We start from the raw sequence: 288,358 nt of genomic DNA, 5'->3' as shown, positions 1-288,358 counted from the left end.
TGTTGGCCAGGCTAGTCTCGAACTCCTGACCTCAGGTGATCTACCCGCCTCGGCCTCCCAAAGTGCAGGGATTACAGGCATGAGCCACCGCACCCTGCCGGGAACTTGTTTTGAAAATTCAATTCTAAGTATGGATTCAGTTGTAGAGTTTCCTCAAACTCTTCATCTGTTTCTTGATTTTTTTTTCCTAAATAATCATGTTCTTTGCCTGTGGTCATATACTAAACCACAACTCTCTTTCAATACCACCATCCTCCCTCCACCAAAGGTTTGATTTGCTATAAACTATCAATATTGAATTAGCAATTTACTACGGTTCAGAATTTTGATGTCCCAGATAATAGGAATCTTGGGGTTCCAGGCCTTTCAGTCGTGGAAGAAGAGGTAGCCTGGGATTTACCTCAAGGTAGCCGCCTCTTCATGGGGGTCCCAGATCTACCTGGCTCAGTAGGAAGAATGTTGGCCCAGGATGAGGCCTGACCCTTCTCTCACTTAATGATTTGTGAGTCCCTCTTGCTGGTTCTACAAAATGGAAATTTGACTTACCTCCCAGGTCTGTTGTGAGGGTCAAATAAGAACCTGTGAACGTTTTCATAAACTTTATAGTGCTATATAAATATATAGCATTGGTAAAGCCATCTCCTCTATTGATGAGTCCTGCCTCATGTCTGAATTCTAGCATTCAAAATTTATACCTTTCCCTAAAGAATGACTTTCATGAGTTTTGATGGACAATGTTGTTTGTCGCTCCAGTAGTCAGTCCCTTCTCCCTTGCTAACATGACTGCTTTTATTTGGGGCAGTGATGTGCCATGGATCCTGGATCCTGGATCCATCATGATTCATGGCACATCATTGCCCCAAAGGTGGAGCACCATATCACTGGTGCCCTGAGGGGAGCACCAAGGTGGAGCACCAGTGGACCACCACCTTGAGGTGGACCACCACATCATGCTTTTATTTGGGACAGTGATGTGCCATGGATCAGGATGGGTCATGATCCATATCAGTCAAAGGAATCCTTGATGGAACATTTGCTCTCCCAGCCCCCATGCAACTAAGGCTGGTCTTGTAACCCATCCCTGGCCAATGAGATATAAGAACACATTTGCTGATATGTTGTCAGAGACAAGTTGTCTCCCAGTAAGAGGAGAACCAGCTTTTCCATTCCATGTCTTTCTTTTCTTTCTGTCTTTAACATGGTTATGTGCAGACACAATGGCCAGGGCCGTGAAAAGCCATTTTGCAAACATGAGGCAACAAGCCTAGGGACAGCAAGTTTAGGCAATAAGCCTCCTCTACCCTCCCCAAAACAGAACCAAAGATTGTAGCCAGGAGAGCAAGACGCTTAGTGCTCACTCTTAAACCAAGCACAGAGAGGTTAAGTAATTTGCCCAACATCACACAGCTAGTAGGAGGTAAAGTGGAGAGTTGAACCCAAGGGTTTTATTCCCAAATGACTGTTTTGTTTTGTTTTTTTCCACCGCATCTTTTTTCTTACCTGTAGTCCTGGTCTCTTCCTACACTCATCCTGGGTGATCACACCCAGGATCATGTTTTCTAGCAAAGAACTCCAGATCTACATTCCCAGCCCCAGGCTAATAAGAGCCAATCCCCCTCACATTTCTGCTGGATGGTCCCAGGCTGTCTTACTAGTAATATCAAGCTCCTATGTCTAAAACTGAACTCATTTATCGTTGCGACTTCAATACTTTTTCCTTCCCTTGATTTAGTTCATTTTAGTTAGTGGAATCCCAAGTCTCCTAGTCGTCACATGGTGTTGAGGACAGAATGTAGGTTTTGAAATCAGAAGATTTGACTTCAGATTGATCAGCAGTCAGTTGCAGAATCATTGAAAGTGTTGAAGAAATCGATCTCTGTTGAGCTTCCAGGAACAATAACCAAAGCCACAATGCCGACCTGAATTGCCAAGAGAGCTGTTGTCCTCTCTGGTCCCCTAGGGACCATGACTGTATTAGGGAGAGAAACCAGCATCACCAGGAGGCAGTCACTGCCACTGGCAGCTCCAACCCCAGGACATATCTGCTACAGTTCACCCCAGCAAAACAAGATGGCATGTCTGCCACTTATCCTGAGTCTGTTTTTTTCTCTTTCCTTCAAATCATTGGTACCCTGCAATAGCCCTCAATTGCATTGTCTTTTTAGGTAACATTCTTCTCTAGTGCCAGAGGTATACCAGGAGACAGGAGCATGTCCCCTGTCACCAGTGTCCCATCCCAATTCACTGCCAGTGACAGCGGGACATTGCCAATACTCTACCCACCACAAGTAATGGAATCTTCACTGCCAGGTGGCCAACAAGTAGTTCATCCCTAAAATCCCATTTTAGAGTGTGCTTCCTAGAATTGCTTCTCTTACCAACTGCCTTAGACAGGAATTCCTGCAAACAGACTCTAGGCTGGAGAGTAGAATGCAGAAAGTTTACTCAAGTGCTTCAGGAAATATTCCTCTAAAGGAGGAAGGAAGAGTCGGGTGTGGTAGCTCATGCCTGTAATCCCAGCACTCTGGGAGGCTGAGGTGGGTGGATCTCCTGAGGTCAGGAGTTTGAGACCAGCCTGGCCAACATGGTGAAACCCCATCTCTACTAAAAATACAAAAATTAGCTGGGTGTGGTGGCAGATGCCTGTAGTCCCAGCTATACGGGAGGCTGAGGCAGAAGAAGTGCTTGAACCTGGGAGGTGGAGGTTGCAGTGAGCCCATTTCGCACCACTGCACTCCGGCCTGGGTGACCAGAGTGAGACTTTGTCTCAAAAAAAAAAAAAGAGAAGGAAGGAAGGTGGGAATGGGCAGAGGGAGAAGCTGACTTGTGATTTGGTTGTCATTGAGGCCTTACCCCAAAGCCTCCACTCACAGCATTCCTACCTGCCATAGAGGCTTTACATACCTTCACATCTGCTGGATTCTATGGCCGAAGTGGAAGAGCAGCCTGCACAGCAACTGCACTCGTGGAGCTGCTTCTCACTCCAGGTATCCCAAACCTGGCAGCTTTCAGGATCCTGCAGGGAGCTCTGGAGCAGTGTTGACCCTTCACTTGTCCTAAGTTGAAGCAAGGAGGTCAGTCATTGGCCCTGGGCTGCCCCTTAGGAGGGGGCAGAACTTCAGATGGGGCAGCCCCTGCCGCTGACCACAGTTCCCAGAGAGGGGTGCAGCTGTGAGAATTGGCAGGCAGTGTGCCCAGCATCTGGAGGACAGGACGTCGGCCCTGAAGAGGGATTGGAGGTGGAGCTCCACAGCATCCGCCGCAAGTGAGTGTGCACTCTAAATGAAGGAAACAGCACCAGGCTGGAGAACGGGGAGGGCAATGAGTTTGGCCCTGGGACCTGTGTTTGTGTCCCAGTTCCCAGACTTACTCACTCTATGACTGTGTTCAAGTAATGTCACGTTCCTGAACATTTGATTCCTCATTTGAGTAATGGTTATGATCATAAGAACACCTTGCCCTGCCTCTGCACGTGGCTAAAGTTAAACCAAATGAGAATCTGGAGGTGAGAGTCCATGATAAAATATTGTATGAGTGTGAGGAGTTCTGATTAATGGGGTCTGATTTCAAAGAAGTGTGCATCAGGGATATTGAGGTCTAGAGCAGAGGTCACTGAGGCTTATGCCAGAGTCTTAGCTGGCAGAGTTTTACAAGGAGGAGGAGAAAGCTGCTTATCTCTGTGCTTCCAGGAAATGAGGACTAGTAGGGATAGAGCCCTAAAGGAAGGAGGAAACTTGGTGAAGAAAGAAGAAACAAAGAAAAAAGAGATGGAATCCCAGTAAGGAAGACGGAGAAGAAAGTGAAGTCAACATTTGTTAAATAACTACCCTGTGCTAGGTGCTAGGCTAGGCCCTTGTACCTGTATTCTCTCTCCGTAAGGGAGATGATTCTCAGAAACTTTTGCTTGCAGGTGAAAGGAAATCCAACTATCTTTTTTTTTTTTTCCGAGATGGAATCTTGCTCTCGCTCTGTCACCCGGGCTGGAGTGCGATGGTGTGATCTCGGCTCACTGCAACCTCTGCCTCCCAGGTTCAAGTGATTCTTCTGCCTCAGCCTCCCAAGTAGCTAGGATTACAGGCATACACCACCACACCCAGACAATTTTTGTATTTTTTGTAGAGACAGGGTTTCACCATGTTGGCCAGGCTGGTCTTGAACTCCTGACCTCAGGTGATCCGCTCGCCTCAGCCTCCCAGAGTGCTGGGATTACAGGCATGAGCCACCGCACCAGGCAGGAAATCCAACTATCCTAAGCAAAAAAGAACTCAGTAAAATTCCAGAATTCATCACTATATAATTCATCCATGTAACCAAAATACACTTACACCACAAAAGCTATTCTTTTTTTTTGAGACAGAGTCTTGCTTTGTTGCCAGGCTGGAGTGCAATGGCACGATCTTGGCTCACTGCAACCTCTGCCTCCAGGGGTTCAAATGATTCTCCTGCCTCAGTCACCTGAGTATCTGGGATTACAGGTATACGTCACCATGCCCATTTAACTTTTGTATTTTTAGTAGAGACAGGGTTTCACCATATTGGCCAGGCTGGTCTTGAACTCCTGAGCTCAGGCAATCCGCCTGCCTCGGCCTCCGGAAGTGCTGGGATTACAGGCGTGAGTCACCGTGTCCGGCCCCAAAAAGCTTTTGAAATAAAAAATGAAAGGAAAAAACCCTCATACTTGCTTAGGTAAAACAAACACCAACAGAAAAAAAGGAATCTATTGGCTCAACAACCAAAAAGGCAAGGCTGGCTTCAGGAATAACTCAGTTCTGGGATTTTTGTGCTATCTCCGAGACCCGGCTCCCCATCTCCCCTCTCTTGGCTCTGTTCTTTGACTGCCTGTGTTGGCCAGGATGGAGGTCGCAGCAGCTCAAGTCAGTGGGGAAAAGGACTTGCTACATCCTCTGTCATTGCTGAGATCTCACCCCTCAGCACCTCTCATCAGGTCCCACACCCTTCCTGACCCAGCACCCAAGTCCCTGAGAATATGATGTGCTCATGGGGTGAGGGTTGGTGACAGATGGCTCTTATGGGTGTTTTGAAGAAGGGTGAGTTGGGTGGACAGTCACAGAGGACCACAGCAGAGGCCTTGTACTATTTTACAGGTGAGAAAATTGGCAGCAGGCGAGACTGAGTGACTTGTTTGAGACACACGTTGTCTTAATATCTGTTTGAGGGAATGCTTGATTAAGACGTAGCTGGGAAGGGGCAGTCGTGGAGTTGAACATGCAGTCTGTGTGACCAGCAGCCCATGTTTGTATTCCATGCTGTCTGCTGACTGGATGACCTTGGCCTACTCACCTACCCCTTTTGACCTTGGTTCACTTATCCAGCTCTGAAATTTGACAACTCTCCTTTGAGGAAACTTACGACTAGATGAGCTATAAATTCAGTAATGTCATAACTGTTGCCAAATACCTGCTTCTCTTTCCCCTGAGTATTTGTTCTAAGTGAGGGTAAACACAGTTCCGCTCGGGTATCATCTGATGGTTTAGGTTCCCTTTGGTTTATTTATTCACAAGGACTCTGTTTCTCATCGTGCCTGTAGGCGATAATGGATGCTTTGGCCTGGAGCGTGTAGTTCATTTAGCAGTTCAAATCCTCTTCCTTTTTCACCCTGCTTCCCCAGTGACCATTGTTCTGGGCTTCATTATAAAACAAATACTTCTTTCCACTATATTGACCCCAAATATTTCATCGATTCTCTTGTGTTACTGAAAGCCAAGTGTTGATTCAGGCTGGGACAAACAAAGGCTACTTTGTGAGGCTGTGCTGCAGACAGACCAGCCAGATTACCTTGTGCAGGACTGGTTGTTTTTTCATTTTCAAAAAGGCAGTGTCTTTTTAAGCGTAATATCTTAGTGGCACATAATTACACCACCCTAACAAATAGTCTGTTGTCATTTTAATCTATATTTACTTCTAGTGTTGTCTGTTTTTTCACTGTATTTATATAGTTGTAGTGTTATATAGCTATAATTTAATATTTTGTTTATTTTACTTCATAGATTTTTCCATTCTGTGAACCTGGACTTCACTGTTCTCATTGTCACATTATACTCAACAAGCATTTGTTTATTCATTCAGAAACTCTTTAGCTAGTAACTACTTAACTATTCCAATATGAGTTACTTCCAATTTTTATCATCATAAATAATGTAATAAATGTATTTGGACACATACCTCTCCTGATCTTTTGGATTATTTTCCTAGGATAAATTTCCAAAAGTAAGATAATTAGGGGGAGAATTTAAATAGCTCTTAAAGCTAACAGCCAATCATGTGCGAGTGTGTCAGTGAACCTGTTTCCTCATGATCCTAGTCATTGTTAGGCAGGGATCTAGACCCGACATGGCGGCGCCACCCGGCGTAGCAGGCCCTTTGTTCGAGACTTCCCTTCCTCTTTGAACACACCCGCAGACTTGCATACGTCAGAGGTTCCAGCTGGGCAACCACACTCCCCCATGACCTGCAGCTCACCTGCATTCCACAAGCTCGTAAACAGCAGTTTCGGTTAACAGTTTCCAGATACCCCTTCCTCATGACCCTTTTTCGACTCCTGCCCTAGTAGTTTCAAGACCCCCTAGGCCCTGTTTGTACAACCAGCTTCCCTACCTCTCGGGCTATAAAAAAGCCCCTACCCTCCTCCCTCAGCGCGACTTCCTCGGCCCGTACCTTTGGACTGAGGAACCTCGCCCGCGAGTCCTAATAAAGGCTCTTCTCACTGCCATTTGCCTTGTGTCTTTGTTCCCGGTTCGGCTCCAGCCTCAGTTTACCTTTACAGTCATGAGTTATAATTCACCTTTTTTGGTAAATACAGGACTCCTCCATGAACTGGCTTTTGCCTGTCTCTCCCTCCTAATTTCCCAACAATCCCCAACTTTCTCTTCTATTCTACCACCTTCTCTCCACCCCCTCAAAACATGTAGGTTTTTTTGGTTGTTGTTGTTGTTGTTTGGTTGGTTGGTTTTGTGCTGTTTTTTAGAGACAGGGACTCACTCTGTAGCCCAGGCTGGAGTGCAGTGGTGTGATCACACCTTACTGTAACCTCGAACACCTGGGCTCAGATGATCCTCCCGCCTCAGCCTCCTGAAAAAATAGGTAGTTTTTTACACACAGAATACCTTGTTTTGAACATGAACTTCCTGTTACCATAGGTGCTCTACTGGAGCAAGACACTGGATACCAAGAGCTGCTATCAACCATCATCCTTTTGCTCAGTGTTATGGACTGAATAATATCTTCCCCCACCCCCAAATTCATCTGTTAAAGCCCTAACCTCCCATGTGATGGTATTTGGAGATAGGGCCTTGTGAAGGTAATTAGGTTTAGATGAAGTCCTGAGGGCAGGGCCCTTATGATGGGATTATAAGAAACACCAGAAGACATGCCTGCTGGCTCACGTGCATGCCCTCCCTCTCTGCCATGTGAGCACACTGCATAAAGATGGCTGTACACAAGCCTGGAAGTGAGTTCTCACCAGACATCAAACCTGCCAGTACCTTGACCTTGGACTTTCCACCATGCAGAACTTTGGGAAATAAATGTCTTTTGTTCAGGCCACCCAATCTGTGGGATTTTGTTATAGCAGCCCAAGCTGACTTACACACTCAGGATCCATCAGTCTTAATATTTGCGATGTTATTAGATAATTAGTTATCTAAGTAGATAATTTAGAATTTGTTTCCATATTTCTTACTTGCTTTTCATGACAGCCTTGTAAATATCCTCATTTTATAGAACAATAATGGTCAATAGAGACATCTGGAGAACTCTTAAGTTGTTCAAGATGGTTCAAGGGCGAGGGTGCCATGTGAGGTAAGTCACTGGACAGAAGAGAGGACCACAGAGGCTGCACATGTAGGGCCTTTTGTGGCAGTTTCAGGAGTTGGACTTTTGACCCACAGAGGCTGGTGTTTGAAAGGTTTCAGGAAAGGAGTAACATAGATTAAGATGTTAGAGAGAGCTCAGACAGCAGTGTGGGATGGGCAAGGCAGAAAACCAGGGTCCCAGCTAGGAGATCTGCAAAAGTGAGCAGTGATGAAGGCCTGAAAGAATACAAAGTACTAGGAATGAAGGAGGACAAAGTTAAGGAAGATCTTAGAGTCGATCCTCATTTGGTAGAGGAAGAAATTGAGGAGTGAAGAGAAAAAAAGGAACGCGCCCAGGGGACTCCAGCTAGTTCAAGAACTCAAAAAACATGTATTGAGTCTACCATGAGCCAGATGGATTCCCTGGTGTTCAAAGGACATGTTCTCGTTTCATAGTTTATTGAGGGAAATGGTCTTCTGTAGCACTGGGCTTTGAATGAATCAGCTTCCTCTGGAAAGAGTTGGGTTAGGCTAATGCAACCAAACTCATGCTACTTCTCTCTCTCTTATTTTTTCCAGGTCTGAGCTTCAAATCATGTCCAGGTCTCCTTTTCTAGGGATTTTAAATTTTTCAGGCAGCCCAGTCTATCTCAGTCCCCAACTGCCTTCACATTCCCCCACCGGGCGCTACTTGATCTGTCTTTGCAAGTACAGCCCTACTTCCAGCTCCTAAAATCAATCCTCATGTGAGATAAGAGATTTAAGTAGCTCCAATTATACCTCTCTGGGTCATTTTTACTGTTTTTCAGATTCTGATGTAGTGTTCCATTCTAATAACTCACATTTTACTGTGGTTCCGATGTTGGTCACAAGTTCACACTGCTGTCCCAGTTTTGGACTGGGTCTCTGCCTTGTTCTTGTCAATTCCCGTCCTCCTGTCCCAACCTGCGTATCCTAAATGGTGTCCTGATCCTGCACTTTTAAGGGTTCTGAACCTGCTGAAGACTTTTGTGCTTGATGTTATCTGTCCATTAGGATTCCCCAGCACTTGGTCTTGGAGCCTCCTGACCCCACTGAAAAGTGCTAGCAGGATGGGAACCTGTTTTCAGACCACTTGAATCCCAACTCAACTACAGCCTCCTTGCAGCACTTAGAGTGAGAGGGAAGTTTCAAAACCCTGTTTGGTCATTTTGAGTAGGTATATTTCAGGTCCCACCCACCCATGTTCTGCTCTTTCCTGCTGCAGTTAATTGTTTCAGTCTGGAACCTGAAAAAAAAATGTATTTAGCAAGTGTTAAATAAAAATATATTTATTAAAAATAATGTGATTTGCCACATTTACATGCTAAAGAAGAAAATTAAATGGTCATCTTGGTTATTGCAGAAAAAGCATTAGGTGACATTCATTATGTATCTCCTTTGCAGCTAGAAATGGAAAGAAACTCCTTTAATTTGATAAAACATATCAACATAAAATTCTCAGCAAATCTTGTACTACATGATAAAACATTAAAAGATTTTCCTTTGGTGCATATGTTAATTAGCTTGATTTAGCCATTCCACAATACATATATATGCATGTTTTTGTTTGTTTTTGAGACAGGGTCTTGCTCTGTCATCCAGGCTGGAGTGCCGTGGTGCAATCACAGCTCACTGCAACTTCAGTATCCCAGGCTCAAGCAATCCTCTCACCTCAGCCTCCTGAGTAGCTTGGACTACAGGCATGCACCAACATGCCCAGCTTTACGTATTTCAAAACAACATATTTTAGATGATAAATACATATAGTTTTTTAATTTGCCATTTAAAATATATAAATAATTACTTTTTAAAAAAAGATTTCACTTTGAGATTAGGAGCAAGTCTGTACTTCTAGTCAATGTTGTACTAGAGGGCCTATCCAGTGAAATAAGGAAGATACATAAATATAAGGCACAAGAGTTGTAATGAAAAAACTATCATTTTTCTTAGATGCTATTATAAATACATTAAAAAATCCAAAAAACTACAGCTAAACTATTACTGATAACAAAAATACCAATGTACATAAAACATTGTATTTCTCTATTCCAGTAAAAACACAGTTAAAAGTAGAATTTAAAATGAGATATCAATCGTAATATAATTTAAAATGCATTAATTACTTAGGAATAAATCTATGAAAAGATGCAGAAGTCCTCAAAAGGTGAAAAATTAAAACTTACTGAGAGATATTTTTAAATATCCAAATAAAGGAGTTATACCATGTTCATGGATAGAAAAATGAATATTTTTAAAATGTTTGGTCCTCCCAAACTGATCTGTAGATTTGACGCAACCCCAATCAAAATTCCAATTGATTTTATTTTGTAGAATTTGAGAAGCTACTTTTTGAAGAAAAAGAAAAATGTAGGAGAATTTGTTTTATCAGATATCAAGATACATTACAGCATTTTAGTTATCAAGATGATGTGGTATTTATGCAAAGATTTTAAAAACAGGCTGCAAGTAGTTCCTCTAGAGTATAGAAAATGAGGGGAAAAAATATAATAAGATAAAAATTGACCAGTGAAGCAGAATAGAGAACTTAGATCTCACACACACGGGCTTGATCTATGACAGAAGTGGCTGTAGGTAAAGGATAACATTTTTAATAAATAATAATGGAACAACCGGAAATTGTTCATATTGGAAACATTGAGATTTTATTCCTTCCTCATACTATATGTAAAATCAGTTCCAAGTGGATTACAGACTGCTTTGGTCTGAATGTTAGTGTCCCCCCAAAATTCATATGTTGGAGCCTGATACCCAATCTGATGGTGTTGGAAATGGGGCCTTTGGGAGGTGATTGATGAGGGCTCTACCCTCATGAGTGGTATTAATGCCCTTATAAATGAGGCTTCAGCTCCCTTGCCCCTTCTGCCATGTGAATACGTAGAAGGCACTGTCCATGAGGAACAGGCCCTCGCCATACACCAAACTTGGTGGCAACTTGATCTTGGAGTTCCCAGCCTTCAGAACTGTGAGCAATAAATTTCAGTTGTTTACAAATTACCCAGTCTAAGATGTATTGTTGCAGTAGCTGAATGGATCAAGACAAAGATCTACTGTGAAAGGCTAAATACTAAGCTTTTGAAGGTAGTGTAAGAGAATATCTTAGTAATTTTGGAGTAGATATCTTATGTAGATAAAAAAACACTAAACACAAAGGAAAAGTTATAAATTGGTTATAATAAAATTTAAAATTTCCATTATTCAAAAGATGCCACAAAAAGAGTTAAAATACGAGCCACAGAGTGGGAGGACACATTTGTAACATATGTAATTTTTTAACCCATTTCCCATTTGCCCCGAGAAATGAGCACCGGCAGTAGGCTGCACTTTTTTTTTTTTTTCTGAACAAGAAATAGGTTAAAAGGGCTAGCATACAGAATATATGATAAATATTAAAAATAAATAAGGCAGAAAACCCGATAGGAAAAAATAGGCAAAGACTTGAACATGTACCTCACAAGAAGAGATATTCAAATGGCCAAAGAACCTATGAAAAGTGCTCAACATCAATGTTAATCACGAGAATGCAGATTAAAATTATAACAAAATACAACTACACATCTGTGATTGGTAAAAATTAAAAAGACTAACAATACTGCATGTGGCTAGGATGTGGAGATTTAGTAACTCATAATCCTGATGATAAGAATGTGAATCAGTAAACCTGCTGTGGAAAACAGGGTCGCGTTGTGTAGTGAAGTTAAACGTTCCATGTTTTTTAGAGATATGCATATGTACATTCAGTAAAATAAGTGTAAAAGGATGTCTAAAGCAACATTTGTTTTTTTGTAATTACCGAAAACCAGAAACAAACAAAATGCCCAAGATATGGTATATTCATACCGTGGATGACAGAAGGAAAATAAGCAATTCAGTTTTAATGCAACAATGTGATGAATCTGAAATGTTGAGGAAAAAAATTAAGTTTCAAGAGAATAATACAATACAGTTCCATTTTTAAACAGTTTAGAACCAAGTAAAACAAATACATACAGTTTAGGGATGCATCCTCAGGCAATAAACCTACAATGAAAAGTGAGGAAATTATTACTATAAAGGGCAAGCGGTTACTTCTGGAGGGTGGAAGAGGGGGTTGTTATTATAGCAAGGAATAGAAAGAGGACCTCTGTGGTGCTCTTAATGTTCTGTTTCTTGGCCTGGGGGATGATTGCTTGGGTCTTCACTTAACAACCACAAGTTAAACTGTACATATAAATTTTATGCACTTGTCTAAGTAATATATCTTAAATTAAAAAATACTTTAAAAACGACCAAAACCCCAGATATTTCTGAAACCCCAGATATTTCTGATCTAATGGACAGATCTAACTAGCTGAACAAACTGTGCACATTTATTTTCAGGATAAGCTTTGATTCTTGCTATCCACATTTCATTAATTCTGGACTCCATCAAGACCAAAGCCCAGGTGGCTATCTGCCAGCTCAGAGACCAGAGACTCTTCAGATTCATTTACATCTTTGGTCTACTCAGACTGTAATATGATGATGATGGCTTCATTATAATAAAAAAGGAATTAGATACACAAAATTACACGGCTGTAAAAACAGGGAGGAAAAGATTATCTCAAAATAAGAACAAAGAAAAACAAGTGGCCTAGATTCCATCACAGCTGACCTGAAGGTCATGATTTACCTAAATTTGTTCTTCACAGTTACAAGTTCTATAAATGTATTTCACAAGCTTGGTATGTGTATTTGGCTATATTTTGGAGGGATGTGAGTAATAAATAATAGTAGTTAGAGACATTGTTAGGACCTTGCTGATTTGGTATTTTGAATTAAAAGAATAGTGTTAAGTGTTTTGTAAAAATCTATTAGGAAAAATATTCATATAAGACAATTATTAATCTATATAAGATTTCAGAAAGGATGCTTAAACAAGGTTTCAAACACTCTAAAGATCTTTAGAGGTCAAGGGCAGTGGCTCACACCTGTAATCCCATCACTTTGGGAGGCTGAGGTGGGAGGATCATTTGAATCCAGGAATTTGAGACCAGCCTGGGCAACATAGTGAGACCTCATCTCTATAAAAATTTTAAAAAATTAGCTGGGCGTGTTGGCATATGCCTGTGGTTCTAGCTACTTGGGAGGCTGAGGTGGGAGGATCACTTGAACCTGGGAGGTCAAGGCTGCAGTGAGCCGTGATCATGCCACTGCACTGCAACCTGAGCAACAGAGCGAGACCCTATCTCAAAAAGAAAAAAAAGATATTTACAGAAAAGGTACATTCCAGGAACAAATTATAATAGTATCAATCCCTGATAAAACATTAAGCTATGATTTTTAACAGATAGTTTATAATCATTAGTAGTGACGAAGAATCAGCATGGCTTTTCTAGGAAAAAAGTATTTATTATTAATCTCATTTCCATTTTAAGGAAATTACTAGGTTCATGAATAAAGGGAATGTCGCATACATATCATAGCTCAATTTTCACAAAGCGTGGATACTAGTTCAGTTAAGGGATTAACAATTTTTAATTGTTCAGTTATTTAACTTGTCATATCAACCTTAAAGAACTCTATTCTTCAACTTGTCCATTGTAACACTTGATTGATATCTGGCTGAAGAGCTAGAAAACTTACTTATGAACTGTACACATGACTCAGCACTGGAGGAAGAACTAAGACATTGCATTGGAGATTCAGACTTACAGGGATTTGAACATGTTCCAAAAGAGGGCAGAAAGGAAATGAAAACTAGGTTAAAAAAAAAAAAGTTCAGCAACACAAGGTCAGTATTGAGAGGCTGTGGCTTGACATTCGTTTAGTGGAGAAAGACCCAAAGTTTTAGCCAAGTGCAATTTAAATATGGGCCAACAATGTGATTTGGCTATTTAAAAAGCTAATGTGATTTTAGGGTACATAAACACAGGCATAGTATCCATATCAGGTGGGTGATGGTCTTGCAGTGTTCTACGCATTAGACGTATCACAAACAGTCTTCAAATTGGGGTATCTTGTTTTCAGCAGAAAATGATAAATCAGAGATTAACCAGAGGGCAAATAGAATTACAAATAATCAGGAAATCAAGTCATGTGAGGAATAGTGAGAAAACCTAGCAAGATTTAGTCCTAAAGGGAACATGAGAGCTACTGTTAAACATTTGAATGTCTTGCAGAAGGAGGAGGTTCTTTTCATTGATTGGTTGGTTAATTGCTTTTTCAGTGTGCTGCAAAGAGTGGAATTGAGAGGAAATCAATAGAATAGTAGATTCCAAATTAAAGAAGTTTTACACTCAGGGACAATGAAAGCCTGGAAGGGGCTTTCTTGTAAAGTACTAGGCAGAGTCCCAGAGAGCAGGAAGAGCACAGGCAAAGGGGCTGATGTGAAAAACTAAGAAACTGCCTCATAAATGGTGACCAGCAAAGGCTTTGGAGCCAGACTGCAACCAACCCCATCATTCTATACTAAACAGTTGTGTAACTGAGCAGACTACTTAACCTCTCTGAGCTTCCGTTTCCGTACTTATAAAATGGGAATAATAATAATAATAATATACTCATCTCACAGGATGTTTTGGATGGGTAAATAAAGTAATGCTATTATTGGTAACCCTTGAGGAAATTCCTTCAGTGGGACCTTAGATTCCAAACCTGCAAGGCAGCAAGTAAAATCCTGAACCTTGGCTTTTTATGATCTGATAAAAAAAAAAAAAAGCTCCTCTGCCTAGAAATCACATTTGCCCATGTTGAAAATCACTATGAAACTGGGGAGTCCATGGCACTTTTTGCAACCAAAATAAGTCAAACAACATTGTGATTTCATGTCCTCACTAACTCCTCTTTTCCCTTTCTCTGTCATAGAGAAAGTAATAAAGTCCTAACCCAGCTTTGACCATTGCGTCTCCCACCTCCTTATTGGAACATTCACCCAGCTGTAAATTCAGGGCAGAACTTGACTGCATTCAAAACCAAGCAAGCTTAGGCCAGCTTTAGGGTCCAGGACTGTCTTAACCATTGCAGAATCCCACCCAGCAAATGGCAAGAACAGTGCAAGGATACCTGGATTCTGCTTGGCATTGCACATCTCAAGGAGTCAGACCAGGGAAACGCAGTAGACAGAATTCCAGGCCCCTCCACCCCTGGTGAACATGCCATATAATTCCCTTCCCTCAAGTGTGAGCAGGGCTGTAAATGTGGTAGATTTCATTCCCACAATTAGGGACAGGGGTGAAGGGATTTTGCAGATATAATTGATGTGCCAAATCAGTTGACATAGGGTTAATTGAAAGGAGATTATCCTGAGCAAATTAGATGAGCCCTTACAAGAGAGTAGGCCCTTCCTGAAGGAAGAGATTTGAAGTACGAAACATTTTCCTACTGACTTTGAAGAAGTAAACTGCTTTGTTGTGAGGGGGCCTATGTAGAGAGCAATGTGACAAAGAACTCCTAGCCTTTAGGCCGGGCACGGTGGCTCACGCCTGTAATCCCAGCAGTTTGGGAGGCTGAGGCGGGCGGATCACTTGAGGTCAGGAGTTCAAGACCAGCCTGGCCAATGTGATGAAACCCCATTTCTACTAAAAATACAAAAATTAGCCGGGCGTGGTGCGGGTGCCTGTAATTCCAGCTACTCAGAAGGCTGAGGTGGGAGAATCTCTTGAACCTGCGAGGCAGAGGTTGCAGTGAGCCAAGATTGTGCTACTGCCCTACAGCCTGGGCAGCAGAGCAAGACTCCATCTCAAAAAAAAAAAAAGAAAAAAAAAAAACAAAAAAAACAACTCTTAGCCTCTAGGAGTTGACAGTTGCTTCTGGCCAACAGCCAGCAAGAACAACAGCCTGCAAGAAGATGGGGGCCTCAGTCATATGGTCATAAGGAAATGAATTCTGCCAACCAGCAGTGAGCTTGGAGGAAGACCTTGAGCCTCAGAGGGGAATGCAGCGCATACCCCATTAAAATGGTGAGACCCTGACTAGAAAATTCAGTTAACTCATGCCCGGACTTCTGACCCATGGAAAGTATGGGATGATAAATTTGTGTTGCTTGCAGTCACTAAGTTTGAGGTGATGTGTTATGTAGCAATAGAAAACAAATGGAGGAGCAAGAAACCTGTCTGGCCTGTCCCTGTCACCATCTTGTGATAGCCACATATTCTATGCCATTGCAATAAGAAACCAGTGTGCCCTTTTGGCCAGAAAGGAAAGACAGTCTTTTTTAAAAATTATTATTATTATTATTATTATTATACTTTAAGTTCTAGGGTACATGTGCACAACGTGCAGGTTTGTTACATATGAATACATGTGTCATGTTGGTGTGCTGCACCCATTAACTCGTCATTTGCATTAGGTATATCTCTTAATGCTATCCCTCCCCCTCCCCACTCCCCACAATAGGCCCCAGTGTGTGATGTTCCCCTTCCTGTGTCCAAGTGTTCTCATTGTTCAATTCCCACCTATGAGTGAGAACATGCAGTGTTTGGTTTTCTGTTCTTGCGAGAGTTTGCTGAGAATGATGGTTTCCAGCTGCATCCATGTCCCTACAAAGGACACGAACTCATCCTTTTTTATGGCTGCACAGTATTCCATGGTATATATGTGCCACATTTTCTTAATTCTGGCAGCCCTGGGTGGAGTTTTGCCTCCCCAGGAGCCTGGCAAGTAGGAAGAAGTGGATAAGTGGGTTCTCTTCTCGCTGTGACTGGGCGGGCTGGTGCCCAGGCCAGGGAGAGACAGATGCTTCTGGGGCAAGGCAACCTCCAAACCCCCTCTTCCTCTCCCCAGGTAAGACTCTGTGAGGCTGTGAAAAGCACTATTTTACAAATAACCAACAGGCTGTTTACAAAGACTTCTTAGCTGTTCCCTAAAGTGAGTCTTCCAAGAAACACTTTGCTGCAATTAGGTATGTCACTTATAACAATAAGGTGTATATATTTTTAAAGTATAATCACATTTTCCTTCATTTATTTATTTTTTATTTATTTTTATTTTTTTCTTTGAGACAGAGTCTTGCTCTGTTGCCCAGGCTGGAGTGCAATGGCGTGATCTTGGCTCACTGCAATATCCATCTCCCGGGTTCAAGCTATTCTCCTGCCTCAGCCTCCCAAGTAGCTGGGATTACAGATGCCCACCACCAGGCCCGGCTAATTTTTGTATTTTTAGTAGAGACGGGGTTTCACCATGTTGGCCAGGCTGATCTTGAACTCCTCACCTTAAGTGATCCACCCACCTCTGCCTCCCAAAGTGTTGGGATTACAGGCGTGAGCCACCACACCTGGCACATTTTCCTTCATTTAGATTGGCCTTTGCCATGATTAACCCAAACCAGTGAGGCTTCGCAGTCAGTCGTGATGAGACCTGCATGGGTATAGAGATGGTTTCACCATGTGTTTCAGTCATGGATCGGCCACTTTCTGTGTAGTCTTGATTATGTGTCACTCTTTCACACCTGTCAACTGGGGTGAGGCAGTTGTGACAGTCCGATGGGACTTTGCGAATGGGCAAGTCTAATGTGTACCTGAGACAGAGGCGCACTTGGGGCATGCACTGAGTGGGTGTCAGGCTCCCGGACCTCTGGATGAGGCGGTGGCGGGAGGGCCCTCCCCTTCGAGCTTGCTGCAGGGGCGCTCAGTTCCTTAACTGCGACCACCACCCAGGGAGCGGAGAGCCTGATGTGCTATGTGATAACCTAGCCCAGCCCCAGAAGGTCTGGGATATGGCATCAGAGCTGAGACCCAAAGGGCTGGAGCAGGAGTTAGCTCCAGGAAGAGAGGGAAAGGAGCACAGGGAGCCCGAACTCACAGATTTGCGGTGCGAGAATGATGAGCTGAGGAATGAAATGAGTGCATGGTAGCAAAGAGCTGAGGAGCTGGGCAGATGCAAGTCTGGAGAGAGACGGGAGCCAGGTCCTGGAAAATCTTGCCACTGTGCTCAGGAATCTGATCAGAGGATAATGGGTGACTTGGAGCATTTTAAAAAGGAGATCAGTGTGACCAGATTGAACCCCGAGGTGATTTTCAAACAGTTCCCCAGAGCGCACAGTTTCCTCTGGAGTGGGAGAGGGGAGAGGAAGAGGGCTTCATGCTGGCACCTGCGCTGCATCTCCAAAGCATTGCTGCTCTCACCTGGTTGACCCGGCAGTTCTGGGAAGGCTTAATTTAGTAAGACAGGTCTCCTTTAAAAGTAAAGCTTGATATAACCTAGATGACTGGTTGATAGGCGCAGCAAGCCACCATGGCACATATATACTTAAGTAACAAACCTGCATGTTCTGCACATGTATCCCAGAACTTAAAGTAAAATTAAAAAATAAAAGAAATGATCTGACACAGCAATAAATATACAAATAAATAAATCTTCAAAGACACTTTTCAGAAAAATTTCTCTGGTTGCAGAGAGGAGACGGGATTAGAAATAGCAAGACATGTGGCCCCAGAGGAAAGTGATGGGGAGGAAAGTGATGGGGAGGAAAGTGATGGGGAGGAAAGTGATGGGGAGGAAAGTGATGGGGCGCAGTTCTTGAAAGCGGGGCTGGGGAGCAGTCCGCAGATGGAGAGGTGTTCAGGAGGAGGGGAACTCTGAAGGACTCACTGATCAGGGAGAGGGGATTGAGGAGGCAGAGAAGAAGTGAAGATGTGTCCTTGGTGTTGTTTTTTTTTTTCAAGTGGCTGGTGGAAAAGTATTGCCATTCTACCGGCATCAGGGCTGGAGCATGAGAGGTAAGATTGGTGCAGATGCTGAGTTAGATTTGGGTGTGTTCCTTTTTGGGTGTCAGTGGCACAACCAAGTACGCAGAGTGTATGAGTCTGGAGCTGAGAAGGAAGGTCTGGACTGGGTGTGGCTTTAGGAGACCTCAGCGCATGGATGGTAATTGAATCCACGGTACACGTCTCTGTTACCCAGGAAGACTGTGCATGGTGAGAACAGAGACATGGGAAAAAGTCCTGGGAAGCATCCACATTTAAGAAACAGCCAGAAAAGAAGAGGCTGGCAAAGCCAACTGAGGTGGACAGTCCAGGGCGTGGAAAGGAAAAGCGAAAACGGTGATGTCACGAGAGCCAAGAGTATCAGTAAGAACCCAATACTACAGAGAAGGCAAGTGCAATCCAGGCTCTGAGAAGTGTTTATTTAAAGACAAGAAGGTTGTTGGAGACCCTGGCTGGGGCAGTTTCAGAGAAGTACTGGAGCAAGCCAGATTTGAGAGGTCAATGTGAGCCAATGTGAAGATAAAAGATCATTCTTTCAAGAACTTTGTCTATGAGGGGTGGGTGCGAGATGGGGAGTAGGAGCAGGACAAGTGGGGTTGTGTTTTTTGAGAGGTGAGAACTTGGGCATGTTTGACTTCTGATGGGAGGGAGTCAATATAGGTGGAGGGGCTCTGCATTTAAAACACAAATCATAGTATGATTTTTATTTATTCACCTCAGAACTTTCTTCAGCACTTACCCTTTGCAGGGCTTGGGCTCTGTTGGTTATGGGAGAGGGAAAAGGGAGTGAGAAAGGGTGCACATCAAGTTTAATGACTTTCTTACCTGCTCTCAGAAGCATATTCAAAGTGGTGTTGACAAGCTGGATCTGGCAGATGAAATGCCACAGCCCCTTTCATCCTATGTTATGGGGCTCAGTCTTCTAGACATTGTCTTACTGATTAGCTTCTTGAGCTTGTTGGTTGGCTGTACCAGAGTAATGAACAGGCTGTGCCTAGCCCTGCTGAGGGAGAAGCATGTGAGCTCTGAGTCTTTGGCAAGCTGGAGGCCAGAGGTCCTTCCAAAGGCCAGAACATTCCATGGTTCTGGAGGCCTGAGGCTAAATTCCATGTGAGCAGCCCTTGTGCTTTGTTTTTTTTCTAGGTTGACCTATCCTGGAGAAGACTTGGGACAAAGCACCACTTATTTTGCTTGCGGACATGACAACAGAAAAAAACATGTGTAAGAAGGGAACTAGGTGTTCTAAACTGCGGTCAAACTATCTGTAATAAAGCTTTGCTTGTTTTGTTTAATTTCTAATCTGTTACAGGCCAATGCTTACTCAAACAGAAAGTTTGAGTAATTAAGCCAGTAATTTATTGTTTAGGGACCAGCATTTGTTCCAGGACCACGCTGTGGGTAGCTCACGTTCACTCCCCTTCCATTGACAATGCTCATTCTGGTTCCTTACCCATGTCTAGCACTTAGAATGGTCAAGTGTGTTTGCCTTCAGGCTCTCAGGAGCTCAGTTCAGATGCCACTCCTCCTACGGATTCTACTTCACTCACCCTTCCTAGGAGGGTTTGGGTGTCTGCCATCTGACAGTGGATTTCCACAAGACAAGGTTTGAGTGTTAGGAGTTTATTGGGAAAGAACCCCACAGAATAGTGGAAAGGGAGTGAGGAGATGAAATGAGAAGGGGAAAAGTCAGTAAAGGGATCAAGTAAGCAAGCCACCTGGTAGACAACCGACACTTGGTTCTGCTGGCAGGATTCTGAGAAATAGGGTGGAGACACTCACCTCGGAGTTAGCTCCCCCAAGGCATGAGGAAGCTGGGTATTGATACACCAAGGTCATTCATAGGCAGGCAGCTGCTTAGGAGGACATTAATTCCTCCTCACTACCAGCCTGCAGGGCAAAGTGGTCTCCAGTGGCCAGAAGCCCCCAGGCAAGAAACTGCCTGTACCTTCTGTTGAAATGGTGGGGAGTCTTCAGCCTCTGCTACACTCTGCCTCCATCTGTAGTCCCATCAGACCCTATGGTTTCTTTCTGTTCCATGCCCATCATATTGCTTTGTAATTATCTATTTCCTTGTTTATTGTTTATGTCTTTTTCCTAGAGTCTAGGACCTAGACTGGGGGCTCTTTAAGGGCAGAGGCTATATCCTGTATCTCTGCATCTCATTGTGGAGTGTGGTATTTTTCATCCCAGAAGATGAAAGAATGCATGAATCTGGGCCTTCCAACACCTCAGCATGGGCTAGGTTTTATCCTCATTTTAAAAGTTAACAAAATAAGACAGAGAGAGGCTATGACCTGCCCTTGGTTATGAAGCTAACTGGTAGCAGAATCAGATCTCCCAATTCCAAATCCTGGTTCTTCTCATTGATTACAGCTGCCTGCAATTTTCTCTTCCATTTCTTACTCCCATATCCTAGTTCAAGAGCATGCACAAGGACATGCATGTGTACACACACACACACACACACACACATATCTACACACACCACTGAGTGCTTCTCTGTAGATACTTGCTGCTTTGTTTTTTCTTTTGGGCTGGTGGCAAGGTGGAATGAAAAAGTGAGAGTGGTCTTCTAATAGATATTTACAAGTTGCAAACCCAGCTGGGGTTTATGGAGTTATCCATTCTGAGGTGATATAGAATGGCCCCAGACGGATTCACAAGATAAATGGAAGGGAAGGAGAGTGGCCTCAGCTCTGTCCTCTCAAGCCAACCATAAACTCTGTCACCTGTAGTCCTGCGCCATCCTGTATCTCCTGAAGGTGTTGCAGATTTGGGGTGACTCTCAGCAGCCTCAGCTGTTTTTCCCCTTGACTGGTTTCCTAAAAGGACCAGGGAAGCTTGCTTCTGAGTGCAAGTCCTGTGCCTTGTCTTACCCTCTCCCCATTGTTCTCCGCTCCACAGCCAAATTGGGCTTCTTTTATTTATTATTTCCTTATCCATGCTTGGCTCTCCCCCTGGGCCTTTGCATATGCTGTTCCCTCTGCCTGGAATTCAGCCCCTCTGCTTCCTCCTACTTACCTTCCCCTCCTCGTTCATTAGCTCTGGTGTCCTTTCTTGAGTGTGCCTCCCCTCTCTGCACCCCTACCTTCCTGCACCCCCTACACCTCATACCCTCTTACCTGGAGCCATCCCACTTCCTTCGTGGCATTCATTCCAGTTTGCAAGTGTACACATTTGCTGAAGTCATATCTTTTCAGGACAACCTCCCCTTTTAGAGTCTGCGTTTTTGGGAAGAAAGAGCTGTGTCTGGTTTTGTCTAGTACTTCACTCTTGTACATAGTTGGTACTCAAATATTTTGAATGCATGAATGGATCAATGATCAAATGAAAAGCTAAGCCTCACAAGCTCCTCCCAAGATAACCCTTACTCATCTTTTTTTATAGATCATGAGATGGAAACTCAGAAGATTTGGGCTTGCCAAAAGCCCAAGAGCTCATGAGTTGGGACAGCTGCAGAATTCCACCCAGGGCTGCCTGACTTCAACCCCCAAGCTTGGTGATATTGGGAGAGGAGGCTAGGAGGGGCCATTCAAGGAAACTTGAGTCCTATGATGTTTCTTTATTGATGCACACAAAATAATTTAGGTCTCTAAATCATTTTATGTGCATCGACACAAAAAGTAACACTAGACTACAGGAACTGAGCTAAAAGCAACACCAGACTGCAGGAACTGAGATCATGACAAGGTGATTTCAGCCTTGGTATGCCAGTCCTCAAAGGGTCGCGAGATGAAGGGAGATTCCCATGTTTACAATGAAGAGACCTTAATAGTAGCACAATGCAGAGCAATCTCCAGACACACAAAAAAAGATCTCCTGGTCTTTTTGTCTCTCTCTTGAGGAAACTTAACTTCATTGCTCAAATAATTGATGGGATATAAATTAAGCAGGATTGAAAAACCCACCAATCTCATAGACAGTGACTTGGAGAGGAGCCGAGAGATAGAGGTTCTGGCTGTAGCTGTATCAGACCTGCCTTATATCACCACCCATGATGCTAGGTTCATCAACCGATGGATTCCCAGGTCCATCTGATTTGAGGTTAAAATTAATTCATTAGCCTTAGCTCTTCACTATCCCACTCGGGCTACTCCTCACTGCAACCTCTGATCCAGCTAGGCAGTCCTAAGTTTTACCTGCAATAAGGTCCTAAAGATGTGTCCTGAAAATTAAATGTTAGAAAGGGTGCTGTATAACTTAATTACTCTTTGCTTTGTAAACACACGCTTTGACCTTCCCCACTTTTTGTATCCCTTGAACTTCGTCCTCCCATCTCCCATGACTGAATACACAGAGCCCTGGCTTAAGTTTGAAGAGCACCAGCATTTGGGCTTAGGAAGCTGCTGCTTGTGACCAGCTAGCATCTTACTATTCATGCCAGTATTTTCATTCCCTCCTTGACTCCATTTATTTTCATAAAGTAACAATTGTGGAGGATATAACAGAACTACATTTTTATTTTTTATTTTTATATTTATTTATTTATTTATTTTGAGACAGAGTTTTGCTCTTGTTGCCCAGGCTGGAGTGCAGTGGCGTGATCTTGGCTCACCACAACCTCTGTCTCCCGGGTTCAAGCCATTCTCCTGCCTCAGCCTCCTGGGTAGCTGGGATTACAGTCATGTGCCACCACGTCCAGCTAATTTTGTATTTTTAGTAGAGACGAAGTTTCTCCATGTTGGTCAGGCTGGTCTCGAAGACCTGATCTCAGATGATCTGCCCGCATTGGCCTCCCAAAGTGCTGGGATTACAGGCGTGAGCCACCACGCCTGGCCAGACCTGTTTTTACATTTTACACAAAAGTTGATCTAACAGCAGAACCTTTTCTTCAAATGAAAGCCTATACAGAACCTTGATATACAAGCCAATAAGAGAAGAATGGCTCAGGCCTGACCTGGTGCCTCACGCCTGTAATCCCAGCACTTTGGGAGGCTGAGGTGGGAGAATTGGTTGAGCCCAGGAGTTTGAGACCAGCCTGGGCAACATGGCGAGACTTTGTATCTAGAAATTTAAAAAATTAGCTGGGTGTGGTGGTACGCACCCCACTACTCAGGAGGCTGAGGTGGGAGGATCACTTGAGCCTGAAAGGTTGAGGCTGCAGTGAGTTGTGATTACACCACTGCACTCCAGACTCCAACCTGGGTGAAACAGCAAGACCCGGGAGAGGGAGAGGGAGAGAGAGAGAGAGAGCATGGCACATGTTGAAAGGCTTCAGGGACCTAGAACCCTTTCTATGCAAACCTGGCTCTGTGTGGCTGTGTGGAAGCCATCACTATCAAATAATACTTAATTTTGCCTTCCATAATGTTTGTATAACAAAGATGACAACTTTGTTGAAATGGAGCTGTCAGATGGCAGGCAGGGCCATGTCACACCCTGATATGTTTGGTTGCATTCCTGAAACCTCTGATATGTGAACATATCTACTTTGCACAAGAAACGTCGTCATGAGGATCATTTATAACTCATGAAGAAAGGGCCGGTCAGCCAACGGGAGAATAAACAAGGTCACCGGCAGCTGGTTGCTTGGGTGTGGTCGTTTTTCTTCGTTCTTTATCGCATCTCTTCTTCATTCCCTACATATGTGCTTCCATTTTAGTAACTGGGGCCCATGGCTGGCTCTCCTCTCCCCACATCTCCCTGTTGATGGACTTCACTTCTAACATTTGGGACCCACTGAGCCTGATCCCTACTCCTCAGCCATCTTTTAGGGCTGCCGAGACCCCAGTTTCCCTCCAGGATGGGTGGCTGGGTCTTAACCTTGTCTGCTTGCCTCTTTGGAGCTGATGTCCTGCCACTTGAAATGATTCTAAAGTGCATATATCCATGATGGATTTACAGGTAATATTCAATAATGTTAGACTTTTTTTTTAACTTCTAAAAAATCCCAACTTGTGCTTTATTTTGCATCTCACTAGCATTAGTGAAAAATATATTTTAACCTATTGGGCTCACGGGGTCAGCTTTACTTGGGTGCAAATGGTATAATAATGTCACAGTGAAGTATAAGCTTATAAGCATTTAAATCTCTATTAGAGGCCTCATGAGTGATTTAATTTCATTTTATAACAAAAACAAAAAATAAAAAACAATCCCACTCACTCAGGCTACACTAGTTCCTCAGCATTTCACTTCTAGATTGAGGCATCAGAGGAAACTCACTGGGAAGTCAAAAAAGGGAAGAAAATTGAAAACATAGACACCTACTTAAGAAAAAGCCAGTTGGAACTGCTGTTACAATGGAAATACCAAATAGTCAAGTACTGTCAAAGATGACGATTTTTTTCTTTCATTTTGAATTTTTGTAAATAAAGTGTTTTGTAAAAGGAAATCTTCATTTGATTGGACATAGGACCAGCTATAGCCTGCCCTCCAATCCCAGTGCTAGCCTCAATGCTGCTACTTCCCATGTGTAAGCTTTTGGGGAAAAGACTTCATGACTCTTGGAAGGATTTGGCCATGGCTCCAGTGTAAAGGGTCACACAACCCTTTTAGGCTTAGAGGAAAGCTTGGGAGCTCTTGCTAGGAAAAATGCCCAGATCAACAAAATTTTGTATGTAGTTTTGGAGTGTTTATATATTCCCCAAATTCATGGACCCAGATTTTTAAAACCCTCCTGTAAAATCTTTCCAATGTTGACACAAAAAGATTATTAAGGCCCAGTTCACAGTGACATTGGCCTGTGAAGGTGCACAAACTGGACAGCCTACCCTAATAAATCATAGAGTAGGAACAGGTGACAAGCAGATACTTGCACCCACACTGAGCACAGAACAAATGGCAGGTGTGGTTCATGGCCCTGGATGCTGAGCTGTTGACAAACTTGAGAGGGACAGAGTAGCAAGTGTGGAGGCAGGACAGGGCTATGCAGATCTGATAAGAGGATTAGGTTACACTGCCCTTCCACCGTTCCTAATGCCCTCAGACTGAGCAGCTGCACCAGCTCGCTCTTTCTCAGTTAGAAAAGTCTCTGTTGGAGCAGTAGCTGTGGGCCAGCACTCCCTGCTCCCGAGCACCTGCCTTTCCCGGAACTCCTGGTGTCAGGAATGCTACCCCTGTAGTCCAGTACCTGCATGCTCTGCAAGACAGCTCTCCTTTCGCCTCACAGGAGCCACCAGCCTAATTCTGGTGGTGGGTTTAGCTGCTTCTCCAGTGCTCCCCTGGCACCCTGCCCACCGCTCTTTTACTGCACCCACCACACTGTGCCACGAGGGTTTGTTCATGCAGCTTCACCAAGATAACAAAGACTTGCTCTGTGCACAGTGTCAGGCACACAATGACTACTTTTTAAATGTTTGTGAAATTATATGCTCACAACTGTGTGACATACGGTCAACCCACTGAAAGAATGTGACCTATATGATGCATGCGGGATGTAGACACTCTGGGGAGCCCCAACATTCATGAAAGCATCTTTCCTAAAAATAAAGACTGGTCGTGAGGAGCAGCCTGAAGTGGAGGGAGCAGCCTGAAGTGACAGGAGCCGCCAGAAGTGGCAGAAGTGGCAGGAGTATCCTGAGGTGGTGAAAGCAGCCTAAAGTTGCCAGAGTATCCTGAAGTGGTGGTGGGAGTCCCCTGAAGTGGGGAGAGCAGCCTAAAGTGGCAGAAGCAGCCCACAGTAGAGGACAGACGGTGCCCCTACTGAGCATGGAGGCAGAAAACTAAAAGCAGCTTCATGCCAAAACCCCTGAATAATGGTGTCCTGAAGCAGGAAGGTAACCACACTTTCTAATCAGGGTGAACACTCAGAAAGTTTAAGGGGATCTTATTTTCAAAATGCATGCCACAGACCTCATGTTTGTTAGGCCTCTGTGCTTTTATTTTCTTTGAATTAAACCTTTTGGCCTTCGCCCTGAATGAGAGGGCCTTTGAGGAGCTGGGATGGCTGCAGGACAAAGTTTGTCCAGTAAACAGGGCACTCTCGGATGATGGGAAAGGAAAGTTCTATGCAGAAAACATCCCTCAAGCCATCAAGTAATGTCAGGACAGGTGATGGCACGGTGACCTACCAAGGACGAGACACAGAAGGAAAACTGGGGTCTCTCATAGAGGGAACTTCAGAGGGACAATCAAGAGACACAGCACTGCCTCCACCTGCAAGCAATCACCTTTAGCTAGTCATCGTCCTTCTCACCCTTAGTTTCCCTGTCTGTTAAAGGAAGGCATTAGAAGTTGCACATGTATTTTACCCACAGGCCAGTCTGTTGAGGTGAATCTTATATAAGTCCAATAGGTTCAGCAGATAAAGAAGAAGGATCATAAGTGGGGCCCAGGGCCTTGCCCATGCACCCCCATCTCCTCTCTGGCCTCAACACCCCAGGGGCAAAAAACTTTCTCAGGAACCCAGAAAACCATTGCATAAGCTGCTTGTTTCACCCCAGGGAGTCCCAAACTCCAATGACCCCAAAAGCTGGATGGTCACATAAAGCGTGATGTTGGCTCATTTTAGCCATGGAGGACTTGGGGACTTGAGAAGCTGTGCTTCCTCCCCAGGAGAGGTTGTTGCTGGACTCTGGCAGCTTTAGGAATATTAGCCCTAGGTTCCCAGACTAGATTTTTGCATGAAGACAGAAATCCAGATTTTTTCATTGAATTCACCTAATTTTTATAACAAGAGATGATTTTTTGGAGAAGTTTTAGGATTACAGAAAAATTGAGTGTAGAGTGTACAGAATTTCCATGTATGCCCTCTTCTTGGCCTCAGTTTCCCCGTAATACCTTATATTAGTGTGGCAAGTTTGTTACAATTGATGAACCAATATTGATACATTACTACTGGCTAAAGCCCATAGTTCATATTTGGGTTCACTCCTTGTGAAGTATCTTCTGTAGATTGTGACAGGGTATACTGACACGTACCCACCATTATAGGATCCTATGGAATAGTCTCACTGCCCTAACAAGCCTGTGCTCTGTGTGCTCATTTCTCTCCACTCCTCACACCAGCCCCTAGCAGCCCCTGATCTTTTTTACTGTCTCTATAGTTGTGCTTTTTTTTTTTTTTTTTTTTGAGATGGAGTCTTGCTCTGCCACCCAGGCTGGAGTGCAGTGGCCGGATCTCAGCTCACTGCAAGCTCCGCCTCCCGGGTTTACGCCATTCTCCTGCCTCAGCCTCCCGAGTAGCTGGGACTACAGGCGCCCGCCTCGTCGCCCGGCTAGTTTTTTGTATTTTTTAAAGTAGAGACAGGGTTTCACCGTATTAGCCAGGATGGTCTCGATCTCCTGACCTCGTGATCCGCCCGTCTCGGCCTCCCAAAGTGCTGGGATTACAGGCTTGAGCCACCGCGCCCGGCCAATATAGTTGTGCTTTATCCAGAATGTGATGTCATTGGAACCCCAAAGTATGTAGCCTTTTCAGACTGGCATCTTTCACTGGGTATATGCATTCTTTTCTGAAACCCTCCTAATTTTTAACTATTGAGAACTAATGGAAATTGTCACAAAACACTCAAAAGCAGAACTTCACCCTACCCCATTCTCTAGGTTGGATGAGTAGGTACCTTTCTCTTTCTTTCTACAACTGGTATTGGGAGCAGGGGTTGTTGCGGGGGTGAGGGAGAGAATCTCAGAAGTAGAGTCAGACACGAGGGGTAAGTGGCACCTGGTAGGGGATGGTCTTATTTCCCCCTTTGGACTGGCCCCTTGTGACAAGTCCCTTCCCCATCAGTCTGCCTGCCTTCTGGCCTCCCCTGGCTGCAGAACCTGCATCATCCAGTATCTTGCCCGCCCTTGCTTCTCCCTCTCCCCCTCATCCCCCTGTGCTTGCTTCAGCAAGAAAAGCCACAGTAAAAAACCTGCAGAGCGGGCCTATGTCCCAGCTGTGCCCATGGCCAGGGCTTGCCCAGAAGCAGTGGGCACAGCCTAATAAGATTTAGCAGCCCTGGCTGTCAGCAGCAGAAGCCAATGATAACTGTATAATATTTCAAGTGTGGGGTTCACGGTTTATTTTTATACACATGCAATGCCCATTTAAGAAATGCCATCTTTGCATTTAAAGCCTGTGGAGGAAGCTTAAGAGCCTGGGGTCAGGATCAGACAGACCTGGGCTCAGATGGCACTGCTGCTGATGACGAGATGTATGATCCTGGCTAAGCTTGGACCCACTCTGGGCCCCTGTTTTCTCATCTACAAAAAATGAGCATAATAATGCCTTCTCTGAGAGCTATGATGAGGAATGATTGTGACAAGTGCCTTGCACACTGGAAACACTCATAGGTATGAATTCCCTTTTCTTTCTGGGAGCTGGAGGCCTGAGTTTCAGGTCCAGCTGTGCTATTATCTAACTGTTTTATCTGGGACTGGCCGTTGAATCATAGACACACAGGCCAATAACTGCCCTGCCCCTATTTGTTTTTCAACTTGTTATTGAAAACTCTTTTTAAAAAATGGAAAACCTTTTTATATACATTCAGAAAGTACACATACCATAGCTGTGCACCTTAATGCATTTTCAAAAACTGAACACACTGTGTATTCCATCTGCTTTTGTAAATTGAGGTTCTTTTTGAAACACAGCCATGCCCATTTATTTCTGTATATGTCTATGTCTATGGCTGCTTTTGCACTCCAATGACAGAACGGAGTGGTTGAGATGTAGGCCATATGGCCTGCAAAGCTGAAAATACTATCTGGCCCTTTACAGAAAAAGTATCCTGACTTCTGTATAATATTCCATTGTGTGACTATACTAACATTTGTTTATTCATTTTACTGTCGATGAGCAGTAGATTGGGTAGTTTCCAACTTGGGGCTATTATGAGTAACCTGCTACGAATATCTCATATATGTGTTTTGCAAAAAATACGTATGTGCTTCTGTTGAGTCTATTCCTGGGAGTGGAATTGTTGGAACTCAGGGAAGACGTAAGTTTAACCTTATTAAAAACTGCTAGTTTTCCAAAGTGGTTGCACCATTACCTCCCCCACATGCAGTGCCTGAGAGTTCCACTTGCTCCATATCCTTCCGACACTTGCTGTTTTCTGTGTTTATCACTTCAGACATTTTTTCTGCCTGCCCCTCCCCCGCCCCGTGCACTTGGATGCTTCTCCTCTCTCTAAGCTATTTCTATTTGTGCTTGGACACCTCCGGCAATAGAGCACTCACAGCCTCAAGGGGCAACCGTTTCATCTTTGGATACTTCTGATCTCTTAGGAGCTTTTCCTCATATAGTAGCCCTTCAGATGTTCAAAAAATCAGTGCTCATATTCCCACGGAATGCTATCTTCTCCAGGAAAAGAAACCAGAATATTTCTAGCTTCTTTAAAGTTACTCAAAAGACATGGATTTGCATGCCTTCGTCATCTTGGCTGCCTGATGAATGTTTAGTTTCTCTGGGCCTCAGGTCCCCCGTCCGTAAACTGAGGGAGTTCAATGAAAAGATCTTTAGTCATTTGAACCCCAACATTTTGTGTTAAATGTTGTCATGGGGACCCTTGAAGAGAGTTCCTTACACATCTTTAAATAGGGGATCACACCAAAATGCTCCTGTTCACGTCTACTGAACAGTAGAGAATGGAGACAGTAGAGAATAGAGTACTGCTGATGGCAGAGAATGGAGACGTTTATTTATTCATCTTCTCCTCTAACAAATTGTTCCTGATCACGGAGGATGTTCCACGTGCTGCCCTAGGAGTCCAGGATGATGGGACTGATAAAGGTCTCTCTTGTGTCAAATACGACTCTGGCAGGAAGGGGGAGTGGGGAAGTGGACTGTGTGCCTAGGCGACTCTGTAGCATCCAAAGGAGGCTGGCACTGTGCCACGTGCACCTTTAAAAGGTGACACTCATGGGAAATGTTGAGGCTGATGCAGATCACTGCAAGCTGCAGGGTAGCTGGCTAGCTAGGTGAGGGAGGAGGAGTTTGGGCCTTTGGCTGGTCACTGGGGGCATCTGGCCTGGGGCATCGCTCCCTCTGAGATGGGGAGAGTGCAGGCTTCACTTTCAATATTCCCAGAACTTCCTTTGTAGCAAGAAATTCCCAGGCCAGACTTCTCTTTTGCTTTCTCCCTGACACAAGTGGGAGTAGAGAGTAACAACCAAAGGCCAGGTCACCAAATCCAGATGGCAGGCAGACACCAGCCTAATCTAACTGACCCAAACACTGTCAAAATGCAAAGCCTGGGAGGAGAAAATGAAAATATTGATTAGGTTTGCAAGACTCCAGATTCCACTGAGTCTAATAGAAGCACGGCTTTGCATATTGTAAAAGAAAAATCTAGCTATGATGTATTAATTCATGGAGTGGATACTCTAAGTTTTGTTTTACATACAAAGTTTTAGAATATGCCCAGGACCCCAGCTTGTAAGGATAATCAGCTTGTCAGGATTACAAACGAAAGCAGTCAAGCTTCAGGAGCGTTGCTCATAAGGACGATGCTATTCACAGAGCTTCATTTGGGAAGAAAGCCCTTACTGGCAGTCGGAATCGCGGGCTGATGGCTTGGCCAGCTCTGGTGTTGGAATGGCGGGGTGGATGAAATCCCAGGGGCAGCCCAAACCCGTCTTCCAATTTTACAGAGGGGCCTAGGAATGAAGGTCCCAGGGTCACAGAGTTTACTAAAGTAAATTGCAGTGTTAAGGGTGATGTAAAAACTCCTCCTGGCCGGGCATGGTGACTCTGCCATTCAGGGGTCATGTCTATAAGTTATAGGCCAGCGTTCTTTACAAAGGTATTAGTTAGAGATGAAACTATTAGTTGGAAAAGATACGCATTCTTTCTTGATAGTACAATTCTCCTAAGAATATTTAAGGATTATTTTAAACTTTTGCATGTGACAATTAGTGTATAGAATATTGCTACAACTTCAAAATTGAATATAAAAAGTCATATATTTTCTTTCACCTTCCATTTAAAAAAAAAAAATCCAGAATGAGTAACTGGAAAAAAGGAATGAATTCTCCAAAGCATCAGAAATTTACTATAAGAGGAGAGAGATAGGTTATGTAATGTATAATTTACTTTAAAATGTTTCAGCATAAACATTCTTATATATGTGTGTGCAAACTGATTTTAATATAGACGCTGCAATTTTAACATTTGGAAGCCTTGCTCAGAAATGCAGACTTCAGGAGTGCTGTTATAAGTTATCAAAACTTTTTATTAGATCCTTGGCTAATGTTTCACCAGTAGTAAACATGGTTTAGGATCTGGGATTGGGTGTGTATCTTTGCAGGCACACCTGGACAGGATGCAGGAGCCCGCTGAGCCCAGCATTGCTCACAGCCTCCAGAGTGGTGCCCTGGACTTGCAGCTGGAGATTTTCCAGCCAGTCCCTCTAGAAGATTAGCTAAACCTTCCTGCTAAATTATTGGGGTATCTGCTTCACATGAACCTTTCATGATTTACTGGATAGTCTAAAGGGCACAAAGTAGGGCCTCACAGACTTTTCGGAAAAGCTTGCATGCCTGTTTCTATATCTGCTTGCTTAGAAACAGTTTGCACAATTCCATGTGAGGCTTGCCTTCCCTGTACATGCCACCTGGCAGAGATTGCCAGTGAGGTCTTTCAGGCCCTCACCTTCCTCCCTGTGATCTTGGAAGGCTGCCAATAGCCACCAAGCCCAGTCAGTTGTGAAGAGTCAACTGGCTTAAGCTTGACCTTGGGAAAAATATTTCATAAACTTAAAAAATGTAATATTGGAATCTCAAATTTTTAAAAATAGAATTGCATCACGAGTAGTATATCCAGGTGAGGTGTGACACATTTCAGGTACTCCTCTGCTCATTACTCACATTGTACCTGGTACATCATGTGTGCTCACTACCAGGAGACAGGAGCACCCAAAAGTGCCCTGTTTGCTTGGCCCATAGCTAGTGCTCAAAGAACAATAAATGCATTTTTCATAATGATATTTACCATTATGATAAGTAGATTAGGGATTGGCAAATTATAACCTAGGGGGCAAATCTCACTTCCTACCTGGTTCTGTAAATGAACTTTTATTGGCACACAGCCACAGGCTTTTATTTACATTCCCTTTGGCTGCTTTCACAGTGGCAGAGTGGAGTAGCTTCAGTAGACACCCTGTGGCCTGCAAAACTGAAAATATTTACTATCTGGCCCTTTACAGAAAAAGATTCCCCGCCCCTGCCATAGATGGATAGCCTTAGTTTCTCATCTCGTGACTTCTCAAAAAAAAAAAAAAGCCCTATTCATTTTGAAGTCACAAAACTGGCTTGACGTGTAAAATAGGTGGTACTTGAAAAAGCATTATAATTTGCAGTATGCTTTAAAATTTGGTTTCATACTTCAGTGTTTGTAGAAATCCCAAAAGGGCAGTTCCATGAGAGGAGGAGAGACAGGGTGTTCAATGATCACAGAGAGAGAAAGGCAGATGGAGGAGACAGCGTAGTGACAGGGCCCTGTCCTCTGCGTACGATTGAACCAGCCTCCACAGCCGTTCCTCCGCTCCTCAAACACAGCAGTGGTCTGACCTCAGGACCTTTGCACCAGCCGCTTCCTCCATCTGGATCACTTTTCTCTCAGGTGTCCACCAGGCTGGCTCTTTCTCATCACTCAGGTTTCAGCTCAAATGTTGCCTACTTGCAGAGATCTTTCCTGCTCACCCACTCCAAAGATTCATTCCCTTCCCCCAGGCACATTCTAGAAAACATTACTTCTTGTTTTTTTTTTCCCTTCATGTCACTCCTTAGATGAAATTATCTTGTGTTTGTTTAGTGTCAGTCATCCTGTTAGAGTGGGTAGCAAGGCAGACATGAGCAGGGCAGGAAAGGGTCTTCCCAAGGAAGGTTAGGCAAGCATCAGGTGATGGTCAGGTGGCTGTTAAACTGTCTCTCTAAAATAATAATTGTTCACAGCCAGTGCCAGGGAAAGGCAGTCTCTCAATAGATAGAAAATACCCAGCCCGGTGCGGTGGCTCCTACCTGTAAACTAAACCCCAGTATTTTGGGAGGTGGTGGATTGCTTGAGCTCAGGAGCTCAAGACCAGCCTGGGCAAAATGGCAAAATCCCATCTCTACCAAAATCCAAAAAAAAAAAAAAAAAAAAATTCAGCCAGGTGTGGTGGCATTCGTCTGTGGTCCCAGCTACTCGGGAGGCTGAGGTGGGAGGACTGCTTGCTGCTGGAGCCTGGGAGGTGGAGGTTGCAGTGAGCTGAGATCACAGCACTGTACTCCAACCTGGGTGACAGAGTGAGACTCCATCTCAAAGAAAACCCCCCAAACCCTGAAGCTGGTGATCAGCCACTTCCCAATAAGACCTCAGGAGCTGGACTCAGGACTTGGGTGCGTGGGCTCAAGCACGCGCACTAAGAGGCAAAATGGTGGCGTTTAACTGGTATATATGACCTTCCTCTAGGAACACTCGCCTGGTAAGGGGAAAATGCCTCAAGTGAGCATGTGCACAATTTCAGTAAACACACTGCGCATGCGGCCCCTCCCAGGTGCTGGCAGGCCGCAGCTCAAGCAGTCAGCTTGCCCCAAGGAAAAATCAAGGGAGGAGAGATGAAAAACCCTGGAAGCGTGCCAATACATAAAACCCCAACTCAAAGGTCAAACAGGGCACTTGAATCTCTCAAGTTGCCCGCTTGGCCCTCTTCCAAGTTTACTTTACTTCCTTTCCTTTCCTGCTTGTCCTGAGGAAGGATCCTTCCTCAGATGAATTCTTTCCTTTGAGAAGCAAGAATCAAGTTTCTCTGGAACCATACGAATTCCCCACTGTTAACAATTCCAGACCCCATGAAAGGAGGACTCTTGTCTGTTTCACTCATCGTTGTACCCCCCAGAACCTAGGCAGTGCCTGGCACACCATGGGTCTTAAAGGAAAAGAATGAATTAATGGAATAAGTTAATGGAATGAGTTAAGTCCACTAATTAATTCATTCCATCAATTCATTCATTGATAGAATGAATGAATGAATTGAATGGATTAATAAACAGTTAACCACCACACGGTAATTACTGAATCCTGGGTCTCTGCTTCTTTCCCCACCCAGCCTGACCTCACAGTGGTGAGCTGAAGGCAGAGCTTTTCCTGTTTATAGGTGCACAGGACCAATGACTTAATTTAACAAAACTGGCTCTGGTTTGCCCATGCCACTTTCTTTAACTCTTATCTAATTGCTTTATTCATTCAGTATTTATGGGAGGCCCACTTGATATAGTTTGGCTCTGTGTCCCCACCCAAATCTCATGTTGAATTGTAATCCCCAATGTTGAGGGTGGGACCTGATGGGAGGTAATTAGATCATGGTGGTGGATCCTTTGTGAATGGTTTAGCACCATGCCTTTGGTGCTGTTCTTGTGATAGAGTTCTTAAGAGATCTGGTTGTATAAAAGTGTATAGTACCTCTTCCCATCCCTCTCTTGCTCCTACTCTGGCCATGTAAGATGTGCCTGTTCCCCCTTCACCTTCTGCCATGATTGTAAATTTCCTGAGGCTTCCCCAGAAGCTGAGCAGATGCCAGCGCTATGCTTCCTGTACAGCCTGTGGAATGGTGAGCCAATTCATCCTCTTTATAAATTGCTGAGTCTCAGATATTTCTTGAAAGCCATCGGAGATCAGACTAATATACCACTCTTTGCCAGGCACTTGAACTTGTGCCCTGAGGCAGCTTGCCATTCTGAGGGAGAAAGTAGTTAAACAAGCCATAACAATATGTGGGATGGGGCAGTACAGTGTGCCCAGGAAACAGGCAGGAAGGATGCTAGCCTTAATCTGCAGGGTTGAGGAAGCCTTCTCTGAGTAGATAACTTCCAGCCCAGAGAGCTGGAGGTAGATCTGCAAAGGGGAGCAGGGGTAGGAGCAGATGGGGAACTGTTTTCCCAAGCAAGGCCCCAGAGAGTTACTTTAAATAACCTGCAGAGGCACAACTGGAACTGAGCTTGCAGTGGAGAGCAGAGGTGGAGAGGTGAGCTTGGTTGCCAAGGACTTCCATGGGCGAGAACCGCTTGGACTTCAGTCAGCAAAGGGAGAAGCACTTTAACTGGGGAGTGTGGGGTGAATTCCCCCAGACCCCATGGTAATCTTGACTCTGCAAGGGGAAGGGGGGCAAGTTTCTTCCCCTTGCTATAGACAGCTCCCCTCTGAAGGCTTCTAGCCTGCACTGGGTAACCTGACCAGCAGGTACCATAACTGATAGAATGATACCCAGGGCAGGCTGAAGAGGTTCTGGGACTTTCAGTGATGAAAACAGGAAAAGCTCAGACCACCTGAGACCAGCTGGCCACCTACCAGCAGGGCTTCTGTTCAACCCATATACATGAGTTATGGTCATGGTGGTTATTATACTAATGAAATCTTTCCCTATTTAGTGATTTAGTAAATAGCACCTCTCTGAGCCCTGGCCCTGTGTCCCCATTCTCTTTGCAGTATAGCCTACTGGCCCCAAACTCCCAGGACCTCCTTGTGTACTAGTGTGCTGTGGCTGCTGTAATAAATACCGCAGACTGGGTGGCTTAAGCAACAGGAATTTATGTCCTCACCATTCTGGTGGCTAGAAGCCCAAGATCAAGGTGTCAGCAGGGTTGGGTTCATTCTGAGGCCTCTTCTGTAGAAGGTGGCTTGTAGATGGCCACCTTTTTTCTGTGTCTTCTGTGTGTCTCTGTCCTAATTTCCACTTTTTATAAGGACCTTGGCCATACTGGATCCTCATATGACTTCCCTTTACCTTAATCACCTCTTTAGAAGCCCCTTCTCCAAATGCAGTCACATTTGGAAGTAGTGGGGGTGAAGATTTCAACCTACGAGTTAAGGGGGGCACAGTTCAATCAATAACACATTGTAAGCCCTTCAAGGTCGAGGACAGTGTCCTTTGCAGCTCCATCTCCCCAGGTGCCTGATTCCTGCCCTGTCACTCAATGCTTGTCCTGCAGTGTGACCTTAGACAACTCCCTCCCCTCCTCTGCTTCCTCATCTGCAAAGTGAGAGGTGGGCTCTCTGCATGTGCTCCAGTGATTTTGAGGCACTCGAGGTGACACCATGGATCATTTCTTATTTGCCTTTTGGGCCAACTGTGCTCCATCTCATGATCCAAGCAGCTGTCTTGGCAATGTAAGCTGCCAGTCACGAGGGCCTGGCCAGGTGAGAGCTTGTACACAGTCCTCTTTTGTCTTTGCTGGAGGCTGCCGGGAACAACTCAAAACAGCCACCTGAATGATGCTGGCCAAGAGAGCCACCCTTGAATGCGATAGGGCAAATCCGGTCTTCTTATACTCTTTCCTCCTCTTATGACCAAATTCCCCTGTGCCTGGCATGCTCTTTCTTGCCCAGGCTGTCCCTTCTGCCTGAAGCACAGTTTCCAGGGACTCTCCGCCCCACTGAGGTGTGCCTCCTACATCTTCCCGACTCCTAGAGTGGGCTCTGTCTCCTTGCCATTGCTCCAGAGCTTTTTTCCTCCCATGAGTGGTGTGTTGTATGACACTCACCTTGTCAGGCATCACTTCCTCCACTGGGCTGTGAAATCCGGATCTGAGGACAGATCCTGTGACCTCACCTGTGCCTCTTTGGAGCACACTTTGGGTACCTGGTAGGCACTCCATAAATGCTTAAGGCATGAATGGCCTGATCCCATTTTCATAATGAATTCCCCTCAAATGTTATTCATTGAACTTGCTGACAGTTTTTAAAATTTTCACACACCAAATTGTCAGTTTCTTACCAACTTCTTCAGCCATGAGGGCTGAGGTCATCTGCTGGGAGAGGACACAGGGAGGTGAGTCCTGGCCTGCAGGAGTCCCCTGTCAACAGGGAAGCCAAGTATGTTACGAGATGTGGTACAATATGTAAGAATCATGGAAAGGGGCTATGGGAGTCACTAACTTGCCTTGGAAGTAAGGAGGGCTTCACAGAGCAGGGACATTTGGTCTGAGTTTTGAAGGATGGAAAGGAGTCCAGCAAGTAGACAAACGTGGGTAAAATGTTCGAGACACATGCAGAGGCTCAGAGTTTAAGAAGGCTTGGCATCTCCGAGAAATGGCGAGCCGTCAGGTGCAGCATGGCTTGTCTGGCTTGAGATGAATCATGTATGTGCACTATAAACACCTGAGTGCAGCTGCCTCCACTCTGTGTCATTCTCTTCCATCAACCTGTGGGCTCCTTGGTTTGAAAGGCATGCATGAGAATTCTGTTCAGATGGGAATCTTCTTCCTCTTACAGCAGCATCAGTGGTGGAGGCTAGGCAGAGACTGGCAGGTGCAGCAGTTGGCACTGGTAGAAGGAAAGCAGCTGACCATTTCACATGGGGTGCTCAGCAGCACGCTGACTGGTTGCTCAGCAGAAACCCTGGGACGTAAGGCCCGTCCTGGGTATAACACAGGCCAGTGGAATGAGTGGGCCAGGCAGCTCAGGGCATAACCTGGTCATAACGGGGCTTTCTTTCCTGTGCTTGCTCTCACCCCACACTTCTCACTAAGCACACACAGGGCTGGCACCCTCCCTGGACAAGTGGATGATAGAGGCACAGCAGAAAGGCCGGGCTGGATGAGCTCATGTTTCCAGGCCCCAGATTGCTGCATGGCCTCATAGAAGTCCCTCAGCTCCTTTTGTTCTCTGTTCTTTCATCTTTGGGAGGAGGCTTCTTATTCATGCCCTCCCGACCCTATAGGATGGTGTGAAGGCTATGTGAAATGAAGGGCATGGAAAACTCTAGAAGGCTGGGCCCATACCACCATTGTTATTTTATTCCCTTTAATTTCTACTCACTTTGGCAGCAGCAAGAAGATTCACTCCCACAGCAGCTACCTCTGGATTCCACGGTGTATGTGGTCTGACAGTTGCACAGGTTAACTGAGAGCAGAACAGAGTATTTGCCTTTGGGATTCTTCTGGAAAATGCCTGCTTACTGCCAACTGCGGTGCTTTCTGCAAGGTGCCCTCTCGCGGCCAGGCCCGCCCTGGATCCTCCTCCTTGACACCGTTTGCTTCTGTGGCTTCCTACTTTCAGAAGGGCCTCCTGGCCTGTCCTCCCTGTTCCAAATTCTCATCACACTTCAGATCTCAGCCAAGTTTCTCTTTTTTTCTTCAGTAAACTTTCTTTGGTTGAGAGACGCTTGGAGTCCAGCCAAAGGTCTGTTTATCTCATTCCCCTTTTGCTTCTGGGGAAGTAAGCTTAAGACTGCATCCTTCCCCATGGACTCAGCAGCTCTCAAACCCTCCCTGAAAGTGAAATTCTAGCTTCCCACAATACTAAGTTATCTATTGCTGCCCAAAAAACTACTTCCACACTTAGTGGCTTAAATCAACAACAGGTTATCATGTTTTGCAATCCTATGGGTTGACCGGTTCAGCTGGGTAGTTCTCTTGCACAGTGCAGGGCTGCTGAGGTCACCCACATGGCTGCATTGGCTGGGGAACAGCTAAGACTTGAATGCCCATGAGGACTCCTATCCTCTGGGTTTTCTCTCCATGTCCTCTCATCATCTGGTAGTTTAGCTTGAGCTTCCTTACAGCATGGAGGCTGGCTTCCAGAGACGGTGTTCCAAAGACCCAGTGTCCAAGTGTTTATCAAGTTTGTGCTTGTGCTGTTTGTGTCCCACGGTGAAAGCAAGTCACATGGTCAATACCAAAGTCAGTGTCAGAGGGGATTACACTAGGACATGATTACAAGGAGGCATAGTTCATTGGGGGCCACCATTGTACAGACTGTCCAGGTACCTCTCCTTTCTGTTGGCCTTTACAAAAACAGCTGAAAGAGTAAACATTTGCCTGGCATCAGGCTCTGGGTGACTTAGGTAAAGAGCCCACCAGTTTCTCCTTTCTGCAATGTCCTCTTCCCCACTGCACATTCGCAGCTGGAAGTGATGGTTCCGTGCTGCGAACTCCCTTGGGGGCTTTTCTTCTGCCTCTGTTACTACACTGAGTCATTTCCAACCAATATTAAAATCATGTTTTATGTCTGTTTTTAGCTGAAGTGAACCATCTAGTGTCATTGCCACGCCCCACCACTGCCCTTTTACAGATGAAAGAACTGAAATCCAGAGACTTTAAGGTCACTTTTTCGAGTTCTGCGGCTGGCTGGCAGCAGCCCTTAAATCAAACAACACCCCGCGTGTTGGCTCTCACTCTTGCCACTGCTGCTGCGGCTGCTGAGCTTCTTTGGTGGCCAAAGGGGCTGAAGCCACTTGATTCGCCCCCACCCACAGCACTCAACTGCATTTTCTTGTCTCATTTCTCTTCCACCAACCCCTGATGTGTGGCTCGACACCTTCATTGCCCAGAGAAGGGAAGCACATTGCAGATAAGTAACTTGTCCAAGGTCAAAGCTACTGAGTAATAAAAGTAGGAACGGATCTGGAGATTGGGCTTCGAAATCCTCCCCTTTCTTCTCTGAAGAGGCAGTATATGCATGTGGTTAAACATCCCAATATTTCAAAAGGATGTTCGATGAAGTCAGTCTCCCTGTGAGCCAGATCTCCAGGCCCAAACATTGTCTCCAAAGCTGTCTGCTCTAGCCAGTTTCTTTCCACACTTTCGGCTTTTCTGTGCATGTACAACCATGTTCACAAGCGACAGCGTGCTCCCGATGCTGTCCCGCACCCAGCTCTTTTCACTCAAGGATGCATTGCAGAGCACACCCCGGGTCTCCGCACGTGCCACTCTCATTCTTTCAGACCGCTGCATCGTATTTCCCCATATGACTGAACCATCCGTTTAACCAGCCCTCTAGTCAAGGACACCAGATGCCATCCTTTATTTGAAATAGTTTTTCTCTCTTCTGAACATCCAAAGCAGTGCTGTTTACGCGACAGCTACAAATAAATGCTTAATTATGTATTATTCCTTTTCCTCAATCCCTCACCCCATCTTTCCCTCCCTCTACCCCTTCTCCTTTTCTTCAACAGCTGTCTGTTGGGTCCCAGCTGTGCACCCAACAGTGCCAGGCTCTGGTAGGTCTCCTCGTTTTCCTTTTGGTTGCTGGGATCCAAACCCCACTCCCTGCCCCTTTTTTCATGGCCCTGTTACTCCTACTCATAGCTGATTTAAAGAAAATTTTGTTATAAATATTTTTCCTTTTTTTTTTTTGAGACAGGGTCTTAATCTGTCGCCTGGGCTGGAGTGCAGTGGTATGATCTCGGCTCACTGCAACCTCCACCTCCTGGGTTCAAGCAATTCTCCTGCCTCAGCCTCCTGAGTAGCTGGGATTACAGGTGCCTGCCACCATGCCTGGCTAATTTTTTGTATTTTTGGTAGAGATGGGGTTTCATCATGTTGGCCTTGCTTGTCTTGAACTCCTGACCTTGTGATCCTCCTGCCTTGGCCTCCCAAAGTGCTGGGATTACAGGTGTGAGCCACTGTGCCCGACTTTTCCTAAACGATTTAAATATAACTGATAAATTAAAACTTAAAACTTTCAAAATAAAATTTTCCTAAACATTTACACAGTCAAATTATCTTGTTTCAATGTAACTGTCGAATGTAACTTCGAAATGCTTCAAACACCTTAAAATTTAACACAAAAGTTTTTACTGTGCCCATCCCTTAACTTTGTAAAAACAGTTGTTATTACGCTGGACATGGAGGCTCATGCCTGTAATCCCAGCACTTTGGGAGGCCGAGGCAGGAGGATTGCAAAGTCAGGAGTTCAAGACCAGCCTGGCCTACATGGTAAAACCCCTTCTCTACTAAAAATACAAAAATTGGCTGGGCATGGTGGTGAGCACTCATAATCTCAATTACTTGGGAGTCTGAGGCAGGAGGCCTGAACCCTGGAGGTGGAGGTTGCAGTGAGCTGAGATTTCGCCACTGCACTCAGACCTGGGTGACAGAGCAAGACTCTGTGTCGGAAAAAAAAAAAAAAAAAAAAAAAAAAAGAGTTGTTATTGACTTGACAAATTTGTCATTTCTACAAAATGTGTTTTTATACTGTTTCAGGACTGCCCTTGTTGGACCGCAGAGAGAAAGATGATCTCCTTCCCAGGTGCACTGAGTGGCAGCCTTGGGCCTGGACCGGTGGGTTCTTGGTGGCAGCGGGCATTTGCTGGTGGGGCCTCCCTCAGACCATTTTCAACTGTTACGTCAACAGGACTTACACCAAGTTCTCACAATCTTCACTCCCATGTGCATGAAGTCTTGGGAACATGATGTTCTGCCGCCGTTTACAATGACCTTCATTATGCATCATTAGCATTTCATTAACATTAGCAGGGCTATATAGCAGTTTAATCTATCAGCTACTCCCTTAGGATATCTGGCTAATCCATTAACTTGCAACATAAATTATTGAACCCCCCCGTTTACCTGGTTATTTATGAGACCACTGGTGCTGACCTGCCCTTCCTGGTTTTGGCATGGTTCCTAGTCTTCTGGAAGTCTTTGACTTACTCTTAGGCATTTATATAAATATACCATTTTATAAACAGACACACAGAACTTCAAGGAAGAAATAAGACCCCGTATCTACCAAACCTGTCTCTTTACTAAAATATCCTATTTTGACCCTTTCTTTGAATTGTAACTAGTTTTGTAATTACACAGTTATTTGTCTATTTTTACATATACAATGTTAACTTTTTATCAGTAAAGCCTCATGGCTTTTCATAGAGTCAACTTGTAGATCAACAACCATAGATCTCCAGTTGTAGTGATATGCAAATTGTCACTGCCTGTTCCTTTGTCCTGTCAGCACTAACCCAGCATTTTTTGGAAGGAACCTGGTTTTCTGAGAATAGCAAGATGTTTCAGGTCATTCTGATGTTCCCTTCCTCCCACACGTGGAGTTAGCTTCTTTGAAGGGGCCCTGGCCACTGCGAATGAAATCCACTCCGGAGATTGATACTTGGGTACTGAGAATACACACAGGTGTGCACAGGCAGACCAGGGATGCGATGGCACTCCATGCCACTGGAAAGACAGGTGGAAAAGATGCTGTTTCCTAAGCTTGTAATTGTCTTCATAGTGCGATTACTCATATAGTTCTAGTATTAATACAGCTTTCTCTTTTATGTGATTTTTAAGTGGATTATTTTCTACAATGTACCTATTTAGATTTTTGACTCTTAACCCAAACTGATTATTCCTACCTCTGATTTTATCATTATATGTGTGTGTATATATATACATACACACACACACACACACACGAATTTTAGAGATAGGGTCTTGCTTTGTTGCTGCCCAGGTTGGAGGAGTACAGTGGCATGATCATAGCTTATTCCATCCTTGAGCTCCTGGGCTCAAGCAATCCTCCAGCTTTGGCCTCCCAAAGTGTTAGGATTACGGGCATGAGCCACCATGCCCAGCCAAGATCCATTATTTCGAGGTCGCCTGTATCCTTTATCAAAACCTTCTTTCAAGAAAGCATCTTGTGAAATTATGTTCCTAAATTATTGTTTTCATGTATATGTTCATTTCTCATAAAGATATTGGATATTATAAAATTATTGACACGAATATATTCAGTTGTGCAAATTAATTATATTTCTTATATAACTAAATGCCATTTGATGTCGATACATTTATGGACACAAATTCATTCACATACTAGCTTCAAGAGGCCGACTGCCACCAGTGGGCAGCTGGGAAGCTGCTCTCCTCTAGGAACCACCACCGAGGCAGGTTGCCATTAATTATACACTTTTGAGTGATTTACATCCAATTCCACAAATGTGTCTTCATTAATTGAAGGCATTTTGAAATACTACTGGCAAATAGAAATAATAGAGATGTTTGCTGATTGAAAATGTGCAAATCACATAGTAAGGCCATGGAAGAGCCAGCTGTGGACTCCTCTCTCCATTTACGAACCTGGATTCCCCCACAGAAAGGGGCCATCTCTTAGTCATTTCCATCTGCCTATGGCCAGGACAGTTTCCAGTAATAATAGGTGCTCAGTAACTCTTCTCTGAATGATGAATGGGTAGGAGGAAGAAAATGCCATGGGAATAGTGGAGAAAATCATAGCTTTCCAAATAATTAACCCAGAACCATCATCCACAGTCCACAATTTCTTCTTTTAATTTGTCTTCAGCATTCTAAGGTAATTGGGTTTTGAGACAAATTTTAAATTGTTTCATTTCCAAAGTTTGTTTGGTCACATCTAGGAGCAATCCATCTGCTAATCAATAAACAACATTTAAATGCTGCTGCGAGAAAGGCAAACCGGCACAAAACCAATACTGTCAGCAACCCAGGACAACTCTAATTTCCTGACAGAAATCGATTCATAGCAAAATAATGATTATTGTAAATATTTATAGTTCTAAAAGAAAAAGCTCATCAATGCAGCTCTTTGAGCAGTTCATTTCCAAATAAAGATTCTGATGGGCCCCACCTAACCATGTATCTTGTGGTGGAGGACGTGATGGCTGTGCAGCGACTCTGTGGCTGTCTTGAAATGGGCTCTCTTAGAGGCTCTCCTGGAGGCCTGGGGGGCAATTTGGATACATTCCACATGCGGTGGGGGAGGAACACTGGGCATGGAGAAGGGAGGTCCACACCTGGCTCTTCACTGTTTTGCTGTGTAATCTCAGAAAGCCATTTGACCACCCTGAACATTCCTTTTTTCTCATCTGGAAAAGAACAATAATCATATTGCCCAACTTAACCTTCCAGATTGTGAGGATGAAATGAAGAGGTGGGGAGGCTATATCTCTGAGCACATATTTAACGGACTAGACAACTTTAGGTCTTTTCATGGTTCCGTATTTCCCAAGAACAGTGTTAAGGAGCAGGCAGGAAAGCTCCTGAGAAATCAGATGAGTCATCCTGAAGCTCAATGCCCAAGGGAGTTTTCCTCCTAAAAAATAAGCGACCCCAGAACGAAGTGTTCATTCAGTAATATGACTATGCAACAGGCGCCGGGAAAACAAAATGAAAAGGACCTGTCAGGGCTGCTCAGGAAGCTCAGTCTAGTGAGGAGGGAGGTTGTGCAAACAGAAAAATGGGGGACAGAGCTAGGCCAGTGCAACCACAGCTGTGGGAACGTGAATTGTGAGCTTCAGGGCTCACGGCCTGAGAATTTCATGTTGAGCAGCAACCACAGAGGGTTATTCCAGGAAAAGAAGAACAGGCAAAGACTAGCATTTCAGGGGAATCATGAAAACAAATCAGTTTCCCAAACTTCAGTCTCTTGAGGTCTGCTTTTACATTTTTTTTAGGGGGGGCATGTCTGTGCAGCATGTACACCATTTTAAGTTGACTGATTTTTGAAAATGTAAACAAACAATTTAAAAAGAAAACTTTATATGACTGTGTGAAAAACGTTATCATTTGTCATAAAACAGAAAATGACCTTAGAACATGGGCCATATCAACTCATTACTCATGAAATAACTGTCAGGCTGAGTTTGTTTCTGAGGCTAAAGGGGTGACCAAGACTGACAGAGGTAAGGGAGGGAGATAATGTCACATAGGAATGGACGTTACGTAGAAAATATGAAGTGTCTTACGAGGGTTACTTTAGATGGGTTTCTAGGGGTGAGGGTTAGGGGTTGGAAGATGTCATTTGAGTCGAGGACTACAGTGTTGGAGCTAAACACCTTAACATCAAAACCAAAAACAAGGTCATTAAATTTCCACCAGACTCAGCAGCCTGCTGAAGGCTGCGCCACAAGCAGAGAAATGAATGAGCGAGTGTTGGAGGCGCACACACCTAGCGCAGACTTGTTGCGGGACAAAAAGAGACGTGAGGAAGTCGCCATGTCACGTGTGATCTTACGCTGCTCAGTGCTCTGTAGCCCCTAAAACCCAGCCGGGTGGCCCAAAAGAAAGCACCCCACGCTTCAGGAAACGCCGCAGCTTCCAGCGGGATGCAGGTTGGGAGCACCCCGATGGACACATCAGTAAACTGAGAGCAAGAAAAGTTAATTCGCTGCCCCAAATTAGGTAGTGAGAGGTAGCGCTGCGACACGAAGCGTGCCCAGAACTCTCCTTCCACGCCCAGCCCAGCAGCCCCACATGCCGCGGGTCTAAGGTCGCCTTGGCAAAGGCCAGGCAAAACCGCCAGACTCCAGATCTCGAGATCCTTGCTCCGGCCCTCCCGAGGGCCCCTCCCTGGGCGTGGCTCAAAACGAGGCGCGGCGGATCCGCGGAGCAGGATAAAAAACACGGCCTTCGGCTGCGAGCATGCGCGTTAGCTCGGCCCTGCCGGGCCGCGCTCGGCGCCGGGGGAGGGTCACCCGAGGCGGACGTCCGCTACGCAGGCGTCTGCGCCCCGTGGGGAGGAGGGCGAAGACTCCATCCGCCATGTTGGATGCCGCAGATTCGCCATAACCCCGCTGGCTCTTTTCTTAAAAAAATAAAAATAAAAAGCGAAGCGTCAGCAGGGCGCCCCGCCTCCTCGGTCGGCACGGGAGGGGGCCCAGAAGAGCCCGAGGCTTTTTTTTCCTCCGCGGTGGGGGCGTTGCCATGGAGACGCGGGCGGCAGGTGAGCCGGGCTGGGGGTTGGGGTGAGACTGGGTGGGGGTGGGGCGCGGCGCGGCGCGGCGCGGCGCGGCGCGCGGGAAGCCGTTTCGAGCGTCGAGTCGGGAAGCAGCGCGCCGGCCGCGGAGGGATCCGGGTCTGGGGAGGAGAGCGAACGTAGTTGCGTCCTGCGGCTCACGTTCAGTCGCTGGGGTATCCCGCCGCAGAAAAATGAAAAGCAAGAAGGGAGCTAGTGGAAGAACACGCGCCCGGCCGTTTCCACGGCAATGGGTGGCGTCGGGGCGCGCGCTAGTGGCGGAACGCAGTGGGCGCGAGGTTCGAATCCCGGCGGTGCCAGGTCTTTGAGTGGACCTTGGCGGATCTTCCTTCTTGCCTGGTCTCAGATTCCTCCTCGGCGAAATGAGTACCTCCTGCAGGCTACCCGGCCGCCGGCTGGACCTGATTGACAGATCTTCCACTTGACACCCGGTGCAAGTCTTTTAACCTTGAGCTTGGGGTCCTTCACCTGTAATTACTACAAGCTTCCACATTTGGGCACTGACTTAACACATTTTGCTGCTCAGCTCTCTTAGAACTCTAATTTGTAGGTCATTTATTATGAGGAACAGAAGTTCAGAGAGGTCAACATCACACATTTTAAAAACGATAGAACTGGGGCTTTAAAAATTAACTTCCTCCAACTTGGGCTAAAATCCAAACTCCTGCGTGCTCGCCTGACTTGTACCTCTGTCTTCTTAGAATAGGGTTTGGCTCATGTAAGTGTTCAGTATATACTTAGTGAATGAAAGAACGAACGCGCTAACTGATCACGCCTGCCCATCGGTCTGGCTTTTTTTTTTTGTTGAGCCCAAGTGACCTTTTGGAGATGCAAACATCGTGTCACTGGGACTTACCCTGCACAGCTGCCTCTCTCCAGTTGTATGTTCTGAGCCTACCAGTTCATCTACCGAAACATCTGTAGTGTGTGTCCCCATGCTGAAGGAAGTGGCGTGTCACTACCTCTAACCCCCAGGGTCGGGTTAACCCCCTTTCCTGACTTTAGTTCAAATAACAGCTTTGCAAGGAGTCCTTCTGCACGCCAGGCAGGGGTAAAGAGCGGTGCCAGTCGTAGTCCTGCCTCCACCTGCTGCGGTGCTAGATGTGGGAGAATGTGTCCTGGAGTGACAGAGTGGGCCCAGAGCCGAGTATTGGGTCAGGAGACCCGAACTATATCAGGCATGCTTTTTTAAATTTAATTTTTTTAATCTTTTGAGGCGGAGTCTCGCACTATCACTCAGGCCGGGGTGCGATGGCGCAATCTCCGGTCACTGCAACCTCTGCCTCCTGAACTCAAGTGAACCTCCCACCTCAGCCTCCCAAGTACCTGTGACCACAGGTGCGCTGATGAGCTGTGGTGCCCAGCTAATTCAGGTATGCTATCTTATGTTAGCCTAAAATGAGCACTGGAGAGACCTACTCTCCAAATACAGGTTGAGCATCCCTAATCCAAAAATCCGAACTCGGAAATGCTCCAAAGTCTGAAACTTTTGAGCACTGACATGAGGCCACAGTGGAAAATTTTCTATCTGACCTCGTGAAGGTTCTCAGTAGAAATGCAGTTGCATAACTGGGCGCAGTAGCTCACGCCTGTAATCCCAGCACTCTAGGAGTTTGAGTCGGGAGGGTCGATTGAGTCCAGGAGTTCAAGACCAGCCTGGGCAGTGTAGTGAAAACCCCATCTCTCTTTTTCTCAACAAAACAAAACAAAACAACAAACAGTTACACAACTGTAAAGACGATGCTGTTAACATTCAGAAAGAAATGCAGGCTGAACAGCAGACTTAAAGCCAGCCATTGTTTATCATTCTGTTGTTTAGCAGCTGACAGATGTGTTCTGGTGATGGTGCTGTGCTGCTTAGGTACCTTGAACACCTTGTTTTTCACTGTATTAATGGTGTGTCATATTTTTTACTGGTAAGGACTTCTGTGTAAATAAATGTAAGAAAGTGATCATCTTATTGGTAGCATAGAAATTGAGAGTCAGGAATGGTGGCGATGCCAGACAACCACATGTTGCCCATATGCGTGGCTGAAATGGTGACACGTTTGCTTTCTGATGGTTCATTGTACACTAACTTTGTTTCATAATCAAAATTAAAAATATTGTAAAATTACCTTCAGACTGTGTGTATAAGGTGTTCATCAAACATAAATACATTTCATATTTAGACTTGGGTCCCATCCTCAGGTTATCTCACTATATATATGCAAATATTCCAAAATCCAAAAACATCTGGAATTCTGTAACTTCGGGTCCCAAGCATTTTGGATATGGGATCCTGAAACAGTGGTTTATTTGGGAATAACAGGGGATTGCAATTTAGATACGTGCGCTATGCTGGATCATAGGCACATCCAAAGAAGTTGGGGCAAGTGGAAACTTTTAAAGACCGAAGAAGGGAAGTCCACCTAAGCGGTTTTGAAACAAAGACCATTGGTTTTAGAGGCTTATTGCAGGAGTTGGCATTAGTCCATTGGAGACAGGTGCACCGGGCAAGTGTCTTGTGCAAGCAACAGGCTGTAAGGAATTCCTGACGTAGTTCCTGTCATAGGCAATACTTGCACGAGGACCCTTCCTTCATATCCTCTGCCTCCATTTTGTTTAAGAGTTTCACATGAGTGACTCCATTTTGATAAACGTGAACTATCTTCTCGATTGGTACCTTCCTCCTCCCACGTTGTTGCTTGTGTAGAGAGAATGAGTTGTCCATTTCTCCACTTCTGGAATTTACCCAAGAGTTTTAAAGAAGAACCCTGGACGTATGTTGAAGTTGCCTTCAATTTCCAACTGTACCAAATGAGAAAAGATCATATTTTAAAACGTGTTACTGTCAACTCATGGTCAGCTAATTTCTGAAAAGAGTTTCCTGTTTTGGTTAATTTAGGAAAGGGAATACCATGAATGATAACGAGGTGGAGTTGCATGTGGTCTACAGAGCACAGCTGTAGGTGGCAAATGAGCTGAGATGGTCATTGTGTGAATTGGAGCCCTGTTTCCACAGTGCTCCCTTCTCAGTGGGCTTCTCCTTTGCCTCCGGTGAAAGGGTTCCTGTTTCTTGTCTCCCCATACCTTGCAATTTACATAACTTTTCAAAGATAGCTATCGTTAAGTAGAATTAAGCTCTTGCCTAGAGCGAGGGCAGTCAGGAATCAGATATATTAAAAAGTCTCCTTAATTGCATTTCCTTTTATAGATAGTTTCAAGCATACAGCCTCTGAAAAGTTCTGCACCAAGATGGGTTGATTATGTAGAAGAGATTTAGTCTAGAGTTAAGTTTTCCCTCTCTTCTCAGCTGTTTACCCGGTTAAACTTTCACTGTTCTTGCAGTTTCTCAAGGACAGGCATCAACTTTAAGGGCTGGAACATTTAGGAGGGTGGAAAGAGCCCGTGCTCTGGGCCCAGAGATCTGCTTCTCACCAGATTCCTGACCTAAGGGAAGTCACAGAGCCCTTCGCACCCCAGTCCCTTCATTGGCAAAGGAGACACAATCCTGCCACAGGTGGTTGCTGATGGCATTCAGGAAATGGGATTTGTCTCTTCCCTTCCCAGAACCAGACTTCCCAGTGTACAGCTCAGTACATTGTCATCCACTCGCTTCTTGAAAGCATTTGTGAATGGAAAGGCAGAGCCTCCCAGACTCAGGTCATCCTGCCACATCAGCCTCCCGAATAGCTGGGACTACAGGGGTGCACCACAACACCTGGCTAATTTTTGTATCTTTTTGTAGAGATGGGGTGTCATCAGGTTGACCAGGCTGGTATTGAACTCAGCCCAAGAGATCCACCCACCTCGGCCTCCCAAAGTGCTAAGATTATAGGCTTGAGTCACTGTGCCAGGCTGAGTAATTTTTTTTTAATAAGTCATTTTTTAACATAAATAAAATTAAGTTATTGACACGGAGTTTCGCTCTTTGCCCGGGTTGGAGCGCAATGGTGTGATCTTGGCTCACTGCAACCTCTGCTTTCCAGGCTCAAGCGATTCTCCTGCCTCAGCCTCTCAAGTAGCTGGGATTACAGGCATGCGCCACCATGCCCAGCTGATTTTGTATTTTTAGTAGATATGGGGTTTCACCATGTTGGTCAGGCTGGTTTCTGACTCCTGACCTCAGGTGATCCGCCTGTCTCAGCCTCCCAAAGTGTCGGGATTACAGATGTGAGCCACTGTGCCTGGCTGAGTAATTTTTTTAAAAGAGAGAGAGGCCGGGCGCGGTGGCTCAAGCCTGTAATCCCAGCACTTTGGGAGGCCGAGACGGGCGGATCACGAGGTCAGGAGATTGAGACCATCCTGGCTAACACGGTGAAACCCCGTCTCTACTAAAAAAATACAAAAAATCTAGCCGGGCGAGGTGGCGGGTGCCTGTAGTCCCAGCTACTCAGGAGGCTGAGGCAGGAGAATGGCGTGAACCCGGGAGGCGGAGCTTGCAGTGAGCTGAGATCCGGCCACTGCACTCCAGCCTGTGCCACAGAGCCAGACTCCGTCTCAAAAAAAAAAAAGAGAGAGAGAGAGAGAAAAGCAGAGCAAAGCAAAATAGACATTTTAAACATCTTACAGATTTAACGTTGCCTCCTTTTTTTTCAAGGAACACAAAATATATAGATAATTGAGTTTGCTTATAAAGATAATGTTTGGCATATTAATAGAAAAACAGGGACTTAAAATTGGGTGACATTTTCTTTTTTTAAATTAAAAAAGCTAACTTGACAAATTATATTTGTTTATGGGGTATAATGTGATGTTATGACTTATGAGTATTATGTGGAATAATTAAATCAAGTGAATTAACATATCCATCACCTCAAATAGTTATCATTTTGTGGTAAGTAAACATTTAAAATGTACTCTTAGCGAATTCAAAATGTACATTATTACTGTATTCACCATGCTGTGCAAGATGTCTCAAAGAAAAAAACTATTCCTCTTGTCTAATTGAGGCTTTGTACCCTTTGATCATCGTTTTCTCCTGCACCCTCAGGCTCTAGTACCCACTATTCTACTCTCTGCTTCTTTGAGCTCCACTGTTTTAGAGTTCACATGTAAGAGAAAACGTGCAGTGTTTGTCCTTCTGTGCTGGCTTATTTTACGTGGCACAGTGTTCTCCAGTTTCATCGACGTTGTCACAAATGACAACATTTCTTTTTTACAGCTGAATAATATTCCACTGTGTATATGTCCCACATTAAAAAAATCATTCACGTGTTGTTGGCCACTGAGGCCGATTCCATACTTGGCTATCGTGAATGGCACTACAGTGAACATGGTTCAGTCATCCCTTTCAATATACTGGTTTAAAATCTTTTGAGTTCTTTTAAATCAAGTAATACATGGAGCTGCAAAAGGTGGAACTCTGGAATCGGGTGCCTTTGTGTTCAACACAGTCAGATCAAGGCAGGATGGGTGGGGTAGGGACCTGGCCTCAAAGGATGCCAGTGGAAACTGCAGGTTGTCCGAATAGGAAAGGGGCAGCATCCCATAGTGGGCAGTGGGGGAAAAGAGGACCAGCTCAGCCATGGGACCTGGAGCCAAGGACCAGGAGAGCTTGGGGTGTCCTGGTATCTCTGGAGGGCATTTTAATTCAGCCCCAAGGCTCCTTGTAGGGCCCTAACTGGCTTCCTTCTTAGTGTTAGATATTCTCCTTGGTTCCCTGCTGGTGGGCTTCTTCTTCAGGAGTTGCTACCATTTCTCTTCCCCTTAGGGTTATTATTATTGCTTATTATTATTATTATATTATTATTATTTTACTATCAAGCTGGTCATCAGTTTACCTAGATGTTTATGCCAAACTTTGTGCTGTTTGCTAGGGATGCAAAGTCCAATATGACATGTTCTTCCCTCTTGAGGACTTCATGCAGTCCTGGCAGTGGAAAACGGATTCCTTTAGGAACGGGGCTAGGTGCTGTGATGGAAGTAAGCCTTGAGTATTGAGGGCTTCACAGTGGGTGCATCTACCCCAGCCCGAGGGATTGTGGGAAGGCTTCCTGAAGGAGGAGATGTGTTGAGCTGGGTCTTGTGGGGTGAGCAGAGGTGCCCTGTAGAAAGAAGGGACAGCTGGTGCAGTGACACAGGTGTGGCCCACCCTTTGTGACCAGGTGAGTACTGAGCTTGGGGAGGGGCATGGGGTGCTGGAGGTCTGTGATGAAGGGCCTTTGAGTAGTGGGAAGCTGTTAGGACTTTATTTTGGAAACTTTGAGGGACAGAAAGATAACAAGGCTGGCGGATTGGCCTTTCAGAAAGAAAGATCTCTGGCAGCTGCCAAGAGACAGGTTTTTTTTTGTATGTGTGTACTATATACTGAAATACATAGACCTTAAGTGTAGAGTTTGACCACTCACATAACTCACACTCCTAACAATATTCAGAACTTTTTCATCAGCCCAGAAAGTTTTCTCTTGTGCCTTACTGTCCCATCCCTGCTCCTCACCCCAAGCAACCACTAGTCTTTTTGTTTGTTTGTTTCTGAGATGGAGTCTTGCTCTTGTTGCCCAGGGTGGAGGGCAATGGCGTGATCTCGGCTCACTGCAACCTCCGCCTCCTGGGTTCCAGCAATTCTCCTGTCTCAGCCTCCCGAGTAGCTGGGATTACAGGGAGATACCACTACACCTGGGTAATTTCTGTATTTTTAGTAGAGACGGGGTTTCACCATGTTGGCTAGGCTGGTCTCGAACTTCTGACCTCAAGTGATTTGCCCACCTCGGTCTCCCAAAGCGCTGGGGATTACAGGCGTGAGCCACCGTGCCTGGCCACAATCACTAGTCTTGATGTCACCATAGATGAATTTCTTCTTCTGTAGAACATCATGTAATTCTCTTGTGTCTGGTTTCCTTTATTCAGCACAGAACTTCTGAGACTCAGTAGTTTGTTTCTTTCTGTTGCGTGGATACAGCCACAGTCTATTTCCAGTTTTTCATTATGGGGAATAAAGCTGCAGTGAATGTTCCTGTACAAGCCTTTTTGTGAATATTTATTTTCATTTCTTTTGGGTGAATAAGTACATAGGAGTGGAATTTCTGGGTATAGTGATGTTTAACTTTTTAAGAAACTTCCAAATAGCTTTCCAGAGTCGTTTGCGTCATTTTACGTTCCCATCAGCAATGTCAGAGAACTCTGCTTGCTCTCTGTCCTCACCAGCATTTGGTATTGTTAGTCTTTCATTTTGCCTTCTCTGGAGGATATGCAGTGGCATCCCCCTTAATTTTCATTTGCCTGATGACCAATGATGTTGAACATTTTTTCTTGTGCTTATTGGCCATTTGTGTCATCTTTAGAGAAATGTCTATTCAAGTCTTTGGCCTATTTTAATAAATTGGGGACTGGGTGTGGTGGCTCATGCCTTCAATCTCAGCATTTTGGAAGTCTGAGGTGGGAGGATTGCTTGAGGCCAGGAGTTCAAGAACATCCTTGGCAACATAGTGAGACCCCACCTCTACACACAAAAAAAGCTGGGCATGGTGGTGGATGCCTTTGGTCCCAGCTTATCAGGAGGCTGAGGTGGGAGGATCGTTTGAGCCCAGGAGTTCAAGGCTTCAGTGAGCTGTGAACATGCCACTGCGCTCTAGCCTGGGCCTCAGTGAAACAGTTTCTCTAAAAATAAACAAATAGGCAAGCAAATACATAAATAGGATTTATTGTCTTCTTGTTGCTGGAATGTAAGAGTTCTTTATATATTCTGGATGTTTGTCTTTTGTTGTATATATATGTGTGTGTGTGTTTGCGTGTGTATGTTGTGAACATTTTCTCCCAATTTCTGCTCACTTATTTGTCTTTTATCTTTTGATGAACGGAAGTTTGTAATTTTATTGGAGTTTTATTTGCCATTATTTTTACATTTATAGGAGGTGCTTTTTGTATCTTCTCTTAAGAAATGTTTTCCTACTTTAAGGTCACAAAGACAGTCTCCTAAGTTTTTTTTTTTTTTAAGGTTTATATTTCTTGCTTTTATTAGGTCTATTATCCATCTCTAATAAGTTTGTGTATGGTATGAAGTAGGGATGGAGAATGTTTTTTTTCCTGCATGTGGATGCCCAGTTTTTCTAGCCTTGTTTGTTAGAAGAACCTTTTCTTCCTCCATTGAATTACTTTGACTCTTTTCTTGAAAATTATGTGTCAGTTCACTCCTGAACTTTCTGGTCTGTTCCACTGCTTTATTTGTTTATTCTTTATCAGTACCACACTACTTTGATTACTACAGCTTTATAGTGATTTTTGAAGTATAAATAATAAGCAAGAGAACACTTTTTGGAGGGACAAAAATGCAGGCAGGAGAGTTTCTTTAGGTGCTGTCCTAGTGCAATCCCAGCTGTAGGGATGAGGAGGGACAGATTTAGAGAAATAGTTCAGAGAGAAAGCCCCTGGGACTGGTGAGGGATTAGCTTTTACCTTAGGGACCTGCAGGCATCCCATCTGTGTTTGTTTCTAGGGAAAGGGGAATGGTAAATATAACAGGCTCAGGGACGTGAAAACTCTGCAGGCTTCCTATGTGCAGCCCTGGGTCTATAATCTTCAGTTTCCTCTTGTGGTGGTAGAGAAGCATCTTTTGAATTCTGCCTGTTTTTGTTTCTGAGTTGGTGCAAGGGACTTGTTCAGGGCTAGCCAGGTTCCAGGAAGCACCTTGGGAAGACCCTTCCTCGGGGAGAGAGCCCCACAGGGAACCAGGCTTAGGTAATGCAGGGGAAGCAGAACTGGGTGGAAGTCCTGGTCCTGCTGGCTAACAGCCCTGGGACCTTGGCAAGTATCTTGAGCCACCATTGCCTCCTATATTATATATTATATGAAAATGGTCCCCACAGACCTACTAGGTAGCATGCTCGTAGAGTTTTCATACAGGAGGATTGGGAACATACTTGGCATATGGCAGGGGACTTTACTGTTTTCCACCATCCGTCTTTTCCTTCTTTCCCTCTCCTCTCTTCCCCTTCCATTCTCCCTCTGTCAGTCTTCACCTTCTTTCCCTGAACATTTGGATCCAATCCCTCATCATGCAGTTGCAGGGGAATAAGATAGGGCCTGGTCATAATAACTGTCATTTCTGTAGACCTGCTCAGTTGGGTGCTTCACACCCATTCTTTAGTTTATTCTTCACAAAAGCTCTGCAAGGTGGGCTTATTATCTCTGCTTTGCAAGTGAGGATACAGCAGCTCAGGCTGGTCCCTGTGGCTGTCCAGCCCCACTCAATCTCTCCCTGTGCTGCTGGCCGTCTGTGCTTGCTGATGTGGTCATAAATATCTCTGAAGTGCCTGCTGTGTGTGAGGCCCTATCTGGGCTGCGTGCAGTGGCTGAGGCACCAGCTGGTAGGTGGCTCCACAGCACTACTCACATATCGTCTATGGGAATGGTTCTCCCAGGAGTTAGGCATCAAGGGGGCCTTGAGACCTTTTCTGAAGGAACTCACAGTCTGTAAGGCAGACAAAACTAATTAAAATGAGCAAAAGGTTTGAAAGATTCTTTAACAGAATAATGTATAAAAATGGTCAATAAACATATGAAAAGATGATCAACATCATTAGTTCCTAGGGAAATGCAAATTATAATCACAACGAGACACTACTACCTACCCACTGGAATGGTGAAAATTGAAAAGAATCCCAAGTGCTGATAAGGACGTGAAGCAGCTGGAACTTTGATACATCATTGGTAGGAATGCAAAATGGTACAGCTACTTTGGAAAATAGTTTGCTACCTTCTTACAATGCTGAGGGTACACTTATGTATTAGTCTGCTTTCATGCTGCTGATAAAGACATACCCGAGACTGGGTAATTTATCAAGAGAAAGAGGTTTAGCGGACTCACAGTTCCACATGGCTGTGGGGGCCTTATAATCAAGGCAGAAGGCGAAAGGCACGTTTTACTTGGGGGCAGGCAAGAGAGAATGAGAACCACGTGGAAGAGAGATGGTTCCAAGACCTGAACCATCAGGTCTCGTGAGACTTATTCACTACCACGAGAACAGTATGGGGGAAACAGCCTCCATGATTCAATTATCTCCCACTGGATTCCTCCCACAACATGTGGGAATTATGGGAGCTACAATTTAAGATGAAATTTGGGTGGAAATACAGCCAGACCATATCAACTTAGCATAAAAGGTAGCAATCCTATTCCAAGAAAAATGAAACCTATGTCTGTCTGAAGACAGGTATACACATGTTCATAGCAGCTTTATTTCTAATAACCCTGTCTTAGTCTGATTTCTGTTGCTTATAACAGAATACTTGAAGTTGGGTAATGTATAAGGAAAGGAATTTATTTCTTATAGTTCTGGAGGCTGAGAAGGCCAAGGTCAAGGGGCTGCATCTGGTGAGGGCCTTCTTGCTGGGTGGGTACTCTTTGAAGAGTCCCAAGGTGGCACAGGGTATCAATGGCAAGGGGCTGAGTTTGCTAATGTACTATGATCAGGACTCTGTTCCTCTTCTTGTAAAGCCGCCGGTTCTATTCTCATGATAACCCATTAATCCATTAACTCTTTAGTTCATTCATGAGAGCAGAGCCATCATGGTCCAATCACCTCTTAAAGGCCCCACCTCTCAACACTGCCACATTGGGGGTTAAGTTTCAACATGCGTTTTTGGAGGGAACATTGAAAGCCTAGCAAGCCCCAGACTGGAACTAGCCCAAATGCTCAACAGATGGTGCAAAGATAAACAAATTGTGATATATCCATACAAAGGAATACTACTTGGCAATGAAAAAGGATGAAAAAGTGATGCGGGCAGCAACCTGAACCAATCTCAAGGGCGTGTTAAAGAAGCCAGACACAAAAGACAACATACTTTGAGGATGGGAGAAATTAGAACCTTTGTTCACTGTTTGTTGGAACATAGAACAGTGCAGCTGCTGTGGAAAACAGTATGGAAATTTCTCAAGAAATGAAAGATAGAATTACCATGTGATTCAGCAATTTCACTTCTTGGAATATATTTTCGAAAATTGAAAGCAGAGTCTCAAAGAGATATCTGTATACCCATGTTCATAACAGCGTTATTCGTAATAGCTAAAATGTGGAAACTAAGGGATGAAAGGCTAAGCAAAATGTAGTGTATACATAGAATAGAGCATTATTCAGCCTTAAAAAGGATGGAAACCTGACATAGGCTACCACATGATGAACCTTGAGGCCATTGTGCACAGCGAAATAAGATAGTCACAAAAAGACAATTACCAAATGATTACCCTTACATGAGGTTCCTAGAGTAGTTAAATTCAAAGAGACAGAATGTAGGATGGTGGTTACCAGGAGCTGGGGGAGGAGGCGTCTGGAGTTAGTGTTTAATGGACACAGAGTTTTGGTTTTGTAAGATGAAAAAGTTCTGGTGATGGACGGTCGAGATGGTTGCACACCAGTGTGAATGTATCTAATGTCACTGAACCGTATACCTAAAAATAGTTAAGATGGTAAATTTTATGTGTATTTACCATAAACACACATTTACATGGGGGTGGGGGGTGAGGGCACTGACTGAAGAGGCGCCGGGAGCTTGGTGGGCGCCTAGGACTGGTCTGAGTCTTGACTGTGGCGATGGCGACATAACCCTGTCTCTCGATTTAAACTTATTCACTTGTACAAGGGTCCCTTGGACAGTGCTAGAAGCTTGTACAAGGTACAGCAGGAGGATCAGTGACGTGGTCACTGTCAGTCAGTTCTGCCTGGGCTGGGCGAGGGGCTCAGGAAAGCCACAAGATGATGTTTGAGCAGATTGACCAGGCCAAGGGGGCACAGCAGGGGGCAAGGCAGGAAAGCATAGCAAGCCCGACAAGGTATGCAGCCTCTGCCTCCCCCAGGACTGGCCAGAGCTCCTCTGAGGTGTGGCAGTTGCAGCCCAGAGTCCGACAGTGAACCTCCAGGTCCTTGAGCATTCTTTGTACAGGGGTCAGGTCCGAGCTGCCGAGCACTGGGGTGGAGGGAGGGGAGTGTGCTCAGCCGGCCGGCTCTCCTGCTGGAGCTGCCAGCACTCTGGCCGAGCTGTCCAGTAGCCTCTGGCTCACAAGGCCCTGCCCACGTCCTGAGTCTCTACCTCCATCAGCAGGGTCAACTCGCTGTCCATCTAGGCTGCCTTTCTCTCCTCTCCTTGGCCTTTCTTCTTGCTGAGTTGGGTGTCTGTGGGATCGATCCCCCACCCCAGAAATGTAGGCTCTGGGAAACAGCACTGGCTTTGGAGTCCTGGAGGACCTAGCTTTGCATTTTAGACCTGCAATGTGATCGTTCTTGTGACTTCTTTGAGCCTCAGTTTCCATTTCTACAAAATTGTGGCTAAACATGTCTTCATCTGAGGATTTTATTCTCTGAAGAACCAAGTCAGGTGAGGTACACACTGAACTGGCTGCTGCTCAGGAAGTGTTTTTGAGGTGATCTTGAGAGTTCTTGCTGAGCAAGGCCATGTTGAACTCAATGCCTAAGACTCCATCAGAGGCAGCTTGCGGCTTTTCAAAGTCTGTTGGGGAGCATCACTGCCTGACGATGCACAGGACTTGGAGCTGTCCTTAGCCCCACTGCTTGCATGCCACTTAGCTCCCCACGGGTGCGTGCCAGCCTTCTGCCTGAGCCGAGGCTCCTGCCCTGGTGCCTTGTCCATCCCGACAGCATGACGCTCCGCACTCACGTTCTTAACCACCAGAGAGGTTATCTGCATTCCCAGCTTCCACCGTGTCCCAGTGCTGTGTGACGTGCTCTCCAACCATTGTACTCTGCCAGCGTAACTGCAGTTCTCTGATGTTGGGATATTATCTTTGATTTATAGACAAAGAAATAGAGGGGCAGAGAGGTTTGGTCTCATGCTGGTAGGTGGTCCAGCTAGGATTTGAGCTTTGGGCTGTTCAGTCCCAAACCAAACTGTGCTCTTCTCAGGCTACTGAGTGGACTGCATCATATTTCTTGAGCACCTGGACCATCAGCACTTCCCACCCTACCTCATTTAATTTAATGACCCAGGGAGGCAGATGCTGTTATTGCCATTATACAGATTAGGAAACGGGCTCAGCAGGTTGGAGTCATGGCACAGAGTCCACTCCTCACTAGGAGTGCAGCCAGACTCACCCAGGTCAGTGTGGTCCCAAACTACAGGTCTTTACACCTGCAGGCCATGGGTTAGCTCCTTTTATTTCCTCTCTTGTCATTGTTTTCATGTCTCTGTTGCTTTCCCTCTTTGGATCTTACTATTCCTTAGAGATTGACAAAAGCATTTCATACGTGGGGGTTATTAACCCTTTCCTGCCAGAGTTTGCGGTTTGCCCTTGTGGTGGATTTGACCTGCTCTCAGGTGTGGACCCTGGCTCTAGCCTCAGTTCCCTATGCAGTGCAGGGAGCGGGTGAGGGGCAATGATTAAGATCACCAGACTTTAGGGAAATGGGGGAATATGGAGATACAGTTGCAGAAATATGAGGTGCCCTGGAACACCAGGCTTTGATTCTGCCTTTTTAATGTCGATCTCTCCTATTCTTCTCTTTCTCCTGCTGTACATTTTTAGAAGACAGAGTAATCAAGAAAAACATTCTGTACTTTTCCTTTTTAATTTTTTTTGGTCTTTGCTCTCTAATAGGAAGACTATGTAAGAAATGCCCACAGAAGGGCTTGAATTGGGAAGCGAGTTTTGGTGATGGGAACTGATGGCTAGACAGTAGGTAGACAGGAACATTGATGGGATTTGGTGACTGTTTCTTGGTGCCCTTCCAGGGGAGGAGTCAAAGGTGAGAGGGTGGCTGGGTGGCCAGGAGGGTGCTGTGCCCTGGATCCCTGGGGGTGTCCAGGAGGCTGGTTCTGTTGAGTGGGAGGAGAGTTCCTCTTTGGGACACAGTGGCTTTGACGGTTCTCCTGACTTTCTGACGCTTCCACCAGAATGTCCCAGGGAAGAGGGGCTCAGGGCATGAGCGATTTGGGTGGGGCATGGTGTTTGGAATTCTTGGATGCAAGGAACATAGGTTTGATCAGGGCATTCTTTATTATTGCTCTTATTATTTTAGTTCAGAATTCCTTAGCAAGTCTACTGGAGTGTCCAAATGGTTGGCTGTCCTGCGCTGTCAGGTTCTCCTGCTGCCTCTCCTGGGCACACTCTCTTATCTCTTCTACCTTCCCTTGCCTCCTTCTCCTGCTATTATTTGGGGCATTCTTATTTATTTATTTATTTATTTATTTTTGAGATGGAGTCTTGCTCCTTCACCCAGACTGGAGTGAAGTGGTGTGATCTCAGCTCACTGGGCTCCACCTCCTGGGTTCAAGCGATTCTCCTGCCTCAGCCTCTGGAGTAGCTGGGACTCCAGGCATCTGCCACCACGCCTGGCTATTTTTTTTTTTTTTTGTATGTTTAATAGAGACAGGGTTTTGCCGTGTTGGCCAGGCTGGTCTCAAACTCCTGACCTCAGGTAATCCACCCACCTCGGCCTCCCAAAGTGTAGGATTACTGGTGTGAGCCACTGCGCCCAGCCTTGGTCAGGTCATCCTTCTGCGCGTTCCTGACCAGCCCTGGTGGCTCCCTTATCCCAGGGCTTTTGGAGTTTTCTCTGTGCGCAGTCTGAGCAGGTAGGAGGGACTAGGTGACATAGGAGTCTGTTGCTCAGCACTGGGTGTGTTAAATATTGTTGTACTGGCTGAGTGTGGTGGCTCACGCCTGTAATCCCAGCACTTTTGGAGGCCGAGACAGGCGGATCACTTGGGGCCAGGAATTTGAGATCAGCCTGGCCAACATGGTGAAACCCCTTCCTTTTTTTTAAGTTTTCAGTTTTTTGAGATGGAGTCGCGCCCTGTCGCCCAGGCTGGAGTGCAGTGGCGTTATCTCGGCTCACTGCAAGCTCCGCCTCTTGGGTTCACGCCATTCTCCTGCCTCAGCCTTTTTTTGTATTTTTAGTAGAGACGGGGTTTCATCGTGTTAGCCAGGATGGTCTGGATCTCCTGGCCTCGTGATCTGCCCACCTCGGCCTCCCAAAGTGCTGAGATTACAGGCGTGAGCCACCGCGCCCGGCCGGTGAAACCCCTTCTCTACTAAAAATACAAAAAAAGGCTGGGCGCTGTGGCTCGCGCCTGTAATCCCAACACTTTGGACAACTGTGATGGGTGGATCACAACGTGAGGAGTTCAGTACCAGCCTGGCCAAGATAGTGAAACCCCCGTCTCTACTAAACATACAAAAATTAGCTGGGCGTGGTGGCGGGTGCCTGTAATCCCAGGTACTGGAGGCTGAGGTGAAGAATTGCTTGAGCCAGGGAGGCGGAGGTTGCAGTAAGCCGAGATCGTGCCGCGGCACTCTAGCCTGAGTGACGGAGCGAGACCAATGGAGCCAGACTCCGTCTCGAAACAAAACCAAACCAAAGCAAACCAAAAAAATTAGCCAGGTGTGGCGGCGGGCAACTGTAATCCCAGCTACTCTGGAGGCTGAGGTGGGCGAATCGCTTGAACCTGGCGGGCGGAGGTTGTAGTGAACCGAGATCGAGTCACTGCACTCCAGCCTGGGCGACAGAGCGACACTCGTCTCCAAAAAAAAAAAAAAAAAAAAAAATTGTTGGATGAGTTTCCTGACAGGGCAGCTCAGAAACCTTTAATATGCCTGAGAGAGATATGTACAGTCCAAGTTTTTCTAGACGCCGAGCGCTTCTCACCTGCAGCCTCCTGAGACTGGAGCGGGTCCCCAAGACCTAGGAGGGCCCCCTGCTGGGTGGGGACGGCTACCAGCCTCAGGCCACACCCCCTCAGAGTGCTGGTTGGCCTGTGGATGGTGTCATGTGCTCATTGTGGGCCAATCAGAGCCTTCCGTGGCGGCAGGCGGCCCCCGTCCCACCTGGGCAGGGCTGTAGCCGCGTATTGGAGAGAAGTGCGGGTGGGTGGCGCCTGCCGGGGATAACTAGGGTGGTGGGACTTCCTAGGAGAGTGCGGGAGTCTGGGAAGGAAGGGTGTAGATGGACAGGCAGTGTCTTCACCTCTGCATGCTCCGTGGGAAGCGGCGGGGGCGCCCAGCATCCCTTCTACTCTCTTGGTGGCGGTTTACGAGGTAATTCTCCCGATGCGAGTTTCCACTCTGAACTTTCCTGTTGATTCTTCGATGGCTTGAGAGGTGTTTGGGCTGTTCTCCACTCCTGGTCGCCTATAGCAATTCCTGGCAGGAATGCCGTGCTGCTCTGTAGGGTGGCCCAGGACTCAGGGGTTGCCTTGGTTGGCTAGAGATGCGGCCTGGGCCTGGGAGGCCTCCTTGGTTAGAGATGGGGCCCGGGCCTGGGGGTGGCACCTTCTTGGTTAGAGATGGAGCCAGGGCCTGGGGGTGGCACCTCCTTGGTTAGAGATGGGGCCAGGGCCTGGGGGTGGTACCTCCTTGGTTAGAGATGGGGCCAGGGTCTAAGGGTGGTGCCTCTTTGGTTAGAGATGCAGGCAGAGTCTGGGGGTGGCGCCTCCTTGGTTAGAGACTTGGGCTTCTGGGGGGTGGCACCTCCTTGGTTAGAGATGGGACTTGGGCCTGCGGATGGGCTCCTCCTTGGTTAGAGATGCGGGCAGGGCCTGGGGGCAGCGCCTCCTTGATTAGAGATGCACACAGGGCCTGGGGGTTGATGCCACATTTGTCAGAGATGGCCAAGGCCTAGGGGGTGGCGCCATCTTGGTTAGAGATGCGGGCAGGGCCTGGGGGCAGCGCCTCTTTGGTTAGAGATGCTGCCTGGGCCTGAGTGGGGGGTGGTGCCGCCTTTGTTAGCGATGGCCCAGACCTGGGGGAGTGGTGCCACCTTGGTTAGAGATGCGGGCAGGGCCTGGGGGCAGTACCTCCCTGGTTAGAGATACTCCTGGGCCTGGGGGGCGGTGATACCTTCGTGGTTAGAGAGGCAGGCAGGGCCTCGGGGGCTGGTGCTGCCTTTGTTAGAGATGGCCCAGGCCTGGGGGCTGGCGCCACCTTGGTTAAGATGACCGGGCCTGGAGGGTCGCGCCTCCTTGGTTGGAGATGGCTGGGCCTGGGGGCGGCGCATCATTAGTTACGGATGGAGGGCCTGGGCCTGGCAGCTGTGGAGTGGCTCTTGCCTTTCAGAGACAAAGATGGAGAGGGAAAGAGGTGTGGGATTTGCTCAAGAGGGTGGCCAGGGGCCCTACTGGAAGCAGAGCCGAGGCTTCTCACTTCTCAGAGCGTCCGCGAGGGCCTTCTTGGTCGGAGTGCCTCCGCAGGAGGATGTGGACGCAACCCCCTTGCTCTGGGTCTGGAGCGAGCTCCCCCGCTGCTGCCTGGGCCATGGTTGGTTCGTCCTCCTCCGGACGCTGCCTTCTCCTGGGTTCTCCCTGCCTGGCTGCCTCCCCTGAAGCCCTGAGGCCCGTCAGTTTGCAGCACGACCGTCCTGCTGTTGGCATGAGAATCCTCCCTTTCCCAGGTGACTTCATTTTCGTGCTTTTTTTCAGTTAGTCTTTTGAGAACTAATTTTCCAACTTTAAAAATGAAGACCTTAGATATATAATGAGGCAAGGTTTAGGGAACTGGAGTTATAGCGATAACTACGGTAATAGATTTGATTGCTTTTTCTATTTAATATTCCGAATGTCTTCTAGGGAGAAAGGCTTTGGTTACACGGACACCTTTTATTCTTTGAGCCAACTTGATTTGAGGATTCCGGTGGGGAGGGGAGCACACTAGAGCTGAAGTTTCTACAAGTAAAAGCGTATGGATCTGGAGTTTCTGGAGCCTTGAGAGAGGCAGGGAAGACCCAGTGATGGGAAGGAGAGGCGAATGAACCAGGAGGATGTCTAAATGGAGCCTGTTCTGTGTTGACCTCTCCTTGAGACGCTCAAATACTAAAGGCATGTTGGATGTAGGGTTTGTTCTAATTTAACCTGTTATTATGACATAATTTATACTTACGGAAAAATGGAGAGAGTAGTACAAAAACTTTTCATATGCCCTTCACTCAGTCTCCTGAATGTTAGTATTTTACTACATTGCTTTGTCTTCTCTTTCAACCATTTGGGATGAAGTTGCAGAGCTGATGCCCCATTGCCTATTCCTAAGTATCTTCGGTGTTTACTTCCTAAACACAAGGACGTTCTCCCACAGAACCACGTTTCGGTGATCTAAATGAGAAACAGCATCAGCACAGCGCTCCTCTTGAGATTCCACTAATTGTCCCAGCGACACCCTTTATGGCGGAAGGACACCCCAGCCGCGAACGCATTCCAGGGTCATGTCTCTTCACTCTCTGAATCTGGAGCGCCGCCTCTGGCCTTGTATTCCACGACATTGATATTTTTGTGGAGTATGGGCCAGTTATTTTGTAGACTCTACCTCCCTTTGGCTTTGTGTAATGCTTCCTCGTGAGCGGATTTAAATTCTTCATTTCTGGGCCGGGCGCGGTGGCTCAAGCCTGTAATCCCAGCACTTTGGGAGGCCGAGACGGGCGGATCACGAGGTCAGGAGATCGAGACCATCCTGGCTAACACGGTGAAACCCCGTCTCTACTAAAAAAAAAAAAACAAAACAAAAAATTAGCCGGGTGAGATGACGGGCGCCTGTAGTCCCAGCTACTCGGGAGGCTGAGGCGAGAGAATGGCGTAAACCCGGGAGGCGGAGCTTGCAGTGAGCTGAGATCTGGCCACTGCACTCCAGCCTGGGCGACAGAGCGAGACTCCGTCTCAAAAAAAAAAAAAAAAAAAAAAAAAATTCTGCATTTCTGGACAGGAATTACGCAGAAATAATGCTGCGTTCTCAGCACACCATAGCAGGAGGCATGTGATCATGATTTTTCCCATTTCTGGTGATGCTACATATTTGAGGAGATCCGGTTGCTTCACTGTAAAGTTACTGTATTTCCCTTTTGTAATGAAATGCCTTGTGGTGAGCTCTTTGAGACCGTGTGTTTATCCTGCTACTCCTCACTCCAAGGGCTTTCTTCATTCAGTAGTTTCAGCACCGATTGATGATTCTTGCCAGAATTGGTTAGCATCAGGATGGCTGCTACATGATGGGTGTCTAATTCTGTCATTTCTTCCGCACTTACTAGTTGTCTTCTCCCCACACCCCTCTCCCCCGTTTTATTGAGGTATAATTAACAAAAATTGTATGTGTGTAAGGTATACAATGTGACACTTTGATGCAGGCATACACTGTGAAATGATTATCACAATCAGCTAATTCACATAGCTGTACCTCACATTGTTACCATTTTTTTTTTTTTTACTAGTTGTCTGTGTAAGCAAGAATGTTCTCTTTTCCTTGATTTATATTTGCATAGACTCGGGAATGCTTATTTTAGTCAGTGGTCTGTAATCTTTTCTCATTGTTTAATGTGATGCTCAGATGGCCCCATGTTTGGCCAGTTGTGTTCAAGTGGGCCTTTGTGTTCCTTCAGCATGCCCCTGCTTTTGTGAGGACTTCCTTGCTTTCTGGTACAAGATATTCTGGGCTCATTTTGTGCTTTCCCTGTTCCAGCTGTGGAATCAGCTGTTTCTACAAGGAGACCTGGTTTCTTTTAGTGGAGAGTGGCATTTAGAAACGGAGATCTGGAAACTAGGTGAGCTGGGTGTCATTGCCTCTGTGCCCTCTCAGAAACACAGCTAGGAAACAGAGGGATGTATGTACATATATGAGACATACATATATCTAAACTCAGTACACACCTACACAATCTCTATTTCCCTCTTAAAAATCATTGAGTTCACATGGATTTTTCCAGTTGCAATTCAACAACACAGTGTATTCTGTCCTCTCCCCTTTGCATATCGATAACTCCCTTCTCTGACAAAGAAAAATCTGGATCTCGGTATCCATAGTATAGTTACTTATTTGCTCAGTCCTGGACTATACCAAAAATAGTTTCAGAACCAGGAAACCATGTCTTTGTGAAAAAGAAGCCTGCTACCTAGAGTTCAGTATTTAATTAGAGCTCTTCTTCTCTTTAGCCTGAGGCATCTGGTGTAAACAGCAGCTTCCAAAGTTACTTGGGTTGATCGTCTCCTATTTCAGTGCAATTATGGTTATTCATTTAAAGTATGGTTTTGTTCATTTGTTTGTTTGTATTTTGTTTTAGGATTTCCTCCCATACTTGTTTATTTCATTTACTTTCGTCCTCTGACTAGGTGAATTTTGGAGGCGAGCGTATTTCAGTGAAAGGACTGAGTTTCGCTTCTTTTCGTTTGTGGGGCATGAACAGGGAATGGCAGAGGGCTGAGGGTATAAATTTCCAGGAAGGAGTAGAAGTCCTGGGTGGCTGTGGCCCTGAAGGGACTTACCCCATTGAGGTAGGGATGGGGCACACCTGCTGACACCTGGATTCTGAAACCCTTCAGCGAGCATCTTTCTTCCAGTGCTTTGTCTTGATTCTGGTTTCTCTTCCTTCAAACCACCATTCTGATTTTCATTTATTCCCATTTTATAGATGAGGAGTCAGAGGGTCAGAGAAATTGTGTTTTCTCCTCTGCTGGGGATTGGACTAGGGGCTTTCCTACCCTGAGCCTGATCTTTATTTCTTGGCACACCATCTTCATTTTCTAGAAAATGAGAGTTAAGAATGATTTAGTTCGGGCTGGTGTGGTGGCTCATGTCTGTAATCTCAGCACTACGGGAGACTGAGGTGGGCGGATCACCTGAGATCGGGAGTTCGAGACCAGCCATGACCAACATGGAGAAACCCTGTCTCTACTAAAATACAAAATTAGCCAGCTGTGGTGGCAGGTGCCTGTAATCCCAGCTACTTGGGAGACAGGCAGGAGAATCGCTTGAACCTGGGAGGGTTCAGTTAGTTCAGTTAGTTCAGATTATTCTCAGGGATTCTTAAGTGAACACTCTGGAAATGTTCTGGTTTTCATGATAAACGAAGTGTGGATAAATATCTTTTGTAGCTTTAACATGGATCTTTTAAAGCACTTTACTATATTTTGAATTAAATGATATTGTTGATTTTGGAGCTTACAATCTATTGAGGGAGACAGGTTAAACCAGCACAGCATTAAATACGTGATTACAAATTGTGGTCATACTGCAAGGCAAGTAAGCAGGAGGGAGTACCAGAGACCTTATTAATATTGAAGGGGATTTACGAAAAGTCTCTCTGAGAAAGCTAGGATGGAGCTGAGACTTGAAGAATGAGGTTCCTGAATTAATAAAAAGTCTGAAAACCAGTGAGCAGGTGCTTGCTTACCTGTCCTACTCACCTTGCAAAATTGCAAGCCTGCAGGCCAAAACAAGCTGCCCTGTGGCCAGAGTCCTCTTTTGTCTTTTATCGCCCCCTAGGGGACATGTGTGTGAATGGTCCTGCTACAGGTGGCTTGGGAGATACCGTGTCTGTGGAGGCGCCCGCTGCAGCGGAGACTGGCCTCCTGGCCACCACCACAGTGCAGGCCCCACCTGAGCCTGGAGCTGAAGGGCCAGGATGCCACGCCTGCAGGAGGGAAGACCCAGGGCCACTGGATAGCTTGGTCAGATGCTTACGGCACTTGGCTATGGGAGAGACTGGCCTTGCCAGGGACACCCTGGGGCTGTACTAGCCTAGTGTGGTGAGGGAGAAGGGGGGCAGCCTTTCTGAGGCTCCCAGTGGTGTAAACACAGGTGGCAGCTGCCCACAGTGATGCCCCTGCATCAAGGGGAAGATCAGGTAGGGTTTTCAGACCTTGTTTAGACACCGGCTGGGAAGCTGGACTTGGACACTCTGTCCTTTCCAACAGCAAGAGTCTACAAAACTCGATTATAAGTAACACCACAGTCATGTAAAAATATTCTCATAAACAAAATGGAATTGCTTATTTATGTTCCTTAAGGGGAGGGTCTGTGTCTTCCTCATTTCCAATTGCACCTAGCATGGTGAGTGACAGATGTCAGGCATTCATTTAGTGTTGAATTAGGAGGCCAATGCACATAAATGAAAAGAATTCTGCTCTTTTTTCTCCTAATAAAAACTGAACAGCCCAGATATTTGGATAATGCATTAAATATTTATTTTATATTTTGGTTACCAGGAAAAATGGGCCAGATCATTTTGGTAGGCTGGGGATGAGTTGAGGGGATGGTTTGGAAAATTCTTCTTTTCCCAGTGGCTCTCCTTCCTCAAATTTAAAGCTCTATTCTGGAATTTGAAAAGACCCTAGACACATGTAAATACTAAGGGGAAGTTCTTTCTTCAGGATTTAATTTTGAAAATCAGAACATTTTATATAACTGAGACTGATATAACTGAGGCCAATCTCAGACTTTCATAAAGTGAACATTTGGAATTGAATTTGCATGTTTTCCACATCTGCCTCCAGTTCCTGCCCAGCCTGTTATTTTATCTCCTTGATAAGGAGGACCTCAGGATCCCTGAGCACACAGTCAGCTTTTAAACCTGTGACAATAATAAATGAAAATGTTCGTCCGTCATCTGCCTCTCCTGTAACAGTGCAGACAGAGACTCTGGTCTGCAGGTTCTAAATCTGCTAATTCTTAGTCTCGATTTTCCTAACTCAGTGAATCCCAAAAAGTTTGGGAGTGTTGGAAGCCTTCTCCTACCCTGCTGGAGATCAGGGAGTAGAACCTGTGTACTGCATTTCTCTTGTCTGCAGGGAAAAAGTTTCCAGGTATTCTGGAAATAATGTGAATACTGGATTCGTGCCTAGTCCGAACTTTGATGTGCTGTAGGTGAAAAATAACACATTGGCTATTGAAGACTTAGTACAAAAATTTAAAATTTCTCATTGATCTTTGAAAATGGATTATAAGTTAAATGATTCTATTTTGGATATACTAGATTACAGAAAACATCATTACAATTATTTTTTTCTTGATTCTTTTTATTTTAATATGGCTACCAGAACATTTTAAATGACATCAGTGGCCATGCTGTGTATCTGTTGGACAGCACTGGCCTGGACAAAGCATCCAACCTCTTGCCCCATCCTTTCACAGACCTGGGCTGGAGTGGGTGTCCTTGCGCAGAGTCACCCATCTGTCTGTGTCCTCCACTCTAGGAAGTGTCCCTGGCAGGGAGGCCATCTCCAGGAGCAGTGCCTAGCACCTTTTAAGAACAAAGTAGCTGTTGACTGAATTCGGCCTTATATATTGTTTTCAAGCCTGTTTCACCTGGTAGATTGACTACCTTGACCGCTGGAAATTCTACTCGTTTTTCTCTTTCATGGCTCCCTCTGCTCTCTATCGTAATACGCGAATCACATCTTTGTTGAATTAAAACATCCCTGAATTAGGGGAAGGAGGCTTAGGAGAGTCAGCATTTCCAAGGACTTGGGTTTTATCTGGAAGGAATTCTCACCCACCATGGTGTTGATGCGGGGCAGGTTCTTGGCTTCGTTCAGAAGGGAATTCAAGAGTGAGCTGCCAGTGGTAGTAGAAAACAGCTTTATTGAGGCAGTGACAGTGTTACCGCTCCTGTGGAGCAGGGCTACCCCGCAGGCAGAGTTCCAAGAGTAGCAGTGCTTTGCAGCCATATTTATACCCACTTTCAATAGTGTGCTAATTAAGGGACAGGTTATTCAGAAATAGCCAGAAAGTGGGTGGTAACTTCCGGTGTTGTCATGACAAGGGGCAGTAACTTTTGGGTGTTGTCATTGCAATGGTAAACTGTTATGGTGATGGTGGGTGTGTATTATGGTGATGGGCAGTGAGAGGTGCTTTGGACCCCTCTTCCCAGTATTGACCAGTCTTCAGTCTGGTCCGGAGTTGAATCCTGCCTGCCTTCTACCTCAGTGTGATGTTAGTAAACTGCAGAAACAGGGAAAAGTGCAGGCAGCACCTTCATCTGCTGTGTGCCAGGCACTGTGTTTGGTGCTTCACTGGAATAAACTCCCTGCATCTTGAAAACCCCAGGAAGCAGAGTGCGGAAACCATGGCTGGACATGTCTAATGAACAAACGGGTTGAATCCCACCTACTGCAGCTCTCGGTTCCCTGAGACTGCAGCAAGCTCTTATTTGGTCTCTTCCTTCTCTTGATGGGTTGAGGATGCAATGGGATAGAAAATGCGGGTAGAATTTGAGGCCCCTGAGGGAGAGGGTGGAGGTCGAAGGTGGCATGTGGGACCCTGAACGAGTGTTGTGTTTCCAGAGCTGGAACTGGGTGACAATTTTCTGCTCCCTCCCAGGGCTTCTGACAGCTCCTCCAAGCACCTGCTGTGGCTCAAACTCTGGAAACCCAAGTCCTGGCTCCTTTTCTTCCCATTGTCTCCCCCACCTTCTTCTCCCCTTCCTCATGGCTCGTTCTCTTCTCAGTTCTTGGAATTTGGATCCCTTATTTCTACCTGCTGTCATTATTGGTGCTGTGTTGTTTATATTGTCTCTCAAAAAGCTTCTGAATTGCCTGTGTCCTTGGTTTCCCTAAAGAAAGTGTGTGTCTGTTTGTGTGTGCATGTGTGCTGTATGTGCATTTGTGTATGTACGCATGCGTGTTTTGTGGGTGCATGTGCGTATGTGTATGTTTACATGTGTGTATGTGTATTTGTATAGATGTGTGTTAGAGGACAGCAGAAGCAACTAGGGACCCAGTAGGTAGCTTTAGCTATCCAGCTGAACGTTTCTGGATTTAAAAATTTCTCTGTTCTCTTCAGCATCGACACTGTTCTTAGCAGCCTACAAAGCCTTTTCCCAGTATTCCCCTACCTAAGACCCCCACCACAAGATCCCCCCACCACCCATCATTCTTACCCGGGCAGCTGTGGTTATCTCCATTTTTGAGCTGAGTTCATACAGATTCAGGAAGGGAAAGGTGGCTCCAGTCACACGGAAGTGGTGATGCCATGGGGTTTGCCATGGTGTTTGAACCCAGGGCTTCTGACCCAAGCTCAGTGCTGAAGCTGGCTTTCAGGCGGCCCTTTACTTCAGAAGCAAGATGAGAAGTAGACCGACCCCGCAGAGGAACCAGAATACGCTAAAGCAACACAGACCAACAGCTGGCAACCTGGACGTGCGGTGGTGATGGGCATTGCTATTTCTCCCCAATACACTAGAAAATGGGAGAGAATTTTGCTCCTTTTACTTCTGATGTGGAAATGACCACAGAGACTTGGTTACGTAGAGGCATCGCATGAGAGCTGTGGGTAGGAGGCTCCTCAGGGCCATCTCGTTAGTTTGTCAGTGGGGAGCTGTGCTGTCCAGGGTCTGCAGTGGGGCAGGGGGTGTTCCTATACCCTCAGTCCTTCCCACACATCTGCTCTCAGGGTGGGGGGCTGTTCCTGTTTATGTAAAATGATTTGTGTTGCTTTCCTGAGGGCCACATTTTAAGGCTATGATTATTGTGTTAAATGTGAATATATTCCATTGCCCAGGGGCTCTCATTTTGAGAGTGCTTAAAAATAACTTAAAAGAATTTATGCCAAGTTTCAGCATGGAAGAGATGTGTATGCATAAAATTATAATGCAACTGTGGCCCAGCCTTAATTATAGCTGATGCTGAGTATTTCTCATTTTATTTTGTTAATCCAGCTTCAGCAAAGAAACACCCACGGGATTTCTCTCTTGCGTTTAATAAACACGTTAACTGTGTGAGCTATGGGATTTGGCATGTTCATCGGCATTTTATGAGACTCATGATAATCATTTCACAAATTAGGGGTGTGCATTTATTGGAACTTCAATCCACTGAGCCTCAGAGCTGGGAGGGAGGCACCTTGGGGATGATTTACGGGCAGGGGAGCAGCAGGAGGCAGGAGGGTTGGTTCATACTGCGTCCCTGCAGGATGAAGGGGAGGTGGGTGCTGGTGAGTCTGCCTCACACCCTTGCTTTGGTTCAAGATGCTGTCTTTGTCTCTCTGCACATTAACCTCTGCATAAGGCCTGAAGACTAGGCTCCACTTTCAAACACTCCAAGGCCACTTTTAATTTGGGCTACTCCTCTTTCAGAAGAGACACTGAGGGATAAAGAAATTCAGAGACGTATGCAGAATCCATCCACTGGAAGTATGAGAGCCACAAAGGAGCTCGGAGGCCTGGGCTCTGGACCAGGCGGGTACTCCTCATACTGCTTCGTGTACGATGGTGCCTCCGAGGAGCCAGGTACTAAGTTAGGCACGTCGTGTTCGTGATGTCCTGCAGTCCTCTCTACAGCCCTCTGCAGACGGAAACTGAAGCTCAGAGAGGCTAAGTATGTGTGCGCAGGGTCACACAGCTACGAGGGCCAGAGTAGTGTCCCGATCTGTATTGTTTTAAATGAGAGGTTCACTTGTGAATCAGAATATCGTTTTTTTCCCTATCTCTTTTCCTTTAAAATTTGCTGTTCACATTTTCTTAGATTACTGTGTTACATACATGCAGAGAAGTATGTGTAGGATAAACAGCTTAGTGAATGTTCTCAAATTGAACTCACTGCATAACCAGTGAGTAACCAGTATCACATCTGGAAGCAGAACTTCCCTGCACCCCAGAAGTCTCTGGTCCTAGCCCCCAACTCAGGATAACCCGGACTCAGGGCAGGGTGGTTGTGCCTTCCTTGTGGCCATGTCAGTGGAAGCATGCCACCTGGACCCTGGGTTAGGTTTATTCCTCTCCATGTCATTTCTGTCACATAGAAATGTGGGCATACACGGGAAAGCCCCATAAGAGTTGAAAATAACTTACTCAGGTTGAGAATTGGCCGGGTGGCGGCCAGCCTGTGGTCAGAGTTGGTCTGAGTTACCTGCTGGGGCTGGCCAGGGCATCTGAGCTGTTAGGGCAGCTGCACCCCCTCTGGGGACCAGCAGCAGCAGCGACTCCACCTAGGAAGGACAGTGGAGTCTGGTCGTGGGCCAAGGATGTGTGTTTGGGTTGCAGCCCTGCTGTGTGTCCACCTGCTGTATCACCTTGTAATCCCCTACCTGGCCCAGCTAACTCATCTTAAGGTGGGAACAGCAGCCCCTCACTTACTGGGTTAATGTGAAGGTTAAGTGGGGTGACGGGGAAGGCACCAACCAAGAGTTAGGCAATCAGTAAACACTAGCCATATTTTTTAAAATCATGGCCATTCAGATGTAGTGCCCTGATGGGCCACCGGAGGGTGGTGTTAGCACGTGTATGTCACCCTCCCATCGATGAAGGTCTGTACTTTCTGCCTGACGGTAACTCCCAGTGTTGTTTTGCTAAACGCCTGTCTGCCTCTTACCTGGTGGTCCACTGTTCCCTGGTTCTGGACCTGCTGCCAACCTGTGCAGTGGGCATGCTCATTAAGTATGAGGTCTGGGTGGGTTGGTATCACTTACATCTGGCATACTGTTATTTTCCAGCTATTGCTCCCCAAAATGAATTGCTGTGGTAAATTATAACAAACAGCAAAGTCCCCTTCTCCATGTAGCTCCTTTTCTTAGTTGTAATTAATAATTTGAAATGCCCTTCTAACCATGACGCTGGCTGTGGGCTGGGGAGACCAAGACTTGCATTCCTCGCAGTATTGCTCTCTGTGAGCATTACAGGAAATAACAAGCGATTCCCTGTGGCAGGGCTAGGCACCGGGGTGTGGGCAGATGTGGTGGTCGACTTGGAGGGTCTTGGTTAAGTTCTGGCTTTTTGATTTATCTGGCTGGGGGCTCCTTTGGCAACTCACTAATTCATCTGAGCCCCAGGTTTCTCCTCTGTAAAAAGGGGATGATGATGGTGGTGGTGGTGATGGGGATGACACCATGTACTCCCAGGGCAGCAGGGAGGTTCCAGTGTGGTCGCTAATAGGAATGTGTGTGTGACCAACAGGAGGCAGCGTAAACACCTCCCTGCAGCTGGTGGCTGGGGCAGGGGAGGGTGGGGGTGCCACGTTGTGCCATGAAGTCTTGATGTCTTCCTCTCCTTCCCATGGCTGACACGTGGAAACTCCTAGAACACCAGCTCTGGGAGCTCCTGTGCCTTTTCCTGCCTGGCCTCCTCTAACCCCGGCAGACCATCTGCTCACCTGGGCACTGCTTACACCCAGCCCACACATTTGCAGCTCTGGAATCTGGCACTTTGAGGCTAGGCTGCCCACACTTGCCACACTCACTAAGTTTCTCGTTGCAATGAATGAAACTTTTATGCCAAGAATGCCTTTTCCCCACGTAATCTAAATCTATCTTGCTGCTGGTTAAACTAGTTTCCTGTCTTCTTTTATTTTTTGGGTCATTTTATCAATGAACATATCTTTATTACATAAAGGAAAGGAGAAGTGTAAGACGTATCCCTACCCTGCATAGTCAAACATCTAATCAACGTCAAAGAGAAATACCAGGAACCCAGCAGCTGTGTCCAGAGCTGGCATGTCCCTGTGGTATGGGCAGCCCTGGCCTTGATCTCGGTCTTGAATGAGTGTTTGGTCCTGACCAAGACAAGTCGACGTGTCTGAGGCCAAAGCGGTCTGGTGATCAGTAAATCTTCTTCCTCTAAGAGGGAGATCTTACTGTTTTGTCAGTTGCTATCCCTTTATTTCTAACACCCATATAAGTGTTTTTTAAAATTTATTTATTTTTTTGGGTTACATGTGTAATTCCTGCTGTGGAAGATCTGAAAAACTCAGAGAAAATCTCTAAACTAGCAAAATCACACTAATTGTCTTCCATCTACCCAAGCCAGGCACTGGTATGGAGTGTTAGGGAGCTGGGTGGATGGGCAGAGGGTGCTGGGTCCTCTCCTCTGTCCCTCTCAATGTCCCTCTCTTTCTCTGTCTCGTGGTCTGTGTGTCTCTGTTTTTTTTTTTAGACCAGTTTCCTTGGCTTTTCCCCTGTAAGTTAACAGCTTTCCCCTAGTCACCCAAGTGGAAAGCCGTTTATCAGAAATTGCAAATTGGCAACCCGCAGGCCAGACCTAACCTGCAGATTTGCTTTGTTTGGTCTGCAGAGACTGCAGAGGTTTTTTTCTTTTCTTTATTTTCTTTCCCAGAAAAATCTATTTGATGGCCAGTGCTTACAAATCAGGGGATTCCAACTACAAATTCAATATTTGGGCCTCCATTGACTGGACCTGAGAGGCAGCTGCTGCATCAGACAGGGCAGGCTTTCTAAGTGCCCCCACCCGCTGTCTCCAGACCTCTGCGATGGGCCTCCTGCCGGGGGGGCAGGAGCTTCCATTCCTGGCCAAGTACTGGTCTGTGAGGGGCTCTTGGAGGAGCCGCCGCAGCTCTCAGTGTGCCTGCCCTGCCTTTAACCTGTCCTGTCTCCACACTCAAGGCTCTTCCAGCAGGTGAGGCTCTTGGTTCTGCCCCCCCACCGGCTGCATGACTTCCACTCCCTTCTCCTTTCCTTCCTCCAGCTGTCTTACCACCTCCTGGAGCAGTTCAACTTCCCCTTTTCTGACAAACCTCTCCCAGGTGCTCCAGCCACAGAGATCTCTGCCTTCTCTGCACATGCTCCTGTGGCATGTGGTTAGTATGTTCATAGGTAGATGTGCACACATACAACCTGCTTTCCTACCTAATTTTTAAGCTCCTTGTGACTCATCAAGTAGCTGTGGAACCATACAGGCCTGTATTTGATTCTTAGGCAAGTTATAGCTTTCTCATCTGTAACGTGTGATAGTCATATCTTTCTGTCTGACACATTAGCAGAGCTACTGTGTACAGCTGTGCAGGTTACACACTGCACAAAGGAGCCACCTCTTTTTTTTTTAGGTTTTTTTTTTTCTTGTATCCTCCGTGCCCGCAAGGGAGCCACTTTTTAAGAGGGCACATTTCGCATAATGAATTTTTATGTTTATTATGAGTTTTCCACAGATGGCTACAAAGTGTCTTGTTCCAACAAACTGAATATGTTATGACCGTTTTCTGACAGGGGGTGCTAGTGTCTTAAGGAAGGGTGCGTTTGTCCAGTTCTCACAGCCATTAAGGTGCCTTAATGGCTAGCAGCAACCCAGCTTGTCCGGATCAAATGTGAGAGGGAGCGTGAAAGCCTCTGGTACTCAGGAAATGTTTATCTTCTCTCCCTTGAAAGCAGGGCTGTTGTGCTGGCATAGAGGTGAACTCAGAAGTTGGGCTTACAGCCTGAGTGTGTACGGCATGCTGGGGAAAAGGGGCCTTACAGGGAAGGGAGCCGGGGTTGGGAACCAGGCTCTCCCCAGCTCACGTCCAGCCTGCCCAGTTATATGGACATGTTACTGAACTTCATTGATTCAAACACTTTTATTTTATTTTATTTCATTTTGTTTTTAAGACAGAGTCTCACTCTGCACCCATAGTGCAGTGCAGTGGCACGATCTCTGCTCACTGCAACCTCCGCCTTCCAGTCTCAAGCGATCCTCCCACCTCAGCCTCCTGAGTAGCTGTGACCATGGGTAGGCGCCACCATGCCTGGCTAATTTTTTGTATTTTTTGGTAGAGACAGGGTTTCGCCATGTCCCTTAGGTGGTTTCGAACTCCTGAGCTCAAGTGATCTGCCCACCTAAGCCTCCCAAAGTGCTGGAATTACAGGCGTGAGCCACTGTGCCCGGCCAGACTTAGATTTTAGCATCTCTGAGATCAGGAGGCAGCTTACAGTTGGTATGGTGAGAAACTAGTGTGTCTGAGTTTATTTGGCAGCGTTTTTATCTTTTTTAGTGGTATGTAAAATATCCTTGCTCCCTAAAGTAGATGTTGTCTTAGATTTGAGGAAATACAATAAAAAAATAAAACCTATTTCACAGGATTGTTGTGAGAATTAAATAAGCCTCGTATGAGCCTCTGGTGGTGCTGGCTCATGGTGAGGGTTTAATTAATTTAACCTTCCTTCTCATCGGCTTCTTCCTCTTTCAATGCAATTGTTTTGGTTACAGCAAGTTTTCCCTAAGTATGATGATGGTAATGAAGTTGATAGTTTATTCACAGCTGATTAAAAGTTCTGCAAGATGAGCTAAATGGAAGGAAAATGTTTGTTCTAACCTGAGTCTCTTTTCCTGAATATATAAAAAAAGATATTTTAAACTGTACTCAGCTGCATGTATGAGACTTTATTCATTATGCTGGATGTGACAGCAGTCCATCTTTATGTTGTTAAAACATTTCCATTCCGGTTGGGAACTGCTGGCCCTTAGGAAATTAATAACTTAAGGACGAATGAAAAACAAGAAAACAAAAGTATAACTCAGAAAGAATTTGCCACCTTACTCCTCTCCTCATAAGATAGATAATTTAATAGGGTCTTAGTTTTGGCTGTTGGACTCTCTCTTAATAAATCCAAGTAAAAGATAGTTACAAAGCAGGGAGGATGATTTATACTAATCAAGGAGAAGAAGTAAGAGATTTTTAATCTGGGGCTTTTAAACAGAGTAATGTAATAGTCTCATAATGTAGCATTTTGTCTTCTTGAGGGCATTGATAAATGGTTAATCATTTTGTAATAATCAGATCATCTAGCACTTGTTGAGTGCCTACTGTGTCGGCAGCATCATCGCTAAGGGGAAGCTGGCATTGGGCTGGTGAGGCTGTTACTGCAGGTAATGAGTACAGGTGGTATGAAAGGCAGTGGGCGAAGGTGTGGCAAAAGCCAGCCCTTCAGACCCTACCTCTTCCCACCAACTGGTATAGAGAGTACTGGGCAGAGGTGTGGGGTACACAGCTAGCCCTTCAGACCCCAAACCTCCCCACCAGCTGGCATAGAAGGTATTGGGCAAAGGTGTGGGGTCCATAGCCAGCCCTTCAGACCCCAAACTTCCCCACCAGTGCTCAGAGATGGGCACATTCACTGAGCTGCATTCTGGGTGTGCCTCTGGGAGCTGCCTCCCTCTACCTTTCTGAGCCTTACATATCTTCCAGGGTAGTTGGGATTGACTGGGATCATGGATAAGCCACCTAGCAGTGTACATGATCTTCTCAAAATTACTGTTTGTTCCAGAAGATCCAGACTCTTTTTGTTTGCCACAGTTATTTTTTTAAATGTGTATTTTGAAATAATTACAGATTCACAGGAAGTTGTAAAGATAATACAGAAGTCTCACGTACCTTTTACCCAGTTCACCCAAACATGGTTTACATTTTTAAAATAAATATAAAATATACACAACACGAAATTTACCATTTTAATCATTTTTAGGTAGACAGTTTAGTGGCGTTAGGTACATTAGGGTTGTTATGTAACCATCACCATCGTTGATCTCTAGAACTTTTTTTTTTTATTATCCCAACCTAATGGTTACACCTTATGTAACTGTCATACAATAGTAAACCAAGAAATTGGCGCCGCTGCAGTGTGTGTGTGCAGTTTGAATCCATTTTTTTGTGTGTAGATTTGTGTCATTACTCCTGCAGTCAAGATGCAGCACTGTTTGTTGCCATTTGATCTGTGTGAGTGAAGTGTAGAAAGCTTCCCACCATTTACATCCCTTTACCCTCCCTCATTTTTTAAAAACGGTACTCAAATATGTTAATTTTATTGTTTCTCAATACACACATTTATTTGTACTGAAAATTGTAAAAATAGCACAAAGTTTCTTTTTATTACAATCCAAATTTTTGAAAGCCAGAAAATCTAATTATTATGCTCTAGCCAAACGACCCAGTGCTTTCTTTACATTCTTTCCCCTCAAGTGACTTTGCTTCAAATTCTTTTTTTTTTTTTTTTTGAGACAGAGTCTGACTCTGTTGCCCAGGCTGGAGTGCAGTGGCGTGATCGTGGCTCACTGCAACCTCCACCTCCTGGTTTCAAACGATTCTCCTGCCTCAGCCAACCAAATAGCTGGGACTACAGGTGTACGCCACCTCCCCTGGCTAATTTTTTTTCTGTTTTTTTTTTTTTTAATTAGACTTTAAGTTCTGGGGTACATGTACAGAATGTACAGGTTTGTTTCATAGGTATACATGTGCCATGGTGGTTTGCTGCACCCATCAACCTGTCATCTACATTAGGTATTTCTCCTAATGCTGTCCCTCCCCCCACCCCCAACCCCCAGCAGGCCCCAGTGTGTGATGTTCCCCTCCCTGTGTCCATGTGATCTCATTGTTCACCTCCCATTTATGGGTGGGAACATGCAGTGTTTGGTTTTCTGTTCTTGTGTTAGTTTGCTGAGGATGATGGTTTCTGGCTTCATCTATGTCCCTGCAAAGGACGTGAACTCATCCTTTTTTATGGCTGCATAGTATTCCATGGTGTATAGGTGCCACATTTTCTTTATCCAGTCTATCATTGATGGGCATTTTGGTTGGTTCCAAGTCTTTGTTATTGTGAACAGTGCTGTAATAAACATACGTGTGCATGTGTCTTTACAGTAGAATGTTTTGTAATCCTTTGGGTATATACCCAGTAATGGGATGGCTGGGTCAAATGGTATTTCTAGTTCTAGATCCTTGAGGAATCTCCACACTGTCTTCCACAATGGTTGAACTAATTTACACTCCCACCAACAGTGTAAAAGCGTTCCTGTTTCTCCACATCCTTTCCAGCATCTGTTGTTTTCTGACTTTTTAATGATCGCCATTCTGACTGGTGTGAGATGGTATCTCACTGTGGTTTTGATTTGCATTTCTCTAATGACCAGTGATGAGCATTTTTTTCATGTTTGTTGGCTGCATAAATATCTTCTTTTGAGAAGTGTCTGTTCATATCCTTCACTCACTTTTTGATGGGGTTTGTTTTTTTCTTGTAAATTTGTTTAAGTTATTTGTAGCTTCTGGATATTAGCCCTTTTTCAGATGGATTGCAAAATTTTTCTCCCATTCTGTAGGTTGCCTGTTGACTCTGATGATAGTTTCTTTTGCTGTGCAGAAGCTCTTTAGTTTAATTAAATCCTATTTGTCAATTTTGGCTTTTGTTGCATTGCTTTTGGTGTTTTAGTCATGCAGTCTTTGCTCATGCCTATGTCCTGAATGGTATTGCCTATATTTTCTTCTAGGATTTTTATGGTTTTAGGTCTTACATTTAAGTCTTTAATTTATCTTTTTTTTTTTTTTTTTTTTTTTGAGACGGAGTCTCGCTCTGTCGCCCAGGCTGGAGTGCAGTGGCCGGATCTCAGCTCACGGCAAGCTCCGCCTCCCGGGTTTACGCCATTCTCCTGCCTCAGCCTCCCGAGTAGCTGGGACTACAGGCGCCAGCCACCTCGCCTGGCTAGCTTTTTTTTTGTATTTTTTAGTAGAGACGGGGTTTCACCGTGTTAGCCAGGATGGTCTCGAACTCCTGACCTCGTGATCCGCCCGTCTCGGCCTCCCAAAGTGCTGGGATTACAGGTTTGAGCCACCATGCCCGGCCGGTTAATTTATCTTGAGTTAATTTTTATATAAAATGTAAGAAAGGGATTCAGTTTCAGCTTTCCACATATGGATAGCCGGTTTTCCCAACAACATTTTTTAAATAGGGAATCCTTTCCCCATTGCTTGTTTTTGTCAGGTTTGTCAAAGATCAGATGGTTGCAGATGTGTGGTGTTATTTCTGAGGCCTCTGTTCTGTTCCATTGGTCTATATCTCTGTTTTGGTACCAGTATCATGCTGTTTTGGTTACTGTAGCCTTGCAGTATAGTTTGAAATCAGGTAGCGTGATGCCTCCAGCTTTGTTCTTTTTGCTTAGGATTGTCTTGGCTATTAGGGCTCTTTTTTTGGTTCCATATGAAATTTAAAGTAGTTTTTTTCCAATTCTGTGAAGAAAGTCAGTGGTAGTTTGATGGGGATAGCATTGAATCTATAAATTACTTTGGGCATTATGGCCATTTTCACGATACTGATTCTTCCTATCCATGAGCATTTTTCCATTTGTTTGTGTCCTCTCTTACTTCCTTGAGCAGTGGCTTGTAGTTCTCCTTGAAGAGGTCCTTCACATCCCTTGTAAGTTGTATTCCTAGGTATTTTATTCTCTTTGTAGCAATTTGTGATTGGGAGTTCACTCATGATTTGGCTCTTTGTCTGTTATTGGTGTATAGGAATGCTTGTGATTTTTGCACATTGATTTTATATCCTGAGACTTTGCTGAAGTTGCTTATCAGCTTAAGGAGATTTGGGGCTGAGATAACGTGGTTTTCTAAATATACAATCATGTCATCTGCAAACAGAGACAATTTGACTTCCTCTTTTCCTAATTGAATACCCTTTATTTCTTTCTCTTGCCTGATTGCCCTAGCCAGAGCTTCCAATACTATATTGAATAGGAGTGGTGAGAGAGGGCATCCTTGTCTTGTGCCAGTTGTCAAAGGGAATGCTTCCAGTTTTTGCCCATTCAGTATGATATTGGCTGTGGGTTTGTCGTAAATAGCTGTTATTATTTTGAGATACGACCTATTGATACCTAATTTATTGACAGTTTTTAGCATGAAGGGCTGTTGAATTTTGTCAAAGGCCTTTTCAGTGTCTATTGAGATAATCATGTGGTTTTTGTCATTGATTCTGTTAAGGTGACAGATTACATTTAGTTATTTACGTATGTTGAACTAGCCTTGCATCCCAGGGATGAAGCCAACTTGATTGCGGTGAATAAGCTTTTTGATGTGCTACTGGATTTGGTTTGCCAGTATTTTATTGAGGATTTTTCGATGTTCATCAGGGATATTGGCCTAAAATTTTGTTGTCGTTGTTGTGTCTCTGCTAGGTTTTGGTATCAGGATGATGCTGGCCTCATAAAATGAGTTAGGGAGGATTCCCTCTTTTTCTGTTGTTTGGAATAGTTTCAGAAGGAATGGTACTAGCTCCTCTTTGCACCTCTGGTAGAATTTGGCTGTGAATCCATCTGGTCCTGGATATTTTGGTTGGTAAGCTATTACTTACTGCCTCAATTTCAGAACTTGTTATTGTTCTATTCAGGGATTCGACTTCTTCCTGGTTTGGTCTTGGGAGGATGTATGTGTACAGGAATTTGTCCATTTCTTCTAGATTTTCTAGTTCATTTGCCTAGAGGTGTTTATAGTATTTTCTGATGGTAGTTTGTATTTCTGTGGGATCAATAGTGATAGCCCCTTTATCATTGTTTATTGTGTCTGTTTCTTCTCTCTTTTCTTCTTTATGAATCTGGCTAGCAGTCTATCTATTTTGTCGATCTTTTCAAAAAACCAGCTACTGGATTCATTGATTTTTTTGAAGGGTTTTTCGTGTCTCTGTCTCCTTTAGTTCTGCTCTGATCTTAGTTATTTCTTGTCTTCTGCTAGCTTTTGAATTTGTTTGCTCTTGCTTCTCTAGTTCTTTTAATTGTGATGTTAGGGTGTCAATTTTAGATCTCTCCTGCTTTTTCTTGTGGGCATTTAGTGCTATAAATTTCCCTCTACATACTGCTTTAAATGTGTCCCAGAGATTCTGGTACGTTGTGTCTTTGTTCTCACTTGTTTCAAAGAACATCTTTATATCTGCCTTTATTTCATTATTTACCCAGTAATCATTCAGGTGCAGGTTGTTAAGTTTCCATGTAGTTGTGTGGTTTTGAGTGAGTTTATTAATCTTGAGTTCTAATTTGATTGCACTGTGGTCTGGGAGACTGTTATAATTTTCATTCTTTTGCATTTGCTGAGGAGTGTTTTACTCCCAATTATGTGGTCAGTTTTAGAATAAGTGCAGTGTGGTGCTGAGAAGAGTGTTGATTTGGGGTGGAGAGTTCTGTAGATGTCTGTTAGGTCCGCTTGGTCCAGAGCTGAGTTCGAGTCCTGGATATTCTTGTTCATTTTCTGTCTCATTGATTTGTCTAATATTGACAATGGGGTGTTAAAGTCTCCCACTATTATTGTGTGGGAGTCTAAGTCTCTTTGTAGGTCTTTAAGAAGTTGTTTTAGGAATCTGTGTGCTCCTGTATTGGATGCATATATATTTAGGATAGTTAGCTATTCTTGTTATGTTGATCCCTTTATCATTATGTAATGGCCTTCTTTGTCTCTTTTGATCTTTGTTGGTTTAAAGTCTGTTTTATCAGAGAATAGGATTGCAACCTCTCCTTTTTTTTGCTTTCCATTTGCTTGGTAGATCTTCCTCCATCCCTTTATTTTGAGCCTATGTGTGTCTTTGCACATGAAGTGGGTCTCCTGAATACAGCACACTGATGGGTCTTGACTCTATCTATAGATAATTTGCACATCTGTGTCTTTTAATTGGGGCATTTAGCCCATTTACATTTAAGGTTAATATTGTTATGTGTGAATTTGATCCTGTCATATGATGCCAGCTGGTTATTTTGCCCATTAGTTGATGCGGTTTCTTCATAGTCTTTGGTCTTTACAAATTGGCATGTTTCTGTAGTGGCTGGTACCGGTTGTTCCTTTCCATGTTTAGTGCTTCCTTCAAGAGCTCTTGTAAGGCAGGCCTGGTGGTGACAGAATCTCTCAGCATTTGCTTGTCTGTAAAGGCTTTTATTTCTCCTTCACTTATAAAGCTTAGTTTGGCTGGATTTGAAATTCTGGGTTGAAAATTCTTTTCTTTAAGAATGTTGAATATTGGCCCCCACTTTCTTCTGGCTTGTAGGGTTTCTGCTGAGAGATCCACTGTTAGTCTGATGGGCTTCCCTTTGTGGGTAACCCAACCTTTCTCTCTGGCTGCCTTTAACATTTTTTCCTTTATTTCAACCTTGGTGAATCTGACGATTGTGTGTCTTGGGGTTGCTCTTCTCAAGGAATATTCTTGTGGTGTTCTCTATATTTCCTCAATTTGAGTGTTGGCTTGCTTTGCTAGATTGGGAAATTCTCCTGGATAATATCCTGAAGAGTATTTTCCAACTTGGTTCCATTCTCCCTATCACTTTCAGGTACACTAATCAAATGTAGATTTGGTCTTTTCACATAGTGCCATATTTCTTGGAGGCTTTGTTCACTTCTTTTCACTCTTTTTTCTGTAATCTTGTCTTCTTGCTTTATTTCATTGAGTTAATCTTCAATTTCTAATACCCTTTCTTCTGCTTGATTGATTTGGCCATTGATACTTGTGTATGCTTCATGAAATTTTCGTGCTGTGTTTTTCGACTCCATCAGGCCATTTATGTTCTTCTCTAAGCTGGTTATTCTTGTTAGGAATTTGTCTAACCTTTTTCCCAGGTTCTTAGCTTCCTTGCATTGGGTTAGAACGTGCTCCTTTAGCTTGGAGGAGTTTGTTATTACTCACCTTCTGAAGCCTACTTCTGTCAATTTGTCAAACTCATTCTCCATCCAGTTTTGTTCCTTTGCTGGCCAGGAGTTGTGATCCTTTGGAGAAGAAGTGTTCTGGTTTTTGCAATTTTCAGCCTTTTTGCGCTGGTTCCTCCCCATCTTTGTGGGTTTATCTACCTTTGGTCTTTGATGTTGGTGATGTTGATACTATTCCTTTCTGTTTGTTAGTTTTCCTTCTAACAGGCCCCTCTGCTGCAGGTCTGCTGGAGTTTGCTGGAGGTCCACTCCAGACCCTGTTTGCCTGGGTATCACCAACAGAGGGTGCAGAACAACAAAGAGTGCTGCCTGTTCTTACCTCTGGAAGCTTCGTCCCAGAGGGGAAGCTGCCAGATGCCAGCCAGAGCTCTCCTGTATGAGGTGTCTGTTGACTCCTACTGGGAGGTGTCTCCCAGTCTGGATACACTGTGGGTCAGGGACCCACTTGAGGAGGCAATCTGTCCATTATCAGAGCTCAGACACTGTGCTGTGAGAACCGCTCCTCTCTTCAGAGCTGTCAGGCAGGGACGTTTAAGTCTGCTGAGGCTCCACCCACAGCCGCCCCTTCTCCCAGGTGCTCTATCCCAGGGAACTGTGGTGGGCTCCACCCTGTTCATACTTCCTGGCAGCTTTGTTTACACTGTGAGGGTAAAACTGCCTACTCAGGTCTCAGCCCAATGGCGGATGCCCCTTTCCCCACCAAGCTCTAGTGTCCCAGGTCGACCTCAGACTCTGAGAATTTCAAGCCAGAATTTCAAGTCAGTGGATCTTAGCTTGTTGGGCTCTGGGGGTGGGACCTGCCGAGCCAGGCACTGGAGACAATCTCTGGGTCTGCCGATTGCAAAGACCGTGGGAAAAGCACAGTACCTGGGCTGGAATGCACTGTTCTTCCCGGTACAGTCTCTCACGGCTTCCCTTGGCTAGGAAATGGAAAATCTCCTGACCCTTGCACTTCCCAGTGAGGCGATGCCCCACCCTGCTTTGGCTCACTCTCTGTAGGCTGCACCCACTGTCCAGCCAGACCCAATGAGATGAACTGGGTACCTCAGTTGGAAATGCAGGAATTACCTGCCTTCTGCTTGGATCTCGCTGGGAGCTGCAGACTGAAGCTGTTCCTCTTTGGCCATCTTGCCAGCTACCTTAGTTTTTCCTATGTTTAGTAGAGATGGAGTTTCACCATTTGGCCAGGCTGGTCTTGAACTCCTGACCTCAGGTGATCCACCTGCCTCGGCCTCCCAAAGTGCTGGGATTATAGGCGTGAGCCACTGTGCCCGGCCTGGTTCAAATTCTTGATGTTGGGTTTCCTGTCACTGACTTTAGGCTTATAAAATAAATGGGAATAATTATGTCCTTTTGGTGCTTTTTAAGGTCAAATCAGTGAGTAGAGCTAAAATATACTGAGGTTATTCAAATACATTCAAACTACACGGATCACTTATAAATAAGTGGTATCATGGTAGGAAGGAAAAAAGACACAAGAAGACAAAACACATCATAGAATTCATTATCAAAATTATTGGTATATAGTCTATTCTAGCTATATATCCTTTCATGTAAAATTACCAGCAAGAAAGAAAAGCACAAGAATAAGGTTTATGGCTGAAGTGACTTGGTGTCATAATCCCTGATTCTGGCATTCCCAGAAGGATCCTATCTGTTAATTATGTGGAAACTGCAGCAACATTGGAATGGTTCACTTCTTTGTTCATTCTGAAGTCCCTTAAGCCGAGTGTTTGTTAGTTCTCTTTCAAGCCTAGGAACTATGCTGAGTAATGGGTATCTCAATTTTGCCATTCTTTCTTTCTGCATAGATAGCAATGTTTTTACTCCTCTCCTCTTGTAAAGCAAGTCATCTCTGATTTACTTGAGGATCGTTGCTCTTATTTCCTATTGTTGGGGTGAACCTGTGGTAGAAGGGAAGGGAATTCAGTAAAAGGGTTGATAGTCAAGTTATGAAGGTTCTTTATCAACATCTCAGAGCAGAAGTTTGAGAGGACCCCCTCCCTCATTCATGGTATAATTGTTGTAAGTATTTCTTCTGCATACATTGAGAACTACCTCTCACAGAGATAGACTTTTTGTTTCAACCGTCAAACATAATTTAGAAAACCTAAGAGGAAAGTCTGGTGTATTTACCCATATTTTTTTACTTTCCTTTCTTCTTTCTTTCTTTTTGATGTTCTAAGATTTATTGTTTTTGTATTTTTTTCCTGTTTAGGAAACTTCCTTTAGCCATTCTATTAGGTGATATCTACTGGTGACAAATTATGCCAATTTTTCTTCCTTTGAGAATGTCTTGATTTCCCCTCCATTCCTGAAGGGTATTTTCACTGGACATGGAATTTTAGGTGGACAGTTCTTTTCTTTCAATATTTGAAAATGCTGTGCCATTTCCTTTTGGGTTCCATTGTATCTGATGATAAATCTGCTGTCATTCACGTAATTTTCCTCTACAGACTTTTTTTCTTGTTACTTTTACATTTTCTCTTTGTCTTTAGTTTTCAGAGATTTGATTATGACGTGTCTTGGCATGGATTTCTTTTTTTAAATTATTTTACTTTAAGTTCTTGGATACTTGTGCAGAATGTGAAGGTTTGTTATGTAGGTATATATGTGCCCTGGTGGTTTGCTGCACCTGTCAACCTGTCATCTATGTTTTAAGCCCTGCATGCATTAGCTGTTTGTCCTAATGCTCTCCTTCCCCTTTCCCCCCAGCCCCAACAGGCCCCAGTGCGTGATGTTCCCCTCCCTGTGTCCATGTGTTCTCATTGTTCAACTCCCACTTATGAGTGAGAACATGTGGTATTTGGTTTTCTGTTCCTGGTTAGTTTGCTGAGAATGATGGTTTCCAGCTTCGTCCATGTCCTTTCAAAGGACATGAGCTCATTCTTTTTTATGGCTGCACTTGGCATGGATTTTTTTGAGTTTATCCTGTCTGGGGTTTGCTCAGCTTCTTGAATTAGTGGATTTATATCTTTTGTCAAATTTGGGAAGTTTTCAGCTGTAATTTCTTTGAATACTTGCCCAGTTCTATTCTCTTTTTCTTTTTTTGGGACTCATGTCAAAAATGTTAATCTTTTGTGATAGTCTCACAGGTCCTTGGGGGCTCTGTTCTTTTCTTTTTCAGTCTCTTTTCTTTGTTATTTTTCTCTCCTTTTCATTCTACTTTGAGCCCATCCATTGAAGGTTTTGTTGTTGCTGTATTTTTCTGTTCTAAAATTTTCATTTGGGTTTTCTTTATATCTCTGATTTCTTTTCTGAGATGCAGTGTTTTTTTGCTTGTTGTAGAGAGGCTTGTCCTTTATCATGAAGGCATTTTTGTGATGGCTACTTTAAGTCCTTGTCAGCTAATTCTGACGTCTGTGCCACCTAGTATTGGTGTCTGTTAATTGTCTTTTCTCATTACAATTGATATTTTCCTGGTCTTGGAAAATCATGAGGAATGATTTTTAATTGAATCTTGGGCATTTTCGATATTATGTTATGAAGGTCTGGATCTTATTTAAATCTTCGGTTTTAGCAGGCTCCATCTGACACTGCTCTGGTGGGGACAAGGGAGTACTGCCTTGTTACCGCCATTGTGGGGTGGAAGTTCAGGTTCCCCACTCAGTCTCTTTGATGCCTGGAGAAAAGTGCACCTCATTACTGGTGGATGGGGGTGGGAGTTCAGGCTCCCAACTGGACCTCTGCTACTGATACCAATCCTAGCTAGAAGGGGCGAGGGTGCTTTAGTACTACCCTCCATGGGGCCTCCAGTGACACTTCAGTGTGAAGTGATAGCTTCATTACTGCTGGATGCTGGTGACAATCTTGGCTCTGTACTGGGCCTTCTGTGCCACTAGCCCAGCTGGGAATGGGAAGGGGTGCTCTATTAACTACTGAGTAGTGTATTTTGAGTTTTTACTTGGGGCCCCTGAGACCCTCCATGTCAACAGTACCAGCGATCTCCTCTGCTGTCCTTCTGTGTTAAGCCCAGCCTGCAGGACCTCAAGGGAGGCAGAGGGGTATGGAGGGGCACAGGACTCTGGGGACCCCAGTGGGGAAGGGTTTGTACAAGGTTTTGCTGCTATGAAGGTGATATTCGTCCATGTTCCTGTCCATCTCTCTCTGTCTATGATGCACAGCGAAAGGTCTGGAAGGATATAGGTACCACACTGTGCTCAGTGAAGCTCTGACTCTCAGAGGGGATGCTTGGGGGTTGTCTGTCTTCTATAGACTGCTGTTTTGTTTACTGTTACCATCAGCGTACTCCTATGTACCTTTTATAATAAACAATAATGGAAATATTAAAAGCTGGTGTAAGGGCTAGTAGGGGACCCCATAATGCCTGAACCCTGTCTTGTTCCACTCATCCTGCCCTTGAGACTCCCGCCAGGTGGACGTACAGAGGACAGCAGCAGCAGGAGAAGGACACTCTGCCTCGTGTGCTGGGTGCCAGAGCATCCTGCGAGCCGGCTGGATGTGAGCTAGCTGTGAGCATCTGTGACTCCAGCTCAAGGCCCAACTGACCCTCATCACCACCTTTCCTTGAGGGCCTGAAAGTTGGGGAGGGGTCCCTCAGAGCAGGCCAGCTTCAGCTGATCATGTCTGCGGCCCATGGCTAGAGCACCGGCCACCTTCTGCTGCATCCTGGAACCTTCCCAGTGCGAGGGACTCAGTCTCCACCTCAGGGCCTATGAATTCATATTCCAGTTCACAGCTGCCTTCTGGAAGGAGTTGGGTCAAAACACCTTGCTTGTCCCAAGGTCCCAGAGCAAGGCAGGGGGGTCAGAGGTTGCAGACAGGACCTGGTGTTCTTGGCTGGGAATGTTTACAAATCAGAGATCAGAAATGAGGACTTATTAGTACAGTTATTTTAGGATTTTCCACTTTAATAGTACAGAATAGCTGGCTAAAACCTGGGAAGCAGTTAGTAGGAACTGAATGCTCAAACCCCAAACTCTCGTGATTTTCTTTGTGCTGAATATGTCATTTTCCCTTTGAATTCTTTTGATAAGGTTGAGTGCACAGTAATTGGACCTAAAAATGCATCCAAATTATAGCGTCTTCATCAGGATTAGCTGACAACATAATTATGAGTATATTTCAGGGTACAAGATAATATTTTTTTCATATTAGTCCACTATAGAAAACAAAAGTGCCTCCTTTGTTGTTATTTTGGTGGATTAACAATTCTTAATATTTGGGGGATGCAGCCTGACCCAGCGCCCTCTCTGTGTGCTTTGGCATTTTGCCGTTTATATGAGGCTTTATGAACGTCCCCAATGAGTGCAGCTGCCCTCCCTGTGGGAGGCCTGGGAGGCACTCATCGGTTCTGTTGAAAAGGGTGCACCATGCTCTCTGCTCTGGGCTTTTGGAACAGGCTGCTTTTAAATTTGAGATTGCAATGGTGGGAGCAACACAGAGCGCCCCCTGGGGAGCCTGGCTGTCAGGACCAGCCCTGTGACCAAGACCCCTGCTCCCTTGGGGAGTTTTGTGGTCTCGTGGGCTCTGTGTGGCCGTATGTTCTTTACTGGCACTGACCCTGCACAGGCCGTGTAGCACTGTGGAGCCCTGGGCCTGGGTCAGGGAGATCCCGGTTCTGCTTGCCCCTGCACTTCCCTGGCTGAGGGGAGGCCAGTTCCTCTGACCCTCCGTCCTGTATTGTAGAATGGGGATCATGGGCTGGCCAGCAGAGAGGTGGGGGATTGAATGAGGGAGTGTTCGTAGGGGTGGGGTGAGATTGGGGGGTAGAGCCCATGCCTGATGCACTCTGGAGTCTGGGAGCCCCTCCCGTGACCTCCTGTGCAGGTCTGGCTGCCTTTCAAGATCCATTCAAGTGCCTTCCCCCGTAATTTCCCAGGCACCTCAGCCAAGGCTTTCCCCTTTCCTCTGCTCGCGGTCTTTATGATTTGCAGTGTGCGACTCAGCTTCCTCATTAGTTGAACACCTATCATGTGCCAGGCTGGGGACATGGACTTGATTATAAGATGCCATCCTTGCCTGGACTTGAATAAGACGCCATCCTTGCCTGAGCAGCTTGCCTGAGTGGATCCTCCTGAACCGTGTTGGATCTGCTGTGTTATCCTTCACCTTGTTTTTAGAAAGCCTAGCAGTCTTTCTGATTTTTAAATGTTATTTAGACTCATTGTAGAAAATACAGATGTTATTATTAATTATTATTATTATTAATTTGAGACAGAGTCTTGCTCTGTCACCCAGGCTGGAGTACAGTGACAGGATCTCAGCTCACTACATCCTCCGCCTCCCAGGTTCAAGCAATTCTCCTGCCTCAGCCTCTCGAGTAGCTGGGATTATAGGTGCACGCCACCACATCTGGCTAATTTTTTGTATTTTTGGTAGAGACAGAGAATTTTTCACCATGTTGACCAGACTGGTTTCGAACTCCTCACCTCGTGATCTCCCCACCTTGCCCTCCCAAAGTGCTGGGATTACAGGCAGAAGTTATTTTTTAAAAAAGTTTCACAGTGAAAATTTTGGTGTATTTCCTTTCATCCTGGCCAGCTCTCCTTCCTTCCATCTATTCATAAATAATATCTATCCATTAATAATAAAATTATATTCATACCAAATAGCTGAGTATTCCATTCTTTAAAACTTAGTGTTCATTATGAGTGTTTCCCTGTGCCATTCAGTATTCTTTGAAATATGATTTTCAGTGGCTGTATCATAATTTGTTTTGTGAGTGTCAGGATTTGTCCACTGCTGAGCACTTCGGTCGCTTCTGGGTGCTTGCCATTATAAATACTTGTGTGTTGAGTATCTTAGTGCACAATTCCTGTTCTCATTTTGGATGATCACGAAGGCAAGATCTCAAGGAGGAAAACCACTGGTCAGAAGTCATGGGCGCGTGTCTTTGAGGCTCTTGGCCCCTTTGCCATGGCAGTATTTGTTCATGAGAGCAGCAGACTCTACCACCCTTGTGCATGTCTGTGCGCGTGTGTCTGCTGCAGAGCAACTTTGTAGGGAGAAGTGGTCTTGGGCATTGGGCTGGTCCTGAAAGCCAGACTCCTGGGAAATCTCCGAGCAGTCCTCTGTGGGTGGATGACCCAAAAGAGGCTGCGTTGCAGGCCAGAGAGATGTGAAGGCTTAGGACACGCTGCGCTGCCTCCCCTCTGGCCTTTTTACACACTCTCTGCACAATCTCTCTGCCCGCTCTCCTCCCTGCTGACCAGACCTCTTATTATTTTGTAATTTGAATATGATGCTGGCCTTTTACTCAAAGGCTTGGAAGATTGTCAGCTGGTAAAAGTCATTTGTCCAGTGTAGCCAGTGCTTGGCGGTCACCATTGTCACCCAGACGGCCAAAGGATGCTTCCTTTTGTTACAGCAAACCTTCCCCAGGCCTGATGAGGGTGCCTGCTTTCTGAATATCCCTGCCTTGATCTCAGCCACCTTGGGCATCTCTGTGGCCGTGTTAGGGAAATCTCACTTTCTGAGGTTACCAGTATCTTCCGCATGGCTGGATCCAGTGCCTGCCCTCCCCATTCTTGCTGCATGTTTCAGGAGCAGCCCCTCTTCTCTTCCACCTTCTCCCTAAGGGCTTTCTTGTCACTAAGGACTCGGTCTTCTGTTTGCTGCTTGCTATGAGCTGAATGTTTGTTTCCCCCTAAAATTCATAGATCAAAACCTACCCTCCAATGTGATGGCCTAGCAGGTGGGGCGTTTGGGAGGTGGTCAGGTCATGAGGGTGGGGCCATTGTGAATGGAATTCGTGCCTTTATGAAAGAAACCCCAAAGAGCTACCTTGCCCTTTCCACCATGTGAGGACACAGCAAGAAGGCACCAGCTATGAACCAGGAAGCAGCCCTCGCCAGGCATTGGTTCTGCCCGTGCCTCTATCTCAGACTTCCCAGCCTCCAGAACGGTGAGAAATAAAATTCTGTTAATAAGCCACCCAGGTGTGGCACTTTGTGATAGCCACTCGGATGGACTGAGACGGGGCCTTTGGAAGGATTTGGCTTCTTGACACTTTCTGTCTTTAGGCTTGATGCCCCTCCTTGGGTGCTGACCCTATTTCTCTGCCCCACTGTGGCTGAACCCCACCCTGTCTTGTGCTGCCTTCTCCTAGTAGGCATCTGCATGCTGACGTCCTGCCCAAAACCACTTGATCCTGCCCATCAGACCTGTCCTTGCTCCCTTGGGGGCACATCTGCCTCCCCTGTCTCTGTTGTTGGCCATGTCTAGTCAGTGATGGTGTCATGCCTGCTTGACCTGACTCCTCTGCAGACCTGTGTCTCAGGCCATCATCTCTGCTCTCATCTCCGGACAGGCTCTTTGGTGTCAGTCCCACCGGTCTTGGGCCGATGTACTCCTTCCTTCTCCCTCCCTCATTCCGCCATAGCCACTTGCTGTCCTCCATGTGTACTGAGGTGTCCAAGGCTAGCCAGATGCTGTTTCCAGTGACCTCACATTCTAAGGGGAGCCATGTGATGGGGCCATGCTGCGTCCAGGGTATGGACACGGAGGGGAACTGGCGCAGCTCAGGCATGTGGGGCCTCTCCTTCAGGGCCAGCCCCTTCAGACACGGTTTCTCCTTGCCTTTGCTCTGCTGGTGGACTCCTGGTTCTCTCTGGAGCTGCCAGTGCCTGCTCAGTGACTGTGCTGGGGATCTCTGTCCCTGTGTTGTCAGCAGATCCACTCCTTTCCCTTTCTCCTGCCTCCACGGCACTCCGTGTGTTTCCTCCCTGAGCCTGCATGTCTCCTGCCCACGCACCCTTCCTGGAGTTTCACTGTCCTGCAGCACTGAGCTCTGGTTGTCCCTCAGCTGAGAAGCCTGTCCTGTCTGTGGCAGCCTGTCCAGATCGGGATCCGCCCCACTCTCATGGCCCACGTCACGTGGCGGAGCCTTCTGTTATGGGAGAGTTGTTCCAGGTTCCCGTGTTTGTCTCTGCCTCCACCTCGGGAGCTCCAGGTCCAGTCTCCCTGCCTGAGAGAGCTGAGCACACAGACACATCTGTTACGCAAATTCATAACAGATGGCCAAGGCCAGGTGCCACCCAGGGTCCTCAGGCCTTCAGGTGGTGTGGAACAGCCAAGCAGTAGTTTATTTCCGGTATTCTCCAACACTTTGTCATATACAAATATAAAATAGTTTTCTTTATGGAATCTCCAGGCAGTGCTTGGTGTGCCTTTGAACTAGGAGACCTCTTGTAATAGCCCTGTGGTCCCCAGAAGTTCAGCTCTGTTACATGTCACAGAATTCCCATTTTCCTGAGAGCATCCTAGGAACCAAGAATACTTAGACGTATTGGGAAATAATTTCAGTAAAAACCATTACATGAGATTGTTCTGTGGCATGTCTGTCTCTCCAGTGAGATGGTGGCCTCCTCTTGTGGCAGGGCCTGGACCTCATGCCTGATTCATCTCTGTCTCCAGTGTCTGGGGTGGGGCCCACCTGTGGATACTGCTCAATGAATGCTGAAATGAACACATCTGAAGTTGATGTGTGCTTTGGGGATTATGCTTTTTGCTGTAATGAGTTTTATTGCAGATGTTGCTGGGCGTAGAGTCTTAGTATTTTAGCTATAACTTGGAGAAACTCAGCTCATGGGCTGTAGCCAAACAGAACTCATGTCTAATGCAGGTAGGAGAGAATCTGGTCCCTGCCTCTTGCCCATGATGACTTGAGCAAGTTGCTTTTCCTCTTTCAGCCTCAGTTTCCTCAGCCGTGGACCGGGGATTGCAAACCCTTTTCTGCCTAAATCACTGGGTTATTGTAGGAGTAGCAGGAAGCACACTGAAAACAACTTGGCCTCCTGTAAAGAAAAATGTATTACTCTAATCACTTCTTGTTCGGGAAGCATTTTGGGTTCCTAAGAATAGAGCGTTTCCCGGAAAAAACAATATTGATTGGCAGTATCTGTGAGAGATTTTCATTGATGAAGCAATGTTCTGCTTTGTTAAATTTTGATTTCGTGTGTTGTTGGTAGAAAAGAATTCTCTTAGGTTGTTACCTCCGTGTTCACGGAGAAAGTCTTTCTGTGAATCCAGGGAGGGTCTTGCTCCGGGGACTCCAGTGCCTTCCAAGGGCTCCACCTTCACGCCAGCAAGGCCGGGTTGGCCTATTACCTTTCCTCCTTATTTCTGGTAGGAGAGTTTTACTGTAAAGAGGAGAGAAATGGGGTGGGAGAGTGGGGATCAGGAGATTTTTTTTTTTCTTTTTTTCTGAGACGGAGTCTCGCTCTGTCACCCAGGCTAGAGTGCAGTGGTGCGATCTCGGCTCACTGCAAGCTCCGCCTCCCAAGTTCATGCCATTCTCCTGCCTCAGCCTCCCGAGTAGCTGGGACTACAGGCGCCCGCCACCATGCCCAGCTAATTTTTTGTATTTTTAGTAGAGACAGGGTTTCACTGTGTTAGCCAGGGTGGTCTCAAACTTCTGACCTCGTGATCCACCTGGCTCGAACTCACAAAGTGCTAGGATTAGAGGCGTGAGCCACCGTGCCCAGCCGATGTTTTCATTTTGAGATGGGAGAATAAGAGTATGCTTATAGGCCAGTGGAAAGATGTAGTACAGAGGGAAGAATTGATGACCTGGAGAATGATCATCAGAGAGGGTGGGTTCTGCACACACAAGCCATCACGCACCCTTTGTCTAGTAACCTTCCCACGCAGGGCTGTGGGAGCATCTTCCTGGGTGCAGGCAATCAGCAATGCACTATCTTTAGAGAATTTGAAAGTAATGATCACATAATTGAAGTGTTAGTCTGCTTTTAGTATCTCCATGAACCAGCAATTCCAGACAATATCAGAGATATGATAGCCCTGCTCTGGGATGGGCCACTGCCCTCACCCGCACACCTAGTGTCCCCCTCACTATGCCCACATTCACGCCAGCAGGAGCAAGGTGGGGAGACAGCTGAAGATGCAGGCGGGCTGAAAGGGGTGGCAGGGGTAGTTGTTTTCTGGCTGCTTCCAGTGAGATATGAAGCAAGGTCAGCTGTTGAGAGTGAGGAGCGAGGAGGATGAGATACTTGCTCACCATCACCAGGGAGCACAGAGCTCGTATGATTGCCATGTATTTGTCCAGCATTGCTAGGCAGTAAATGGTGCAGAAGTTGCATGTGACTTCCAGGCAGCGTTGAGAGTCCCCAGGAGGCTGGTGAGGGGAATTCTGAGGGGAGCCGGGTGTGGATTGCCAGCTGTCCAGATGCTGGACGAGGGCACACCATGGGTGCAGAGTTGCGCCGAGTCAGTGTTGTGCTTTCTGAGTGCCCGCTGGATTCTTGCTGCTGAATAGGCATGTTCTATCCCCAAAGTTCCTATGGATTCCAGCAACTGACAGATGACTGCTTCTCTGAGGTCCCCAGCTTTCCAGCATTTAGGGATGAGTTGGGAATTTAACCTGGACCTTTTGGCTCCAGAGCCGTTGTCCTTTTCAGTGGACAAAGCCACTTCCTTTCAGTCTAATACTACAAAGATCTGGCTTTTAATTGTTATTGTATCCTGAATTTAATATTTTATTATATATCTTTATTTTATCAATCTAAAAAGTGAGTGTTTGATTTCCCTCATTATATCTCCCTGCCTTATCATAATGAGATGAACATAATGAACTATTGGTAAGTTTTTTGAATAACGAGAAAGCTTTAAATAGGAATTCAGTGGCTTTAAAGAGGCAACAAATTCCCATTGTTTGATTGAAAGGTGCTTGCCTCTTGAGAAATGCTATTGTGGTCAGTTTTTCCTTGCACCTAATTTGAGAGAGTCTAGCAAGACTCTTTAATTGCCATCAGTGTACAGTTCATTCATTTGAGGGGTAGGATTTAGTTTTTCAAGTTGCATATTTGTTTTTTACTTGGCTGTACTTATCCCAGAATCTGGGCTGATGAATAGATTTGGGTAGCGAGGAGGTTTGTATTAGACACTATCCAGAAGGACTGAGAGTTGAGATACTGAATAAAGAACTTTCTGGCCCCTGGAATTCCCTGAAGATGAAAGTGAGTGGCCTGCCGTGGAGGTGACTGCCAGAGGGACACAGTCTGGTAGAGGCTGGTGATGGCTCAGAAGGGCAGCCTTTGGTATTTTCTTTGGCAATTGGAAGTAATAATTGTTTATATGGAGATGAAATAACATATTTTCCTTTTTTTTTCCTTACAGAAAACACGGCCATCTTTATGTGTAAATGTTGTAACCTTTTCTCACCAAATCAGTCGGAACTCCTCTCTCACGTTTCCGAGAAGCACATGGAAGAAGGGGTTAATGTTGATGAGATTATTATTCCCCTGAGGCCTCTAAGTACACCTGAACCCCCCAACTCAAGCAAAGCCGGAGATGGTAAGAGGACTGGAGGGCGGGGCAGGATACCTTCTGACACAGCTATTGATGTTGATTTGCTCCTTGGGCATAGCAGAAGCCTAGACAATCCACATTTCCAAACCAGAAGTCACAAAAAGTGTCCAATTGTAGATACGCTCAAATAAGATTGTGTCTTTGAAATCCCATACCTGGCCCCCTGTAGGTGTCCTCCAGTGTCTGGTTGGCGAATGAATGAATGAATGAATGAGTGAAAGGAAGTGGCAGTGTTCAACAGTGTGAAAGACGTGAGCTCACTGTCAGACAAGTGTGGGTTTAACCCAGCCCTAGCACCTACTGGCTGCATTACCTGAAGCCAGTGATGTTGCTTCTCAAAGCCTCACTTTGCTTCTCCTGACAAATGAAGAGAAATATGCTGGTTACAAGAGGGTCTGTGAGGATGAAGTTACAGAATACACGTACAGGACCTAAGATGATGCCTGGCACACAGAACATGATAAAGGGAAGCTGTTGTTCTAACATACATGATTAATAAATAAGTCTGTATAATCTTACAGCATTTTCCAATTCTTCCTGTAAACCTGGAACAAGGATTCAAATTGCAAAGCTTTGATTTGCACTGAATCCTGAATCCTTTGGGTTCATAGTCAATGTGCAAAGTGAGATGCATCTTATCTGTAGTGTCCAGACATCTATCACTGAGTGGGTTATCAGATGCAGCAGGTGCATGGATCAGAGAAACCATCCAGGCACTGTAATTAGGTCCCCACAGACAAAAAAAAAAAAAAAAAACATAAAGCACATGAGGAACTGCTGCAAAGATCCTCACAAAACCCTAAGATAAAGGACAGCAGCTGGGCACCTGTGCAGAAGCCCAATACATAGCAGTCAGTGTCCCATTGCAGGGTTCATCAGCCACACTAATAATCCAGTGGCTCTTTCCTGGGAATATTCAGACTGGCATTTCTAAATAGGCTGGCTATTGATCATCTGTCGGACACCATTAACAAGGAGAGATTCCAGACAAAAAATGTTTTGGTTAATAAGTCCCTCTGGTCATTCCCAGGGTTCTCAGAGAAACATGCCTGACAGAAGATTAAGTTTTTGGGAAGTTAGGAAGTTCTGAAAGTTACTGTTAGTGGCATAGACTGAAAAACGAAAAAGATGCAGCTAGTGGTGGGTGAATAAGGAGCAGCAGTTAGTATTTGTTACTTCTGTCATCACCATCAGCTAATAGCTTGTGTGTCCATGGCGTGCTCAGCCCCTCACAGGCCCTGTGAGTGGACTTGTCCTCTCCCCATTTAGAGGAAGCAGGAGTGAGGAGGAAAGTTATATGGAATTGCGTCTCAACCAGTAGCACACACTTGAGACCCTTTGCTTTGGGGTAGAGGAGGAAAGTTTGCATGGGGCACTGAGAGTCAGAACCTGCTTGGTGCCCGGGGCCTCGCAGTTCAGCGCCCTCCCTCTGCCCACCCAGCCTGTGTGAGTCCTGACCCCTGGCCAGAAGCTTTGTGACACCCACACTCTTCATGGCCCACTTCCCTGTTGAGCAGTCAGTGCCTTGCTTTCCAAAGAGTATAGCTTCACAGAGAGGGTTTTAGTCAAGAACTGTGTACATCTGTGTACCTGCCTCTGGGGTTGAATGTATATGGACTCAGAAAAATGGATAATGTCTCTTGTCCAATTCATATGGCAGATAGAAGCCATGTGGATCAACGTGGAAAGAACTTCTAGATTGGCTCTTGCAAAGCTTTTAGTTCTTTGCTTATTAAGATTCTCTTCTTTCTAAATGAGATGTGAATAAGAGATAAATTTTAATTTTTAATTTTTTCATTTTCTTTTTGAGACTGAGTCTCACTCTGTTGCCCAGGCTTGAATGCAGTGGCGTGACACTGTTGCCTAGGCTTGAATGCAGTGGCGTGATCTTGGCTCACTGCCACCTCTGCCTTTTGGGCTCAAGTGTTCCTGTTACCTCAGCCACCTGAGTAGCTGGGACTACAGGCGCCTGCCACTACACCCAGCTAATTTTTGTATTTTTTATAGAGACAGGGTTTCACCATGTTGCTCAGGCTGGCCTCAAACTCCTAGATTCAAGCAATCCACCCACCTAGGCCTCCCAGCATACTGGGATTACAGGCATGAGCCACCATGCCCCGCCTTTCATTTCTTTTATAAATAGGAAATGAATAAATGCTGAAAAAAGCAGAATTCACATAGAATTATGAGTGTCGGTGTTGTAAGGTGCATTTTCCGACTTCCATCCTTCCACGCCTAACCAGTGTTAGTGAGCAACAGTGCCATTCTTGTAGGAGCTGGCCCTGAGCTCCTGCCCCTTCATGGAGGTTCACCTCCCTCTCAACCATCCCCCACGCCCCTCTCCTCCTCTCAACCATCCCCCATGACCCTCTCCTCCCTCTCAACCATCCCCCATGCCCCTCTCCTCCCTCTCCTCACTGATTTACAGCCATGGGCCCCCGGCTGCTAGTGGAGGAGCAACTGAATGCAAATGCCACCCCTGCCTGGGAAGCTCCTTGTAGGTGTTCTTGCTGGTTCACTCATGCATGTGGCTGGGACTCACTCAGCTTGGAGTCACCCTGAGGAACACTTCTCTGGGCCCAGGTGGGGCTGCAGGACTTTTCTCTGGGCTCCCAGAACCCCACAGCTAGACTTGTTTCAGTTCTGTCTCACCTGGGTGTGCTTTCATTTGTCTCTGTGTTTCTCTTGCTTATCGGGAAATGTCCCAAAGAAGGGATTTGGGCTGTTCAGCTCTTAGCCTGTGGTCCTGGCATGGGGCCTGACACAGGGTACAGCCCATTCCCTGTGTGTCCAGTGAATGGATTATCTTTTGTTGTCCTTGCTTTCTTGCCTTGGACCTTGCTGCCCTTCCCTGTCCCAGCTGTCACTCTTTGCTCAAGAAAATTCAGTGACTTTCCCCACCCAAAGCAGGGCTCCCCAAACTCATTTGACCTGGGGAGCCTTCTGACTAGCATAAGACCCCTGACTTCTATGGAGTGCCATTGGCAGCATGGGTTCACTGGCGGGGCCCTTCTCTTGGCACTGTAGGCTCCTTCTACAGCCGAATAGCTGGAGGTCCTCTAGGCCCCCGGCTCCTTTTTCCCTCTGTGGTGTTGCAGATGAACCCACACTTATAAAACTTCCCTTAACTGCTCCAGGTGGACTTTGGTGCTTCTCTTGGGCGAATATACTTTGTGGGTAAACCCATCAAAGCAATTACACTTTTCCTTTTACTTTTTTTCCCTCCCAGTTATAAGAGTAATTTTTTTTTTTTTTTTTCTGAGTTGGAGTTTTGCTTTTGTCACCCAGGCTGGAGTACAATGGCGCGATCTTGGCTCACTGTAACCTCCGCCTCCCGGGTTCAAGTGATTTTCCTGCCTCGACCTCCCAAGTAGCTGGGATTACAGGTGCCCATCACCACACCCAGCTAATTTTTGTATTTTTAGTAGAGATGGGTTTGCCATGTTGGCCAGGCTGGTCTCGAACTCCTGACTTCAGGTGATCCACTTGCCTCAGCCTCTCAAAGTACTGAGATTGCAGGCATGAGCCCCCATGCCTGACTCTGAAATCTTGCTGTAAAAGAAAATTAAAGCAATACAATATGGGGAAAGCACGTTTTTCTAACTGCCTTCCAAGTTCTAGAAATAATGGTGCTAACAAGTGTGCTTCCAGACCTTTTTCTCTTCATATGTAAACATAAATACACTGTTTGTTATTGCTTTGTTATTTATAAGAAACAAAAATGGGATCATAATATATGTTCTGCAGTCTTCAAAAAATGTCAGCAGTATATATTGGGTATTTCTGCATTTCAGTTCCGACATGTCTCCTAATTTCTTTTTTTAGTTTTATTGAGGTATAATTGACAAATAAAAAGTGTATGTATTTATGGTGTATACATGATTTTTTGACATACATATACATTGTGAAGTCACAGCCAACTTAACTCATGTATCTATTACCCCATGTAGTTAACTTTTTTATGTGTGTGTATGTATTGTGAGAAGATCTGTTCTTTTTCGGTTGTGTGTGATGACTTACTCCTGTAATCCTAGCATTTTGAGAGGTTGAGGGAGGAGGATCACTTGAGCCCAGGAGTTTGAGACCAGCCTGGGCAACGTAATGGGACTCTGTCTCTACAAAAACAAAACAAAACAAAATGGAACAAAATTGCCAGATATAGCACATATGCCTGTAGTCCCAGCTACTCGGGAGGCTGAGCCAGGAGGTTGAGGCTGCAGTGAACTGTGATTTGCACCACTGCACTCCAGCCTGGCTGGTAGAGTGAGATCCTGTTTCAAAAATAAACAAACAAACAAACAAATAAATAAATAAAAAAAACCCACCAAAAACCCGACCTCCTCTTTTAGCAAATGTCAAGTACACAATACTGTATTATTTGTATGCCCTAATTGTTTTTTACTGTCTGTATGGTATTTACTTCTATGGATAATGCATAATGTACTCAACCTTTCTTTTTTTTTTGATGACGTATGTTTTCTCTCTAATTTTGTGCTATTATAAATAATATTACAATAAATGTTGTCACGAATATCATTGTACATTGTGCATTCAGGTTGGCTATATTCCTAGCAGAATTGCTTGTGTAGAGGGTATACTCATTTAAAAGTTTGCTAGGTTTTATCAGAATGCTCTCTGGAAAGGTTTTATCCATTTATATTCTCACTAGGATCTAAGATCTTCTGTTTTTCCATATCCACGTCAACCCAAGGATATTATCTTATTGTAAAGAGTTTTTGCCAATTTGATAGATGAAAAATGGAGTATTATTTTAATTTGCATTTTGCTGGTCACTAGTGAGGTTGACCATGTTTAATGTTTAATGATTATTTACACATCTGTGGATTACTGTTCATATGAGTTGTCTGTGTTTTGTTTGCTCTTTATTGATTTGTAGGAGCTCTTTGTATAGAAAATATTACCGCTTGTCTTTAGAGAATCTGTATGTACTCATTTTAAACCTCACAATGCATGATAATGATTATTTTATACAGTAAGTGTTCATTTAGAGTTAGCTACATATTTACGACTCTCTGGCTCTTCAGTCCTTGGATCTCCATCCATTCCATCTCCATCCATGGATGAGTTTTTTTTCTGATATAGAATACACTTTAGATTTCTTTGTAAAGAAATCTGAATGGAGCTGCTGATCATGAGCTCTCCTGGTTATTGTTTATCTGATGTGGTCCTAATTAGTGTCTTTATTATTGTTATTTTGAGACAGAGTCTCACTCATTTGCCCAGGCTGGAGTGCAGTGGTGCGATCTTGACTCACTGCTACCTCCACCTCCTGGGTTCAAGCAATTTCCGGCTAATTTTTATATTTTTAGTAGAGACGGGGTTTTGCTGTGTTGGCCAGGCTGGTCTTGAACTCCTGACATCAAATGATCTGCCTGCCTCGGGCTCCCGAAGTGCTGGGATTACAGGCGTGAGCCACTGTGCCGAGCCTATTGTCTTTGTTTTTAATATATATTTTTCTTGGGGATAGAATTTTAGGTTGGCTTTTTTTTTTTTTTTTTTCATTTCAGTACATTGCAAATATTATTTCATTGAATCCTGGCTTTTATTGTTGATAGAATGCCAGCTGTCAATCTGACTTTAAGTGCGTTTATTCCCTAGTCTCATTGTTTTTGGTTTTCTAAAGTTTTCCTGTGTTGCATCCAGGTAGGGTTAAATAAATGTTTACATTGATGTTGGTTGGTCTTCTTAAACCTATAGATTTATTATTTTTATAAACTTTAGAAAAATATAAACTGTTCTGCCTTCTGGTATTGCCTCTGCTTCATTATCTTTCTGTGACTTAAATGTTTGTTAGTCCTTTTGTATACCTTTAACCTAACTTTTGTGTTTTCTTTGCTTTTATCTTGTGCTGCATTCTGGGTATTTACTTCTGATCCATTTTCCAGTTCACTATTTTTTTACCTGTTATTTTTAGATAAAATTCATATGAAATAAAATTTGCCATTTTAACAATTTTGAAATACAAAATTCAGTGTTTTTACTATGTTTACAAGATTGTACAGCTTCTACAACTACCTAATTCCAGAACATTTTCATTACTCCAAAAATAGCTCTGTACCAATTAAGCAGTCATTCAAGATACATCCATATTGTAGCATGTATCAGTGCTTCATTCTTTTCTTTTTATGGCTGAGTGATATTTCATTGTGTGTATATGCTACATATTATCTATCCATTCCTGTTTTGATAGACATTTGAGTTGTTTTCACTTTTAGGCGATTGAATAATGCTTCTATCAGCATTTGTTTACAAGTTTTCACATGAATATTTGTTTTCATTTCTCTTGGATATATGCCAAGGAGTGGGATTACTGGGTCATATGGCAATTGTATATTTAAGTTTTTCTAGGACTGTCAAACTTTTTTCAATAGCGGGTGCACCATTTTACATTTCATTCAACAACATATAAAGGATCCAGTTTCTCCACATCCTTGCCAACACTTGTTAATTTTCACATTTTGATTTGTACCCATCCCAGTGAATGTGAACTGGTATTTCATTGTGGTTTTGGTTTGCATTTTTGATGATTAATGATATTAAGCATTTAAATCTTTGATCCATTTTAAGTTAATTTTTGCATATGGTGTGAGGTAGGGTTCCAAATTTATTCTTTTGCATGTGGCTATCCAGTTGTCCCAACATCATTTGTTGACAAGACTATTCTTCTCCCATTGAGAGGTTTTGGCACCCTTGTCAAAAATCAGTTGACTACAAATGTATGAGTTTAATTCTGGACTCTGAATTCTATTTCATTGATCAATATGTCTCTTCTAATGTCAGTACTATACTGTTTAGATGGCTGTAACTTTGTAGTAAGTTTTGAAATGGGGAAGTTTGAATCTTCCAACTTTGTTCTTCTTTATCAAGATTGTTTTGACTTTTCAGGGTCTTTTGCAATTCCACATGAATTTTAGGATCAGCTTGTCTGAGATTGCATTAGATCTGTATTAGTTCATTCTCACACTGCTATGAAGAAATACCCGAGTATTTTATAAAGAAAAGAGGTTTAGGCCGGGCGTGGTGCTTATGTTTGTAATCCCAGCACTTTGGGAAGCTGAGGTGGGCGGATCATGAGGTCAGGAGTTCGAGACCAGCCTGGCCAGTATGGTGACACCCTGCCTCTGCTAAAAATATAAAAATTAGCCGGGTGTGGTGGTGCGTGCCTGGAGTTCCAGCTTCTCGGGAGGCCAAGGCAGCCAAAGAATTGCTTCAACCTGGAAGGCAGAGGTTGCAGTGAGCTGAGATGGCACCACTGCACTCCAGCCTGGTTGACAGAGCAAGATTCTGTCTCAAAAAGAAAAAGAAAAGAAAAGAGGTTTAATTGACTCATAGTTCCTCATTGCTGAGGAGGCCTCAGGAAACTTAAGATCATGGTGGAAGGCAAAGGAGAAGCAGGCACCTTCTTTACAGGGCAGCAGGACAGGGTGAGTGCAAACAAGGGGAAATGCCAGAGACTTATAAACCCATCAGATCTTATGAGAACTCACTATCATGAGAACAGCATGGGGGAAACTGCCCCTATGATCCAATTACCTCCACCTGGTCCCACCCTTGACATGTTGAGATTATGGGGATTATAATTCAAGGTGAGATTTGGGTGGGGACACAGAGCCAAGCCATATCAAGATCCATTTAGAGACTACTGCCATCTTAACAATTTTAAACCTTCCAATCCATGAACATGGAATATCATTCCATTTATTTAGGTCTTGCTGAATTTCTTTCAACAATGGGTTGTATTTTTCAACGTACAACTCTTATACCTCCTTGATTACTTTAATTCCTAAGTATTTTATTCCTTTTATGCTACTGTAAATGGAACTGTTTTCATAATTTATTTTCAGATTGCTTATTGCTAGTTTACAAATACAACTCTTATTTGTTTATAGATACTTTATCCTGCAATTTTGCTGGACTTGTTTATTAGAGCTTGTGAACTTGTTTATTTTTTAAAAAAACTTTTAAAAACTTGTTTATTAGTTTTTTAGTGTATTCCTCAGGAGTCTATACATATAATCTTGTCATCTGTGACTAGAGATAATTTTACTTTTTCCTTTCTAATCTGGATTATTTGTATTTATTTTCTTGCCTAATTGCCCTGGCAAGAAACTCCAGTACAGGGTTGAGCAGAAATGATGAGTGGACATTCTTGTTCTGATACTATCTTAGAAAGAAAGCATCTAGTCTTTTACCATTAAGTATGATGGTGTGTGTGTGCGTGTGTGTGAGTGAGATAGATGTTCTTCATTAGGTTAAGGAAGTTCCTTTTATTCTTAGTTTATTGAGTGTTGTTTATTTTTTAAATCATAAAATGGTGTTGGATTTTGTGAGATGCTTTTTCTGAGTTTGTCGAGATGACCATGTGTTTTTTTTCTTATTTGTTGTGTTAATATGGTATATTACACTGATACGTTTTTACATGCCAGGATGCATCACCCTTGTATTTTTGGGATAGATCTCATTTGGTCATGTTGCATAATCCTTTTGCTGTGCTGCTGGATTCGGCTTCCTAGTATTTTGTTAAATATATTTGCATTTATATTCATAGAGATATTGGTCTAGAGTCTTTGATGTCTTTGGTTTTGGTTTCAGGGTTATAGTGGCCTCATAGCATGACTTGAGAAGTGTTCCCTCCTCTTCTATTTTTTGGAAAAGTTTTTAAGTATTGGTGTGAATTCTTCTTTAAACGTTTGATAGAATTCACCAGTAAAACTGTTTAGTCCTGGGCTTTTTATTTTTTCACTGATTTAATCGCTTGTTATAGGTGTATGCATATTTGCTATTTTTGAATTAGGTTCAGTAGTTTGTCTTTCTAGGGAATTTTCCATTTTATCTAGGTTGTCTAATTTGTTGATGTATAATTGTTCTTAATACTCTTATTTTGATTTTTGTAAGGTTAAATGGTAATGTTCTCCCTTTCATTATTGATTTTAGCAAATTAAGTCTTAGCTATTTTTCTTGGTAAGTTTAGTCAAAGGTTTTCCATTTTCTGTTTTCTTTGAAAAACATTGGTTTTGTTGATTTTTTCTTTTCTTTTTCTATATTTTATATAACCTCTTTCCATTCTAGGCATTATTATTTCTGTCCTTCTGCTTGTATTGGATTTAGCTTACTTCTGTTTTTTTTTTTTTCTTAAGTTGGAAAGGGTAGGCTATTGATTTGAGATATTTCTTGTATCTTTCAGATCCATCTCTCTCTTTCTTTCTTTCTCCAGCTTTATTAAGATATACTTGACAAAATTGTATAAGTTTACAGTGATGATTTGTTATACATATATATTCTGAAATGATACCACAGTCAAGTTAGTTAACACATCTATTATCTCACATAGCTACCATTATATTTGTATATGTGTGGTGAAAACATTTAAGATATGTCTTAGCAAATTTTAAGTATACAGTAAAAGTGTTGTCAGTTGTAGTCACCATGCTTTACCTTAGATTCCCAGGATGCATTGAATCTATAGGTTGCTTTTGTTAGTATGAACATTTTAACAATATTAATTCTTCTGATCCATGAATGTGGGATATCTTTCCATTTATTTGTGTCATCTTCAATTTCTTTCATTGATATAGTTTTTAGTATACAGATCTTTCACTTTGATTACATTTACTCCTATTTTTTTTGACGCTATTGTGAATGGGATCGTTTTCTTTTTCAGTTGTGTTTGTGTAGAAACAACAGATCTTTGTATGTTGATTTTGTGTCTTGTAACATTTGTAACTTTATACATTATCCAAAAGCTATTAGAAGTATAATCTTTAGGGCTTTCTATATCTAAGATTATGTCATCCACAAACGGAGACAGTTCTGCTCCTTCATTTTTACTTTGCATGCTTTGTATTTTTGCTTACCTAACTACTCTGGCTAGGACTTTGAATGCCAGGAAGAATGTAAGTGGTGAGAGTAGGCACCCTTGACTTATTCCTGATCTTAGAGGAGAGCTTTCAGCTTTTCACGTTGTTATGTTAGCTGTGGCTCTGTCATTTGTTGAAGCATTTTCCTTTATTATGTTGTGGTACATTCCTTGTTATCTAATTTTTTGAGAGTTTTCGTCATGAAAGGTTGTTGAATTTTGTCAAACTTTTCCCCATACTTATTGAGATGATCATGTATGATTTTTGTCCTTAATTCTATAAATGTTATATATCACATTTATTTATTTGCATGTGTTGAACCAGCCTTGCATCTCAGCGATAACTCCCTCTGTGTCATGGTGTGTAATATTTTTAATGTGCTGTTGAATTTGGCTTGTTAGCATTTTTTGAGTATTTTTGTATTATCAGGAATATTGGCTTGTAATTTTCTTTTTTTTGTATTGTCTATCTAGCTTTGGCCTTACAAAATGAGTTGGGAGGTATTCCCTCCTCTTTAGTTTTTTTGTAGAACTTGAGTAGAACTGGAATTAATTCTTTTTTAAATGTTTGGTAGAATTCACCAGTGAAACCACCTAGTCCTGGACTTTTCTTTGTTGGGAGATTTTGATTACTGATTCAGTTTTCTTTTTTTTTTTTTTTTTTTTTTTTTGAGACGGACTCTCGCTCTGTCGCCCAGGCTGGAGTGCAGTGGCCGGATCTCAGCTCACTGCAAGCTCCGCCTCCCGGGTTCCCGCCATTCTCCCGCCTCAGCCTCCGAGTAGCTGGGACTACAGGCGCCCGCCACCGTGCCCGGCTAGTTTTTTGTATTTTTAGTAGAGACGGGGTTTCACCGTGTTAGCCAGGAGGGTCTCGATCTCCTGACCTCGTGATCCACCCACCTCGCCCTCCCAAAGTGCTGGGATTACAGGCTTGAGCCACCGCGCCCGGCCACTGATTCAGTTTTCTTACTTGTTATTGGTCTATTCAATTTTTCTATTTCTTTATCATCCAGTCTCGGTAGATTGTGTGATTCTAAGAATTCATTAGTTTTTTCTAGGTTATCTAGTTGGTTGGCATATAATTGTTGATAGTAGTCTCTTATGATCATTTGTTTTTCTGTGGTGCCACTTATAATGTGTCCTTTTTTATTTAATTTAATTCATTTGTGGCCTCTCTTTTTTTCTTGGTTAGTCTAGCTAAGGGTTTCTCAACTATGTTTATCTTTTCAAAAAACAAACTCTTAGTTTGTTGATCTTTTTTAGTCTTTTACTATCTTGTTTGTTTCTGTTCTACTGTATTATTTCCTTCCATCTGCTCACTTTGGGCTTAGTTTATTCTTTGTCTAATTCCTTGAGTTGTAAAATTATGTTGTTTATTTGAGATTTTTCTTTTTTTCTAATGTAGTCAATAAACTTTCTTTTCAGAATTGCTTTTGCTACATCCTATAAGTTTTGGTATGTTGTGTTTTTGTTTTGTTCATCTCAAAGTATTTCTAATTTCCCTTATGATTTCCTTTTTGGCCCAATGGCTATTTAAGAGTACCATTTAATTTTCATCAATTTTTGAATTTCCCAAATTTCTTCCTTTTTATTTCTAATGTAATTCCACATACTTGAATGATTTCCATTCTTTCTTTTCTTTTTCTTTTTCTTTTTCTTTTTTTTTTTGAGGTGGAGTTTCGCTCTTTCGCCCAGGCTGGAGTGCAGTGGCATGATCTCAGCTCACTGCAACCTCTGCCTCCCGGTTTCAAGCGATTCTCCACCTCAACCTCCTGAGTAGCTAGGACTACAGGCACCTGCCACCACACCCCGCTGATTTTTTTTTTTTTTTTTTTTTAGTAGAGACTGTGTTTCACCATGTTGGCTAGGCTGCTCTCAAACTTCTGACCTTGTGATCCTCCCGCCTCGGCCTCCCAAAGTACTGGGATTACAGGTGTGAGCCACCGCGCCCAGCCCAGTTCTTTTAAATTTATACAGACCTGACTTATGGCCCAATATGTTGTCTGTTTTGGAGAATTTTTCATGTGAACTTGAGAATACTTTGTATTCTGCTGTTGCTGGGTGGCATGTTTGGTATGTGTATTAGAATTTGTTGGGTTATAGGGTTATTCACATCTATTTCCTGGCTGATGCCCAGATTTTCTAAAGAGGAATATGTGGCTTAGAGACTCAGCAGAGTTAAAACAGCATGCTCAAGATTACCTATTTAGTAAGTGAGGGGGAGGGATTTAGGCCCGGCTGATTTGATGTTATTTGCATGTTATGGTGGTAGACCAGGAACAATCAAATTCTTATCACTGAGCCTACTTTTATGAATTATTTTCCTTTATTAAATAATTTACTTTTGACAAATTCTTCTTGAATATATTTTCTTTTTTGTGTGTATGCTAAACTACTTTTGTCTGTGTAGTTTAATTTTAAAAAGCATTAATTTGTTAGTTAAACTCAGCCTCTTAATATGACAAATTTTTTTAAAAGTCTTTCATTATGAACTTCAAGTCTTTCTTTTTCTCTTTGTGAAAGTTCATAAAATTTGAGGCTTGTAGAGGCTTAGTTTCTCTCTAATGATTTTCATTCAGGTTTAACCTTCACAATTCATTTTAAGTTGAGAGATACTTGAAATGGTTTAATTAAACCTTTAACTGAGTAGTAATTGATTTATTATTTTGGTCTCTTGTTATAACATGAAGGCACTGAAATCCTCTGGTTTATTTTATAGCCTTTTAATCTTTTTTGCTCATGTAGGAAGTGATCTGCAGAAAGACTTTTCATTTTCTTCTTTTCCTCATCAAACCTCTGGCTGTGATCCAAGAAGAAATTTCCTAATGGACCAAGCTTATTCTCGTGTGTGTGATCACATGTGCGTGTGAGTGTGTGATCATACCTCTTATATGGGTGTGCTTGTGAGTACACATGTATGTGTGTATATGGGTGTGTTTCTGTGCATGTGTGTGATTGTGCATATAGGCATGTTTGTGCACATATGTGTGTGATTGTGTATATCGGCATGTTTGAGTGTGCACATATGTGTGTGTATAGATGGTGTGTGAGTGTGCATGTGTGTGATACTGTATAGGCACATGTGAGTGTGCATGTGTGTGATTGCATATCTGGGCGCATTGTGAGTGTACGTGTGTGTGTGATTGTGAATATGGGCACGTTTGTGAGTGCTGTGTGTTGTGGGCACATGTGTTAAGTGCGTGTGTGTGTGGTGGGCACATGCGTAAGTGCACATTTGTGTATGAGATTGTGTATACAGTACATTTGTGAGTGTGCACATGTGTATGTGGTTGTGTACATGGGCGTGTGTGAGTGTGCGTGTGTGGTTGTGTGGGTGCTTGTGTATGTGTGTATGATTGTGTATATGAATATGTGTGTGCACATGTATGATTTTGTATATGGGTGTGTATGAGCATGTGTGTGTGAGTGTGTGTGCACACACATGCATTCATTTATCCTGATGGAGGCTGGGGCAATTGAGGAAGAATGTACATGGGTCTCCCGAGAGCCTTATTTTGGCTCTCCCATCTTCCCTCTCATTTCAGACCCTCGGTAGGAACTCTTCCTTTCTTATCTTTCCTTTCCTTTCCTCTCCCCTCCCCCTTTCCACCTCTGTAGTCATTAACTGTTTGTTGGGTGCCTACTGTATGTCTGGGTGCTGTGCTAGGTGCTGGGGCTGCAGGAGGGGCCCACAGGCTGTTGACTCTGGCCGCCTAGCTGGCGAATGGCAAATAGGCAAAAAGGCAGTTTCAGTGCAGCAGGGTGAGTGCCTCTGCGCGGTTAAGTTCAGGCTGCTAAAGATGTCCTCTGATGTGAGGGTAAAAGGAGGCTTCCCAGGGGAAGTTGATGTCTATGTTTAAATCTGTATGTTGTCTTTTCTGGGCATTTACCACAAATCAAGTCATTCTGAGTGCATGTACGAACGTTGAACCCTCTGATATGCGTGGTCAGCCGTGCAGTGTAGTGGAAAGCGCACACGTCTTGGAATCAGACTTAGGCTCCGTTCCTGGAGCTTTCACGTGATTGCTGGGGCCTTGGCTGGCACATAGGGACCTTTGTGCAGATTACAAAAGGTGTCACCATTCTGAGGGGATGAGCTAGTAACAGAAGCTCTTTCTGGGTGAGCAAACATAAAACGTGCTCAGAGCTGATGCAGCCAGTGCCGGAGCCCACAGCTTGGCTAGTGGAATTTGGCCCTGGTGAGTCTGCAGTCACTGCCTCACACAGGGCACAGTCTGCACCACAGCCTTAAAGCTCTGCTGGGGGCTAAGACAAGTAGCATGGCCCCTCCAGGCTGTGACTTTTGTCATCTGTCAAAGGGAGATAAGATACTGGCCTTTTTCATAGGTTCTGAGACAAGTGCATGTTCATACATGATGCCTTAGTCCATAGTGACTGCCTGATAGACATTGTACCCTCCTGTCCCTTACATCCATGTACTTTCCAGCCCAGGGAGTGGGGTCACACTGAAGCTTGTCACTGCATGAGACTATCATCATTTTCCTGCAGAACTTAGTGAAGAGGTCAAAGTGTGTTGTTTCTGTGCTTAGATATTAGTTGAATTGTCCAAAGGACTTGCTATGACATGGGTATGAAGTTCACTGACTTTGAGGCAAACAGGTCTCTATTCAATTGTTGACTCTGCCATTTATTAATTCCCTGACCTTGAAGCAAATTAGTTAATCTTCTTAAGCCTCAGTGACCTCGACTATATGATGGGGATCGCACTAATGCTTCCCTTGGGGATTAAATGAGGACATGCATGTGAAGTGCTTAGCATGGTGCCTGAGATGTGCTTGATAATGATTAGTTATCACCATTATTTACATGGCATTTCCACGATATGGCTGGTAAAAGTATAAGGAACAGGCTTGGGATGCCTTCATCCTCCCTGGTGCCTGGCATTGTGGAACAAGATGCAATCTGTCCCTGCGAAGGGGATAATGCAGTCCTCATAAACCTAAGAGGCTTGTGTTCCCTTATTTTTGATAAATAATTCATTGTCTCCCCTGTTGCTTCCTGAGCTTTGGAAATAAACGTCAGGGAGATTGACTGTCAGGGCCTTAAAATGTTAGTCTTTCAGGATTTTCTGAAATTCTGGAGTTGGCGTGACTAGAGATTGAGCTGCCCTGTGCAAGTGCTGGGAAGCTGGCCTTATCCAGGGTTTCAGGCGTAATAAAATTTGTGTGTCTTTAATTCTGTATTGGATTTCCTGGTGTAAGAGCTATTTTAAAATGAAGAACTCAAGGAAAAAATGCATATTGAGTCAGAATGAATGAGAATGCATGTACATCAGGCAATCATACTATCTAACTGTGGACCAGGTGGGAGGATAATAGTTTCTTAAAAGAGATATTCTAAGTCAGAATCTTAATGACTATGGCCATAATATTAAACAGTTGCCATTTATCAGTCACCTCCTGAGTTCTGTGCTCAGCATCGTAATGGATTGCTTTTATCGGTAGTGACTCTATAAAATAGAGGCAGTTTTGTGTTTATTTTTCACATTGGAAACGGAGGTTCAGGGGAGATTTGAACCCAGGTCAGTCTAGCTCCAAGCCAGCATTCTCTGCACAGCACAGATTGTCTCTATTAAAGTATCTAGAGCTGACCTTTTCTTACCCATGCTTCAGGGGTATATGATTCTGCAGAAACATTTTTGTCTGGGAATAAGGAAACCCAAATTCCAGTTCTGTGTACTCAGTAGCTAGTTCTGGAAAACGTGCCAAGCCACCTGAACCATTGCATCCCTTGTTTCTTTTCCTATTGAGGACATTATGTTTGCTACATCCATCTTTTAAGATTTTTATAAGGCTAAAATGAGACAATAGCTGGGAAAGTGCCTTGCAAACTTGAGTGATGCACAAATAAAGGGCTTACATTATTAAATTTTTGATAATGTTGGGCTACTTTTTTCATAATGTTCATGTAGTGTTTTGATTGAGTTAGAAGAAATCCTTTGGCTGATTCTCTGCCCCTTGCCAGTTTTTGGCCTTGGATCTACAAAGATGATTTTCTGACTAAGAGGAAGTTGTCCCCAAACCGTGTATTTAGAGCAGGATTAAGAGGCTCTGTGGCTCGGCCCTTTCTTCCTGTTGGAAACTGGGGACGCAGGAAATGGCTTCTTTTCCAGATGTTTCTTTTCCTGTCATCAAACAGTGGATCAGTGTGTTCTTATTAATTGTATCTACTCCACGTCTAGCTCTGTTCAAGACCCTGTGGGACCCAGGAATTAAAAGGCCAGCTCAGATCTCAGGGTTTTTCATAAAAGGTGGGGAAAAATAGGAACAATCAGGGAGTGGTCCGGGCACATACACACCCTACGTGTGTGTGGCTTACACTGTGATTTGAATCAAGCTGTGGGGATAGTCATCCTGCTCAGCTGGGGACACTTCATGGAGGAGGCACTGAGGTCTTAACTGGACCGGACATGTTAGGATTTGAACTGGAGCTTGGTGTCTGATTGGTAGTGAAGGAGGTGGTCACAGTTGGGGAGAATAGTACAAGTAAGTGAAAAGAGACAGGCATTCTCTGTATATATTTGGAGAAGTCTAGAAAATTGCCCTAACAGTCAAGGGGGAGGAAGAAGGAAGTGGGGGCACTGTGTGTGTGTGTGCATGTGTGTGTGCGCACGTGCATATGTGTAGGGTTGGATCACGTGCTAAAGGACCTTGAAGGCCAGGCCTGAGAGTTGTGGGCAAAGCATCCAGAACAATGGAAGGTTCTAGAGTGAGGGAATGACAGATGAGGGATGGAGACAGAGAAAGCCCAGAGCAGGAAGCTGGAATCTGGAAACTGCGTGCAGGGATCTGGGTGGTGAGGTTGCTGTGTGAACAGAGAGGGGATTTACTAGACAGACATCTTTAGGGCAAAGTCCATAGAGTTTAGTGACAGATTAAATAAAGGAATTTAGAGGGAGGAAGAAGAATTAAAGCTAACTCCATTGAAATGTTTTGATTTAGAGGTTACATGATTTTCCTTGCCCAGTTCCAAGGTTCTCAGCTCTGCCATAAAATGCGAGTAGTTGACAGCAGCAACTCATTTTCAGAGCTTAAATTATTCAAGTTCATTTATGAATATTTCATTTTTAGCTAGCTAATTGGTCTTGAGGATCTGAATTATGGATGCAGCAAGCTGGAAGATTAGTTTTGTCACCATCATGTTTGAGGTTTTCCAAAGCTTTCAGGCCGATTTTATTTCTTCCTTGCTGTGGAATTAATTGTACATTGCTCATCAGTTTAATTCACCCAGAGTTGCTTGCTGGCTGCCTGCTGTGCAGGGCACCAGGTTAGGTGCTGAGGGGGATACAAAGTAATCAGGACAGGGACTCAGCCTTTGAGGAGTCTCCAGTCTGGGGGAGGGGAGACTCACAATGGCTGCTGTACCGCACACTGTGCTGTGCTCTAGCACATGCAAGCACTGTGGCTCCGTGTGCTCCATTGAGTCTGTGTGGAGAAAACACTGGGTACCCCGCAACAGTAAGTTTACTAAACTCAAGCTTAAGGGCACAGTTCTCCGCAAGACGAGCAAGTCCGCCCAAGACTCCTGATCCCAAACACAAGTTTAGGGGGGACTCCTGGACCACCCTTACTTCTTTCTTACTACTACAGATTTGGAAGGTCCCTATGGCCTCTCTCAGCTTTGAGAACTTGCTAGAATAACTCACAGAACTCAGGAAAGCCCTGTCCTCATTATTATAATTTGATTATACTCAAAGGATGCAAATTAGCCAATTAAAGGGAGAGAGGTATGTGGGTAAAGTCGCAGACTGGGAAGGTCCCAGACGAGCTTTTGGTCCACCCATGGAGTCCTGAGCAAAGTTACCTCTCTCCTGGCTACAATGTAGGATAGCACTCAAGAGTATTTCTGATCAGGGAAGCTCACTCGAGCCTTGGTATCCCGAGTTTTTATTAGGATTCCGTGACACACTGCCCACATGCCGCCTTTTAGTCCCTGTCTCTCCTGTAGGTTCTGACTGATGCCTTTTGTTTTCCAAAGTCCCCATCATAAATCCCATTGTTTGTCTGGTGGCCAAAGTCCCTGGGTAAACAAAGATGCTCCTATCAGGAGGGACATCCGGGGGCCCAGAAATCACCTCCCTGTAGCCAAGGGCAAAGGCCAGACTTCTCTTTGGGTAAAGTTAATTCTTCACTACACAATTGCATCCTCGTAGAGTGTTTCAGGGGAGTGGCTTGTGTCTGCGGGATGGCAGAGTCTGTCACTGGGTTTAGACCTGGGCCACAGACTTCAGTAAACTGTTAGGCACCCTGTTTCTGGAACTCAGCTGACATGACACGAGGTGGGTGTTTTGTAGCCTCTCTGCTAATTCTGCTTCTCTGATATGAATTGCTGCTTCAGTAGGTTGTGCAAGTACACATTGTTGTGAAAAAGAATAAGGAGAAAGTTTTAAGGGAAATGGTTTCTTCTTACTCTGTACGTTCTATTTCTTTCCTCCCCTGTCCCATGCACATGGGCTGGTTCTCCTGTAAACACAGCCTTTGTTCTCCTTGTTTAAATCTAGGGAGGGCTCCCAGGGCCTTCTGTCCCTTGTTTTATCTGGTTTACCTTCCTATCGTTAAGTACCCTCTCCTGCTTTTTGCTCCCCTGCCCTCCATGCCCCAGGGAGACAGAGTGAAGGCAGGAATCTCACTGGCTGCACTGGTGCAGTGCTCTGGTTTGGATCTTTCAGCCGAAGCTGACCTACTCACCAGTGGTGTTGCAGTTGGGTCGAAGCTCTGTTCCAGCAAGAGCCCTCCTTTCCCAGGAAATCTCTTGCCTCATTCTCGTGCCAGGTTTCCCTGAGGTCTTGGGTACCCCATACCGAGGCAGGCTCCTTTGTCCAGAATCCCTGTGGTCAGGCTGTTGTGTCCCTGCAGACTCTGCCCCAGACTGTCTTGCCCATCTCTGTTCCCTTCTGCCCCTGTGGCCTCCCTCTTTGATTTGTGAGCACAAGTGACTTACTTAATGGGTCCTCATGGTAGTAGCAGTAGATAAAGTGGCTGGTGTCCTACTGCGTAGAGCAACAGCTTTAGAGAGAGCAGGAAGGGACCTGAGAGACATCCTCATATCTACAGATGCACGTGTACCCAAGATAGTGCCCGCTTACCCCTGTTCTCTGTCACCCAGGCTGGAGTGCAGTGGCACGATCTCGGCTTACTGCAAGCTCCGCCTCCCAGGTTCATGCCATTCTTCTGCCTCAGCCTCCCACGTAGCTGGGACTACAAAGCGCCTGCCACCACACCCGACTAATTTTTTTTTTTTTTGTATTTTTTGTAGAGATGGGATGTTACCGCATTAGCCAGGATGGTCTTGATCTCCTGACCTCGTGATCCACCCACCTCAGCCTCCCAAAGTGCTGGGATTACAGGCATGAACCACTGCGCCCAGCCCCGCTCACCCCTCTTAATTCCCACCTTCATTCTGGAGATGAATGCCTTAAAAATTAACACTAATTGAGAAGAAACACAAGGTGTAAAATGATTTTAAACTTGCTCTAAAGCAGCTGTGATCATGCCATTGAAAATCACTAGGTCGCTAGGAAACTGGAAAAATATTGTTATTGTCTTTAGTGCTATAATTTGTGGCTTTAGATTGTAATTATTTTTCTTTTTCTTGCCAGGACTATTTGACTCTAATAATTATGACTCCTTGAAATAATCTGAATAGTTGTGTAACTCATTAAGGGCATGAAAAGCTCAGCAGCCTTATGAGAACGCTTTGCAGAGAAGTCCCTAAGCAGTTTCTGAGAACTGGATTTCAGTAGAAATGGTGCTTAACAAGGGGCAGGATTTATGAGCAGGGGGTTGACAGCCGCAACTTAAAATCCTCCCAGCATTGCTGAAGAAAGATGTACAGAGATGCCAATAAACTGATTTTCTTGAATCAGAACATTAGAACATTGATTGCCCGTTAGTACACAGATGCAATGATATTAGCACCAAAGATAATTGTTTGCAGCTGTGGAATCACTTCAGCTTTTTCACTTTTAATAAAACGTGAAATCTGAACATATCCTCACACTTGGAGGGTGAACGTGAGCCCTGCGGTGCGGTCTCATGTGACTCCATTGTGCCCTCTTGTTTCCTCTGTAGAGTTTTTGGTCATGAAGAGGAAGAGAGGCAGGCCTAAGGGGTCCACGAAGAAGCCCAGCACAGAAGAGGAGCTGGCAGAAAACATCGTGAGTCCGACTGAGGACAGCCCGCTGGCTCCGGAGGATGGGAACAGCCTGCCTCCAAGCAGCTTGGAGTGTAGCAAGTGCTGTCGGAAGTTTTCCAACACGCGCCAGCTGCGGAAGCACATCTGCATTATCGTGCTGAATTTGGGTGAGGAGGAAGGAGAAGCAGGTAAATGCTGCCAAATGGCTGAACATGTCCATTTCTTATGAAGAGGTGTATCTGCTGATATCATGTTTCACTGGGTCGGTTATTACTTGGAAATAGCCCATATTTATTCAGCTCTCACCCATCTGGAAAAGTGCTTATTTTCTTAATGGTGACTGACTATTACTGTAAGTAATCTCTGAAGTGAATGTGTCATCTGGGAGTTGATGCCCATGGCATGCAGGTCAGGGGGCTGCTTTGCTAGATGCTTTCAGAGTTGCAGGGATGGTAAAACACAGCCTCTACCTTTGCTGAGCTTATGTTCTGGGACAGAAGACAAGGTTTTAAATGCATCATGTTAATGGATAACAAATTGTCAACAGGAGAGAGCATTCTGATGGAAAGTCGGGAGCGAATCTGGTGTCACAGTTTGGGTGGTGTTGAATTAAAGGAAGGAAGGATGTCTTATTGGATGGATGGGGCCATGTGGGCCGAAGTACAGCAATTAGGATCCTCAAAGCTCCTATGAGGGACCTTGATGGGCCAGTGTTGGCTGAGGACTAGATTTTGGTGGGCATTCGTGAAGAAAATAAAGACTATCAGGTACTTCCTTCAGATACGTTCTTGACTAGGCTTCAGCTCTGAAGCAGCTTCTAAGAGAGGCTGAAAGGTGGATGAATGTGACCAGGGGATGAAGTTGCTGTGGGGTAGCGTGTCTGCAGGTGGCCTTCGTCGGAGGAATGAAATAGCAAGGCTGCACTGGAGTGGTTGGGGCCTCTGCTGTGGGTTCTGTTGTTGGGTCCTTGCACCATTTTTGAAGCCTTCAAACTGTACCCCGTGTTTAAGTTCTTTCTGTTTCGTATTATGCTAACCATGTTATGTGGGAGGCAGTTCTCATTGAGAACATAGGCTCTGGGTTACGGCTCTCTGGGTTTGCATCCCAGCTTCTGCACTTATTAACTTCATTTTGCCTCAGTTTCCTCATCTGTAAAATCGGAATAAAAGCAGTACTGTCTCCTCTGGTTGCTTTGACAATTAAGTGAGATAGGACTTGTAAAGTGCTTCCAGTAGTACTTGCCATATCAAAAGCACTGAGTGAATGCCAGCTATTACAGTGAGCCGTTCGCAACCATATGGATACAGTACTGTTATCATCCTTCTTGCTTCATGGATAAGGGCGTTTAGACTCTGAGAGATTAAGTAATTTGTTTAGGGTCCTTTAGTTAGTAAGGGGACCTGGCCTTTGAACCCAGGCCGTTCTACTCTGACCCCTGTTCTTAAATTCTTCACTATAAATGCCTCCCTGCAATGAGCAAGACTCTTGGTTTGCAAAACCCGATCATAGTTTGGGTGAATTATTGAGTAACTCATCAACTAATATTTATGGAACATCTAGGTTGGTGGCCAAGGCTCATTGCCAACATCTGTACAAGTTGTAGAAAATACCAGACACTGTTCCCTCTCATAAATAACTCTCAAGGCAATGATGTAAAACCCTGTGGGGCTGCACGGGCTCATGAAAATAACCCATGAGGATCAAAGGAGGTGGAGCTGTCCCTAAATGGAGCCTGAGTAATTGCCGTGTGAGAGCTGTAGCCCGGGAGTGCTGTCATTTCAGAAGAATCCGTATCATGTTTCAGAACCTAAAGTCCTTTTGGGAAATAAAGATAATTTTAGAAATGAAACGGTTGAAAGATGAAGGATTAGGATGGACCTCCCCTGAACCCGAAGCTCTGATTTCTAGTGATTTGTTAATCACTGGATTTGGGTTCTGGAGTCTTTCCCCCACCCTCTTACGCGTGCATGCACACTCTCTCTCTCCCTCTCCCTCTCTCCCTCTCCCCCTTTCTCTCTCTCTCTGTCTCCCACGCATACACATGCATGCCCCCTGCTCCAGCACAGCTAGGTAATGATGTTGTGTTTTCATCAGTGCTAGCCATCGAGGCAGCTCTGCTGTCTGTAGTTTCTGCACTGCCTGAGCCATCCAGAGAATCCAGTTCTCTCCGACCATTTGGTGCTGTCTTCTCGAGAATCCCTTTTGTTTGTACCTTCACAGGGTTTTTCCTGTCAGGTTCCCTGTGAGACACTCCTGGAGTCTGCACAATTATGGCTAGAAATCAGAGACTTCGCTCTTTTGCAACACTAAATTTTTCTGCTTCCCATTCTTCCAGACCTCAGGTCAAGCTCTGGGTTTGAGGCTCAAAGTCAACAGCATAGACCCTGGAGGCCCAGAAGTTCAGTTGGGTCTCTGGCCGTCGTTCCCCAGTCTGCACTGCCCTTAGCGTCAGCTCTCTGAAACAGAGGTCCCCAATCCCTGGGCCACAGGCTGGTACCGGTCTGTGGCCTGCTAGGAACCAGGCTGCACAGCAGGTGAGTGGTTGGTGAGCCAGCATTACCACCTGAGCTCTGCCTCCTGTCAGATCAGCTGCGACATTCACTTCTCATGGGAACATGAGCCCTACTGTAAACTGCGCATGCAAGGGATCTAGGTTTCATGCTCCTTATGAGAATCTAATGCTTGAGATCTGAGGTGGAACAGTTCCATCCCCAAGCCACTCCACCCCACCATCTGTGGAAAAATTATCTTCCGTGAAACCAGTCCCTGGTGCCACAAAGGTTGGGGACTGCTGCTCTAAAACACCGTGCCTCAGTGTCTCCCCATCACAGCAGAGTGCAGAGCCTTTCCCTGCGTGTTCAAGACCTTCACCAAAACCGTCTTTCCATGTGGCTCGGTCAGTGCCATAAAGTATTCTGTTTGTACCAACCAGGGTACAATTGATGAAAACTTAGGTTTTTATCCATTTTTAACTGTTGTAAGCAATGCTTTAATAACTATTCCTAAATGGGTGTGTGTGTGTTAGTATGTATACGTATTTGTAGACTTGTGTTATGATTTTTCTAGGATCGATTCCTAAAAGCAGATTGCTGGGTTGGAAAGTATATTAATATTGCCAGATTTCTCCCCAGAAAGCTCACATCAACTTAGATTCCAGGAGTGTCTGAGAATGCCTATTGGATATTATTACTTTTGTTTGTTTTAGTTTTTCATACCTGTAATGAAACAGAAAATACTAAGAAAGTAAAAATGTTCCAAAATTTCACTGCCTGGGGTCAATGACTGTTACATTGAAAAAGAGAAGGCCCTCCTCCATTCTGTGTACACACATATGTATTTTTCAGAACTGAAATTATACGTAATATTCTGTGATCTTTTTTCACTCAATGTAGGGAGATAAATTTTTCATCACAATATTTTTTATTTAACAAGCTGTTTTCTAGCGCTTTTTTTATGTGACAGTTGCTGTTCTCAATGTTTTACAACTAATAGTCATTTTACTTCTCATGGTAGCTTAAGAGGTAGGCACTATTTTTTTTTTTTTTTTTTTTGAGATGGAGTTTTGCTCTTGTTGCCCAGGCTGGAGTGCAGTGGCAACCTCTACCTTCCAGGTTCAAGTGATTCTCCTGCCTCAGCCTCCCAAGTAGCTGCAATTACAGGCATCTGCCCCCACACCCGGCTAATTTTTTGTATTTTTAGTAGAGATGGAGTTTCACCATGTTGGCCAGGCTGGTCTTGAACTACTGACCTCAGGTGATCCACCACCCTTGGCCTCCCAAAGTGTTGGGATTACAGGTATGAGCCACTGTGCCTGGCCAAGGTAGGCGCTGTTGTTATTCCCATTTTATAGAAGAGCAAACTAAGGCACAGATGTTTCAGCCGTTTGCTTTGGTTACACAGCCCGTAAGTGGTGGAGCTGGTTGTGAGCGAGGTGGGCTGGTTCCAGGGTCTGTGCTTTTGACTGCTGTGCTGTGTGTCCTTACCCAAAACAGTGTTGCTTGTTGTCATTTTTAAAGGCTGTACAGCATTTCTTCATATGCATGGGCTTACCTCATTTTACTTCATTGGTCTCTAGTTGATAGGCATTTAGAATTGTTTTAAAATTTTCTCTCTGATCAAAAAGCACTACTCAAGTGAACAGTCCCGAGCATGCATTTTAGATTTATTATTATTATTTTTTGCACTTGTGCCATTACCTTAAATGACTAATAATGTAATGCTTGTTAAATTTTTATTTAACGAGCTGTTTTTTAGTGCTTTTTATTTTGCAGTTGCTGTTTCTCAGTGTTTCACAGCTAACAGCTCTTTTAACTCTCATAGAAGCTAAGAGGTAGGCACTGTTGTTATTCCCATTTTATAGAAGAGGAAACAGGCAGAGATAGTTTCAGCAGTTTGCTTGGCTAGATCACACAGTCTGTAAGTGTATCTGTTAGTTTCCTTTGTACATTGCTTTGTTTTTCTTTTGCATTAGGAAAATGCAAATAGGACATATTTTACATTTTGACACGCATACATATTGTCAAACCGCCCTGTAGAATGTGCATATCAATTATTTTTCCGTCATGGGTCATGTCCTCAGATGGCCTTTATCCTTTTCATCTTGGGTTGTGTCAGCCTCTATCCTTGCTAGTCTCTTTTGTGAACAGTTGGCTTTCATTGTTTTAATTTACTGCTCCTTGGTCACTAGTAGGCTATCTCTGTTCCAGTTATTCGTTATTGGTGGGTTTTGTGTGATTGGGGGCATTCCTTGTTCATGCACTTTACTTATACCTTTGAATGATCATATATGCTGAAAATATTTTCTGCAATTTGTCGTTTGTCTTTTAATTTTCTTTGTAGCACTGCTTTTCTTCCTTTTGCATTTTGCTGGAGTTTTAAATGTCTGTATTGTCACCATTGTTTGTATCGTATTGTCAGATGTATCCTTTACATTTTTTGCCCTTTTATCATAGTTTACAAAATTTACCTCATATCCCCTCCAATTTAAAAAAAATGCTTCTATTTATTTGTCTGTTATCTGTATGATTTTATTTTATGTATATCTTTGATTCATTTGGACATTGCATTTTTGTTTTCTGTAAGTTGGGAAGTCAGGCAGTTATAAAGTTGACTTTTTAACAACTTGGGGATTAAGGGCACCCTCCCACTGTCAACAGTTATTTTCAAGTATAGCTTTTGGCTCTCCTCAAACTTAACTAGTAATAGCCTACTGTTGACCAGAAGCCTTACCGATAGTCAATGAACACATATTTGGTATGTTATATGTATTATATACCATTTCCTTATAATAAAGTAAGCTAGAGAAACAGAAACGGTATTAAGAAAGTCGTAAGGGGCCGGGCGCGGTGGCTCAAGCCTGTAATCCCAGCACTTTGGGAGGCTGAGATGGGCGGATCACGAGGTCAGGAGATCGAGACCATCATGGCTAACACGGTGAAACTCCGTCTCTACTAAAAAATACAAAAAACTAGCCGGGCGAGGTGGCGGATGCCTGTAGTTCCAGCTACTCGGGAGGCTGAGGCAGGAGAATGGCGTGAACCTGGGAGGCGGAGCTTGCCGTGAGCTGAGATCCGGCCACTACACTCCAGCTGGGAGACAGAGCGAGACTCCGCCTCAAAAAAAAAAAAAAAAAAAAAAAGTCGTAAGGAAGAGAGAATGTATTTACTCTTCATTGAGTGGAAGTGGACCATCATAGAGATCTTCATCCTCCTTCTCCTCATGTTGAGTAGGCTGAGAAGGAAGAGGAGGGGTTGGTCTTTCTGGAGGGGTGGGAAACATGGAAGAAATTTCAGTATAAGTTCACCCTTGCAGTTCAAACCCATGTTGTCCAAGGGTCAACTGTATATATTTGACCAATAAATCTAGGGAAAGGAATTATTTTAATACATATAATTCAGTAGATAAAATATTTGAAGTCATAGGGTCCACGGAGAAAATACAGATCTGGCGGTTCAGTCTCAAAAACCCCTCAAAAAATACAACTTTGTGTTTTGAAATAATTATGAATTCACAGGAAGCTGCAAAGATAATACAGAAGAGTCCCATGTGTCCCTCACCTGGTCTCCCCCAGTGGCTCCACCCTACACAACCCTAGCACGGTATCAGAATCAGGACGTTGGCCTTAGAGTGCGCGTGCCTTGCTGCCAATTTGCCACTCACAAGTATGGGCTGTGCTCACCGCCAGAAACCAGAAGCGCTCTGTAGTCACAGGGCCATGCACCCTGTCCCTCGATCACCACCCTCACCTGGCACCTGCCAACCTGTTCTCCCACTGTGTGACTTTGTCATTTTGGGAACACTGTGTAAATGGACTCACACAGTATGTGACCTTTTGCGGTTGGCTTAAAGAACTCACCTTTTAGACCTAAGTTCTAATTTTATAACTGAGGAATTTGAGGTGCAGAAGTGATGGTGATCCAGTCACATGACTCATTTGGGGCTGGCTGGGGCCCGCATCTCCCGACTCCTGCCCTGTTGCCAGTTTGCTTGATCATGTCTGTGCCTTAAGACCACTCTCATTTCTACCTTATGGATGGAGATTTTCTCCAGTTCAGCGTGTCTCTGTCATATTTTACTCTAACCTTATAAGCAATGGAAGTGGCACCCTGTGTGGATTCCTGATGCTTATTTTCTACTCTGTAATAATTAGGCAGTCTCTTCAGCAAAGGCAGACAGACAGGGTCCTTTCTAATCAGATTATTGGCTTCCTCCAGGAATAGCTGTAGAGAAAATGGCCTCATATTCCATTGATTTTAATGACCTAAATTGACTTTAATTTAACAAATACCAAATGGAAAGGTAGACACTCTGGGCGTTTTTCCCTTTCTGGCCACTGTTGAAGCTCTAAAATATGCAGAAATGACCTTATGCCCAGCTGCCTTGTGGCTGGCATTCATGTGATTGCACCGTGTTCCCTAGTTTGCCGAGCACAATATTACAATTTGGAAAATTCTCGAGTAATTGTTTTAATATGTGCTCTGTCAAGAGCAGTCTAGTGACATTTCAAACAACTGACCTTGGTTCTATAGCTTGTTAAAACAATTAGAAGAAAACAAAATAAGCTTTTTCTTACCCTGAACCATGGCAAGTTAAAATAACTCTTTTGATATGTTTTCAACATTTATTTATTTTATTCTGCATTTGAATGGCAGAAGAAACCAGGAAAAGAGATTTCTTTTTCCTGGAGTTATGTAGAACAGCTGGTGTTTTGAAAATGTTTTGCAGCCTACAGAAATCAATATGTCAAATTTATAAAAGTGACTTCTGAACTTTTCTAAGCTTGTTCTTTCTGGGGTCATTTTATGCAAAGAGAGTTGTGAACATTTCCTCTTATTCTCATTAAATTCTTCCTATCAAAGACAAGGCATTCATTTTATGGTCTTACTTAAGATGCATCTGTAATCTTCATGGTGATTTTTTATTACAGTGTTTCAAGTCTCTGCCTTCTACTGTATTTGTGTTAGCAAAACGGCTGGCTTCATAAATACCTGCCATGACTGAAAATGGTATGGAGTGAGTCATGTTTGAATATTTGCAGGTGAAAATGTGTTTCTGAACATCTCACTTTTCTCTGTGGAAAGATGGATAATGGTAATGTCTGTTTCTTTTTGCTGCCTGTAAATCCTCAGTTTTTCCTCTGTACTAACTGAGTGAGTGGAAGCCCAGTGGTCTCCAGCCATGTTTGGTCTTGTGCGTACTTGTGAGTGTGGCTTCTGCGTGGTCCAGTTCATGCCACTGCTCCTGCCTACCTGCTCTGTGAGCGGCCTCTCTTCTGCCTATCATCTCACTGTCCCTGATTAAAGGGAGACCTGGTTACACCTGATAGCAGAGCTACCCTGAGTCACAGTGGCTCAATATTCCTGTGCTTGCTTTCTTGTTGGTGTTGCAGGTGCTCAGGGGCTCTGCTCACTCAGGGACCCAGCTGGAGAGAGCAGCCACCATCTTGAATGTAGCAGGTCATGGTACAGGAGGGAAGAGAGCGCTAGGTGGTTTCATCTTGGCTCAGAAGAGCATCTGTCATTTCTTCTCTGCACAGTTCACTTGCCAGTGTATTAGTCTGTTTTCACACTGCTGTAAAGAACTACCTGAGACTGGATAAGTTATAAAGAAAGGTTTAATTGATTCACAGTTCTGCAGGCTTAACAGGAGGCATGACTGGGAGGCCTCAGGAAACTTACAATCATGGCAGAAGGTGAAGGGAAATCAAGGACCGTCTTCATATGGTGGCAGGAGAGAGAGAATGAATGAAGGGGAAAGTGCCTCACACTTTTAAACCATCAGATCTCATGAGAACTCACTCACTATCATGAGAACAGTAAGGAGGAAATCCACCCCCATGATCCAATCACCTTCCACCAGGCCCCTCCTCCAATTCACCATGAGATTTGGGCGGAGACACAAATCCAAACCATATCAGCCATCAGGGAATCACATGGCCCCGCCTGACATCAAGGGCCCAAGAAGTGCAGTTCTGCCCCGTTCGCAGGGTAGGGGAGCCCTGGAAATGCTTGATGACCATCACTAGTGATGGCCGCATGGTTCTTATCCATTTACCTGATTCTACCACCAGCTGTGTTCTCATGTCTTGCAAATATCTTCCTTGCCCATGTTTCAGTTTGGGTGTCCCCCAAGCAGTTTAAGTTATGCAGCGTGGTCAATCCTAAACTCGTCCAGCTCCCAACTGATGTTCCTCCTCTATTTCATCTTGGTGACTGGTCCCCACCATTTAGCCAGAAACATCCCTGTCACATCCCGACACTTACCGTGGTCAACTGACTACCTGCTCAATATCTCTTCAGTCCTTCCCCCGTCCCTGCCGTTGTCCTTGTGGGTCCATCATCCTTTCTGTGGACTCTGTGACCATTCCAGTCTGCCTGTCTACCCCAATTCATGCTCTGTGTACACCAGTGGTTTACAGATATTCTGGGGGATTTATCCCCATTAAGTATTTATTTAGTAATAAGTTGCATTTTAAAAATTGAATAAGCATCTATAGAGTTCTTACTGTGGGCCTGCCTCTCTTCTGAGTGTCTTACAGGTATTAATTCATTTCCTCTTCATAAAAGCCCTATGAGGCAGTTACTGTTTTTATTCCCATTTCATGGATGAGGAAACTGGGGCAAGCATCCTATCCAGTGTCACCCCATAGTAAGCAATGGACCAGGGATGTGGACTCAGGCCTTTTGGCTCAGATACTTATAGACTGCTGTATTAATACGCTGGAGGTGTTATAATACACACATAAATGGTAAGTTTCAAAAGGATGAGTTAAGAAAGGTAAAGAGAAATTCTTCTTTTTTATTCCCAAATTTCAGTGGATTTTCCTAGGCATCCCTGGCTGTATGCGTTTCACCTTCCACCTTGTCTCCCTAGCGTTAAGCATCTTTATGGCATATGAACCCATCTTATCCTTACTCTGAATGCACCCCTTCATGACACCCACTGCTGTTCCGGGACAGCCTAAGCTCCTTAAGAACCTGCTGTGTCACTTAGGACCTAGCCACTACTCGCTCTGCACCTTGACTTCTTACCCTCTCCCACTTTGCCCACCTCCGGATCTGCAGTGAACCTCTGAAAGCCCCCAGTGTCCTGTGCCCTCACCATCTCTTGTACGTGTCATTCTTTTTGATTGCAATGTCCGTTTGCCCTTTTCCCTCCGTATGCTTAACCTTCAATGATCCTGGCACATGCACAAGCCCCCTGAGCCAGCAGGGCTCCATCCCATCATCTGTGCCTTCTCTATGGAATGCCACAACCCTCTCCTGTGCCAGTGATTCCTCCTGGTCTTCAAGTCACAGCTTTATTTCCCCTTTCCAGGCCTAGCTCCAGAGTCCCCTCCCTTGTGCTCAGCTTCCCGGCAGATCCGGGCTTCTCATTGTGCTGTGCACGTGCATCGCTGTGTTGGAATTGCTGGTTTGTGTGTTTGTCTCCCTATCAGCTGATAACTGAGAAGGCAGGAGCCCACACTTGCACCGTGGCCTGGTTCCCTGTGGACAGAATAGGCACACATCTCTGTTTTCTTTATCAAATTCCAGGGCCAGACTCTAGTTCTTGGCAGATTTGGCACAAACAGACCAAGTAACTTGTTCTGTGTGAGTGTGTCACTTCCTGGCTCTGTCTGCAGCTTTCAGAACAGTGCCGGGCACATAGCAAGTGCTCAGTGATTATCTTTTGAGTGAAAATACCGATTCTCATAGAGCAGACACAAGAACTATGCAATATCTAATGGGTGGTAAACCCAAAGTTAATTATTTTATACCTTGCATTTGTATTTCTCTGTGGAGTGGCCCAGTGACTCAGACGAGGCCCTGGGTAAGTCCATGTTGTGGCTGACTGGCTGCCATCCATACTTGCTCCCATGCATTTCTGAATCTGCAGCTGCTTTGGTTCTTTTTCTTCCTGCTCTCCTGCTTTTCACATTTCGGCTTCAGCCATCAGTTTTTTCACCTGTACTTAAGGGTTACGTATGGAAGTTACCTCTTGTTTGCCGTCTAATGCAGCCATTTGAATTGGAAACCTTGGAGTCATCTTGAATTCCTCCTTTTGTCTCATCTGCAAATCTCCCAGTCCCTAGTCCTGCCAACATTTCTTCCTTCCTCCTATTGCCCCGGGTCCACTGTCATCACCTCTAATGCAGACAGTTTTGCAACAGTCCTTAGACTGGCCACTCTCCTTCTGAATCTGCTCCCTTTAAGCCCACCCTCCCAGAATGGTGTAAAATACATGGGGTCACGCTGCTTCCTGCCGGTGGGCCTCCTGTGGCCTCCCCTCCCCTGCTGTTGCTGGGCGTGGATGGATCTCACCCTGTCCTGAGACTGCTTTGTCTTGGGCCACTGCCTCTGTATGCCATTGGCCCCCACTGGTCTCATGGAATCTGTTGTGCGGGCAGAACTTTCTTCCTGGAAAGCCCCTTCTATCCTCTCAGCCAGCTAATGAATTCTGTCTCATTCTTTATGGAGTGCACCATCCCTCCACTTAGGCAGTCCCAGCAAATGTCTGCCTGGTGAAAGCACCTGCGTATGACCTTTATTACTCCAGTAGCTTCTCATACTTTACGTAGTTCAGATAAAAAGCTCAGATAAATGACAGTAAGCTACATTATCAGAGTTGTTTAGAGAAGGAAGGAAGCGTGGGCCCTAGAGCCTTGAGCCCATGGGGAGCTCCAGCAGGCCAGAGGTGGCCTGCATGAACAAGCTGCAGCGTTCTTCAGGCTGCTGGGCTTTACAGGCTTGTGTTCACACACTTCCCAACTTCCCTGAGCCATCCCCTCCAGAACGTCCCAGAGACTCGTGGAATCCCGATTCTTGGCTCAGCAGGTGTAGCAGGATGAGCCATGGACAAAATCCCTCAGACACTGAGATAGTGAAGGGAGTGGCTTTAATCAGCTGGGAGCATCGTCAGGCTAGCGTCTTAAAATCCGAGCTCGTGAGGTGCTCAACTTCTGTCCCTTTTAAGGGCTCACAACTCTAAAGGGGCCTGCGTGAGAGGGTCGTGATCGACTGAACAAGCCAGGGGGTACGTGACAGGGGCTGCGAGCACTGGTGGTCAGAGTGACACAAAACAGAACGGAAGGTTTCACAATGTCCTTCCACACAATGTCTGGAATCTATAGATAACATCAGTTTCTAGGTCAGGGGTTGAATTTTAACTACCAGGCTTAGGTCAGGCAGGCCCAGGCATGGTTTTGGGTCTGGTTCCTGGGCACTGGGCTACCTGCCTTTAGTTTCACTTCTTTTTCCTTTTCTGAGTATAAAACAATATGAGAGGGTCTCTCTGTTCCCTCAGGGGGATTGTGAAGCTCACCTACCCCAGCTGGGCTCCCCAGTGATGCTGCCTCCTCTTCTGTGTGACCATCTATCTGCCTCTGCTGCTGTGTGGGTCACCGTGTCTCTGCTCTGAGTCGACCACCGGGGCAGGGCACCGTTCTCTTTTTTAGATGAAGAAGCTGAGGCTCTGGTAGGTGAAGGAAGTTGCCTAAGCCCAGCTAGAGAGTACCTGTTGGAACAGGGATTCTGGTCCAGGACCCTTGGGCTTCCCAACTCAAGCTCTTGCCACGCAGATCCATCAGTCTTCAGGGATGTTGCTGCCGATTGGCCAGTCCTCTGATTCTCCACACTCCCCTGCTTCAGAGTCATGTGAATTCAAACCTCTAGTCCTAGTGACAGTTATGTGTTCCTGAGAGACATGTCAGATAGAAGCAGGACTGATACTGCAGTCCCCACTGTCGCATTGCTGCTTACTGTGACTCTTAGTTACCAAAGGGTGCTCAGGGTCTTTTGCAGGAACAGAATCCCACCCCAGCAGAATGGTGAAAGGAAGACTTGCTTCCTCAGCATCTTGGAGGTCACACTGGGGCTGCGGGCTCTCAGGGACTACGTGGTAGGTGGATGTCTGGAGGCAAAGGGAGTGGCCTCATCGTAGAGTTGCTGTCTGAAGTTCAGCGATTCTCAGTGTGGAGGCTCTGCGATTGATCCAGTGTGGTGCAGCCCATGGCACAGGGGGCCTTTGCTCTAATTAACGGTGTCATGGTGACCACGCCTGAGACCGGAGAAGTACTGGAACGTGTGGCTCATGGCTCTTGCCCAGCAGCCTGTAAATCTGGACATACTGCTGGGGCTGGGGCTTCCTATCTCAGGGAGACTGGCTAAAGCCAAGGGCTGAGTGAGATTCCTGCAGCAGGCAGAATCTTTTCTCTTTTTTTCTCCTGCTTCCTGAGCTTGTGCTATTATTGGGCACCAAGTCAGACTTTGGGGATTGAAGTTGAGTAAGACAAGTCTATTCCCTTGAGCAGCTGAGTGTCTGGGGAGGAGGACAGTGATGTAAATAGACAACCAAATATGGTGAGGTGAACCACCTGCAGAGGGAGCAGGGCAGCACCACGTGTCTGCTGGAGCATGTCGTGGAAGGCTTCCTGAAGGAGGAGGTGGCCCTGAACTCCATCTCTGAGGATGACTTGGGACTGAGGGAGAAGGTGGAGAAGGAGATGGAATAGGCATTTCTCTCATGATGGTTCATACAAAGCCTGCAGATAGGGGAATTTGGGCATATTTGAGGAGGTCTGGGATGATCACTGCAGTTAGTATGTAAGACTGCCATGGGTGACCAGTGAGAGATAGGAGGATGCAAGAAAGCCTAAGGGAAGAGGGCGAGGAAGAGCAGTGCGTATTCAGCAGGTTCCAATCAGTGTGGGTGTAATAAGTGCTTTAAACTGCTTTATTAGCAGGGTGGAGTGAATTGGTGGCAGAGTCCCAGAATATAATCCCTTATCAGTCTGCTGTTCTGACAGCTGTTCTGGGCTTTTTATTAATGTAACTGATAACACTTTACTCTCCGGGGCATTCTGAGATTTAATTAGTTCTTGGGCAATTTAGAATAGGTACTTTAGAATATTAGTGCAGTGTTAATTATAAATGAATGCATATGAACTAATTTCTACAAATGTGTGATTGCATTTGCATTCAACTCTTTAGTTGCCTGCTTCCAATTCAACATACTTTGAATTACGAGTTACATGTGAGATACTCTGTTCTGTGGGGAATTCAAGGGTAAGAAACGCAGACACAAATCCTGCACTAAGAGTGTAGGGCTGGAAAACAAAGCAGGACCCCTCCTTTTCTTTTGAGACGGAGTTTCGCGCTTATTGGCCAAGCTGGAATGCAATGGTGTGACTTCGGCTCATTGCAACCTCCATCCACCTCCTGGGTTCAAGCGATTCTCCTGCCTCAGCTTCCCGAGTAGCTGGGAATACAGGTGTGTGCCACCATGCCTGGCTAATTTTTTCTATTTTTGGTAGAAACCAGGTTTCATCATGTTAGCCAGGCTGGTCTCAGACTCCTGACCTCAGGTGATCTGCTCACCTTGGCCTCCCAAAGTGCTGGGATTACAGGTGTGAGCCACCGTGCCCGGCCACAGGACCCCTCCTAAAGAAACACTTCTAGAAGAGGTGGGATGGTAAACAAAGAACAGGAAGATTTTGAGGTAAAAGGAACTTACTTGAGAGATTTTGTATCAAATGGGCTTTGTTTTTCTTAGTAAGGTGTTGGAAGCTCATCAGAGTTAAGGGTGTGTGTGTGTGTGCGCGCACATGCACATGTGCCTGCATGTTAGGGGCTGAGAAGAATGGGAACTTTTTGAGCCCTCCCGTGGGTGATTCAGGAATGCATCAGAGGCATCGAGCGCCTATTGTTTGTGTAGCAGGCATGGGGTGGTTGCTGACTACAGGATGTCACATGAACGGAGGTCTGTGCAGTAGTTTCCCAGGCTGTAGTGGGCTGGGCAGAAATGATTATGACACTCTGGGATAAGTGTGGGGAACAGCTAGTAGGGGCTTCACAGGGTTTTGGGGGAGCTCGTGGAAGGGGATTCTGTAGCAGCCTGGAGAGCAGGTGGAGTGGGTGCTCTCTGGTGGCTCGCTGGGGCAGAGAGTTGAAGGCCACATAGACGTCGAGCTCTGAGGAGTGGGGCTGGGGTAGAGGAGGGCAGGGAGAAGAGGGGAGGAGAGGAGGGGAGTACCACCCCTGCAAGAGGAAATTGCATTTGCTCAGGCACAGAGGAGCCACTGGCCACACAGAGGAGGCTGATGCAGTGATCCTGGGGAGCATTCTGTGGCATCTGAATCCAGCAGTGGGAGTTGAAATAAGGGGACATATTGTGGAGATGTCGAGGAAGTGCAGTTGACAGGACCTGGCAGAGTTCGCAGGGGGGATCTGCCTTGATTTTGGCTGGGGGCCAGGGTGAATGGTGGCATCCCTGCCCACCTCGAGAGCCCAGAGCAGATGCAAATCTGGAGGAAAGAGGGTGAGTAAGTTGTGGCCACACATTGATCTGGGGACTGCGGGATATCCAAGAGGGCATGCCGCCCTGCACGGAGTCTACCATGGGGTCCTTTACACACGCCTCATGAGGAGGGGCATGAGTAGAGACTGGGTGGAAGCAGGAGGACAAAGCACCAAGGGCAGCCTCCTGAGGCCCCCGCAGGGGAGTGTCCAGGGACGGAGAGCAGGGAAGGCTTCCTTGAACAAGGAAGAGGATGGGTTGAGGATGGTGAGTGATGCAGGGAGTTCAGTGAGAGGAAGCTGGGGTGAAGACTGCATTGATTGGGGTGTGCCTCGTTGCTGACTTGATCAGGAGCAGTATCAGTGGAAGGGGGTCAGTGGGAGATGCTTGTAGTGGGAGGGAATGAAAATGGGAATGGAGAGAGGAGTCATCCAGAGATGACTAAGAGGATGGCCTGGGGGAGCCACCAGGATGCCAACAGGAGGCAGGTGGCACACTCAAATGGGTGACTTGAGAAGCTAAGGAAGAGACCCTTTGTAAAGGTATGTTCAGGTCTAGCTACAGCATCAAGTCATGGTGTACCTGCAGGACTGAGGGCAGCTGGGAGCAGCAGGGTAAACACGCAAGAGGGGAGAGAAGTCATCAGGACACCGAGGGAGAGAGCTGCGGCCTTTGGTAGAGGATGAGGTCAGCCTGTGATAACCTGGCAGGGAGGGAGCCTGGAGAATAAACACCCACCCCTGACTTTCTCCCCTCCCTTTCATCTCCTGCTGGTGCCTTCACTGGTCAAACCCAGTTGGAAGCCAGAGAGCAGTAGGGCCCATTGTGTGGTCCTTACTGGTCAGCCTTGGGAGCTGGGTGGAGAAGGGGAAGGGGTGACCTGGAAGGGCAAGTGGGACCCTCCAGAACTTCAGGAGACTCTGGATGCTTGCTTATTATCTGCCCTTAAAAGGGACACACTCAGGTCTCTGTTCCTTAAGTAATGGCCCCCTCCAGTTTACATCAGAGCCCCTCACTCCATGCAGGGGCGCTAGACCCTGTTATGGTAGAAAGGGCTTCAGCCCCGCGGGGCATGCACACCATTTGCCAACATCTGCTTCCCTCTTTAAGGTTTGCATTCCACGTCGTGTGGTGTCATCGCTTTTTCAAATGCTGTCTTTTCCAAAGGAAATGAAATATAAAGAAGTATGTTAATGTGCTAGGGTTGAAGAACAGCGCTGCACAGTAAAAGTTACAGTTCTTAGAACATCAGCACCTGGGGAAAACGCACAAAGCTAGGTGGTAGGGGGAGAAAGGGGCTTGGCCGCAGCTCATGATTAATGCAAACCGGAAGAAGCCAGGAAGAAGTCATCATCCCAGCCTCAGGCCTGAGTCGGACTTTCATGTATATTTTTGGGAGTGAAGTCGACAGACTGGTGTGCAGCCAGTGTTTCCTGAAGGCCTACTGTGTGTGCTTACCATGTGAGAAGGTTCTGCATCTGTTCCCTCATGTGAACCTTACAGTGACTCATTCTGCAGATGCGGATAAGTTTAGAGTGTCCCAAATTCATCCAGCTGAAAGGCAGAGCCTGGATCTTAGCTGAGATGCCTTTAACTCCAAATCTTGTGTTTTTCACCATGTGTTCTCAAAACAGTGACTTTTTGTTAAAGCCATATTTCACGTAGTATACTGTACCTCTTAATTCAGTGGTTTTAATGCTGTTTCCAGGGCTCCTCAGAGATGCTTAGTGGCTGGGGCTGGAGGGATACTGAGGACAGGTGTGGGAGGCTAGCAGGGAGCCCATCCACTTTAATCTGAGAGATGGTACCTTTTATAGATTATTTATATTGAAATTGTCTGAAGAGCAGGAAAAAGGTCCTGCCAGCTAAAAAAATTTGAAAACTACCATCCTGGTGTGCTGACAATCACAACTGAATTCAGACAGTGATGCTGCATGATGTAAAACTAGATGAACAAGGGGACTTCAGCTAAGGCCCTTGTTTTCTGGAAGAGCACATTTATAAGCCTTGGAAAAAAAGTGAACCATAAAAAGACCGGTTAAAAACACACACCGTGTACATAATAGCAGAGTTACAGGTGCTAGTTAATGTTCATGAAAGTACTTTGCAGACTGTCATGTGCCACTCAGAAGATAAGGTATTGTTATAACATTAATAGTACAGTTGATCACCCTTCTGTGATATTGACTAAAGGGAAAGTAGCAGGTGGGCGTAGACTACTGTTAGAAATTTCTGTTTAAACCCACTGTTGCTGATGGAGTTATTGCTGGTCTCCCTTCCTGTGATCTGGCTTGCCCAGGGTAGGGCCATAAAGAGCTCACTGGGGTTCGATGTCATCTAGTCTGCTCTTCCTCTTAAGCATCTCTGACAGATTTCAGCTATTGATCTCACTAAAATTACGTTCTGTTTTCTCTTGGCTAAAGAGTCTTTTCTAGAGCTCAGTGAAGATATTTTTAAACATTTAATACAACGAAAACAAAATACTGTCTTAGAATTAACTGTGTAATTAGCACGTGTACATGAAGAAGCAGGATATTTGAAGAGGGTTCATTTTGAGAATGGCATCTAGAGGACTTGGGGTTTGACCTGGGTCACCCCAGCCAGCCCTGCAACCCCCGGGGCTCCCTTCAGTGTCCTTATTTTCCACATTAGGATGTGTTTATTAAAAGACATCTGCTTGCTAGCTCTTCTTTGTCAAGCATTCTGCCTAGGCCCAGGGACTTAACTGGGTTTTCTCTGAAACAAGGGTTAGTAAATTACCCAAAATTGCCCATCAGCATCAGCCAGGGGGCTTGGATTTCAGCTGGGGGTCTTTGACCCTGCACTGTATCCTGCCATCTCAGAAGAGTGACTTTTAGCAGCCGTGTTTATTGCCACAAGGTTCAGTGTATCTCAGTGCAAGGGAGGTAGACTTTTATTTGTTGAACAGAACTCTGGCTTTCTTCAATCCCCAAGAATTGCCTCTTCATAGCACAGAGAATCACTGCAGACCTGGAAGCGCTGGGCATACCACTGACAAGCCAATAGGGGACTTGAAATGCCTGGGCCTGGATGCCAGGCCAGAGAAGCAGTCTGTTGTACCCAGGAGCCAGCTGTGCACTTGACCGTACAGCGTGCCTTCTCCGGCTGGAGTGGGGCCGTTCATGTACATGGAGTGATTAGGAGCAAGTGGTCTCTTGCTGTGTGTGGGCACTTGGCTGAGGGTGCACAGAGCAAATGCCAGCCTTACTTTGTCTACCTCAGCCTTCAGCACAGCTGGGCCCAAGCCCCCGGTCAGAGAGAGGTGGGCGAGGAGGAAAGGAACGGTGTTTGGATGCTGCGGTGCCTGAGCTGCCTGCAGCCCTTTCACACCTCTGCCTGTGGTGAAAGCAAAAATGCTGTTCATGGAAACCACTTATAGGTCCACTAGCCAGGCCCCTCTGTTCTTGCCACCACCGTAAACAGTATTGCACTCTGCCATTTGGCCGTCACCTCATCTCATTGTGAAGCCAGCTGTTCAGCTGGTTCCTCTCTGCATTGTCTAAACTTCTGCTCCTGCAGAGCATCAGAGGCAGGAGGGGTAGTGGGAAGCGCTCACCTTGCAGTCTGCTGGACTTCCATGTGATGCTGGGTGTGCCACTCATGGAGACAGTGTCCAGGCTCAGTCCCCTCTTCTCCTCACTGGGCTTCAGACTCCTTATCTTTATAAGGGGCTTGGGAGCAGTCCTGCCTCACCAGGATGGTGGAGACTGAGGGAGACTGCGGCAAGTGCAGCATCCTGAGTGGCTGCAGGAGGCCTTCCCTTGCTATTTGTTTAATGACTGGATGACTGTCCCACTTTGTGAGGTTGGAGACCCCTCCTCTCTTTCCCCACTTTACTGAGTATCTATGATGTTTTGGGCACGGTGGAAGACTTCCAGTGAAATAGGCTAAATCCTGCCAGACCTTACTGAACTCACATCCACCTAGGGGAGACAAGCAAGAAACAAGTAAACAAATAATAGACAAGCCACTTACAATAACTCTCCTCATCAGTAGGGACTGTTTGTGTGAGATGTGTTTGTTAGATCAGAGCTTAGAGCACTAGACCACAGTTGCTGGTGGTCTGCAACTGCAATGGTTTGACTTATGGTGTTTCAACTTTACTATGGTGTGAAAGTGACATGCATTTAGTAGAAACTGGACTCTGAATTAGAAATTTTGATCTTTTATTTTTATTTCTATTATTACTATAAAATTCATATTTTTATTATTATAAAATAGGCTTTGTGTGAAATGATTTTGCCCAACTGTAGGCTAATGTAAGTGTTCTGAGCACATTTAAAGTAGGATAGGCTAAGCTATGATATTTGGCAGGTTAGATGTTTTAAGTGCATTTTTGACTTAATGATATTTTTGATTTTGCATGGGTTTGTTGGAATGTAACTCATCGTAAATTGAGGAGCATCTGTATTTAACAACACAAACTTTTCCTACTTCCCAAAGGCCTGCACTCTACCAGACTCAGGTAAATGATTACCTTCTAACATTGTGTAGTTTAGTTATTTATTATGTTTTAAACTAATGGTCTCTTTCCTCACTAGCATGTAAACTGCAGAGGGGAGGGCTCTCTCTCTGTTTTGTACACTAAGGTATTACAGATGCTAGAACAGTGCTGACCACTGCCTAAGTGTCTGCTGAACGAACTGTGGCTAGTAAAGAACAAATAAATGCTGTAGTGTGTATATAATTTCCAAGTAAAGATTTATATATTTTGTGCAGAAATGATATTTTGTTTGAATATGGACACTTAAGAAAATTTGAAAATAGGAAAGTGAGAAAGGAAAATCATCTCATAAAGAGAATATTTTGTTTAGTAGTAGGGGATATTTGTTGAACTTTGTATTGGAGATAGAAATTCTGTTTTCAGATGAGACACAATTAGTATGAATATTTAACCAAATTGAGGAGAGGGTAACCAACAAGCAGGCATAGAAACTGAAGAGGCAGACTTGAAATCAGACCTGAAGTTGACTTGGCCCTCCCTAGTCACAACCAGTGACTCTTTTGCAAATAAAAATGCACAGAAACTGGAAACCAGGGGTGTGACTCCCTGCCTCATTCTGCAGCAAACACCACACATTACCAGGACAGCCTGGGGTAGGAAGCCGGCAGACACTCAGACTCGCCCAGTGCTGCACCTCTCTTCTGTTGCCATGATTGCACAAGATGACGAGTGGCTCTGGAGCAGGAATATAGGTGTCGCAAAGTGTCCTTCTCTGTTCGTGTTTCCTGAAAACTCATAGCAATGAATTTGCTCGTGGTAACTGTATTAGTCTGTTTTCACGCTGCTGATAAAGACATACCCAAGACTAGGAAGAAAAAGAGGTTTAATTGGACTTACAATTCCACATGGCTGGGGAGGCCTCAGAATCATGGCGGGAGGTGAAAGGCACTTCTTACATGGTGCTGGCAAGAGAAAAATGAGGAAAAAACAAAAGCGGAAACCCCTGATAAGCCCATCAAATCTCATGAGACTTATGCACTATCATGAGAATAGTACAGGAAAGACCAGGCCCCATGATTCAGGTACCTCCCCCTGGGCCCTCCCACAATTCATGGGAATTCTGGAAGATACAATTCAAGTTGAGTTTTGGGTGGGGACACAGTGAAACCATGTCAGTAACCATGGTTGAGACCATCTGCAATTTAGTGAATCAAGCCCATGGTTTACGGCAGCTCAGAGGGCTCTTGTGCATGTGCAACGCGGGTTGGGCAGCGCAGCTTATTTCTAAGCAGGTCACCATACAAACTGTCTGTTTTGTAGTGGTGAAGTCTCTGTTCCCAGAGTGGTTGACAGGTAGTGTAGATGGCATTCCTTTGAGATGGTTGGGTGATAACTGCCTGATGATTGGAAATTGTACAGAATGACCCGCCACCATCCCATCTGCCCCTAAAGGCTTGGGGTCACCGAGTCTACATTAGAACCCAGACTTTCTGTCATGGTTCTTAGTGTGTTGCCATGTCATTGTCCAAGAAATTTCTAATCTTAATTGTTGTTATTAATATTAGCTGAGACATTATGTTGTATATTTCTTTAATTTGCATGGTAGAGATGGTAAAAATCTTAAAAACAAAGCTGAATCTAAACCAAGATATTTTGGATTGAACGAACTGAAGCACTTCCAACATAGGAGCGGGGCTTTGTTCATTGGGAGAACGTGGAGGTAGGGGTTTTCTTGCGTCACTGTGCAGAACCATGGCCCCTGCTCCAGATGTGTGGGTACATGGGACACTCTTGTGGCCGTCTAGAACCACCAGATGCTGAGAGCAGAGGTGGGAAGCTGTCCCCAAGATTGCCTCTGACTACTAACTTAATTTCATCTGGTTCTTAGGATTTCTAAATTTGGTGCCCATCAGGGTGGCTACCAAGACGGGAGTGAGAGTGGCTGTGGTGTGTGGTTGAGAGAGTCTTTGGGGTGGTGTCCCAGATATGTTTTCAGAAGGCAGTGAGGGTGAACATTGATGGGATGTTTAATATATGCCTGGGGTTTTCCCAGTAATTGTGTTCTTCCTTCTTATAGCAATCTTTTGAGGTCCTTATTTATATTTTATATTTTATGAGTGATTTTAGGGAGATTCATCAATTGTCCACAGTTCCATTGCAAGTGGTTAAGTTGTGTCTTACCCCAGCCTCTCTGACTCCGGAGTGCTGCATGCCCACTGCCTCTCTGCAGTGGTTCCGTTAACCGGCCCCTATGTTGCTCAGGCCAGCTGGTTTGTAGCAAGCCCACAGCATGACTGAATGCAGCAGCCATGCGCAAGAGGGAGAAGCAAAACCCATCGACAGCTATGGAATTTTTAAAAGGAGAGGAAACTGGAGGGGAACATAGGCAGGAAAGAGTAGAAAAGTTTAAAAAGTCCGTAATTCAGAGGAAGCAGGAGACTATTGAAAAACATCTATTGAAAGGCCATGATACATGTGAGCTGAAGATGGGAAATGACAAACCCTCAGAAAAGTGTCATCAGCATGACTTCTAGGTCGGGTCCTCAAGGCATTTCAGTGGAAAAAAGGCAACTTTGAAAAGTACAAAGGTGGGTCAAGTGAAGATATAGGGAAACTGGTGAACAACCAGGTCAAATGGGAGCGAGGACTTTGGTGTCCTAAAGGGAGGGGGCAGAAAATTACTAACAAGGCTGTTGTTAATATGTCTTTCTCTTTTACCCTGTAAAAGCTACCCTCCTTGCTTTCCACAAAGAAGTGTTGAGCACGTGCTATACACCAGACCTAATGCTGGGCATGAGAAACACACAGTCATGCGGCTGTGAGAGAGCTGGGTTCAGGGCTGTGAGGAGCATGGCGCGTACAGGAGTGCAATGGAGAACCGGTTATTTCTCTCCATGAAGCACCTGCTTTTGTAGGCCAGAGTCTCTGGGTGGCATCTGGGTCTCCATGCCGGTTCTTCTCCTGCCTCACCTCCCACCCCCAACCATACTGGATGTTTTACGTGGAGTTATTTGCTACTCCCTAAATGCACCTAGCATTTGCCTGTGAGCGAGCGTGCGTGTTCTTTTTCTGTGGGAGCCCTGTTCTTTTCACAGTGCTCCAGGCCTCAAGGGATCAGTTAAGATAATCTCCAAGAACCATTTCCAAGGCCGTTCAGTGCAGTGCCTGGCACCATGGTGCCTGAATCAGTTGGAAAGCTTAGTGTTGAAGCTTCTGAAGCTCTCAAGAATAGAATGTAATCTGCGTGGACTGTGGATCCATGTTGCATGAGGCCACAGAGAATTGATGAAGGATGTGGGGGCTTGGAGGTGTGTATTTGGGGCAGTCTTGAGTGGACAGAGTCTTAGCTTAGGTTTCCCACTGAAAGCAGCTTTGGCTACAGGTGGTTTAGCTGAGGGGTAGTCCCAGGAAGGGGTGTGAGAAGAGTGAGACAGGGAAGGAGCAATGCCAAGGGCTTGTTAGTGGGGTCCCTACTGTAGGTAGTGGGAATTTGACTCTCAAGATGTTGCCATGGGCCAGGCACAGTAGCTAACACATGTAATCTTAGCACTTTGGGAGGTCGAGGTGGTTGGATCACTTGCGGTCAGGAGTTTGAGACCAGTCTGGCTAACATGGCGAAACCTGTCTCTACTAAAAAAATGCAAAAATCAGCTGGATGGGATGGTGCACACCTGTAATCCCAGCTACTTGGGAGGCCGAGGCATGAGAATCACTTGAACTTGGGAGGTAGAGGTTGCAGTGAGCCGAGATCACGCCACTGCACTCAGCCTGGGCGACCGAGTGAGACTCTGCTTCAAAAAAAAAAAAAAGTGCTGCCATGATGACTCGCAGAATTGTCTGCGTAGACAGTGTCCAGAGCACTGATCACGTTTGGGCCATGGGATACAAGAAGAGCCCCACTGTCCCTTGCCTAGGGGAGGACCAGAGCCTGCACTCAGTGTGGACTCGAGGTTGGTGCGGCCCAGTGGGGTTGAAAGTGAGTGGTGTTCTATTCCCTGCTCTTTTATCTCTTCCAGGTTTTTCTTTTACTATCTCATATTTTTCACTCTTTCTCCTTCTCTTCTCCCTGCAACTTCCTTTCTCCTACCTTCTTCCTTATGTAATAATTCCACCTATTTGTATGTGAGGGCCTTAGAATTTAGAGATTTAGACGTTCGGTTCAGAGTCTTTTCCACAGCATTTCCAATGGTATCTGTGACTTCCTGGAAAACCCTCCTCAGAAATGTGTCTGAAAAACACCCTTTCCTTGGATAGCTCTAACTGTTGGAAGTTCCTTTCTCTGCTCTGAGATCTGTCACTGGGGACTCTACCCATTGGTCCTAGCTTCATCCTTTGAACACAACAGAGCAGGTCTTCTTCACTATCTGGCTCCAGCCCTCTGGAGGCCTGTGTTAGGCTTCATAAAATTGCAAGAAGAAGTGGACCCAACCTCCAAGAGGTCACGATATGGATAAGGCATGTCAACAGATAATTGCAAGCAGTGTGGAAAGTCCAACCGTTGGTTCGGTGCTCTGTGTGTGTGTAAAGACAATGGAGAAAGTAAGAAGGTGAAGGGTTCACAGTATCACAGAGGAGGGGAAATCCGAGCTGCCTTTTGGTTTGTCACTCAGACAAGCAGGGGTGTATGGATCAGGACACTGTGCCATGCATGGCTGTGTGCCACGGTCCAGGGGCTATAAACAGCACTGGGTGTCGGTCAACTTATGGTTCAGCATTGTTGGAGCCCAGAGGGGTAGGAGATAAGTACGTGAGGGTGTGTGCTTGCAAGTCATGGCCTTGATGGTGCAGGGATGGTGGGAGAGGATTTGTGGCAATTCTTGGAGGACTTTACCTAGCACTTTCTCCTAAAGGAAATGGAAAGGAAGCCCGATGAAGAGTTTTAAGCAGGCATGTGAGAATTAGATTTGGACTTTTAAAACAATTCACTCTAGGGTCTAGGTGGAGGAGGATGGTTCCGAGAGTGTGTCAGTCAAGATACTGTTAGCAGTCACTGGATAAAAACGAGTTTAATAATGAGAATGTTCTCTCATGTAACAAGAAATCCAGGCACAGCGGTTCCAGGGCTGGTTCAGGGACACCTCTGTGCAGTGAAAGCCCCAGGATTCACCTCTCTATCTGTATGCCTGAGGCATTATCATCGTCTTTCACTTGGCTTCGCCTAGCTGCTGGGTAGTTGTCTCAGTTCTGGCAATGAGGAGGTACTTTCCTCATGAGGAAGGAAAACCCACTCCTGAAAGTCCCTGGACCCTTCTCCTCACACCCCATTGGCCAGGCTTGGGTCCTGTGGCCCTAGCTGTTCAGATGGATCAGCATTCCGAGTTCCTGGAGTGGGAAGTGGCATCGTGCTCCAGGAGGGACAGGTGTTGGGAACGGATAGGGTGGATACCAACGATGCACATCCCAAAGCAGCCATGGGGAAGGAAACTCAAATTGGAGCTGTAGGAATGGTGAGGGGACAGATGAGATTCTTGTGCAGTCTTTTCTTTTTCACCCAGGCCAGCTCAGGTCTCCATTGGCTTTTAAAACGGCATGGTGCCAGACCTTCACCCACGTCCAGCCACCCAGTTCTGCAGTGCATTCCTAACATACGATGCCTAAAGCAGAGTCCAGACGCAGTTTATGCAGACGCAGTTTGTCCGGTGCAGCGTAGTGATCTCTTCAGCTCCTTCTTATTGGTGTAGGTGAATGTCATTTGGTTTTTGTTGATTCATGCTGTTAACCTGGGTTTAGCTTCTGGCAAGCTCTAATTCTCAGATCTTTTTTTTTTTTTTAATGTGAACAAATCTATTCCTAGCATATCACCCACATATTGAATTGTATCCCATGGTGAATTCCGGTATAAAGCAAAGCATCATTTTAAAAGCAAAAAATTCTGTAATATGTTGTTTCTACCTTTTTATAGCGTCCAATATATTCTGCTATAGTTATTTATGCATGTGTATTACCCAGTATGTAGGCCACAAAAAGAACTTCTGTGACTCAGGCAATTTGCAGACCTTTTGAAATGTTTTTATTATAGGCACTAAAAAGTAAAATAAAACAAAACCTGCTGTTAGGCGTGATGCAAATCAAGCCTACAAAATGTAGGCACTGCCAGTGGCTTTGAGATCACTTGTTTTCCTCATTCTCCGGCTTTATAGGGGTCACCCTGCTCTTCACCGGAGGGACTTGTCTGATGGTCTTGACTTTTTCCCTTTAGCCGTGGAGAGTGATGCAGTTCTGTCTGATTCATGATCTCATCTATTCATTCTTTTTAGCTCCATGTTACCATATTTAGTGCTGATACTAGTTATATGATTAAGGACCTTTTCCAGTGAATGAAAGAACTTCTATAAAACTGTTTCACTAGGTCTAAAAATGGTCCAAGCACCTGGATTATGGGACAAACACCAAAAAAAACTTCATAGAACATAGAAAATTAGAATGTTTGTTTTGACCAATCTGCCGTTAGCCAAGTTTTTTCTTCCCTCTTCCTGAGTGAGCTTTCCTTTAACCAGCCTGTCTCCCTAAGAAAGAATACTTCTCCATTTTATCTTTTCCCTTCAGGCATTCCTTGGTACATTTACTTGGGGAACTGGCTTTAGGCAGAGTTGAATCACTGGAAACAGACGGACCGAATGGCCTCTGGCTGTCTCCCTTTGGTTTCTTCTGTTTCTGCCGTATTGCTGCATGGTTCCCATCTCACCTCCCTATAACCCAACCTTGCAGCACCTTCTGGACCCCCACCTTGTGCTTGCGCAAACTGCCTCCCTTCATCCGCTTCCACGCTAATGGCTGCGAAAGGCTTACGTGAAATTGTTCCCTGTGCATTTGTCATATGTTCTGAGGAAGTGAATTTTGGGCAGGTTATTTCAGGTTTTGTGGCTCTATTTCTGAGAAAGAGAAAACTCCTTTTCCTCCCTTCCCTTTATTCCTCCTTGCTTAGGAATCTCAAATAGTGTGCATTCAAGAGATGGCTTCTTTGTTCTTCACTTGGATATCGAAGCTTTTCTTACCCCTCAGGCTAATGCCAAGGGTAGCCATGTGGAATTAGCTGTTGTTCTTTCTGTGGCTGACACGTTCCCTCTTCAGTGTATTTCAACATTTTTTGAACCCGTTGACTTTGCTGTCTGTAGCAGCAGCACAAGTATAATCCAACCCTTCCACAGGCTTGGACACCTGTGGCTCTCCATGGCCTTCCAGAGGCAGCAGGTAGGCCCCAGGCATTGTTTCCCTTCTCTCTTCCATTGTTTCAAGAAATTTTAGACTAGAGTCAACCTTGAAAAATCAGAAGATTTCATGTAAATCTGGATTTCCAGGCTCGCTGTGAGCCGTCAGAAGACGTGACTCTGTCTCTCCACGCAGCAGGCTGTTCCTCTGTGGGAAACTTGAGCCTCCTTTCCTTCCAGCTTCTCTCCCTCCCCAGGCCTGACTGGTCTCCATACACATTGATGTTTCACCCCTGGTTCCCCAAAGGAAGGTTCCAGGCTTCTCATGGCCATTCAGGGCCCTCTTGGGCCCAGCTCTGACGCCCTCCCCTGGTTTTATTTCTGTTTCCCTGCTTCCTTATGGAGTTCTCACCACACAGGATACTTGGGCACTGGTTTATACTTTGGCTCTGCCGTCTGTCCCTAGATTGGAACACATCATTTCCACCACACCCACTCCTTTGCCCCATACCTCTTGCCTGTATTCCCTAACCATTGCTTTGCACATGCTTGCTTTTTATGTGAACCGAGGGCTTACCTCCCCACAAAGGGGAGAATCTACCGTCCTTTCCTGTAACCATCTCAGACCCTTGTTCATTTCACTCGGTGCGCACCAGACTGCCCTGGATTGCCTGTGCTGTTTGCATGTCTGCCTCTCCCCCTGCACTGTGGGGCCCTTGAGAGCAGGGTCTGCACCTTATCATTCTTTTTGTCCACCATGCCTGGCACCCATACAGTAGCTGATAAGTGTAAGTGGAATACGTGAATAATTTATTTCTTAGAATATAAATCTTGGAGACCTTATCTTCTCTGCAGTGTTGTTTATTAATGATTCTGAAGTCTGCTAAGCCTCCTGAAGACAAGACAAGACAAGAAACTATGTCTGCTTCACCCAACAGTGTGTGCCCAGGGCCTAGGTGATGGCCTGTGGCAGGGAGCAGTGAACATGTACTCAATCGAGTGAAGGAGTGAAGAGCCACCGTGGTCCCTACAGTGATTCCGTGGTCTGCATGGCACTGTAGACCAAAGAGCTGTGTTTCCTTTACTGTCCCGTGAAAGAGTAATGTTTACCCTCCAACTCTGCCACTGATATAAGAGGATACCTTATGCATCTTGGTATTTGCTCCTTAGGTAACGAGTCTGACCTTGAACTAGAAAAGAAGTGTAAGGAAGATGATCGGGAAAAAGCCTCGAAAAGACCACGGTCACAGAAAACAGAGAAAGTCCAGAAGATCTCAGGAAAGGAGGCCGGACAGCTTTCTGGGGCGAAGAAACCCATCATAAGTGTGGTTTTAACTGCACACGAAGCAATTCCAGGTGACTGCACCAAGCGGGAAAGGACAAGGCAAGACCCTTGGCAAGCCTGTGCTAAGGGTAGCCTGATGTCACAGTCTGAGTCAGAACACAGAGCTGGTGCATTGGTGGGGCTCTCCATTTAGTCACCCACTAATTCGAGAGGATGAGCTTACTGCCCAGGTGTTGTGGTTAATGGATAGAGGAGAAGCTGTGAGGGCTACTGTGAGGGCTGCTGCTCCTGCTGCGGTCCCACAAGCCCGCCGTGCTGCTCCTGCTGGAGTAGTGGTTCCGGGAGCAGTTTGTTTTCTTCCTCCCCTCACCCAGCTCTTCTGCTGGGTGTGTGCCTTCCCCTCCTGCTCTCAGCCATGCTGTCCTGCATGTGAGGCCAGGCCTTTCAGCCAGACGCATGCAGGCTGCTGCTCCAGAACCTGTGCTAACTCTGCCCACCTTCTGTTTTGTATTTTTTTCCTCTCTACACATAGAAAAGACGTAAACTGACAGAGACACCCACTATTTCCATCTCTCAAAGGTTAGAGTTCTATTCTCATTTCTCTTTTCTTTTAAGGTCAAGACAGTGGGAAATGTCTTAAGGTGGTATCCTGGGGTGCCTCTGATCTTTTTTGTATTTTTAGAAGGGGTTCACCAAATATTTTATAATATTAGAAATTTCCATCTCTGTATTCTTTTACATGAAATAACTGGTGGATATGTTGCACTATATTTTTAAAAAAGATCTCCTCTAGGATAGTACCCTTAATAAAAAAAAAAAGCAGTTGATAATTGTGTTTCAAAGTATAATAATTTTTCCCTATGTGTCTGAGGTGACTGCTGTCAAATGAAATTTAAAAATTAAGTTTGGGATTTTAAGGACGGCTACAGCCTTTTAAGTGCCTATTTTCAATGCTAAGAGTAACTCATTGTTTAAAATGAAAACTCTGAATAAATTATCCTTCTATACATCACTGCAGACCAAGGTGATCAGTAGAGAACAGACCATATAAAATTGTGTGACTAGAAGAACTTTCTGAAAAGTCACTTTGTCAGCCCTGCTCACTTCAGAACAGTATTCTTCTGGAAAATGAGAAACCCAGAAGAGAATTTCCGATTTTCAATTGTTGCTAGAGGAAGTTTCTAGAATTTTTCTAAAAATTAGTGGTAGTATTTTGATATTTCTTTAAGCAAGGGTGAAAAGTGTAAATAATTCCTTTGCAATTCCAGAAACAAGGGGTGAATTGGATCTTTTTCTTTAATGTGGTTTGACATGGGTGATCCTATATAAAAGCTTGCAAGTAACATATATATGTATATGTGTGTGTATATATGTATGTATACTTTTTAACATAAGTAGATCAAGTGAAAATATATCTCAAGAGGACATGTAGACAGATTATTGAAAAACTTATTCTTACTTTCTCAAAAACATGCACACACTCTCACCCCCCCACCCCACCCAAAGAACTTAAATGTGTGAGCCGAGTGAAAACTATCTTGCGTGGATATCAGACAGTATAGAAATATACTTCCCAGCACCATCCGCTCTGCTGCAATGGGGCCATTGCCCACTTTCGATGCCTCTCAGTAAGCAATGCCTTTTGCATCCATCTCAGGTGCTACCAAGATTGTGCCAGTGGAGGCTGGGCCCCCTGAAACAGGAGCTACAAATTCTGAGACCACTTCGGCAGACCTGGTGCCTCGGAGAGGCTACCAGGAATACGCCATTCAGCAGACACCTTATGAGCAACCAATGAAGTCAAGCAGGTAAAGTGTTTTGTTCTGTAACTTTAGCCAGAGGTTGGAAGTGAGTGAACTCCACAGAGTGCAGGAAGGATCAGCATGCTTGTTCGTTTGGATCTGCTTATAAACTTGTTTATAAAAGATACTGACTCTTTGATTCAGCGGTAGAATTACCCCTCCATTGCAGCCCTCCGTGTGCTAGCAGAGCTTCCAGTGTGTTACAGGGTAGCATGCTTTTAGAACTGAGCACCAATTGGCTTAAGCCAGAGCATTTTATTTAAAGCAAACCTATTTTTTACCTTAATAAAAAGAAATAGAAACATAACTTTAGTAAAGTTTTAGATATTTATAGCTTCAGATATTACAATTTAGAAAAATCTTTATTTCCTTCCTACTTTCAAAAGTAACACAAGTGTGTTGCAGAAGGCTCACATATCCCATATAATGTGGCGTTAAAGTAACCTAGAGTTACTCTTTCTAGTGGTAGTTTAGTTCATGTGCTTCTATAAGTTTTTTGAAATATACTAACATATATTGGTTTAATTTTGTTGCTTTTTGCAAATACTAAATACCAAAAGTACTGTGTAAAACTTTTTAAAAAAGCTTACTACACCTTGAAAGTCTTTCGTTTTTAGTAGACAGTTTAAAAAGCTGTGTTTGCTGTTATGTGGATGTATTTTAGTTTATATGGCCAGTTTTTCCTATTACGGACAATGCAATGATTAACGTTTTGGTGCATACATCTTTCCATACTTCAAGACTTCCTGTGGAATCAATTGCTAGAGTTCAAACTGCTACAGCAATGGATATGAGTACCTAGTGCTTAACTGACATTAAAAACTGTCTTCTAGATACACTGGATCGGTTGACCACCCATAGCAAACCAGTGTGTTTCTCTACACTCTCCCCAAGTTGTCTGTCTTTAGCCTGTACCTTCTGAAGTCAGTTAACAAACTCTGATCCCCAGAGGTCTGAAAACATTTCTCCCAACTAGAAGAAAAGACAAAGAAAATGCCTGTTGCCAGTGGTTTTCCTCTGTTTCTGGAAGAAGAGAAATGGGGTGTTTTTGAGTAGAACATAAGCTTTAGAATGAAATAGACCTAGGCTGGCTGTAGACTATTCTGTTTAAGTTCAGCTCAGCAAATTGAGCACCTCTGATGTGCTGGGCACTAGTGATATGACAAAGAATCAGACAGATGCAGCCCCTGCCCTCATGAAGCTTATACTCCATTGTAACTTGACACACGTTACTTTGCATCTAACATTTGTTGCACAGTTTTAAGACTGTCTAATAGAATTTTAGTTTAATAGTGAGAATAAGAGATAAAATATGCAAAGTGCCTGGCACATGTAGTGCTCTCATTAAATTAATTATTATATCATGTGGGATGCTTCATTAATTTGTAGCCTCAGTCCTCTATTCTTCTAAATGTGAACAACTGAATTTATTGATGAAGTTGTAAAAACACTCATTCCTTTGGTGAATTCGTAATAGAATTAAGTCTCTAAAATCATTCTGTGTTTCAAGTCAGGTTGATTTGTAGCCTTAATTAATTATCTTCACAATATTTCAAGGTCTGTTGGGGAGGGGTTCAGCTAAATGTTAATCTAGTTACAGGTAAATAGACTGAATATTTAATCAACAGATCTAGGCTATATTTTTGTTGTCATGCATTCTATTAATATTTTATTGTACAAATTATAAGATAACTATGAAAGAGATGTTTTTGCATAAGGATTTTACTTGGTAAAATACAGGTTAAAAACTTTTAGGCTATATAATTCTTCTCTCATAACAAATGATGCAGAGTTATTATATAACAAATTTTGGAAGTTCAGAAAACTGAGGGAAAATAGTCATTTATGATTTTATTACCCAAAGATAATCACTTATTATTTTAAATGTGTTTCCTCCCAGCCTTTTTTTCAGCATGTACATTTTATAAAATTGAGTTTATATTTTATATGTGGTTTTGTATCTCACTTTTTAAAAGTCTTTTTTTTTTTTTTTTCTCTGAGACAGAGTCTCACTCTGTTACCCAGGCTGGAGTGCAGTGGCACAATCTTGGCTCACTGCAGCCTCTGCCTCCCAGGTTCAAACGATTCTCTTGCCTGTTCTCTTGCCTCAGCCTCCTGAGTAGCTGGGAATACAGGTGTGCACCACCATGGCCAGATTTTTTTTTTTTTTGATTTTCAGTAGAGATGGGGTTTCACTATGTTGGCCAGGCTGGTCTTAAACTCTTGACTTCAAGTTAGCCACCCGTCTTGGCCTCCCAAAATGCTGGGATCACAGGCGTGATCCACTGTGCCCGGCTGTCACTTTTAAAAACTCAATCACATTACATTTATATGTGTTTGTTACTCAAATTAATCACAAACATTTTGCTTTATAGCAACAAGGCATAACTTCATAAGGATATAGTGTAATCAGCTCAACTGTTGACAGTGGAGCCAACAAGATCTTTTAAAAATGCTCATCTGATTGTTACCCTTTTGGGCTTTGCCTTGCTCTTAGGGGTACAGGGGACTTCCAAGACTAGCCCTGCCACCTCTAAGCCTTGTCCACCTGCTGTGGTTCCCCAGTACTCTTGCTCCTGCCGTCTGCTCCAGCCATCTGGGCCTCTTTTCACTTCCTTAGTCTCTTCTTGCAGGCACCCCTTCCTCTTCCTGAATGCCTTTCCTCCCTCTTTCTTAGTTAATGCTTATCTGTCCTTCAGCTTTCTGCTCAAATGTCTTGTCCTCAGGGAGGCCTTCCCTGTCCCTAGACCAAGTCAATGTACCCTGACTGGACTCTCAGAGTGTCTGGCCCTTATCCTTCTCACAGGGAGCCTGATGGTCCTTGTCTGCTTACTTTTATATTTGTTATGTAGGCTGGCCTATGGCACTTTCTGGAAGGTGAGTTCCAGAGAGCAGGGCTGTGCTTGTTTTCGTTCCCTTTTGTATCCTGAGTACCTGGAACACTTTTTAAAGGGAATGAATAAGTGAAGAAAGATAAACATGCAAACAAACCAGTTCCCTATGTTGGTACCTTCGAACAGCTTCCCATTCTTAACTATTGTGGAAAATGAGCCATGAGCACCATCATCTGAAATTTGTATTCTTTCTTTTGGATAAATTCCCAGAAGTGGAATAACTGAATTAAGGAGTATGACCTTTTAAAGTTCTGCTGGATTTCTTTGTAAAAGCAGTGGTGAGAGTACCTCTCTGAGGAGGCAGCATTTGGAGTAAAGTGACTTCATAGAACTCGCATGGACATCGAAGCTCTGCAATGGGTTTACTGTCACAGTCAATGACTTGGACTTAAGAGTCAGATGGAGGCTGTGTAGCATCCTCATCAGATTCACTATCCTCGAGGGGAACCCGGGCATTAAGGGCCTTACCAGGTATTTGCCTAATAATACAAAAAATCAGAGCAAAAGATTCTCCTGTGACCATTTAGATCTTGCAGTAGAAGAGAAACTATGCAAAGTCTTGATTTATTTATTTAATTAATGTTATGAATCCAGGGTTTCTTTCTTTGGCATTCTTTGTGCCAATAATATGTATCACCTTCTGGATATCTTTGTCATTTGAGAAAGATCCAAATTACTTTCCTTAAATTAGCCTTGGGCTTAGCATACAGGCATACTAGTAACTTCCAAATTTAAATATTATAATTACATCATATGAATTGTAGCCTCTGGTATTTATGGACTGCAATCCATTTAAATATTTTAAATTTAAAGACAAGGCCACCTGTGTTGATCAGACACAGTTGTTTGGATAGTTTTATAACTATAGACTTTACAGTGAGAGTGGGTTCAGTTGAATGATACCTTGTTAATAGCACTACATGATTATTAGTACATTTGAGGTCCTTTTTGGATAACCTGGACACATTGTCCAGAGAAAGCAGTTACAGCTGAAGAAGAAGCCTCATTTGCCTCCTTAGACTCATCTGTCAGTGCCTGTCCGTGGTTCCTATTGTGGTAATTTGGTGATTGCCATTTGCTGGTTTCAGAAACAAGGCTTGGCCATTCCAGCAGCAATGGAAACCCCACACAGGGAGCCTTCTTTGCAGCACAGTCACTCTGGGGCAGGGTCGCTGCATGTCAGTGATTTCAGGCAGTAGAGAGGATGAGCATGCACATGTAGGCTCTAGAGTCGGTGTCTTCCTAGATTCAAGTCCTGGCTTCACCACTTACCAATTGTACAACATGGGGCAAATACTCAGTTTTCTCATCTGTAAAATGAGTATAACAATACAGATGGGATTAAATACTTAGCATAGAGCTTATCATACTACACATACTCAATAATTATTAGCTGTTATTATTACCATCTCATTCAGCACACACATTGCTGTATTGAAAGAGAGAGAATTCATGAGGCAGGTGGACCATGCTTTTATTCTTCACCACATGCATAAAATCTGACACAGTATCTGAAACACATTGGCAGGTGTTAACAAATGGTGGCCATTTATGAATAAATGGAATACGAAGTTAATAAACAGCAACCCTATTTTCCCCATCTGAATTCTAAACCAACCGTGATAGAGGAGGAGGAAGATGGAGAGCCACACGCCAGCTCTATGACTGACAGAGATGTGGAGGAGAACAGTGTGGTACAAGTCAGCAGGAGCCTCCTGTTGCTGCCTGCAGAATGAGATAGACTTTCTCTCCCACCCGCAGTCCTGGATCACTCGGGCCAGGCTCACAGAGGCCCAGCTGGCTAAGTGCCCACTGTATCCCATGCTCACCCCAGTCAGGCACAGCCTCACCAGAAATAGGCAGAGCTCAGCTCGTGACTTAGGTCCTGCTCTGAAGTCACCAATCAAACACATTGGTCCTCGTTTCTTGAGAGGAAGTAAGGATGTGGAGAAAGGCCACTAATGGGTGGCCCTCACATGGAAACTTGCAGAAAGGAAAGGAGTCACCCCCAACAGTTGGTTGAATGAATAGGCAAGTCTGGCTTTACCAGGCTATTGAAAAGATGGTTGCCTCCAGTCTTATGCAGCAGACTGAATTCATTCCTTTAAGACTAGTCCTGTTAAAATATCACAGAACCACCTAGGTCAGCTTGGAACACAGCTAATTATTATTGTGCATGTAGTAGATGGCACACCTGTCCTTCCGCTTCCATCTTCCTTCTTTTGCTTCCCTCTTTTCTTTTCTTGAAGCCCCAGTCCAGACAGACATCTCTTCCTCAAGTTTTCTCAGCTACCCTAATCCAGGTTAGAGGTCTTTTTCCTTTTTTGCTGTGTGCGTATTCCTATCAATACATACCACGCTGTCATGCAAACATTTGCCAACCTGTCCTCCCTCCCACAAGACTGTGAGCTCCTGAAGGACCACGGCCCACATGAGCCCTCTGATCCTGTTTGTTGAGTGAATGAATGCACCCATCCAGTGTCTGTCTAGTTTTGTTCACTTTTCAGCCTTTAGTGTTTGGTTCATAACAAGGATGTAGAGTTCATGAGGAACATCCAAGGTCTCCAGATGTAACCATACTGTCATCTGTTTCTAGGCTAGGTCCCACTCAGCTCAAAATCTTCACTTGTGAATACTGCAACAAGGTCTTCAAGTTCAAGCACTCGCTGCAGGCCCACCTGAGGATCCACACCAATGAAAAGCCGTACAAGTGCCCCCAGTGCAGCTACGCCAGTGCCATCAAGGCCAACCTCAACGTGCACCTGCGCAAGCACACCGGCGAGAAGTTCGCCTGCGACTATTGCTCGTTCACCTGCCTGAGCAAGGGCCACCTCAAGGTGCACATCGAGCGGGTGCACAAGAAGATCAAGCAGCACTGCCGCTTCTGCAAGAAGAAGTACTCTGATGTCAAGAACCTCATCAAGCACATCCGAGATGCACATGACCCGCAGGACAAGAAGGTCAAGGAGGCCTTGGACGAGCTCTGCCTGATGACGAGGGAGGGCAAGCGGCAGCTGCTCTATGACTGCCACATCTGTGAGCGGAAGTTTAAGAATGAGCTGGACCGCGACCGCCACATGCTGGTCCATGGAGACAAGTGGCCTTTTGCCTGTGAGCTCTGTGGCCATGGGGCCACCAAGTACCAGGCGCTGGAACTGCATGTCAGGAAGCACCCCTTTGTGTATGTCTGTGCCGTCTGCCGCAAGAAGTTCGTCAGCTCCATCAGGCTGCGCTCCCACATCAAAGAGGTGCACGGGGCTGCCCAAGAGGCCTTGGTCTTCACCAGTTCCATCAACCAGAGCTTCTGCCTCCTGGAGCCTGGTGGGGACATCCAGCAAGAAGCTCTGGGGGACCAGCTGCAGCTAGTGGAAGAGGAGTTTGCCCTCCAGGGCATGAATGCACTCAAGGAAGAGGCCTGTCCTGGGGACACTCAGCCCGAGGAGGACCGGAAGGAGCCGGAGGCCCCTGGGGAAGTGCCTGCCCCAGCCATTCACCTGGCCTGCCCACAGGTGGAAAGCACAGCCCTGCCACCCTGTGAGCTGGAAACCACTGTGGTCTCCTCCTCAGACCTGCATTCTCCAGAGGTGGTTTCAGATGATTTTTTGTTGAAAAATGATAGCTCCTCTGCAGAGGCTCATGCTGCTCCTGAGAAGCCCCCAGACACACAGCACACAAGCTCAGTCCAGACGCAAGGTGAAGTGATCACACTACTGCTGTCCAAGGCCCAGAGTGCTGGGTCAGACCAGGAGAGCCAGGGCGCCCAGAGCTCCCCAGGGGAAGGGCAGAACATGGCTGCGCTTTCAGCTGGTGACTCAGATCCCAGCAGGTGTCTCAGGTCAAACCCAGCCGAGGCCTCAGACCTCCTCCCTCCAGCAGCTGGTGGTAGGGACACCGTCACACATCAGCCTGACTCTTGCAAAGCTGCCCCTGAGCACCGGTCAGGCATCACCGCATTCATGAAGGTCCTGAACAGTTTACAGAAGAAGCAAATGAACACCAGCTTGTGCGAGCGGATCCGGAAGGTTTATGGAGACCTGGAGTGTGAATACTGTGGTAAGGAAAGGCAGCGCCGGTGCGTGGCCCTGTCCACTCCCATCACGCTGTGGTCACCTCGCATTTGATTTGAGCTCACATCTGTTTGCAAAGAACACCTTCTAAGTGAGCCACCCTCCTCCACTGTAGATAGGAACGGTGACCGCTGTGTGGCAGTTAGCGCTTGGAGTCTTATGGAGGCGGCCAGGATGGTCGCACAGTTGACCGTGTTGACCTGGTCAGGTGTGTGTGCTGAGGGTTACCCATGACCTCTACCAGAACTCTAACTAAGAAGAATCTTTCTTCTGGCACATGACAAGTTTAAAGTTGAGCTTTAAATTGTGGCCAACTACTAGATCAGCCAAGAGAGGTTACAAAAGTTATGAAAGTGGCTGCAGCTCTCTGTAGGGAGGTCCCAAATAGCACCCTGCAACTCACAATGAAAGCATGGCTCTTGGAACTCCTGGGGAGCTGGCGGTGCAGGATATCGAAAATCCAGCTCCAGACCTGCTGTCCCAGGAGGGCCAGTAGAACTTAGAGACTAGCAGATTTACGCATGTACATCATGGTATTTGGCGCCATAACTGGTTCTCAGTAAACACTGACTTCCTCCTCTGCTGGCCCTGGCATCATGCAAAAAATAGTAGCACCCTTAATATTTGCAACCTCCCACCTTTGAAAAGTAATTTTCAGGCAGAAATGTGGTGAAAAGTATGAAGGGCGACCCGGACAAGTGCAAGAGGGAGATAAATATGGTAGATAAAAAATAATAATAATTTTAAAAATTCAAAATCAGTCAAAAAAAAGCTTCCTTGTTCTCATGTGAAAATATTTTTTTAGGCAAACTTTTTTGGTACCAAGTGCATTTTGATATGCATGTCCGCACCCACACCCGGGAACATCTGTATTATTGCTCCCAGTGTCATTATTCTTCCATCACCAAAAACTGCCTTAAACGCCACGTAATTCAGAAACACAGTAACATCTTGCTGAAGTGTCCCACTGACGGCTGTGACTACTCGACTCCAGATAAATATAAGCTACAGGCACATCTTAAAGTTCACACAGCGCTGGTAAGTAGCAAGCCCAAGTGGCAGCCCCATCTCCCCTGGGTGCTCATTGCTTTCTCAAGTTTATGCAAGTTGATTTCTCAAGTAGGTGTCCCCGCTGTAGGTCAGCCCTGAAAACATAGAGAGGTCCTTCTCCTTACACAGCTGTGTGCGTGACAGAGGCTTCCCAGGTTCTTTTTAACAGCAAGAGTCTCTAATATGTTGGAAAAAGAGATTAGATGGAACAAATTGTTTCCTGTGCAAATTTTTTTAGCATCAGATAAAGTCTACAGAAGAAATATCTATAGAGTAGAAGTAAAGTCAGAAATTCTTAAATGACATTTAAGGAATAATTAATAGCAGAGATAACAGTAATAGCTACTACTGAATGTGGTTGAGAGGTTGAATTAGATAATGCTGTACAGTGATGAGAACAATATTTGGTTCATAGTAGATGTTGATGACCACTATTGTCACAGTTTTGTGTTATTTTAATCTCTGAGAGAGAATGTCTTTGAAGCACGTTAATTTTAAAAAAGTGATATGTTAATTCAAGATGCTGTTAGTATTCATGAAGGTAAATTTCTTTAGGGCTTTGGTGGAGGATCTCGTAACACAATGAATGAATGTTTATTTTTGCAAATTCTAATCTAACTCAAGAGTCTGACACCTGAGAGTGATTTGAGACTTAAAGTGATAAAGGAAGCACATCTGGCCCAGGGGTGGTTCTGTTTTCATGGAATGCCTTTTTATGCTACAGACAGCAAAAAGTGAAGCTTCAGAAATGTGATGTGCTACCATGGTTTCCTGGCATAAAAATCACAGCGGTTTGTCACCAAGGGTCAAGTCAGGGTGTTTAGGTGTAGTGAGTAGGTCAGAGCATGGGCTTTGGAGTTGGACACCTGGATTCGAGCACTGTCTACGGCACTCTCACAGGCCCTGCGGCCTTGGGCAAGTCACTTGTCTTTCCTGAGACCTGTATGAAATAGCCTTCTGTAGAAGATACGTATTTTTAAAATATCTATTTTATATACATCCACACACATATGCATATACACACGCATACACAGATGTGTATGTACTTGTATTTATACACATGCTTATACACACCTACACACATACACTTACATGCACACACACACATGCACATATGTACAGTACTCTAAAGAACTTGGCACAGTGCTTGTCATGTAGTTGACTGTGTACCCGCTATTGCATGTCACTTGGCACTTCTCAGTACACATCCTCTCTCCTTCCTTTTCTTTCTCTCTCTCTCTCTCTCTCTTTGAGTAGCATGTGAAGGCACGTTGTTTGTAATTCTTCATGGAACTGCTGTTATGTAGATACTGCTTCCAGTACACTATTATGGCTGGGAAAAGTGAGGTGGCAGAATTCATTAAAGTGATTTTGCTGGAAACTCATACGAAGTCAGGAGGGAGCGAAGCCAGTACGAAAACAAATTCTTGGGAGAAGCTTTTGAATATGGCAATAAAGACTAGGAAGCAGACTGCGGGGTTTTCACCCTGGCTCCCCCGTTTACCACGTTTTTAGCCTTGGGATAGGTCATGTGACCTATTTGCCTCAGTTTACCCATCCTTGGGTGAGGATGAAGTGAGAGAATAGACGTAAATGTCTCAGAACAGTGCCTGGCATGGAGCAAGCACTGTGTGTCCTGGACTGTTACCATCATTGATTCTACTTCTGCTTTTGGAACTTGCTGCTCTGGATTTAGAGATTTTGAAACATAGGCTGAAAGAATGACAAGAAAAAGGAAGTTGTAAGTGAGCTTTACCACCTGGGACTATATGTATTCTTCCACACCCAAATCTTGCCTGCCTGTTGTGAGAGACCCACGGTTCAGCCCAGAGATTTTCTTCCCCCAGCTGCTGATGCCTGGCCTCCTGGCCACGTCCCTGGGCCTCATGATCAGCGGGGGAGTGTCAGGAAGGTGCGCAGAGATCTTTGGCCCCAGTCTCATCTGCCTTCATTCTTCTTAATAAACCAGCATTTAAAGAGGTTTCTCTTTTCAACTTTCTGTGGTTACGAATCTTCCTACTGAGAGGCTTATCTCTTCAGTGTGAACATGTAGGATGGCATCTGGGGAAATACATGTTGGGGGAAAGGGAAGGAACAGCTGCTGTCTTTATCCTGTGGGTCAGCTCCTTGTGCAGTCTTAATTCTCATATTACTTCTAGGAGTTGGAGTATTTCCTCCACTGGGCAGATTAGGGGCCTGGCATTACAGAGTCATTTGATAATTTGCTCATGGCTGTGCCATTGGTAAGGGACAGAGACTAGAAGTTAATTCTAGATCCTTGAGGAATCACCATACTGTTACTGAGTATATACCCAAAGGATTATAAATCATGCTGCTATAAAGACACATGCACACGTATATTTATTGCGGCACTATTCACAATAGTAAAGACTTGGAATCAACCCAAGTGTCCGTCAGTGACAGATTGGATTAAGAAAATATGGCACATATACACCATGGAATACTATGCAGCCATAAAAAAAGGATGAGTTCGTGTCCTTTGTAGGGACATGGATGCAGCTGGAAACCATCATTCTCAGCCAACTATCGCAAGAACAGAAAACCAAACACCGCATGTTCTCACTCATAGGTGGGAATTGAACAATGAGATCACTTGGACTCGGGAAGGGGAACATCACACACCGGGGCCTATTATGGGGAGGGGGGAGGGAGGAAGGATGGCATTGGGAGTTATACCTGATGTAAATGACGAGTTGATGGGTGCTGATGAGTTGATGGGTGCAGCACACCAACATGGCACAAGTATACATATGTAACAAGCCTGCACGTTGTGCACATGTACCCTAGAACTTAAAGTATAATTAAAAAAAAAAAAAAAAGGGAAGGGAAGATAATAAATGTTTTCACTTAAAAAAAAAAAAAAAGAATTTAAGCCCACATTCTCACCACTGCCCGGGGCTGTCCATTTTGTTGTAGTTGGTCATTAACATCAACCACATGGTTCTTGGTAGGTCTCTTGGACACTTGTCCATCATCCCTAGGAATGTGGTTGAGGCAGATGTGCCATGAGGGCAGGGACTGTGTTGATTCGTTCTGTACTGTTAAGTGGCAGTTGTGCTTTATGCTATGATAATAAAATTTCTATGGGACTAACTGCAAGAGAAGAGCAGTGTGCTGAATAAGGGGGTGTGACTCAGTTGACCTTGTAAAAAAGATACGCTGGCCTGCTTCTCATTAGCTCTCACATTTTCTTAGAAGTTATACATTTAACTTCAATCTTTTCCCTCACTGATATTTGCAGTTCTTCCAGCTGAGACACTTTTAAAGGTGAATGTGTTGCCACTGCTTCCAAAGCCAGCCAGCGCTGGCTGGAGGCCCACTCTCCTATGTGGCAGGCATTGAGATTTTCAAGTAAGACCTGGTTCCTGCCTTCAGGGTGCTCTTGGTTTTGTGAAGGGGGAGCTAAACAAGTAAACAGTAATGGCAAAATGGCAACGTGAGAGGGACAGTGACATCAATACAACAGGGTACTCCCCCCAAAAAACAATTTGCCTGGAAAGGACCTGGGAGGAAGGGTTCTGAGGGCCCAGTAGAGTCAACAGCACAAACCAAGGGGAAGCTTTTTGTATTTACTCCAGGATGTTGAATTAGTAAACATTTTCCATGAAGCAGGTGGACCATATTGCCAACATAGTACGATAGCATGATTTATGAAAACAGGTTCCAGGATTTTTAGTTTAGATAACATTTGTCTTTTGAGCCTGCAAATTATTTTTGTAATGAAGCCAAGGGTACCAAGAAAATGCTGATGCAGTAAAAAAAAAAAAAAAAGAAAAAAAATTCTGCTTTTCCTGAATGAAGACTCTTTTGATCTGATAATAAAGTTGCTATCGCCAAGTGTTTTAAATAGAATTCTGTATTTTCAAGAACAGTTAAGGTGAATTTTTTTTGGTAACAGCTTTACTTTATCAAGATATATTTTACATAGCATACAGTTTGCTCATTAAAGTGTGAAATCAAATTTTTTTTTTTTAGTATATTCACGGAGTTGTGCAACTATCACCACAGCTAATTTCAGAGCTTTTTCATCATCCCATAAAGGAACCTGGTGCCCATCAGCTGCCATCCCTTGTTCCCCTCCCTGAGCCCTAGGCAGCCACTAATCTGCTTTCTGTATCTGTGGATTTGCCTGTTCTTTCTTTCGTATGAAATTTCGTTCATTTCTTATGAAAGAAATAATAAAATATGTATATCCAATACAGTCTTTTGTGACCCATTTCTGTCACTTAATTCATCCATGGTTTCCTTTTTATAGCTGAATAATATTCCATTGCATGGATACACTGCATTTCATCAGTTGATGGCATTTTTTTAGTGGTAATTTCACCAAGACAGTACCTCCCAACTACAGGGTGTTTTAAATCCACAGAATTCAGTCTAATTCTTTGTGAAATCGCCTAAGAAAGCATGGAGGTTAATTCTAGGAGGTTAGGTATTTACCTTTCCTTAAAAGGGTTTTCAAAAATTGTGAAGTGTCAAAAATTATCCATGTTTTCATCACCACCCACCAGTATTTAGCTGTGTCATTGTCACTGTTCTGACACTTGTACCGTCTTTGCTGCCGTGAAATGGATAAAACTGGGAATTTGGAATTATAGGACGGCACTCTGGCTCTGTGTCTGTGGACTGTGCAGACTGCTTGGTCTTTATTTCCCTTTACCTGAAAATGGAGTGAAAAAATACTTCCCTGCTTTCTCTGGATGGTGGTGGTGCTCCAGTGGGATAGCATGACTGTGCTTTGTGATGTCAGAGTGCCTTATGGGTGTCCATGTGGTTGATCTTGGGACTGTGATCATGGCAGGGTGTAGCTGGGTCAGGAGAATGGTGCTGTTCTGATCAGGAAATGCACGGGACCTGGGACGAGACCTTGCACCAGTGTGGGCCTTGGTTTCCTTACCTGTGACCCTAGAGATGGAAGCAGGTATTGTAATTCTGGCTGCCTGGCCTCCTGCATTTGTTTCAGCATTTACTGCTTTCAGCACAGATTCCCATGAAGAGCAAAAACGAAGGAGATTAAAAGTAGCCATCTCCCCGACCTGCCCCTCAAATGGGCCCATATCCAAGTTCTTTCCAGTTGCACCAGGACTGTAGGATGATCTGGCTAAGTACCTGTTTCTGTGACTCTTACAACCATTTATTAGCCAAGGATAAACCTAATGATTGGAAAGAATGTGTACATTTAACGAAGTTTCTTCCCACTACCTCCTTCTTCCAGTTAGTAACTAGATGATGTCAACTTATAGTCAAAGATGTCTTGGCATTAAGGAAATACAGGGACCTAGTCAAGAGAGTGAGTCAGTGACATTTCTGGAGCAAATCCACTGTTTACAGAACTGTGCAAACTTTATAAAGGGGGCACTTGAGCAAACACAGTTTTGGTAGGATGAGAGGAGGCTTTAGGTTCTGATATGCCCGAGTTCAGACCCCATATCTGTCTCTGTCTCTGTGATTTGGGGCAAATCCTTAGCCTCCCCGACCTCAGTTTTCTCATCTGTAAAAATGGAGATAAAAAGTACTTTTCTCTGCCTCTTTGGATTATGAGGACTGCATTAGAAAATATGTATTGTACAGAACACCCAAGTCAGCATTCTCTCTCTCTCTCTCTCTCTCTGAAAAACAAAACAAAACAGCAACAACAAAAATCCATTAGAAGGTTATGAAATCAGTTTAGTGACTCATAGCTAGGATATCTTATAAATGAAACAGAATACAATAAAATAGAACTTGTCAGCATTATTCACCTCTACCAAGTGTAAGTATTATTTTCAGAGGCGTTTGTTTCAGTGTTTAAATGTTTATCTGTTAGTGTGTGCATGAATGTGCTGCGTGGTGCTGTCAGATGGGTGACCCCTGTGGGTCTCCTTAAATACATATTTAGTGGCCTAAATCACATAATTCATGACCTCCTCAGTCAGAGTCACATGGTGATAATTGTTATGAATGAGATTCCTGAGCTCTTACCTCCACCATAATTTGAGGTGGGATCCGATAATCTGTTATTTAAAGTTCCTCCTGACACAAAAAGTGAAGGGGGCCAGCCCCTCCACACCTGTGGGTACTTCTCGTCAGGTGGAATGAGAGACTGAGAAAGAAATAAGACACAGAGACAAAGTATAGAGAAAGAGAAGTGGGCCCAGGGGACTGGTGCTCAGCGTGCAGAGGACCTGCACCGGCACCGCTGCCTGAGTTCCCTCAGTATTTATTAATTACTGTTTTCACTATCTCAGCAAGAGGAATGCAGCAGGAGATCAGGGTAATAGTGGGGAGAAGGTCAGCAAGAAAATATGTGAGCAAAGGAGTCTGTGTCACAAATAAGTCCAAGGGAAAGTACTATGCCTGGATGTGCACGTAGGCCAGATTTATGCTTTTCTCCACCCAGACATCTCAGTGGAGTAAAGAGTAACAGAGCAACATTGCTGCCAACATGTCTTGCCTCCCGCCACAGGGCAGCTTTTCGCCTATCTCAGAATTGAACAGATGTACAATTGGGTTTTATACTGAGACATTCAGGGGCTCCCAGGGGCAGGCAGGAGAAAGTGGCCTTCCTGGATCTCAACTGCAAGAAGCCTTCCTCTTTTATTAATCCTCCTCAGCACAGACCCTTCACAGGTGTCAGGCTGGGGGACAGTCGGGTCTTTCCCATCCCACGAGACCATATTTCAGACTATCACATGGGGAGAAACCGTGGACAATACCTGGCTTCCCAGGGCAGAGGGCCCTGCAGCTTTCTGCAGTGCATTGTGCCCCTGCTTTATCGAGACTGGAGAACAGCGATGAGTTTTACCAAGCATACTGCCTGTAAACATTTTGTTAACAAGGCACATCTTGCACAGCCCTAGGTCCCTTAAACCTTGATTCCATGCAACACATGTTCCTGTGAGCTCAAGGTTGGGGCAAAGTTATAGATTAACAGCATCTCAGGGCAAAGCAATTGTTCAGGGTACAGGTCAAAATGGAGTTTCTTATGACTTCCCTTTCTACATAGCCACAGTAACACTCTGATCTCTCTTTCTTTTCCCTACACAAAAGTGTGAGGCAGCAGGAAGTGGAGCATCTGGTGGATGTTTATGATATGCCAGTTTATTCCCTTTATTTCTGACCTGTGTTGCTTCTCAGAAAACCTCAAAGATAACCTGATGCTAAGGGTCTTGCAGCAGTTACAGCCCGAGCTTGGGAGTTGGTGCATTTGATGTTACACTCTGACTCTGGGACTTAGAAGTGGTGGCTCCATAACCTAACACATCCCCTGGAAAGGAAGCCAACAGGACCCACTTCCATGGGAATTTAGCGAGATTATGTTTGTAAGGGACACAGCATAGTCCCAGGCGTGTAGGGAGGGGCCTGTCCAGAGTAATTAATCCTTCTAATCCTCCTTTTTAGGAGGAGGAGGAGGAAGAAGAGGAATAGTAATAGTGATTGGTGGTGGTGCATCTATTGAGTCTGATGGTCTCCCAACAAATGTTTAGAATACTTACTTCACCTTTGTCATTGAGAAACGCATAGTCTTTCTTTGGCTATAAAGGTACACATATTTAAAAGAAATCTTACATGTACTTTCTGGAGATAAGCTAAAATAATATGTTGCCAACAAAGCACTGAGAAGCTAGAGGAAGCTACTTTCAGTCTCTTTCTGGAAATAAATGGGTGCACGCAGTCAGTATGTGTACTTTTAAAGTAGAGGAAATGTTATTTAATTAAAATGATTGTACATAATGTTTTCTCTTCCCACGAGCTTTAAGAAAATGATCTTTTCTTACTTGATCACAAAACGAGTTTGCTTCTGTGTTGCTCCATTTAGGTGTTTTATCCACTGTCCAGGAGACCTCAGGCTACCAGAGCATGTTGTGCATAGAATAGCTTCATTTCAGCAAAAACTGAGATTCTAAATTGAAAGGGCATCCCATGGCAAAACAGAACTATTTCCAGGGTAAGGAAAATCCTTGAGTTGAAATCCTAAATCGAGCACATTTCTGGCTCTCTTCTAACTTGTTCAAATCAGTTGCCATTTCGACATCACTTTTCCTGTGCTTTGCTGCACTTTCTGCGGACATCCTCACGGATTGTTGAGTTCCATGTGTTGGCACATCTCTTTCTTGATGAGCATTCGAGCCCCTGAGAATCTCACACCTCTTCCTCAGTGCAGCGCCTGACACATAATAGGAGCCCTGTAGCAGCTGAGGAATGAAGAGTGAGTCCGTGGAGGACAGCACATGCCATAACTGTGGTCTTTATTCCTGAGAAATGGTTGAGTAGAAACCCCCACCTTTATTTTTTAAAGCACCTGCCGCTAAAGCATAGACCAGATGACGTTTGCCAGGAGCAGAGAGCTGGGCTCTGAGCCTCAGGCTTGGGGCTGACCCTGCACCCCAGGCCATACTGCAGCTTCCTGCGGCATCTCCTTTCTTTCAAGGCCATTTCTGTCAGAGTAAACAGACTCCAAAAGCTGGGCTCTCCTACCGTCATTAAGGCATGGGTCTCTCAGACTCTCCGTCTCTGCTGGGAGCTCTTTTAACCACCACTCTTTTTAAGTTTGCTGTGTCAGTCTGAGTTTTCATCTCTGGTATGGAACTGAGGTTTTGAAAAAGAAATAAATGAGTCCTAAGAGTTCCCCGGACAACCCCCGCCCGGTACCCTTTACCACCATCTGTGTCCTTCTTAGAGTCTTCAAAGGCATCAAAAAATAAGGGGCCCTGATAAACTCTGAGATAAATTGCTTTCTGACTATCAGAGATTAAAAGAAAAAAAATCAAATAGCGGAGGCTCAGGGGAGATCACTGTAAACTCCTTCAAAGCCCTTCTGAATGCCTCCATCAACTCTGATGATGTGGTCAGTGAGAGGCAGCCAGGGGTGGTGGAGATTTCCTCCAGGATGCCTGCCTAACCCGGGGCGTCTTGCCCGAGGCCAAGGGCAGAGGAGAATGGTGACAGGAGTACTCTGAGGAGCCCTGAGCCTGTGGTGTAGCCTGGCTGGGGGTCTGTGGCATTGCCTGGCCAGAAAACTCAGGACAGTTTCGTAAGACATGCCTGGACCCTTTGCACATGTGCGCTTGGCTGCCGTTGCTTGGTATTCAGATGTTTGGTGGGAAAGGCATCCAAACCATTTGGTTGTTCAGAGGGACTTTTGGTTTGGTTTGGTTTTGGTTTTTAATGTAAAGTACGCTTTTTCTAAGTGTGCGCCGGGGAACACCAAAGCAGGTGGAGGGTGCTCATTCAGATCCCACTCTCGGAGACTCCCGGGGAGTATGAGCCCATGAGAAGGGCTGCTGTCTCAGGCTGAGTTGCATGATAGCAACATGGAAACCACAGCAGCAAAGTCTTTCAGATTTATTGGGCACTCACTATAGGACAGGCTCCATTCGAAACACTCTATGTGTTTTTCATCTCCTTTATCCTTCTTGTGACCCTCTGAAGGAGGCATTGTTTTTTTATTGCCATTTTACAGACAATGAAACAGAGGCACTGAGAGGTTAAATCACTTGTGCAAAGTTCCACAGCTAATAAGGGGCAAAACCAAGATTTGAACCCAGGGGCTCAGAGCCCTGAACCTGTTCTGCTAGTCAGGGTCTCACAAGAGCAAGAGCTCTGGAGTCCAGCTCTGCCCTTCATGTAGTGTGAACCTTGGGCAAGTTTCTAAAGGCCTCATAGGATATGGTATGTAAAGTACTTTGCATCCAGTGAGTTCTTACGAAATGGTAGCTCTTGTGCTTTCCATTATTTAGAGCAGGAGTAGACTGCCCAGCGGGGAGCACAGTGAGGAACGCATTCATCACACAAGGCATGGAACACACTTGGTGCCTTGTGGAGCTCACAGTAGGGGCTCCACAAGTAGAGGGAATTAGTCCTTCTGTAAATCCAAGAGAGCGTGGAGTGGATTAACCTCCCCCAAAACACACACGGCCCAAAACATTTCCTTGCAGTGGTAGTTCTGCATATTTTGTTTTTACTTTTTGTTCAGCTAGCTGCACAGAGTCCTCCCTACCAGAATTTGGCTGTCTGTAAGCTGTGGGTTTGGTAAGCTTTGGCAATCAAAAGTGCTGCAGACTGGTGTATAAACAGCAGATATTTACTGTCACACCATCCTGGAGAGCAGAAGGCAGAGGTTAATGTGTTGGCAGGGCCGCTTCCTCCTGAGGGCTGTCGGGGAGGATGTGGTCCGTGCCTCTCTGTGAGCTTCAGGTGATTTGCTGTCTGTCTTTAGTGTTTCTTGGCTGGCAGATGCATTGCTGTGGTTTCTGCCTCCATCTGCACGTGGTGTTCTCCCTGTGTGCAGCTCTGTGTTCAAATTTCCCCTTTTTATAAGGACACCAGTCACACTGGATGAGGACCCACCCTAGTGACCTCATTTTAACTGGATTACCTCTATAAAGACCCTGTTTCCAAATAAGGTCACATTCTGAGGTATTGGAGGTTGGGACTCCGACAACATATTTTTTAGGGGATGTAATTCAACCAATAACACCCATGCTGGGGGAAAAGAGAGATATGAAATCACCCTCAAGTGAGCGCTGAGAGCAAAGGGAGGTGAGCAAAAGCCATAGCTTGGTAATTCACAAAAGCATCTTCCTAACTGAGAATGTTACACCATCGTGGTCCCGGCTGTGAAGCTGCAGCAGTGCAGGATGAACAACTTACCTGCAGCCTCAGTGGGCCACGGGTCTTGCAGGGGCAGGAGGCATCCTGGGTGGACATCCACACACTCTACTTCTAACACTGGCTTCTCCTGTCAGACTTTGAGCTTATCTCCTGGGCCTCGTTTTCTTAATCTGTAACATGAGCATGAACGGTGCCTATCTTTTGTCAGTGGTTGTGAGTCTCAGTATAATCACTTGCCCATGCAATCCCTGCGTTGAGTGCTGGCAGAAATAATATGCTCTTGGGTTGTAGAGTAGCACTGGTCTGTGTGGTAAATCAAGCCTTGAGGTTGAGTACCACCCACCTCCACAGAACTCTCCCCTCTAAGCCCCATCCCTTCCTTTTTAAATAGAGCTGTTGCCATTTCCCCATTTCCCTACACTTGAGCTCCCCAGGCTGTGTAGGAGATCTCAAGTAGGGGATCGCCAGGTAGATCCTGTATGTATGTGCTTGGAAGGATGTACTTTGTCTGGTTTTGATAAAGCTGATGATAATGATGGTGCTAATGAGAATGCTAATGTTGCTGATGGTAATGGTGGTTGTGGTGATGTTGATGGTGGTGGTGGTGATGGTAGCAGTGTTGACAGTGTTGGTTGTGGTGGTGGTGATGACTGTTGATGGTGGTGGTGATGATGGTGATGGTGGTGATGACTGTTGATAGTGCTTGTGGTGGTGATGGTGGTGATGATGATGGTGATGGTGGTGAAGACTGTTGCTAGCATTAGTGGTAGTGGTAGTGGTGGTGGTGGTGATGGTGTTGGTTGTGGTGGTAATGACTATTGATGATAGTGCTGGTGGTGGTGGTGATGCTGATGATGGTGGTCGTGGTGATGGTGGTGATGACTGTTGATAATGCTACTGGTGGTGATGGTGGTGATGATGATCGTGTTGGTGATGACTGTTGATAGCATTAGTGGTAGTGGTGGTGGCGGTGGTGATGATGGTGATGGTGGTCGTGGTGTTGTTGATGGTGGTGGTGATGGTGTTGCTTGTGGCGGTGGTGATGACTGTTCATAGTGCTGGTGGTGGTGGTGATGGTGATGATGGTGGCAGTGGTGATGGTGGTGATGACTGTGGATAGTGCTAGTGGTGGTGATAGTGGTATTGATGATGGTGGTGGTGATGACTGTTGATAGCACAAGTGGTAAGTGGTGGTGGTGGTGGGTGATGATGGTAATAGTGATGGTTATTTTTTACAGACCACAGATTTAAATGAGAAAGTCAATTGACTGTGTTCTCTTTCTATTAAGGACAAAAGGAGTTATTCTTGTCCTGTTTGTGAAAAGTCTTTTTCAGAAGATCGATTGATAAAGTCACATATCAAGACCAACCATCCTGGTAAGGTTGTGCATTTTAGAGTGGAAGATTAATGTTAAAAATGCTTATGTTTATTTTAAAACAATGTTTTACATCAACTGCACTACATAGAAATAAAAAGGGACGAAGCTGTGAATACATTCATGGGAAACAAACATCTTTATTCGATGCTGGAAAGTTGATGTAATTATTTATTTCCTTTTGTTCTTTTATCAGTCTTCAGATGCATCTACCCTCACCCCTGCAATTTCAGTGATACTCCTTGCCCCTTTTAACAGTAACTTTGCATGCCTTTAGATGGGTCGCATATGAGTCATAAGCTTGTGTTACCTGGAGTGGTGATTTGTAAGGGGTGTTGGCTCCTGCCCGGGCTAAGGAGCATCCTTGAGTTGGAGAGACCATCACCACAGGTCTTCTCACATTCCACACCACTCAGGTGCATGAGGCACCAGCTACCTGGGTGTTCGTGCCTTGTCATTTCTGGTCGTGCCACTTGGAACATTTTCCCTTCTGCCCTGCTTGGTTAATTCCTGTTCGTTCTTTACATTCTTCCTCAGACCCCTGCCTTTGGGGAGGCTGTTGTAGCTTCCAGTCTGGCCGAGGGTCCACCCCCAACCCCTGCTATCGTCATACACAGCACACTGACCACGGTGCTCCAGTCACTGTGACTCTCCAGCCACTCCCAGGGGCTCCCTGCGGCGAGGCTTATCCCCAGATCTCCAGAGCCTCCACAGGCAGGCTTGAGAAAGCAGATGAGGGAGGGTATTGTGTGTTTTATGAGGGAGTAACAGATATTCCTTCTAAATGCACCTCTCCCTTCCTATATGTGTCTTTTTTCCTGTTCTTTATTTTGTATCTGCTCTTGGTATAAGGGAACTGACTCACTGATTATAAATGGAGGAAGATAAAGAAATAACAGAAGGGCACTAACACTCATGTTTCAGTTGGGAATGGACAGAGCTGTGAGGCCTCCGTCTGTGTGGGAACCTTGTGGGCTACATGCTTCTCTGAAGGTTCAGCTCTGTCCTTCTCATGTTAACTCATATCCTAAGTGACATGGGATCCAATGTGAGCCAAAGTTATTCTTAAAACAGCTAGCCTTTGCTGATGAACAGATGTAAGACATTATTTTGTTATTATTTTAAACTTTTTATTCCAGAAAATCCCCAAATACAGGAGCACACAGAACAATGCCGGGAACCTCCTGTATCTGTCACTCAGCTTTCACAGTTACCCACATTTTGTCAAACTGTTTCATGTATCCACCACACACACTTTTCTTCTTCTAGGATATTTTAAAGTATATTCCAGACAGCATGTAATTCCTCCATAAAAACATTTAAAATGTGTCTCTAACTAATAAGGATTGCTTTCGACATAACTACTGTGTCACCAATAATGCAAACAGAATCAACTGCGATTGATTATTGCCACCTATTATAAGTCTGTTTAAAATTTCCCCAATTTCCCCAGGATTTTTCTTTTTTATTTATTTATTTATTTTTGAGACAGAGTCTCACTGTGTCACCCAGGCTGGAGTGCAGTGATGCAATCCCAGCTCACTGCAAGCTCCGCCTCCTGAGTTCATGCCATTCTCCTGCATCAGCTTCCTAAGTAGCTGGGACTACAGGTGTCGGCCACCACGCCTGGCTAATTTTTTTGTATTTTTTTTGTGGAGACGGAGTTTCACCGTGTTAGCCAGGATGGTCTCAATCTCATGACTTCGTGATCCACCCGCCTTGGCCTCCCAGAGTGCTGGGATTACAGGCGTGAGCCACCACTCCCGGCCAGGATTTTTCTTTTTAACTGTTGGTTCACTTGAACCAACATCCATGCATTTGCATCTAGTGGCTTTGTTCCTTACGTTTCTGTTTCTTGTTTTCTCTAGTGCACACCTTGTGCTTTTTTCCATGACATTTACTTATGGGGGAAACGGAGTCACTTTTCCTGTAGACAATTTCAGTTTCTGCATTTGTGTGATTATTGCCTTGTGATGTTGCTTCTCCATTCCTCAAATGTGATGTTAACAGATATTGAGATCTGAGAGTTGATTTGATTCTGGTTTAACTTTGTAGGTGAAAACCCTGTCTCTGGACACCATGAGGCACACCTTGATTCCTCCTGTGGTGCTGCTTAGTGGTGAGGTTTATTTATGTCTGACTTCCCCTGAGGTGCTCTGACTCCTTCTCACATCCTGCTTTTCTTCTAGAGGTCTCCATGAGCACCATTTCTGAGGTTCTCGGGAGGAGGGTTCAGCTGAAAGGGCTAATTGGAAAGAGAGCCATGAAATGCCCATATTGTGACTTTTATTTCATGAAGAATGGCTCAGACCTTCAGCGTCATATTTGGGCTCATGAAGGTGAGTGTTCATCTTTCCAAATTGGGCACCTTGTTAACTTTGTGCTTCCATCCTTCATTCTGAGAGTACATTAAGAGGAAGCCATATCTTCACATCCCTGCTGTTAGAATTTCCTTAGCACACTGAGAAGTGTGTCTATCAACCAGCTAGAAACAGTCATTTAAACTATTACTCAATTAGTTGCAATTGCAATGAGTAGAGGTGTGCACTCCTTCATAGGTCTCATTGCAATTGTAGTGAAATAAATCACCACGACTCCCCTGCTGGAATGTAGGTACCTTGAGAACAGGAACACCAGCGTTTTATTCATGGCAGGAGCTCCAGTGCCCACCCTGTGCCCTGTGCATAGCAGGTTTCCCAGAACTGTTGGGATTATGAATGAAGGAAGGAGGACAGCAAGTAGTTCTCCCATTCCAGCAGTGTGAAGTGTTGCCATTCAGGCTATGGAGAAGGAATTCAGAAGGGGGAAGTGCGGGATGGAGATGAGGGAATGGAGAGAAGAAGGTGGGTTGTGCTTTCGGGTTACTTGCTGATGAAGGGAAGTGCAGGGCCACTCTCAGGGCTTTGGGAAGCTGGAAATGCAGATTCTCCTAGCGCAACAGACCGTCACCTTTGTTTTCTCCTGCTGTATAAGGACATGGCCCTCCTAGGGACTAGGGTAGGAGCCGAGGGGCCAGCGAAAACCCTTCCAGACACCTGCATCAGATTCCTGCCTGTTATTTAGGAACCTGGAATGCTGCAGATAGGAAAAAAGACTAGAGAGGGATGAAGGATGAAGTATTTTCTACAATATTGGATAAAATGACGTATTTATAGGTCCTAGGGAAGGAACTATTAGGGAGAGAGAGACTGATGGTTCAGTAGGGAGAATCGTAGCTGACAGGTTGGGAACCTGGAGAAGGCAGAAGAAGTTGAAATAAATTCCAAGGTGGGAAGCTACTTTTTTGTTTACCAGCATATAATGAGCACCTACTAGATGCCAGTGCTCAGTGTTTGACTCACGTTATTGGAGTCAGTATTCTCAACAACCTTAGAGGTGGGTGCTGTTACCATCCCCATTTTACCAATGAGGAAAATGAGGCTTAGAGAGGTGAAGTAATTTGCCCAGGGTCACACAGCTGACAAGTGGTGAACTGGGATTTGAACCAATGCCATCTGATTCCAAAATCCTTGCACTTCTCTTCTGCACTCACTTGTTTCTGGAGGAGGAGGCCCCTCCTACACTGAGACAGGAGTGAAGGGGGTGAGGGTGGTAGCAGATACGTGTATATGCACGTGTTGTTTCTTTGTTAGGAAGTTGAAGGCATTCATAGCCGATGGTCATAGTTTGCTCAGCAAAGAATGCCAAGAAGGTAGACTTGGAGTGGCATTCATGGGAATCAGCAGGGAGCTGACCCTGATGGAAGCACAGAGGGTCCAGCGGAGGCTGGAGACCATGGGCTTATAAAGGCATCAAACTGTAATTGTGCTCATATGAGAAGAAGTGAGAGAACGGGGTTCAAATTCCACCCTCACCATGTATGATGAACAAATAATTCCTTTTCTCTGAAACTCAAGTTTTTTTTATCTATAATGTGATCTGCCTTGGGGTTTGTTGCAAGGATCAACGAGATAATTTATGTAAAACCCACAGTAGAAGGCTTAGCACATATTGGGTACTTAATACATGGCTGATGCTATTGTGTTAAGTAAATACTTGTGGTGATGCAGTAATGCTGCATATTTACCATTTGAAAGTAATCTAATATTTTAAGTGACTTCAGAATTGATAAAGATTCAGAAAGCCAAAGGCTGCTATATCCTGGCATCTTTGTTTTTTTTTTTTTTCTAATTTATGACTTTCTCTGTAATGATGGAATCACAAAGGAAACAGGATATCAGTACACACACTATAATGGGGTTCTTTGGAATTGATCCCCTGTACCATAAAATATCTCTTGTCTCCGTTTACTCTTAACACATAGGACAAGAAAAACAAATTAAAAAACCCAAAAAATTAAATTGAAAAAAGAAAAAAAAACAGAAAACACAGGTATTGACTATAGTCACAGAAATTAACCCTTTGTGTAGAATTTTGTGCATACCTGCAACATTTGTTGCTTAGAGGACCTGCAACTTTGTTCAAGGTTTCCTAATAGTCCAGCAATGGACCTGGGGCCCAGCCACGACAGCAGTTCTAAACATTGGCTCTTAGGGGAGAATTTAGAGTAGACAGTGTCTTGGTATGTCGCCTTGTGGTGAATGCCATGTTGTGGATGATCTGGAGATGCACAGCTGGTTGACCTGCACCATCTCGTTTTCCATGACCGTATGTCCCAGAGCACACGGAAGTGTGGAGCTGTTGAGGTGACTCCCCAGGGTTCCACAGCCGGCCCGTGGGTGTGCAAAGATGTTAATGGAAATACGTGTACTTCAGTCTCTGTGTTGCTTTGCTTGGTTCTTCTCTTTCTAGTCATAATGAGGAACAGAAATTAGGAATTTGGCTTCTCCAGGATTGGAAGACAGTGCATGTCTTCATTTTTGAGTTCTTTTAATGTTTTAGAAAGAGCACCAGGTCAAATAGTGCCTGAATATACTCAGCTGTTCACACATTTATGAAGGATCTAAAGACAGCAGGGATGCACCATGTTCCCTTTTTGTATGGTTATTGTGGGCTTCTCCTCTGTGGTGGTGGTAGTTCTGAGTCATCTGTAGCTTTGACTCGGGGTTCAAATGCCTGCTGAGGGTCATGTGAGATACAGAGAGATGCCGCTTGACCCAGGCTAGCACCACGGCTGTGGCCCTGCTCTTGTGAGAGTTTGTTGTAAATGACCAACCCAGAACAACGGATCTGGTGCCCTGAAGGCTTCTTGGGAAGTGACTCCTTGTCCTGTCATTTTACAGAGATGAGACCTGTGATCTAAACATAAGTTCAAGGGCACACAGCCTGTTGATGCTTATGGTTAGATTATTACTTCATCTCTAGAAACCCAGGCCAGAGCTGGGCTTTGCATGGGCCCTAAGGGACATCAGAACCCGATGTGCATCTCAGCTCTACACCCCTGGGCATTGCCCTCAGCCTCTTCAAAGTGTTGGTTTCCTCAACTGCAAAGTCATAGGTAGTGTAAATAATGGGTGAAAACGTTTGGCTCACTAAAAATTGTCTGCTTCATTGCTGTGTTCAGGTTTGCTCCCCGCCCTCCTTCCCCTTCCCCCAGGCCCCAGCCCCTGTCCCTATAGTGCATCACACACCATATTGTAACGGCCTGTTTACCTGTCTGCATCTCCCACCGGACAGTGAAGGCTGGGATTCACTCTTCTCAGTTTCAAGATTAATCCTCAGTGTCTACTATGAAAATAGGTCCTCAGTAGACAGTTGGTGAATGAAGGAGTGGTGAATGCCGAGATGCCCCTACAGTCAGAGTCATCAGCCCATCAACCACCAGTTGGTAAAGCTTGATTTGTTTTACAAAGTAAATGTGCTTCCACATTTGGTCCTGGTGCCTGATCTTTTTGATTTTTTGCAAAGGGCCTTGGTGCCTTTGTGTTTAGTTCAACTCAGTTCAACTGAATTTAGTGACTGTCTGCTCTGCAGGATGCTCAGGGTCTCTGTCCTCTGTCCTCAGACTATGGGGAGAGGGCAGATATGAAGGACTCACTGTAGTGTGCAGTGAACGTTTCAGCTGGTAGAGAGTTATAGGAGTTGGGAACATTGATAGGGAGGTAGGGAAATCTACCAAGGAAGGTCAGAGAAAGCTGCAGAGTGGAGGCATCTGGTATCCCAGGAGGCAAGGGCATCCCGGGAGGAAGGCACAGCCTGGGGAAGAGCCTGCTTGGCATGGGAAGTGTGTGGTGCGTTAGGGCCCAGCAAGTATACTGCTGTGTTCAAAGTGGATGTTTTATATATACATATCTATAAGTGTATTTAGATATGGATATATATATATACCTTCAGATTCACACACACACACATTCATACACATATGTAAATATATAGAGCTAGATATATACATTTTTCCCTTGGCAGGTGTGAAGCCTTTCAAGTGTTCTTTGTGTGAGTATGCGACTCGTAGCAAGAGTAACCTCAAGGCTCATATGAATCGTCACAGCACTGAGAAAACCCACCTATGTGATATGTGTGGCAAGAAATTCAAATCAAAAGGGACACTGAAAAGTCACAAGCTCCTTCACACTGCAGATGGTGAGTAAACCCCCGGGTGAACTTTCCCCTCTGAATAAGTGATTTGAAGCTGGTGTTCCAGTTCATCAGAAACTTGCTATACTGGAGGCAGGAAAGAGCACGCGCCCATTAGAAGGAGCTTCTGAAAGAGTGGGGAAGGCCTGGCCTGCCTTGCTTCCAGTCCTGTGCTCAGTGCCTCACTTCCAGCAGGTGTAGGATACACACTTACTGGGTGTGTCTGTGCCAGGGGCAGGGGTATGCAGGGAAGGAAGCTGCTTCAGGGAAGGAGGCATCTTCGGGAAGCCTTGATCTGTGGTTCTGAAGTTTCCGTCCTCTTCAGCCCCCCATCCCCACCTGGAGCGCAAGGATCTTGAGGGGCAACCTTGATCACACCTGGCCTGATTTTTCAAGTGAGGCTCTTATCATCTAAGCCACCTCAGGGGTGGAACCAAGTCTAAAATAAAGCCAACATTTGGGCAGATTTGATCTAGATAAAGTGTACTTAAGTGGATTTCTAATTTCATTCATTCATTAAGAACAATTGATTGAGTTCTTATATATGCTAGCCATGGAGGTAGGTTTTAGGGATACCAGGTCAAGTAGAGACCAATTCCTGCATTCAAGGAGTTCATAATCTAGAAGGCAGGACAGAGGAGCAGGCCGGCCATGGTAAAGATTTAAGTGCGGTGATGGAGGTGAGCTCGGGAGCCCGTCATGGGTCGAGGTAGGTGGGGAGCTCCGTGGGCAGTGGGCACAGTCTCCCTGGCATAGGCTGGATAGAGGGAAAGAAGATTTGTTCTAGGAAGACAGGCAGCCAAACCATAAGAGACTTTTAGCATTTAAGATTTTACTCAGAACGACAAGTTATATGAGGGACTTGTAAATACTTCATATAACAAGACTAATAAACTTTATTTATAAATGTATTGTTATTTACCAAAATTATGTATAAAAGTTGGAGTTTACTCTAAAAATCAAAATTATTTCAACAGTGATGTTTAATTTCAAAATTTAGTGGATGATATAGCTCTTAAGTTCTATCTTTATTTTAAGATTGTTCTGAAAATCAGTCCTGCTGTGTGTGTGTGGGTTGGGCCCTCGGCAAGAATTCAGGTGAGCTCGAGGGACTCAGTGCAAAGGCTGAATGCTTGGCTGGGATTCATCAGAATTAAGGATCAAGGGCTTGCCTAAGGCTGAAAAAGAGCCAGAACCATAACTATTAAAACTTAAGCAGTACTGTCTCTCTAAGAAAAAAATCCGTAATCAAAATTAAAAATACAATGACAGTAAAGCAGTCATACTTGAATAATGAAAGCACTAAAGTCATGTAGTTTTTTATGATTCTATGCCTCCACAAACAATAAGCCTTACTGACCACTCAGCTGCCTGAACATTTAGGCAAGAATTACATTTCTTAAGATGACAGCACCTAACTACTGCAGTGCTTCAGTAATCAAGAGCAGCTATTCCCAGGGGCAGGGAAGCCTGGAGTATGCAGTGGGCCATGGTGACAGGGTCAAGAAGGCGTTCACAGGCACTGAACAGGGTTCTGCGGTCTCCTGCCTGGTTCTGCAGTCCAGGCTCTGTGCTAAAAAGCCTTTGAGCAGATAGAAGCCGTTTAATCTGGCAGACCCTGGACCAACTGATGTGGAGGGATGGGGTCGGTGTGAGTAGTTGGTGTCACGGGTCCAGAGCAGCACCCTCAGCCTATCCTCCCTGTCATGATTCTCTGAGTTCTTCGGCAGGAAAGGGAGTTCAGATGGACAAAGATGTCTTGTCAGAGCAGGAATACATCTCCTAAAAGGGAATGGTATTCAAACATTGTGAAGTATTTTCTAATAAAACATTGGAAATTTGTATTGTTTTTCTTTATTTCTTTCTGCTGACATTTTTGAGAGGATGAGGTATTTGTAAAGTCATGTCTTGGTTTTCAACACTTTTCAGTTGTCTGGGAAGAAGAGCATCGAGGCTGGGCGCAGTGACTCACGCCTATAATCCCAGCACTTCGGGAGGCCGAGGGAGGCGGGTGGATTGCCTCAAACGAAGGAGTTTGAGACCAGCCTGGGAAACATGGTGAAACCCTGCCTCTACCAAAAATACAGAAAATTAACGGGGAGTGCTGGCTCATGCCTGTGGTCCCAGCTAATTGGTAGGCTGAGGTGGGAGGATAACTTGAGACTGGAAGCACAAGTTGCAGTGAGCCAAGATCACACCATTGCACTCCAGACCGGGTGACAGAGTGAGACCCATTCCCCCCAACCCCCTCCCCTCAAAAAAGAAGGGCATCAGTCATCAGGTGCAATGACAGGAGCACTGGGACAGGTAGCTTCCCCCCAACCCGCCTCCCCCCAAAAAAGAAGGGCATCAGTATTCGGGTGCAGTGAGAGAACCACTGGGACAGGTATCTTGCCTCAGTGCCAACTTCTGCCACTACTTGGGTCTCAGTTTTGTCACTTTGCAAAATAAGGAAAGGATACCTTAACGTTTCTTGGGTTTCTTTTAGCCTCAATCCTCTGATTCTAGGAAGAAAGGGGTAAAGTAGAGCTAAGGGGATGGAAATAGGAGGTGCCAGTACAGCTTTATTTCTAAATTCGAGATGATTGCTTTCCCACAGGGCTGCTGTACTTCATTATTTGTGTTTCTCTTTTGACGCTTACCAGTCTCATGTTTGGCCTGGGGCTGGCTTGGTAAACAGAGTGCTGAGTCGGGGACCCCTTGTTCTAGCTCCATTGCTGATCTAGGATGTAGCTTTAATTAAGCTGTAGGTGAGTCTTTTCCTTTTTAATTTTCTCCCATAACGTGTTTATTATAGAAACTTTGAAAAAAGTTTATTTACATCTCTTACTCATTTCTGTAGTGCTCATATTTTATCTTGTTGACATCTTAGAGCTCTTTGTATCTTAATGCTTTGTCATCATTTGCCTTTATGTTTTGTTTATGGTATCTTTTTATATACAAAGTTAAATAACTTGGTTCATTTAACGTTATTTTCCTTTATGTTTTCATCTTCCATGATTCTCTCTGTCAAAAGAAACATTCCTCAGTTTGGGGCTAAATTCTTTTACTTTTTCTTTGAGTTTTAGTTTATGATTACATAACATTTATGAAATTTAATATTCTTGCAATTTATTTTAGCATATGGTATGTGGTAGGAATCTTTGTTTCCAAACAGTTATCATCGACTCAGTATATGTATAGAGAAATCAGTCCTTTCAATTTTATTTTTCAGTGCCAGAATTTCCCAAAATATTGGGTGTAATTCTGAAATTTTGGTCTGTCTCAGTGATTTTTGTACTAGTACCTTATTTTTCAAGCTGTTCTGGTGACTAACTTTATTATTATCCAGTAAAGTTTATTTTTTTATGAAGCTTACATAGTTTTTCTCATTTAGTTATTACTCCTTTAGATAAACTGCAGAATTGTTCATCAAGTTAGGACTATCCCTGGGGATGACCTTGTAAGCTGTTTGACGATGTCTGTAACATACTTTAAATCCATTGGTCACCTGTGCTTGTACAGGTGCCTTGGTTGTCTTGATGAGGCTCTCAGCCTTTAACCATACAATTAGCTTTTTACTTAGAAGCAAAGATTGCCTTACAGCCTGCCTGGAATTATTTGGTTTTAGTTGTATTTGTGGTATGAGTAATAACTCAATAGGTTGCTCTGTAGAGAAGCCGTGTAGAGTAGGTAGAGCTAGAGAGGCTTGGGTGTGGGTCTGTCCACCCCTTCCTAGTAGGGTGATTTTGGTCAGATTACTTCTCTGAGCCTCACTTTCCTCATCAGTAAACTGGGATAGGTATACCCTTTTGTTGAGTGGGTCTGAGGATCAAAAGAGAGGAAGTGTATCCCATGCTTGCCTGGCAACCTCCTGTTCTCCTGGCTGCCCTGCCTCAGCATCCTGTCCTGGTTCTGCCTTAGCTTTCTGATCTCTACCTCTTGGAGGCCACAGGGTTCAGTCTGTGAGCGTTGTTCTTTTTTTTTTTTCCCCTGTGTCAGAGTCTCACTTTGTCAGCTAGGCTGGAGTGCAGTGGTGCGATCTCAGCTCACTGAACCCACCTCCCGGGTTCAACTGATTCTTGTGCCTCAGCCTCCTGCCACAGCTGGGATTACAGGCATGTGCCACCATACCCAGCTAATTTTTATATTTTTGGTAGAGATGGGGTTTCGCCATGTTTGCCAGGCTGGTCTTGAACTCCTGACCTCAAGTGATCTGTCCGCCTCGGCCTCCCAAAGTGCTGGGGTTACAGGCGTGAGCCACCGCATGTTCTGTTTTTCCTCACGCCTTCGGTGATCCCTCCAGTCTTACGGCTTTAAACACCATTTAGATAGAGGATGTATGGTTTGGCTGTGTTTCCACCCAAATCTCATCTTGAATTGTAGCTCCCATAATTCCCATGTGCTGTGGGAGGGACCCAGTGGGCGATAATTGAATCACGGGGGCAGTTTCCCCCATACTGTTCTCATGCTAGTGAATGAGTCTCACGAGATCTGGTGGATTTGTAAGGGGTTTCACCTTTCTCTTGGCTCTCATTTTCTCTTGCCTGCTACCATATGAGATGTGCCTTTTGACACGATTGTGAGGCCTCCCCAGCCACATGGAACTGTGAATCCATTAAACTTCTTTTTCTATGTAAATTACCCAGTTTCAAGTAGGTCTTTATCAGCAGTGTGAAAACAGACTAATACAGAAGGCTTCCACACTTGGATTTCCAGTCCTCTTGTTCCTCCCAGCCTTGGCACTGCCCTGTCTGTAACTGCCCACTCAACATCTGCACTTGGATGCCCACCTGGCCCCCCGAGCTTAGCGTGCTCAACACTAAGCTCCTAATCTTCCTCCCTAGACCCCACCTAGGGGTTGCCAAAGTTTGTAAAGATATTGTAAATATTTTTCGCTTTGAGTGCTACATCCAGTTTTCTCTTTTGTGTTGTTTTTATTTTTACAAACTTTGAAAAGTGTAAAAGCCAAGCTTAACTCCCAGCTGTACGAAAGCAGGAAGCAGGCTCAATTTGGTGCTCGGGCATAGGTTGCCAACCCCTGCTGTACCCCATCTTGGGAAATGGCTACTCCTTTTCCCTTGCTCAGGTCAAAAGCATTGGGTCAGTCTTGACTGTCTCATTCATACCCACACATGATCCATTAGCAAATCCTGTGTGTTGTGTCTTTAACATGATCCAGCGTTCTCCTGCTTCTCAGCACCCTCATGCCATCCTTTTTGTACAGGCCACTGTCATCTCCTGCCTCCATTCTTGCAGTAGCCTCCTAACCTTTCCCTAGAACCTCTCCTCGTGACCACAAGTCCATTCTCAGCAAAACAGCCAGTGATCCTGTGGAAACAAAGGCCAGGTCATGCCACTTGCCTCCTAACCTTTCCCTGGAACCTCTCCTGGTCCCCACAAGTCCGTTCTCAGCAAAACAGCCACTGATCCTGTGGAAACAAAGGCCAGGTCATGCCACTCCTCTGTTCAGAACCCTCCTGTCTATCTGCTATCATTCTGAGTGGAAGCCCAATTCTTCACCATGAGCTGCTTGATCCCCTCATCTCTCTGACCTCTTCTTCTAGTCTCCCCCAACTGGCATCTCTCTAGACATATTGCATTCATTCCCTTTATTTTTTATTTTTATTTTTTGGAGACAGAGTTTTGCTTTGTTGCCCAGGCTGGAGTGCAGTGGTGTGATCTCGGCTCACTGCAGCCTCTGCCTCCCAGGTTCAAGCAATTCTCCTGCCTCAGCCTCCCGAGTAGTTGGGATTACAGGCATGTGCCACCACACCCGGCTAATTTTTTGTATTTTTAGTAGAGATGGAGTTTCACCATGTTGGGCAGTCTGGTCTTGAACTCCTGACCTCAGGTGATCTGCCTGCCTCGGCCTCCCAGAGTGCTGGGATTACAGGCGTGAGTCACCATGCATGGCCTATCTTCATTCCTATTCCTCACACCTGCCAGGTATGTGCTCATTTCAAGGCTTTTGCTTTGGCCCTTCCCTCTGCCTGGAGTGTTCTTTCTCCCTGTCTGAATGGATACCTCCTTCATGTCCTAGACGTCTTTATTGAAGAGTCACTCTGAATGAGTCTTCCCTAGGTGCTCACATGTAGAGAGTCTCCATACCCCACCAAGTAGTCCAGACGCCCGTGGCTTCCTGTGCTGCTCTCCTTGGCTTATCTTTCTCTAGTGTATTATATAGTTTCCTTATTTACCACTTTTTTGTCTCTATTACTGGAACGATCCCACTAATTACTTCATACTCTCTTTCATGTTTTTTACTGTTTCTCTTTAAACCAACCCTTCTCCAATGTACTGTATAATTTCCTTATTTATGATGTTTCGTGTCTTCCACTAGATTGTAAGCTTCACAAGCAGGGATTTTCGACTTACTACATTTATTTTGTATCCTCAGCACTTAGAACAGGGCTTGGCTTATCAGAGGCACTCAATAAATTTGTGTTTATTGAATGAGTGGAAAATGTAAAGTGCCTTGCATAAAATGGCTGGGATATAGTAGTACTCACAAAGCGTCAATTATTTTCTCTGTTTCATCTTAGATAATTCTGTTAAATCAAATGCTTGTGAATTAGGTATTTTAAAATATGGTCAAGGAACTCACCATTAAATGAATCTTCTTGGGCATTTTTTAATGAAGTTAAAAGGAATTGAGTAATTACAATTACCCTTTCTTCTAACTACTTGTGAATCCAATTTTTCACATTTGCTGGCTTACTTAAAGTGATATATCCCTATCTGTGGCATTCCTATTTCCCGAAGGAACTCATTACTGTACCTTAGAAAAGATAGCTCGTTCCGGGTGAAGGTTTCAGTTAAAAAGGTTTGCCAGTCAATATGTACAAAGAGAGACATTGTTCTATAAAGGGCCCGATTAAACCCTTTGTGTGTATGCCAACAGGATGTAAGAATTTAATGCAAAGATCATGCTGTAATGCAGTTCCCGCCTTTTGACTTTAAACAGGCCTAGACGTGATGTGCTATCTGGAGGTTTATACATGATTCTGCCCACCCATAGCAGATGGGGAAGGTTAAGCTGTACAGGGCCTTTATGTTATATAATCAAACAGGAACTCTCAAATCATGATATAAAAAGGTCTTTGGAGTTTATTACTGATTCCTTTGGGTCTCTCCCCTCCCCCTGATCCAGACTGCCCCTGGACATTTTAATTAAGAAGTTTTGGGGTAAAATTTGAAAAGAATTATCCAGGCTTCAGGCACTCTTGTAATGGGCAAGTGGAGATGTGAGTATGGAAATGAGGTTTGAGTGGAGTCAGTACCCCTTTTTTCTGTCCCTTCTTCAGTTTATGGTAAGAGAGCTCGTGGCCGCAGCTGAAAATATTCTAGAAAATCTAAGTACGGAGTTTTGCTTTGTTTTCCTCCCCTGTCCTCTAAAAAGCAAAGCCACTCTAGGATAAAGTAGCCCCATGGCCTTTTGCTTCTAAAAACAGAACCAGGAAGTAAATAGAAGATGGTCCCTGAGCACCTAGCTGGGTTGATCTTACAAGGTTAACTTGCAAGGCTTTAGTGAGACAGGTCTTTCTACTGCATCCTTGTCCCCTTGTCCTTCCTCCTACTTGCCCTTGGAGAAAAGGTGAAGGGGCAGGTATGGAAGTGTGGCTACTGGATGAACATGGTAGGTTTCTGTTGCTTATCCTTGGGCTGGAGTCTGGGTGATGGGTGGGAGAAGGTACGGCTAATTTCAGGGCCCCTAAATACCATTTTTAATAGGTTCACCCTGTTTGTGTTCATATGTAGCTCTTTTTCTCAGCTTTTTATAAACCACGAGATCCATTAGGAATAAGTGACCCCATACTATAAAATGAACTACGCAGCTAACTGAGCAATTAGCTTAGATTGATATGCAGATTTAACTTTTTAATGAGGCTTGGCTACCTGAAACCTCACCAGGTAGAGGGGTCTCAGCTGCAAATGTCTGGCACAGTGTCTATAACTTTCATCTAGCCCTGGTGCTGTGCTCTGTCATTTATGTGGCTTTGCACTGCCTTCGGTTTCTTTCCACCTCTGTCTCATGCTGACCCATCCCTCCTTATATCAAAACTGATGTACTAATTACAGAGAATCATCAGGCCGTAAGTCTGCAGTTGCCTGAAGTTCAGCCTTTAAAGTACAGAGACTTCTTTAACTGTGTTTTTATTGCTAGCTATTTCTGTTCCGATTTGCCACTGCATAAATCACCACAGATGCTAGAACTGTGAAGATGTGTGCTTTGCAAAACACTTGGTGCAAAATGCCTGTTTTGCTTCCTGCAGGATGCTTTTCTTCCATGAGGCAGCAAATCTCTGTGTGCTGGGCTACATGGAGAAGTGAGGAGGTAGAGTAGGGAGAACCTTGGGCTCCAGAGGCAGGCCCAGACTGGAATCACTTCTTGCCTGAACAGTCTTGAACAGTGATCCCCATATGTAACATGGATGTTACATGTTTCCTGTGGCTCCTGTAACAATTACCACAAAGTTAGCGACCTAGATCAACACAGATGTATTATGTTGTAGTTTGGAGGTCAGCGATCTAAAATCAAGGTATCAGCTGGGCTGCATTCCTTCTAGGAACTCTGGAGGGGAACCTGTCTCTGCATCCTGTGGCTGATGGACCCCTTCCTTCATATTCAAATCCAGCAGTCCAGCATCTTCCAATCTCTTCTGTCCCTGCTTCCACCACCACACTCCTGCTCTGACTTCAAGCCTCCTGCCTCCCTTTTATAAGGACCCTGTGATTTCACTAGGACGACCTGGATAGGCCAGGCTAGTCCCCAGCTCAAGATCTTTGGCTTAATCACATCTGCAAACTCCTCCCCCCCCCCCCCCCCCCAATATGGTGGCATGTATAGGTTCTGGGGATTCGGATCTGGATATCTTTGGGAGGGCCATTATCAACCCACAGCATGGGGCTGCGGGAAGATTAATTGGGTTCATACTGTGGGTGTCAGCTCATGTACCCTTTCCTCTGGCACATGAACCAGTAGCTCTTAATGACACAGTATAAGAATGGATATTTGTAGCAGTTAATTTACATCATCTGGGAAAGATTAAATCACTATTTTTTTCAAATATTCTCTTATTAGGAAGGCACCGTGCAATAGTTAATATTTAAAGAGTATCACTGTTGAAAGGGTAAAAGTCAGTTTTCTGAAAAAAAGTTAAAGTCAATTTCCTAAAAACTCTTGAAAATTTACTTATGTAAAATACCACCTTTTTCAGTAAGACTGGATAAACAGTCATAAGGAGGCATTTTTACTTTTATACCTCTAGAATAGTATTACTAATAACAGTTGAGATTTATGGAAATTCTTTCCTGTAAGTACTTTAGAGCTCCTTCAGGTTTGAGGTGCACATAAAATTTGATTTGGCAAGGATGATTTAATTTAGCAGATACTTCAAACAAGTTGCCTTAAGTTCCAAGGAATTTTTCATTGCTGTCTCTCTCTGTGTTCTGATGGAATCCAAATGCCAAAAGCTGAAGGTGACATTTAAAATTTTTTTTTTTTCCTACCATTCCATTCCTTCTTAGTTTTATATAGAACTCTACTTAAAGTAAGCAAGCAGCTGGAGTCATCCTCAGGGAAAGTCACCAAGCAGATGAGGTTGTAGTAAGAAACAAAGGGAACAACAGGTGCCACACATACTGCTAGTGCCGAGTCGCCAGACTAGGGCTTCATAGATCCCACGGTGGCCCGCCCACAGCTGCCAGGAGGCAGGGAGGGATTGCCTTTCTTTTCAGAAGCAGAGAATGGGAGCTCAGCCTGTGGCTCCCTTACAGCTGAGCTTCAGAGGTCTAGGGCGACATGGGTGCCTTTGTGCTTCCATGTCCAGCTGGGAATAACTTCCTGCTTGAGCCCAGGGGCTTCAGCAAGGCAGGTACCGTGCTGACTCCCCCACCTAGCACATTGCTATCCCCCTTTCCTTCCATGTGGAGAGTCAACAGGAAGCAAAGTCTGAACTCTCTTAGGTTTGGTCACATCTCTTTATCTAACCTGAGGCAGGATAACAAGTATTCCTGTTTCTTCTTTCCTTCTCCTATTTTCAAGTCCTCTCTTCCCTTTCTAACAGGGTAGCCTGGGTAATGTTTTACCTGGCTAAGGCTGGAGTAAAGAGCAGAGCTCAGGATTCTCTGACTCCAGACCCTGTGCTGGCTTTCACTGTCTGGTGATCCTTAAATTCAGCCAGCATCCAGTTTCCAGGCCCAGGCAGTGCTCAAAAGGACAGAGGTCAGCTTTGCTTCATCAGTCATGGACATGCAGTCCCAGCACTCATGGTTAGGCAAGGAAAGAGGCTCCTTCCAAAAGAACACTTGAAAGTGGAGAGAGATTTTGCGAAGATGTGCCTCACCTTTGGAGAGATGAACAGAAATAATGGAAATGACATTTTCGTGCCTGCATCCCCATCTTCGAAGGAGAGTTCAACCAAATCACACATTTTTAAAGGGAAATGGAGCTGCTAGTGAAACATTGTGTTTCCAGAAAGAGCTGCGGTGTCTGCAGTGGAAACCTCCAGCAAGCCTAGCACTCAGAAAGACGTCTAACTGAAAACTACAGGGCCGGGAACACTGATGGGGTCCCTTTCCTTCCACCGGCAACATCAGACTGCATAAATCCACAAACTGCCATACAGTCCTCAAAGTTTATCTTTGAACTACACGACACATCTTTCCTTTCTTAAACAAATTTGTTGCCAGTTCTCAAGAACCTTCTAAGGAAGGTGGCCTGTTTTGTTGTTGTGTTATTTTTCTGTTTTCATTTTTAAAATTAAAGTACACACACACACACACACACACAGTTCAGAAGTGTACAGCTCAATGGATTGTTACAAAGGAGGCGCACCTGTGTAACTACAGTCTAGAAGAAACAGCACACTTCCAGCCTCTTGGCAGTTTCTTCCTCCCGCCACATTATTGCCCATCTCTCTTGCCCAGAGGTAACTACTTACTGCCCTGACTTCTAGCACTGTAACTTGCTTTTCCTTGTCTTTGAACTTCATAGAGTTGATTCATACAATATGTGTTCTTTTATGTCTGGCTTCTTCCTTTTCACAGTATGGTTGTGAGATTCATCTAGTTTGTTATGATTTTGACTTTTACCATCTGGGCCTGTAGGTCAAATAAAGAACTTCATAGGGAAATGAGATTCTAAATTCTGTGGTTTCTGACCAGGAAATCTTTGTTCCCACAGTCAATTTTTTTTATCCCCCACTGTGGCAATACATTTGCAGTCAGCTTTGAGTGTGTGTTCTGCAACAGTGTTTCTCCAAAAGTGGTATGACTCAGCTTTGCTTTGTCCTTATTTACAAGGCGTGGCTCAGAATGACATTTGACTGTTTACAGAAATTAAATTCTTCCCCAGAGGTAAAGAAGTGACTACTCCTGAAATTTTTTGCAAAAGTAGGCCACTGGTTCTTTTTTGTGAAGAAGAGGGAGAAAGATGCTTGGTCAGAAAGAGCACCCATAAGTCAGTGCACTGCCAGTCAAGACTGGGGTGCTGTTTTTTAAAAGACGTTGAACTTTCAAGTTCAGAAGCCATGGGTATCATTTTATGGCTCTGCGTTGAAAGATCTGTCTTCTGGTTTGTGTGCAGTAACGAATGAAACATCTTAGCCTTTCAGAGATGGGTGCTAATGATCTGAAATGCTTTTCTGTTAGAGTGCAGACAACGTGAAAACAATGTTCATAAAAATCCAGCCTCTTCCTCCAAGTGTGCCCACAATTCTATCACCTAACAAATTCTTTAAAAATCTTTATTCATGTTCATATGGAATGGCTATACAGTTATAGTGAAAAGATATAATTCTTATTATATTATAATAATCCTTTGTTGCTTGTACAGTTCATTTATAACAAGTTTAAGAGTTATATGTTTCACTAAAGTGATCCATGAGTTGTATAACCATTCCCTTATTTCTGGACAATGTGTTATTTTCATTTTTCCTCCCCTTATTATAACTTATGTAGCAGGGGCTTCTTTCTTGCATATATAAACTTTTTCTTCTTTTGAATTAACTCCTTAGGACACATTTCCAGGAGCAGGATGGCTATTTTGTTTTGGTGATTTTAATTGTGCATTGCACTGCCAACTTCCTTTCCAAAAAATTGTACCAGAAATAAGGAAGTGTCCCAGCTTAACTCTTCCGTTTTTAACACTTTGTTACTAAAAATGTCTAGTTTCTTAGTTTAGTGGGTATCAAATCTTACCATGTTATAATTTTTATTTATATGATAGCTCGTAAAATCAAACAGGTATTATGACAGTTAAATGAGTTAATGGTCATAAAGCATTTGTAGCATTGGTTCATAGTGCTGTGTAGAAGAGTGCTATCATTGGACTTCTTCAGTTAATTAAATCTGATTCTGTCCTCTCTAGAGAACACTGTTTGGTCAAGCCCTATTTTGGCCTGCTTTCTGGGCTCTTGGTGTTTTATAGTCATACATTCACTGGTTCATTCCACAGCTATACTTCTTGGACTCTTGGTTGCAGTTGACAGAAACTCATTTGAGGTCACAGAAGTCGCCAAGGGGCATTTATGGTAAACTTACTTGGAATCTTACAGAGACTCAGGGCCTTTGTGTTTGAGTTGCTTCTTCCCAGTGCTGTGTTCACCTCTTCCTCATGTGGCTGGTCTCCTTACCCTTCCATCTTGTGTAACGTCACTTCCTCTCAGAGGCCTTCCCTGACAGCCTGGCCACATGGCCGCACCCCTTCCACACTCCCTCATGCTCCACCGTGGCTCCTTGCCTTTGTCCTTCGTGGCCTGTTGCAATTGGTAATTCTTTGTTGGAATACTTGCTGGTTGTCCATTTAGGTGATGAGCGCCAGAAGCAGGGCCTCTGGTGTCTTGTCCACTCTCCTCTCCTGGGGTCAGGCATGGTCCTGGCACCCAGCGGCACCTCCGTGAATGCTCGCTGAGTGAATGGACACAGCCAGCCAGGCGATTGTCTTCATCCTCCACCTTTGGTCCTCTCTGCTTCCTTACTTCATACTGATGTCCTGTCTCTGTCTCTCTATGCTGTGCTCTCCTCTCACTCCCTGTAGATTGGCTTGCTTACTAGTTTCACCCACAGACTGAAAATACAACTCTCATCCACTCCTGAGTTGCAAGCTTCATATCTGGACAGTTCTGATTCCGGGCTCAGCTACAGTCTCTTGTCCACCGTGGTCCAATCTCCTGTGACTTGGAGTGGGGAGATGGTGGGTAGGACCACATATCACTGGCCCTTGTGATGGCCTGTGTGACCATGTTGATTATGGGGAGGGGAGAAAGGGTGGCTGAACAGACTTCTGAATGGGGTGCTCCTATAAATTAACTGCTAGCCTTACCTCCAGGATGCTCTCACCTCCAAGCACTGAGGACGTGGCATGAAAATTGCAGTCTTGTCTCAAAGTCCCCACAACCTGCAAGGGTGCCAGACGGACCAACCAAGGTGAATCAGTGCACTGCTTCGGTGATTGCAACCAAAGCCAAAACCCAAAATCTCCACTCTCATGAGGCGAACATTCTCGTGAGTGAGATGGTTAACAAACACTATAAATCAATAAAGTGTGTGGTATATTACAGTGGAAATATGAAGACATCTAGAATATTAAGAAAATTGAGAGATGAAAATAAAAATATGAATATGAAATGATTCCATTTCAGTATGAAAATATAAACTGAGAAATGCTAAAAATGAATCAGTAAAGGGGTATAGGGACTGTGATTTTAAACAGAATGGGCTGAAAGGACTCAGTGTGAAGGTGACATTTGAACAGAGACTTGAGGGAGATGAGGCAACAGAACATGGCATATCTGGGATGGGCACCCCAGGCTCTGGGAACAGCAGGTGCAGAGGTCTGGAGGTGGGTGGGTGGACTGTGTCTATGGATTGGAGAGAGGTGAAGGCAGTGCATGAGCTCCAGAGGTGACAGGGAGCCACACACCCCTGTGCCCTGCAGCCACTACAAAGCTCCTGGCTTTTGCTCTGGGTGGAGATGAGGCCAGATAGGGTGTTGGGAATAGGAGGAGGAGGAGGTTTTCTGTAAACTCTGCTGTTACAACTGTTTACTTACACTTTGATATAGTTGTACAAACCTTTTCCTTTGCTCTGTTTTTATGCTTTTTGTTTTAGATATATTGATTTAGGCTGGCTTAATTAGAACTGAATACTTGGATTGTCTCGGAGTGTCAGGGAGGTACAGGTCTGGAGGACACTGCACTCAGCTGAACGGTCCACTGCGGGGTCACCTGTATGCATCCCCAGCCTCATCCTTCAGGGGGCTGCTTTTCAGATGCTTGCAGGCCCAGTCCCTGAGTCCACTCTCACAGCAGACAGGGATTACCTCCCCATTTTTCTGATGGGGCCTCTGAGTAGCATAGAAGAAAGAACCCAGGGTCACTCAGGGTGAGCAGGACAGGGCCAGAAAGAGAACATAGTTCCCCTGCAACTGGCTCTTCTTGGGCAGTCCTTTCTGATGGGTAGTCACCTTCTAGTGGGTAGTCACCTTATGTGTTAGTGGCACAGATATGCCATTGCTGGTATAAATTCTCCTTCCATTTGGGAAATTGTATCACACCCTTATTAGCTGAAAAGATTCTTTTTTTTTTTTTTTTTTTTTTTTTTTTGAGATGGAGTCTCGCTCTGTCGCCCAGGCTGGAGTGCAGTGGCCGAATCTCAGCTCACTACAAGCTCCACCTCCCGGGTTCACGCCATTCTCCTGCCTCAGCCTCCCGAGTAGCTGGGACTACAGGCGCCCGCCACCTCGCCCGGCTAGTTTTTTTGTATTTTTTAGTAGAGACGGGGTTTCACCGTGTTAGCCAGGATGGTCTCGATCTCCTGACCTCGTGATCCGCCCGTCTCGGCCTCCCAAAGTGCTGGGATTACAGGCTTGAGCCACCGCGCCCGGCCGAAAAGATTCTTATATGGCTATGAATGGAGGCGTTAGGGTAAACAGACTGGGGGCCAAATCTGGGCTCTGCCACTTACCACTTCGCGATCTGACAAGTGACTCAGAGACTTGATCCCAGGTCCTCATCCGTGGAAGGGCGACACTGCCTGCCTCCTGGGCTTTTGGTGCGTGGTAAGATTGTACACGTCATGCCCCAGCACAACTCATGATGCCTAGTAGTCCAGTGGTAGACCTAACCAGGTATATTTTGGGGAAAAGGAATTACTTTTTAACAGTCAACCTCTTTTCTTTGTAGTCATTCTTTTCTTCCCCTGGTATTCTGGGTGATTTGCATCCACATACAGCCATTCGATGTGCATCTCCCAGCATTCTGAGGTCAGTCTCACCTCGAGTAAATACTAGGTTTTGCAGTTGACTCTGCCTGTAAGTCTCAGAAGTCTCTTGATAGAAAACCATCTGACGGTCTCAAAGTATTATGATTCGTCATGAATCTGCATCCCATTATTTTAATTAGGCAGCAAACAATTATGTCAGGTGCTCTCCCAGGCTTGTTTGATAGGTGCTGGCTGTGGTTGCTGAAAACATTGGTAATACTTATTGCCAGAGCTCTGATGCTTCAGTAAGGGATGGCTTTTAGCTGCTGCCTTCTTTTCTTGTCTCTTGCAGAGTCTTGGAAGTGCATCCATAAAAGGCTGACTCTTGATTTCAAACGAGGCAATTCTATTTATTCATTTTAGGGCTCTTTTTTAGCACTTAATCTGTTACTCTTTGACACAAGTGTTTGATAATGAATGACAGAATATTTATCAACTTAGAGAATGGTTCCATTAGCTCTGCTTCTCCCACTCTAGTGGTGAAGAACACAGCACGATTTTGCCCAGGCTGCCCAGCATAAGGATGCTGTACACACATGAGCCATGTGTCAGTGGAGAAGTGTGTTTAGCTGAGATTCCACTGGAGCTGTGTAGAAATGTGTGGCCCTATGTTTAAAAGAAGATGTTACTGTATTTTTTTTTTAAGTTCTAATTGCTCTCTAATTGTAACTGTGTGACTTACAAGTGAAAAAGTTTCCTTACACTTTGGGCTTGCAGATTAATACAATTTAGAATTTTGGGTTCATTCACCTGGAATAATAGATACAACTGTGGTATTAATATTTGTTTCCTTTTGCTGCTCTTATTGAGAGTGATGTTCATATAAGACGTACAAAATTTTTGCTCAGTTCAGTTTAATGAAATGCATGGAATATATTCAGTCTGTGTGTGCACTCATGCGCTGGGGTACCAAGATGAGTAAGATGTGGTCCCTGCCCATGGGCAGCTGAAGGCAGCCCCTGCCTTGTACAAGGCTGTAGAGGTGGAGCATAGACTGAAGCAAGTGAACAGTGTGTAGGGAGCCTGTGGAGGGCTGCCTCTTGGTCCAGTTACCGGAGTGTTCAATTTGAGTTCTGAATTAATAGGAAGAATGGCCAGATGCTGAGAGACAGTGCATTCCAGGCATGGAAAATGTTAGCAAAGGCTCAGGGGTCTGAGATTGCAAAGACAAGGCAGAAAGTTTGGAGAACTCAAGGAGTTCACTGTTATGAGCCTAAATACAGAGGGGACAGGCACAAGAGGAAGTCAGAGAGAGGGGTGGGGTGGGTTGGGGAGAGTTGGTTCTGATTCTGGAGGGCCTTCTCTGCTGAACTCTGGAACATCAACTTTGCTCTGAAGTTGGGGCCATTGGTTGGTTCTCATGGCTGGACTGTGGGATGGTTTATGCTGTAGATCATCTGGATAGAAGATGAGGCATCAGGATGCATGTGTGGATAGATGTGTGGGTTGTGGATGATGGGTGGATGATGGATGGATGGATGGACGGACGGATGGATGTATGGATGGATGGATGGATGGATGGATGGTAGTGTTTTATGAAGGCAAGGAAACCAGCTTAGGGGCTTTTGCTGTTGTCCAAGAAAGAAATGAGGAGGACCTAAACCGGTGTGGAGGTGTTGGAAATAGAGAGAAATAGACAGACATGAGAAATATTTAGGAGATGAAATCAGGTGCTGAAAAAAATGAGGTGAATGCAACTTAGGGCCATAAAGATGTTGAGGAAGGCTACTGGGTATCTGATGTAGATGATCAGATGGGTGATTAACTGGGAAGGCTGGAGGTGGAAGCTGTTTGGTGAAGAAGATGTGTCCAGCTTAGGACATTTGGGACAGCTAAGTAGCTGGTCCAGCAGGCAGTTGTATACTCAAGTCTCAGATTCAGAGAAGAGATCAGAGTAGAAGATGCTGATTTTGGCGTCAAAGGTTTACAAAAGGCTGTAGGGGTCAGTTATATGCAAGGATGCTTGCAGAGTTAGAATAGGAGGGTGGGCTGGAACACTGTGGAACATCAGCAGCCTAATGATATCTGCCCTGATGAGAGAGAATGCCTCAGGGATACTCAAAATGAATAGAGAGGCCCAGAGAGGGGGGTATTGTTATGGAGTCAAAGGAACAGAAGATTTCCAAAGGGTGAACTCTTAATGGAGTCACATTAAGAGTCATCCAGTAACATACAGGCCAAAATCCGCCATTGGCTTGGCATCCTAGTGAGAACAGGTTTCCAGGTGAGCTGGCAGTGAAGAGAGGGGAGGGGAATGTCTAAGAGGGAAAGGTGCAAGAGCATTCTAGAAGGAGCCAGTGCTTCTGGGAACCCAGGCACAGTGGCTGCAGGTGTCATGCCCTGAGGAGGTTTACACCATTAGAAGCTGCTTGTTGAATTCTTTACTGCTATACGAAGTAGGCCACATTTACATTTGGTTACACATGTTTGTATTATTGCTTGTTGAGGTTTTATTTATGCTAATCAGAGGCAAAATGTAGTGTACCTCATATATCTATTAACTTGTTTTAACATACCCCATTATTGAATGTTTAAATATTGCTAAAACCTTAATCTTTTTAAGAGCAGTGGTTTACGTTTCCCTAGTTTTCTTTCTAGCATGGTCTCAAAAATGCCTTTGGCACTCCAACCAGAGTTAGGAGTTCTGCAACACAGATCCTGCACTTTGCTGACCATCATCCTGCAGACTCACCAGACTTTCAGGGTTATGTCTGAGGTCCTTGTGAGGTGGTCCAGGCCCTTGACATTCTGGGCCGGCAACCTCTCCGGCTCAGCTCTTGACTTTCCGCAGACCTCACACTCCAGGAAGGAATATGCAGCTGCTCCACTTTCCTGAGCACTCTGTGGTCCATTCCCCTGCAATCTCATCTGTGTGCGCCCCTCTCCCTCGATGCCCTTCTCTCTGGACACACCCTTACTCTTTCTTTAGGAGCCTGATGGAATGTCATTGCTCATGGGGCCTCCCCAGGTGGAGGTGGCTGTGCCTCTCCATCCCTAGCGAGCGCCTCTCCACTCCCAGCTGTTGAAGACTGAGCGTGCTGCATTGTGCCTGTGCACCTTGTTGCTGTTCCCTTCTGAGATTCTGATCCTCACATGGCAAGGAACCCCTTTGTGTACCTGGCTCCATGCCTGGCACTTCATTCACAGTGGGAGCTGCTGGCCTGGTGACGCTCACCTTGTCCTCCGCTTCTTTCCAGGGAAGCAGTTTAAATGCACCGTGTGTGACTACACAGCGGCCCAGAAGCCACAGCTGCTGCGGCACATGGAGCAGCATGTCTCCTTCAAGGTAAGAGGGCTCTGGAGAAGGAGGCAGATGTTCAGGCAGAAAAGGCATCACTTTTCAAAGTGAAGATGGAGAAAGCATTCTTTCATTATTTGTTGGCGTTCCCTTTGCTTTGGGGCCCCCGTAGCTGGTACACATGGAGTCTGAGGCATAGTGCAGTTTATTTGTGCTCTCTCGTTCCAGAAGCGTAGCATTTCTCTGTAATTTGGAAACCAAGTCAAAGATGCGTAAGAGGATGCAGACAGAAGAAAAGGCACAGTCTTTGCATGAAAGCACTGGAATGATTTAGAGGAAGGCTTGCAGGCTTTAGGGACACTTATTTTTGCTTTCAGATCCTGGATTGCCGCAGGTGAGTCACCTGATAAAGCAGGTGTGATGAAGCCCACCTGGCAAGCAGTTGTAAAAACTGGAGATTGTGTTCAGGAGTGTCCACCACAGTGCCCAGCGTGTTGCAGGCGCTCAGGAGATGGTGGCCTTCCATGTTCTTTTAATGCCTCTAATTGGTGTTTCTTCAGGGTGGGTGGTAATGCTTACCTGCCTAGCCACTGCTTATGATGCAGTTACTGACAACAATAACTAGGGTCCCGTAATTTGTTCAATAAACTGTTCTGCTCAGCACTTGGGGAAACTTGACCCTTAGAATTACTGCTGTTGCTGGCACAGCAACATGGCACACATGACACACCTGGAAAGGAATCATTCCATTTGTAAACTTGTTGCTCTAAAATGGTTTTTGAAATTGTGTCTGCCATTACATCCCAGAGAGTCATAGAACGTGGGAGGGACGGCGGGGCATCTGTTTTGTCCCGCTGGACTTGCAGCTGGAGTCACCCCAAAAGTGGTGGCAGTGGAATTCCTACCAGGCGGTGCCCCAAACCATCCTGATATAGGGCCTGTTGTGACTCCAAACAAAGAAGCACTAAACACTGGGGTGGTTTGTTTAAAGCAATTACTAAGTCCTTGCCACAGACAGCAAGAGGACAGGGGTGTGGGGTGTTCTGCTGGGGTGTGTCCACAGCGAGGTGGTCAGGGTATGGGGTTTTATGAGTGTTAATGGAATTTGGCTCAGGGCCAAGGCTTGTTTCTTTCAGTGGTGTCCTGGGCAACAATCTAGGTACTCCTCTTTTTTTTTTTTTTGAGAAGGCGTCTCACTCCTCTGTCGCCCAGGCAGGAGTGCAGTGATCTTGGCTCACTGCAACCTCCATCTCCCAGGTTCAAGCAATTCCTCTGCTTCGGCCTCCCAAGCGGCTAGGATTACAGGATATCTCAGTTAGCCTGCTACCACGCCCAGCTAATTTTTGTATTTTTAGTAGAGATGGGTTTCACCACGAACAACCTAGATGCTTTTATTGGCGCCTGAGAACGTTTGAGTTCTGCTTCAAGCCTACTGGGAAATCCTGCAGCTGGCTGGGCTCACAGAGCAGTCAGGGCACCCTGATTTTTGGTCGAACACAGAAAGAAAGCACTGGAGAGCTGGGCGACCCTACACCAGCACACTGCTAGCTTGTGTTTATTGAACGTCCATTGTGTGCAGGCCCTGTACCAGGAACTTCATGTTCATCATCTAGAGTCTTCTTCTTGGTACATATTATCTTCCATCTTTGAAATACGAAGATTCTAAACCTCAGAGAAGCTAACTGATCACCTGTCAGTCTTTTCTGCCATGCCTATATCCACTGACTTCAGTCACTATGATGATATTGACTCACCTGCATTCAGCACTTCTGAGGTGACGAGGACTTTCCCCACTGGCAAGTTTATTTTATGCCCAGAACAGCTTTGTGGGAGGTGAATTTTCATGGTTCCCTCTCTTGTAATTGAAGACTCTGAGTGTCAGAGGGAGGCTCAGTGGGATCTGCTGGAATGCCTTCAATGTCCAGGAAGTGAAGAAGCTAAAATGTGCACTTCATCCTCTCACTCCTAGTCCTGTTCTTTTCTCACTGCATGTTCTCAGTTACTTTTTGGGGGCAGAAAGGGAGAAATTGGAGAAACTAAGGATGTTGAAAGGTGTTGCTGATATAGCTGCTTTTTAAAATCACCGATACTGACCATGAGTTTCTTAGGTAGGACCCATATGTCATCTAGTGGGATCGTGGCAGTGTCTGAATCAAGAATGGTCTTTAGCGTTATGCATATTTGTGTACATATTTAAAATTAAGAGCTTTATCTCACCTTTCATAGCATGTAGGTGTACTTCTTTGGGGGACTAGTGCAATTATTGTGCTAGAGAATAGACAGCTAAGGCAAATTTCACTTTGTAGGTGAGAAAATTAGACCCAGTGAGGTTAATTATTTTCCTGGCTTTTGCAGCGTTGCTACTAGACTTTGCAATCATTCCTTGGTTTTCACTGTGAAACATTTTCCTTCCCTAACCGGACCTAGCTGAAATAGACTTTGTGCCCTGAAATGCTATTGGTTTTTATTGTTGTTGTTTTGTTTTGTTTTTAAGATTGGGGACTATCTGGTTTATGTGCAGAGGAAATGGATTTGGGGGTGGTTTCAATTCAGGAATCACTCACATTTGTATTATTATTATTATTTATTTATTTATTTATTTTTTGAGACGGAGTCTCACTGTCACCCAGGCTGGAGTGCAGTGGTGTGATCTCTGCTCACTGCAACCTCTGCCTCTTGAGTTCAAGCAATTCTCTGCCTCAGCATCCTGAATAGCTGGGATTGCAGGCGCCCACCACCACGCCTGGCAATTTTTTTTGTATTTTTAGTAGAGATGGGGTTTCACCATCTTGGCCAGGTTGGTATTGAACTCCTGACCTCGTGATCCACCCGCCTTGGCCTCCCAAAGTGTTGGGGTTACAGGCGTGAGCCACCATGCCCGGCCACATATGTATTATCAACTTCTGCCATTACGTAGTTGGTGTCCAGTGCTGGGCCTCAGGACCTGCTGCACTGAGCTGGACCTGGTGTCATGGCTGGGCTCCCTGTGGATTTTTACTTCCTCCCTATTGAATGGTACTATAGATGGGAATGAGATTCAGACCTGAGTGAGAAGCAGGAAATCCAGCCTTAGTTTCTCTCATCCCACAAGTTAGGGTACTCATCAAATGCATGTCAATTCAGGTGGTGTTTCTCAGTTAATTGGGACTGACAAAGCAAAATGAAATTGCTTTATACCAACCCCTCATCCAAATACTGGTAATCACTCTCTCCCTGTTGTGTTCGCTTCCCACTCTCTGTGTTAATTTCCTATTGCTACTGTAACAGATTACCACCAATTTAGTGGTTTAAAATAGCTCAGATTGATTCTTACATTTCTGTAGTTTGGAAGTCTATCACACATCTCACTGAGATAAAATCAAGGTGTTGGCAGGGGTGCATTTTTTCTGGAGGTTCTGGGAAAAAAATCCACTTCCTTGCCTTTCTGGCTTCTAGAGGTGACCTGCATTCCTTGGCTCATGGCCACTCCCTTCATATTCACAGCTGGCAACATGGCATCTCTCACCATGTCTCCTTCTCTGACTCTCCTCTTCTGCCTCCTCTTCTACCTTTAAGGACCCTCGTGGTTACACTGAACCCACTGAGATAGCCCACAATAATGAATGTCCTTATCTTAAGCTCAGATGATTAGTAAACTTAATACCGCCTGCAGTCTTAATTTCTTTTTGCCATTCTAGGTAACACATTTATGGGTTCTGGGGATTGGGATGTGGACTTTTTTGAGGGCCATTATTCTGCCAACCATATTCCCCCACTTTTCTTCCTTTTACGTCAACTCTGTGGTAGAGCATTTCAGCAAGATCAGAAAATATGCAATATTCATACATATTCCAATGGCAAACATTACAAAGAAATCAAGTCTCTCTTTTTTACTAATCTTAGATTAGATCTCAACATCCTCACACAGATGCTACTAATCAATTGCAATTGGCTTACAAGATGAAATCAGTTTGCTTTTCTTGATGTAGATGTACAATTTACAATATATGATTTGTATCAGGGAATACTATAAGGACAAATTTCCTGTATTGCCTTTTGAAATGGCATATTTCTTATTTGTATATTTATTTTAAAAATAAAATTAATGTGTTCACTAAATAAGATTTGGAAAGTACTTGTTGATTCCTTTTCATATGGATTTTTTTGGATATTATTTAGACATGGTTGAGATCATACTATAAATACAGAATTTCTTTTTCTTTTTCTTTTTTTTTTTTTTGATGGAAATTGGAGCCTAGGTTTACCACTGATAAAGCTCTATTGGAGAATGTGGCTTAGATGACTGGCCTGATGGTTTGCTGTTAGGGTACCTTCCTAGTGAAAGGCAGGGCCAGGGAGCTTATATGCAATTTTTTTTTTTTTTTTGGAGACGGAGTCTCGCTCTGACACCCAGGCTGGAGTACAGTGGCGTGATCTCGGCTCACTGCAAGCTCCGCCTCCCGGGTTCACGCCATTCTCCTGCCTCAGCCTCCCGAGTAGCTGGGACTACAGGTGCCCGCCACCTCGCCCGGCTAGCTTTTTGTTTGTTTTTTTTTTTTTTTAGTAGAGACGGGGTTTCACCATGTTAGCCAGGATGGTCTCGATCTCCTGACCTCGTGATCCGCCCGTCTCGGCCTCCCAAAGTGCTGGGATTACAGGCTTGAGCCACCGCGCCCGGCCTATGCAATTTTTAATATTGTCTTTTTAATCAGCATTTCATAGGTGTTTTCCATTTTATGAAAATGTATTTATAAACTACTTTTAGTGGCTGCTTAAGGATGATTATCATAGTTTAACCATTCCTTTCATAATTGGATAGTTCAGTCATTCCCAGTTTCTGTTGTTGTAAGTAACCCTACAATGGATATCTTTATGCCAAAAGCATTTCCATGTCATCCTCAAATCTAAACAGCTATAAAACACTGGGTGAAGCCCATCAAACCTCTGAGAATTCACGAATAGTAAAGATGTTATTTTCTTTTCTTGCAGATGCAATTAAAATGCATTCCCTAGGGCGGAACTGATATTTTCAACCTTAAAGAGGTGCCAGAGAAGATACTTAGACAAGATGAATGTTGCTGAGCCAGGATTCTCTAAACAAAAATAGGCTTATTCCTTCCATCTAGCTATTCAACTCTTTGCTTTCTTCCAAATCCTTCCATCTAGCTATTCAACTGTTTGCTTTCTTCCAAATAAGTAAGTCCATGTATCATTTTGTAAGGCAGTGTAGTTAGAGTCAGAAATCACCTTGTGAAGTTCTCTCTGATTCGGCTCATTTGGACCCCTAACTCTGTTGATAGAAATGTTCTCAATGACAGAGCTGATTCAGTGATATTCTCCTTGCACATGAATCAAAAGTGAGTTTATTTAAAAATAAAATTTGATCTTTTCATTTAAAAGGGACACTCACTTAAAGAGGATACCTCTTCATGCTAACCATATATATATATATATCATTCTATATTAAGTTTGAAAGTTGTTATATGTTCAGTTCATGGGATTCATACAACCAGTGAAAACGCTGTCATGAGAGACATTGAGTTCGGGATGGGTGGTGTCAGTGATAGAGAGGGAGGGAAAGAGAGAGAGAGAGAGAGTGAAAGAAGAAAAATAGATGAACATGAGAGGAAAGTCTTGCTAGGGCTTACAACACAACCCCATGCCAAAATGGTTGGTCAGATCTGCCATTTTAGCTGATCTTGAATCTCTCTGCCTCCCTCCTCAGGTAGTTTAGTAGATGGATTGAGTGGCCCATTCATTCTAGGAAACTGCTAGATTTCCCTTAGTATATTTGTTAGATGTTAAAGCCTGAGAATGGATTTTAAGATAATACTTTCAAAATCTAAGACAAAAATAATGACTAGACAGCTGGAATTATTTTTATTTTCATATGCTATTAGCTCTTTAATATTTGTCTTGTTTTTATGAATGTCTCATATTAAAAATAAACTGCTACCAGTAGTCCAGTTGAAAAATAGGCAAAGGATATATAAAAAGAACAGATTACCGAGAAGGGAATAACTTTGGGTGTATGATAAGATGTCCAACCTCACTGATAATTAAAAAAAAGAGTAAAACCACACTCAGATACCATTTTTCACTTTTCAGATTGGTAAACATTCAGAAGTTTGCAAGCGTGCTCCATTGATGAGGCTGTGAGGAACAGCCATTCTCACACATTGCTGGTGGGAGTGTTAGTGCCCATGACCCTGTGGAGGTCAGTTTGGCAGAATCTGTCAAAATTGCAAATGCATGTGTTCTTCGACTCACCACTTGTAAGCTTTTATCCTACAGATGTACTTGCAGATGTATGAAATGATTACTGTGCAGGGTTATCCATTAGAAACAATGGAAATGTCCATGAATTAGGGTAAGGGTTGAATAGGCAGCGGGACACACAAACAGCAGAATGATGCTTTGTGGCTACAGGAAAGAATATGGGATCTCTTTACTTCTATAGAAAGATATTTAAGATATATGAGGAAGGGCAAAAAGTAAGGTTAAAAAGGGGCAAAACCATATTTGTATTTACTTATATTTGTTTCCAGGCCTCTGCAAGAATACATGCAAAATAAACAAAGAAACATAACCTGTCGTGGGTGGGTGAGGGTTGGAACTTGGTAGATTGAGGGACAGGGCTGAGAGTGAGACTTTTCCCTATATATATATTTTAAACATGTTAAGTAATTGCTTTACCTATTCAGTAATTTAAGTAAAAAACAGCAACATATTAAATAAGAATATTATCCTAGAAACTATCTAAAGTCAAAGCAGAATGTAAACATGTTTCTCATCCGTGATACCATCCTATGAAGATAGTGCAAATTGCCTTTGGAATTTCACTGAGATTCTGTTTAGCATTTGAAAATCTCTGAGAGTGATGAGGTCCCATAGCAAAGCACGGGATTTAGAACCAGGCTGATGAAGTTTCAATTTCTGGCTGCGCCTCTTGTAGGCTTTGTTATTTAACAAATTTTATGATCTGTAAAATGCTGATAGTGATGTTTGTCTTCTGGTGTTGGAGATATTAAAAGCAGTACCATTTTTTTATGAGTAGTAGGTATGGCACATGGTACCAGGCAGGTGATCAAAAATTGTTGGCTCTTGTTTCCTCCCCTATCTCTTAAATATGACTCCAGTTCTTGAAAGAACTAAAGCAAAGAGTATAACCCAGCCTGATCATGGTTTATATTCTTTTTGGTGAGATTACATTATGTTTACAAATAGTTCATTCTAAATATTTTTCTAGGTGTTATGTTGTATTTTTTATACATTTTTAGATACTGATGTTGTTTTACTTTTTTCTTGTTGTTCGGAATTGTTGGGTTAGGCAGATTAGGGCCAAAATCTTGGTGCTGCTGCTCACTAATTAGTTAACCTTTGGGAATTCCTTTACCTTTTTGATCCTCTGTCTTCTTATTTGAAAAATATGAACAATGATATAATTACTTCAGACGCTTTGAAAGAGAAGCTGCTTTGAGGGAACAGACCAGAAGGAATGTCTCCGCACAGCTTCGGGAAGGCTTGGTCCATCAACCCCGCCAAGCTGTTCCTGGGGGAGGAGGTGCTGGGGAAGACCTCAGGTTTGCTCTCTCATAAAGAGAGTTAGGGGGCTTTCTTGTTACAGGGAGAAGCTCTGGCCTCTTGCCACCCTTCCTACAAGACTGACTTTTCTGTAACTTTAGTCAACATCAGAATTACCTTGGGATCTTGATAAATGTGCACATAATGGGTTTCTAAACCCAGAAGATACTTTCAGTAAGCCTGGAGCCCAACCTAGGATCCTTGACTTGAACACTTTCCTGTGTGGTTCTGAGGCAGGGGCCCCACAGCCCATAATCTGCTAGACATTGCACTGGGTTTTGAATTCTGCAAAGAAAGGCCCTATTCAAATATTTTTACTTAAAATGTTCTCCTGTAGACTCCGTCTCAAAAAAAAAAAAAAAAAAAAAAATGTTCTCCTGTAAACAGCACACAGCTAGTTCTTGTTTGTGTCTCTGTGTGTGCCTACACGTGTGTATGTAATATGTACCTTTGCGTAACAGGGTAACGATCACTGCCCTTTAATTGGAGTGCATAGTCCATTTACATATAGTGTAATTATCAACATCTTTTAGTGTAAGAGTACCATCTTGGTATCTATTTTCTATGTGTTGTATAAGTTCTTTGCTTCTCTTTTCTTCTTTTCTATCTTCTTTTGAGTGAATCAAGTATTTTTTAGTATTCTATTTTATCTCTTGTATTGACTTTTTATTTTAGAACTGTTGTAGATTTATAGAAAAAACAGTGACTATAGTACAGAGAGTTTCTGTATACCCCGCACCAGTTCCCCGTTGTTACCGTCTAATATCAATATGAAACATTTGTTATAACTAATGAGTCAATATTAATACCTATTATTATTAGCTAAAGTCCATATTTTATTCAGATTTTCTTCGTTTGTGCCTAATGCCCTTTGCCTATTTCAGGATCCCATTAGGATACCACAGTACATTAGTTCTCATGTCCTTTTTAGGATCTGTTTGGATTTAACAGTTTCTCAGACTTCCTCTGTTTTTGATGACCTTGGAAGTTTTGAGGGGTACTGGTCAATCATTTTATAGAATATCCCTCAGTTGGGATTTGCTGAACTTTTAACTATACCTTTTTGTGTTCCTCTTGTTTTAGTGGTCACTGTAGACTTTACCTTATCGTTATTACAGCATATTCTAGTTTCAAATATTATTTTATGAACAATATAAGAACCATAAAATACTGTAATTCATTTACCCTCCTCCTACACTTTGTGCTCTTGTTGTCACACATGTTTATGTTATAAACTCCTCAATATAGTGTTATTTTTTGCTGTAATCAGTAAATATTTATAAAATATTCTAAAAATATGTAATGAAACTAAAATTTTAAAAAGACTTAAAATTGAAAAAGCATTTTATTAAAATATTAAAATATTTTTAAAAAGGTAAATACAAATTTACCTGCATAATTCACCTTTCTGGTATTCTTCATTTTCTCCCTGCAGATTTGGGCTTCTATTTGATATATTTTTCTTTAGCTTGGATAACTTGTTTTAGCATTTCTTGTGTGCTGGTAGGCTAGAATTGAATTCTCTCGATTTTTGTCTATTTGAGAATGTCTGTATATGGTCTTCATTTTTGAAAAATATTCTGATAGCCATAGACTTCTAGGGGGACATTACTCTAAACATGTTCCATCACTTTTCATCCTTTCTTGTTTCTAACCCTTTCTTGTTTCTAACCACATTGTTTCTGTATGTGTAATGAGTCTTTTTCTTCTAGTTGGCTTTAAGATTTTTCTCTCTCTCTTTTTTTTGGTTTTCATCTTATTAATGTCAGCAAGTCTAGGTGTGCTTTCCTTTATATTTACCTTACTTGGGGTTTGTTGAGCTTTTGGATCTGTGGGTTGATATTTTCCATCAGTTTTGGACTATTCTCAACCATTATCTCTTTATTCCTTCTGCTTCATTTGTTCTCTCCTTTCCCTCTAAGACTATAATACCACATATATTAACACATATATATTAATACATATATGTGAGGCACTAATAGCACCTCACATTCAGGTGATCTCTCTCTCCCTTTAATTCTTCTTTCTTTTTATGTTTCAGTTTGTATAGTTTGTATGATTTCTACTTGCCTTTCTTCAAGCTTACTTATCCTTTCTTAGGATATATTAAATCTGCTATTAAGATCACCAAATATGATGTTTTAATTTCTAGGATCATTTGGTTCTCTTTATCTTTTCCTTTTTCCTTTCCTTTCCTTTTCTTTTTCCCTTCCTTCCTTCCTTCCTTCCTTCCTTCCTTCCTTCCTTCCTCCCTCCCTCCCTCCCTCCCTCCCTCCTTCCTTCTTTTTGTATCTTGCTTGAGCTCCTGGGCTCAAATGATCCTCCTGCCTCAGCTTCCCATGTAGCATTTTTTTTTTTGTAGTTTTTGTTTCTCTATTACATTTTATCATCTGTTCACACTTGTTTTTAATTTTTTTCCTAGAGCCTTTAACATATTTGTTCTAGTTACTTTGATGTTTTTGTTTAATAATTTTAACATCTGGGGCACCTGCACATCAGTTTCTATTGAGTGTTTTTTCCTTTTTCTTTTTTTCCCTGTAGGGCTGCAGAGATGTTTTTCTTCTTGATTTGATGTCATCTTTTCTTGCTTCTTTGCATGCCTCACAATGTCTTAATGCCAGACATTATGCCACATATACCAGACATTGTATGTGAAAAAACAGTAGACTGAGGTAAACAGTAGTTAGCCTTGGGAAAGTATATGTTATTACTGTGGGAGACTGTGCAGAAAAGAGTTACTATAGCAGGCTTGGCTGCTGTCCTTTGAAAGATCTGCTTACAAGCTTGGGCTGGCATCTGAGAACATGGACTTCCAAGAGAGTTCATAGCACCTCACTGTTAAGAGGAGCTTACTCTGTCTAAAGTATTTATACAAACAATGCGATTTATGCTGAATACCTGCCTTTTTTCTGGGAGTATGGAATTTTGGTACATGCTAGGCAAAGGGTACTTACATGATCCGCCATCACTAAAATCTCTGGTCACTGAGCTTCTAACGAGCATCTCTGGTTGACAACATTTCATAAGTATTGTTACAGATCCTTGCTGGGGGGTTAAGCATGTGCTCTGTGGCTCCACTTGGAGAAGACCCTTGGCAGCTTGCATCTGGTTTCCCCTAGCCTTCACCCCATGTGTCTCTTCCCTTTGCTGATTTTGCTTTGTATTCTTTCACTGTAATAAAGTGTAGCCATGAGTATGACTATATGCTGAGTCTTGCAAGTCTTCTCAGTGAGTCATTGAACCTGAGGGTGGTCTTGGCAACTCAAGAATGAATAGATCTAATTTGTAGTTGAGCTGGGTCTGAGTCTGGGCTCTGAACAGCTCTAGAGTTGGTTTTCACTATCTTCGGATATTCTGAGAACAGGATCAGGACTTTGCTTTCAGCGAGGTTGACCATCTGAGCACCAGTGAGATTCCAGAAATCCTGTTGTGTTTTACAGCCCAGTAGTGGCCTTCTCAATCATACAGGCTCTCTACCAGCTTTGCAGGTCGGCTGCCAGCATCTTGGGATGCTGCAGAGTTTCTGTTTCTCTCCAGCTCCACCCCGGGCTTTCTGTTTATTAGACATCTCTCTCCTGCCTTGCCCTGCCCAGGGAACTCTTTGGAGAGTTGGCAGTGCACTTGGTGAAGGCCTTGTGTACTTTGTAAGGGATGGATTTCCTCTCCCCTTTCATCGCTGGCCCCAGCTTCAGCCCCCAACCCTCTTGCATGTGGTGAAGTTCTCCATTTCACAGGGAAGAGGTTGATGGGTCACTATGCTGGAGATAAAAGTAGGAGAAAAGGAACTGGTGGATACCTTGGTCTCTAGCATAGTGACTATCCACCTCTTGTCTTTTTCTAAAATTAGTTCACGTAGATTTCTTTGTATTCTCAGCAATCTGATAGCTCTGTCAAGTTGTTAGTGTGAGAGCAGTGGTCTCTTGTGGTTTTCTGCATCCTAGCTGGAAGCAGGACTACTCCAACCCTGTGATTCTCACAGTGCCTGTCAGTGCCTGCACAATGTGGGTGCCTATCAAATATACCTATTACCCCTGCTCCAACATACACAGAACTTGAAGCTGGGAGTAAGGAGTAAGGAGGGTGACTGAGACAGCAGACTGGCTGATGTGAGTAATCTGGATGGGTGCAGGGTCACGAGGAGAGAGTTCACTGCCATCTGTCATGCACGGGTAATATCAATGCAGCATTACCTGTGGGTAGTTCAGGAAAGACTGGGAGATTCATGGACCCTTGGGCCTATACCCATGGGAGAAACAACAGTGCACAGGTTTGATGGAAGGCCTGGATCCTACAGCACAAGACCTTTCTTTATTGACGTTAGAGATTGTGGCTCTACGGTCAGACTATTGTAGAATCCTGGCTTCCCACTTATTACCTGTGTGGCCTTGGGCAAGCAATCTCCCCTCTGCAGCTTACCTGTAGCACAGAGATAAAAGAAGTACCTCCTCTTGCCACTGTACACATTGTGATTAGTCAGGAAGTAAGTCAAGAGGGCTTGTCACGTTGTTCTCAAATGTTGGTTCTCTAGAGACTCCATCCTGGTTTCTTCCTTTTTTCATCACAGGACTCTCCTGACTCTACAATCTTCTTTTCTTTCATGACTTTGTTTAAGATTCTTGGTGCCTGTGGCATGTTCTTTTTGTTCACAGAGTCATATTCACCTAATTCCTCTAATGTGGCACATTCTTTCATGATGTATCTGATCACATAAATATGTCACTGAGACAGAGTCTCATTCCGTCGCCCAGGCTGTAGTGCGGTGGCGTGATCTTGGCTCACTGAAACCTCTGATGCCCAGGTTGAAGCAATTCTTCTGCCTCAGCCTCCTGAGTAGCTGGGATTACAGGTGCCTGCCACTGCACCTGGCTAATTTTTGTGTTTTTAGTAGAGATGGGATTTCACCCTCTTGGCCAGGCTGGTCTTGAACTGACCTCTTGATCCACCTGCCTCAGCCTCCCAAAGTGTTGGGATTACAGGCGTGAGCCACTGCACCCGGCCAAGAAGCTTTTACCAGTTGTGTCTCCCACACAGAGTTCTTAATAAATGGCCTCCTTCCAGCAGCGAATGTCTCTCTCCTCAGCGGCCCTGCCCTTCACTGCTGGACCTGCTGCCTATGCTTTCAAAAAGTGTGGTTCTCCTGCAGAAGGGCCTTGTTCTGCCCTTGCCCCGCCATTCTTTCCTCGTCACGGCCTCTCACCCATGTTTTGCATTGCACAGGACATGCCACACGGCCCCAGCACTGTAGGAAGTTCGCCTTTTGATTCGTTCCTCTGTGAAGCTCCAAGTGCACCAAGAGCTTTTCCTGGTTTATGGAAAGCATGTCAAAATGTGGTGTGTGAATGTGCAAGTCCACAAAAGAATTCAGGTCTGAAATTCACGGTTTTTGAGATTTGTGCATTTTGGAGACCCTTCAGCGTGACTTCATGCTGACCCTTGCTTCTTGCTTTAGACACTTTTGCTTCTGAAACAGAATAACCCTCTCCACTGTTTGACAAATAGCTCAGATCACTCCTCTGCCCCTGACCTCCAGAAGGTGAGACTGGCCTTCTCTTCTGTGGCCATCAGCCTTTTGGTATAGATATGTATGCTGTTTCACAAGGGAAACCATCCACGCCTTCATCTTGAAAAGACACTATTTAAAGTTTATGTTTGATGTATCTCTAAATGCAATTGAATCTTCAAAAATGTGCACCATGAAGTCGGAGAAATCTATTGGCTGTTGTCAGCCTAAAATTTGCATAACTAAAAGTATTTTCATAAAACTAGTGAGGCAAGGGAGATCTCAGTCACTGATGTCATTATCATTGAGAAACTTTTCCTGAGAATGCCATATAGAATACATGATACCACGATGTGACATTCAGAATTTTAAGAAAAAACATAAGTACAAATAAAGTACTAAATGTTCATTTGTTTTTTTGATGCAAAGCATATGAAATGTTTACTTATGTATTCAACACGTTTTTTTTCTGGATAGCAGGCACGTCTGTGTCAGGCACCATGACGGGGCAGAGGATTTCAGGATGAAGCCAGGCCTCTGGTCTGCCAGGGTTACAAGTCTGGGGAGAGCCAAGTAGACATCAAAAGCAACAGCAAATATGTTAAATGATCCAAAAAGTTATGTGCAAGGTTCTGTGGGAACCCAGAAAACCAGCAAACTAATTATTCCAACTTTATCAGTTTTTAAAAATTATGTTTTAATTGGATTAATATATTATCCTGTTATGTAAAACCTGTAGCTTAAAAAACCTGTAGCAACTAGAAAGCTCTCCGATTGACTGATAGCCACAAGTCAAAGGGAATTAGTGTAACCTCTTTTTGCATTCCTAATGATGAAATAGGTCCCAAAGGCCTTTATAATGTGTCGATGTGAAAGGGAAATGGTTGTATGTACAAAAGACACGAGGCATCTGAGCACCTAGAATGCTTAAGGAGCTTGGGCGCTCAGTTGAACAAAGGTGATGTTTGGATAAGGTCAGCTGAGGATGTGGCCTGGTAATTTGCTCCTAGTTTCCAATCTAAACTTTGTCAGCAAGGGAGTGAAAGCAATAAAATGATCTCAAATAAGCAGATTGTTTGGAAGCCACACATTTATAAATAGTTCAAAGTAATAGCCTGAGAGTCTCAGTACCACCTCAAAATGCCGAGTCATTGGCATTGCTTATGGCATTGCGGTTTTATTTATACTACAACTCCTCCTGTTACCCAGAAGACGGTTTCGTCTTTCCACGAGAAAGTTCCACCACAAGGTTGAATGTTTAAATATCTAGCATTAGAATAAATAAGACAGGTGGGCTGGTTTCTTTATAATGGTCATGTGCTTGGCGTTACATAGATATTTCCTGTGCTTTACCTTATTTTGCCCTGAAAACCTCTACCAGGTAGGTATTAACATCCCCATTTTATGGATGAGGACACTGAGGCCCAGAGTCTAGTTTAGTAATGTGCTCAGGAGTAACACAATTTCTGTGAGCTAGAGTTGGGATTTTGATCCATGTCTCTGTAGTGAAAGCTACTCTGTCTGTGTTAGTCCACGCTTTCTCATTTTCAAGTGAAGCAGAGGAACTTATTTACCCCTTTGTCCTTTTTCCTCTCACTGCTTTGCTTATTTAAGCCTGGAGCTATATGTTTAGCTCTCAAGACTCAAGCAAAATCTTCAAACAAAATGCTGATGGAGTGTAAAGTTAGCAGCCAGAGCATTTTCCAGGTTCAGTGGAAATGACTGAACCAAGGGGCAGAGAGAAAGAAGTAAAGCGTAGAGTGTCTGTTGGTGGTGTTTGTCTTGCTTTTTGGTTCTGAATTTGCAAGAAAATGGAGAATCTGAGATTCCACATAGTTTTCTTGTTAATTTGAACGTGGCAGGTGGGGTTGGGGGTGGGATCAGCAGGGCCATGTGGTGGTGGTAACAGGGGCCATTTATTAAACTGATTTGAAATGTAGTGTCTCTGCTTTTTAGCCATCTTCGTGCCATCTTCAGCTTCATTCTATTTTAGATGTTTAAAGCACCTCTGGAAAAAAAAGAGGAAATTGGATTGTTTTAGGTTAAATTAAAATCCTGTCTAAGAGTGTGCAGTATATTCTCTGGAAATACTGCATTTTTGACACAAGCGATTACAAAAAAATCAATAATCAGAGAACACTAAAGAACGCTAAAGAGTCTTCTAAGCCCTTGCACAAAAAGCAATTAGTGTGGATTGATTTACTGTTATTTATTGTGATGAGATAATTGCATCAACACAAGCCGTTTTTGAACTTGTGGTATGCCACGGTTTTAAAACATTTATTTTCTTAAATTGTTTAATTTGTCTCTGGCCTTATTTTAAAACCAAGATAGCTTTGTGCTTATTAAATTATATGAAGACCTGGTGTTTTCTCTCTTGATCTTTACCGCACGCTGTCTTTTTTTTCCCCCGTTGTGACTAACCCTGGATGGAATGTAAGTCCCAGTCTCATGCTCTCAGGCTTATAAATCCTGAAGAGATAAGGCAAATAATAATAATAATAATAATAAAATAAAACAAAATAAAAGATTTTTCTCTCCCAGCGTGGATGGTGCCCAGTGGACTTGGCTTTGAGCCTGTCTGCTTTCAGGAAGACTTGGATTGAAGACTTGGATTATAGACCAGAGTGTGACCTACCAAATCTGCCTAAATTATATTTGGCCACTGGGACAAGGAGAAGGGAATGATGTTCTCATCACCTGATATCCTGTAAACATCAACATTACTTTGAAATCTTTAGTACAAACTTCTTTACATGCTAACATGAGCCCATGAAAATCTGCTTCCCCCTCGCTCCTTGGTCCAAGGGCCTCTTCCTTTTGGGCGTGCGTCTCTTGATGTCTCTTGGCCTCTGCTTCTGTGTTTCTTTCCCCTTGTCTTTCTCCTGTGACTGTCTGTGGGTCACGGGGGTCTGGGTGTGGTTGTTTGGGTCAGGTGGAGTGCACCAGTCCCGCACATTGTCCTTTGTACACGTGGTTCACATTCCCATAGAGCTCAGGCTGGAGAAGAAGATGAGCATTCTAGATACAAATGTTCTTCAGGAATTTTCCTTACAAGCATCACCATATATCTTGTAATTTACAGTCTTAGTCCTTTATTATGAATATGCATTTTTTCTCAAGTTGCCTGCTGCCCAGTCTAGGGGGTGCAGATCTTTGGCCATTGGCCTAGTGATCAGTATTCTTGCTGCGGGGTGGGGAGCCTTCATGTGGCCCTGCTGCAATGACTGTCAGGCACTGAGCAGCCTCTGGGGATAAACTCATATTTCTATGAAACATTTCCGTCTGTCAGCCTGTGTCATCATCCAGAACATTCTGGAAGAGTCACAAGCTTTACTGGGTGACCCTGGGTAGATAATGGACCTTGGGGTTCAGAAATTCAATGTGATGGAATTCCTCCGAGCGGAAAAGTTGTTTATCGTGGGCACAGTTAACATGGAATAGCGAGGTGAGTCCGGCAGTCAGCCAATCACGTTTTTGTTTTCGCATATTCCATTCTGAGTCTCTAGTGCCCAGTGCTCCACTGGCTATGGTGGAAGCCAGCAGTAGCAGAGGACACGGCTTTTGTCCTCAGGAAGCTCAGCCTACCTGGGAGACAAGATAGACCCTCCCTGGAAGAGGCCGTAAGTCAGTGTTTTCCATGCTGTGCTCTCTAGAACACTAGTTCCCTGGGATGTCGGCAGGTGGTAGGTGGTAGGGACACAATATGCAGTGATTTTCAGTCTCATTTTGGCTGGAGAAATCCCTCTCCTCCTATTTTTCCCAAAGTGCCTGCCAGCACTTAAACAGACTTTGGGAAACACTGGCTATCAGAGAACCCAGAAGCAGAGAAAATAGTATAATGAACCCCATGTATGTCTGTCACTTCAGTGGCTTCTGGTCACACTCAGAGTTAAAGCCGAAATCCTACAGGTGGCCACAAGCACCTGCCCTGCCTGGCCCCTGGTTCCCATGCTGCCTTGCCCCCCACCCTCTGTTGCCAACGTGGCGCGTCCCACTCCATCTCCACGCTTGGTTGCACCTGCTCTTCCCACTTCTCACTCTGCTTTTCTCCCAGGTAGCCACACGGGGCTTCTTTCACCTCCTTCAGGTCTTGGCTCAAATGCTTTATTTTGATGTGTTTAACAGCATCAGTGGGTTATATATTTACTTGTTCATGATGTTAGAATGTAAATTCTTTGAAGCCCTTTGTTTAGTTTTTATCCTACTCCCAGCACTTATGCAGTGCTTAATAAATATTTGCTGAATGAACAAATCAGTAAATGAATAGGTTCTGTAGAAATTTAGTGTGATAGATTTATCATGGCCAACTTCCAGGTGGAGGTGGGACTGAGCTCCTCCAAGGGCTTGGAGCCACAAGGGCACAGCGTTCAACAGATCCTCTGTTACTGGCCATGCCTGGTCCTTCACTCCGTTCTGTGGCTTTGAACTCTCAGTTCTTCCCTCTTCTCACAGTTGCCAGAGGCCTCTTGAGGTTAATACAAGATAAAACATGTGTAAGTGCTTTAGAAAGGAGATGCTCAGCCGAGGATAACCAAGCGTGGTTCTAAGGCTCATGGGATTCTTCAAACTCACCAGATGCAGTGAGCCAGGCCCTGGAGGATGCTGAAGGATCACAGCAGAGGTTCACTGCAGCCCACCAGGAGCCCTCCTCTTAGCAAAGAGCCGGTTTACTATCTGTAAGTGTATTGTTGTTTTGTGTTGAGCACAGCAAACCTAGCTTCATTATTGTGTTATGTTCAAGAAACCTCGATGGAGATTCCTATAAGAGAGAGTACATGTGATCTGTTTCTAGTGTGTTCTTTGGAAATCTATGCGCATGCAGTCACAGTCAATCTTCACTGCTGCAGTGGTGTTAACTCTGACCTGCAGTGTTTGGTAGTTCTGTGGGCAGTTTAAATGGGGGTCTGTACAGAGCCAGGTCCTGAGGCGGGAGTAGAGAGGGAAGGGGAAGAAATGGTGAGAAGATTATGCTACTAGAACTTTGGGAGCTGGAATTGCTACTGTGAAAACAGCATCATCTTGTTGATGCTGTGATTTGAAATGCAAATTCATCTGCAAAACTGAAAATACAGTATAAAAGCAAAAGTTGCAGAAATCATCCATCTGATCCATTAGCAGGAGAGATTATTGCTGAGGTGGAGCTTGTTTGTGGTGAGCCTTGATGGTCAGTGCCCCAGTGGCCAAGGAGACTGGGGTGTGAACATTAGGATCTGACAGACCTTAGCTAGAACACTGGTTTGGCTGGTGACTAACTGCATGACCTGCAGCAAGCCACTTAACTTCCCAGGGCCTTGTCAGCAAGAAGAGAATGTTAATATCTCCATCTTTGCCCTAGGTGACTGAGGCATCTAATAAAAACTCAGTGATAGCTGTCATTATCTGTTGCGAATTTGGGGTCCCCTCCTTAAGCTCGTCTTCCTCTATTGCTGCAAATGTAAACAGGAAGTGTTCAAACTCCAAATGCAAGTTAGAAGAATACTATTGGTTCTCTTCCTTTAACTGAGGCAGTTTCCACTGTTCTTTGTGTAAACTGTCAATGGTAATAATTTGATGAACGTCTCCATGCAGCCTGCTCTGTTTACATTAGCTCCAGTCCTTGCAATTAAAGGAGCAAACATTCTCAAAGTTGCAGAGCTGTTAGGCAGTAGAGCTAGATTGAGGTCTGACTCCAGAAATCCCTGCCAATTAGGGGTTGTGAGAAGTGTCCCAGGCCACAGACCTCTCCACTGTACATGGTGGGGAATATTTGTCGGAAGCATCTGTTCTGGTTGTTTTTTTTCCCCAGAAATAAAAGAGAGGTAAGACTGAAGAAGCTATCACTTCATCCTTTATGGGCTCTGATTAGATAAAATTGCTTTATAAGTCTCAGAAGTAACTGAATTAAGTCTGAATTCAAAGTTCTCAAGAACTTGGGATCCCGCCCTCCCCCAGCCCAGCTACACACTTCTCAGGGTGACTTGGTGCTACCTTGCATTTTAGGGGATTGATGGCCACCCCAGACATTAATGAAAAAGAATTTCATCTTCCTGTCGCATTTCCTCAGCTGCAGAAGTGCTGTCGTAAATCTTACAGGTGTCCTACCACCAAAACCCCTCGGGAAGCACTTGCATGATCAAGACCGTCTCTCCACCTGGGTAACTTGATATAAGCTTGACAGTGCCAGACTTATAGCTAATATTTCCTCTAGGCCTGTCACTGGGTCTTTAGAGAGAAATTCCTACTAAGCCTCCCTTTTGGAATATGTTATAGTTTCAGTGCAGTTTTCATCACACAGATGAACGAAAATAAACCTAAAAATCACTCTGCATGTGCTGTGATAAGTGGTGTCGTCATCAGTGTTATTAATGTTAGTAATAACTACCAGTTGGATACTATGTATCATTCTAGGCATTTAATGTAAGTTCTGTATAATCCTCATAAAAACCTTGTGAAGGGGACCTCTGTTGCCTATTTACACATTTGGCCACACCTTTCTTTTTACTGTCTTTCTTTCTTTACTTTTCTTATTGTGAAGTAGAATGTATGTCCAAAATAGTATGTATGACATGAAGATGTGGTGTGATGAATAATTATAAAGTGAACACTTGCATAGCTGCTGCCCAGAAATAGACCATTACCGGACACCCTCCTGCAGGATGTTCCTGAGACCACCCTTTCTCTGTCCCAAAAGTCATCACTTCCCGACTTCAATGACAATTATTAGGTTGGTACAAAAGTAATTGTGGTTTTTGCCAGTAAAACACATGCTAAAGCACCTTGTTTAGAGATGTATACATGGATGGCATTATTTTTAATGGCAAAAACCGTAATTACTTTTGCATCAACCTAATACTTTTTTATTTCATTATTGTTTTGCCTACCATGTATGCATAGCTGAACCACATCTAACTAATTTTTTAAAATCACTTTTTGTAGAGACAGAGTCTTGCTGTGTTACCCAGTCTGGTCTTGAACTCCTGGGCTCCAGGAATCCTCTCACCTTGGCCCCCTGGCTAGCTGGGACTACAAGGAGGATGTGTGCCCCATGTCTAGCTAATTAAAAAATTTTTTTTTGTAGAGACAGAGTCTCAGTGTGTTTCCCAGACTGGTCTTGAACTCCTGGGCTTAACCATTTCTCCCACCTCAGCCTCCCAAACTGTTGGGATTATAGATGTGAGCCACTGCACCTGGCCTTGTATATTTGTTTTGAAGTTTGCTTCTTTACCCAGAGTTATATTGGTCAGACTGACCAGTTCTCACGTGTAGCCCTAGTTCACTCATTTCTTTGCAGCACATATGCCATTGTGTGAAATAAGACTCCCCCATGTGAACCTAGCATGATGTGATTATTCATTCAATTGCAGTGAATAATTGGGTTCTTTCTGTTTTGTTGCTTTTATGAGCTCAGCTGCTCTAGACTCATGACACGTGTGTCCTGGTATGCTTGCCCACCAGTTTCTCCAAGATACATACACCCACAGAGGACTTGCAGGCTATGGGATATGCACAGCTTCAGCTTCACTAGGTGATGCTCAGTTGTTTTCCAAAGTGGTTGCACCAGTTTGCAGCAGCATGCATTCGCCTCTCTTGGTCCATATCTTGGTGTGAACTTTCCGTGTTGCCAGTCTGGTGGCTGTGCACTGACCTTCTATGTGGTTTTACTTTTATCTTCATGATTGTTAATGAGGCTGAGCCCTTTTCATGTTTTTTAGCTGCTTGGATTTCTTTATTTTCTTTTACTCTCCTTCCCTCCCTCCTCCACCTACTTTTCTAGTAAACTGTCTGTTCAACTAGTTTTTCATTTTTCTATTGGGAGATTTTGTTGTTTTCTTACTTGTCTTCGGGAATTCTTTATCTCTTTCAAGTGTGGGTCATTTTTGGTTATGTGTTAGGGATACAGTTTATCCTTATTTGTCTTTTCTTCACTTTCTTTATGATGTCTCTTAAAGTTCTTAAATTTAATGTTGTTTTTTTTTAAAAAAAACCATTTTAACCAGATTTTTAGCTTTTTTCTTTTGTTGTTGTTGTTGTTGTTAGGAGGTTTTGCTGGACTAACTGCACATGAATCGTTAACAGAAAGAGGCAGGCAATCTTCCTTTTTCTTTTAGCCACATAACTGTATTTGAGTGTCTGCCTGTGCTGGGCACTGCACTGGCTGCCGGGGGAGCATAGGTGAGTGGGTTCTGACATGGCCTGTATTCTCAAAGGATTTGCAGCCTGTAGAGGGCAGACGTGGAGGGGCAGGTGGCATTACACCATAGCAGGGTTCGTGCCACAGCTTTACCAGTTGCTGGGGGACAGATGAAGAACTTCCATCTTCCTGGGAGAGTTAGGGAAAATTTCAGGGTGAAGGTGGGGCGAGTAAAGGGCAAGCTGAGGGCCGGCGCGGTGGCTCAAGCCTGTAATCCCAGCACTTTGGGAGGCCGAGACGGGCGGATCATGAGGTCAGGAGATCGAGACCATCCTGGCTAACGTGGTGAAACCCCGTCTCTACTAAAAAATACAAAAAAAAAAACTAGCCGGGCGAGGTGGCGGGCGCCTGTAGTCCCAGCTACTCGGGAGGCTGAGGCAGGAGAATGGCATAAACCTGGGAGGCGGAGCTTGCAGTGAGCTGAGATCTGGCCACTGCACTCCAGCCTGGGCGACAGAGCGAGACTCCGTCTCAAAAAAAAAACAGCAAGCTGAGGCTCATGAAGAATGGATGGGGGCCTAGCTGATGAACTTTCCCACTCTCAGTACCACAAGACAATGGGTCAACATTTTTAGTAACTTGGGGATAAAGAAAATGTTGAACTCATCAAATTTGGCTCAAATCTGTGAAGTATAATAACATTGTTTTCTTTCAAAGCATAAGAGGGGGCATTGTTTTAAGTGGGGAGGTGGGTATTTATACAATGTCAGCCCATGATTTATGCTTTGGGGATCTAAGGCTTGATGCGTTGCTTGGAATGAATGGGTCAGCATTGAATCCAACGTGATCAACTTGTTCATTCAGACAAGTTTTGCTGATTTTCACTGTCAGTGGCATGTTTCACTAGATAACCATAGCCCCTTCTCACTTTGGTGTCATCTAGTATTAGAATCAATAGATTCTTTCTCGAGGATATTGAGGGGAAGATACACAGAGCCTGACCCAAGGAACTCAGTAGAATAGAGCAATGTCAGAAGAACAGAAGTGGATGCCTGCACACAACAGTTGAGAGATCCACTAAGGGGCAGGAACAGCTTCCTGTGTGCTGAAGTTGTCCTGAAAGTTAGTGAAGTAGACAAAGCAGGTGGGGAGTGTTCTTAATGAAAAAGGAATGGCTTGCAAACAGGAGTGGCGGCTGCAGGAGTGAGATGGTTTGGAGCAAGCTCCTGCACATCTCTCAGTGTGCCTGGCTGACTATCACAGAGAGGTATGGGCAGGTCATCTGGGGATTTGTACATGACCCCATCTTTTCTGTGCAGTAACTGCGTGTGCCTGGCTGACTATCACAGAGAGGTGTGGGCAGGTCATTTGGGGATTTGTACATGACCCCATCTCTTCTGTGCAGTCACTACATGTAATTGGCTGACTGTCACAGAGAGGTAGTGGGTAGGTCTCTGGGGATTTGTACATGACCCCATCTCTTCTTCTCTGCAGTAACTGCATGTACCTAGCTGGCTATCACAGAGAGGTGTGGCAGGTCATCTGGGGATTTGTACATGACCCCATCTCTTCTTCTGTGCGGGAATTGCATATGCCTGGCTGAGTGTCACAGAGAGGTATGGGCAGGTTATTTGGGGCTTGGTACATGCTCTCCTTCCCCTGCCTCCCCTGCCCTCACTTCTGTACAGTACCTGCATATACTTGGCTCACTATTATAGAGAGGTGTGGACAGGTCATCTGGGGCTCTCCACAGGCTCTGGCAGACCTTGAAGTCTCTGAGTGGGGGGGCTGATAAAGACACTTGTTGTGTGAGATCATGTCCTATGCAGCAACATGGATCAAGCTGGAGGCCATTATCCTAAGTGAATTAGTGTGAGAACACAAAACCAAATACCACATATTGTCACTTATACGTGGGTACTTACTGAGTACACATGGTCACAAAGAAGGGAACAGTACACACTGGGGCCTTCTTGAGGCTGGTGGGAGGAGGATGGGGATTGAAAAACTACCTGTTGGGTATTATGCTAATTACGGTAACAAAATTATCTGTACACCAAACCCCTGTGACATGCAATTTACCCATGTGACAAATCTGCACATGTACCCCTTGAGCCTAAAATTAAAGTTAGAAGGAAAAGAAAGACACTTGTTGTAAAGAGAATGGCAGGATCAAGACTAGGGTAAGAAGGGCAGTTTGGAGACTTGACTTTGGTCCAGGACACAGCTGCCTCAGGGAAATCTGCTGATGGGGTGATGGGGTGTTCTGGATAGAGGGAGAGTGAGAATGCAAATGAGAAAGGAGCAGTATGATTCGAGTCCATTGACCGAAGATGACCATGGAGAGGGATGTGGTCAGAGAAGTGGGCAGGTCTGGATCAGGCAGGCCTTGTAGAGAAGAAAGTTACCAGCTGGCCTGGCCTTCAAGGTCCTGGCATCTGGGAGGGAGGAGGTAAGATGTAAACATTCAGGACCTCTAGTAGAAGGTGGTGAACGAGGTAAGAGGATTTAGTGGAATGCCTGTGAGTGTGGTGCCAGCCACCTCCAGTTCGTAACATATTGCTTGGCATATAGTAAATGCTCAGCAGATACTTTATGAGTAAAGATAAGAGATCTTTTTGGAAAGAAATGGCAGCATGATTTGGCACTTAATTTTTATGTGAGGTGATGGCATATTTTGCCTATTTTTCTTATCTTTCAGTGGATCATGGTTGATTGATCCTGTGATTGTCATTCTTCAAACTTAGACCCTGGCATTAATTTCTCCATTCTCTTCCTTTCCCTCTGTCTCTCTTTTCTTTCCTTTTTTCTTTCTTCCTTTCCTCATCTCTTTTTTTGTGTGTGTCTTTTTACTTGTGGTAAATGAAGATTAACTGATGATTGGCTTGTATTAGTCCATTTTCTGTTGCTTATAACATAATACTTGAAACTGGGTAATTTATAAAGAAAAGGAATTTATTTCTCACAGTTCTGGAGGCTGTGAAGTTCAGGGTCAAGGGGCTGCATCTGGTTGAGAGCCTTCTTGCTGGTGCGGACTCTGCAGAGTCCCAAGGCAGTGCAGGATATCTCATGGTGAGAGGGCTGAGTGTGTTCGTGTGCTAGTGCATGTCCCCTTCCTCTTCTTAATAAAGCCACCAATTCCTTTCCCATGACAACCCATTAATCCATCAATCCTTGAATGGGTAAATCCATTCATGAGGACAGAGCCCTGATAATTCAGTCACATCTTAAATGCCCAAACGGTTTTCTCAATACCCCTCAATGCTCAATAATATTACATTTCAACATGAGTTCTGGAGGGAAAAATATTCAAACTATATGCATGGCTATCTCCAAATCTGAAGTCCAAGATTTCCCTTAAGGTCACATGAGGAAGCCCTGACAGAGCCTGCTGTCCTGGCCAGCACGTGGAACCCAGTGCCCAGAGTCCTGCTGGGCCTACGAGAACTGGCCCCTCTCCCCTCTGGTGCCAGTGGGCAGGGCCACTTGATCCACGGAACCCTGAGCACATTTTCGTGAGCCTAAAAAATGACCCCAAACTGCAGGAAAACTACAAAATCAAGATGAACAAATGCCTACAGGCCAAAGTTTAACTTAACTGATGGTTAAATATAGTTCATAAAAACTTCATGACACTTGAAATCTATTCTTTAGGTTCAAGTTTTTTCACTTTTTCAGAATTTCCCAGTCCGCTAGATGGCCATTGAGGAATAAAGGCATATGAGAGTGACGGTTAGTGTTTCTAAGTGACTTAACATGCAATGTTATGAAAGTCTTTTTACTTATATTTACAGGAGTGAGTCCAGGGCAGTTGATGTATGAGTGGGTACGGTTTAATTGGGTCATGGTGGTGTAGGTGGGACTTTTTGTAGCCTGTGAAGGTGGTGGAGGGACTCTGTGCCTCCATGCGCGGGCAGGCAGCCTCCTACACAGGGTCCCAGGCCATATGAAGAGAAGAGCTTCCCTAGAAGGGAAGGGAATGTTCTTGTCATAGGGAAAATTGAGAGGACACCCACCAGGAGGTTTCTCGGCGCCTCAGATGACCACATTAGATGGGGGAATAAAAATGTGGGAACATTTTAAAAGAGAACATTTCAAAGAGATAGAGCCGATAAAACCAGCCAATCCTGAGGGTGAGGTGATGTGTGAGAGGGAGGAGATGGAGCTCCAGACTCCAGACTCCCCTGATCCTCTCACCTACTGTCTGTCCTCTCTTGTCCTTCTTCCGAGCCCATCTCCTTTTGGCTGCCTGCCCCTGCACCCCAGGGTGCTGTTCCAATCCTGCTTCTCTTCTCACTTTATACACTCTCTTTCTATGGCTGCTTTCAGTCTTAGGGCATCTGCTAGTTTCCTGTGCTAATATGCTAATGAACTGATTAAAGACCACAGTAGTGAGGCCTGTGGTGTTTTATGATTCTCAAAGCACAGTTGTGCTCTGTTTTTGGTGCCCCATCTAAACTCCATCAGGTAGGCAGGGAAGGTTTGCTGTCCCATTTCACAGATACGGAATCAAAAGCAGTGGAGGTGTCATGACTTGGTTAGGGTGACTCCACTGTTAGTGGTGGGCCTAACGCCTGACGCTCTTCTCCTGCTCCTGGTTCATTCATGCTGCCGCACTCCGTTCTTCTACCCTTGCTTGACATAGAATGCAATCATGTCCTTGAGAAGGTCCTTCTGTGTTGTAAAGGTGTCCGCATTCTAATAACACCACTTCTGTCTATCAGCAGTGTATAAATAATCTTGTACCAACCAGTCCACTTCATGTAGGTCCTAACCATTACATGACCTTTTTCTGCATTTGAATCCAAATTTTCTGATACCAGACGGGTGGTTAGTCTCCTTCTGTATGTCTGTCTCTGTCTGTATCTTGATTACTACACCAGCCAGGTTGTTAAACTAAGGTTGAAATAGTGATGTATGGCCTCAGGTTTCACACACTAGTGTCATCTGGCACTTTCTGTGTTGCCTTTATTCTTCTTCACCCTCTCCAAGGTAGGCCTGTCAACAAAGGGGCGGATTCACATCTGATCTTTGAGCCTTTTGATATATGTGCCACCTTAATACCATGCTTGGTTGCACAAATTAGACTGCAAAAACCTTACCTGATGACAGCCTTCTTGCTTGCTGTGAAGAGGAGCCAACAGAGCAACTCCTCCTTTTACCAAAAAGCCATCCTCTACATTGCAGTCAGTTGCCAATGTCATGACCTTGCACATTACCTCATCACCAGCTTCTCATCTGCTTTACAACTTTCCTCTAGGTCTGTTCCTTGATGCCGATGGGAAATGCGATCACTTTAATGTAGTTAGAGGTTTTTAGATGTCTTCTAATCAGGCTTTTCAGAACCCGGTTTCATGTGTGAGATATGATTCCCTGTCCTCTTCTGTTCTCTTTCTTTCTGTTTAAAGAACCAAAACAGCAAATTCTCAAATTATGAAAATGTGTATTTTACCAGCTTTTTATTTTTAAGAGGCAATAGTGTCTCACTCTGTCACCCAGACTTTTACTATGGTGGTGACATCTTGCTTGCTTTCTTGACATAAAAATAAGGACTTAAAGAATTTCAGCTTTAACAAATCTTCACTGTGCCTCTTTTTAATCTTCTTCTTTTTTTTTTTTTTTTTCCTGACAGGGTCTCATTTTGTCATCCAGGCTGGAATACAGGGGCGCAATCTTAGCTCCCTGTGACCTCTGCCTCCCAGATTCGAGCAATTCTCGTGCCTCAGCCCCACAAATAGCTGGGACTACAGGCATGTATCACCATGCCTGGCTAATTTTTGTACTTTTAGTAGAGAAAGGGTTTCGCCATGTTACCCAGGCCAGTCTCAAACTCCTGACCTCAGGTGATCCACCTGCCTCAGCCTCCCAAAGTGCTGGGATTACAGGTGTGAGTCACTGTGCCTGGCCCAATGTACCTTCTGAGAAAGATTTTTTTTTTGATGCCACCTTTTGGAAAAAGGAACATGACCAAAAACCCAACCTGTGCTCCTCATCTTTTCTCCTTGACTTGCTGAAGCCTGACTTTTGCGTTTCTCGTGCTGCTGAACCTCTTCTTGGTAGGTTACCGGTGCCAACCCCGATTGCCAGGTCCAGTGGACACTGGGGAAGCCCCTTCCTGTTGGATTTCTTAGAGCACTCAGCTCCATTACCCTCCCCTACCTGGAGGACCTTATTCCTCAGATCCCATGATTCCAGACTCCCCTGATCCCCACACCTGCCATCCTCTGTCATCCTTCTTCCAAGTCCACCTCCTTTTGCCTGCCTGCTCCTGTATTCCAGGGTGCTGTTCCAATCCTGCTTCTCTTCTCACTTGATATACTCTTTTCCATGACCACACTCAGTCTTAGGACCTCTGCTAGTTGCCTGTGCTCTGATCTGTGTTTGCAGCCCAGAGCTGTCCTCTGAGTTCTAGACCCACCCTGTGGGATGTTCAGAGTTCTAGGAATACACCCTCTCCCTCCCATTATCCATATAACTTCCTTTTTGCTGGTGGCCTTCCTTGCCTTCTGCCATCCATGCTGGAAGCTTGGGAGTCATCCTAGAGGCTCCACCTCCTCCCTCTCACACATCATTCCAGCCATCAGGTCTGGCTGATTTTACCTTCTTCATCTCTCTTAAATGTTGTCTTCTTTTCCCATATTTTTATTCCCCTGCCTCATTTTAGGCGTTTAGTATCTCTCGTCCATGCCACTGCAGTTAACTGGATAATTGATTCCCTGCCTCCAGTCTTGTTCCTTTCAAGTCCATTTTCCATTTAACTCCCAAGTATCCAGAGTGATGTTTCAAAATGGGAAGTTGGCCATTGTCCCGCCTGACACCTCCCGGGGGCTCCCATTGCCTAACATTACTTTCCTGACCCAGCACACAGCACACTGTGTTGACCTGGCTGGTATTGACCCTCGTCTTCTCCTCTGCCCAGTCCTTGCCTCATAGTGATAGCCCAGTAACTGCCCACATCTCTCCTGGTCGACCGTGGGGTTCCTTGGTCTAGAGGTTGATACTTAGAGCTGGATCACCTTATGTCCAGGAGACCCAAGAATACCAACCCATGCCCCTCTCAGTTGGAGTTTTAGGGGGCTATGTGCCAGGGGAAAAATTGGCCAATGGAAAACCAGATGATCTCTTTATTGTTGGCTGGTCCTAGGGCCCCATATCTGATGCAAATCAAGTAGCCAGGCTAGGAGACCGTGAAACTTTGGCAAGTCTCTAAACCATTCTGTGTTTCAGTTTTCTTTCTTTTTTTTTTTTTTTTTTGAGACGGAGTCTCGCTTTGTCGCCCAGGCTGGAGAGCAGTGGCACCATCTCGGCTCACTGCAAGCTCCGCCTCCTGAGTTCACGCCATTCTCCTGCCTCAGCCTCCGAGTAGCTGGGACTACAGGCACGCACCACCATGCCTGGCTAATTTTTTGTATTTTTAGTAGAGACGGGGTTTCACCATGTTAGCCAGGATGGTCTCGATCTCCTGACCTAGTGATCCACCCGCCTCGGCCTCCCAAAGTGCTGGGATTACAGGCGTGAGCCACTGCGCCCGGCCTGTCTCAGTTTCCTTACCTGTAAAAATGAGGATAATAATTGCACGTACCGTATGAGTTTGATGTAAGACTTATAGGAATTAATCCATGCAAAACATTGAGAGCTATCTGGCATATAGTAGCTATCAGTGAAAATGAGAGAAATCAGTAATATTTATCATGTTAGATCTCATTACTTTGGTTAAGAACTTCTGTGCAACATTGAATAATAGCTATGCTGATGAGCTCCCTGTCTTGCTTTTTGGACCACGATAAGAACTTCGATGTTGCATTCCAAATGAGCTATGGAGCCAGTTTATATCTTCAGGACAGAATTCAGCTCTAGGCTCTAGGCTGAATTCTGTCCTGAAAGCTCTGAATAAATAACTTCCCTTTTGAGATCTAGTGTCATTTGTTGTTTGCAAGTTTCTGACTTAGAAACCAAGTTTTATGATTTAGTTTGCCCGGATAGCGTTTAATCTTTGGAGTTGATATTTAAGTCCCCAAATGTGTATATATTTAGGGAATCACAAATCTGCCTCATTCACCATGTATCCCTGGGGGTCAGAGGACAGTCAGAGGTCAGTAAATATATGCTTCATAAATGAAACCTTGAGACTTGCAGTATTGATAAGGCAGCAGGCTTTATGTCTGGCAGCGGCTTACCGATGCTATTCCCTCCCTCTGCCTGTCTCCTCCCCTGCGTCAGCCCCAGGAGAATTCTCTGCTGGCCTGTGGCAGTGCCTCACATATCAGATCTTGTTTTGCTTGAAGAGCCTAGATGGGGCTCAGTTCCCACACTTCGGGAGAGAAGATCCCCAGCAGAAAATGGGTGGTAATGGACTTCATGCAGAGGTTCTAATGGATATAAAGGATAGAAGCAAGACCAATGAAGGAAGGAGACTGGGAGGTTTATCTTCCTAACTCCCCCTGTACTGTTCAGCGGTGAAAAGACTGCTGGGATATGTTTTGAACCCCCTGCATGAAAGCAGAGACTAAGTAGACAGCAGACTGCTGGAGAGGCTACAGAAGGAAGTCTTCCGTGGAGAGAAAGATTTCTCCAAGTCAAGTGTTTCTTTCAACTCTCAGAATTGAAAATTTTCATAGAAATTGCTAGCTCAGAGACTGAATCCTCATTTGGGCTCTCACGTACATTTTTTGCCAATATGCTCACATTTTGGCAATTTTTCTTCTCATTAGCAATTCTGCCAATGGATGGGCATGGGGAAGGAAAGGAGCTGAACTCACAGGAAGCTGTTTATCTGCTCTGCTGCAAGAAGGGTGAAATTGGCTCTCGAGTCTGAAGCTAGGTTTGCAGGACCATGTCTTATTTTCATCACCCTTTTTCTTCCTGCATTTTATGCCCACTGACTGCCCGATGCTGGCGATATAGCATTTTCACTTTTTGATTTCTGTGTAAATGCTAACATTCCAAAAATAATATCTTCATGCTGTTTGCTTATTTAGAGATGAAAGCACTTGAAAATGGTTTAACTTTTATTTTAGCTTTGCAGTAATCATATATTAGAATTTTAGACCTTTTGTTCTCTATGCACTAGATAGATGAGAAAGCCAGACAAATTTTGCCTTTGTTCCAGGTCCTTTTGTTTAGTAAATGCTCTGGGCCAAACTCCAAGGATTCCTTACCCGAGGGACTTAATGTAGAAACGCAGCGCGTACGGTGCGGCACAGAGCATCCGGTAACCAAGAGTGTGAGCCTTGGTGTAGGGTGAAGTCCCTGGGGAATGTTTTAGAGCTGGTTGACCGACCAGATTAACTGCCCTGTATCTTTCCAAGAATGGCCCTTCTGGGGATGGCAGTATTCCCTTTATAGGCTGGGAGGGTCTCCTTCTCTGTGCTGGAGAGAGAGAGGAGGACAGGGGTGCTCTGGAAAGGCTTCCCAGGAAGGTTGGACAAGACTCCGTGATCAGTTGAATAGTAAGAAAGAAGGAAAAGTGAAAGATGGCTGTGGGTTTCTGTCTTTGATGACTAACTGATTTTGCAGAAAGATATGAGTCCAAAGTTTAAGGGGCCTATAGAACATCCCTGCGGAGATACCTGGAAGGCAGTTGAAAATTCCCATCTATGGTTCAGGAGAGAGGACCCAACAAAACATATAGATCCACCAATCAGCAATGCAAAAATGGTCATTGGAATCAGAGCAGAAGAACAAATCCAGCCCAAGACTAGCACGTTAGAAAGATCCAGCATTTGACATTAAGCCTGTGTTGCAGATCTCATAAATAAGTCTAGAAAGCTGAGCCATGGCAGAACCTGGTGACAGTGGCATGACGATGTCACACCTGCCACAGTGGGATAGGGCAGCCAGCCTAAGGAGATGGGATGGAGGAGCATGAGGTCTGAGCAGAAGGCACCCCCAGGAGTTGCTTGCTAGGAGATGGCAGAGGCCTGAGAAAGGGAGGTGACAGCATGAAGGCTGAAGGGGGAACTGCTCTTGGAGCAGGTGGTGGGCAAGGGGCCTACGAGGAAGGAGTATGACTTAGGCAGGGGGTGAGGTGGAAGATTTTCCTCTTCATTTTCTTCTTTTCCTCCCTCCTCTCTCTCTCTCTCTTTCTCTGTCTCCCTCTCTCCCTCTCCCCCCTCCCTTTCCTTCTCTCTCTCTCTCTTTTTTTTTTTTTTTTTTTGAGACGGAGTCTCGCTCTGTCGCCCAGCCTGGAGTGCAGTGGCCAGATCTCAGCTCACTACAAGCTCTGCCTTCCAGGTTTACGCCATTCTCCTGCCTCAGCCTCCCAAGTAGCTGGGACTACAGGTGCCCGCCACCTCGCCCGGCTAGTTTTTTGTATTTTTTAGTAGAGACGGGGTTTCACTGTGTTAGCCAGGATGGTCTCAATCTCCTGACCTCGTGATCCGCCCGTCTCGGCCTCCCAAAGTGCTGGGATTACAGGCTTGAGCCATCGCGCCCGGCCTCTCTCTCTCTTTCTCTGTCTCCCTCTATCCCTCTCCCCCTCTCCCTTTCCCTCTCTCTTTCTCTCCCTTCTCTCCCTCTCCCCCTGTCTTTCCTTGTCTCCCCTCTCTCCCTCTCTCCCTTCTCACTCTCCCTCTCCCCCTGTCTTTCCTTGTCTCCCCTCTCTCCCTCTCTCCCTTCTCTCTCTCCCTCTCCCTCCTCCTCCCCTTCTCCCTCTCTCCCATCTGCCTCTATGGGAAGACTGCATCCCAGTTTTATGCTTGAAGGGAAGAAACCATGAAAGAGGGACTGATCTAAGCTTCTAAGATGAGAGGACATTTTCTCTACTGTTGGTGTACTTCACATTCAGACATTTCTGTTGCTGGTTTAGCTCTTATAGGCAACAGTGATGAAAAGATTGATGAATTGGACAGTCAAGGAGTAAAGGTATTGTTTGAGGTCTTAATAGATGCAGTGGTACATCAGCTTCCAGATGCCCGGTAAGAATTGTGATAGAATTGCTGATAAAAATCAGTAAGACATGCTTTGCACGGCATTTTAGGTATCAGTTTATATGATACCATTTAATGCTCACAACAGCCTTATGACATGGGCATGATCCTCGTTTGCCTCATGTAAAGATCCATGCTAAGAGAAGTTTCACGACTTGCCTGAGGTTCTATCATTGGTCAAGGCCAGAGGTGTGGCTGGACTTGCTCCATCTGAGTCCCCTGCACCAGGCAGAGTGCTGCTCCCATTTTGGCTGCTGCATGCTCTTCTGCTGCTCCTGGGCTAGAAGGCTGCTGGGTCATCAAACAGGCCCTGAATGACCCTGGAGCACTGTCAGAATCATACAGCATGTGGATTACAGGGGCATGCTGGCAGCTCCTGACCAGGGGCCGTGGCATGGAATTTGGCAGTGATGGAGATGCACATCCATTGAGCAGCCAAAGACCAGGTCTCATTGAGCTTCCCCAGGGGCCCAGCAGGCGCCTCTTCCCCCAGCCCCACTATTTATGCAGCCTCCAAAGCATTGTGCCAGGGGAAAGACAAGGCTGCATGACTCATTTGTGGCCTCATCCCAAAAGTGCCTTGTCTTGACCAGGTGGGCATGAGAAATAGACTTTACCTGCTAGACTTCTCTAATGGTTGACACTTGCGTATGCCGGTGCTTGCAGGCAAATACTGCGGAGGAATTCATTTAGCTAAAGAAGCAAATACAGTGACGCATCACTGAATAGCAGGGATACGTTCTGAGAAATGCGTCCTTAAGCAAACTCTTAGTTGTAGAACATCATAGAATGGACTTACACAGATATAGAAGGTATAGCCTACTTGCGCTTGCAGGCTGTATGGTAGAACCTACTGCTGTGACCGCTGCTGTATGTGCAGTCTGAGGTTGAGTGAAACGTCATTATGTGACTCCTGACTGTATATCAGGGAACTAACTGTAATGAGAGCTACTTTTAATGTCATTCACTTAAAAAAAGATAGATTACTATATTTGCTTTTTTTGTCTTCTTCTTGAAGAAAAACTACATTCTGAGGTGGATGAAAACAGAAAAGAAGTAACAAAAGCAAATTCATTTAGTAGAGACAGCTCCTCCTCTGAGGCACCTTGTCTCGGTCCCTTGGTTGATCACCGCAGAGGCAGGTCTCAGCATTCTTGCCTTAGTGGTTTTCCCTAGAACATATCACAGGTGATGGGGCCTGCTCATCTTAGACCTTCTGGGTGTCAGATGCTCATCAGGTGGGAGCAGCAGCGAAGGCAGACATCTAGGGCCCACCTTCTCTAACGCCTCCTCATTGTCCCCACAGCCTTTCCGCTGTGCCCATTGCCATTACTCCTGCAACATATCTGGCTCTCTGAAGCGGCACTACAACAGGAAGCACCCCAACGAGGAGTATGCCAACGTGGGCACCGGGGAGCTGGCGGCGGAGGTGCTCATCCAGCAAGGTAGGCAAGGGGCCAGCAAGTTGGGGCCCTGCCTGCTTCCTTCTATACCAAGTCCCCCAGTGGGAAGAGCTGCTGCCGTCCTGCAGTTCAGTTCTCACACATAAATGTGCCAGTGATGTTCATTCTTCCTTGTCATCATTGTTGTCATCATCATCCTTATTGTTGTCAGCATTACTTCCTGCCTGGTTAGTATTGTAACAACCTTAGTGGAAGTCTAAAATGACAAGGGAAAATTCACCCAGATTCTACCACCCTCAGCAATGCTTATTTGTCAGCATTGCCTTCCATTCTTTGTCGGTGCATAAAGTTCGCAGAGATGAAAGTTCAGTTGTCTTTCTTTACTTCACATTAACAGGAACATTTTGTTTTTCTTTGGTACATTGTCTTCCTAATTATGACTTCTAAGGGCTTTTTGTAATTCAATATTGAGTGGAAACACCGACAATTCTGTTATTGAACATTGTGGGGTTTTGAGATTTTTTCTTTCTTTGCAGTTATAACTAATGCTATTGTAGGCATATTTATAGGTGAACTTTTTTGGATTATCTAAAAATATTTATTGAGTAAGCTTGTTACTTATTCATCCTGAAAAGAAAAAAAGGCATTCTAGAACATGTAAACTAATGAGAATTGATGAAAACCTCTTTTCATTTTAAATTATTACAACTTTGTGGGGTTTTTTGTTGTTTTATTTCAGTAAATAATCACATTCCCACTTGAGAGGGCTTAGCTTATGTGTTGTTACCATACAGAGAATTCTGTTGTATTTATATCTACACTTCAATAATTCAGCTAAAAAATGATTGCAGCACACTGTTTACTGCTCCTCTTTCCTAAGTCCTGTGACTATTTGAAGCTGAAGACAGATTTAGAAATCTGCCCCCAGTAAACAGAGATGTGGAATTGTAGACTGCTGCAGCTGGGGAGGCTTGGAGTTTTGTTTCAGCGTGAAGCTCCACTTGCTGTAATAGCCATGAAATGCATCTTAATGTAAAACAAATGAATTGACTCTATCCTTCAGCACTTTCAGTGACAGGGCTGATGCACGGAAATAGATGAGCAGCACAGAAGACTCAGGATAATTTTAAAGCCATCCATCTGGGGGTAATGGTGAGCTTGCGTCTTCGTTTTCTTAATGGCAGTTTTACGGAGCTGGGGAGCAGGATATGCCGTGGGGAGGGCCCTGGCTCCAATTTGCATTCTTCTTTTTTGGCTGCGCCATCTTGGGCAAGCTCTCAGGCCCTTCACCTGTAGAATGGAGTTCACAGCAGTCATCTTCCACGATGGTGGAGAGGATTAAATGAAAAAACACGTGCATGCAGTACATGTTCAGTCCTTGCTTTTGTATATTTTTTTCTGAACATATCTAGGACTTGTGGAGCCATCACATTATTTTTTATGACCCACGCCAGTGCCCCATGTCCAGGAATCACAGAGGGGAGAATAGATTGGCTTACAGCCCCAGTAAATAACTGGAGTTGCAGGTTAGGGATTCTTTTTCACATCCTTCACACTCTTGGGTTGGATTGCCAGGAAATAGATGTTTACTGTGGCTGTTGGGACAGGTGTGAGGATCTGAGTGATGATACCATCATTGCCCTGTGCTTCCAAACTTTCATCATTGCCTTGCGAAAAGTGTGCTGAGGTTGAACTGTTTCATGCCCTCAGTTTCCAGTTAACTTCCTAAGACTCTCTGTAATCAGTCGCCATTCCCTGACAGGAGCAGGGTTTTATATTTTATCTTTGCAGGGGTGCTTTTGGTTCCTCTTTCAGAGATACACATACACACACACACACGCACACACACCCAGATACATATTCACAGTTGTTCCTAGGCATCCATGGGGGATTGGTTCCAGGACCCTCCGCAGATACCACAATCCACAGATGGCTCAAGTCCGTTATATAAAATGGCGTAGTGTTTGGGTATAGCCTACACACATCCTCCTATGTACTTTAAATCATCTCCAGATTACTTATAATAATTTATACAATGTAAATGCCATGTGAGTAGTTATTATAGTTTGGTTTTTAATTTATGTTATTTTTGATTTTTGTATTGTTATTTTTTATTTATTTTTCCTGAATATTTTCAATCTGCAGTTGGTTGAACCCATGGATATGGTGGGCCATCTGTGCATATATATAGATGTATCATTTGCATATGCAAATGTACTTGTATACATATGTATATATATGTTTATCCCCCCATTCCCTTCAAGGGCCATGTTGAAGAAGGAGACAACCCAGTGTCTCTCGACTCTTAAGAGGCCTTGTGCCGCTGTGCTCTGGTAGGAGAACAGTCTCTGAAATCAGATGGCTGGTGGAGTATGAACACAGTTTAGAAATCTCAGAAGCACAAAGTTCACTTTGCTTTTATGTCTGGGAGAGGGGAGCAGAATGAAAGGAGAACATGAAACCAGATTCAGTTACTGTTTGGAAATATTGAATTGTTTGGAACCACTGCAATTTTTCATTTTCTTTTGATTAATTTCAAGTAACTCTCTCCATCCCCATTTGGTTTCATTTTCCTCTTCTCCCCCAAAACTATCTTTATACTTTATGATTTCATGTTTTGATATAGAGGAAGATGTCTTAAAATAACATCATAAAAAACACAAATAACATGTATTTTTCTCAGAAGGATTTTACAGTCTCCTTTAAACCACGCGCAGGGACCCCTTGTGTATCAGCTGTATTAAACAGTGTCACACTGTGATACGTGCAAAGCTATTGATTCCTAGGAAAGATCCTCCTGCCTGCCATGCCACAAGGATCCCAGGGAGGGGTTCAGTGCACAGTGCTGCAGAGGAGGTCAGGAAAATGGCCTAAAAGGAGCCGAGAGTTCCCACATCAGACACTTCTGTTCTTTGCAGGTTTCTAAAGGAAGGCACTATGGCATTCTCCATGGAGTTTGGGTGGTTTACCGTGTGTTCCCAAAGCTTGCTGGGAAGGATGGCTGCGTAGGCTCTTCCCAAGTAGGAGGGAGGGGAAACCTGACTTGCAGAATTTGCCGATTTCTGTCGTGTAAATATTTCTACCATGGCCAAGTTTAAACTGCTGACATGATGTCACTCAACATGGAGCTGGGGGATGTGTGCACATTTGGCTTATGAGCTTGCGTATCTTGGCTCCCACATACCTTTCATCCTGAGAGCACTGGGTGACATTGCCAGGTCTCTGCTACCAGGGCCTGTCTGGATGCACTGATCCCTCAGAACTCTGATACTTTGTAGTAATTAAGGTAGTACTGAGCACTATGTAGATATTGTACTCCTGGCTTATATTTTATGTGCATCTGATGCTTTGAAGACAGATTCCTCTTAGCCATCACTTATTCATTAATATGGATTTGAGGCATTCTCCCACACAAATGCACATTTCATGCTGTTTAAGGAAGAAATAGTTGTATTGCTTCAGTAGGCCTGCCCCTTTCCTCCTCTTAAAAGCTTTACGAATCTTTTGCTCACTCCTAGAGCATGTAGAAGGGTGAAAATGGGGTTTAGCGGGCTTTCCAATGGCTTCCAAGCCGTACCTCAAGTCTCTCTAGAGACTTGGAGTGAACATAGGCTTGGGAGTCAGATGGACCTGGGCTGGGATTTCTGATCACTGTGGACCTTGGGCCAGGTACTTAACCTCTCTGAATCTTGATTTATATACCTCCAAAGGGGAAGGCTCATAGCCTACCTCCATAGCAGTTGCAAAGATTAGATGTCATTCTCTAAGATTCCCAGAGAGTGCCAACAGTAAGTTCTTGATGAATGGCTCAAATCCACTATTACGTTTATCCACGTATTTCTACTTTGAGCGTGTATCTTCCCATCGCCTACAGTGGGCCTGGCACCATGCTAGACACTGGGACTCGGTGTCAAACAAGGCAATCATTGTTGGTATTATTGTTATTCCTACCCAGGTTGGGGACCAGGGCTAGGCAGCTCCTGCCAGAGCTCTGTATTTTAATTATAGCAGAAGGAATACATCCCCTTCAGCTATGGCCTGGAGCGGAGTTAGCTGCTTCTCCCAGGGGACTCTGTCCCCCAGTTTTAGAGAGTCATTGAAGTGTAAGGGTGGGTAACTGGAGCAAGAGAAAGCAGTAAGAGGAGAAGTGTTGAGGAGAAGTCTTAGTATTTGGCATCTGCTAGAATCTTTATGTTATTTTGAAGTGCTATATTAGAAAAGTGTAAGTATGTTTGCATGTGTACCTTGGATGTATATTCATATATGAGTTTTTTACACCCGATTCAGGGAAAATAGCATAGCAGGAAATCCAGAAACTGTGAGGTAACCCACAGGTGATGTATTTGATTTTTAGACATCTTAATTTTAAAATTGTTTTTATTAGGGCCCAGATTCAATAAGTTATTGGGCACATGCTTCTAGTGATGTGATATAATGCTGTGTTATTGATTATTATTTTACGTGTTAATTTATCTCTCACAATGGCCCTGTGAGCTTGGCATAATCATTCCTATTGTAAAATAAGGAAATGAAAGGAGTGCTAATAACTGACCTCAGGTCACACCAAGCGAGCAAGTGGCCAAGCCAAACCCTGTCTCCTGAGTCAATGTCTGTGCCTTGCCGCTCACATGTTTGATGTCCCCTAAAGTTTGTAGATGTTTGCACTTAGTAGAGAGGAGGAGAAGAAAGGGGAGGAGAAGGAAGAGGCATAGTCATCTCTTAAACAATTGGGCCACATTTGCTGGTGGTCATATAGTAGTTTGTGGAAAAGTCACACACATAGGTACTGTTTATTTTCTCTTATTTCTTCATCCCCAAGGCTAGTTGCTAATCTGACCGAAGACTGACTCTGGGACCTGTCTCTTTCCAAGCCCTTCCCTGTGATTATCCAGAGTGTCTCAGATCCCAAGATTTGGGGGCGTGTGTGAGGGGAGTGGGCGGATGGGAAGACCTCACTTACGCTCCTCTACCAAGTGTTTCTCATGGGGTTTGGGACCTCAGCTTGGCTAATAATAAAATGTACTTTGTTTCCTCCACTGCATTTTCCCTTTTGCTCTTCTTCTTGAGGATCCTGTGGGAAGAGGGGCTGGGATTTGAAACAGGATTCAGATAGTCCCAGGTAGGATCTAATATTGCATGCCCTGTCACCAGGAACCCTCCTCTGCAGTACTTGCATGTGACTTCCAGTTAATTTCTACCCTTAAGCATTTCCTAGCTCTGAACTGGGGCTCTGGCTGGGCCCTAGGACAGACACTGAGTTAAGAGACAATAGGAAGTGAAATGTCAACAAAGTTCTATTCCATATTTCACTTGTTAATCTGTGTAGTACAGTTATTCCATGTCCTGCTTTTATTCCTTATCCTTATCCGTATTCGTATCCATCAGTGCCTGTGTTAGTTGCCTGTAGCTACTGTAACAAGTCACCGCATACTTCGTGGTGGATTAAAACAACACAGATCTATTTTTTTTTTAAATTATACTTTATGTTCTAGGGTACATGCGCACAAAGTGCAGGTTTGTTACATATGTATACATGTGCCGTGTTGGTGTGCTGCACCCATTAACTCGTCATTTACATTAGGTGTATCTCCTAATGCTATCCCTCCCTCCCCACCCTGACCCCACAACAGGCACCGGTGTGTGATGTTCCAGCAACACAGATTTATTATCTTAGTTCTGAAGGTCAGAAGTCCAAAATGAGTCTCACCAAGTTAACATCAAAGTACTAACAAATACTCCTTCTGGAGACTCTAGGGGAGAATCCCTCTCCTAGAGGCTACCTACATTCCTTGCCTTGTGGCCCCCTCCTCTATCTTCAAAGCCAGAAATGGCCAGTGGAGCTTCTCTCAAACTGTTTGTGCTCTCTCCTGCCTTCTTCTTCTGATGACCTCTGTGATAGCATTAGGCCCACTCAGAGAAACCAGAATGACCTCCCCATCTCAAGATCCTGAACTGAATCACATCATTTTTGCCATGTAAGGTAACATAGTCACATGTTTTGGGGATTAGGATGTGGCTGTCTTCAGGGGCTCATTATTCTGCCTACTGCACTCAGTGTCTTTTTAAAGAATATGAACTTTAGTGCAGTGGTCCTCTCAAAGAAAAAAAAAAAAAAGAATATGAACTTTAGCATCTTCACCTTACTGGAAGAGAAAACCAAGACCCGAGAGTTTCAGCAAGCTTTGGCTCACCTGAGCAAGTGCTGGATTCAGGTCTTGTGACTGCCCAACCCAGTGTTGTATGCCATTCTGGGAGTTATATTATTGAAAATGAAATTGAATTTTCAATAACGTCAAGCACCGCAAAGGAGCAGAGATATTTTAATGCCTGAAATTCCTCCAGGATATATTGCATTCCAGAAAGAGCAAAGGATACCGTGATCAGTGTTTTTAAATTGCTCTTGAAATTCTATATTTTTCCTGGTTAATCAGTCTATGTGAGGAAACTGTGATTTGAGGACTCCTGGTTTTTATGGTGTGCACTTAATATCAGTGCCATGAGTAGATTCACCAAGTCTTCCGTTGACCTTTACTGTGCATTGCCTAATAATTTACTGAATTCAAATAGAAATTAATTTATCTTAGCTTTGATATCAATTAACTGGCATAGTTATACATTCAGTCTAGATTACATATTTTCATTTGTTGTTCTTTAATTAAAGTCACTGTGGCAAAGGCTGAAGTTTTAATTAATGTGGGGGCATTATCATATTAAGTTTAATTTAAACATAATATAAGAATGTTTTCCTCTCTGAATTAGTTTCCACTAAAGAGTACCCCAGAGGGAATCTTTAATTTCATTTTAAAGCCTAAGTTTAACCTTTAAAAGTTTGCCTTTGTTCATCATCACATATTAAGTCTTTATAGGAGAAGCAGCATCAGTTTAGCAAAAAAAAAAAAAAAAAAAAAAAAAAAAAAGTAGAGGTCCTCATACCTTAGAGGTTTTTAAAAGATGATTGAAGGAAAAGACATGATTTTATGTGATTTTAAAAAGCGATAACTAAGGAAGTTAAAAATGAAGTTTAATTATCCTCTGGACAAGAAAGAAGCTCGTTTGTTTTTGTGTGAAAAAAGAGCACAGTATGTTTGAGTTTCAGAAAATAAACATCCATCTGAGCTGTCTTTTCTGCAGAATGTTCTAGAATTTAAGAATTTGGTGTTTGTTGCCAGTCTTTCTACTGACAGTGGGTGCCTTCTGCCTCGGTGCCCTCCTGCGCCTCTACCAGAGTTGGGGTCTGGAAATAGTGGGCAGAGGTGCTGGGGTTGCATAGTGGCTGGCAGGTTGGCCTCTGCACTAGTGACTGTTTGGAAAATCACCCACCACCTCAGCTGATAGAACAGAAATCTTAATAATAGAACAGTGCTCTCTCTTGATTCCACTGACATGGAATTGATTTGGAGATTGAGCACATCCAAACTGCATCTGGGAGACGATTAAATGTGGGCCACATTCCTGTGAGGTTTATCTGGTATAATTTGTCCACACAACCTTGATATCAGGACAGAATTTCTCCATTTCTTCCCGAGTACCCTAATGAGCAATACATAAACATGGTAGCCTCAGATACACTCAGTGGTCAGCTCAGCTCTTTTGTTGCCTAAGTATAAGCATCTTAGTGGTTTGTTTAGCTCACATGTATATTGGGGAGGTGGGATACTTTGGGACATCACTGGACCTGCATGTCAGACATATAGAGGGGACTGTTTGTGAGGCTTTAGGACTCCACGCAGAGGATGAGGAGGCTGTACAGGGATTTGAGTTGGAGAGGTGCTTAGTAGAAGAACCAGGAGTGAGTGGTGTCATAGAAGCCCCAAAAGACTAGATCTTAACTTGATAATGTGGTCAGCATCGCCATATAATGCACAGAAGTCACACTGGACAATAGCAAAGCCTGGGGTTAAGGATGTGTGTTAGACTTAGATTCGGTTCTTAGCTTTGCAGTGTGACCTCAGAAGGGTTACTTCACCATCCCAAGCCTCTGTATAAATCAAGCTAAGCATGCCTGTGTCATTGGGCTATTGGGAAGAAACCATGACTTGATGTATGAGGAGCCTGATGCGTGGTAACTGCCCAGTTAGTGGAAGACGTTTGTTGTTAATTGTTATTAGTAGTATTGGTGGTGGTACTAGTGGTAAGATAAAGAGTGAAGAGTATTCATTGGATTAACCAACGAGGACATTAGCTGATCTTGACATGTGCAATGCCAGGAGAGAACTGAGTGCAGGAAGCAGCATGTTATGGTGTGAGGTAGGGCTTCTCACCCTCAGTACTGCTCACAATTGGGGCCAGGCCAGTGTTTGTTTTGGCGGCTGTGCTGTGTGTTGTAGGGTATTTAGCAGCACCCCTGGCCTCTACCCACTGGATGCCTTAGGCACCCCCCAGTTGTGACAACCAAAAGTTCCTCCATACATTGCCTGTCTGGGAGGAAGATTGCCCATAGTTTAGAACCACTGGACTAAGTAATGAAGAGAGACAGGGAAGCAATTACTTCATATTATTTTTCTAGTTTAGATTTATAATCTTAATTTCAGTAATTATTTTGAATAGGGCAGTTACTCTCCCATGGAATAAAATTTGAAAGATGGAGGAGACGTGAATGCTGTCCTCCACCACTTGCATCCCAGCCTGTTGTCCACCCCAGGCATCACTAACGGCACCTCTTTCTGGTGAGTTCTTGGAAGTGGAGACTCCACAGAATCCTGGCTGTGAAGGAAAGGGGAAGATAGGGCAGCACCGAGGCAGGCCCCTGGATAACACCAAACACACTTACTTGGTGAGGGAACAGATGTGTACAGAGGGGAGGTGCAGAAGTCCAAGGACAGCAGGGGGATGGTTGGAGATGGAGCTAAAGAAAGAAGAGGATTTGCCAAGACCCAGGGTCAGTGATGCAAGACAGAGTGATTGAGGAGAAGCTAGATGCCAGGTGCTACAGCTTGAACAGCGAATAAGTGGATGATGCCCCTAAAGTCCCCGCTCTAGGAAGGTGCCACTTTAGAAGGGAGGAAGGACAATGAAGACGTGTAGGAAAGATGATAATACAATGTCAGACTGACAATTTGATGGCAGTAGGGAAATCCTACTGATGGCTCTGTGTGTTTGGTGGGGCTGCTTTTGCTAGAAGTCCCAGGAGGGCCTTTCTGAAGAGGTGGTGCTTAAAGAGGAGGAGAATCTTGGGGAAGAGTTTGTGAACCAGGAGGCACAGCAGGTGTCCCAGGAAGGGAATGAACTTGGTCAGTGCAAAAGACAGAGAAGGGAGAGAATGAGGAAGAGAGGGAGGGAGGTGGGACTCGCAAGCCACAGGGAGGAGTCAGGATTTTACTGTAGGTGAGACAGAAGACCATTGGAAGGGTTTGTACCTCTAAGGCTGTAATCTAGTCTGTGTTTTCAAAAGACCATGTTGTGTGCTGGGTGGGAAGCGGACCAGCAGTGGAGGACAGACAATAGCTGCTGAGAGAGCACTTAGGAGATGGTTGCTCCTATCTGTGCAGAACCCTGCAGTGGCAAGGCCAGGAGGTGTGGGAGGCACTGGGATGCACAGTCCTGTCTACCTGTGGGGAGGCATCCCAGGCTGGAGTTCGGCACAGGAGTCTGGGCTGGAGCTACAAATAGGAAAGTCATTAGTTTGTGGATAATATATGCCCTGGGCAGGAGGAAGAGCCTGAAGGATGTCTGGATACCCAGCCTAGGGGACACGGGACAGAGTAGGAGGGTGCAGCCACCCAGCCATGGGACAAGGAAAGCAGAAAGGTGTGGAGGTGTGGAGGAACAGAGTGTCCAGTGGAGTGGTACTTGCACCCATGCAGGGTTTCAAAACTTGAGAGGCTTTTAAAAAACTTCAGGATGATGGAGGAATCTTAAACTGCTTGTTGTAGAAAGGGGCATTGAGTCTAACAGGGCTGAGCATCAGTGCTCTAGAAGGAGGAGAAAGGGGTCTTGGAAGACAGAGGGGAACTCTTACTCACAACTGGCATCAGGCCAGGCCTAGGCAGGTGCAGAGGGACAGAAATGTATAGTACAAGAAGGTCTGGAAAGTTCTTACCTGATATTCTCATTATGAAGCAGGAAACAAGAGCTGAGGATGAGATTGAAAGAGGAAGTCGACAATAATGTAGGGGACTTAATGAGATGGATGGGGAATTGCAGTTCTTCTTCTGGATAATTGAACAGAGTTGACTAGGGAAATACTTGAGGTTGGAAGTGTGGCCATAAGAATACATATGGCTTTGTGATTTGCTTCAGCATCCCAGGATCAGAGCAGGGAGGGCTGGGGCTTGGATCAATGCCGGACTGTGGATTTGCCAGGCAGGTTTGAGAGAAAGAGAAGTGGCTGAGGACTTTGAGGACTTTGCCAATAAAAGTTGTAAATTTTGGGCTCTGGAATGTGCTCTGGAGAGGGGAGCAGAGTTAGGGATAGGTTGAGAGAAAATGGGAGGGGATGCAAACTGAAGCTCCTCCAGAAATCGAAGAATAATGATAGTGAAAGTAAGAGAGGGCCAGAGGGCCGATAGTCGTCAGAGTGGGATGCTTGGATTTAGCCCCGTGGGTGGCGCTGAATAATCATATGCATGACTGAATGAAACTCCACAGATTGTGAAACGGTAGGGAAGGTTCTTGGCCTTAAAGTCAACGGATATTGCAGTATCTAAGTGGAGAGGGCCAGGTGCCAAATTGTCTGATGGGTCTGGCACTGTGGGTAGCAGGGACAGGATGGGGAAATGCCCCTATTCTACCATGGAGGTGGCATTGCCGCCCTGCCTGGGCTTGGCATCCTCCTTACCTGGGGCTCAAGAGCATGAGCAGCCTCCACCTGAGAGGCCTTAGAGGAGAGTGTGGTCAAAGAAAGAGAGGGAAGCAGTGCACTCTCTGACAAGGTGCATGCTGGGGATTTTGTTGGCCAGGAGGTCTGAGATTCCGGGATGCTGCAGAAGCACTGGCATAGAGGAGAGACCATGCGGACCATAGAGAAGACATGGCAGAGAAGGACGGGAGGCCAGAGTTTGCGACTAGGGAATGACTGCTGGAATCGGGTAGCCCACAGTTCCAGGCAGCTGTGGTGTTGGGGATGTTGGTGAGAGGGCTCATTCCCCTGGCCCAGCTCAAGGTAGCGGCCCGGTGGTGCCAGCAGTCAGCCTAGCTCCGGCCAGTAGACTAGAGGCCTGGCCTCAGCACTACGCTTGGTCTCCCGAGCCTGGGATTTGCTTCTGAAGGCACAATCTGTTCAAAGAGACTTTTGTCTAGGCTGCAGTTTAGTTGCTGCTTCTAATATAATTGTAGAAAGATATTCTTTTGTGTGACTCTCCAGTTTTGGGGTTTTTTTTTAAACCTAGAGTTGTACATTCTCTTAATTAAAGCATCTAAACACTTCCTGGACCATGTGTAAAATTTAATCAGTTCAATAAATAATGACATTTCAGGATGTGACCAGCTTTTAAATTTGTTCTTTACTGGGAAATTCGCATGGGAATTTATGCCAGTGACTTAGCTTCTGATGTGAAGGAGACTGAGAATCTGGCTCCTGGTCTTAGTGTTTTGGGACAAAAGAGATTAAGAAAAGCAGACACTCCCTTTCCGTTGTTCTTGTTTTCTAAATTATTTGTTATTTACAAGTGAAAAAAAAAATGAAAGAATGATTTAAGCTACTTATTCACTGGCCAAGGGAATTATGTTAGTTATCTTAGTTCTCTCTGGCGTTTAAACTGTTGGGCACATATTGGCTGTCTGCAAAAGCTTATTCAACAAATAAAAAAAGTACATTAAGTTTTAAAATCTCTGCCTTGAAAAACATACACTGTTGCTATTGTGTTCCAATACTAAGGTAAGCTTGAATTGAATATAAGTGCTGGAGACAAAATAATACTTACTAGATTTGAGGCATTTGAATAGAAGGAGGAACTGTTGCATTTTTATGTATTATGAACACATTTTTTTTTAACCTCTGTCTGTGCTTTCAGGTGGTTTGAAGTGTCCCGTTTGCAGCTTTGTGTATGGCACCAAATGGGAGTTCAATAGGCACTTGAAGAACAAACATGGCTTGAAGGTGGTGGAAATTGATGGAGACCCCAAGTGGGAGGTAATTTTTTTAAGTGTGGTATTAATCTTGACATTTCTAAACACAAATGACAAGCCGGGCCAGCCCAAATACTGGGCACGGACAGTCATTCCTCAGAACATTAGATTTTCTGGTTGGGAAACTTCTGAAACGTTTTCAAACTATGTCTCGTGTCTGAGGGGTATAACTGGGTAAGATCTGGGCCAAGCCTGTGAATTCTTGTTCTGGGTTGAATTTAGGCTCTTTTGTGAAAGTTTGTATTAACCTTGACACTTTTACTTACGTTATTCACAAATCCAGAGTTTCAGATGTTGCATCTGAAAGAGTGGAAGGCAAGGATTCCATTGTATTGCCATCCTCACTGAGAGAATTGGAAAAGGCTCCATTTCCGGATTCTAGGCTCTGCTCTCCTTCTGTGGAGATCTCATGCTCCCAGTTGCTTTTTTGTTTTTGTTTTTGTTTTCTTTTTCCCTTAGGAGTTGGAACCATTCGCCTGCTGAAAACACACCTTCATTGTAAGAGCCAATAACCATCTCTCTTTTCAGATACTAGGTATCACCACCACGGACTAATTGCAGTTACCTAAGGCAGGGTTTCTCAGACTCAGCGCGCTGTCGACATTTTGGTCTGGACAATCCTTTGTTGTGGAAGGCTGTCCTGTGCCCTGCAGGCTGTTTAGCTGCATTTCTGGCCTCTTCCCACTAGTTAATAGTAGCATCATCCCCCCAACCCCATCCCCTGTTGAGATACTGAAAAATGTCTCCAGACATTGCCAATGTTCAGCATTTCCTGGGGGTAAAAATCACCCTCATTTTATCTAAGGACTTTACAGAGCATCCAATGGTTAGGAAAAAAATATGAAAAAAATAATACATCATGATATTGTGGGGATTGTTCTGGAATGCAAGGGACAAGTGGTCTCATGGAAAGGTAACATGTTAACATCCATTATAATATGAAACAGTCACCTTCATAGATGCAGAAAAGGCATTTGACAAAATTCAGTGTTCACTGATGAAAAAGAGTAAATAAAATTTGATGGATACATCCTTAGTTGAAAAAGAAAAATGTGTGTCACCCAAACACCAGCATCTCACTTCATTGGGAAACGCTAGAGTGTTTCCACTGAAGTCAGAAGCAGACAAGAGTGCCCAGTGGCTCTGCTGTTCTTTAACAGCGTGTGGAGGCATCAGTCAGTGTGGCTAGACCAGGCAAAGCATATGGAGAACTAGAACTGGAAGGAAAGAAATAAAAGTATCTCTCTATGCATGTAAAATGATGATATTTTCAGAAAATCCAAAAGAATGAATGAAAAGCTAATACAAACAAAAAGGAGATTAAAAGTCAATATACAACAGTTAGTTATAGATACATGTACACCTGCACATATGAATGTGTATACACATATGTGTAAATATAAGAATATGTATATGCTAATATATGCACACATACATACATACATAAAATCAGTTACAATGGAAATAAAACCCCCATTTGATACAGGAAACAAAATCAAGATAAATCTAGGCATAAACCTTATAAAAATGTCCAAAGTGTAAATATGGGAAACTATAAAACACTCTTGAAAGAGACATAAACCTAGAGTTGAACAAATTTGTGGGAATATTCAATATCATAAAGATGTTAATTCCCCTGAAGGTAATTTATACAATAATTTATCAATGTAATATGATCTGTTACATATTACATGTAATCTAAATACCGTTAGATTTTTTTCTGGAGCTAATCAAGTTGATTTCTAAAGTTCATTTGGAAGAATAAGTAGAATTAGCTAGGGAAACCCTTGGGAATAACAACCATAAGAGGAGAATCCTACCAAATATTAAAACATATTGTGAAATCTCTCTAACTAAGACAGTGTGCATGAATAGATGGTCTAATGGAATAGAACAGAAAATTTAGAATAGACTCAATGACATGGAAATTTAGTATATGATAAAGATGGTGTCTCAAGTTGGTAAGAGAAAGGTGGGCTTTTTGATAAGTGATATAGGATAACTAAATAGCTATCTGAAAAAAGATAAAATTGAATCTGTTTATTATAACATATAAAGTTATATGAGACAAATTCCAAAAAGATAAGATATTTAAATGTAGAAACAATAATATTTTACAAATACTAGAAGAAAACATAAGTGAATTCATCTATAAACTGAGAGTGTGGAGACCTTTTGTAACTATAATTCAAAATCCAGACTCAATAAGGAAAAAGGCTTTAAAAAAATTGACTGCATAGAAAAACTTTAAAAGTCTTATGGAAAAGAGCTCATAAGTAAAAAGAATGATAAAAATATTTTTTGTCACATAGAAAAAATTAATATCTTTATCAAAGGCCTATAAAAAATAGTAATAAGAAAGATCAACCCATTAGAAAAATGAACAAGAGATAAGAAAGGTTCAGGGAAAAGGAAATGTAAATAACCTTGAATAACTGAGAACATGATCAGCCTCACATGTAGGGAAAGAAATTTTCATTAAAATTAGCCCGAGATGGAATTTCTCACCTACTAGCTTGATAGAGATCCAAAAGTTTGACGTTATCTCTGCTGGAAAGGCTGTGGGGAAATCTGCTCTCATATGTTGCTGGTGGGAATGTAAAATGGCCCAACCCGATGAAGGGAGTAGCAATATGTAACAAAATTACATGTGCATTTATTTATCCATTAACTCAATAATCCCACTGTTCAGAAACCATCCCAAAGTTTCATTGGGACACTATGTGTCCATACTGACATAAATAAATGGTTGAATAAGTAAATGTGGGAGAAGGGACTATGTATTTCCCCCCAAAAATAATGATTAATAAATGTAGAAGGAATGAAGGAAATAGAAAATTGCTATTAGAATACCACAGGAACAATCCTAGCAGGTGAGATCCATTAATGAGTGCTAAAGTTAGTAGGCAAAAGTTTAAGGAGAAATGAGATACTCACATAAACTCTGGATATCTCCTTCAAAATATTTATTAATTACAAAAGGCAAAAATAGGAGCTTTACAGTGGAGGCACCACCTTCACCAAGCAATAGAGGTTGGCGTCAGCAGTAGTGAAGCACGCTGACATCAGTAATGAAGCATGCTGATACGACGTGATCAGATGAGAAGACACTTCGTCTCATGGTATTCTTAACTAAAATCTTCTACGGCAGTCTAATTATCAGAAACCATTGGACAAATCCAAATGATGTGTGTGGTCAAATACCTCATCTGTACTCCTCAGAAGTGTCAGGGTCATGAAAGAAAAGGAAAGTGAGGAACTTTCACAGCCAGGAGGAGACAGTGGAAGCAGGATGGCTAAATGTGCTGTGGGATGCATGATTAGATCCTGGAACAGAGGAAAGACGTTAATGAGAAAACCGGAGGAATCTGGAGAAAGCCTGTTGTTTAATTAGTAATAGTGTCCCAATGTTAATTTCTTGTTTTGATCATTGTGCCATGATTACGAAAGATGTTAAGATTAGGGGAGGCTGGGTAAAGGGTCTCCAGGAACTCTGTTGCAGCTCTTTACATCTTTGGAACTCTTGTGTAAGTCTAAAATTATTTCAAAGTAAAGTAGTTACAAAAAATAAGAAATGGAGTCACTATATGTAGGGAAAGGAGGCAGAGAGCAAGATGGAAGGGATGGGGAGAAGCTAAATTTCTCAGAATACCCTGCTGTGTAGATTTGACTCTGATTATATAAAATATTGTAAAAGTATTTTATATAATAGTAAAAACAAAATTTAACTTAAAAAGCAAGTCTTAAACATTGTGAGTAAAATGAAATAAATGATTCTAACTGTATATCAAATTGGTGACCTAACTACATGGAGAGGAACAATTTCAAGAGATTTCAAAACAGTTGTTTGATGGGGATGTAACTAACCTAAGGGCAAAACAGACTGCACAAACTGCAGTTTTCAAGTATTCTGTCGTTGGTAGTAGGGATGATACTGTGATTCTGAGGCTGTTACTAGTGTTTAATAATGACAGTGAAACACATAAAATATGTTTAATTCTCTAAGTTTATAATGATATTTGGAAAAAACAACTTAATCACCTTTGTAGAATGTTAGAGAATCAACTCTTTATTTTGAAAATCGGTAAATTAAGACCAAGAATCAAGCAATTGTTCTATCTTTATTTTTTAGTTTTTTTGAGAGGTAGGGTGTAGCTACCCAGGCTGACATGCCTTGGAGCCTCCCTTCATAGCTCACTGCAGCCTCGAACTCCTGGGCTCAAGCAATTCTCTTACCTCAGGAGACAGTAGATAGTCCTCTCTACTGTCTTCCAAGTAGATAGGACTGTAGGCAAGCACCACTATGCCTGGCTAATTTTTTGAAAAAAATTTTTAAATAGGGACAGGATTTCTCTTTATTGCCTAGGCTGGTCTCAAACTCCTGGCCTCAAGTGATCTTCCCACCCTGACTTCCCAAAATGCTGGGAATACAAGCATGAGCGACCATACCCAGCCCTATTCTACCTTTAAAAACAAAACAAAACAGAACAAAACAAAACCCTGTGTAAACATAACCAAACATTGATGAGGGAAGTTTTTTCTTTTGAAATATTTCAACTAACCCATGAAAAAGAAGAATATTACCATGTTGCAACCTTCTAGTGGTGTCATGGGTTTAACAATGATCATCAGTTACTGCTGACATTACATAAAAGAGACCACCATCCAAAGCATGTCTCCTGAAAGAACTGCCCAATATCACCCATGCAGCATTCTTGGCAAAAAGGGAACCTGAATCTACTTAAACTTTTGTATTTATATCCGATGACCGATTCACAGAAAACACCATGGATGGAGGAACATTGGTCAATTCCATGGTGATGCAATCAGCGAAACTTAGATTGCTGACAGCTCTGTAAGACAAAACCCCTGCTGTCTTCAACAGATAACTACAAGAGGAGAAAAGCCAGAAATGGAGGAAGAGCATATGGGTTTTAAGTCTTATGAGACACATTAATCAGTTCTAGTGTGTGAACCTCATTTAGATTTGATTTGAACAAACCTAAAAAATGAGGTAATTGGGGAAATTTAAACATTGTCTAGACCTTTGATGATATTAAGGATTTATTGTAAAGTTTTTGAGTGCAACAGGAGCATTGTAGTTCTTTTTTGGATGAGTTTTATTTTTTAGAGATACAGTATGAAATATTTATAGGGGAAATAATTATTTCAGGATTTGCTTCAGAATAATCCTAGGGCAGGGCATGGAGTATGTGGGAACATAGTCCAAGAAAGTCTGGCCATGATTCAACCCTACAGAATAGGAGAAAATTTTTGCCGTCTATCCATCTGACAAAAGGCTAATATCCAGAATCTCAAGGAACTTAAACAAATTTACAAGAAAAAAACAACCCCATCAAAAAGTGGGCAAAGGTTATGAACACATACTTCTCAAAAGAAGACATTTGTGTTGCTAACAAACATATGAAAAAAAGCTCATCATCAGTGGTCATTAGAGAAATGCAAATCAAAACCACAATGAGATACCATCTCATGCCAATTAGCATGGTGATCATTAAAACATCAGGAAACAACAGATGGTGGAGAGGATGTGGAGAAATAGGAATGCTTTTACACTGTTGATGGGAGTGTAAATTAGTTTACCCATTGTGGAAGACAGTATGGTGATTCCTCAAGGATCTAGAACCAGAAATACCATTTGACCCAGCAATCCCATTACTGGGCATATACCCAAAGGATTATAAATAATTGTACTATAAAGACACATGAACACACGTGTGTTTATGGCAGCACTATTCATAATAGCAAAGACTTGGAACCAATCCAAATGCCCATCAATGATAGACTGGATAAAGAAAATGCGGTACACATGCACCGTGGAATACTATGCAGCCATAAAAAAGGATGAGTTCATATCCTTTGCAGGGACATGGGTGAAGCTGAAAACCATCATTCTCAGCAAATTAACACAGGAACAGAAAACCAAACACCACATGTTCTCACTCATAAATGGGAGTTGAACAATGAGAACACATGGACACAGGAAGGGGAACGTCACACACCAGGACCTGTTGGGGTAGGGGGCTAGGGGAGGGACAGCATTAGGAGAAACACCTAATGTAGATGATGGGTTGATGGGTACAGCAAACCGCCATGGCACATGTATACCTATGTAACAAACCTGCATGTTCTGCACATGTACCCCAGAACTTAAAATTAAAAAAGGAAAGACTTGCCATGATTGATAATTGCTGAAATTGGTTAATGGATGCATGGAAGTTTATTAGACCCGTCCCTCTGCTTTTGTGTGTTTAAAATTTTTTTTTTATAAAAATTCTTTTAAAAAGAGTTTTGGAGTCTGACAGACTTAACTTTGAATCCTCTGTCACATATAAACTTCTTGCCCTTGAGCCATTGTTTAACCCTCGTGGCTTAGTGTTCTCGTCTGTACAGTAGGCTAATAATCCCTGAGAGCTCAGAAGCACTGAGAGAAACCATGTGTAAAATGCTGAGGCCTGAATGAGCCCCCTGGAGGCCCTCAGAAAATGGCAGCTGCTATGATTATTGCAGATGTTGATGATGATCACTGTTGCATCTTCTTCTATGCAAAAACAATTAATCACCTAGTGTTTCAAGTATTAATACATACTGGAAGAATTTACTCTTCATTAACAAAATAGACACTTGAATGTCAATTACCGACGTAAAACTCAATCCATCTTGTCAGTCGGTGCTTTTATAAATGCATGCAGTGATGCCCCATCTCCACTGAAGGCCTCACTTCCAGCAGATGCTAGCATCTTATGCAGAGCCGTGAGCACAACAGAAATAGTTGACATAAAGCCAGGTAGTTGACTCCATACTCATCTCCAGAAGATGGTGAGCAGCCAGGAAGCTGTCATGCAGTGGTCACCAGTGGAGTGACAAGCCTCCTCTTCCAGCAATGTGTGTGTCACCTGGCTCCCAGGAATGCCTTGCAACAAGCACCACCCTTCCTGACAGCAATTATGACATGCTTTCCCCAGAATGAGGAGAAACCTTTCAGGCTGCATGCTGTCCTTTCACAGGCTCAGGCATTGCCTGAATCTACTGGCGGCTAATCTGTTGCCTCATGGTACTGAGAACAAAATATTCTTCTTTTTGTTCATTAATGCATTCATTGAATATTTTTGGGGTGTCTACTGTATGTCAGGATGGAAACGCCTAAACGGACTTGGCCGGTTGGCTGTGAAGAAATATATGCTATTCTGAACCTCTATGTCATTTACTGATATGTGCTTATAGAGCATAACTTGACTCCTGTACGTTTTGTCTGAAGTCCTTCTTTTTGTTCTTCTTGATTGGTGACATTAATGCATCCATCCTTATAGTTTTGCTTGCACTCTCCGTCCCTTCCAGAAAGAGATAATTATTAACATCTAGTTCTATACAAATTCTGTTCCACCTCTTCTCTCTTTGAGGCACGAGGTACCTGTGAATGCCACTTTAACTCCTCCTGCCCTCACAAGTCCTGATTTTGTGCAAATACATTTCTTGTAGTCAGTTTTGTTTCTTACACCTTCATGTACGAATAAGAATGGCATGACTGGGCGTGGTGGCTCACACTTTGGGAGGCTGAGGTGGGTGGATCACAAGGTCAGGAGGTGGAGACCGTCCTGGCCAACATGGTGAAACCCTGTCTCTACTAAAAATACAAAAATTAGCTGGGTGTGGTGGTGCATGCCTGTAATCCCAGCTACTCGGGAGGCTGAGGCAGGAGAATCGCTTGAACTCAGGAGGTGGAGCTTGCAATGAGCCGAGATCACGCCACTGCACTCCAGCCTGGGTGACAGAGCGAGACTCCATCTCAAAAAAAAAAAAAAAAACAATGGCACAAATAGCTAAGATTTGCTGAACTTTTACTCTGCCAGGACCTACGCTCTCCATGTGCTGTGTAATCACTGGTTCTCTCCCTTCCACCATCAGCTGCCCTGTGACTGTGCCCCTTCCTCTGTTGGCCACATGGCACCCAATCCCCAGGGTAAGGCGCAGATCAGAGGTAGTGTTGGTAGCAGCAAGAGGAAACAGAGGAGCCGTTAGCAGAGCGTATGCAAGAATATCTGAGCTGGTCAAATCTCTAATTGTGAACAGCATACATAAACTGTTTCCCACCGCAAAAATGTACAGCAGGGGCTTTTTACCAAAACTGGTTTTTAAAGATCTTGATCCTCACAGAGAAATTTTCTCTTTGGGAAGTATATTTATGGGAGCAACTGGTTCCTCAGGGGTGCCAGGTAAATGAGATGTTGCAATGTATTGCTTTCTTGTATGTATTTGTTCTATCTTAATACATTATCTTGGAACTTCTGGGCAACAGTCGATCTTTTAGGAGATGACTTAGATATTATGTTTTTATTTAGACAGCAACAGAAGCTCCTGAGGAGCCCTCCACCCAGTATCTCCACATCACAGAGGCCGAAGAAGATGCTCAAGGGACACAGGCAGCAGTGGCCGCGCTCCAGGACCTGAGATACACCTCTGAGAGTGGTGAGGACACCTGCTCTTCCTTTGCCATCTCAGACATGCTGAATGAACGCATTTGCAGATGAATGATGTCCATCAGGTGATCTACTTCCGAATCCCTGACCCAGCGTTCAGACTGCAGAAGCAGCCTCATTGTCAGGCACCAGAGATCTCTGCCTCCAGAAATGCTCTAGAAGAAAGCCAAAGCAGAGAGGAGGCCTTAGAACAGGACTGCAAGATTCCCCCGCATCTTATCACATTTAATTCTCAGAACAGCCTTGTGAGGGGAGGAGATCTGATTATTCTCACTTCATGGATGCGGAAGGTTGCTTTTCATTGTTAATGGTTGGCTAATAGTTAATGGTTGTTAGTGGTTGGCTGAAGGTCACCCACTTCAGGATGTTGGAGCTCATCCTGGAATCTAGGTCTCCTAACTTCTTGTCGTGGCATCGTCCCATTCCATGATTCCTCAGGGACATCTCCTGCACGGCCTACAGGGGCCAGGCAGGCAGTGGCAGGAGGTGGTGTGGGCTCAGTGGGTGGTAGAGAGTGGCAGAGACTCTGGCGTGCGGGGGTTCACTTTGCAGACCTGCAAGGCCAGGTCGCTCATTCTCCAAGTCCTTCCCAAAAGGCACAGTCAGGATTTTTACATCAAATGTCATGATTTTCAAATGTTAGATCAATTCTAAAAAAAACCAAGCCACTGTACCAGCCTAGTGGCAGTTGGGGCATTATGCTAGAAAACAGTTTTTCTTGATCTGTTTTTAAAAGATGAGCAGAACACAAGTTGATGTTTCATACCACAGCCCTGTACAAGGGCAGAGGTCAAGCAGGTTGGGTTAAAGAGGAAGCATTAGGTGAAATGCAATGGTGATAGGAAATAGGAGTTAGGAAGACACCATTTTTCCCCAGTTCTTAAACCCCCAAACTCCAGATTGTAAGGAAGCTGCACAGAAAACTCCTGTGGGCCAGTTGGCTTAGGGAAGATTAATTGGCAGGGCTGTGTTCACTGCCTGCTGAGCTGCAGGGAATTTGGGAGGCAGCACCTCCACTTCTGCAGACGGGAGAGTCGAGGCCCAGGCTGTTAAACATGGCTCTCAGCATTGAGGTCCTGTCAGAACTTGAGTTTCCTTCAGGACTTGAGTTTCCTTCCATGATCCAGTGACATCAGTGATTGCTCAGGACCTGCAAGATGTAGCCCATCTGTCTTCATCCCCTATGAGCACACACACAGGCACACAGGCACACACCCCCCCCACACACACAGGCACACACGCACACACACCCCCCCGACACACACACACGCACACACGCACACAACACCCCGACACACACACAGGCACACACGCGCACACACACCCCCCCGACACACACAGGCTCACACGCACACACACCCCCCCGACACACACAGGCTCACACGCACCCCCCCTGACACACACACAGGCTCACACGCACACACACCCCCCCGACACACACACAGGCATACACACACACACACCCCGACACACACACACACACGCACACACCCCCCCGACACACACACAGGCTCACACGCACACACCCCCCCGACACACACACAGGCACACACGCACCCCCCCGACACACACACACACGCACACACACACCCCCCCGACACACACACAGGCTCACACGCCACACACACCCCCGACACACACACAGGCACACACGCACACACACCCCCCCGACACACACACAGGCTCACACGCACACACCCCCGACACACACACACGCGCACACACACCCCCGACACACACGCACACACACCCCGACACACACAGGCACACACACCCCCCCGACACACCACAGGCTCACACGCACACACACACCCCGACACACACACACACGCACCCACACCCCCCCGACACACAGGCACACACACACACACACCCCCCCGACACACACACAGGCTCACACGCACACACACACCCCCCCGACACACACACACGCACACCACACACCCCCTGACACACACACACAGGCACACACACACACCCCCCCGACACACACACACGCACACACACACACACCCCGACACACACACACAGGCACACACGCACACACCCCCCCGACACACACACAGGCACACGCACACACACCCCCCCGACACACACACACACACACACACCCCGACACACACACAGGCACACACGCGCACACACACACCCCCCGACACACACACACAGGCTCACACGCACACACCCCCCCGACACACACACAGGCACACACGCACACACACACACCCTGACACACACACACAGGCTCACACGCACATACGCCCCCCGACACACACACAGGCACACGCATACACACCCCCGACACACATACAGGCTCCCACGCACACACACCCCCGACACACACACAGGCTCACAGGCACACACGCACACACACACCCCCTGACACACACAGGCTCACACGCACACCCCCCCGACACACACACAGGCACACACGCACACACACACACCCTGACACACACACACAGGCTCACACGCACATACGCCCCCCGACACACACACAGGCACACGCATACACACCCCCCCGACACACATACAGGCTCCCACGCACACACACCCCCGACACACATACAGGCTCACAGGCACACACGCACACACACCCCCTGACACACACAGGCTCACACGCACACACCCCCTGACACACACACAGGCACACGCACACACACCCCCAGACACACATACAGGCTCACACGCACACACACACCCCCCCGACCACACACAGGCTCACATGCACACACACCCCCCCGACACACACACAGGCTCACACGCACACACCCCCCCGACACACACACAGGCTCACACGCACACCACACCCCCCCGACACACACACAGGCTCACACGCACACACACCCCCCCCGACACACACACAGGCTCACACGCACACACACACCCCCCCCGACACACACACAGGCACACACGCACACACAAACCCCCCCGACACACACACAGGCACACACGCACACACACCCCCCCGACACACACACAGGCACACACGCACACACACACCCCCGACACACACACAGGCACACATGCACACACCCCCCCGACACACACACACACGCACACACACCCCCCCCGACACACACACAGGCTCATGCTCAGACTCATTCACTCTCACATCTTCTAAGGCCCTCCGATGTCTCTTCGTAGCTCTTAACTTTGCACCTGAAAAGGCCAGGCTCAGCTTCTCTGGCTCCTGCCTGGCCTTGTCACTGTCTCTTGCCACCCACCCCTGGGCTGTGCTGCCCTCGGCCAGACCTGTAGCTCTCAGAAGGGACCCACACTCCAGTGCTCCCTGGGGTATGGCGTGGTTTCTTCTCCCTCGCAGCCTTTTTCTGCCAAACTTATCCTCATCTGCAGTACTCAGACTGCAGGTCACCTCCTGAGAGTACCCCCCTTTTCTGCACTGTTTCCTAATTGCACTCCTGACATGGGACCTGCCAGGTTCTGTAAGGATTTGCTTATAGTCTGGCTTAGGAGCCTGTGAGCCCTGGGAGGAGTTGGGGGGTGAGTGGGAAGGGGTAAGACTTTGTCTTTATTCTTATTAGAAGCAGTAGTTCCTAGGGTTTGATAAATGGTCATTGAGGGAGTCTGTGGATGCGGAATTAGAACCTCGCCTCAGTAAGTTGCACAGGTAAATGTTTTTGTCCTTGCATGTTCAGAGTGGTTGGCTGCAAGGTACATTTGCACCATTTCCCTTAAGGGACATGTGTTTGGGGAGTGCCGGGCGATGCCGGGCGATACATTGTGAATATAAGCTGGCCACTGCCTCAGCCACCGGCTTGTCCTACCTTCTGCATGAGACACGTTGAGTTCCCCTTCTCTGATCTCTTATTGATTGACTCACATTGGAACACGGCCCACAAAAAGCTGCCCATGAGGATGAAAATGTTGGCAGAGACTGCAAAATATTATGCTAAGGTGGAGATCAAGCAGTCATTTCTCTTTTAGTAAATTAATGATCAGGGTCCGGGTATGCTCAGGACGGTTGCAGATGGCCTGGCAGATGGTGGGAGCAGGCAGGGATACTAAATAGCTGCCCTGATGATGCAGAATCCCGTCTTTAGAGGTGGTTAAAATAGAGCCCCCAGCTTCAGTTGGTTTGGAGTTCTAAAGCCCACTGGTTGAATAATTGAGACATCCTTGGATGTTTTGCCCATAACTTGTGGAATTTCTTGGCACACACTTTCATTGAGTCTGCAGCTGAACGGGCTGGCTGGCACTCCTCAGGAGTTCAGCTTCGAGGGCAGCCACGTGTCTGCATGTTAGGACTCAGAGCACATGGGTTCGAGTTCTGGCTTTGTGGTGTAACTGACTCAGTGACCCAAATGAGGATCCTACAAAATGCAAATAACATCTCAATGTGCCATCCTCACAGGGTTGCTTAGGGTTTTGAGATGTTCTTATAGAAAATGCTTTGTAAGCTATCAAGCACCATACAGATTATTTCTGTTGTCAAAACGAGCGATTACGGAGAGCCCATGCATCCTCTGGAGAAGGTGTCACCCGAGGGAACAGACGGGCTGGTTTTACATTCCATGTTCTTCAGCACCAGTGGCCTGAATGGTGTCCTCTTTGCTTCTTCCTTTTAAGGTGACCGACTGGACCCCACAGCCGTGAACATCCTGCAGCAGATCATTGAGCTGGGCGCCGAGACCCACGACGCCACTGCCCTTGCCTCGGTGGTTGCCATGGCACCAGGGACAGTGACTGTGGTTAAACAGGTAGGGACCCTCCTGTGAGTATTCATCCCTGTGTGTCTCACAGTCAGCTTCTCTCCTCTTCCCTGTGTTTCTAAGTCTTTAACTTACCTGAGGTAGAACTTGGAATGAAATTGGTCAGTCTCATACCTTTTCTTTTCTACCTCTGATCTCATGGGAGTGCTTCTTCAATAGCTCTATATGTGGGAGGTGTTTAGGGGAGAGGTATAGTATATTTAAAAAAAAATTCTGGAAACTCTCCGTTCATTTTCTTTCAAAGATTCCCAGAGTGAGAATGAGCATGATGTGGACCATTGAGACACATCTCTGGTGAAAACAGCTCTCAGTGCCTAAGTCCCCATCAGTAAATTGAGCTAGTAGGATGCATGGGGGTAGCCAGAGAAGCCAGGAGGATTTCCCAGTGGATTGGCCTTCCTACATAGTAAACACCTGATCAGATCAACACAGGCTACTGCTCTGGTAGGAAGAGATGGTCAGTTTTGGAATAAAGGTTACTCCACTTAATTAATCCTTTATCTGCTTGGCTCATTTCCTTTTCTGTCCTCAGTGGAGACTTTACCATCTGTTAAAATGCAATGTGTTTGATAATTAGGTCATCCTTTTTATCTGTTTATACCTCTCTCTCTATCTGCTACCTGTTGTTTCATTTTACAAAAGATTTTAGCTGGCTTACACAAATACTTTAAAAACAGAAAACCAAAATAGTAAATGCATCAAAACCAGGGAAATTTGTAATCTGAAATCAAAGTTCAAGTTCACAGAGAAAGTAGAAATGCAAACCATGGAGTTTCTCACATTTAGCCACTCCTGTATTGACTCATTTGGTATTTATTGAGTGCCTACTGTTGTCAGGCAGAGTTCTAGTTGCTGGGGTCTAGGAGAGAACCAGTGTCTGCCATCATGGTGATTACTTTCCAGTGGGGGAAAGGATAAAGCACGAATAAACCAGTATGACATAAAGGATGTCAGATGGTGAACAAGTGCCAGGAGAAAAGTAAAGCAAGAGAAGCAGGAGAGGAGTGGGATCCAGGAGTGTGGGTTGGGATGATTTTGTAAAGGGTTGCTGGGGAAGATCTGTGACATGTGAGGAGAGACCTGGAAGAGGTGTGTATGACTAGAGTTGTCTGAAATTGATTAAATTTGTTACTGAATTGTATAACAGAAAACAGAAAGGAGGCATTAAACAGTTAACTCAGGAAGGGGGTTAGCTTTTCCTGGCACTAACAAGATGTTTCTTAATGAGGCACTGACACAGGGACACCTGAGTGATGTGTCCCTGGTGGCCTGATGAGCCAGGAGGGGACATCCCAGTGCTGTCTCCACGACTGTCCCCTGAGTGTGCCCAGGGCACAATGCAAAGCATGAAATTCAGGCCAAGTAATTCTCTGGGGGAATTAGTAAGTACATTCGGTTTCAGCTCTTGGGTTTCTTGACCTACGGACAAGACTTAGCATATCTCGATGAATGTTTGGATTGCATGTCCTAAAATCCCTCCTCCACAGTGTGGTTTCTCTCAGGAGTCGAGCTGGAGAGTAGGCAGGGGGATGCTTCAGTCTGTAGCAATCTGGTATCTGCATTGGCTGAGAAAAGATTCATATCCTTCCAGGCTGAGTACCTTTTTAGCTTTTCCTGGTGTTTACTAGGTTGCCGTCTTCAGATTGTCTTATGAATCTCTTCCGAAACTCTTCATTTGCATCTTGGCATGTGGAGTCCCCACCTGGACCTGGTGCTTTAGGAAGGTCTCTCTGGGATGGTATCAGGAGGAATTTGAATGTTTCATACACATGAAATCCTTTTGAGAGTGCAGGAAGGCACCTCTGATTGTGACTTGTGTCTTCTTTCTAAGAACTAGATTGATTTGCTGCTGCTGGGAGACATGATTTATTGAGCCTCGCAGGCAATGCAGTGATACACGAGGTCACAGGGTTTGGGTTACAGCTTAGATATGCTTCGAGGCATTAGACTGACAGCACAACAAGGGATGAGGCAGATAAGCATCCAGAACCACCAGTGTCAACAAGCTAAATGTGTTTGCAGGAGGAGAAAACAGTGCCACCCTTCCGAGGATCTTCTTTCTTATTGCAAACACAGCAAAGAGTGCTGTTGAACACAGTCGTGGGGAACTGCATTTGGAAATGTTCCCCAAGAAGGTGTATGTCCTGGCCATTATCTTGTCTGCCTGGCCCTGCGCCTCACTCAAGGCAGCTCTTGATAAATGACAGAGAGGAGAGTGGGTGGACAGACTGCTGGATGGGTAGACGCTAAGCACCACTCCTATAGCAAAGGAAATGAAGTGTTTCAGGCTCTCCCAGGTGAAAGGATGCCCTCTGAATTCCATTGTCCTATAGTTTAAATTGAAATATAGCTGTATTTATTAGAAAACTTGGTTTCAACCTTTTTCTTTTAATTAAACTCTGGTTTAGGGTTTTTCAGTCAAGAAATTATGCCTGCTTAGTAGCTGTGCTGAAGCACTGACATGTGAACCCTGGTGCACCAGTTGGAAAGAGGAAAACTTTTCCTCCTGTGGGAGGCACCTTGATATCGTAGGCTTTCTCTTGCTCCAACCCAAGACATCACACCTAGTAGTTGCTTAATACGTGTTATGAAATAGAATTGACTATGTTGGAGGTTTTGATTCTTCAGCTGTATCCTATAAATCAGTATTGCCGGAGAGAAAAAGGCAAGAATTCCTCATCATAAAGTATGTGATGTATCTTGCAGAACAATGTTTCAAATTACTATGGGATAGCATGTTTTGAGATCTTTTTATATCTCTTTGCTATACATCTTCCACAAGACCAAAAACAAAACAAATTCTACATTGTACATAAGTTGCTTCTGGAGGGTTAAACATTTCAAAATTTATTTCTCATATAAACAAATAGATACATACCCTATTTATAATTTTCATGATTTATTAATGTTAACTGAAAAAAATCTTACATATCAAAATTCATCAGTAATCACTGAAAGTGATTAATCCCAAGTCTTTTGGGGTTTTCAGCTTCTGGGATGAAAGTAATGGCAGGCCTGGTGTGGGGCTGGCAGGGTTGGAGAGAAGAGAGCTGGGAAAAAACTGTTTGCTTCTTGCTCTTTGAAGAGACAAGGAAAAGATTTTGCCCATAATTGAGACCATTTAAATTCTCTGTTGGACGCAGAAATGTGTCTTCAATGACTTCTCGTCACTTTCTCTCTTTTCTTGAGTATCAGCATTAAAAATAGATTCATGGAGCCCGAGCATCTCCAAACGCTCAGAAAGAATCACGCTTGCGTGCCCCGCTTCCAGCCCTGTAGAAGGGCCCACGTGAGAACCTGAGTGCCACTAAGTGTGTGTTTGTTAAACCTAACAGTTTTCATTTAGTAAGGTGATTCCTTTTGTTATTGTTGTTAAATCTTGCGTTAAGGTTTTACAAGGAGGAAATTTGTATTCGATAAATAGAACTGCCTGAGAAGGTAGATGGAAGACAGCTAGCCGCACAGGAAATGCTATCATGAGCATCTCTGAGTCAAAATTAGTTACTTAAAGGAAAAGAAAAACCAAAGAAAATAACAGCAACAGTCATCACCAGTGGCTCATGGCTTAAATCACTTGTGGATGTTCTTATGGATTGGATTTTATTTTAGACTCAAAGCTGAAGGGGTGGCGTGCCCCTCCACACCTGGGGTATATCTCATCAGATGGGACAAGAGACTGAGAAAAGAAATAAGACACAGAGACAAAGTATAGAGAAACAACAGTGGACCCAGGAGACCGGCACTCAGCATACCAAGGGCTGCACCAGCACCGGTCTCTGAGTTCCCTCAGTTTTTATTGATTATTATTTTCACTATCTCAGCAAGAGGAATGCAGTAGGAGAGCAGGGTGATAATAAGGTCAGCAAAAACATGTGAGCAAAAGAATCTATGTCATAATTAAGTTCAAGGGGAGGTACTATGCCTGGATGTGCACGTAGGCTAGATTTATGCTTTTCTCCGCCCAAACATCTCAGTGGAGTAAAGAGTAACAAAGCAGCATTGCTGCCAACATGTCTCGCCCCCGCCATAGGGCGGTTTTTCTCCTATCTCAGAATTGAACAAACGTACAATAGAGTTTTATACCAAGACCTTCAGTTCCCAGGGGCAGGCAGGAGACAGAGGCCTTCCTCTTTTACTAATCCACCTCAGCACAGACACTTTACGGGTGTTGGGCTGGGGGACTTTCTGGTCTTTCCCATCCCACAAGGCCATATTTCAGACTATCACATGGGGAGAAACCATGGACAATACCCGGCTTTCCAGGGCAGAGGTCCCTGCGGCTTTCTGCAGTGCATTGTGCCCCTGGTTTATTGAGACTAGAGAATGGCGATGACTTTTACCAAGCATACTGCTTGTAAACATTTTGTTAACAAGGCACATCCTGCACAGCCCTAGGTCCCTTAAACCTTGATTCCATACAACACATGTTTTTGTGAGCTCAAAGTTGGGGCAAAGTGACTGGGGCAAAGTGACAAATTAATAGCATCTCAGCAAAGCAATTGTTCAAGGTACAGGTCAAAATGGAATTTCTTATGTCTTCCCTTTCTGTATAGCCACAGTAACAGTCTGATCTCTCTCTCTTTTCCCTACACAAAGTAACACTGTATTTATGGTTGACAGGCACTCATTTAGTAGGCATTTACTGAGCAACTGCCATGTGTTCACTCTCTGGTTGTATTAATTTCCTATCGCCACTGCCACAAATTACCACAAATTTATGGTTTGAAACAACACAAACTTATACTGTCTTACAATTGTGGAGGTCAGAAGTCTGTAGTGTCTCCTGTGCTAAAATCAAGGTGTCGAGAGAACTAGTGTTTCTGGGAAAGATTCCTTTCTTGCCTGTTTTGGCATCTAGAGGCCACCCGCACTCCTTGACCCAAGGCTCCCTTCCTCCATCCCTAGAACCAGCAACGGCAGGCTAAGTTCTCACATCCACTCAGTCTGACCTCTGCTTCCAGGGTCAAATTGCCAGCTTTCCTACTCCCTTTTTTAAGGGCCCTTCTGATGACATTGGATCCACCCAAATAATCCAGGACTATCCATCTGGGATGGCTTCTCCATCACCAGATCCTTAATGTGATCACATCTGCACATTCTTCTTTACTATGTAAGGCCACATATTCACAGGTCTCAAAGATGAGGATGTGGACATCTTTGGTTGAGGGCCATGGGCATTACTGTGCCCACCAGTCTGGGCTACAGAATTAAGATAGTTTCCACTCTCAAGAGGCAAATAGTCTAACAAGGGAAATGACTTATTTTTTCATACAACAAATACTCCTTGAGCTGCTTTTACCAGCCAGGCACTGTTCTCAACACTTGGGATAGTTCAGTGAACAAATCAGACAGATGATATGGTTGAGAAGCTTATGTTTTAATTGGGGTAGATAGCCAATTCACATACATGTAATAAGTAAATTATAATAGTACGTTAGCGGCAAAAAGTGCAGTGGACAAAAGAACAAGCAGAACTGGCCGAGAGGTATGGAAAATGCAGCCTTAAACAGGCAGTTCCAATCGAGAGTGATGAATGCTTCAGGGAGGTGGCCCAGGGAGCACCGGGGCCCATGGACCTGGGTCTGGGGTAGGGGCAGGTGCTGAGCAGGGAGGCTTTGTGAGTGTAGGGTGGGAGCAGGGCTCCGGGCAGGGGTGGGCACAGGGGCTTGTGGCTGGTGCCAGCTGGGTGACTGGAGGCAGAGGTAGGGGTGGTGGAAGAGGCACTGCATAGAGTAATGACTTGCCTGGTTGTAACATGGGACAGGGATTCCAAGCCTCAGAATTATCTCAGCCTGGTCTCTCCCTTCTGCCTACTGGGAATCCAAACAGTTTGTGGCCTTATGGCATATCCTAGGGCATAATGTCCTTTTGCCATGGGCTTCCTGACCTATGTTACCCTCTTGAAGTCACACTGGCATTTTTAACAAGTGACGATTTACTGGTTTTTGCAAATAGTGAACCTGCACTGAGCATTCCTGCGCTTTGATATTTAGCAGAACAATCGGTGCCTGTCTAAGACTGTCACTGACATTTGTCTTGGCCTGTGGTTCCTGGGTCCACCAAGCCAGCTACTGCACCGTGCCCTTTCTTCTTTCCCTGGGGGTGTTTTAAGTAATAAGTATACCGTTTGATGACACTGCATCTTCTTTTTAAGAAGGTCAGGATGATTGAACAGTTTGCCTTTGTGATCATCCTCGGTCTTTCTGAGTTTTGTGTGTTTTTTAAATTTTGTATTGTTTTTACTGCTGAGGGTTTACCCTAAACAGCAGACTGGGGGTGCTGGAGCATTGTGGGGTATCAGCCTCTGAGGATGGGGGAGGGAGTGGGGCTCCCAGTGAAGTGGTGTGAGTCATTCGTTCATTGTAGAAGTTATTTTTCAGTCCATGTGCATGTATGAATGGACAGGACATTCCCCTGTGTATAAGAGCTCACCTGATGCAGTCTCGTCCAAGTGAGGCTGTCCAGCAGCATGCACTTTGCCAAGCCTGCTTCTCTGTGACTCGGTCACCATTCCTGCTTTACTGAGACCTGATAAGAAATACATTTGTTTGTCAGAGTTGTTCAGAGAAACAGAACTCATAGGGGTGTGTGTATGTGTTTGTGTGCGTGTGCGTGTGTGTGTGTGTGTAAAAGAAGGAATTGGCTGATGTGACTGTGGAAGCTGACAAATCCCAATGTCTGCTGTTAGCAGGCTGGGGTCCCAGGAAAGCCAATGTTGTGACTCCAGTTTGAAAGCCTGCAGGCTTGGGACGCAGGAAGGGCCAGTGTTTCAGCTTGAGATCAAAGGCAGCAAAAACCAGTGTCCCAGCTTGAAGGCTGTTGGGAGGAAAAATTCCCTCCTTTTCAAAAGGGGAGGGTCAACTTTTTTATTCTATTCAGGCCATCAGCTGATTGGATGGGCCCCACCCACACTAGCGAGGGCCATTTGCTTTATTCAGTCTGCCAGTTTAAATGTTAATGTCATCCCAGAACACCATCACAGCCATACCTAGAATAATGTATGACCAAATATCTGGGCACCCATGGCCCAGTCAAGTTGACACATAAAATGAACTATTACGCATGTACAAATGTGTTTCAGGGTGTGAGTGTCTCTTTGTCAGTGAAAGGGTATTATTTGATTCAAGGGTGAAATTCTTAGTTTCACAGAGACAATTTTGGTGGACAGATTTCATGGTGATTTAGTAGCTTCCAGAAAACACATCCATTGGCAGATCCATATTTCTATCACAGTTGAGATTTTGGTTCAGGGTTCAGGAATCAGCTCCATCCTGCGTGTCTTTGAGAGAGTCACAGCTGAGGACTGTGCCAGCACGGTACACTGACCCCCAGGAGTCCTCCATGGAGCACCAGCACTCCACTCAGTCCTCCTGGCGATGAGCAAGCAGACCATTGTTGCCACTGCCCGCATGGGAGTAGATGTCCTGTAGGAGCTAGTGGTAGCAGCACTCTACGTGGCAGGCCCGTGTCTCTGTCCACATGGGGCATTTCCCCTGCAGCCCAGGTGTTGGCTGCCCCTGGCTTATGAGCCTGGGGTGGGGATGGGGTGTCACACACACTGTCTGCCAGTTTTAGTGCCTCCTGGGGTTGCCCCTCTCTTCTGTTGGTTGTTTTCCCTGCAATGTGCTAGATGCTTCTACACTGTGTGATGGAGCCTCAGTGGGAAGGAGCAATTTGGACTGCCTCAGACCCATGGACACCCGCCTCTTCCCCATGCAGGCCCTTAGTCGGGTCAGCACAGAATTATTCTGCCTTAATCTTGTTCAAAATCGCAAGTGCTCCTCCGACATGATTTAACCGCTGATCAAAATGAAACAAACAGAAAAGCAGGAACCCCAGCTTTGCCCAGATCACCCCACCTTCTTCTCCCAACTGCTTCTACACAACCTTTGCCACCTTCAGCCTTCAGGTGGGTCCCCGCGATGGTTGGCAGTGTTGGGAGAAGAGCAGGCAGAGCTCCCGCCCTGGGCTCAGCATACAATGTGAAGTCTGAGAGGGAGCTTAAGTAGCAGTTCTTGCTGGAAGACATATGTTTGTTGCCACCCAGCATTGGAATTGCTGTTTGTTATTTGCAGTTCATTATTTTTTGCAAGAAAAGGCACTCTACTTCAGTGGAGACCACATACATCAGTTGCCTGTTGGCAAGGAAGTGCATGTCCGGTCTGTCATGTTTTAATTTAAGGCCCTGAGTAATGTGGTCCCCTGACCCCTTTCTCACTGCCCATCTGGACAAGGGCTCCTGGTGGGGAGAAGCCACTCTGCGGAAGGGACTTCTCAGGTGCAGCCTCTGGCTTGAGAGAAGCCTGGTGCCCTGTGGGCCACCTGAAGGGACGCTCAGACCGGCCTCCTCCTGTCAGGGGGCAGATGTTGAACATTTTGTAAGACTTGTGATGAAATAATGAGGAGGGGGATCTAGAAAGTGATTTCTATGAGGCTTCAAAATCTATTTTTATTTTTACTTTTAAAAACAAGCGCTCTATTCTACAACTGTGATTGTAGTTGCACAGCAAAAGATCTGACAGAAGAACCCTATTGGTGCAAGATCCTCTTCTAACTCTTTACAGATTGTGGTGTAAGAGAGCCTGGCCATCTGAATTGTCTTAAAGTGGGACCGAGGTGAGATCTCTTTTCTAATCCTAGCCACAAAAAGGATTGAGTGAAGTCCATCCCATTTTTCTGTTATCCCTCTAAGCTCAAATAACTGGTGAGTTAATGGAATTTTCCTTTTCTTGTTCCCACAGAGGCACTTTTTTGACTTGTACTGTAAACACGTCTCTCCCTAAGTTCAACACAATTCTTGCAGTGCAGATAAAAGGAGAGTCACTGGCGGGCTTTTCTCTTACTTTTCTTTCCGCTCACCTTTCCTCTTCAAAGCCTCCTTTGACTTCATTTCCTCTTGCCTGTGCTGAGTGGTACATTACAGCAGCAGACCTGCATTCTCTCACGCCGTAATGGAACCCTAGCGTCTTCAATTGTATCATTTACTCCACTTTCCCGTTAACAGGTTTTTTCTGTCGTTATTGTGGCTCATCTAAGGAATCAAATCCTTCCAAGAAGATTAAAAGTGTGTATAATTGTAAAAGAATTGATGGTAACAGCAGTTTCCATCTGCCGTAACTGCTTGTATTTTCTGTTATTCTTCATTGTATTTGGGTGTCACACCCACTCCATGCTTGCAGACTCTGTAGTGTAATGAGTCACGATGGATTCAAATGCCTATGAAAGACCCAGGCAAGAGAACTGCATGTGTCCTCTGTGGCAGTCAAATTGGTTGTGTATCTCCAGGACCGAGAGCATATGCACCCAGCGTGCTTTTTAGGCCTCAGATGATCTAATACTAGATTCTTAGGCATATGCTCAGGATTTCTAATAGATACCTGTGATCCAGGTTTTACTTTTATCTTTTAATGCCAAGTCCTTTTGATCTTGGTAAAATCCTGAAGTCTCACTGATGACTTTGTTTTTTTCCCTGTATCATAGCCCTTACTATGACAACCACTTTTCAGCTGCATGCTTTGGTTGGCTGCTGAGGTTAGGCTCCTGCCTAATGAACTCTGCAGTGCAATTCATTTGATCCCGGGCCTCTGCCAACTTGAATCATATGAAGGTCCTAATTATACGTGCAGGTAGCCTCTGAAAAGTGTTCTCCTACTTCACATTCCTCATAGAATGTTCTTTGTGTTGTTGCGGAATGGTGACCTTTAGCATGGAGATTCAGAAACAAAAAGTTCATTCACAGTCTTGGCAATGGGTTACTCTCCCTTGTCACTGAATGCCAACTCTTGTCCTTTGTAGGCCTTTCTTAGTTCTCCTGTGGTTGTTTGAACCTTTTCTTTTTCTTTGTCTTAACTAAAACTTCTTTCAGAGACTTCTGCTTCTGGTATGACTTTGGACGGCTGCTACTCCACGTTGCATCCTCTCCCAAAGCTCTTTTATTACTTGCTTAGCTCTCTTACACCAAAGTAGTTACAGAAAATTCCATTTCTTTGTGAAATGTTTAAAGTAAAAATAAACCCCATGATATATCTGTGGCCATATGAGAAATGGTTTGAAAACATAGAGAACAAAGGTTATTCTCTATTTCATTATGATGCCTTTTTCCCATACCAGCCATCCTTAGCTAACCGGAGGATGCTCATCTACTCAACTTGGCTTTTCTTCCTTTTCCTAAGTCCCCGTCTTTCCGCTATTATGTCCCAAGAAGCTGCAGCCTTGGTTGGTGCTATTTGCAGAATCCCACATTATTTGAGTTTTAATACTGCTGAGTTTATTACTTGTTTGCTTGATGCCTGTTTCCTGACCCATGTCCTTAGCCAAGGCGGGTAGGTTTTAATTGACATCTGCCCTCCAGGCAGCTTCACCCTGGGAAGTAGTCCTTGCTGGCTGAGATCGCTTGGTCTGGTTCAAGTTCCGGGCCCAGGCCAGGCTGTAATAGCCCCGACGAGAGTGAGCGAGAGCTGTCCGGGCCCAGGCCAGGCTGTAATAGCCCCGACGAGAGTGAGCGAGAGCTGTCCGGGCCAGGCCAGGCTGTGATAGCCCTGACGAGAGTGAGCGAGAGCTGTCCGGGCCCAGGCCAGGCTGTGATAGCCCTGACGAGAGTGAGCGAGAGCTGTCCGGGCCCAGGCCAGGCTGTAATAGCCCCGACGAGAGTGAGCGAGAGCTGTCCGGGCCAGGCCAGGCTGTAATAGCCCCGACGAGAGTGAGCGAGAGCTGTCCGGGCCCAGGCCAGGCTGTAATAGCCCCGACGAGAGTGAGCGAGAGCTGTCCGGGCCCAGGCCAGGCTGTAATAGCCCCGACGAGAGTGAGCGAGAGCTGTCCGGGCCCAGGCCAGGCTGTAATAGCCCCGACGAGAGTCAGCGAGAGCTGTCCGGGCCCAGGCCAGGCTGTGATAGCCCCGACGAGAGTGAGCGAGAGCTGTCCGGGCCCAGGCCAGGCTGTGATAGCCCCGACGAGAGTGAGCGAGAGCTGTCCGGGCCCAGGCCAGGGTGTGATAGCCCCGACGAGAGTGAGCGAGAGCTGTCCGGCCCAGGCCAGGCTGTGATAGCCCCGACGAGAGTGAGCGAGAGCTGTCCGGGCCCAGGCCAGGCTGTGATAGCCCCGACGAGAGTGAGCGAGAGCTGTCCGGGCCCAGGCCAGGCTGTGATAGCCCCGACGAGAGTGAGCGAGAGCTGTCCGGGCCCAGGCCAGGCTGTGATAGCCCTGACGAGAGTGAGCGAGAGCTGTCCGGGCCCAGGCCAGGCTGTAATAGCCCCAACGAGAGTGAGCGAGAGCTGTCCCACATGTGGAGGAGAGCAATGCGGGTCCTCTGCGGACGTGTCGCCCCTCAGGGTGGCCCTTGTTGTTCATTCTCACCACAACAGTAGTCTCCATCCCGGCCGGAGGAATTCCCCGAAACAAGAACTCTTGGTGTCCCCTCCTTCCTACTCCTGCTATCCATCTGGTGTCCCCACCTGGTGGAGGGCTTCCAGGCCACTCCAATGTCTACGCCAGAACCTGGGAGGCCCTCTTGCCTCCTTGCCTCTCCCATCCGGTGTCTGTCCTGTCAGCACATGTGGTGGGCTCCTGCTTCACAAGGGGCCTCAAATAGTCCCTCTGGCTCCCAGCTACCACCTTCATTTAAGCCCTTGCTACCCAAAATATGGTCCCCGGGCCAGCAGTGTCAGCATCGGGGGCTTGTGAGAAATGCAGAGTCTCTGGCTTCACTGCACCCCTCCCAAATCAGGCTCTGTGTGTAACCAGCAGCGGGGGCATCCTGGCTCCACCCCAACCCTCCCAAATCAGGCTCTGTGTGTAACCAGCAGCGAGGGCATCCTGGCTCCACCCCAACCCTACCAAATCAGGCTCTGTGTGTAACCAGCAGCGGGGGCATCCCACACATTAGAATTTAGAAGCCTGTTTTCAGCTGTCAGTCCCCCTCCCCCGGCTTACAGAGGATGCTCTTGTCTTTCCATCCTGCTGCTCTGAGATCCAGTTTTCACATAGAAGCCAGAGCGATCTTTTAGAAGTATCATTACATCACAGTAACCCTTACTTTAAAATCCTCCAATAACTCAGAAAGTCTCGAGTAAACTTAGAATAGAAGCTCTCCATGGCCCACAAGGCCCAACAGCAAGGTGCCCGCCTTTCTCCCTCCATTTTCCTTCTTGCTTCATGGTGGGATGTTTCAAGAAGACCCACCCCACCCGTGCTGACTGTGGAGGCGCAAGATCCAGGAGCAGCTGCTTCTGCATGAAAGCAAACACTTCAAGAAGGAGCACAACCTACGAGGGGGTGCCTGCATGTCAGGATAACCCCTGCCCATGAGGACACATCAGGTTAGACCCTGTGGTCAGCTTCAGCTCTCGGATTGTCCGGTCCTTCCTGCCCTGAGGGCGCAATTAGGAAGGGAATATTTTCAGAGGAGCAGAAACTGTCCTCCCTCTCCAGGCAGTGGTGAGGATGGGGCCGCGGAGGAGGAGTACCCTCCCTCACCCCATCACAGGTCTTAGGAACTGTATCACAGACCATATCTAGTGTAGTTGATACCCATGGCTTTTCCCCCAGCAAACTGGAAGCTCCATGAGAGCAGGTGACAATTTGGTCTCACCCATCTCTGGGATCTCTAGCACTTGGTTCAGGGCCTGGTACATTTTAGAGGCTTCACAGGCGTTCAAAACCATGAATGCCAGATCAGATGTCGGAAAGCTGAGCTAGTGGGGCACAGTTGCCCTGGGTGTGACTTGTGCTGAGCAGCCTCGTACTCTGCAGGCTGGCAGTGCATACCCTGCCACAGGAGATGCAGGCTTCTGGGACAGAGTCCCCCTGCCCCGGATGGACAGCACAAGGGGGTATCTCTGGAGAAGCCTGTTTCATGGGAGTCACCCCAGCTCATGTCACAGTGGATGGAGGAGCCCTTGGCACAGCCAGTGGTGTAGCAAGGGGCTAAAAGACAGCCAGACCGCTTGGGCTGGAACCCTGGATCTGTCACATAATAGTGTGTGACCTTGGACAAAACACTTGTCTTCTTTGAACTTGTGTTTCCCCTTCTGTATAATGGGAAGATCATGGAACTTACTCCAAGGGGCTGTTGTATGCATTATACCTAATTATGCAAGATGAAGCCACTGGTCCTGTGCCTGGCACATGGCTGGGTCAATAAATCTTAGCTCCTGTGATCATGGAAACAGCATAGCTCCTTACCTCTCACTGTGCATATAGAATTCAGCCACAGCCATTTCTGCTTCTGGTCGCTTCCATTGAGCAGGTGAGTGCTGATGTGGTATTATCTAGGCTCTGTGCTTGGCATCAGGAGTCCAGGGTGGATAAGACACCCCCCCCTTTTTTTTTTTTTTGAGACAGGGTCTCACTCTGTCACCGAGGCTGGAGTACAGTGGCATGATCATGGGTCACTGCAGCCTCAACCTCCCCAACTCAAGTGATCCTCCCACTCCAGCCTCCAGAGTAGCTGGGACCACAGGCGTGAACCACTGTGCCTGGCTAATGTTTGTATTTTTTCTAGAGACAGGATTTCACTATGTTGCACAGGCTGGTCTCAAGCTACTGTGCTCAAGTGATCTGCCCGCCTTGGCCTCCTAAAGTGCTGGGATTACAGGTGTGAGCCACCACACTGTGCCAGATGCTACCTCTCATGGCAGAGCTTGTTGCTTGGTCCAGGGAGGTAAACACATAGGTTATACAAATTAACATGATTGTGGCTCAGAATCATTTGACCCCTTACAAACTCCGGTTGTTGAGTCATTGTGAGTAATTCCCTTAGAGGAGGCCCTGGGGGAGGCATTATGATGGACCAAATGTTCATGTTCTTCCCTAAGTTCATATGATTGCAATCTAATTCCCAAAATGATGGTATTTGGAGGTGGGTTCTTTGGGAGGTGATTAGGTCATGCGGGTGGAGCCCCATGAATAGGACGAGTGCCTTAATAAGAGGGGAGAGAGCTTGATCTCTCTCTCTAGCATGTCAGAATACAATTACAGGTCAATAATCTGCCCTTGGAAGGGGGGCCTGCACTGTAACCTAAGCATGCTGACTCCCTGATCTCAGACTTCTAGCCGCCAGAACTGTAAGAGATAGATTTCTGTTGCTTCTAAGTCACTCAACTTGTGCTGCTTTGTGACAGCAGCCTGAGCTGAGACCATTGCCCAAGATAAGAGGAGCTGGGTAGGAGGTGGTTCTGTGTGAGAGGGACTTAAGACTAGGCCAAAAGAGAGTTGAATGAAGTTGAATTAAGTAGATCTTCCTACTCTAAGAGAGAAGTATGTGGGTCATGTGGATTTGAAGAGCAGGAGCTGGTGTCTCTCTGGGGTTTCAGCATAAGATCTGAGACTGTCATGTCAACACCAGTAGGGTAAATGTCCAAGCTTCACTGGTGCTCAAAATAAGAAGAGATAGCCAGTTTCTTTTTCTGTTCTTAGATCTGCTTGCTACTAATGAACTTACCTCGATAAGTTTGATGAGTGATTTAAAGGGTTTGTGTTTTGTTATGATAAACATATTTTAAACAAACAAACAAAAAAACACTTTATTCCGGGGAGTTTGGTTTTTCTACCTTGGGCAAGGGATGTTGCTCTGTGGTTGTCCAGGGAGGAATACGACCTGTGCCCTGCCAGCTCCATTTTCCTTCTCTGCTCAGTTACCAGCAAGGCCCTGTTGGGGTTCTGTGGAGGCTTCAGGTCACTCATGTGAAAGTACTGGGAAGGAAACTGCTAGTGGAAGCAGATTGCTTAATTACGGGGAGAAGAGTGTGCATCAGCTGGGGAAAGAAGCCAAGCCCTTCCCCAGCAGGCACCAAGACAGCGTCCTCCAGGTGGCCCACGAAAGGGGAGCGGATCGATCCCATCCCCGCAGCTTTATCGAGCACCTGCCCTTGAGGTTGACAGAGCCACCAGCAATGAGAAAGGCTGGGGCCTGCAAGGATGGTCACCCGGGTGATTTTGTGAAAGTCAGGCAGGTGGAAATGTACAAAGGAAACTAGTCCTAAAGTACAGTGGAGGGGACTTGGGTGAGAACAAATCTGAAACGTTTGCCCAACCCCAACAGCTGCACAGCTGTGCAGGGATCACCAGGCAGGGGTGTGAAGGGAGGAGAATGTGTAGGGAAGAGAGTGCTCCCTGTGTGAGGACCAGGCGATGCTATAGAACTGCCACGCCAGGCCTGGCACTAAATCAAATAGAGATTCGGTGTATGTGTGCTTAAAGGTGAAGGAAGTCAAATGTTATGCATAATAAATGTGTCTAAATATCAAAAGATATTTGTGAGGAGGGCGAAGCTCTGCCTGCCTCCTTCCCTTTCATGGTGAATCTGTTCTGAATTGTTTCAGCACAGCTTCGAAATATCTCCTGGGGTCCACATTTGAATAATTCAATTCAGTGTTTATTGAGCGCCTACTATAAGCTGGGTGCCCTGTGGCTATGGCATGATGGTGTGGAGGGGATGTGTGAAGCACACGGGCAACAGCTTAAGTGCATGGGAGCTTGGCTCAGCTGGGGAGGGGAGGGGGCGGCAGACACTTCCTCCAGGAGCAGTCATGAGTGTTGCACCTCATGCACCTGCCCTGTGCCAGGCACTGCCCCCCCGCCCCGCTGTCTCTTTTCTTTCTCACACACTCTCTCTACCATGTAGATCTCTCTAGTTTCCCACAATTTCTGAGAGAAGGTTTCCTTTTCTAGTCAAATGATTATTCAGACCAAACTAAGCTACGCCTAGACTGCCAAGATATGCAAGAGGTACAAGATGCTCTAGTCGTGGGCATCCCCTTTCTGTTGCCCACTGAGTTGGTTTGGCCAGTGTGGGAACCTTTTCATCCTCTTCTTACAGCACTGAGGTCAGGAAGCCTGCATTGCTCCTCTCTTCCTGTTTCCAAGGTCCTTCTCTCTCAATGAAGAGAGCTGGCCCTTCCCGTTCCCCTCAGGTCCGGGGACCTGGTGGGCAAGTTCGTATTGCAGGTGGCAGCAGAGCTCTCCAATGCCTGGGGCTTAGGAAACAGGGTTGCAGCTGTGTTGGCCGATAGTGGAGTCTCAGTGTTGCAGAGACCCAGGTGACACAGGAGATGGGTGGTGACTGCTGTTAGCAAGCTGCCTTTACAACTTAGGCTTTGGACTGTGCATGGGATTTATACTTTCGGGAAAGAAAATGTGTGTGCTGTCTACTTACAACCAAGAGAAAAATAGGGTGGAGACGCAGCACTACCCTGTCTTCCTCCATGAAAGGTGTCTAGCCTGACAGTGGAATGAATCGCCGCCTTCCTCACTTCCTGTGCTTTCTTTCCTCCTTAAAAGGCTTTAAATCTGCATTGATGTATGGAGTGGTTTCTTCCTGCCTGTGAATATCTTCTGATATTTCCACAAGTTTCTTGCAGATAATGCCCCCTCAGAACACCCTTATTTTTGTCCTGTATAGGTATGTATTTCTGGAGTTAGGAATTTATGATGTTTTTTACAAACCACATTCATTTATGCCTTTTCTTTCCTCTATAAATTCAGGATTGTGTTTGCTGTTTCCCTTTGTTTCTGACTTATACAGCTCAGCTCTTCACCTAGGGTTGTGAAAGCAAATGTGCTTGCTTGTTAACCTTGTAAAATGGTCCTGCCAGTCCCCCTTTTGAGAATGAAAAGGAAGCTATTGCTTGGTTATAATTTAAGCAGTGAGTGAAACCCTAATCACTGGAAAATATAAGGCTCCTTCCCCAGAGCTTCAACACACACAGGGGAATATTCTACCTGCAAGAATCGACTGCAGTGTTCTTTTTTCATTCTTCTTGTTGGGTTGTATTTGGATTTTTGTCTGCAGCCCTCTAATTCTAACAATAGCATGGAGTCTGCAAATTTCTGAGTGGAAGGGACCGTAGAAGATGTTGGCCATTTGGGAGGAAATAATGAATTGCACACTTTCCTTTGTTCTCGAGGTATGGAAGCATCTGAGAAACAAGACATGAGTGAATCAGATGGTAATGAGAGCAACAGGAGAGGAAGAGGAATTGGAGACCAGTTGAGCTATCTAGTCACAGGCAGGGCTGGGCAACAGCAGGGCAGCTCTTCCTAGAAGGGCAGTTGTTTGCCTGTAGCACATGGAGTCTCAACCCGATGGACCCAGGACTCCCACTGAATAATGACTACCTTATAACACTCCTTTTATTCTCTTGAAATGAAATTCGTAGATTCCTACACATGCATGACTTATAAAACAAACAGCAACAACAACAAACTCTAATGTCCTAACTGAAATAACAAGAAGTAAATGGAAAGTTATTAATAATACAATAATAAGAAATTGAATAATATTCAGACATGACAATACCACGATACAATGGTAGGCAGGACAATGGTGCCCCAGAGATGTCCACGTCCTCGTCCCCAGAACCTGCAAATATGTTAGGTTTTACATGGCAGGCGAGAATTAAGGTTGCTAATTAACTGAATCCAAGATGGGGAGATTATCCTGGATTATGCACATGGACTTAGTGTGATCACACATGTCCTTAAACAGGGAAGAGGAAGGAGGTAGGGTCAGAACCAGAGAGATGACATCATAAGAAAGACTCTACCAAATGTTGTTGGCTTTGAAGATGGAAGCAGGCCACAAGCCAAGGAATGCAGGAGCCTTTAAAAGCTGGAAAAGCCAAGGAGGTAGATTCTCTCCTAAGGTCTCCAGCCGGGAACACAGCCCTGCTGAAGTGTTGGTTTTAGCTCAGTGAGACCCATTTCAAACTTCTGAACTCTAGAACTGAAAGATGATACATTGGTGTTGTTTTAACCTGCTAAATTTCTAGTAATTTGTTAAAGCAACAATGAGAAAATGAAATAAAAACATAACTATGTGGTCAGGAAACTGGACCCTTTCCTTACTCCTTATACAAAAATTAATTCAAGATGGATTAGAGATTTAAATGTTAGACCTAAAACCATAAAAACCCTAGAAGAAAACCTAGGTAATACCATTCAGGACATAGGCATGGGCAAGGACTTGACGTCTAAAACACCAAAAGCAATGGCAACAAAAGCCAAAATTGACAAATGGGATCTAATTCAACTAAAGAGCTTCTGCACAGCAAATGAAACTACCATCAGAGTGAACAGGCAACCTACAGAATGGGAGAAAATTTTTGCAATCTACTCATCTGACAAAGGGCTAATATCCAGAACCTATAAAGAACTCAATCAAATTTACAAGAAAAAAACAAACAACCCCATCAAAAAGTGGGCAAAGGATATGAACAGACACTTCTCAAAAGAAGACATTCATACAGCCAACAGACACATGAAAAAATGCTCATCATCACTCGCCATCAGAGAAATGTAAATCAAAACCACAATGAGATACCATCTCACACCAGTTAGAATGGCAATCATTAAAAAGTCAGGAAACAACAGGTGCTGGAGAGGATGTGGAGAAATAGGAACACTTTTACACTGTTGGTGGGACTGTAAACTAGTCCAACCATTGTGGAAAACAGTGTGGCGATTCCTCAAGGATCTAGAACTGGAAATACCATTTGACCCAGCCATCCATTACTGAGTATATACCCAAAGGATTGTAAGTCATGCTGCTATAAAGACATATGCACACATGTGTTTATTGCAGCACTATTCACAATAGCAAAGACTTGGAATCAACCCAAATGTCCATCAGTGACAGACTGGATTAAGAAAATGTGGCACATATACACCATGGAATACTATGCAGCCATAAAAAAGGATGAGTTCATGTCCTTTGTAGGGACATGGATGCAGCTGGAAACCTTCATTCTCAGCAAACTATTGCAAGAACACAAAACCAAACACTGCATGTTCTCACTCATAGGTGGGAATTGAACAGTGAATCACTTGGACACAGGAAGGGGATCATCACACACCGGGTCCTATTGTGGAGAATGGGGGGGGGAGGGATAGCATTAGGAGATATACCTAATGTAAATGACGAGTTAATGGGTGCAGCACACCAACAGGGCACATGTATACATATGTAACAAACTTGCACGTTGTGCACATGTACCCTAGAACTATAATAAAAATAATAATAAAAAAATAACGATGTGGTCAGATGCCTTCTCCTAAGCGTAGTGTCCACTCTGGGTGCACCAGCCACAAGCACAGGCTGAGAGCACGTTGTGACTTGAGGGTGAGGCCGCTCATGTGAGCATCATTGCTGATGCTGCAGGGCTTTCCTAAAGAAAATGAAGTGCAGTCTTCCCCCACTGGAAACAGCAGTTGTATTTCTAGAAGAATGCAGCACACAGACTGTACTCTGTGTCTATACAGGAAACAGTTAGGTTCTAGGTTCAGAGCATCATAAATAAGGTTGTTGCTATTGTTTATTTTTACCTTGTGACTGTTTGGGGGAAAAATTTGGAAGTCATGGTGAGAACAGAACAGTTATTGGTTGTGAGGGACATCCTGACGCATTGTTGCCCACACCTGCAGCTTTCAGAAAGATCTCTACAGGGGATGGAGGGTTCTGCTGCTGAGGTGCACTGGCTTCAGGCATGGTGGAGAAGGAGAGCTCTAGGCAGGCGGGGACAGCAGGGCAGACAGGAGGCCAAGCGACCGGCTTGCGTTTCTTCTCCAGGCCCTCTGAGGGAGGTATGTGAGAGGGCGGCGGGGAGGCAGGACTTGCCTCTCAGACTTCTGAAAGGGTGGGAATTCCTGCTTTATGGACTTTACCAGGAAAGGGTAAAGGGCAGACTCTCCTGTTAATTCCAGTGTCCATCCTGAGGAAGAATCCAGCATGATGGTCTTGGAGCAGCTATTGGCATAACTTTAGCAATGGGGAGTTGGTTTTGTCAATTCCAGACAGCAGCCCACTGTATTCTGTAGCCTCTCTGTCAGCCCTGGCCCCCACCAGAACCAGCAGTACATCTGATGGCCCCTCATGTGACAGCCCCTTGTGTATTTGAAGGCACAGGACATCCTTTGGGCCCTGCATCTTCTGTTCTCTAGATCAGATAGCTCCAAGTACCCCAGCCATTTTTTTTCTAGAACTGCTCAGCCTTCTTGGAATATTGACTGAGTCTTTAGTCCTCTTCATGGTTGAGCCCAGGCATGAACTCCACGGGAGGTCTGAAGTCGATGGCAGTTGGAAGAGATTGGGATGGGACTTTGTCCCTCTTTTCGGTGTACTCTAAGCTGCCTTTACAGTGGCCGCGCTCACCATTCACTCACCTTGATCTTGGTGCCACCTCAAACCCCTGCATCTCTTTTACATGTACTACTCTCAGATTCTGTGCCTCCCATCTGTGTGTGTGATATTAGGTGGTAAACTGAGGCACAGACTTTTGTGCTGATCCACATAACTAAGAAGTTGCTTAAGGACTCTTGTGGTCAGACCTAGAGTGAGAAACAGCATGGCCTGGACGGGGTAGCTCTGTGGGGAGGGGAGGACTGGAGCGCTCTGGCCTGCATTTCGTGGTGGAGCCGACTGGTCCCGCAATGCTTTGGACGTGGAGCGTGTGTGAGAGCAGAGTCTGGGCTGATGCCTAAGCCTTTGGTTTGAGAAGAGGGTGGATGGTGGTGCCTTCTACCAAGAAGAGGACAGAGGAGGGAGGAGCAGGTTGGGTTGGCAGAAAGTGACTAGTTCCATTTTGTCTTCGTTAACTTAGAAATGACTATTTGACACCCACATGGATATGTCTAGTAGGAAATATGCTATGCACATTTGAATTTCAGGGGAAGGGTTTGGTCTAGACATACATTGTGGAGTTATCAGCCTGAAGTCAGTATTTGAAGCCATGAGCCTGGCTGAGATGATGGAAGGAGGGGATGTGGAGAGAGAAGAGCCTCCTAGGGCTGAACTCTGGGGCCCTGTGCCACTTAAAGGTCCAGAAGCGGAGACAGATGCGGCAGAGATGGAGAGGGAGCAGCCAGGGAGGAGGGAGGATGCTGAGGAGGGAGCTGCACTGTGGGGCAAGTGAAGAAAATGGCCCAGGAGAGGAGCAAGGGAGGGCTGGAGGCTGCAGAGGCTGCAGAGGCTGAGCAAGGAGCAGACTGAGCTGTGAGGGTTGGGCTAGGCCAGGGTGGCAGTCACTGCACTCCGGAAGAGGGCAGGCCGGGGGAGCACTGGGCCTAAGAGCCTCCTAGAATGGGTTGAGGAGGATGGGCACAGCTCAGATAGACTATAGAGGCTCCTCTGCCGGTCCCCATCACTACACCCTCTTGCCATGTTCAGGCCTGTCCTCTTCACGGGATAGCGGGCTGTCCCTGTTCTCCCTACCTCCAGGCTTTCTGCTTCCTCTTCCACATAGGCCCCTCCTACACCTCAGGGGAGTGAGCTTGGGGGTCTGATCAGGTCTCTGCTGTCTAATAGAGAGGCACCAATTAATTTTAGAGTAAAACTAAAATTCCTGTAAGATCCTTCATGATCTGGGTCCTGATGGTCTTTCTAGTCTTTTTTCTTTCCTCTTTGTTTCATCTGTTCCCCCTGTATACACCCTACCCCTGCCACTTGTTCTGTGCTCTGGCTGTACTGAATTTCACTGCATCTTGTTCTGTGCTCTGGCTATACTGAATTTCATTGCATCTTGTTCTGTGCTCTGGCTATACTGAATTTCATTGCATCTGTCCAGCCCTTGGGCTGTTGCTACACCCTTTCTTCTGCCTGGTGCTTTCCCCCATCTCTTTATACCTCCTCCCATTCTTCAGACTCCTAGGAATCCCACAGTGTTCCAGACCAGGACCATCATCTTCAGGAAACCATTTCTGGCCACCGGCTGCTTCCCACCCCACCTTCCCCCGAGCCTGGCAACCCAGGACAAGCCCCCTGTCCTTTTCTCCCCTGGACTGCAGCCTGTTGGGGGCAGGGACTGTGTCTGGCCTCATGGTTCTGTTTCCAGCCTCCACCAGAGCATCTGACACATGCTAAATTCTCAGTGGACAGACAGAAGAGAGAGCCCAGAAGTTGTCTGAAGTATATATGGGAATTGAGCACATGAGCGATGTGACACTCCAAAGCAGAGAACGGGTGGCTTTCAGAGATGGCTTATTCAACAAATGGCCCACCTCTTAACGGTGTCTAAACACAGAGGCCACCTCGATTTGTCTTGCAAATCAGGTGCTGATGTTATGTAACTGCATGTTCCTATCTCCACCCAAGAAAAGTGACAGCTTTCCAGTCTAGCAGCTCAGCACAAGCACTGGCCTTTCACACCTGTTCCCCATGTTAGCTTTGTTTTCTATCCATCTTCTGCTTTCTCAGTCACTTCTGGCCCCAGAAAACCAACCTACCCATCTGCCAACTTCATTAGCAAAGAAAAGGCCGCTGAATGCTCAGCATGGGGGCGCTGTTTACCTGTACGAAGGCCCCACTGAGCAGCGTCTGGGCCGTGAGGGGCCTCCCGAAGTCAGACCTCCACTCTTCCTTAGAAGTCCCCCTGGAACTGGAACCGCAATGCCTGAGCTGCCCTGCTTGGGGTTTTTTTGCATTCGCTCTCTAACTAACACTCTCTTATTCCTGTGGTTGCTGAGTATGGAGGTCAAGTCCTGGTGGGGCATTTTCCCTCCTCTTCAGCTGTGCCTCATCTGGTGGTAATTTGAGCGAGACCTCCACTCTGCACTCTTTATCCCAGTGATTAATTCGAGAAGCAGCATTCACTGTCACCATTGTGCCGAGAAGGCGAGGGAGAGCACGACACAGGTCGCGCCTCCTCAGAGCGGCATAAAGTGCTAGCTGGGATCCAGTGCCGCTGGTGTATAACAGGAGTCAGTACAGCGTTGTACGGGGCACTGGCGGAGCCTCCTGGAGGAGAGGGCATGGACCTGAGTTCTCAAGGGCAAGAAGGGATCTTTGGGAAAAGATGGTGGACCAGCACAGTTGGAAGTTCAGAGGCAAGAAAGCATGTGTGTTCAGTAACCAAAATTGAGTGTGGGGGAAGGAGTCAGGCAGGGAGGGCCTTGCCTGTCCAACAGGGGAGCCTGCACTTTGTTTTGAAGGTTACAGGAAGCCATGAATATTATAGAGAAGTCTGTGGGCTTTGGAGGTTTTTGACTTGGTTTCAAATTCCAGAATCACCTGTTACTACTTGAGGGCTCACATCAACTCTCTGAGCCAGCCCTTCTTCTCAAAGGGATGTGATGGGAATCCCCTCTACCCTGCCTTCCGTAGGGCTCCATGAGAATTACAGGAGGTGTGGGATCCACAAACACTCTGTAAACTGGGAGGGGCCGACCTATTCAGGTCATTATGAGAAGTGACTGTAAACCAAGAGGCAAGTAGTGTCACAGGCTACAGAAGAGAAAGAAGGAAAGGAAACGTGAGCGAGGAGAGATTTCTTCTACCTATTAGGCCTTTGTTGAGATTTAAAGATGGAGATACCCCAGTGTAGCGACGGACACAAAGCCATGCCCATACCCACATGCATGTACACACACATATCACATCCACGTATGTGCACAATATTCATGTACACACACAACCATAAACCTCCACATACGCATGGATATCCACGTAGACATGTGCGAATATATGGACACATACAGACCCATATACATGCACATGTACATATGCACACATGGACACACAACCGCACACACCAATACACACATGAACACACATGCACGCCCATGTTCCTGCACACAGGCATGCATGTGTACATAGCAAACCCTCACACACGCCCCTCACCCCTGTGCACACTGCCTACGTCTAGCCTTCGATTGGCTCCTGTCTGCATCACTGCCTCTCCCATGCCTGATCTCTCAAGTCCTGCCCATCATGGTGCTCACTGCATTCTCTGTGGTGATGATCTTGACAGTGGCTGTGTTCTCCTGGGGGCTGTCTGTGTTCTGTCCGCCTCCCCTGAAGCCCGGAAGGCCGGATCTGGATCTGGGGCTGCCTCCCAGCAGGTTCTGAGAACTGATCCTGAGAACAATAGGAGTGCCAACAAGAGGAGAAGAAATTGTGGCTTATCTGTTCATTTCCTGAGCCGCAGCCCCAGGTGCCTTCCCTTTCAAGGACATTAATGACATCTGCGAGAGGGCTGTTCTCCAAGACATGGTTTAATAAATAGGGACCTGATTCAATGTATTTAAAAATGGATTTGAAACATGAAGGATGCCTGAAGCGAAACAACCTCCCGGTGGTGGTGGCGATGGTGGCAGCGATGACGGTGGACTTTCTTTCCCCTGAAAAACATAAAGGATGATTCCTGTCCTCAAGAGACCCCCAGCTGGAATTCCCGAAGTGAAGGCAGTTCATCTTCCTCCCAGTGCCTGACGGAGGGCACAGGCTTGTGGGAGGGCACTGGGAATGTGGGCACCATCGAAGGGCAGCTGCACTGGCGGCAGCTTTGTTTCAAAGGGATACAAACCCAGTAAGAGGTTAACTGATGCCATCCCACTGTCATTGTGGTTTTTCATTTTAGGGCCATCAGGGGTTTTATTTTAAATTCCTTTATTCTTCACGTATTTGTGTGCTGGGAGCTAAGTTCAAATAATTTGGTAGGTTTTGCGTGGTCTAATAAAACCCTGGAAATTCCAATACCCTGTCATGACTGAACAGGCAGGCGGCCCGAGCCCCTCTGCACAGGCACGTGAGGAACTCGCGCCCCAGGAGGTTCTTCACACTGTGTTTTGAAAGCTGTGATGCCAATTTGTGTTGTTTTATCATTTTCCACCAGTAGTTTTAAAAATTGTTACTTTAAATACCCAGCTACTAAGAACATTTTCCCTTTCTCGTTGCCGCCTCTGTGGGATTCACCCATGAGATTCAGCTCTCTCTCCTCTTAATGAGTCTTTGTTTGTCATATTTTGATGTCCTTGAATGTGTCCTGGGGCTGTTTCAATGTCCTGGGGAGGGGTGTTGGTGCAGCCTCTGACACAGAAGGAACTATGTTAGGGGATTGGGTTAAAGAGGCTGTGGGCCAGGTTATACACTAAGGTCAAGTGTCCCCATGGGCTGCTGCCTTCCCCACAGTCTTCCTGTTTGGCAAGACACCTCCCCATCAGTGTCAAGAATTCCAGAAAACGTGTGTCAGGTGAGAAGGGGTTGCCCTTCCTGCCTCAGCCAGCCTCCAGGCATTTTTAAGAACATGTTTCCCAGGCAGAGGGTACTTTGACAGAGGAGTCCATCAGTGCCTTCTCATTAGAGAGGAAAGAGAGGTATGAAAAAAGACTGTGCTAGGGTCAAATGCAGGAGGCCAGTGGGAGAATCAAGAAGATTGTGCGGACTCTGACACTGCAGCCTCCTGCTTGGCCAAGCCCAGAGCTGTGCACAGTGGCCTGGCTGCTGCGACCATCAGGCTCAGAGGCCTGGGGGAGAAGGGGGGAAGCAACTATGTAACTCCCCAGGACCCTCCCCAGAACCCCCCAGGGCAGCTTGTCATCCTCCCTTGTGTCTCCCCTCCTCTAAAGCTGGGACACTAAGACGTCTTAGGGTGCTGTGAAGACTAAGTACCTAATACACGTAAACTCTTCACACAGCACCTGATCCACAACAAGTACTTCTTATCATTCCAGATTGTAGTCTCTGAGCCCTAGGTCTGTCCAGATGATGATGTCTCCATCGTCATCAGCATTGTGTGTTTACTGCTTTCTTCGTTCATCCAGGGATGTTCCCAGCTACTCTGGAAGCTGAGGCGGGAGGAACTCTTAAGCTGTGATTGCATCACTTTACTCCAGCCTGGGTGACAGGGTGAAACCTTGTCTCAAAATAATAGTAATCATTACGACTATTATAAATAATATTGTTATTCCGGGGAAAATGTACTTGGCGTTGGCCCTTCCCCAGGTGCCGTGCTGGACATTCTGACTGTGTTCTTCCAGTAACCAAAGTGCTTTGTGGCTTGTTGTGAAGTTGCCTCGTGCAGGCTGGGGAATTTTGCAGACCAGAAGTCAAAAAATCTGTGCTCTATTTCCAACACTGTGGCCCTGGGCAGTTTATTTTCTCTGAGCCTTGACTTCCCTTCCATAGAATAAGGTGATTAGACCTTTGGGACTTTTGGAGCCAAAAGGGACTCTCCTCCATAGACAGTGCACCGTCTTCCCTACTTTCACATCATCTGGGGGGCTCCTGCCAGACAGACTTTGAACCAAGGGCAGGCAGTTTGCACCAACCTAAATCACCATCACCCACTATGTGCCTGCCAAGAGGGTGGCACTGGGCTGGGTACGGAGGAACCAGCGCTGTACTTGCTTCTGGGGAGATCTGTGCAGAGACAGACTGTAAAAACCTTTGTGCACTGGCTTCTCAGGGCACCCTTGGAGCACTGTGGGAGCAATGCAGGACCCACCTTCCTTAAGGAGGGTTTCCTGAGCTAGAGGAACTTCTGGGATTTTCTTAAATGTTGGGGGAAGAAAGCTTAACCTGAGAGGAATGCGTTTTACAAAGGAAGTGAGGAGAGGAGCTAGAGGAGAAGGAGAAGGCAGAACAGGCAGGGGAGTAGAAAAAAGGCAAGATAATGAGGCAGCCAGAGCCATGCCCGCTGCATGGCACACAGTGGAGTATCCATCGACGTTTGCTGGATGAATGGATAATGATGGGTTAAAGCCAAGGAAGACATGGGGTCTCAAGGGGAAGCTGCCCTTCAGCATGAAGAGAGCCCAGCAAAGTGCCGGTCCTGACAGTGATCTTGTCCGGACTCCAGAATGCTGGAGACAGCAGAACAGCAGAACGCAGTGCCTGATTCAGTGAATAATCTGTGCATCCCAGGGGTTAAGGGTTTCTATCAAGCTATCTATGCTGCTGCTAATTTATCTGATAGACGTGTTAGATACAGCATTTGGGGGACATGGAGCACTCATCTCGGGATAATGGCCCTGTGAACGCCGTATTATTTCTGTGGCAAAGAACAATTTTAAGCCTGTGCTAATAGATTAAGCTACTAGAGTGATTATTTTGAACAAAGAGAGTGGTTGAGAGTTCTACAGCCAGCCTGAGACTAATCAGGAGGAGTAAAGAGTGATAATTTAATCATATCAACTCATAACATGGGATACTAATAGTCACTGTCACACTACACCAGCTGAAGGAGGTCTCTGAACCACACAGACCAAGTTCCAGCTTTTGCTACTTTCTGGCTGTTTGACCTTACAGAAGTCACCAGGCCAGGAGGAGCTTCAGTGTCCCCATTTGTAAAGTGGGAACACAAATGCCCAAGGCACAAGACATGGTGTGTGAAGAATCGGGACAAGGCGTGGGAGAATGTTCAGTAAACTGCAAGTGGCTGATTGGATATTGGGTGCCATGGGAGCCAGGAAGGAGGTGCATGATTTGTAAACACTGCCTAAAAGCAAACAGAGTGTGATCGTATACCACGAAATGCACAAAGGGGTGCACTCTGCAGAAAGCCTTATGAACCCCTTCTGTAAAGCAACTCCTTCATTCCCTCTACACGTTAGCTTCTTGTGACATGGACATCTGTGTGGGCAGCGTCTGCAGGGCCAGCAGAGCCACTCGTGAACACGGGGGAGAGTGTAAAGGAGGCCCACCAGCAGGCTTCAGGGAACCTTCAGGAACTCTGCGTGTCTTGACGTTCAGTAACACGACAGGGCAACAGCATGCCTCCCTGTCACATTTGTGCACACCGGGAAGCCTGCTCTTTGCAGGACTTGTGAAATACACATTACCATTGCCTCCATTGCTTTTTCTGGTGAATGAAGCCCAAAGGATGATGCTGGGAAACTTTTTTGTACTCTGATAATTAGCAGTGGGTGAATTTCGAGGGGCTTCTGTTGGACAAATCCTGGAGGCTGAAAATTGAAAAACCAAAGCAAAATAAATGGAGAAAGGTTATCTTTAAATAGATTTAATACTTAGAAAAGATACTGCGGGCAAATAAATGTAAATATTTAGAGGGATAATGAGAGAGGCATACTTCTCAGAAAGTCTTCTCACATTAGGCAAGTTTTGATTCATAAATGTCACGGATTGGATGATGCAGGGCCCTTCTTTGAAAACCTTTAGTGCCTTCCTTTGTAAAATAAAGGCTCAGTCTCTCAGCTCATGACCAAGGCTTTTCATGATCCGCCTGTGAACTTCGTTTCAGGCCTCACCTACTGCTTCTCCCCCAAATGCCTTCTCTCCTGTGACTTTTGCGCAGCTCTGTTCTTGCATTGTTTGACAGACATCCCTGAATGCTTCTCACTTGCAGACAGAGGTATGATCTGGAGCTCAGGAGTGGTGGCTGGAGTCTGGCTCAGCCAGGAGTGAAAGTGCCTGGGGGGTCAGAGAAGAAGTCAAGGTGGGAGACCCAGGAATCCTCCAGGCTTTGTGATGGGCATAAGGAGAAGAGCAGTGAGCGGCCCTGCAGTCTGGGAGGGGCGTGGAACAGAGCCCAGTGCTGGGGAGGAGAGTGGTGAAAGCAGTGAAGAGAGCATCTTATGCCAGATGGTAGAGAGGGCTCTGGAAGGGTGAAAACGGGACTCTGCCCAGTGGGTTTGGTGACTGGGAAGTGGCCGGTGGCCTTGGCAGGACTGTAGGGCACACACCTTTTCTTTGCTCACTCTCTTCTCTTGCCCGTGATGTCCTTTCCCACCACAGACCCTCTGTGGCCAATGCCACCTTCCAAGAAGTGGTCCCAGGCATTGCTGCTGCAGAGTTATTAACACATCGTTTACCTTCAGGTTAGGCACGCTGGCCTCCTCTGCGGCGTCTATGGGCAGCAGCCATTTCCAGGCCAGCGAGGGACCTCCTGTTTCCTTCTGGTTGGTCCTAAGAACTTGGAGTGTGTCTCCTGTGCTGCCAGGGGACAGGAGGCTGCAGCCTATCCTCCTAAAAGGCCTGGCCCTGGCATGGTTCTCCTTGTCCTTGGCAGTGACTTTAGCCACTGTCCATACTTGGGCATTGTGGTGTTAGTGTTTTTAAAGGGTGAGAGTTTTTAGCCAGTGGAAAATTTCCATCAATGAAGGAGTCACTGTCCTCTTTAGGGTTAGCTTTGGTGGCGGTCACTGTGTCCACAGAATGGTGCCATGACCCAGAGCCTGTGTTAAAGCTCATGGATGGGTTTGTCTCCCTGTATTGTATGTGGTCTGTTTACCCGGAGTGTGGAGGGCTTGTTTGCACATGTGAGGCCCTGGGGACCTGGGTGTAAACCATTCCCATCCCCTCACCATTTCCTTTGTGTGGCAGTTACTGACAGGTAAGAGGAGAAAAGATTAGCTGCGTGTTGCCTCCCCTTTCCCAGTCTTCTGTCAGGTTCTCTCTTGCAAAGTGAAATAAATTAATATTTACTTCTAAAATCCTGGTTCATGGTATATTTTCCCAGTTAAATGAAATTGAAACAAATGGGAAAAGATGAAAAAACAGATCTCGGTTTACTCTAAAAAAACAAATCAGTCTAAATGTATTGACAGTTTCCGCTCAGAATAGCTCTCCAGCTCCAGGTGAATTCTATCAGTCCAAATCAAAAGTTCCTTCCAATCCATAATGCTGGAACCTCTGGAGCCCACCCCGGAGGAACCTTTTCCATTTTTCTCTCTGAATTAAACATGACCCACCTGTTGACACAGCCCTTCTCACTCGCAGAGACAGGAATAATCACAGGGTTAGGATGAGACCCTCCAAGCCAGTGGGGCCCTCCCCAGAGAGAGCGCAGAGTCAGAAGAGGCAGGGAGCGGGAGGCCACCCAATGCCAATTGCAGGCCAGGAAAGGACCTGGACATGTTGTGAGTGGGACCTCATGGAGGCTGCCCGAGCACACTTGCTGCTCCCTACACCTCCTGGGAGTCATTGCTCCCCGATCTGCCAGGAGCCCATCCCTATGCCTCCCCTGGGACCCCAACACTGGCATAGGCTGCCCTGCAGGAGCCCAGCTACTCCATAGCACAGTCATTCACTGTGCCCTGTGCCTGCACCATGAGACTCGGCTTCCTCAGAGGACTGTGGTTTTCTAGTGCCCAGCGTGGCATCTGACACCTAGTGGATCATCAGTCAGCGAATACTGAGCGTATGCTGTGCGCCAGGCAATCAACTTGGCTCTGTGGAAACAGTTGTGACCAGGCAGACATGGTCCTGCCCTTGTGGAGCTTGCAGTCTACTGGTAGCTGGTAAGGTGATAGAAGTTCTGTAGAGTGAAAGAATGAGTGATTGACATGCTAGAATACCTTCCAGGCAGCAGCAGGTATTTAAGAAAGTGTGGTCGAGGCCGGGCACAGTGGCTCATGCCTGTAATCCCAGCACTTTAGGAGGCCAAGGCGAGTGGATCACTTGAGCTCAGGAGTTCAAGACCAGCCTGCGTAATGTGGTGAAACCCTTTTTCTATCAAAAATACAAAAATTCATTAGGTGTGATGGCATATGCCTATAGTACCAGCTACTTGGGAGGCTGAGGCAGGAGGATGGCTTGAGCCCAGGAAGCGGAGGATGCAGTGAGCTGAGATCGCACCACTGTACTCCAGCCTGGACAACAGAGTCAGACCTTGTCTCTAAAAAAAAAAAAAAAAAAGTGGTCGAATGAGCGAATGAATGAAGGAATTGAAAGGTCGGTGCTGTTATTGAGCACCCACTTTGCATATAGAACCTCTTTCCATTCTCCCAGGAATCCTCTGGAGAACACATTTTAGTCACTGTTTTACAGATGAGTAGACTGAAGGTTGTGGGCAAAAGTGTCTTGTCCAGGTCTCATAGCTTAAAAATGGTGGAACTGATGTGCGAAGCCCCGTCAGTGCAGCACAAAGCACATGCTCTCTCTACCTTGGCATTCAGACTTACCTGCAAATGAATGGGTGTCCCTGACACCCCTCTGTAAGTCTGAAGGCTCTCTTATCCTCCAGCTAAATAACTCCAGGCCCCTTTGCTTTCCTCTTGTGTCTGTTTTCTAATCCTTCACTCATTTTTGCAGCTCTAAGATCTCAATTCCGTGTCTTTTGTTTCTCATCTCAAGATCAAAGACAGTTGTTATTAAAAAGCAGCCCAGAGCTGGCAGCATGAGGGATGTGGGGTATTAGCACCAGCTGGCATTTGGATCTTGCCTGGAATCTGGCAGCTTGGCGCTACAGAGAAAGGCCTGGCCATAGAATCCATGAGGTCCCATCCCCTGACTGATACCCAGAAGACTCCTGTCCAGCCCTGTGGCAGTGAGTTTCTACCAGCAGGCCTTCACCCAAATAGTTAAGGCATTAGTGTTGCTGGACGGAGGACACCTGGGGAAAATCAGGCCTGCCGGGCCTTTGCTGCTTCCTAGTGTGATACAGATCTTCACACAGAGGCAAGCTCCCTGAGTGTGGAAACATAGCCCAGGATGGACCTCATGCCTTTATCACTGCCAGATGGACCAGCTATAAATTTCCAGGAGCACCCCCCAACCGCTACTCCTGACACTTGCAGTAAATAACCCCCACAAGGCCTTCCAGCCCTCCTTCTCTAGGTAGCGCCACACCTCCTGGAAGCAGCTTGGCATCAGGAAACAACCTTGGACTCTGGGTTTGAGCTTGGATTCCACCATTTGCCACAGCTGGGAACCTGACCACGTTGCCCTATATTGCTGAACCTCATTCTGATCATCTGTAAAATGGGCATGAGAGCACGCACAGCCTTGTAGAGAGGATCGGTGGAGAATGGACATGCTCCCACAGTGCACTGGTTGCTCCTAAGCTGTAGTGGTGACTCGGTTGTTACGCTGGACTGGGAAGTAGGCGCGGTGTGACCTTTCTCTTGCTCTTCTCCCACAGGTCACCGAGGAGGAGCCCAGCTCCAACCACACCGTCATGATCCAGGAGACAGTCCAGCAAGCGTCCGTGGAGCTTGCCGAGCAGCACCACCTGGTGGTGTCCTCCGACGACGTGGAGGGCATTGAGACGGTGACTGTCTACACGCAGGGCGGGGAGGCCTCGGAGTTCATCGTCTACGTGCAGGAGGCCATGCAGCCTGTGGAGGAGCAGGCTGTGGAGCAGCCGGCCCAGGAACTCTAGAGGACATGTGGCATCGGATGGCCACAGAGTGGGGCTGCCAGGCTCTGCAGGCACCCAGGATGGGGAGGCCGCCCTTCCTGCCCGACCCACAGAATGGTGCTCTCCTTTGCCCTCCCTGCCCGGCAGCCTGATGGGACTCTCCTAGTCCAACTTGGGGTGGGCAAGGCAGTCAGCATCACCAGCAACACCACAGGACCCTGTCCCCAGCATAGACACACACCCCCTGACCCTTACCATCTGCTTCCTGAAAGATTTCAGCGTCAGCTCCCCTATACATCCCCCCACACCTTCACCCCTTGCTTCAGGGTTCAAACAGAGACTCCCAGTGCCCCTCAGCATCTTCCCTGAATCACAGCCCCAGCTCCTTAACCCCCATCTAGGTGCCAAATGTTCATCTGCAGCCGCTCTGCAGCCTGGTGAGAGGGAGACAGCCATCGCGTAGAAAGTGACCTTACGGGTTTTTAATCACTGCTGAGTGGGGTGGGGGTAGTGGGATTGTCCTGGCTTTGTCGACAAAGTCCCACTTCCCTGAGTATCGAGTGCCCTTGTTATCAAGTGAGGTAAATTCACCCCGTCACAGGGTCTCGCCCTACCATCCTGGAATTATTTCGCTTTTAAGATAAATGCACTATTTCACTGTTCGCCTCCCTTTCTAAGGAGGTGAGGTGGATGGAATAAAAACAGTTCCTGTCTAATGCTTTGGTTCCTCAGGCGGGATGGCTTACATTTCCGCTTCCCAAGTTGAAATCTTGAATTTGGGGCTGACCCAGAAGGACCCCATCCAAACCCAGGCCCTTAAAATGCAGACGATGAGGCTCTTTCCTCTGCGTTGAGGTTTGCTTTGGAAACTTTTTGAGGTTAATGATCTCACCTTCCATTTCCTGGCAACCAGCATTTGATTTGTTGCCAGCCGAGAAGTGGCAGTGCCCTCTTCTCCACTGTGTATTTGGTAGGAGCAATGCACTGACCATCAAAGGCGTCATAACACAGGACTATGTGACCAAGGTTTCTAGTCAGGGTGCTCCACATAGATGCCATACATTTGGAACTCCTGCTCTGTGCACAGCATTGTGGGGGCATTGACTTGAGTCCTGCTATACCCAGCCCAGCCCTGGGGTGTCTTGACATTTTCAGCGTCTGACACCCTGAGGTCAAGGTTTGCTTCCTCCAAGAACCCTTTCTTGCAATGAAATCCGATGCAAGTTTAGAAGCAAATAAAAGAGTAGCCGCCCTGTTGAAGAGGGCAGAGTTTACTTGGCCCTCCCTGTTACTAGCCCTCTCACCTCACCCCAGTAGGGCCTGAGGGCACCTCCTGGGAGAAGCTTAAAAGCTGCTGCTCTGATTCAGGTAGGACAGTGACTCCTTGCCTTAAGCAAGGAAGAAGGGGAACGCTGCTGGCTTAGGATGAGTTAGGGAAAGCTTCACGGTGGAGGTGACCTGTGATAGGGCCTGGGAACCTAGATGGGCTTTGTACCTCCAGGGATTGGGGTGGGAGGGAGCGAGAAAGGAATTCCAAAGAAGAGTCCCAGTGCCTCCTGGGGCGGGCAGTGTGGGAGGTGAACTTAAACCATGAGCATTTGTGTTTGTCTGGGGGCAGCTCTAAAGGGAAGGGCAGAAAGATGAGCAGAAGCCAGATCCTAGAAGAGCAGGGCTGCGAAATGGTGGATGTGGATTTTACCCTGTCAGCTGGGGGGCAGGCAGTGGCATTTGATAGAGGAGGGGAAGGGCGAGGAGGTCAGGGTGGTTCTCCAGAATGAGACATCTTGCCCATGCATCGGCGTGGTCTGTGGTGAGATGGGTGAGTGCCCAGCTCGCAGGCAGAGGACCTGGGCTCCAACCCTGCTCTGTCACTTATCCACGTGACCTTGCCATGCCACCACACCTCTCAGCCTTAGTTTACCCATCTCTGAAATGGGTCTGAGAATAATCGCTGACTCCTGATGATTAAGATGATTAGAGTGAAGCCCTGAAGCTGTTAAAGTCCTGGGGCCGGGCGCGGTGGCTCAAGCCTGTAATCCCAGCACTTTGGGAGGCCGAGACGGGCGGATCACGATGGTCAGGAGATCGAGACCTCCTGGCTAACATGTGAAACCCCGTCTCTACTAAAATACAAAAAACTAGCGGGCGAGGTGGCGGGCCCTGTGGTCCCAGCTACTCGGAGGCTGAGGCAGGAGAATGGCGTAAACCCGGGAGGCGGAGCTTGCAGTGAGCTGAGATCTGGCCACTGCACTCCCCTGGGTGACAGAGCCAGACTCCGTCTCAAAAAAAAAAAAAAAAAAAAAAGAAGTGTCCTGGCCCACACTCTGGAAATATCACAGATTGCTTGTATTCCTGGCATGGGGGTCTTACACATGAGTATCCCTCAGACTCCTCCCTCAAGGGCATAAGATAGTGGGAGAGGGGGGCCATGAAGGTGACCTGGGAGGACTCCCAGGGTGTGCTTCGTGCTCTGAGCAGCCTGAGTGCGGAGCCTGCCCTGCCTGGGCATATAGACCCTGTGTACTTACCTTCCCTTCCCGTCTCCTTGGATTATGAGGAAATGCAGAAAGCTGAGGTGAGACATTGCCAGTGGTCCTGGCTGACCAGGCCTGGTGGGTGTGTGGGTGGGGCAGGCAGGAGGCCTGGTTCTCCGCGGTTCTTTCCTGGGGAGCTGATGCTGGGCTCAGAGGGGAAGCTTTCAAAGCCAGTGGTCCGTTCATGTGACTGTGAGATGGAGCTTCTCACTGCTCCCGACCCCCTTGGCTGTCGTTCTCGGGTGCTTTTTGACCCCAGGTGTTTTTTTGTGTCAGGCAAGGTGAAAGCTTGTGCTAAAAGGCTGAATTCTCTACCTCTCTGTTTTAGAATGTGTGTTAAGTACCTACTGTGTGCCAGATACCATACAAGGCCCTTTCATGGGCATCTTCCTATTCAGACTTCCTGTCCACCTGTGTCTTCCTAAGACTGAACACTGGCCCTTCTGTGTTGGGATTGTGGGTGTTCGCATCACAGCAACCCAGGGAGTTTGGTGCTATTGTTAGAATTTTATTGATGGGAACTGTTAGCACAGGGAGGGTTAGTAACTTGCTCGAGGTCACACAGGAAGTGGCAGAACCAGGAATTGAGTTCAAGCAATCAATATCTGCACTCATAACCAACGTGCCTTCTGCCAACTCTTCTCTTGCTTTTACAGTTGAGAAGATGGTGGCTCAGTAAGTAACCTGTTTTGGGGGGCACTTGAGGCTAGGAAGGGATGCGTGTGGGACTTGAACGCAGGTATGAAGTTCTTGTTCCCCCAGGTACTTTTTACCCTCCCTGTGCTGTCCTGTTTCTCTGTCTGTCAGCCCTGACACCAGGAAGGCAGTGCAGGACCAGGACATGGAGGACAGAGGCGAGGTGCCAGATTGACTACAGGGAGCTGAAGCCCAGGGCCATGTGGCCAAGTGTGAGCAGAAGTCATTGCAAGGACAAGAGACCGACCGAGGGCTGGCCCAAGGTCAGAGACAGGGTGGAGGCACGAGATGGGGACCGGCCCAGAGTGCTCTGTAATGCTTGGGCTGGGGAGGAGGCCAAGGCAGCATTCAACTGGCCTCGCCCTGGCAGAGCCCTGGCACCTCCCACAGACGCACCTTCACAGATGACACCCACCTCACACATGGATGGGCTTTGCCTCTGTCGTGTGGACAGGCCTCCAGGCTCACATCTACTGAGAGAAGGGGAGAAGGGCAGTTTTTGAATTAAAGAGCTGAAGCCCAGGCAAGACAGACCTGGCCCAACCTCACTCTCAGCAGGTGTGTCCGTTTGGGCAGGCTGGACCACCTCTCCCCCATTAGCAATGGGGTTGATAAGGTAACAATTGCTGCAAGGCACAGATGCTCCTTGTACATCAGGGACTTGCAAAGAACTTTCTGTTCATTGGGTATTTGGTTCTCAGGACAGCATTGGGAAGGGTGGGTGTTCTCACCCGGTGCATAGATGGAGAAGTTTATCAAATAACCGTAGTGTTAGAATTACTGGGAAAATGTTTGTGATGTGCTCAGCACAGTCACGGGGGTGGAGGAGAGGCTCCACTTAATAGCGCTCAAACATGAACATGGCCTTGCAACCTGGCTGTGCAACAGCAAGTTGGAGATGCGTTAGTTGCTCTGAGTTTCGCATCTTTGAGGAGACAGTGACTCATTGTATAACCTGTATCTATGGGGCTAATTTGACAAATTAATTTTTCTTGTAATAAGTATTTAAAATGCATTAACTCTTGTCACTGATGATTTTCCCCATGTTCTTCAGTTCCATCTTTCAAGGCTGGAGAAAAAAAGACCATTTGATTCCAAATCCATCCCCCCACTCCACCCCTTTTAAAGTTCAAAATGAACTGTCCATCCTGCCCTTGGGTGAAATCCAGGACTCCATCAGTCTCCCCACAGTGGGAATAGTTTTAGGTCATCGTGGGAAATCTTTGGCAATCAATTAACTAGACTAATACTCTGCTGGAGGAAAGGGGAAAAGTGCTGAGGGGGAGACTTAATTTGCCATGCATCACAAAGTATTCTAAGTACATGATTTTCAAGTCAGCTCAGCCCTTCTCTTAGCCATGACGGGGACATGTTTGGGTTTGATTTTAAAAATTCTAATCTATCACTGTCACCATTCCTGCTGCAATTTAAGGCTTCGGTGGTTTGTGGTAGATAACAGTTGTTATACTTCCTGCAGGCTAAGAAGGCAGTGATGGTTTGGTTTATTAACTATCACAAAGTAGACAAAAGGGAGAAGAAAGGTCTATGTAGACAGAAGAAGGCTGTGTCAGGCCAGAGGCCACGGGGGAACCAGACTGGAGAGGGGCCCCAGCTGCCTCACCTCTTCCATTCTGCACCTCTTTCCTGAGCATCTCCCATAGAGAGATGGCCCAGACAGCAGCCCTGACCCCAGGGGATTGTCATGGCCCAGGTGAAACTGATAAAGGAGGTGCAAGTGACAGAACTGCCTGCAGTGAACACTTAGGTCACATGCAGATGTCTCGAGGGCAGTTGGCCTCAAGAGACAGATTCTGCAGGGCCTGGGGGAAGGGTGCTCACCCAGCTTCTGTCCTGTGTAGATCATAGCATTATTGACTGTAGTAATTAATAGAGTCCGCCCAGTCCAGGCGTTTCTAGAAGCCTATCAGCTGGCACTCTGTAAAGAAGAAGTGTGGATAATCCCAGCACTTTGGGAGGCCAAGACGGGTGGATCACAAGGGCAGGAGTTCGAGACCAGCCTGACCAACATGGTGAAGCCTTGTCGCTACTAAAAATACAAAAATTAGCCAGGGGTCCTGGTGGCAAACCTGTAATCCCAGCTACTCAGGAGGCTGAAGCAGGAGAATCCCAGGAGGCGGAGGTTGCAGTGAGCTGAGATCACACCACTGTACTATAGCCTGGGCGACAGAGCGAGACTCCATCTCAAAAAAAAAAAAAAAAGAAAAACAAAAGTGTGGATATGTTGTGAGCAACTGAATCGTGGCCGTGTCAGGTCAGAATCCCAGGTTGGAGTCGTCAGTTCACCCCTTAAAAGCTGGGAACATCGCATGTTCTCTGAGCCTCAGTTTTTCCATTTCTAAAATGGGGGTCACAGTAGCACTTTCCTCATCAAATTGCTGTGAGGCTTTGATAAGATGATGCATACCAGTTTTCTGGCCTGTGCAGGCATCCAAGGAGGGTTAATTCTTACAGTCCTTGTGAGTATTGCCATCATATGTATTCCATAGTAATCATGTTGGATGCATGAGTGGCAGAACAACCTGGAGGCCGAGTTCCCTTGCAGGAACCCCAGAGGTTGGGGGAGCCTGGAAGGGGCTTCTGCATTTGCGGTGATCAAGAGCGACGGTCAGAGAGCGACGTGAATGCAGAGCAGAGACTACGAAATGACCAGAAGGTCAGGGCCGGCGGGACTGAGGGAGACAGTCATGCTGCTTCATTTCACAGATGAGCAAACTGAGGCTCCAAGAGGGAAAGGGGTTCCCCTGATGGCACAGGGCAAGTGACTCTCTGAGACACTCCTGCTTGGCCCCATTAGTGAGGCGTGTGTCTTCAAGGTCTGAGATTCCTGCCGCAGTCCCAGGAAGGCTTGTTCCTGGTGCTCTACCCTCTGAGAGCACCCTCCATCCTGGCCGTTGCTGACTCACTGCCCAGACCTTTGGGAGAGACACCTGGGAAGGGGTCATTGCAAATCCACCCCCACTGCAAGGACAAGCCCCTCCCATTGGGGGGGTCACTCGGAGCAGGTGCAGCCATCAGTGAGAAGCAGTAGCAGTCACTTTCACATCCTGAGCCCACTCCGTCCTCCCTTCAGTGTGATTCAGACACCACATGTCTGCAGTGTTGGGAGCTCTGGCAGCCTGCAGAGGGAAGGGACCCTAAGCCTTGGACCCTATCGGGCCAGAAGTCCACCTGGCCCACCAGAACTTTAAAACCTGTCCCAAAGTGCCTTGTTTGTTTGTGGTAAGCAAAGATTTTCTTGGAGTATCTAGAAACCTAAAGCTATTTGTTCCCTCTGTTCTTCCCTTTATCTATCCCTGACCTTCTCTGTAAGTCTCTAAAGTGGGAGGTTGATACTGACCTACCAGTAGAGGGGAAGACTGTATGAGAAACACACATAATCACACTGGCAGAGGATGCATGCCTGACCTGGAGCAGCCACTAGCATCCCACTCTTGGTGACAGAGCCATTTCTCAAATGGGGGCTGATCACATGGAGGGCTAGAGCACCTGCTCCCCTCATGCGGCATCCCCAATCCACACTGCTTGGCTCCCTAGGTAACACAATGTTTGCTGCATCTCTAGAATTTAACATGTCTCCTAGAGGTATTTTCACGTAGCCAAAATCTACAGGTTGAGTGCAGTGTAACTGGGAGATTTTCTTTGACCGAAGCCCTAGGAACTGTCAGGCGCCTTAAGTGTGCGGAGGGTAATCCCACTCCCTGCAGGCCAGACAGAAAGACGAAGAGGACCAAGGTACACACTCCGCCTTTTGTGTTCAGGTCAGGTCCATTAACAGTGTTTATTCTGCCCTCATGATGCCTGGATTCCAGAGGCTCAAAAGATAAAGCTTGTACCAGTCACAGACATTCCTCCAAATCCTAGATGACAAGGAGGACTGGAGGAGGTTGTGGTTGGGAGAATGTTCTGGGCTAAGGGGAGCAGGGAGGAGGAGAGTCCCACAGACATTGGAAGCTAATGTACTGGGCACGTCTGCCAAGAACCCTGGATCTGAACAGCAGCTCTTAACTTT

The 288,358-nt window shown here is 45.2% G+C and overlaps 1 protein-coding gene across 3 annotated transcripts; it reads left to right on the top strand.

The window, feature by feature from the left end:
- Positions 1-45,514: 45,514 nt before the first annotated feature.
- ZFAT (zinc finger and AT-hook domain containing) lies at positions 45,515-281,812 on the top strand. Of its 3 annotated transcripts, none has more exons than XM_033202303.1 (17): positions 45,542-45,836; positions 47,086-47,242; positions 95,793-95,969; positions 115,953-116,204; positions 143,575-143,760; positions 145,347-145,497; positions 150,982-152,438; positions 153,258-153,490; positions 165,406-165,493; positions 167,682-167,831; positions 171,838-172,011; positions 190,449-190,537; positions 223,900-224,038; positions 235,948-236,066; positions 244,423-244,549; positions 249,151-249,281; positions 280,880-281,812. In XM_033202303.1, exons 3-17 carry the CDS (start codon positions 95,810-95,812, stop codon positions 281,117-281,119), a joined length of 3,696 nt encoding a protein of 1,231 aa, XP_033058194.1. In that variant the 5' UTR covers positions 45,542-45,836; positions 47,086-47,242; positions 95,793-95,809; the 3' UTR covers positions 281,120-281,812. The 3 variants fall into 3 exon arrangements, 2 of the variants coding, with proteins under 2 accessions (XP_033058193.1, XP_033058194.1); XR_004435171.1 differs by lacking the exon at positions 47,086-47,242 and adding an exon at positions 190,718-190,883 and having other exon boundaries at positions 45,631-45,836; positions 280,880-281,811; XM_033202302.1 differs by lacking the exon at positions 47,086-47,242 and having other exon boundaries at positions 45,515-45,836; positions 280,880-281,811.
- Positions 281,813-288,358: the final 6,546 nt, after the last annotated feature.

This window comes from Trachypithecus francoisi, unplaced genomic scaffold (genome assembly GCF_009764315.1).
Source record: "Trachypithecus francoisi isolate TF-2019V2 unplaced genomic scaffold, Tfra_2.0 Lachesis_group7, whole genome shotgun sequence".
NCBI classification, from domain to species: Eukaryota; Metazoa; Chordata; class Mammalia; order Primates; family Cercopithecidae; genus Trachypithecus; species Trachypithecus francoisi.
The sequence above is the reverse complement of the archived record's forward strand: the minus strand, read 5'-3'. Positions and strand labels throughout refer to the sequence as shown.

Bases quoted from the DNA above. Each gene is read 5' to 3' on its own strand.
- ZFAT (XM_033202302.1), top strand. The intron at 167,832-171,837 runs GTGAGTGTTCAT...TTCCCTTGGCAG, and splicing joins TCATATTTGGGCTCATGAAG to GTGTGAAGCCTTTCAAGTGT. The intron at 172,012-190,448 runs GTGAGTAAACCC...GCTTCTTTCCAG, and splicing joins GCTCCTTCACACTGCAGATG to GGAAGCAGTTTAAATGCACC.